This window comes from Betta splendens, chromosome 21 (genome assembly GCF_900634795.4).
Source record: "Betta splendens chromosome 21, fBetSpl5.4, whole genome shotgun sequence".
In the NCBI taxonomy this organism is placed as follows: Eukaryota; Metazoa; Chordata; class Actinopteri; order Anabantiformes; family Osphronemidae; genus Betta; species Betta splendens.
Window position 1 is genome coordinate 12,544,844 of NC_040899.1, and position 276,395 is coordinate 12,821,238.

Genomic DNA, 276,395 nt, shown 5'->3' on the forward strand with positions numbered 1-276,395 from the left:
AATATTCCCAAACACACCGCTAGCCTGAAGTCTGACCAACAATAAATTAAGAATTAGATAAGGGAACCTGAAGAAACAAAGGTTTCCTCGCAAGCAGCAGCGCTGATTTATTGCTGTTTTAGAAGGTGGCCCCCTGAGTTAAACCATGCTAGAATAGAGGAATAAATCTCGGCTGATCAGGCGGAGCCTCCAGACACGACTGTAACAGGGGTCAAGTCTGCCGGCCTCGGGGCCACTGGCGGTATTTAATCTTCAGCCCTGTGGCTAAACTAAAGCGCGGCTAATCCAACGCTACACGGGCGCCATTCTGAGAGCGTGCACCCCAGACCCGGAAGGTTCTGCCACCTGACACCAGTGGGTCCCTTGGCACTTTTCACCCCTCAGAGATTCTGATGACACTTTACCCAAGGGCACAACACAAAGCCTGTGAGCGGAAAAGAAACGGGCCAAATGCTAATTAATGAAACGCAGTCGCAATAACAAGCTGTTTACAAATGCGCGTTGCACAACTCGCTGTAAATTGTGCATCAAACAGGCATTTGTCAGGGAACTGGCGACTAAATGATCCGATCCTAGATGGCCGTAATAGGTTTTAAGCTACAGTGAATCACATGCTAATTAACAGCTTCACTCACCACACACACACACACACACACACACACACACACACACACACACACACAGCTAAATAGTTAGTTACAATGCAGAATGCATCATCAGTTACTAGTTTGACGGTGAATTGCAATCAATAATGTAATTTGGGGTCAGAGCTGCAAACTGCAGGAGGAATACATTAATCACTGGCTTGTGTTTGTGTTGTACTGTAGTTTATTGTGTACATGTAGCATTAACTCTGTTGCAGTGCTGTGTATTCGAAAGCTCTGTATTATTATTCAGTGTCTCTGGTTATAATAGTTGATGATTTTTAAAATGATGCTCAAAGCGATGCATAATCTCCGTTTCCAGGGTTTAAACCACGCGGCCCTCCACAAACCTAATGCAATCGGCAGCAATAAGGATTCCCTTTGAAAAGCCAAACTACAGCAGAAACACGTGACAGTGAGACTTCTTACGAGGGGACAAAACATTGTAATATTCCTTTAATGATGCACTTATTTTGGCTGGCGATGAGGTCACGATGAGACGCGCGGCTTAAAGTCCTGCGAGACGCTTTATCTTCGGAGCGTCGGCTTATCTTCCATCCTCGGTCCCACCTGGAAGGACAACCCGAACACCATCCATCTTGCATTCAGTTCCTGTACTTTATGCTAATAAAGGCGATGCAAATATGCCGCCTGACAGCAAATCCTGTCGCTCCTCCCAGGTGTTACTCAGACTTGGTGACCCTTATCAAGCCGCCTGCATGTACGTGCGGGCGTGTGTGCGAGGGCGACAGACAGCGGCGAAGCCAGGCCCCGTAACGTGATTGAGTTCAGCGGCAAACACAGTCCTAATCACCTCACACCTAAAGGCCCCCGGAGTAATTGCGGCGCTTTGCACATGGGCAGATGGATAAGCGGCGGCGTCCCAGCAGGGTTAAATGTCAAAGACAGACTCAAACCCCAGAAGTAAAACACTCACAGAAGGTCAGCGTCGAGCACAGCCTCCACCACCACATTTAATACGTTTAAAAAGCCCAAGACTTCGTTTTACACCGCGTGATACGTTCGCTTCTCTCCGCCGTTAGCTAGCGTCGCGTTTCATCAACCGACGTCTGCCGCCCGTGAGACGAGACGCCACATTTCATGTTTGCCGGTTGCATTTTGTTTATGAGCGCCAGCGCCAGGTTCTAAATCTGGGGGTAAACGTTTTGTGCGGAATGTTGAACCTCAATCCATCGCCGCATGTTTATTAAAACGCAGCGTCGCTCCCACCGCATGCTAATACATGCATAATGCGCCCGTGATTTAGTCTTCACCTCTTACTACTTCCTGGAAGTTGCCTAATGAATTTCCATGCTTTGAATTCACCTATGCACCCGGCAGTAGGTTCTGTGCTGTATGTTGCCGACTGCGCCAGTGATTAAAAAGTTATTTTCTACACTATCTTTATATATAGAGTGGGCTTGAGGAAGCATAATATTTCAGAAGCCGACTTTAAGGAGAGCATGGTGCCCTGATTATCAGCAACTAAAAGACCTCTCTTCCCACTTATTCCCTGGGAGCCTGATTCGAGCGCTAAAGGACCTGACCATTATATTCAGGAGGAACAAAGGCACACGCCTCGGATTCAGGGCGAGACTTCTTAACAGCGAGTCTGAAGGAGAGCACAGGTTCAGAGCAGCCTCAGTCAAATAGATTCCAAAAAACAATGATGATGATTATTATTATTATTAATAATTATTATTATTAAAACAAAAAAAAGACACCGCTGATACAAAGATATTTTGAATAGGAAAAGAACTTCAATATGACATTTCTTAATGCAGCTGTAGTATTAATGATGCATGCCACAAGCTGGAATGTGCCCTGGACAGAGATTTACAGCACTGATTAAGCTGTTTAAACAAAACAACCATGTTTTTAGCTTTTTTTTTTTTTTTTTTTTTGACGAGCGATCTCATGCATTAGTGAGAGTAATTACTATCCTCTCGATGTAGCAAAGGTGGACGATGTGACACGGTTACGCTCGGACAAAACATCCTGGGGGCAGCCGGTTCGAACGCTATCACCTCATTAAAGGGCTGTTATCAGGCGCTATCACACTCATAATTATGTCTGTGGAGGCTCGCCCGTGTCGTGATTATCCCAAAAGTGCCGCTCGGTGGCAGGCGGAGTCGCCCGAGGGCCCTGAAAGCGTTTAAGCTCTGGCCTGAAAGGCCTCTTCACGCCTAAGTCGAGGGAAGGCGGAGGCCAAGGCCGATTATCAGCCACTTACGGAGCAGCCCCATCCTGGAGAGTCGAGCATCCGAGTCCCGCCCTGCTGTGGTGAAAGTACCAGCACCAACACCAGCATGGATCTCAGCTCAAACCTAGAAATGATAATAACTTGTGTTACTTTGATGATAATAACCTACAATAACACAGATTCTATATAAGACACATTATTAGGGTTTGTGCTTTAGCTTTACTGTAGGTTAAAATACAATAGTCTTAGAATATAGCAAATTAGTGTTATCTCACACATTCACTTATTGCTGCGTCTGCGTAAAGCGTGTTGATGGCCGAGCTTTAGTTGCCGCTTCAGAGTGGAGACGGCTTATTAAGATGACTGACAGGGAAGAACGGAAGAGGGAGAAGGATGCAAACGCTATGACAGTTCTGTCCACACGACCTGCATGCTGCATATTAAACTGTAGTCAGAAGATCACCTACAGCGCCTCTGGAAGTGGGAATCGCCGGCCAAATGGTTCTGAGTCATACAGTCTGGCCATGTTTAGTGCAACACATGCTGGCTGCTACTAATATCTGATATGTTGAGTGGCGGTGTATGTTGTGATGGAGGCCGTGCGGGACTGACTCACAATAGTGAATGTTTTTATTTTAAATTGGATCTTGCGTCACATCAGCGCTGGAGGGAACTCTTGACAAATGTGTTTGTCAACAAACAGCAGCCCCTTACAAAAAAAACTAGGAAAAATAAAAGACTAACAAATTATAAATACTAATTAAACCAGTTCTCCAACTACAACATTTACTAGAAAACAATGAAACAAACATGTCTGGAGGAGAAGATGACTATTGACCTTTTTTTCTACAAATAAATAGCTTATTAATTTACCCGGCGCTGGCTCACAAGCACTATTTGTTATCCTGTCTGCAGATACTGTACATATATGCAGCTAATGAAGCTTCACTATTAGCAGTATTATAGATTATTCACGCCGTGTTACACATGTCTCCGTGCTTTGATTTCTGGGCCGCGCGGCGGAATCACAGTGCAGTCACGAGCCCGTTTAAATATTAAGGGCCGACAGTGAACGGAGACAATGTTGAGGCGACGTCTGCCCAGGTAGCAGATTCCAACTGCAATCGTCTATGAATGGCACTGTACAAATTATTAATCATAGTTTCTGTTCTCCTGGCAGGCTGTGCCCTCTGTGAGTCACCCGACCACTGTCATATCCCAGCTATTATCCAGGGAAGAGCAGGACGGCTTTCCAGGGATCCTCTCCCTCTAATTGCCGCGGCACCGGCCTGGTGTCTGGCGGTGGGAGCCGGGGAGAGCAGGGAGCAATGAAGCGAGGAGGAGATGGACAAGGCCCGCATTGATCATCCTCCACTTTGCTTTAACTGCCTCGCATTTCGGCGTGTTACAACCCCAAGATTCGGTGGCACAGATTGGCTCGAATCGTGTCTTCGCAGATGAAACACAAGCTTTAGGAAGCGGCCATGGAATATGAAGCTCTGCACATTTTTACAGCCCGATCCCTAAATGGGGGCCATTGAAGAAATCATCAGAGGGTATAAAGAGCATGTTCACATAACATCTGATCCATCTATACGAATATGTGCCTGTGGTTATGACTCACTGGGGCCGTCTGAAACATATGGGCCTCGGCCTATTTTGGGGAGTTTGCTTTTTTTCCTGACAATTTCTAAGTCAGGCTGGCGTTTAGGTTTCGAGACCGGCGCAACTCGCTCCCACTCCCGATTCAACTCGCAAGAAACGAGGGTTTGTCTTTGATTGTCCGTCCTCAGCTGAAAACCCCGCTCATTTGCATCTGGACGCCGGCGCTACCTTTTATTTATGTGCCGCGTCCGAGATCACAAATTGCAGTGGGTTCACACGGCGGCGGCGGCATTTGGGGACCAATTATTATCTCCGGCTTTGGCGCCGAGCGAGGTTTGATGTGTGTGTGTGTGTGTGTGTGTGTGTGTGTGTGTGTGTGTGTGTGTGTGTGTGTGTGTGTGTGTGTGTGTGTGTGTGTGTGTGTGTGTGTGTGTAATTTGCGCCGTTTCATTTGTCGCATCCAGCGCAGCCCGTTTGATTGGAACGCAGCACAGTTAAGTTGATGGTGACGCCATATGCCACTGATGCTCTTAGAATCCAAAGTGAGGAGCGCTAATGTGAGGATCCAAAACCAATTAATACTGTCAGTCACTCAGCTTTGGCATTGAACTGTCTGTGTTTTCCCTTCTCGCCTGAACTCTTAAGGCCTCTTTAAATTGCTTTGCTTGGCAAATTCACCGTCCGCTGGTTTAATCTAAACCCTGGCTTTTGCTCCGGTGCTCGGCGAGTTCGCGGCCTTTTCGCTTTCCTTTCTCAGTGGAGCCACCGCTCTGTGGTAGTCATTAATTCACACTACGGGCGGACGTGTGAAAAGCAAACAACGCTGTAGCTTAGAAACACTTCACACACGCCACCACGCGCCTGTTGTTGCGTTGCGTTCACCAGCGGCTTCACTCTGTGGGAACACAGCACATCTCAATCACTTGAATGGGGGAGTGTGTTGATGCAGGTGACCATCACTGCAGGCGGCTCCGTAAATGACGCAATCCAGCCCGATGGGCACTATTGTGGAATGAAGATGTTCATTGATCGTCATGACCAGGGATGTAACATTTAAGGCAGTAATAACTAGAGTTTTACAGCGATGCCTGATAAAAAACACCAGAGAACATGCAATGAACTGCAACCCAGTGTTCTGTTACACAGTGTTTCCAATACGAGCTGCAAATACACTATATTGACACATCACTAAAGGATGCAAATGTCTTCTCCATCTCCCCCTGGACGCGTGCTCCCACAGCGTTCCCAGAGAGTCCTGGCGCTTCCTGGGGCCCCTTCCCGGTGGGACGTGCCTGGAACGCCTCCTCAGGGAGGCGTCCAGGAAGTGTTCACAGCAGACACCCTATGGCTCCCTCAGCCGGCTCCGGTCCAGCTCCTGCTCCTCTGTCACTCTGCAGAGAAGAAAACCCGTGTCTGCCGCTTGGATCCAGGGGCTTCGTCGTACAGTCATGACCCAAAGCTCACGCGGCCCCCTGTGGAGCCACCGCCTGCAGGAGAAGCAGTAGGTGGGAGGGAAGGACACGCAAACATGCTTGTGAATCAAAAAAAATTATATATAGCTGATACAACATCTTGTTTGTTTTTAGGCCATGTTGCAGTTCAATGTCCTGATTTCATGACTTTGGTTGGGACACATTGAAGCAACACGAAGAAAACGCTCACGCATGCAGTATTTGCTCCTTCTTCACTCACCAATTATCGCTCTGTGTTTCTTTACAGTTACAGACTCAACTTCAGTAAATAGACCCAACCCAACATTTGTGTTCAAAAGCACAGCTCATGACTGACAGCATAATAAAATATTCATAAGCTAGTGGGGGGAAAAACACCGCCGATCGGTGTCGGTAAACCAATAAGCCGTCACTCTGAGCCTTTCATGCCGGAAATAACAAAATAACAACACGCGCCGCCATGTGTTTGCCCACGGTCGCAGCCGCCGCCGCCGCCGCCGCCGCGGCTTAATCACTGCCTTGTACCTCTGCCGTCTCAGGACACAAACTGGCGTGTGGTGGGATCAGCTGATCTGTGTTTACAAAGCCTGCCCTGCGAGAATGATAAATTGAAGTGATACATGTGTGGTCTCACCTGTGCAGCTCGGGAGTCTCTCGGGTGAACAACATGCTCCGTTTGTGCGCTGAGCCCATCTCGTCTCCTGGGAGCTGGGGGCGCTGGGCTCAGCGGGGCCTCTGGGAAGACATTATCAGCCGCCCACCTCTCTCCGTGAGTGGTGGCTCCCTGCGTCGCTGCCAGAGGGACTTGAATGCTATTTGTCACTCCGAGCATCTTGTTACATCTCCTTCTGCAGGTGTGATTCCTTCTTATAGTGCGTGTTGCTTATTTGAACCAATATGGAGGTTCTGACTATTAAGCCTTAAGCCACGTGGGTTCTCAGAGTGATATAATGATATCATCTATTTAAAACATGCTAATGATTGTGCTCTGTATGTTGAACGGACGAGTACGATCCGAGCTAATAATCCTGAGAGCACCGGCAGTCAAACATGCTCCGTCTGACGATAGAATCGGCAACCTTCCCCCAAATAGCAGGACAGCGATGTCCTGGAGGCTGCTCACAAAGCACTTAAACCTTTCACTGATTTCACAGATATTTTATCTGGAGGAGCGTACGTGACCGGCCTCCTCCTCCTCCTCCTCCGCCCAGTGTTTGAGCCGCGGAGAGGGAAGATGTGTTGTCCGTGTCAGACAAGGACGCTCCGTCACGCAAGGACATGAAAAACAAGCTGGAGGCTGTGTACAAAAGTAATGAGCTCAAGTTGATGTGCAGTTCGCTTCCTGACCCTCACACAATGGAGAATGCCGCCTTTGTTGCAGGATGAGATGGCGGAACAAAGCATTATTACTATTAATTGTGCTCATAAAAACCAGTCAACACATGACGTGTAGGCTGCATTTCACATCTTCAGTGTGTGAACTTCACAGCCTTTGCAGCCGTCTCCGTCGCGCGGAGGAAATCGTGGGGTTCCTGATGACAGCGGGGATTTCCGCCCATACAGAGGATTTAAATCAGAGCCTTGTTATTAAAGCCCATTGATTCACTGTCATTATAATCTCACCTCAGCAGAGAGCTGAGCTCCCGTTTCAGCACATTTGTAGCTGTTTGTTTACCCAGCGATTAGCCCCTCCTGATGCCCCGATGACAGAGAGGGGGGCTGGACATTAATGAACACGCCGCACTTAGCAGATATTGTAATATCGCTGATCCTTCACATGGGCTGTGCTGGAGAATTGCTTCATTAGTGCAGCTGGCGGACTGGAAAGGCACAGATGCATTGTGGGAGTGTAGTCCAAATATCAACAGTGCCCTTTGACGCCAAGACACATCAAAGACACACAGCAGTGTTTTGGTTTTTATAATGCTCTCTATGCTAACTTGAAATATGCTAATATTCATTTTGACTAATGTCATTTCTTTGAATATTTATACATGCTGACGGGACACTCTACTGCAGCGTGATGTAGCGCTTCACAAGACAAATCTGTGGCCTAAATGGATGCTGAGTTGGACAGAATTCGTTAGAATATGAAAGGCAAGCAAGTAAGTTATCTCCTCTGAAGAAGGATGCCTTTAAAATAGCAGATACTGTGATGGAGCGCAGCTCCGCTTTGTGATATGCGGCCCCTCTAACGAACGCGACGCCTCCCCGTCCGCGGCGCATTCTTCGCCGAGACCGCATCTGTCTTCCACGGTGTCACATCATATCTTAGTCAACACGATGAGGCCCGAGATTATCTTCAATCACCCTGACCTCCCTTTGATGCGGGTCTTGCCCGGGTTGGCGCGCGCGCGGGCCGAGGGGAAGGGGCTGGCGGGAAGCGGGCGGCGTCGCGGAGCCCCCCCGCACGCGCCCGCTCCATTACCCCCTCTGTCACATTCCGTTTCGTGTTTCACCGTGATAGTGAGGCTTGTTTAGCGGCGAGACATGTAGGATTATGCGCTCCGCAGAGACGGACGAGCGGCGCAGACAGATCTGTTACGCTTCGCCGTCGTGGGGGCACGCGCCCTGTCAAAACATTGCCTCATCCCCTCGTGAACTCCCCCGGACTCGCGGCGCTGCGGCTCTCGTCTCGTAGCGGATGCTGAGTTCCGCCCACTGCCGTGAAATCAGAGCCGCTACCTGCGTGGAGCCCGTGTCTCAACACTAGACGATGAACTATGACGCTCTGTATTTTAGTATTTGGCTCAATTAACATTCACCCTTGACAGTGTTGAATCGCGGCTCTAGGGGGAATCCTGGCCACTTGTTGAGGTTTTAAATTACATTAGGGCACTTTATTTACACTAACAAGGACCTGCTGTTATTCTGGCACAGTCGGTGTTTTCCAGGTAATCCGGACTAAGCACCGGGAACGGAAGCGGCAGCCTTCGCTTGCTGCAGCAGCCATTAGCAGGAAACTAGTCTGAAGTATCAGTATTCCAGAAGAAAGTCGCCCCTCATCCGAAACGACCGCCGCTGTCTCGTATCGAACCGCGAGGCCCTAATGATATTTCACCCCCCCCCCCCCCCCAAACACAAAACACCTTGAAACAACGGCGCGAGCGTTGGCGCACGTTCGCGGCATCAATCTCCGCCAGCGACGCACGCGCGCACGCTAAAAACAAGGCTGTCCCAGAAAAGCGATGTGCCTTCCAGTTCAAGTATGTGATTGCATTCTCTAAATTCAATTACATTTCAATCAAATCACACTATTTCGAAAAAAAGAAAGAAAAAAAACACAAAAGAATCGAAGCCGTTATTCTGCACAGGGGGGTGATGCTGAGCCGAGGATCAGCATTGAGACTTGAGTATTATTTTCTTTTAAACTTGATTGTTTTATCCGCATCGTTTAACACTAATCATCAGTGATTCAGTTGCTGTACTGTAATTTGCATCCCCGTGTAGCTCGGGCCTCCTGTGCTGCAGGGCTACTAGCATTGTTAGGCCAAGCGTGGTTGATGTCAGGCAGTTTAAAAAAAACTATAAAAAAAAAACAACCTCCGGAGACTCGATGTGACATCCAGACCTAAAACAGGATGTGGAACACCCATCTGTCTCCTTAGCTTTGATCTGCAGGGCGTCGAGAGCCGACATGTTGGTCTGCCAGTTAGTCTAGTGTCACTACAGAGGAATAAAGAAAGAGCTGGGAAAAAAAAGTGATGGTGTAAACGTCTGCATGCCCCCCTTGCATAAATTATCCTGACAGCAAATTCTTCAAAAGATCACTCAGGTGATTCCAGGATAGAGCTTGTCTTCGCGGCGCTTGAAAGAACAGGTATAAGCTTTCAAACGCGGGAGACAAAAAAAAAAAAAAAAAACTCTCAAAAGTTCTCCCCGCTGCAGGGAACGTCGTGGTCTGTCTGCCGCCAGATGAAAGAGAACGCAGCGGGGTTCCGATCCGGGCTCAGCACGCCACCGGGACTCAACCGGGCCGCTCACGCAAAGCTCATGTCACCGGAGAGATTAATTGGCTCTGGTGTCGTCGGGAGCGTCAGCGATTGGCTCGCGCGAATGCAGACGTCTCTATCTCATTGGCTCAGGCACCGCCCCGGGTTGAACGCAGCCCCGAGGCCCAACTGACGCGTCCGCTCCGTCTCCTGTCCATCCTCTGGTTGTGGAATGATCTGATGTTTGCACTTCTTAAAGTAACGTAAAGTGTAAACATATTCTACGCAGGATCCATTAATATGCTGGTAAATAAGATTGAAGGTTAATTCATTGCGTTACCAAATCATAGCTGGTGTAATGTAGGCTACTACACTAAATAAGCTTTTAACCTAACTAATTAACCAATTAAGAGTCTACAGTATTGTTATATTATTGCCCTGGGTCTCATAAATAAGAAGTGATGTTTCAGTTATGCTTCACTCACCAAAATGGATCGTGTGTGAACGGGGGAGGCTTACAAATGTGTGTGGGGGGGGTGTTTTCGCCGTCATAAGTCATTTTCAAAGGCAGTTGCTCAAAAGTATTTTCAAATTCTCCTCATTTGTCACAAACTCCTGCAAAAGGCGCAGAAGGAGAAAGGAGAGGAAACACGTCCTGAGAGGAAGGAGACAGGCTTTCAGTCGGTGATTGGTTTGTGCACGTGCATCAGAAGGATCCCACTTTTGCAGATACACAGCTTTTCCTTTTAGTTTTAATAATATTACTGCAGTATATGGCAAAACGTATTTATGGGGGGCTAGTTTTGTACAAATACATATGGATGACTCAGAATATGGGGATATGCTTCTGTGCTGTATGTATTGTCGCTAGTGCCCACATGAACCTATCATTTCTGCCTAAGAAATGATTTCCATGCAAATACTTAGATACTCCATACATACATATTTGTTCCTGGTTTTGAATTCTATGTATTTGTGCTGGTCAGAAGCTTGACATTACATTACTGCCAACCGTGTCGGTGACTATAGAAATGCCTGTTTCTACATGTACATGAAATACTCACGTACTGTAACACTGCATCAGGTCCACTGGAGTATTCACGGCACCTCCACTTCATTGTTCGGCACCGTTTTCTCCTCGGCTCGTTTCCTGGAAGCGGCGGACCCACGCGGGTCGAGGTCTGCCCTTCACAAATGGGAACGTGCCCGGCGTTTACCTCCGCGTCGTACGAGTCACAGCGGGAGGCGGCACGTGCACGGCGAGCGGCTTCTGTTAAATCTGACATTATAACTATTACTGTATCACTCGCACGCTGTATCCGTAAGACACCGTCGGCAAACAGGAAGCTCGGTGCAGCCGGAACCCGTCAAAGCGCGCGGCGGCGGCTAATTTCCTCCGCCGTCCTCATCCATCCACGAGCCGTAATTGTTTTGATATGATGCGCCATCCGAGCGGTGCATATTTGAGCTCGCCGTGTAATGGCCCTGGTTAAATAACAATAGAGGAGGAATTAGGTGCGGAGCAGGTTGACAAAAAGCCCGGTGTTTTTCCACACCATTTCCTCTCTTATCTCGCAACAATAATGACAAAAAAGATTAATACGGCTTTGGGGGGGGGAAAAGAGCCCGGGCTCCTTGTCATTCACATCGAGTGCTCGGGTGGGAGCGCCCTCTCCGCTGGGATAAGGTTATCTTGAATAGGAGAGATCCCAGGAAAGGCAGTTATTGATCCGGCCCGCAGTTTCACACAATGTTCTGGTTCCAGAATATTTGGCAGACAAACTACTGTCACCGCGTCTCGCGTGGGGCCTAACAAAGAGTTAAGGGGTGGGAAGAAGCGGCCCCGTGCCTTCGCTTATTTCTCATTCTGCCTCCCTTTGGGCCGTATCATAAATGTCATCGTATGCAAAGGAGGGTTTTCTTTGAATGGCCGGCTGCATAAACCGAGCTGAAAGGGCTGAACGCTCAGTTCTTTATCTCACAGAGTGACCTCACCACCAGGAGCAGACCTGCCGTAACTCTCCCACTTCACACGCAATCAGTGGCACTTAACAAGCTTTGCCGTAGTGCACGACAACATTGTATATGATCGAACAAACACACAACTGACATTTGAAGAATAAAGCATCTTGTCTGTGTTAGATATTTAATATATATTATAGACAGTATTAGGAAGGTTAGCTATAGTACAGTGTTGAGCTGTGCCACTGAATGTGCAATAAAAGGAGAAATCACTTTAATAAAACATTTCGTCTGCTTATGAATTAACTCCCAAATCTTTATCTCAGACCATTAAACAACGAAGGACTTGCTGCCGTACCGGACCCTTCGCTGTGTGAGTGTCTGTGCGCCACAGGCCCCAGATAATTCGTGCAGAGGCTCCCACTGATGATGAATCCAGGACTCTCCAGAGACTTTCACATGGGGAAATGTATTCTGCCTGAATGTGGGAATCACAGTCATTTATTCTCAGCTTTCAGGGAACTAGCACAGGGAACGGCATTAACATGTGCCGGGTCGCACGTCTCAGCCGGCGAAGAGCGAAACCAGCCTGATCCGTAACTACTCTGTTCAGCATTTTACTGCAGGAACAACGTTGTGTTTTGTTTCGGGGGATTTTTTTTTTTTTGTTTGCTGCTACGTTCTATTTCTGGATGTTCGGTGACAGTTCCTATTAATGCTGAGGCGCTTAAATCAACTAATCATCTTGTCATGCAGTCATCACTCTTTGCTGCCTGTACGATAAACACCGCAGAGCTGCCAGGTGGGCGATAAACTATGACTAACACAACTGGTCTGTCCAGTAGGTGTGAGATAATCTCAATGTGAAGCTTTTATGACTTTTGACGGTCTGGCGGCTAGTTTCCGTTCGACACAAAGCACAATATTTATTTCAGCTCAGAATAAATGTCACTGTGAAATATTTCCATCCAAGTAGTAAATAATTCAAGGCCGACCGTGTCTTTGGGAGATTCCGTCATATCAATCCAGATTTATATTTGATGTATCAAATTAGTTGGCACGAAATTAGTCGGACTGCGTTTTTGTTAATGAGGCCAAGCTGGAAAACGTGGGTGACTCTTCCCTCAACAGAGTAATTAGTAATAGTTCGTATCTTCTCCCATGTTTAGAGATTTAACGCGACACATAATCGATAACGTACATTCTTCACTGCAACGCTTTGTCAGCATTGTTTTAGCTCATTAATGAAAAGACTCCCCACTATTGACCAGCAAAACCACGCTTTTCAAATATGACAGAGCAGAAGCTTTTATTTTTTTTATGCCTCCGCTCTGTGTGAGCAGTAACAAGCTCAGCAAAAGCCTGGCTGTAAATATAAATGAAATAAGAAAAAATAACGATAAATCACAGTTTTCAGACATTTCGCTTTTCCTCTTTTTCATCATTAAAATTTTTTATTTCTTAGCGTCGTTATCTCTCAGGAGATAAATCATTATCTGATTAATATAATACTATCAGCACACTATGTAATGACCTTCTCACAAAAACACTGACAATCATGGAATGAGATGTAGCTGCAAATACATGATGCAAAGTCTTGGAACATAGATAAATAAATTATAGATAGATAGGTTATGACCTTCATTCCTGAGAGAATTAGAGGAACCAAGGTTATGCTGTGAATCAGACCCGCTCTAACAGACTGTGGTAGTTAAGGTGTTGTGGGCTTTTTTTGTTTTAAGGCGAAGTTTGCGCCCCATTCCTTCACCATCAGTTCACGACTGCTCATCACAGATAAGTGTGAGCCAACGGAGCCGCGTTTCCAACGGAGCCAGCGAGCGTGCCTAATCCTGTTTTAAAGAGCTCGACTGGGGGGAGGCTGGCTGATATCCACTCCAGCCAGAACCTCAGCCCGCAGATGCTGGTGCTCCGCGAGACCCTGCAGATCTGGACCGCGGAGACAGGAATAAAAAAAAAAAAAGGATCCAAACAAACATGCAATGAGTCGCACCAGCTATTTAGCAGCTGCCGCGGAGAAGCGCCACCGGAGGCATCAACAGTTAACTTGTAAATACATTATGTGTGGTCAACACTGGAGGCGAGGATGGGATCGTGGAAAGCACAGATGGGGCGAGAAAAAAAAAACTGTGCACTTCAGGCACAGAGAGGAAAGAAAGGACAAACATCCACAACCAATTAGACTGAGACAGATGTGGAAGCTGCTGAGATATTGAGGCTGGGTCTGCTTATCATTACAGTGACATCATACTATTGAACACTGCACATGTGATTTGAACCAATTATATCGTAGATGTATGTTTAAACATTGAGAACAAGAAATAACAGAACTATAATTAAACAGAAGAGAGTTATTGCTTTAATTACTTACTCCTGCTGCAACCTCACGTTGCTTCATTGTGCAAGGGCTAAAATATGCCTCAGTGTCAGTTACAGCAGAAATATAAAGGGCCTGTATTGATTTAGAGTAATTGCACAACACGATGTGATTTTCCGCAGAACAGCCATCTGAGCTGAGACGTCGGGCTGCAGTGAAGCGCTGGGCCTCAGCCTGCACGTGTGCTGCCATAAGGCACATCTGAATAACAAAGAGACATTTGGAAATGTGAAGAGGTCAAAGCAGTTAAACTCTCCTACATGGGAGTTCTCTGATCTGGCTCCAGCGTAGGTCTGGTTGCCTCTTGACTGGTTTTTTCTGTAACATCAAGCGCCGATGAAGCGGTCGCTCGTCCCGTTTGTTGACGCCGCGCTTTGATTGGACGTAAACGGAACCACTGTATTAGATGAACCTCATTCAGATGTGTGTTGTACAGTAATTAATCCTACTGACATTTGTTATCTAGCACTTCCACTGGGTCGCATTCACTCAGGCGCTACTCTGTAAACTGACACAGATCAATTTTATATTCATCTCGAAGAATGATTAAATAAAGGATTAGGATCAGTTTCTAGTCAGATTGTTGTGGCGTAGTATCGTTTTTAGCATCTCTGCATTATAACACAGGCTCAGAAATCTCTGACAGATGCTGATCGATCCTTCCTGCTCCCTAAATGCACCTGCTTGAGAGTGTGACTGTAGATAGTGCAGCAATTGCCTCTAAATATAGAGATAAGAGCCTTTGATTAGTCCAGATAGCTGCAGGTACGCTGTGTGTGCACACGCATGTCCAAACCTCTCCTTCTCTCCATTAAGGATGTATGAAAAACCACAATCACCAACATGTGCAGGAAACAAGAAATGACGTTATGAGGAAAAAAAAAGTGCAGACGGCGTTTGAAATGCTGCAGGAGGGGAAATTTCACTTACTGGAGAGCACTCGTCATTACACAGTGCAAGGAGTGCATTTGCATGTTTCAAGAGGTGACAATGTCATTTGCATAGATTTAATGAGTCTTTTTTTTTTTTAAAGCTGTGGACACCTGCAGAAACAAGCTGACATCGTTCAAAGGCTTTTTTCCCCCTCCCCTTATTACGCACACTATTGGCCTTGACTTGCAGACAAAGCACTGTTACACAGATAATCAGGAGCTTTGACATCTCCGTCGCAGAAGGGCTGTTGTCTTTGGAGGAAGAAAATGTGCACAGGAGATGGAATTTCATCCCCCCTTAAACGCATGACATAGATGGTTAGGATGATACTGTTATGAGGACGTCCGTGGGAGGGGCTGAGGCCTGCGTGTTACTCCTAGCAGCCTGTGGTATCTGGATGGAGGTTATTGAACTGTCAGCAGCCAAATGAGCAGGCTAATTACCTGCACACACATGCTCCTCTTACTGGGAGCAGCTCTGTGGATTCTCTGGTCTCTGTGGTAACGATGGCTTGGATTTGCATCCTCTCCGTGGTTCGGGGTTTAGCGGTGAGACCGTGGACGCCCAGGTTGGAGATCTTTTATCCTCATGTCGGCAAACGTGACGCCCGAGCTCTTCAAAGTCAACTTTGCAAGGAACCATATGGTCATTTTCAGCCTCCCCCGTGTTTAGCCGCTACAGTCTGCCGCATGTTGCTCTCAGTCCTGTATTAAATACTGACATATGACAGCGTCACACAGGGCCTCCATTGCCAGCTAATGCAGCTAATTAATTAGCAATCCATGCCGCAGTGCCAGGAGGTTGTTGATTGTATCGTTCTAAAGCATCCTGTGTAAATTGACTTAGATTGAGATCTAACAAGGCTTTGACCTGGATCCATCCCTAACAGCCTGATGTGTGAAACATTGATGAGGGGATTTATCTGGAGGACATGTTATCTTTAGCCGCGCCGTCAGCTCCATTAGCTCACAGAGGCGAGTGCAGTGGTCAGATACCACACGGCTGCATTGTCTCGAAGCCCAAAGACTTTGGGCTTTGTCTTCCAATATGTGTACATACATAACATACAATGTGCTGCTGTAGAGAAGCTGAGCTTAACAAACATGGTTGAGGCCATATGTTATAACTCCAGGTGCTGTCCTCCAAATTCTCATGGGATGTTGACAGAAAATGCTAGTTAGTGTTTAAGAGGTCCATCATCCTCAAATAACCTGTGTGAATTAACTCAACTCAACAATTAACTTAACTCTGCTTCAAATGTATCTGCGATTGTATTGGCCCAACACAGATGATCGGTTGCAATCACATAACACAACACTGAAGCACCACGATGCGTGCGGTAGCCTGGTGCACGTGCTCAGTAGACAACAGTGACATTGGTGGTCACAGCAAAGTGGCTTGTGAATGCATGGCTGTCTCCACGGGCCATCTACTGCTGGAAGGCACAGTGAGCGTTGAATGAGCAAGGCCCCACAGGTCCCAGAGGGGAGTTGGAAGTCTGTTCACGATGAGCGCACATGCTCCTAGACAGAATATAAAGCACAACAGCTCCTTGCACACGCTCATCTCTAAAGAACCATGTGGGGTTTGGTGTTATTCCAGCATGCACACGCATGACCTCATACAGGGGCCAGCACTTTTAAGACACCTGTCAAAATTAAAAAATGTTCCATAGAGGCTGATCGCTGGTTGTGATAATTCAGATTTTAGCAGAATAATAGAGCAATGTCACTATTTATGTTGTTTTAAAAACAAATTTTAACTTGAATTAATAATCTGAGGAATCTAACACAGATGTGTCACATGTGGCTGTAATAACACAATCATCTTCTCACACAACACTTCTCCAACTACTGACACATGCTGCAAAGTGCCTGCACTGTATCCAGCAGCGTGCGCCCCCGTGTAGTCGGGAAAATAATAAAAGCTTCAGCCGTCATTATTAGGGCCTTGTTGCCTTGCTGAATGTGCACATGTCCCTTTATTTTAGTCAGAATCTGATTAGCCTCTCATTGGTCTGGTTTCTAGCTGAGCTAAATAATCCCCTGTGTTTCCCACTGAGAGACATCAAACTGAACCGGGCCCTGATCAGACAGTCTGCTTGCAACTTGAAACACCAAATAACTTTAATAGTTTACCCTCTGAGGAAGCTTCACTGGTGATTAATTTCTCCCCACTTCACACCATTGTAATCGCTCCCACCAGGGGGCATCTCCCAGTGCCACAGGCCGCCGTTCCATGACCCTGTTCAGTTCAGTGTGATTACCGTGCCTCAAGGAAACCGCTGCAAATATGCATAATTGCCACTTCACAGCATCTCTATGCCGTCGTCTATTCACCATCATCGGCCCCGTGCACATTTTATGGCTTGGTATTTATCACGTTAACAAATCTCCCAGACCTGCACCATGGGGCGGTCGTGTCAGAGATGCACTGCTGTAATGCGCCCGCCCGTTTGGAGCATTCCAGATGGAACATTGTGTCCAAGACCAGAACAATTCTGGACCACTTTAAAAGCCGCATGGTTTTGGCTGGACTTTTGAAGCAGCTGATGGCAGCGTGACAGACACACAGCACAGAAGACAGAACATGAACATGACCAGCTTGACTGATTATGCTTGGACTTGGTAGGACATTAGGGTATCTGTCCTTAATATTTGATATAGTGTTTTTTATTGTCGATTCTCCATGAACGATGCATAAAAATGCATAAATACCAAATTAAACAAAGCACGTTGGGCCCAATCAATGCTACTGACACACAGAGCTGGATCAGTGCAGCCGCAAACACTGTTGGCAACAGGTTATTTATGTCTATTCAGTGTCATTTTCTTGACATGAAATGGTGCAAGGCAGCAAGCGAGGGCTCTGCTACAGTCTAAACAGTGACTAGCTAATGCCAGAGATTTGATAATGAACAAAATCAATCAGCATTATGTATAGTGAATTATTAACATTACCTGCAGCTGCAGGAGGAGAAAAAGCTATTTGTGTGACTAGGAGCCTCATCTCTAAGGCAGCCACGGCTTAACCTGACCCCTGCTGCTGTCAGTCTTCTCTCCATAATCAGCAGGCTGTCCTGGTTCAGTCCACACGTCCTGATTCATACTCACTGTAGAAATGACATGTTAAACACAAACTTCATGGTGGTGCAGTGGGTAGCACTGTTGCCCCATGGTGAGCAGGGCCTGGGTTCAATTCCTTGACTGGACTGGGTGCTTTTAGTTTCTGAAGTAAAATATTCCTTATGAAGGCTTTATCTTCAGGTCTTTACACCCTTTTACTAACAGAGGCTAACAAAGCTAACAGAGCTTTGGACCAGGCAGCCCCTGCACAGGGATCTGAACCTGTACTGGCTCTTTGGGCCGCAGCATCTACTCTACATAACCCAAGATATGAGGTGCCTTTGAAGTGATCAGGGCATTTGTACAATAAACTCTGAAAGTGACATCCAAACAGCAGTTAGGTGATCTTGTCTCTGAATAAGTTAAAAGCTGAACAATAGCATTTTGTACTGTGTGAAAGCACGAGGCAGACCTGTCTACCCTTGAACCATTAAACACCGAGTTACGAAAGTTAAGATGTGCTGATATAAAAGAAGGTTTGACCTGGAGATCAAGGGAGGAAGAAGCTGACATTGAAAAGAAACACTCCAGATGTATTTGAAGTAAAGGCTTTACACTTTATTTCAAGGGGTTTGACCAAAGTGTGACGTTAGCCATTCAGGAATTACAGCGTCAATCAATTTTATTTTTTAACTTTTATAACGCGCAAGAGGATGTCCTTTAATGCTGGGATAAAAGTCTGGAAGCCATAGAACAAATGCTGTTTCCTCCCCCCTGGATGCTGTACCACATTCGTATGCGGCTGCTTTCACCTGTTGCTATTTTATTCTTGTCTTTGTTCCTTCAGATTTGTCTTCCGTAAGTGAAAAGCCTGAGCTGGAGTCACTGATTTGGCTGCTGAAGAAAATCCCATTTCACTGAGAAACTCTTAGGCAGCTTTTTGCCGGATGCATTGAGTTATTATCCATCTGATATGAAACTGCCATGTCATAGTTGCAGCATTTAGATGAATCACAAAACAGGCTATAGCAGCACTCAGCTGAATAGATCAGTGATCTGGTTGTTTCATAGTGGACCTAAACTTCAGACCTCTCACAGTCAACAGCTTAGGAGCCTGAAAAGCCTAGTTTGCATTCGAAATTAGGCAGAAAGAGCAACTTGGATAAACATCGATGATAACCATCTGCATCGCAATCTTCTAACTCTGTTCTGGAAACCAACTGATCTCTCAGGCAGCAGTCCAAATCAGGATTAAAGGTCCCAGCACATGCAAATCCACTTCTGGTACAGACTCATATAAATATATGACTCATGTTAACACACTCTGGGTGTGTTTCACATGTACAGTACATTGTAACGAAATGTATTTCTCCATTTGACAGATGTATCTGCATTTCTGAGCTGCCACAGTGTGGAACCTGGGGAGCTAGTGTGAAGTGTCTTACTGAAGGACACACCTGGCTTGAACCTGGGACCTTCTGCTTACCAGGCCTTGCTCTTCCTGAGCTAGCATGCCTGCAGGCCGTGATGCAAGGTGCTGTGTGGGCTCAGGTCCTCTACAGTGTCACACTCTGCAGCTGGAATCATGGGGTCCATCCACCGCTGACCGCCCGGTGTTGTTTTGGCCGCTAACGGGCTGTTAGTGCGCCGTTAGCTGTTAGCGCTCTGTAAGCCGCTAGCTTTGGCCAGACATCAGCAAGCTGGATGCTGTGACCTGTGACCCCTATGACATCATGCACGCTTCTGCAAAGAGGCGCGGCAATGACATTAGCGTTCAACAGACTCGTCAAACAGCTTTTTCCACTAGTGGGCTGGAAATACACACTTTGAGACGGGCAGTGAGGACGACCTACAGGGCTTCATGGCATAAAAACCTACAGACTCTTTATTTAGACGTTTAAGTCAAATACTCTTTGTATGAAAAGCATGAAAAGCAATATACTGTAAGCAGTGTCCTTTAAGGGATACAAACAACAAACCCAGACACAGGATGCAGCACTGAGATGTGGTTTGACTCAAAAGAGACTGAGACGCTGGATGCTGAATCTGTAAATAAGCTCTGGAGGTGAAGCGATTACACTTGTCCTAAACAACTCTTAATTAGCCCATAATAAACATCAGGAAGTATCCCATCACTTTTGATGGCACATTAGCGCTATCATTCAGCTCATGAAATGAAATATAGAGATGCAGAAATGTATTATAACCTAATAATACAATATAGCACAACTTATTGTTACTGAACTGTTTACTTTAATATTTAATCCAGTGATTTTTGGCCTGCAGAAAATCCTGCATCACTATTTGCACTCCTGCACTTACAGCAACTTAACGTTTTAAATAATGCAAAACCAGCAGTATTTCGTTAAATGACTTTTGTGTGTTTTCTCATGCGATCCTCTTAACTATTGATCACCATTTTCTTTAATCTTCGAAGGAAACGTGTGATCCGCCTCGATGTTCCGCCGCCGCGATGACCTCAGGTTCAGGCATGAAACAGACTCGGACGGTTTAAACCCGCCGCCCTGGAAAGGCCGTCCCAAGTCGACCATTCAGGAAAATTTCAAATGCTCGAGAGATGTCTCTGGTTAATTAAAATTTAACCACAGATGATTAATTGACACCCTTGATAGAAGATCTCAACTCCAGAGTCAATGCCAGTAATGAAATCCATCAAATTCATTAATTTTAAGGCCTATTAACATTTTAATTTGCATTTCTGCTCATTATGAATCATTCTAATCTGCACCATGAGATTTGCACTCATATGAAATGTTATTCTATATGTATATACATTAATAAGTACATATGAATAATTACTGCATGGATGTAATATGGATGTGGAAGGGGTGTTGTACAGCTCACCACCACTGGACTCTAGAGCTGCGGAGACATGATCTCTGGAGGGACGGATCACGATTCTCTGTCTGGCGATCCGACGGATTTGACTGGGCTGAATGAACTTGACTGGCCTGTACAGAGCCCTGACCTTAACCTGAAAGCCTCTGGGATGAATTAGAGCAGAGGCTGCGAGGCAGGACCTTTTCCTCCAACGTCAGCGCATGACAGAGAAGGCAAACATCGTAGATGGACTTAAAGCTGCTAGAGCTGCATGTAGGTAGGTAAGAAGGAGGATTTATGATGTATATTAGTATATATTAGTATATTTAATATTCAAGACAAATCTACATAAATACTGTTTAAATGACTGTTGCTGTACTTTCCTAGTTCCTAGCTTCCTTCACTTTTCTAGTGAGAACCTGTTTAAGATACTTAAAAAAACTGTATGAAAAATACAACATACAGATAAGATTCACTGCAACTGTGAAAAACAACCAAGTTCAAAACTCGATTGGTGAGAATGAAGAGGGCGCCGCGTTCGGATCAGCTGCCAGTGAGGTGGTTCCGCCGGGTTTCGCTTGTCTTGCATCACGACATTATGACGATACAGACGACAGGATTATGATAATGTGTTAGTTTTATAATAATCCCCACATTCTCCAAACTTCTGTGTGTCTCTCCCTCTCTTCTTCTCTCTCCTTTTGTTTGGTGTGTCTCTTTATGAATCATAAGGTCTTGACCTTAAAATGTGAAGTGCCGTGAGATGAGTTTTGTAGGTAAATTTGAGTGAAACTATAGAGAATTGGATGTAACTACCTCCCATCACAATGCACCTATATTTATCCAGCTTTTATTAAATTTTTATTAAATATTCTGTATATATGCTTATATGTACAGAATTTTTAATAATACATAGGCTAAAGAAAACAACAATAATTAAGAGTTATGTTGCGTATTATTAAGTTATACGTGGCCATGAAACAAGAGCTGTCGAACCAAGAATGCTCTCAACGCAACACGCCCTGAATTATAAAACAGAGCTCAGGAATCCTGCAATAAATGTGCGAGTCACGGCGAACTAAGAGGATGAGTCATTGTCTGACAGGAAGCACCTGCTACTGTACGGATGTGTGTCAGCTGTCAGATACGTAAGTACATGTAACCAGGATGCTGACAAGCCGCGCATGCAGCCTCTAGTTAAAAGTAAAGGCTCCCGCTCCAAACCCACGGCAACATAGAGGGCTGTTCCACCGCAGGCTGCTGCTTTAAAAGAGAGTGGCAGGTTTTCAGCAGAGCCCAAAACATCGCATCCATCACACGTGCCACTTCGCTGTCAAAAGCCACTTTCTCAAAAACGTACATACCTTGAAGGGCTTTGAAATAAGCGAGGCGATCGCCAGGAGGAAACAGTGTTCTTCGCCGTAATAAGAGGAGCCGGTGCTAAAAACGACTGGCCCACCTACGCGTACTGTACGTGAGACGTTAACGAGATAATCAAAAGAGCCGCAGACGACGTCTCACAAAGCAGCACGTCATGGGACAAACAGGCGAATGAATCAAAGCTGTCTCCGTCGTCTTCTTTCTATAGATTCTGTGTCATTTGCCACTTTTATCGTCCATTTCACTCACTGAATTTTTTTCCTCATCTTGTAGCAGCATGTTGTGTGGGCACCTACAGCGCAGGATGTAATGCAATGAAAGGCCGCACTGAATTACAGTTTTTTTTTATCACTTTGTCGAATCTAAGTCCACATTGTCTAAAGAGTCCACACACAGGTCTAAACAGCGGCTCTGATGTCAAAATGACACGTTCTGTTTGTAAAAGACTTGAATCGTGTCAAACAGTGGAAATATGCAGCAAAAACTTATTTTGTCTTCAAACAATACAGCTAGAAACCATGTATATGAACTCGACCAATCAGTCATAACACAGTAGACAAAATATAAACCACTGGTCTCAGAGTGAATCAGTGCTTCATTGATTGTCATTGGAGCCTGTTGCTGTTTGTTGTGTTTGTACATTTATGTCAAATTTACCTTTTATACAAATGAATGGATCCAGATAAAGAAATGCTTTGATTTACTGAATCCGTGACATTTATTTTACAAACTGTGGCTAAAAATTGAAATATTGTAAATATTTCAGAAAATACATGTAAACCAAAATACAGTCAAATCTATTGGAGTGTCACAGAAATTTTATTTTATTCTGTTTTCCTGTGTTTTTTGTTTTGTTACTTCCTGTCTAGTTTCCTGTCTGTGTTAATTCTGTTCTGCTTCACGCCTGGTCACGCATTCTCACCAGCTGCAATCATTTACGCATTAGTCTGAGCACCAGTACTCTCCACATTGTCTATGTCACCCACCCAGTGATCTAGTGTTAGTCCCTGGTTTTCTCCTGCCTAGTCCATGACCTTTGCCAACGCTGGACTCCTGTTTTCGACCTTTGCCTGCCGACTTTGTTTAATGAAGACTTGACCTATCTAAGCCCTGCCTTAAAGCTGTGCTTTTGGCTCCGTCGTCCGGCAAACCCTGACATGGAGAGACATGGAGTCTCTGCTTTGGACCTCCTCTTCAGTTCAACAGCTCACTCAAAGCAGAGTTCTTGTTGGTAGAGGGTAAATGTTTCATCCACTGCAATAATATGAATGCTGTTGTGCTGCTTACTGGCTCATTTGTATGCTACTGTATGTTCTTATCCTGTGTCCAACTCGTGTGAACCCTGTTTTTTCACAAATCCTTGTTTTAAGAGTATTTTTGTGTGACGATAACCACATAGTTCTGAGTAATCATGTTTCGAGAGTCTATGTTTGAGAAGCCCTGTTCTGTTTAACAGGCAGTTTCTGAAAAGACATTCTTAAGCAAACTTTGTTAAGTGCAGGAGAGTCACAGAGGAGGTTATGTTTCCAGTAGTTAAGTGTTTTTATTAAAGTGTGAACGACTTTGCCCTGCGCTCCGCTGGGCCCTTTGGGTCCTGAACACTCCGTTTGGAGCCGTGGACCTTGTGTGCTCACAGTTGAAGGCTTCAGATACAGTACGTGGCTGTCGCACTGCGTTTAATAAACGCTGTGGTCAGATTATTCTTTTTACAAGGCAGCTGATGGCGAGAGCAGGTTTGCAGGGTCGGACGCTTGCAGGAATCAGTCTAGTGTTGACGGTCTGTTCACAGGTCACTTGTAGCTTTACATTGGCTTTAAACCTGTATTTTCACAATCCAACTTTATATGATTTATTCATGTACTTGCTATTATTTAGTATTAGAATTCCTTTTTCCGAATTTAAAATGAGCTTTAAGTACAACTAATATTTTAGTTTTCATCTATAGTCTGCACTTTAAGCTAAAAGTATGTATGACCGGTCAAGGCAGAGAAGGAATCAAAAGATGAAGGGAGACTTACAGTAACCTACCTTCATAAAGTGCCAGTCAAAGTCTATCAGGGGTGTTATCTGGGTGGAGACCAGGATCTATGGATTCCCAGACCTAGACTGACCTGTTGGATTCGGCAAAGGAGAATAAGGTAGTGCAAGTCTAAGCGGCTGTGGATTAACTGGCAAAATGCTCGGGAGGATTCTTTTCACACGCGCTTCTGCTCAGTCGTAATCTTGAGAAGCCTGCTGTGAACGGCTCTGGGGTCACTGCGCAGCATCTGAGCCGGGTGAAGATCTACATATGGAGATAACCGGCTCCAGAGCCTTGAGTTGGAGCCCCGGTGCCGCCCGCTTCAGCGCCAGAACTGAAGGAAGTAGTTGGTCTAACTGTGGCCAGATGTTTGAACTCCGAGATCACTTTCTCACCCTCTCCATCTCCACCCTCCGATATCTGTTGGCTAACGTCTGATTCCACAGAGCTGCTGCTGCTTTTTATTAGCCTGGGGGTTTGCAACCTACACCATGAATGCTTGAATAATACATTGGGTGTGAATGAGCACAATGCAGCACTGTGGTTTGTGTGTCGAGCTAAAACGGCATATTTTGACAAAATTGCAGCGCTTATATTTCATTGTATGCACAACGGCTGCCGGATTCATAGGCCTTGATGTCAAGGGGCAGCTACGCAAAGGTTTCACTCCTGGTTGATTGAAATGTTTACACCATCATAAGACTTTGATAATTGTACTGTTCTTCTCCAAAACCAGACAACAGTTCTGAAAAACAGCAGCAGCACAGACAACAATTAACGTTCAAAGTCACACCTACTATAAAGTGAGGAGTGAGGAACCACTGTTTTCTAACGTCTCCATTAAGGAACATAGAGCGGCATCCGCATGAACATCGTTTTAGGAAACAGCTTTTCACATGCAACACACAGTGAATTCTAATATCAAAAGACCAGGAAAAGAATAAAGAAGTGGGAAACGCACAGGTTCACAGGTTGTACAGTTACTACTCCCAGTGATTCATACAGAAAATATCTGGAACAGAAATTTTAAAAAGCAATAGAAAAAGATTAAACCGAAATTTAGGGCTGAGTTGTGATAATGAAGTATCTTGGTTAAACTTCAGGAAGACTTGACTTTGTTCATTAAAATTGAATAGAAAAGGCAGCTTTATTTTGGCATCTAATTCTGAGCTTCTTTCTTTCATGCTGAATATACTTAGTCTATGATAAAAACCCACAATCAAACAGCAACATAACCGATGGAATAGCAACAAAAGAGACTGGATTAAGTGCCCCATGTAAATAAACAGGAAGTAAATAATCCACCACTTTTCATTCACCAGTTAAACATGATTTCTTTGCGTCCCGTTGAGAGTCTCCAGTATTAATGCGCTTTTAACCGTCAAAATTACAATCTGCATTTAAATATCACTTTCCACACTTTTGTGGAAAGGAAAACAAACAAAAAAACGCACAACAACATATCGAACACAGAGTCTAAGTGGTCATTAATATATATAATTTAAGATAACGTGAGTTCGGAGGCTGGGAAAGTGGAGCCATAGTGGGAAAATGACTGTTTACCGGGTTTGTGGTAATTGCGTCAAAACAACATGACACTTCCTCACAGGAGCATTAGTGTACGTCGCACAACAAGACCAGCGGATGCATTCGACCCATGGACTGCACACACGCGCTCGTTTCTCCCGCTGCTGTAAATGCGCTGACACCTAAGACTTGAACTGCAGCCGCTGAACGTCCTGCAGGCGGCAGCTGTTCCGGGTTCCTGCCCAACTCAAACTGGTGCTGGTTCACACAAGTGGGATTAGATAATAGACAGAAAGTGAGGTCTCCAAATAGTGTGTGTTAATAGTTACCTGTACAAGAATATGTAAAGTAGCACAGCTCAAAAAGTCTTTCTGGGAAATTGATGCAGCTCTCCGTCGGCAATTTTATATTAATTTCTATCTCCACAGGTACTGCAGCCTGAAGCTGATATGGTAATGAGGTTATGCTCGCCAGGTTCTGTTTTATATTAGAAGTGTGATCTGAATCTGAAATTAATATTCATTATGCTGTCACTGTTGTAGTAATCTCCTGCTGCTAGTACATTTTTTCCATTGATATCATGTAATATTTTGGGGGATTGTTCATACATTTACAGTATAATATAAACATAAATATAGATACACATATCTTAAAACTTGTTTTTTTTTTACTTGTCATTCTTGCTGAACACGCAGTGTGTGGGTGTTTTGCATGCAGTAGCCGTCACGGTGTGTAACTACGTGTTTGAAGTCACATTTACACATGTACCTCCATTACAAATGTGTCCCTTATGTCCATTAATCTGACTGCGACAGATAATGTGCCACTCCATGCGATTTTGGGCCACTTGGTGTAATTATTTCCCAGAAGCAATCTCAACAGAATAAATCATTTTGCCGCAATTCAATATGATAATCAGACGCCGTAATCATAAACAAAATCAGTTTCTTATTATAAAGGAGAATGGATTGTTTTGCAAATACAATTAAAATCCACAAGCAACCAATCACTTTATCAAATCATTCAAATCACTGAGTAGCATCTATGCGTGATTTATTCTGTCTTTTGTCCATTTCAGGACTAGAAACAGGACCTTCTTGTTTTTCCTACTTACCTCCATCTGCATTTCCATATAGTGTGGATCTATCTATGTTCATCCCGAGTACACCATTATTTTCATCATCAACGTTCTGTGTGACCTCAAACCAAGATTACGGCAAAACGAGCTCGTTTACCACTATTTCCGCCGTTGCAACGTTCATAGGAAACAGTGAATGATCACATGTAGCATAATTAGAATCCATAGCTCTGCATTATGCAAATGTTGTTTTCACTGGAGTTTACTGTATGCTCGCTCCCTGCAGGTCGTCATTACTCCATATTGTGATCAGATCTGATGCCATTTGCCTCGCTGACATCGACTAATACAAACATCCCAACGTTACTAATTAGTTTGATGTTGACGACGGCTGTTCCTCCTTCATTTGAAACGCGACAATTCTCAGGTGGTTTGGGTGGAATTACTGACCCCAAGGCTGCGGAGGCATGAATCTGTGAACATTTGCTATTAATTAATATTAAGCTGTGGATTGTAACACAAGCTATTTCACTCCAGCGTTTTCCACATCTTACCCAGTGATGTTGTTGAACGAACGGAACGACAGACAAAACCTTTACCCACAACCACTGTGTTCACTGTGTCACTGCTGTGTGTGGGATCAAAGGGAATCAATCTGGATGTGTTGAAGAATACTCTCACCTGTCTTCACACACACTCAAGTGCAATAGCAGTTCTGTTCTATAAAGAATCCTGAAATATATTATAACCTTTAGACAATTCTGTCATATTTTTGGTCTTGTATAGAATTAAATTATTTAAATGCGATACAGGTTAATAAAAAAATAATATTTCAGATGATGAAAATGAAGAAGATGTTTATCATTAACACTATTAAAATGTGCAACAGATGCTTTTCAGATGAAATATTGTTACATAACCCAGTTTAGAAACTAATATTTAGTGGGAATCAGATGACATCTTAAGGTGTAACATGACATCATCATTTCCTTCCTTCCTTTCTCTTCCGTGAATACTGATCCGTGCTGATCCAGAAATGGATGATGGGACGAGATTGATGGATTTTACAGAGAACTTAATTTTCAGAGCTATTGGCACATAACATTACGATCCAGCCAATTCACACTGCAGCAGTTTGCAGTCGTTTTATTCCTGCAGATTAACGCCACACAAGCATACACTCCACCTTCCCAGCGCTTTGCCCTCCAAAGCGTCGAATGCTCATGACAATTAGGCTTTTTAATCAGGCAGAATATTTTTTGCTCATTTGAGGCCGGTATGCTAAACACCAGTGTGATTTCCGCATCGAGTTTTATTACAAGGCTAGCAGATGTAGAAGTGGGCCGATGTGCCAGCGGGGTATGAAAGTTTGTACTCGGAGAAAAAAAAAAAGTTCTAAAACGACTTAATTACTACAGAAAATGACTTGGTTTGTTCTAGGCAGCAAAAATCATAACAAAAGCCTGTGTGCGAGTGGCAGAAGTCTTTAAATTGTCTCTCATATTCACAACATTCATAAGGCATAAATACAGTAGCGGGTTAGTGAGGGTCTTGTGTTTTGAATTTTGAGGGCCTTAGGGGGGTCTGTGTGTGTGTGTGTGTGTGTGTGTGTGTGTGTGTGTGTGTGTGTGTGTGTGTGTGTCTTATGTTATGTGCTGTTATGTGCTTAAAAGGGTGTGATCACGTGTAACATCAGCACCCTCGGCTCCGAGGCCTTGACACAACACACAGTTGCCAAGAGCGACTGTTAACTGATGAACGTGTGGGTCTCAGTTTCACAGCTCCGCAGTAGAATCTGATCACACTAGGATGAACTTTAAGCCTCTGAAGGGTCCAGAATCCAACAGGCTGCAACAGAGGCATTATCTACACACCCTGAAGTACATTACAATGCTTTTTTATACATCAATGCAATGCAATACACAACACAGGCAATTTAGACTTTTACATTTATTGATGCATTACTTTATTATATGAGCTGTTCATGTGCCCCAAACCAAACCTCCTGATGACTCGGCAGAAGTCAGCAGAGCAGGACCGGTTTACCAGCTTCCTGTGTGGAAGTGGACCGGCTCTAGTATTTGCAAACGCATTAGCATAACAAGTTCTGCTTCAGTCCTAATAATCTAAGAAAATAGTGAAATATTTTACTGGAAGACTGCTGGAAATCCCAACAGACTCATTATCCAAGTAATCCAGTCTTGCATAATCTTCCCATAGTATTCCCCCGATGAATGTTTTACACAATATTCCTCCTCTGGCAAATAACCCTCAGCCGTGTACATCGTTTTACCAAAGTTGTAGCACAGTCAGTAAAGTTCAGGTGAAGTGTTGTTTTTTATTCATTTCATCTTTTTTTGCATAGTTGTACTTAGAATTCACAAAACATCTGCGGTTGGAAGCCTGTGTTTGTAAAAGCTCAAAAAACGAACGCATCCATTTAATACCGGCCGGACCGTGTCCTCATTCAGAACACTGAGGCTCAGTGTAATCAAGGCCAGTCATCACAACTGGAACCCAATTAACACTAAATACCCAAGTGGGAGTCAAAATAGTTTACACACCAAACAGAGGCTCAGTGTAGACAGATAAAAAAAGCCCATGGGTCAGTTCATTTACAATCAGTGGCTCATCAAAGAGCTGAAGGTAGAGAAGGCAGGAAAAGAGAGAGGAAGGAGCACAAGGACACACCGGTAGATGTGGTTCTGTAGTTAATACACAGTGAACCTTAACATGACTCTTGCTTTCAATTTTACAGCTTTAGATGAAATCTAGGTGAAATTAATGAATACAATTCAATACATTCTCATTTACTGTTTTATATCAGATGCATGTTTACAGAACATTGAATTTTCCTCCCAATTCCCTTAGTAAGAGAATGACAAGATGAATCTTTGGTCTATAAACTGTTCCAGGGGGAAACTACAGGTTTTTAGCCTTTACCTCTGTGTAACATCTGGAGGCAAAGCTTGATTTTACATGTACTGCATTGTTACTGTACTGGAGTGTTTCCAGTTATGCGTTTAGAGTCATGCGCCGTGAAGCAATTTCAGAAATGTGTCTTGGGAACAAAGACAAAGTGATCAACATAACAATTCTCAGACAAGACATAAAATCAGTAGCAGGAAAAAGAATCTAGATTAGGGGTTTCAAACTTGGCTCCTGCTTGTTTTGTGGCTGTCCTTGTCACACCCACGGCTGATTACCTGGATCAGGTGCGTTCTGCAGCAGAGGATGAAGTCCAGACTGGGGACTGGATTGTTAGACTTCAGTCAGAATGATCATATTGGATCAGTTCAATCTATCGTTGCTTTAAGGGTGCTGTTACACCCTACATTTGACACATCACAGCATTTTACTTCTGTTGTCAAAGATCTAACATAGAAAAACAGGATCTGCATTGTGACCTGAATAAATGTCATGACAACAACAAAAGCAATCAGACTTATTCTTTGTTGTGTAAATGGCATTAACAATTACAATAAAACATTTAACCGGTGAGTTTAGCCTGTTTAATTTGACATGTGTCTCTGCAAGCGTTTCTGTGGATGTTCCGTATTCATTTGTGCTCAGTGTAAACTTTACTTGTGCTATATTTAAGTCCATTAGTGTTTTGTGTTTGATTCCTCTGCTTTGTTTGAGTTAATGAGTGGATGTGTCTGGAGACCTGATTCTGTCAGCCCTGCAGACAGCCAGATTACGTTTCCTGTTTGCATCACCTGAATTATGCCGCAGAACTGTAGGGTAGAACGTCAGCGCGTGTTTATCGCAGACGGAGCCGGAGAAAAGGAGCAGAGACAAAAGCGTGAACCCTCGCCTTTGTGAACGGGGAGCTGCATAATGTTCCATCAACGTGCTTATTTTCCGCCTTTGATGGAGCTGCTTTGAGCTGCGAAAACCTTTGGGTGTAGAAGCAAGGAACTCTAAGCACTTCCATTTGGCATATGATTTCATTGAATGCGCCCTTGAACATGCACGTCGCTGCTAAAGCGAATGGCTTCCCTGGAAATAACAATATATGAGGAGCACATTTCCTGGCTTTCAGCTTGTTGAAGCTGATGATTTCTCCTACTCCTGGACGACCACTGAAATGGCTTAAGCCATATCTTTTAGCTCCCATTGTAGGTCTGGATTCACCAGCCTTTCAGAAAACAAACCAGAACAAACAAAATACCGTAGAAGAAATAATGAGGTTTCATATGATCATGATTATATTTTGATATGCACATAAAGATGTGAAAGACAGTCATTAAAAGATAAAACATATATAAATATATATAAATATATATATATATATATAAATATATATATATATATATATATATATATATATATATATATATATAAATATATATATATATATATATATATAATATAATATAAGACGATGTGTTGCAATCAAATATAAACATTAATTCTGCACATTACTTCTTGAATTTATCTAAATATAGAAATGAAATAAATATAAAAATGAGAAGCGGATGTACCTCATTTCATAATTTCTGATGACTATTGCATCAGAGAATATGATTTATTGCAAAATTATTAATGCAAGGGTCGGAACTCATTATGAACTGTACAAAGCTCCTACTGTAGCAACAGAACAAACTCAGAGGTTATGGAAACCCTTGAGTTGAGTTGTTGTACCTAGTTTACAAGTCTAGTATTTTAGTTAAGGAGATCAGAGAAATTTAAAAAATTTTAAAAAATATGAATAAAGGTGGAATATAGAAAAACTATGTAGCCTAAAGTACATGTACTGTATATTAGTATGAGAGCAGATGAGTGAGTGAGGGGTAATAGAGGGCTTGTGTCAGGAAACACAAAAACCTGTCAAAGCCAACCATGCAAATCATTAGCTGATGGGAAAAGTTATGGAAAAAATACTTTATAACGACACACGTACAACATCTACTGATGTTGTGAAATTACAAACTTACCAAATGATGAAGCCAGTGACACACTTATAGGCACAGCCACAGTGATCATCCACCTTGAGGAAGTCATGAACTTCAACGTTAAGTGCGAATCTATCAGTAAAGATGAAGTGAAGGAAGTGTTTGATTGAAGCGGTGGCTCCACCATCATCAACATAATCATCAACATTTCCATCAATGAAGCCAGGAAGCTGCTGACTATGACCTGGCAGTCAGTGTAGTCAACTCAACAGATATCTATGTATGCTGTGAAGTAGTTCCTCTCTGTCTCACCGACTTACTCACGCACAGAAGCACACTCTGATTGAAATTAATCTAAAACTTTTCAAATGAAAAGCAAAACTTTCTTTATAGATTTCTCTTCACTATACATTAGTTTTCGGCCCAAGGGAAAACCATATAACAGATACATGACCTGTCAAAGCATAGTCGCATAATTATAAAAGAACACTTCTACACAGAGATTTTAAATTCAGATTCCCATGTATGAACGCATAAAATACAAATCACATAACATAACATACTGCATTATCCATATTTCCATTTGAAAAAAGCATCACATACTGTATTAACATTTTAGTTCTATCACACTGACTGGTAATGTATGTCTACATTAGACAATTATGTGCTGGTAATTTGAACAAGTTCTCTGTAGAAAGTGTCACAATGACGCTTTTTGGCGGTTAAACTATTGCCCAATGCAGCAGAGCATCCACCCCGGCTGCAAATGGCCGTTAATGGTGCCAGTGATTAACACTCCTACTGGGCCAGTATGCAGCGAGAAAGACCTTTTTATTTATTCATGTCCCCTGCAGCTCTTCTTCATATCATTCATATTCCAGCCCAAGTAGTCAAATGTGGACACTTCAGCGCCTGTTTTGTGCTGCAGGTGAGTGAAACACGGTCCCAAATCAAGCGGCGATGCAGTTTAGGGGCACGTGGCCGTCACGCGCTTCTGTTCCTTCAGCGTTTGTAAAAGGACGCGCTCCATATGGCGCGACGCTGCGAGATGAAATACGCCATTTATCCAGATGATTGCCAAATCCCTCTTTGCCTCCATATGCATGGGTTGTCATGGTTGCTGAATTAATTGCAATAAATCTTTTGTTGCGTTCCCCCGTGTGCCAAAGCGATGGCGGTATTACGTCTAGGTTTAGCAGGGATTAATGTTTCTGTGCAGAAGGAGATGAAAAATAAATGATGAATTATGGAATTAAATGTTGAATTGAAATCTAATTAGAAGGTTGGAGTTACAGAATCATTATCCTTTGACCTTCAACATGTGTTTGTTTCCAGTGTGAATAAACCAAATCTTTTGTTTTATTTTCTGTAAGTAAAGCCTGTTATCAGCTCGTCCATCACAAAAATGTAGACAACATTTAGCCTGAAACAGAGACAAACCTGCTCTCAGGAGTGGGCGATACTGCATTTGGAGAACAAAGTGGCAACCACAAGGTGTTCTGGGTATTGTAGTTCCCGCCTCCAGTGAGAGGAAAGGAAAGGTGTGTTCAACGAAACCCCTGTGCCAAATGAAGGACTCTCCTACAACTGGGTTTGATAATTAGAACAAAAAGGGAAACTCAAAAAAAAGACAGTGAAAATAGGAGGAAAAAACAACTGTCAATAGTCCGAATTGACGAAAAACAATAAATCAAATTTGGTTCCTGATTCAGTTTAAGAAAATAAAACAAGCTTGGTCTGTGACTCAACTTATTTTTTTCTCCTTAGATAGGTTGGTACAGTAACACTTGCGTGTCTGATCACCTCCTGAGAGCTCGTCCTCAAAATCTCCTCTTGGGCAACAAACAAGTGAAACCCAAGCTCAAAGTACACACAGAACTTAGACCTGCTTACTGTATAAAGAAGGAAACTTGGCCTCATTAACTTAGCTTGTGTGACTCTCATCCTCTTTCAAGTTAGTGAAACGTGCAGACAGTGGATTGTGTAGCAGGTGCAAAGGGAAGTGCGACTTTCAGAATAAGGGTGCCCGATCCCCAACACGGATGATGCTACAGTTATGATCGTCTATGGGGAAGATCCTGACAAAACAGCATATTTGAAGCATATTTGAGTTTCCTGAGTGCTATTTCATCTCCTCTGAGTAACGACTTGGCATCAGTGTATTGCTGGAAAGCAAATCCCCCTAAGTGAATTTGGCACATGTCGGAGCGTATAAAGTCAAGTTTTACAATCAAATGGAAAATTACAGTTTAAAATCAAGCTTCCAATTTATCGCTGAGCTTTAATAGCAGTATAAGTTAGCAACTACTCTGTAAAGGTCTGTGCATTTACCATCAAAGCTTCACAAACAAAGAAACATATGAATCACATACACACAAACAGAAGTTCCTGTGGTCACATTGTGTCTGGAAAGACTCAAATGATAGCAGCTTCATGTGTCACCTGCGTGCTGCAGCAATGCCTCCTCTCCGCAGAGCAATCCACAAACAAGGCTTTTTGTCCGACTCCATTGAGTCTTGTTAACACAGCTTAGTGTGCGCGCTTTAATATGTTAATTAGACCACTAACAATCAGCGCAATCAAGGAAATTACAGCAGAAGCTAGTAAATAATTCAGAGTGTAATTCATCACAGGGTGTAACGCTGCCTGCTGTGAAAGGTCCCCGACATATGAAGCTCCGCACCCACAGCGTTTGCTCAGCATCCTGTGCTCCATGAGGCCCTTTGGAGCCTTTTCATCCACAGAGCGAAGGCGTGAATGCAGACCACAAGAAGAGGAGAAATAAAGACAGGATGGAGCTTAAGTGAGTCGTTATTGAATCAGGGTCATGAGCTTGAACTGCGGCCCCTTTGCATGTATTTCCATTTTCCTATTGCTGCTCTAGACGGATGAATGCAGGACTTGTGTTGTAAGGAGGATGAGAGGGGACAGAAGATGACTCATCACACACCAGCAGGCATCATCAACCCCGTCTGGCGCTTCAGAAGTAAATAAAATACTGGTGACACTGGTTTCTACATAAATACGGGTTGATTTTCGACTGGTTAAGAGGTCCAGGACCATAAAGTCCGACATGATGTCAGATTTTCACCTCCGCATTGACAGATGCGCGCTGCCGCGTTCTCCGAACCAGAGGTGCCGCGTGGACGGGAATCGCAACTAACTAACGCGCCCACGGCACCAGGCCGTGAAATTGTGTGAAGCGAACTTCCTGCGACCGTCGCCCCTCATTCTCCTCGCAGCAGAAAGAGGTCAGGGGCTGCGGCGCTTCCGGACGCGCCGCGAAGCTCCAATAACACAGCGCCCGTGGAACGAGAGCGGACATCTCATTTCCCCCAACATCTGCTCACGCAGCGGGCTCTTGCCTCCCGGAAGCTGGCGGGTGGGCTCGCGCGACTGACACGGGGTGGATTTAAACCAACGGCGAGATTATTGGCGCGGCCAGACCGCGCTCGCGCTGCCAACTGTGAGCGCGGGGCGGAGAGGCGAGCCGCTGTTTGTTCCCCGCCAGGCGCCTCGGATGCTCGTCCACTCTGGGCCACGTCGCAGTGTTCCAGATCAGGCCACAGGCAGGCGGGCAGCGAAAGGCCAATTTGGCACCGAGGAACAAGGAGATAAATGTGCGCTTTGAGCTATGGTTGGAATTTGTTTCTCCCGCGCGGATGAATACGTTTGCGGGGCAGAGGACTAAGCCGCCATCTTGGCTTAGCGCGCGCGCCGCAGCCGAACTCTACTGTATATCCATCACGTGTAATGGTGCGTGGAGGTGGCCGGTCCGTGACTAATATGCTGGACGTGTCCACTCGGTGTCCACATCTTTGTCACGCCGCTTCAGAACAAATATACCGACACCGCGGTTCCGCTCCACCGCTTCCGTGTTGCGCGCGCAGAGGGGACAGCTGTTCCGCCTCCTCCGTCCACGTTTCCCTCTCGTTTTCGGCGATTCTGAGTTTCGGTCCGCGTGGACGGGAACGCGGAGCAGGCTCCAACACGCATCTCGTCGGGGTTCAGAAGCATCTCCACATTTGACTACTTGCCAATTTGTTTCTAGTTGCTGTTCTACAAGCACGAAACAAATAGCTGTGCTCACAAACGCCTTTGTTGTCACTTCAGTCCGCGGGTAGTTTAATTTCACCGGTGAGAGTTAACTGGGAGCGGAGCGCAGACAGAAGTGTCGTTGCCATGGTAACCTGCCGTTTTTCATATGCCGCACACTGATTTAAGACGGCGGTGAAACTGTTCCCTGGAATGTGTTTAAAGTTTAGCCGACACCTGCCAGAGAAAAAGCAAACAAAAACAAACCGCGGTTCAAACTTCTTTTTATTATTATTCTGTGAACGCCTCACTTAAAACTATCTCCTCTTAAAAGCATCAGCGTCTAAAACTCCAGACGTGCCGTTTTCAAAAAACGCGAATTTTCAAGGTGGACCATACGAGACACATTGTGCAGAGAACGACACGCCGCTGTGATGATTGGAGCCACATGGGCTCAGAGAGACTTTGTAAAACCGTCACCTAACACAATCCGCCGCTGCCGTTACGCAAGAAAAGAAGCCGTTCAACATTTCCGCAGGTGTCACACGGATTGACAGATGGTGGAAACATGTTCTGGGAAGAGATGAGCTCACGTTTCTGCTTGTTATTAGGCAGAAACAGACGGGTTGTCAGCGCCAAAGAAGGAAAAAAAACGAGGACGCGTGCACCTGAACGCATCATCTTCCAGGACGTTTGTGGGTATTTTCGTTAGGAAAACAAGGCCAGGCCTCGTTCACCATGGAGCATTTGCACACATTGATAAACACCCAAACACAAGTGTTCCAGGGATCTTTGATTTGTAAAGGTTTACGGGAAAAACAGCTAAACCTGTATGTAGGCGACTACAGGAATATGATCTGTATGTAAAGTGGCATGGAAACTAACTGATTAATTAATTCAAAAGTCAATGTACGTGTCTTTATTAACTAAAAATGTGCCCATTCAGTAACTTCTTGCCACATTTTGTTTTTAAAAGGTGTTGTTTTCTGCGACTCGGCCTTTAATCCCTTCGCTGTTGCTCTCTTCACAAAGCCACGGTCAATACGCGTCAAATTAAAGGGGATAAAATGTGCGGCGTCCAATCAGCCCGCGGGCCTCAGCGCTGCACGCCGCCACGATCAAGGGCCGCGAACAGGAAGTTGAAAGCTAGTGAGGAAAAGAGCCAGGCCTCCCAAAGATTTATTGGGCGGGTTTAGTGAAAGTGCAGCTCCTCGCTGTGGGGATTAGGATTCGGGCCCGGTCCCCCCTCTTAATCTGGTCATTACTCAAGGTTTGTGAAGACACAGCGCATCCTCTCCTTTGGGTCGTCCTGGCTGCATGTAGATACCAGTTGTTGACCAGCGGTTTAGGAACTAAACAGTTTCCAGGCAATCGGACAGAAGGAAATATGTAAACTAGAAATGCTGCATCACCTCAGACCTGCGGATTTACTGTCACTGAAGGTAACAAATTACAAATCGATGCATAAGAGGAAATACATGAGGAATTAAAACAAACATTTACACTTATAAATCCATTCCATACATTTTGGGGTTCGTGCTCATGATTAAATATTCGCATTTCTTCGTCATCCGCCCAAACGATGAACATGTTCACGTTTGCCAAACATCAGCACGTTGGCGTCGTCACTGTGAGCGTTTCCGCATGCAGACAACATGATTAAACCCAAGGCCCCACTGTGTCTGCAGCCTCACAGCCCTGGAAACACTGGAGAGCGATGATTCAGTTTGTGAACAGATTCTTATCTACTTATATTGTTGTCCAACAGGTGAGACGAGTTATTCAGGCCTTTTCTTTCCATCACCCACTTCTTCTTCTTTGTTAAACCTCACCTCCCAGTCTCCATCTCGCCACACGTGGAGCAGCTCTGCTCGGTGCAGACTGTAGCATGAGTATGCACACCCTGTTGTTTATAATGTGAATACGACTCCTGCTGTTATTGATTCTGTCCGAGAGATGAGCCCTCGGGGTTTTTGTGATGTTTATGCAAGAGAATGGTGATGCCTGCTAAGTGGAAAAGAGACAAAAAATCAATAGGCAGGGCGAAGGGGAGGGGAACAGCATTTCTTAGCTCAAGACTTGTTTTCAAATTTCTGTTTTTCTCAGCTTTTGATGCACTTTAGGGGTTGAGTGAGTGGACCAGGAGGCCTTTCCTCAGTTTTTTCCCCTGCGCCTGAGTTCTATCGCTGCTGAGGCAGAGGTCTTCACTGCTGGAAGACTTCTGAGAATGTGGAGTGGATGTCTTAATAAACAGCGTATGTGTTTTATACAGATTTGTCTTTTTTTTTTTTTCAACCTATTAATGCATCAAAGTACGAAGCAAAATTCTGGCACTACTTCACCTACCGTCATATTGCATGAATAAAAGAAAACAAAGGAAAAGGTCAAATCTGCAGCAGCACCTGCATAGTGTGTGCAGTTCTTTTAAACCAACCCATGTCACACCGCTCTAATAATAATACAGGTCTTAATGGTTCTCTACAATGAAGAGTGAATGTTTTATTCTGGTAGTTAATTCTAGCAAAGGTTTTAGCATGAGCGTTCATGTTTGACCTTTGACCTTTTAAAGTAATATGCATTTGGTTAGTGGAGATCATGTGAACTTGAGACTGTTCCGTTAAATAACATAACAGAACAATATTTTACTACTGAACAAAATCCAGTCCGAGTGTTTGACTTTTTAAGGAGGACGTTTTCATTGACGCTCTGTATTGTAACGCGGCTACGTAGCGAAGTTTTAACTGAAACCATTAGACAATATAAGCACAGCAGCCAGAGACGTGTCATCAGACACATAAGTCAACGCTTTCAACGGAATTAATATGCAGGAGTTGGAATATAATCGTCTGCCAAAAAGACAAATTCATCATCGTTGTAAACGATATGCAATTAAAGCAGTCAGCAATGATGTACAAACTTTAAGTATGTGCAGTTTACTAATTTATGAAATGTAATCTATAAGCATATTGCTGCTGTTATTATTTACTAACTACAGTAACTATCCTCAGTTCTGACCAACATTTCTCACGTCATGAGCTCTGGAACCGCGGCACCAGATTTACGAGCCGTCCTCTCGTTACTACAAGCGTCGCCGTGGCGAACGATTAGTGCGAAGCTGGACGCGGCGGCGGCGGCGTCCAGTTAGTGCCGTGTGGGCCGGGTGTGCTGGCAGACGCAGCCCGTCGCACGGACAGATGGAGAGAGGGCAGCAGCGCCGCTGTCTCCTTTGGTTGCCATGGCGAGGGAGGGGGGGCGAGAGAGGCAGCCATTGTCAGCGGAGCGAAAGTGGACGGAATTATCATTCAGCAGGTGGCACCGGTGCCGTGTCCCCGCCACCGGGTAATGAATGGCGCTGGCCTCCGCGCACGCATAGGGAGGACAATAATCTCCCATCAGCCACCTTCCTCCACGCAGCAGGTAAACGACCTCACACTGCTGATTGACTTGTCAGGTCAACGTGTAACAACTCTGCCAACATGATCTCCGACGAAGGCTGATGGGACACATTCTGCTTTCTATATATGATTATACTCATCTCCTGCGATGGAAACTACAGGAGTCAGCGTTGGGACCAAGAGAGACACTAAATGGAAATAAGCCCCCTTTATTCAATATCGATTTACATTTTATATAAAAATTACTTACATTTAATACATTTCTTCAAAATACAAGCAGCCAAACAACATACAAATCAAATACAAAATTATAAAATTTCTTATATTTATCTTCTTCCTCTTCTGACGTAACAGATGCGCTTTATAATAACTCTTAATAACCTTCCTTGTAGCTGTGGTAGATCTCTTCCTTGTCTACGTGTAATATTCCATCTGTCGACGCGGGACCTAGAAAAATATGGTATTCAGTATCTGTCTCTTCATGTACAGTACAGGATCTGGAAATCGGGTCGGAAAACATTCAAGGTGGGCTTCGATCTCTTTTGCCAAAAGATAAGCTCCTACGATATATGACGGCAGAAAAAGGGTGAATGGAGGTTGGGAAAAAAAGAAGACATAATATCCATGGAATCGCACAGAGTGGACGAACTTAATGATGCTATGGCCTTTACTGGGAATCCAGTACGTAGATCCAAAGGGGGAAAAAATCCAAACATTAAGCTTCACTGCTCAGTTGTGAAGCCGTGTGATCCGTAAGTCACTTGACTTGAAAACCAAAAGGAACATAAAAACCCTTAGAAGCCACCAACGCAACTCTTCTTCATCAAACTTTACACTTGTTTGTAAAAACTGAGTCAATCCCGTCTTTATTTTCCTTCCACTAAACTACACGTCCATGTTCCACTTGGTCTAGAAACAGGAATGGATACAAATTGGAGCGCTGCTTTTTAACACTGGAACTGTGCACGAGTGTGGCTCATGGTGTTAATAAAGTTTTTGCAAATCAGCAGCTTGACTTGGGTGTCTTACAGTATATGCAGTATAGCGCCGTACGTTGCATGTCTGACAAACATTAGAAAGCAAACAGTAAATGGGAAACCAAACTCGTCGGCACACCAAGAAAGACGTTATGCTGATGCTAAACCGGTAAATCCTAAGAGCCTCATAGGAAATAGAAAAATCACGTCTCCTTCTGTTTATATTATACATTGTACACTGTGGTAAAAAAGAAGTACAAAGTGTAAAGTTAGGCTATGCGGCGGTTTCGTGAATTGTCCCCTCTAGTTTCTTTGGGAGTAGCTCTCTCCTCTCGTCGATACTGATGACCGGCTTCCGGCAGTTTTGCCCGTCGATATAAATCTTTGCATACACAGGGTTGGAGTAGTTCATGGGCTGAACAAGGCAAAAACAAAAAGGGAGAGAGAGAAATGTAAGCATTCATTCATAAAGATCACAACAGGGAAAACCTTAAAGCTGCACAAGCTGTGACAAACAGGTACAACAAAATGTAGGAGTTACATTTTTATACCACTGAATCCAACATTGATTCCCTCATCAGCTCACTTACTGTAGACGTGAACAAAAACATCTAGTGCTGGCGCATCCTGCACAGCCGAGGATGTTTGGGGGAAAAAGGCTAATGGCGCGTTTAGAATTAGGTTAAACCAGGATGTTATGGTTATTTGTCGGTGGAAGCAAAGGTTAGTGCAGCTTTAAGGGATGTCCACTGTGATTATTGTGTAATATGTGAGCTATCTGACAAAAAAACGAGACAAGACCCATGAACAGCAACAGATGGCAGCATGCATGGAGCAGCCAAGTTCACAAGAAGTGCAAAGGAACAGTTTGCTATTAGACAGCTTAAAGATGAAGAAAATCCTTAGAAAAGCTGAGGATGACTATGAATACTGACCCTGGCATTTTTACACACACACAGCTTCTAGCTGGTTCAAGGATGTAAATTCTAGTTATTACTCCTATCAACTTGAAGTGAAGTTTGTGAAAGTCACCTGTCCAGGGATGACCTCCTTGGGCACAGAGTTCATGCCCAAGGTGCGAGGGTCGCTGGATTTAACACACCAGCCCTGCAACACAAACAAGGGGGCCGGGAGGCGTGTGGCGGAATACAGAATCCAGTTTAGATTAAAGGCAGCACATCCCTGTAGAACATGCAGCCAGCGCGGGCTAAAAATACATGTGTCAAAGTTGGCCGTGCACAAAGCAACAGCAATAGACTTGAAGCCGTGGCAGGTGAGTTAGATAACCCCATCAGTCAGAGTGTTTTTATTCAAGTCATATTCTAGGTGGGAGGGACGGGTTAAGGGCCATGAACAGAATAAATCATCAGCAAGATGAAAAGTCCTCTCGGTTCACGGCACATGTAAATTGATACACACCAGGCAGCTTTTGCAAAATCTGTACAAGGCCTTAAATAAATCCGCCTATGGTGGATTCCGATGTTACAGTAGGTATCGCTTTACACCAGTAAAGAGAACAGGACCCCAAAAGTAGTTTCAAGAGGCTCGAAAGCAGACTAGGAAAGGTGTTCGGCATTCTTTCGGTCTCTCTCGAAGCAACTTTAGAGATGATTACAAGAAGTGTGTCTAAGCATCAGCAGGAAGAAACGTTAAATCCCGTCTAGTTGAATGAAGCGGATTGACCTGAGAACCAACCTTGTGAGGGTCCAGCGTGAAGTTGGGCCGCAGCAGGCTGCCGGCGTCGGCGTGGTTGTCGTGGTCCACCTCGTACATGTTGTACGACGGGTTGCCGATCTCCACGTTTATGCCGCCGTTCGTCATCGGCTGCCTCTGGACGCGTTTCCCCCTGAGGTGTGTGGAGACCGGAGCAATTAGCACGACGGGTCAGCGCCACTCGACGAACTCTGAGCCAAAGTTTGCTGATGCAGCTAAATCAAGACGGACGCCTCTGCGTCATTGTCTGCTGCTGCTCTAACCCACCGTAATGCACCGTGTTGTTCACTTACCTTTGCCTCCGTCTGCAGATATAAACACCTGCTACCACCATCACAATCAAGATTACCAGCAGGACCAGAGGCACAATGATAGCTATGCTCCCTATAGGACAGACAGACAGAGGAGAGATGGTGCCGAGCGATGAGTAATGATTGAAAAGAGCTCAGATGAGTTCAGATAGTGGCTGCGGAAAAAAAAGGCTCCCTCAGAAAATGTGCTTTTATTGAAGACAGTGATATTACTAAACCCCGATGGGCGACAGCAGCTGTAATTCAAACCAAATAAACCTGCTGTGGGACGGCTTCGCTCCTATATATGTCACCTCGCCCGGTTGGATGGGAGGGGCCGAGTTGATTAGAAACTTGCTTTTAAAAATACGTAGAGCAGCAAACACCGAGATAGTTTGGAAGGAAGCTCCTATAAGGGCGGTACACATTTACTCGTGAGGGGAACGTTCCCGGGTCTCACCTCCGCTCGTATTGTCCGATCGGCTGCTTTTGGGGGCGGGTCTCTCGCACTGCGTTCCTGCCCAGTTGGCTGAACATCTGAAGGAGGTCAGAGCAGAATATAAACAAACTGATTAGTTGTCACAGTAGAGAGATTGAAAGGACTTTTTTGCGGAATGAAGTCCAGTATGACGTGACGGTGGCTCACACATACAACACGTTATGATTCGGTCTTGCTATGAGGCGCTTTGATCCGACAAACAAAACGACCCCCTGCGGAGAGGACGCCACGCACATGTACAGACATGTGGTGTGTAAATGGACATGTTGAATATTCAGTGCAGTAGGAGAAGAAAGTAACCAACGGATGGCAGCAGGACAACAAGTCGTCGTCTCATTTGTGTTCCGATGGGATCCGATGGGCGTGATGCATGACCCTTGTTAGAGGAGGTGATATCTAATTTCACACGACTGACGCAGATGGGTCCGTAAAGCATGAGTGATCTAGTTTGCGTGACTGGACGGCGGCAGAATGAAATTACTCTAAATTACATGCACGCCGAGAATCGGTAGATCAGGCTATCAAAAATAAGAACGCAGTCCCGTCCGCGGGGGCGATGAATCACGAGTTGGTAAAAAAAATGAAATGTCACAGCAACATGAATTTTAATGGAAATTGGGGGCAACGAGGAGTCTGATCTGCTCCGGAAGGTGTACGCCGTGAAAAGCTAATTCCCTGTGAAATGAAGGCATTTTCGGGACCCTTGTTGATGGCATTAAAGATAAACAGCGATTACTGATGAGGGGTTGGGCCTAATTGGGTACACAGGAGGCATGTGTGGCGGCTGGTCGGCAACAAACATATTCCACTTCATGCACGGGTTGCAAATGACGAGGTCGATGTCCTCGGTGTGTGTGTGTGTGTGTGTGTGTGTGTGCTGGGTGGGAGCGGCGTGAGATGGGTGGATAAGGAGGAGGTACAGAGTCGTGCAGCAACTGATAATGTAATAAGTGTCGCATCAATTAAGACTCAGGACGAGTAGCCGTAAAGTGGAGGCTGTGGCGGAGCTAACCGGCCTTTGACGACAGCGTTATGTGAACGGCGCAGGAATGCGAGGAGTGTGGATCTCATGCCGTCTCACTCGGGGAACGAAATGAGACATATTTCTGAAAAGGTCAAACTGATTCTGTAAAGCGCACGAGTGGTGAAGGAGCTCAATCGAGAGAGGTGGCGACATGTTTGCTTTGCCACTGAGCAGGAAACGTATGAAGGAGAATAATATATAAAAATATATTAGTAAATTAACTCAAGCAGCACTAGATAATGCTGTTTTTGAATTAGTCTTCAAGCTGTGATTATGTTCTACATGACTTATTGCACATTAAGTTGCTGAACGTCTGCACTGGGCCAAAGAAAGGCCGATGTAGCGGGCGGAGGCTGAAATGGAGCTGAGGTGGGGGTGTGGACGGAGAGGGCGGGTGGGCACGTGGACAGGGACCTACTTGCAGCGTGGTTTGTTAAGAGCTGTTAACGTGCACATCCCCTCGTTCTGACAGAAGTAATCGCAGGGGTTGGCCAGCTCGTCACAACGCTGGTTCTTGAACCCTGACGTGCAGCTGCAAGACATTGGCGTTCGGAGTGACAAGAGGGAACGTAAAGCGCCGAGCTTTTACGAGGGGGGGCCAGTGAGAGTTGTGGCTGCATCAAACCATTTAGCAAATAAACATGGAGATAAATCAACTTTACTGGTCGGACGGGGCATCTGCAAAAAGATAGGGCGTTCAAAGGGGCCGCACTGCTGAAAACAACATCAATTAAACATTAAAAGTGTTTAACAGTCGCTTAATTCTAAATAGCTGTTAATATTAAATGTCCAAGGTATCGGCGCAGAAACAGTGTTGTACATTTCGATGTATCCTAAATACCACATTCTACAACATGCTCAGAAGATTCACTTACAATGATTCATAAAACACATTAAGAAGTGAAATAAGTCATTGTTTGACTGGTTTTAGGAGTTTGTGTGTGATTAACGGCTGCATTCAACTGACGGAGCACACAACCTTGTTTGTCAAAATGCACATTGTGACACGTACATAAAAACCAAATGATCTGCCAAATTAAAGTGCACGTCTCAATAAAAATAGCCCAAAGGCCACGTTGCAGCATGTTATGCTATGTTCACTGGCAATGTCTTTTTGGAGATATTTTCAAGCATCAATCTCCATAAAGAATCAGTCTGTTTTATTGAATATGACCTTTGGGTTCAATTATATGGTTTTTAAAAATGGCTTTGCATGGAGGAACTGTAGAGATGCTCTAAATCTTCTAATAATAAATGAATAACCCTTCTCTTAGCTGTGTATTTGCATCTGTTGAACTCTTGACCCCCAGTGTTTTGCAGAGTGGTGAATCAGGCCTCTCTGGGGCTCTCTTTGCTGTTAAATCATGAAACTTGTCTAATTAATGTGAGGTTGTTGATGTGTTGTTGATTTTTTTCCAGCATCACACAAATCTTCCAGTTTTCTTGCAGCTGTTTCGCCTTAAGAAATTTTCTTTTATTCCCATTTAAAGCTGCATCCGGGACTCATGAGCTCCTGTTGTCTTCTTCTTCATCTTCTGAAATCACAAAAACCCGAGGAAAGCGACGCTAATTGACAGATTGCGCCGAGTTACAGGAGCCTGTGCAACGAAGGCCGGCATGGATTAGATGTCATGACCTAATTGTTTAAGAAACTGACAGCCGTTATTGAACGTTCCGCAGACTTGTTGAATCAATTCAACGCTGTGATGTCGGAGCAGGAATGATGGGCAGTATTTCAAAGCGCAGCACCAGACAGAAAGACGTGGGAGATTGTTATACAGTGAGTTTTGCAGTGCGATAATCCATAATGTAAGGAAGTGAGCGAAACCTTGGCCTCAGGACAAGAAAACACACATTATATGTTTATTTAGAGAGGAAAGCAACATCTACTGAATGGAAGGTCACTGGGAAGTAGCGCGGACTCATCCTTTAGGCTCCATTCCAGTGACACTGGAAAAACATTACTTAAAAACAAGAGAAACTTGGCGACAGGAAAATCGCCTCACCTGAGGAAAAGAGACATTCTGTGTTTTAGCGCCTAAAAAGTCCAAAGGCAGCGTCTCAGTTACAACATCAGAGGTGAGTTACACTTCAGATGAAATACTGTTGTGCTTCACTGCTAATTGATGTCAGTGTATTGATCTCAGCAGCCAACATAGTCGCACAAGAGCAACGGCACGCCGCGAAGCCAGCGAGACAAAAACCAAGCTGTTGGACATCTGAGACGCTTTGTACCTAAAAGAAAAAACCCATTTAAAAGAGCTTGGATGTTTATTATTGCTGTTTTTACTGCAGCGCTGTCCACGTTTGATATGTTCAATGCAAAACTTATCATTACAATTAAAGCGCCGCCGCGTCCCGTGAGGGTCTTTGATGAAATCTACATTCCCACACAAAATATTAAGGTCAAACATTATGATTTCTAGCCACAGACATATCCATCATCTCACATCATCTCTGTTCTTCTGCCCAAAATAATAAACCGCATTATCGAGATCTGTTAACCCATCCTCATAAGATGAAATCATTTGCATAGAAATTGATTCTATCCCTCGGAATCTGTGAGTCAGGACGACCGATTTCAATTTAACTACAGTGGACAATGGGCAGTTAAAAAAAAAAAAAAAAAAAAAAACACAGTTGGCTTTTGAAATGGATTTCCAATTTCCTGCTTGGAGAGATTTTACAGAGCAATGCATGTGATTATAAGTGAGGTGGCATTAATCCATGTGCAGCCTCTTTGACTAGCCGCCCACAATGATTTCCGTACGTCTGCCAGTCAAGCTTTTATCTGCTACAAGTGTGCGCAGTTGCTTCCATGGCACCGACAGGCACGATATACTGTACCTCACCTGCTATTCTGAGGGAGCAAACTTTGTTAAAGCCACCGCTGAGGCGAGTCACGAAGTTCCGACATCCACTCCCAACTGCGGGAGGGAGGAGTTGAGAACGTGCGGGTAGCGCAGAGGCGCGTATGAAGGGGGTCGGAAGCGTTTTAACCGCTTTAGAACCTTAAGGTGTCGCAGGGGGGAAGATACCGCTGACTTCTGGCGCCCGGACCCCCCGCTGTGGCACCGGCTCCTCACAGTGACATCAAACCTTCCCACAGCTTAAGAGACGTTCTTTCCAGAGGACATCCACCTCGCACTGTTCTCCATGAGGGGAAGTGATATCCCATGATGATTTTTTTTTTTGCTTCTGCTTCTTGAACAAACGCTTTCCGGGGCGCGGAGTCAGCATTTGAATTGAAAACCTTACGCCCGGGTGAGAATAATGGCAGAGAACATTCACCCTCCCCCCCTCCTCTACCCATTTTTCTTTAGCCATTAAGCAGTGACTTACTGACAAAAAGGCAGGCTGGTGTCCGGGTCCAGGTGACAGGTGCCTCCATTGTAGCAATATCCGTCACACAGCTGACAGCTCGGCGCGATTCTGCCATTTGTGCAACTGGAGGGTGAGGAAATAATGGATGCCGGTGACAAGCAGAAAGCTACACTTTTACACCAAGCAAAAATCCTTCAGTGGAGATTTTGTCAAACAGATGCATAATTCATACGCTAGCAGCTCACATCAGTTCTAAGCCACTGACATTACCAAAGAGTTAATTGCTGCAAAACGCAGAGTCCGATAAACTGGATCAAATCAACTAATGCGCAGCATCATCCAGATCCTTGCTGGAGAATATTATATATATATATATATATATATATATATATATATATATATATATATATATATATATATATATATATATATATATATATATATATATATATATATATATATATATATATATATATATATATATATATATATATATATATATATATCGCTTTCCACAAATAATACGAGCATAAAGCATCAAAGAGGCGAGCAGCAGGAGCGGGTACCAGGCACTCACTTGCAAACCACGTCGCCCGTCTCCTCGTTAATGAGGCAGGGAGCTCCGTGGCACCGCAGACACTTGTCCACCTCGCACTTGTTCCCCTCGAACCTGGCGGGACACACGCACTCCACGTAGCCGGTGCTGGATAACGTGCAGGCCTTGGAGTTCACACAGTAGTGGTGACAAATGTCTGTACCACATTCAGAGAGACCGAGAGGGAGAGAGAGAGAGAGAGGGAGCGTAATGAGGGCGAGGGAACATGGTTTAGGCTGGTTTTATGGGAACTGTACAGGGCTTTAATGACACTTAATTATACACATCAAATGACATCTTAGCCACAGATGAAAACATTATCACCCCCTGGGAAGGCGACAGCAAGAAAATACTAATGATGTGCGGTTGAAATTGTTTCCCTGCAACCAATTACGTCGAAGCATAAAGGGGAGAGAAAAAAAAACAAAAAAAAAAAACGAGAAGAAAATACATTATCAGTCGAGCACAGAAGCAGCCACACGTGTTTCTGATGGCAGCGTTTTGATTCTGTTTATCTGCAAATAGAGGTAAAAATTGGGTTTGGGTAAACAAAATACTTACTGCAGTTGTTTTTGTTCCACGGTGTGTTTGTGAACTTTGAAATGCTCGGCTCTATAGATTTCACGCGGCATAACAGGCGCCCGATCGATAACCCTTTGTGATTTTCTCTTATGGCTACACTTAAAGGGCCAACGTCCATCACATGAAAGGCCACAGGCAGGATAACGAGCGGCCGCGCCATTGGCTGCCACCAGCTAACGAGGGCGGGACTCACGGTAGAGACAGCGGTCGCCCGTGTACTCCGCCATGCAGCGGCACACCGGCTGGTTCCCCTGGGTGATGTCGCACGTGCCCCCGTTCAAACAGTAGTTATCGCAGATCCGCCTCTCGCAGAAAGGGCCCGAGAAGCCGACGGGACACCGGCACGTGGGCTTTCCTGGAAAGAAGAAGAAGAAGCAGCGTTAATAGAAATAAATACGGTCTGGGTGGCTGAGCCCGGATCTACAGCTCAGCCCCGTGTGTCACGGAGCTCATATGGAAAATGCATCTGATTCCTCTGGCGACATGCTGATATCATTTTGAGTCTATTCCACTTCCAGGGCATTGTCTTGCTGCTGTAACTACTCTGTGGCACTTAGGCTGAAAATAGTCCACAACAAATGCACTTTCAGCTCCAGTAAGACTCGCTAAAAGCTACACATCCCAGCTTTTTATTTGGGAACTCTATGAATGAAATTATAAATTATTATTTGAAAGCTAAATAGCATACTGTAGTTTAAATTAAAAAAGTGGGGGACAGTCTGTCAATCATATGACAGGGAATAAGGCTTCCACTCTGCATTGGAGAGAGGAAAAGCAAAGCGCTTCGCTGCCTGCAGGCATTTTTAGACACAAATTAACATGCGGGTCAAGGTGACCAAAGACTGGCACCTGTTGGAGAGAAGCGAGGTAACCATTACCTCACTCCTCCAGGTGGATCTGAAGAGATGCAAAATCTTTTCCAGGCAGACAAAAACTATTTAAATCCCCCAGTGTGGTCGGACTTCAACAGACAAGTCACTGACATCTTTAACAGGCACCCGGTCACTCCAGGTGCCCACTAGTTTCAACTCAAGAGGCTGTTTATCTAGTTTACATCTCAACCACAAGTGAATAGGAACCAAAAAGGCACCTGTTGTTGGACAGTTTGACTGGTTTCCCAGTCAAGGCTTGACCAGTTAGCCCAGACTTCCCGCTTTAGCAATTTGTAAGCAACATCCAAGTTTGGTCCTCAGCTGAGGACCTTAGTTCTTTCTCATTAGCCACTAAACGCTCCACAATGTGCCCCAGTTAGTCACTTATTTTGTCAGTGTTGTGCGCTGGACTGAAGTTGTACCAGGGGGTTAATAAGAGTTTTTTTTTTTCCTCTCTAAACAGCTGCCTGCTGCAACTGGAGACGAGGCTGATGAAATAACTGGATTGGAACAAAGGCAGAGCATAAAAAGTAAACAATAAACTGAAAGTAAAATGTGAAGTAAAGCATGTGAAGGGTTTCGCCGTAATCTGATACACGGCTCATGTAAAATACTGATAGCAACAGCACCAAGGGTCCGCAGAGTTCAGAGCTGTAGGTTAGAGCAGTATGCAAATCAAGGCTCGGCTCAATGTTCACCACAAGGGAAATAAAATAGAATGAGTGACTAATTAAAGACACAACCACTCTTCATTTCCATCTCATGCACCATTTTACTCTCAGCTGTGAGACACACAGAACAAAACACCCTTCACGTTCGGTTCCTAAGCAAACAGCAGTGTTTCCCCACTTATTATTTCCTACAGACAGTACAACCGGTGCTGTGCCCCCACTGCACGGCCGCACACTCGCGTTTGATTTGTTGTTCATACAGTAGGAGCAAAGCATCAGCAGGTGGAACTACTTCAATCAAAGCCGGGCTCTTACAGGACACCCCCCACGGTGACATCCCGGCTGCCTCCTAATAGACATGTTGGAGCATCGGGACCTGATTTTAAGGCGGATGAGGAACAGCATCCGAATCCGCGGGGCTACTTTTCTAGCAGACGACCACGTTGCCATGGATACAGGTCTGCTCATGTACTGTGCGGTCATGCAATAAAGTTTGGTACTTTCACACCCGCACTGTATGTAACTGTACAGTACAGTATAAAAGTAAACGCATGGGCGTTGCTCTTTGAGTTTGTATCAAAATATTACACAGATTAATAACGTGTCCTTGTGCAAGACAATAAATCTACTCCCCCATCGCTGCGTCATTAGTTTCCCACTGAGGATCAACATAGTTAGAAAGTAAAAATACTATATGTGAGTGATGCTCATTTTTTCCATCCTACAAATACTGTATAATACATCTGTGCAGAGGCTTTGACTTGTTCTGCTGCTAGAGCTCCTTCAGTGGGGTGACAGCGTTGCCCTCTAGGAAGACGGCCTGGAGGCAGATCAAAATCTCCCAGCGGAGGACAATCGAAGTTAAAATAACAAAAGACACAGATTGTGCTGAGAGCGAGCATCACTGAGAGAACGGCTGCCTGCTAAAGCGCCCTGTCATGTTACTCGCTCGCCAAGTTAACAGGAACCTTTAGGGTTTGGTAAACTTGAGGAGACATTTTCATCTGCTGTACCAAGTTGTGCAACGAGGCCCGAACATAAAACACTGTTCTGAATTACAGTCATCAAGACGGATGAGCAGACAGTTAAAGGCCTAAACTGCAGCCGCTGGCAAAATGTCATCAGGAGCGCTTTCGCTCCTGAATCAAGTTTATTTTGTTAGAATAATTGAACAAAGTAAAGGGATGTTTTGTTGTGTCGTAAAACCATCTGGAAACGAGAAGAGTTGCGACTGTCGGTGGTTTAAATGTTCGAATTTCGCTGCCAAGAATTCAATTAAAATGCCAGCAAAAGCGCAAGAGCAGGAATTCAATGACACCTTGTGTTTTTATAGACATAACTGGAGACATTCCAGCCTCTAATTGATTGTGAAGTTTCCTTGGGTCCCTTTTCAACCTAAAGAAGCTCATTTGTCTCTAATCTTTTCTCGCTCATCTTTGGCCTTTCACGAATATTCTTAGTCTGAAAGACACTACAGCTCGTATCACAGAACGTTGATTTCCCTCACATCTGTCCAACATAACTAGAGGTATAAATCATTATTGGACAGAACAGTTTGAACTGGCGGATAAAGCACACAATAAAACCGACTGTCATTAGAGTTAGTCGAGCGCTGTCTTCTCTTGTTCATTCCCTCAAACCCAACGTCAGGGACCTCCGCAGCACGGAAAAAGGATTCTTATCTTGACAGACAGACTCAATTTCCTTTAATGAGCCGCAATGAGCATCCTGACGTCGTTTAATGTCGCACAGAGCTGTTTAAGGGTCTGAAACAGGACTTAAAACGAGATGAAAATGCAAATTTCGACGACAAACGTCGGGTTTACTTCCCGTTTGGCGCATACGTTTCCCAAAGGCTAGAGGGTAAATAAACATTCTATTACACGCTTTAAGTAAAAGAATCAAAATGAACTTTTAATTCAGCCTATACATGTTGTTCACAGTAAACCTAGATTCTAACGGATAACCCATAGATTCTGTAGATTTCCTTTACTTTAAAAACAAAAAGTTGGTCCCGGAAGCATCACGCTTCAGCTGAAAGGACACTGATATGAGAGGCGTGTGAGAAAGGAGCATCAATGACAAAACCGCTCAACTGGCAGACGGAACGTGGCAAATTTGGGCTGACGCGAGGAAGACGCGGCGCTTTAAAGGAAGACAAATGTGGCTGAATGCACTGGGTCAGCGCAGAGGAGGGAATGGGCGGGTGACTCTGAATTGAGAGCGTCTCTTTGTGACAGTCACGGGTTCCGTCTGCACTCATCTGAATATAGACCATTCAACAGCAGGAAGGACGTCACAATGACCTTACCTGCACAGACAACACAAACAAACAACACCTCTCCGCGCACACCTACCCAGAGGCGAGCCCACGCAGGTGCCGCCGTTGAGGCAGTAGTCGGTGCAGTGGTTGACCTCACAGCGCTCCCCCGAAAAGTCCGGCCAGCAGTAGCACCTCCAGTCGCCCTTCTCATTGGCTAAGCAGCGGCCTCCGTTCTCGCACGGGGGACGACACAGCTCACCTTTTCAGGAGCACAGCTCAGATCACTTAGTGAATTGCGGTGAGCAGCGAGTAATCGCATCGAGCAGCGCAACGCCAGAAATATCACATTACAGCAGCCAAATGGATGAATATGAACATAATGCATCACATATATTCCATGTATAATATCATTTTGTGGCACTAGTATGAAATGCAGGCCTACCTGAGATGTTGACATCGTTACAGGTGCCATTAAGGAGTACCTTTCCCTCCGGACAGGTACATCTGGCACCCGCTGGGTTGAGCAGACACATGAAATCACATGACATCCTCAGGCACGGGTTGGATGCTGAAAAAACAAGCAAGGAGATAATCGCTTAGCTCGGCCCGCGACGAAAAAGAAGTATTTGTCCATGAAAAGTGCACTTGTTCTTCCTCAGAGTAAAGCAATTTGCTTCGAGTGTTTTAATTTCGGCTTTGAAGGGTGTTATTTTCTTGAAGCCCGGAGAGACACAAGGCTGGAGCATATGAAAAACTTCACACATGACTCATTGGCGGATTGAATAATCAACGATTGTGGAGTGGGTTAAGAATTTTTTTTTTTTCATTGTGGATTTGATTAGCAGCACTTTTGAAGAGCTGTTCTCGAGGCTGCCCGCCGTTGGTAGACATAAGGCAAATCTCAGGAAAAACATTCTCTGGGTTCATTAAAATCGTTCAGTTCACAAACATGGGCTGGATTAAGTGCTATACTTACAATTATCACGTATAAACGGAGAAGGTTCGTAATAATGTCTCTGAATCTAAAGCGACATGTGTAACAGAATAATGTGGAGAAAACATTCACTGCAGGTCAATTAAACTAAATATTTGCTATTTTAAAAAGCAATTGTTAAAGGAAATCAGCAACTGCATGTTAATCAGCCGAGTCATTAAAGTTTATAGTGCTGGTGCTTACAGGAAGTAAATCAGTCCTCAACATACAGCAACAGATGAAGATTAGTCCCCAGGAAGAATTAAAATAACCATTAGGTGTTTGCTGTAGATATCAAAACTTGATATGATGCGTGGTACAAGCTGTGTGCAGCTTCTGCCCACAGAGTACACGCTCAACACGGCTCGCCTAATGAGTCTCCAGGGTGCGGAACAGCTGCACTAAAGTGAAAAACTGATCGAGACGGAGCTGTCGGATGCTCCACAACCATTAACACTGGGGATGCGCCGAATAACTGAAGGTGGTGTACTGCATGAGGAAAATGGAAGGGGAGACATGATTGTATTGATCCACGGCGTCGAAGGAAACAAAGGGCTTTATTTTTTTTTTTTTACGTCCCACACCTGAAAGTATTTTACGACGGAGGATGTGATGATTCTGCAGAAGCGATCGTTCTACCGCTTCCTCGTCGCTTCCATTTTCACACTAAAGGCGATTCGAGGCCAGTGGAGCTCGCCTGCGCGTCTTTGATCGCGACGGGTCACGGCGGGGGGCCGAGGAAAGGACTCACCGTCTTGCTGCTTGTATCGGTGGGAGATGAGAACGTTGGTGGGCTTCTCCACCCCTAAATGGAAATACTCCGCCGGCTGCTTGCCGTGCTTGTGAATCTTGAACACCTCGTGCTTTAATCCAGTCCCGTAAATGTAGTCTTCAAAAATATCAATGCGGTACGGTTGGGAGATTCCTGTACATTCCACAGAGAAGAGAGAGGAGATAAGATCGGCGTGGGTCCCACTGCAGGTGTGCGGGTTTACTGATGGTGTAATTATTTGATAAAAAAAAAAAAAAAGGCCGAGCAAATCAGAGTTCAGCAAAGTTCAGCATGTGCCTTAAAGCTAATGAAGAGCTTTGTTTATGGGAGGATTTACCGTGTCTGTCGCTGATCGTCACCAGAGGGTCCGAGCCGTCTAATCGCATGCTCCCTATGTGTGAGAGCTCGGGATCAGCCCAGTATAAGCGCTGGTTGAAGTAATCGATGGTCAGCCCTGTGGGAAGACGAAGGGAAGACATCCGGTTACCTGACAGATTTCACAGGGATCAAGGTGGAGTCCGGCGTGGGCACTCGTGCAGTTAGGACATTTGGTATGTTGCATATCTTTAAAGTCAACAACACAATAGCAGATACATCATCTCTGGGTTTCCAGTTTCCAGCGGGTGACTCACTAACTGTATCTGTCTGACTGGATAATTGAGCACCTGGCTATGGGATTTCAGTGGGTTGCGTGTTTTTTTTTTTTTTATTGATGACTGATTCCTCTTTGTGTGACTAAGACGGAGCGTGGAGCTTTTAAATTAAAAGGAGGCCAAAGCGGCTCTTTAAGACTAGCTCAGCACCAGCACAGCGTGTGCGGCTGCAGACTCTTCCTCACTCATGCGCTCCCATTGTGTGCTTTTTAGAGCGGATGACGCGCGTTCTCGTGGGTGGTGTCACCATCCTAATCACTAGCTTCATTATTATGTCAGAGAAGCTGATGACATCACTTCCTGTCATTTGTTTAGCGGCGCATCAGATTTGCCTCATTACCTCCTCTTCTCTGCTCTTGAACAGCTGTGTCTGTTGAAGTCTTATGGTTTAAACACATACAGTACTGTACATACTTTTCCCCATATCACATGGTTGCGCTAAATGTTTAATCATGAGTCATTGTGCAGCACGGGGCACACTGCAGTGTTTTTTCATATACTATATATATTTCATTCATCACGCTTCCATTTTCAAAGAGAGCATTCAGCTTAGTAATTATTTGTGCAATCAGCACTGAACTGGCCTTAAAAAAGTGCTTGTGGGCTTTTAAACGGCTCCAAATTACAGGTGGTCAGATTTTGAGAGAAAGAATTTTTTGAGTCCCAAAACTGGAGGTGCAGCAGCTCCATATTTTATTTAAATGAACCTCTGGGGCTCTGACGACCAGAAGGAATCCAGTGAAAGGTTTTGTGGAAGCTTGTTTGGATGTACTAAGAAATGTTTTATGCGAATCATGCATCAAGTCTAGACATATCACAAAAAAAGAATCACCGAATGTGAATATTTATTTATTGTCTCTTATCGTGCTCTCTAACTATACTGTGTTTTTATCTCTAAATATCTATTGTGTCTTTGTGTGTGTGTGTGTGTGTGTGTGTGTGTGTATATTTGTCTTCTGGCGTGTCATGTACCTGCATTTACCTCTGGGTACAAATAAAGGAACAGGAACCTGAACCTATTACCTTCTTGATAAGAATACATCAGAGTACGAGAGATGGAAGGTACAAAGGAATGATAAAGAGAAATACCAACCTGTGGGCCTCCTCAGATTCTTTTCCAAGAGCACTCTGCGTAACGACCCATCCATGGCTGATTCCTCTATGTGGGAGTGATCACCTATCACACTCCAGTACATCATCCTGCAACAGACAAGGACTGTACTGTGGTTACACTGTACCTCTGCGGCATTGTTTTCTTGCACTGAAACACTGATGAAGGATTAACATAGAGACACTGTATGCATCTATACAGCGGTCAATTAATCGTGTTACTGATGAGAACACTCACTGTATAAATCCTCAGGATTCACTGTGAGACTAATGCATCACAGCCACATGAGATGTAATAGCTTTGATTTTTTTTTTTAGAGTGGACCCTCGGATGGAGCAGCTCTGAACTACAGTAAGTGATGTAATACTGTAGGTAATATCAATGATTAAGCTGCAGCTGTGTAATTTATAATGTGCCTCCATTCCTAATGCTGCTCTGCAGTGGCTGCTGTACAGTAAGTGAATGCATATAGCAGGCCACTGGGCCTCTCTGCAAGTCTTAGTTATTTTTCCTGCAAAAGGTGAACAGACAGCCATGAATATCCTTCATGTCCTTCTACTGTGTCCACTTATCCCGCACCCGTGCACTCACCCTCTGCCCGGGTTGACGGCAATGGCATACGGCTCTCCCGCTATGTCGGTGATCAGGCGAGTGCAGTTGGGCCCCTTGAGTTGGCCCACGTTTATGGAATATCGTAATTTAGTCCAGTGGGCTGTGTAGTAGCTGAACCAGTGCATCCGAGAGTGATCCGTCCAATAAATGTTGCCCGTGATCCAGTCGGCGGAGATATCTCTGGGGCGCCGGAAGTCTGAGCACTGCAACCCGTAACAGCATCAAAGTCCCTCCTCAAACACAAACCTGCAGCATTAATGTGCGTCTGAGTCGAAGCGACAGTTTTTCATGTACTTACAATGTTTTTGAAGTTGGTTTTACTTTGGCTTCTCTCCAAGGAGTCCTTGTAAAAAATGCCGCCAGGGTTGAACTGGGTGGCCCAGATGAACTTCTGCTGGTGGAACAGGACGTCCATGCCGATGATGCGGGCGTTGTCTTCGATGTGAGTCAGCAGCTTGTGTCCGTGGCTCTGGTTGAACGGATACGCGAAGCTTCGGATTTCGGTGTCGTTGGCCAAATAAAGCACTCGCTCCTCCGGACCTGGGTCAGCGATGGAAAAAGGAGAAACAGCGGGAGAATGAGACGCTGAGGCATAAAGCAGCAGGCAGACAGACGGAGCGCTAGAGTCGTACCTTTCGCTACGCAATTACCGTTGACCTCCTTATAATTTCGGTCACACGTGCACTTGAAAGATCCTTTGGTGTTTGTGCAGTAATGGGGACAAGCGTCGAACTGCAGACATTCATTAATCTCTGAAAAAGATCCAACGATTCATGCATGAACTCACTAAGTTGAAGTTTATTTGACTGAAGAGACTCTGAAGGTATATAGCCATAAGAAATGACAAATACACTGAGAAGAGAACAGTCAGGCAGAGACCAGAATTATCTTTGGCCACAGAATTACAGTACATTAGTATATGCAGAGGTAGAAAAATACAGAGTGTGGTGCCCTTGACCCATTTGTACAGAAGAAATTATTAACAGGCAGCAAATGATGCTTTGCACATAAAAAAGTAACTGTGTGACAAAAAGCTATTAGCAGAGGAACAAGAACTAGGGCAAAGAGTTGACTTAGCCACCAAGGCTATGGTTTCAGGAGGTTTTACTCATTCATTAAAAGCGTAAATAACAAGAAAGACGAAAAATGAAACGGAGCAAAATGAGCCCGGTGATACTTGGAGAGCAAACATATTGATTCAGATTCCATTTTGATACAGATTGTTTTTTCTAGGCTGCTGCTTTGCCTCTGACTTCAACGCGCTCTCTGCCCTCGTTACTCTTTCGTTATCCTCCTAATAAGGGAAGAAAAGCAGAGCTGGTCCCACTTTACCTTCGCACAGGCTGGTCTTCAGATTCCGCTTGAAGCCAGGTTTGCACTGACATATAGCATTAGCATACGTCTGGTTGCAAATTGCGTCCTCTCCACACGGATTTGTTTTCTTTCCACATACGTCTCCACTGGAAACTACAAATAAAGACAGGACTTTGATTACACACCGGCTTCTGGCTCCTTAGACCCCGCTGTGATTTTCTTTTGATGTGCAAAAAACTAAGAGGGCATCATCTTCATCTTTCATATAGCGCCCAACACACCTCGAACATGGCCATACATATATTACCATAAATAACAAAACCTCGAATCTAGAACGAGGGGCTCGTCGGGCTGCTTGATAACATTGTAGTGACGTTGGGTGCGTTTCATCTCCTCCGCTCGCGCCTTTGATCTGTTTGGCTCAAGTCGAGCTGCACTTACAGGCCTTGCAGTCCTGCTCGTCCAGGCCGCCGTCGCCGCAGTCGTTGAACAGGTCGCACTGCAGCTGGATCGGGACGCAGCGCCGGCTGCTGCAGGTGAACTCCGTCTTCCCGCACGGCCGGGGCCTCCCAGCAGCCGCCTCTGCTTCAATACAAATCACCCGTTATCTCGCCCGGAGTCTGAACATTTCATCTTTGCTGCTGTACAATAAAGACCTGGCAGGGATTTATTCGGAGGTTGTTCGAGGGCTGCCATTTAGTCGCTCGCTATCTAGTGCGCCAGGTCGAGGCAGAGCCCATTAAAACCGATCGAACAGCCGCACAAAAGAAAATCGCAGGTTTGATATCAACCGTCCAGCATAAAAGACACAACATGCTATAGATGAGGAGGAAAATAAACGATTGTGGCGAAGAGTCGGAAAGAGGCGACGGTGGCGTTAAAGTGAGACTAAAGGAATGGACTGAGGAAAGATGCACTGAATGTGGAAGAGTAATGGAGTGGGGGACGAAAGAGATGGATGCATGTATTAATGGAATAAGATAAAGATTAATGGAGGATGGCGAGATTGAAAGAGTGAAGCATGAAAACAATGAGGGAAGAGGGTTCTTTTGTTCTTTCTTTACTTCTTGTCCGCTTCGTGTGATCATTCACGGCAGAAAGACATTAAAGCAAATCATCAAACGCTGTAAAACTCTATAGGAACAGTTACACAAATTTTCACTCATTGGTGAAAAACACACATTTAATCTGATATTCCCTGCAACCACTAAAGAGAACAAATGCATCAGGCCCAACAGCTTCTGGACTTTAGGGAATTTTATTTTGTAATTTTTAGATAAGGTGTCAAGTCACATTTCATTTCATGCGACTCTGTTGCAGTTATTTGCTGTTTGCATCTAGAAGCTCGACCACCAGCCGTGCTGTGCTGCCGTATTCTGCCTCAATTACTGCGTAGCACCGATAAGATGGCTGCATTTTCAAAAAAAATTACCAAACATCTTTATAGGTCAAGGTCTCACGCGCGATGAAAACACGGTTATCAAATAATTGAACAGGACTTATCCACCCTGTTTAATAAACTACTGTAGCCATTACTTTAATTGTGTTCCAACACGCAAGTCTGCTTCGCGCTGATTCCTTTTACGAATGCGCTCCGACGCGGCACTCACCACACTCCTCCTCGTCCGAGTTGTCGCCGCAGTCGTCCACTTTATTGCAGACCTGGTCCGAGTGCAGGCAGACGTGATCGTTCCTGCAGCGGAAGGGTCTGGTGGGAGGACAGGGGAGCTTCGCTGTGGATGGAAACGCACCGAGGTAAAAAAATATATATATATATAAAAATATATAGATTTTGGCTTCAAAAACAAACAAATGAAATCTTGGATTCAAGCAAAACAATGCAGTTTCTCCTGACTTTATAGCACATTCATCAGCTATTTTTAAGGGACAACGTGTGAGACGCTAACGGCACCCACCGCACATGTCCGCGTCCTCGTCCGAGTTGTCGCCGCAGTCGTCCTTGCCGTCGCACACCCACGTGTGGAGCTTGCACAGGGTGTTGTTGCAGATGAACTCGTCGGTGCGGCAGAAGAAAGCACCTGCAGTCGCACGCAGACACGCGGCCGTGAGTCACCCAGACGAACGCGTCCGAGGTTTGCAGGATATACGAGCCAGGACCCCGAGTTTGACGCGATTCTAATGGCGGAGCGTTTTGCATAATGATCCAGGAGGCCTCGGGTCATTTAGCCTCGCAAATCTTTTATCTCGTTTTAAATCTTTCATTCCTGTCATCTTTAAAATCTCTACCTTTGCGCAACTCATTCTCAGCTTATTAGTGATATGCCACTCCGTTTGTTCCTTTCACAATAAAAGCTTTATTTGACTTCACCCATATTTCATCTGTGAGCTGCATTCAGACCTACCCTGGCTGCAGTTCTCCTCGTCGCTGTGGTCCATGCAGTCCAAGACGTCATCGCAGCGCCATCGCCGGGGGATGCAGTGAGCCCGATTCAGACACAGGAACTCGTCCTCTCTGCACTCCTTCACGCAGCCGACCTGTCAGCAAAGACGCACACGCGTCATTAACGCCCGCTCCGCCAGCCGGCAGACAAAGCGGTTTTATTCCCTGCTTCTCTGGATCCTCTCCAGCCGGACCGACCTCATCTGAGCCGTCCAGACAGTTGTCGTGTCCATCACACCGCAGGCTGGCGGACACGCAGCCTCCGCTGGCACACACGTACTCGTTGACGGAACAAGGGGGAACTACTGGGGAAGGGCAGAGCATGTGAGTCAGTAACAATCCCGCTCGTCCCTGCACCAGAAATTCACTGGGGCGAGACCTCTTCTTTGTGAACAGGTGGTAAAACTGCACCTCGAGGTCCTGTAACGCTGACAACTTTTTACAAGTCTTTGAATGTGTCGCTTCCAAATACACAGTGATGTCGTGCGTTGGGGTTGTGAGGCTCCTACTGTGAACTTCCTGCTGCTGGACAAAGTGCTTCACCGTACTCGGCCCGTAATGAACGGAGGGAATGCAACAGTGCAAATCAGAGCTGAGGCCGATTTCACTCCTGAGTAAATTGACCACGTATTGTAATAAAGAATACCTCAAACCACTTCCTTCAGCAATTAACATGGAGGTCCATGGATACAGTATATTATATATGTGATTGGGATTATTAGTGATAATCAGTTGCATTCTAATGGTACGTATTTTTCCTGCAATGTGAAGTATTTGTCCCCGAGATGATTTGATTGGCTGCACCAATTGTAGCTCACTCAGTTTACGGAAGCTTTGCAGTGCATGTGGATGTGAACACCAATTACCCCTACTAGCCATTGGCAGGAGGTTACATAAAGCATACGTAATAGTAAGAACACTAGCAAACTGCAAACTCCACAGCTACAGACATAGACACTGTAGAAAGTTACCTATATATTTTCTAGAAACACACTGTCCCCATCTGGCGCTTAGAGGCACAAATCTGCACTTGAGGAAATACTTTTACACCTGTTCCCTGGCAGTTCTTCTCGTCTTCCCCCATCTTGCAGTCTTCCTGGCCGTCACACAGCCATTTCAGGGAGATGCAGAGGTTGTTGTGACATCGGAACTGGTCGTCGGCACAGTGTGCTTCACAGTCTTTCTACAAAAGAACAAGAGACACAAACGTAAACACATCACTCTGTCCTGTGTCATAATGAAAACGTAATGGTGCATACTTCGGTGGACGCCCTCAAGAAATGACTTACTACTGAAACCTTTATTCTTTAATACATAATAACTCAATAATAAAAACTCAAATACGCTTAGCAATCCGAAGTTCCAACAGTTTAAAAGAAGCATGTGCACCCGCAAACGTGGTGTGTGTAGTGATAGGGGGCCTTTAATAATGTATGGAAACAATTTAGCAATCGCTGCAAAACAACAACCAAAGTATTCTGCGAATAACAAATGTCATAAATACTGTGGAATAAAACACTGAGTGAAAGGCAACTTTTCCTCCTAAAACGATTTGACAGCAGCGACCCAGGAGGCAGGCTCCAGGGGGGAGACATAATAAAGGGTTAATTAGGGGTGCACCGCTTTGCATGGAGACAGATGACTCTTTATATGAAAACTGCTTTAGAAATGTTGAAAAGAGCAAGAGAATTAGCCAGAATAATGAACTGTAATAACAAGGTTTGTCCTTGAATTATGCAGCGCGCTGCATCATTACCACCGATGGGGCATTATTTGTACAGTATGAAGCTCTTCACACCGTGCGGCGCCAAACAAAGGCACATTCCCCTTTGTTTCCTCACATACAGTAGAGCAAAACACGACTGGCACGTATCAACAGCAATTTGAGGCTTTAGAACACTTTAAGATTTTCAAGCACGTCTACAAACAAAGCAGGCAAACACTTGTTTTTGGGATTAGGGTTTCCCCAATAACAAACAGAATGAAGTACAATATTTCATGCGCTGACATTTTTGAAGGTGCAATGACTCATTAGGGTGAGATTTGTCGTCCAGCATTGTTCGGCGACTGTGACGGGGAGATTTGGACCCAACACAATGGATTCTGCTCAGACTGGGATTATTTTCATTGCAAGTGGTTATTTGTGCTTTCAATTTCATTTCCCTCACCCAATTTGGGCCGTTAATCTGTGCTCTGCTGCAAGCTCAGACAAAGCCCAGAGATCAGTTACAGGCTGAAATACACCACCCGTGCATGTGTGGATGCTAGAATTTGGCCGGTGTATGCTTTTAAAGTTATTGTCATATTTAATATCATGCAGCCCTGACCTCATCGTGATTCAGTACGTCAGTGAGTGTCTGGCATCATTTCTACACTGACAAAAGGCAAAATGCCAGATGCAAATGCTCAATGAAATGAATTTGAAGAGGTTCTTTTCTTGGAGGTATTTTCTATCAATTTACTTATAATTAAGCGTGTTGCTAACAGATCAGTGCCTCAGTAAATAATAATAACAAAGTGGTTCAAAAATATCTAAATACTGGCCTCATCTGAGTTGTCCACGCAGTCGTAGTCCCCATCGCAGCGGAATCGGGACGAGATGCAGTCGCCGTTAGCGCAGGCAAAGTCCTTGTGGTTGCAGGTTACTGGCTCTGAGGCGACACATAGAAATAAAATGCATGAATAAAAACTCCTTCCAGAAGTGTGCACACAAAACACAGGGATCCCCCCTCGACGCATCGACCGGCCAAAAGCATTGTGTTTAGAATCGCACGCTAATGCTCTGGCAAAACCACAGCTTGAGTTAATTAAAGTAATTTTGTATTAGAAGTGGGGAAAACCTGGCAAAGCTGACTGGGATGTAAATGCATTCATTACAGCTATCACAATAGACGGGGCACCGCGGTCTCTGAAGCCAACAATCTAGTATGTGTCATTTAGTACAGGCCCGTCCCTCAGGACCATATTAGCTAAACAGCTGCCTCGGCTCCGCTGTCTGCTGCTCCGCTCTTGTTATCATAGGCTGTTAACTGTTGCTACCAGCACGCTCCTGACAAAACTTCCAACAGGCTTTGCAGCAGAATCTGATTTACAGCCTCGCCCCTGTCCGCGTGGCCCACCTGCTTATTTCATTTCCACGCGACGCCTGACTGGTTTGTATTTTGCATTTTAAGTGGCGTTAATGGCGACGCGTCTAATAATTTACACGCAAGATGCACACACAGCAAAAACACACAAACTGCAGTGAGGGTCCAGGTAGGTAAACAACACAGCTGCAGGAGTCTCGGTGCTCGAAACCTATAAGGTGGGTTCTACCATTTTCATTTCCTAAAGAGATGACAAAAACGTAAACAAAAGGGAGCTTGAGCTCGTTAGATAACACAAGAGCAATGAAATCGAGAGCTCGGATCTGAGACTCACAGGATTCTCAAAGAAACTGCACAGCTAATAAGTGCACGGTTGAAAAAGAGCAGGGCCTGGCTGAATCGATAGTGGAAAGTGTGTGTGTGTGTGTGTGTGTGTGTGTGTGTGTGTGTGTGTGTGTGTGTGTGTGTGTGTGTGTAGACGCGTGTCTGAGATGTTGTTTGTGCTGATGGGAGGAGCCGTCAGGTGTCCAGCTCTTCTCTCTGCCCATGTGCGTGTAGAACGTCGACGGCGTGTACAAACGAACCGAGCGAGGGGATCCAGGTTTACTCACTGCAGTTCTCCTCATCGGAGTTGTCTCCGCAGTCGTTCTGGCTGTCACACCTCCAGTGGTCGGGGATGCAGTTGTTATTCTCGCAGCGGAATTCATGAGGTCCGCAGGTCTTTTCATCTTTTTCATCAGGAGCAAACAAACACAGAGATGAAAATGGCTTCAAAGAGCATGAATATTAATATTGTGCGCGCTATCATATTTTCCACGTGTAATCATCATTTCCTCAGGGTTTCCCCGAGCAGGTCTGACACCGAGTTCAAAACACGGCGCGCACTCGAGAGGCTAACGCGGCGTAAGATGAAATACCTGACTGTGCTACCGATCAGGCCTCGGCAGAAGCTGTGACAGGAAGTTGGCAGAAGTGAACTTTTTCAAGAAAACATACAAGGAAATTTCAGAACGGCGCATAAAATTTGGATTTTGCCATTGGGTAATACTACGAGTATGTAGGCAGGTACATAATGGTATATTGTAGAATGCATTATTATGGGCAAGACATACATCCATACCATATGAAAAATCTGAATTATCTTTTATTAGAACTGAAATCTCTAAATTGCCAGAATGAGATTTTTTCAAAATATCTGAAAATAAAAGCGTGACGCCATTGTCTCACTGAAAGCTTCTAGTCATTTTTAGGCAAACAAAGTGCGACAACTCTGCTCTCCTTTACAGCAGAGAAGCATCAAAAGACTAAGGTGGGACAATCTGCCTGGATCTCTTTCCAACATGACAGCAGGAGGAGGAAATCAGAAGGGAAAGCTGGTGCAGTGGCAGAGGACACAAGGCCGCGCTTAATTAGAAACGAGCTCAGTCGCTCGTAGCGCGAGCTGAGGCGAAGCTCATCGACGTACGGACGAGTTAAACGTCCACAAAGAGGACATTTGAAGGGAAAATAAAACACCTACAATGATTTAGATGATGATTAACGATAATTCAGACACCAGCAAACAAAACCTACTGAAGAAAGATAAACATTTCTCTGTCTTACATCAGGCTCTTTTTAACTTCATTGACATTAACGCAACAGCAGAATCTTCACACGCAACAAATCAAAAACTGCAAAGACGTCTATTCTAATTGTGAGGCGTGAAAAATGTTGAGTTGGCCTCCAGAAAACATCCAACCCAATACAGTAAGTCACACAGGTTGATAATAACAGATAGTGTGGTTCTCATGTTCAGCACACAGTCCATTTGTGGATACATTCACTAAGACCACTAAGCAGCTCCACTGGTGCCCTCAGGGTTAAGGGCCTTGCTCAAGGGCACCACAGTGGTGCTAATGAGGGCTGAGCCAGCACTTTTTTACTTATTCCACTGACATTTAATCCAGGCTGTTGGAGGCCGGCTCAGTAGTCATGAGTATATCCACTCTCAGACATGCCCAGCAGTTTGAGTCCAGAGTCCAGTCTCCAAGAAATGCAGGAAAGGCGTTAAGGAACTAACGAGTGTGGGGCAGAAACTGTCACCTAAGCTGTTTGAGCATCTTTCAACAAATACAATCCTGGTAGATAGTGATAAAAAAGTTCTGTTTTCCTAAAAAAGTTCTCAAGGTTGTTTACCCGTTTGTGTAATGACTGCTTCGACCTATAAGTTACGCACTGACGGGAACCTAATTTGATTAAGTGTTTGTGTGAAGTTAACGTTTAAAGGCGGACAGATGGTGGAAATTCAGGCAAACTGACATCATCGCCCTGCGCTCGTACCGACGACGGGGACAGCTGTCCTTCATGGATTTCTCTTTCAACACCATCAGACAGGAGATAAGCAGTATAAAGACTGAGCCCAGAGTGAAATTAATTCAGATGAAACTGCGCGTTGCACCTGAACTGAAAAGAATATGTGCAGCGGCGTGATTTACGGTTAAATGAAACTCACCGCAATTAGCCTCGTCTGACCCGTCGGCACAGTCGGGGTCCTCGTCACACACCCAGAGCTTGGAGATGCAGTGCATTGAGGCCTTGCACTGGAACTGATCTGGGGAGCAGGTGCTTTCAGCTGCAGGCGACAATACGGGAGGTGAGTGGGAGGAGGAACAGCAATACATACAGTACAAAAGCAAACAAAAGATTCTAATATCAATGCAGAGTAATATCTTCAAAGTGCTGGAGGTTTGTTCATACTATTTTAATTCCACCGATGTTTATTTTAACCATGTGATGAACTGGTAACCTGGTAAATGCTTTATACTACGAGGTCAAACGGCAGTAAAAAAAAAAAAAACTAGAGGTACAAACATTTCCCAGTGTTTCATCAGGTTCTTGGTAAGTTAATTGGCCCCTTTCTCACCCCCCCCACACACAGACACAAGGACAGCGTTAGGATTACGGTCGGATGGACGGATGGATTAATGTTGTTCATTTCAGAATCAGATCGCGCTAGCAGTCGAAGAACGAGCAACGCAATTAGCCTCACTTTAATGAAATCACTTATTTAAAGGTCTTCTCTTCTCATCCTGATAGTTTTACTCTCCTTCCCATATTCGCACCCCTCTTGCAATCGCACGCAAGACAAATGCAGAGGTCTGATGGGCTTTAATGTGATTTGTGCTGTTCTGATGAGTTGGGAATCTTTTCCTTTTTACATGGGGAACAGAACAGCTTAATTTAAGACTCCCTGCATGTGATGTTCACGGTGTCACATATTCTGTCAAAGTCGTAAATTAATGAAGTCATAAAAGACAATTAGGGTGACTTATCTTGGATCGTTTAATCAAACAATATTCGTCTTAAACCCTAAAACTGCCAGTTTCCTTTGGCTTCTGTTGGTACAGTGAGATATTCATAAGCCTCCCACTTTAAAACCCCAGTAAAGCCCCTTCTGAGACAATGAGCCTGAAAGTAATAACGCAGAGCCTTACGGCAGTCTGTCTCGTCCTCCCCGTCTCCACAGTCGTCCTGACCGTTGCAGCGAAGGTTGAGAGGGATGCACTTCTGCCTCCTGGTGCACTTGAACTGGCCTGACAGGCAGATGTACGTCTCTGAAAGGGAGCAAAAGAGGCAGAGCAGTGGGGTCAGGAAGAGGCAAACACGCCGACGCAACCGCTCACAATTAACCACAGGACGCCGTTATCAGCAACAGCGCATGAGACTATTACACCCATTCGCATTCTCACCGCAGTTGGCTTCGTCCGAGTTGTCGCCGCAGTCGTTCTCGCCGTCGCAGATAAAGGGGGGAAGTGCACAAAGGCCAGTGCCGCACTGGAAACGGCCGGGCTGACATTTAAATTCCGCTGTTAAGGAGGAAATTAAAAGTATAATCCGCGGTACGTGCTGCATTTAATAAGAGGACAGAAGAATTGATACAGTTTGTGAAAGAGCCAGAGACTGAAAAAACAACAATAAAAGCACATTAATAAAAAGGCAGCAAAAGTCACTTCTACCCCAAATCAATGTTGACTCACCAGTGCTAGTATTAATTTTAGTAGCTAGTATCTCCTGTCACTAGTTTATCATAACATGGGGCTTACGGCAGTCTGCAGGTTCATCTGATCCATCGCCACAGTCGTCCACCGTGTCGCACTTCCACCAGAACGGTATGCACTCATCTGTCCCACAGCGAAACTATGAGAAACGAGAAGCAGTAGGGAAAAAAAAAAGTAATTTAAAGTCCTAATAAATATTTGTCTGGCAATTTATGAGTCAACATTCTTCAAAGCCCAAATCAAAATCAATATACAGCAATTTCATAAGACCTACAGCACCTGTCAGGAGAAGAAAATATACAAGAGCTATTTGCCCTGAGGGGGGGAAATACTGATCAGACTGGAAGAGCGAACGCGCCGTCAGACTAAACACACGAATATGAAGGTAGAGAAGTGCTGCCGACCTGACTGGAGGTGCAGTTGGAGAGGCACGTCTTATTGTCAGCCGCCAAGTAAAAATTAGTGGGGCAGGCGCATTTGTGCTCCCCACCAGGGGAGAGGAGGCACAGGTGGCTGCATCCGCCGTTCGCGATCTGACACTGGTGCTTGTTTACTGCACAGAGGGAGAGAAGAACAGCGGCGCGCTATAATGAAGACGCGTGACCACCGCCCTGCGGCGCCCGATCGACGTCTCCTTACCCTCGGGCTGACGCAGGGAGTGGTACACCTTGATGGACTTGATGGCCTGCCAGGAGTTGAGGAGCTCGATGCCGTGCGCCCCCGTCGTCTTGTGGGCGCGTCGCAGCGACTTCGACTTCCCATCCGTCCAATAGACGAAGTCTTCGAACAGCGTCAGCGCCATCACCCCCTGGATGTGGTCATAGGGCACTGGAGGTGGGCAAGAGGCCGGGGCGGACGTCAATACACTCATTTATTGAACTTAGCAACCAGGCTGCTGCTAATTGAGAAGCAAATATTCATCCAACATCTGGTACTGTATCAAGTTTAGATCCCCAAAATGTCAATCTTCAAGAGAGATGGCACCTTGGTCTCACCTTTGCGCCTTTGGGTGCCGTCCATGTTGGCAAACAGGATGTGGTTGTCGTCAGCCCAGTACAGCCTCTTGTTAGTGTAATCGATAGTGAGGGCCGTCGGGGTGTAGATCTCGGAGTCAATGATAACCGCTTGCCCTCGTCCGTCCATGCCGATGCGGCCGATGTACGGGTGATCGCAGCAGTCTACCCAGAACACGTACCTGGTCAGGAGCACAGCACAGGTCCAACAGATCCATTTACTGTATGCGCTACAGCGGGCAGACCCGAGTGCTGCATCTGAGTGCGTTTACCCGGTCTGGGGGTCAAGCGTCAGATCCGTAGGGTTCTTGAGGCCGGAGCTGATCAGGATGGTGGGGTAGAGGCCGTTGGATTTGGACACCTCCAGCGTTTTCTTTTCCGCATCACACCAGTACAGGTTTTTTCCTATCCAGTCCACCGCCAAGGTGCTCGGCACAGCTGTTCTGTGGACTATCTGGTGAAGGGAGCAGAAGGTAAATCAATGATTTCAAATCTATTAATGGGATGTTCAAATAGTTTATTTTAGTAAAACAGACCACCTGTTCACTCCTGACAAACAGAACATAAAGCACAGGACAACAGAGGAATAAGGTTATGTAATATAGTAGTGAGACATAAATGAGCTATTGTAACATTAGAGCCAACAGTGACAGCTTTAGACGTGGATGACATTAGTTAGGAAATAATTATTCAAAGCAGAAAATTCTAATTACTGTAAGAATAACTAAACACAGTTAAAGCGCATCCTAATGGGGTTTGATGTGTGTTTACAACTGTACCAGCTGTTTTTAGACAGCTTGTAAAATGCAAGGAAATATTTAAATCACACATCTTGATAAACTAATTATTTATTGTATAAATTGTTCAGATCAGAGTGACATAACAACAGGCAGGCAATAAAAACAAATTTTAAACTCTAAATCAACTTTAGATGATTATGTTTGAGTAATAAAAAGCAAAATCCGATACTGTATCTAAGTAATAAGTACATCTTTGATGAGTAATGTGAATACCAGAGTGGCAGTGATTTGTTCCCTATCACAGATAATCATAAGTTTTGATAAATTGAAGGTGTTTGTTTAAAATGTTCAGTGAAATCCACATGTTCAATGTTGATTGAGAACTGAATAGATCACATTGACCTTGTAGTCAAATAATCTTCATTCAGTGCATTTACCAACATTGTCAGATTAGCTTGAGTTCTATCTTTTTAATCAATTGTCAGCATTTGAAATAAAGACTGAAGAAATCCAGAATGTTTGAAGAATCTATTCGGTTTAGGATTTAAATACTGTGGCACTGACGCAATTATACAACACCATTGTACCTACAATATAGCAGCCTTTGATGGCTAAAGAACTAGGACAGTCCCTGCTATAAGTGTAAGTAGCTAAACATTATACTGTAAGTACATATAACTACAGAGCAACTTCAGGTAATTGAATAAATAACATGAATGCCTCTAATCTAAAACCAACCTTGTTTTTAAGCAGACTTCTCTATACTAGTCAGATAATCCTTCCTTGGACAATCTCTGCTCTCCAGGTGTTCCTTTATTATATGACAAGACTGTACTTATAGCAATGCATATCAGTGACTCTTTTAATTAACTCAACGCGAGAAGCTCCCTGATCTCTGTCCCAGACAGCCTGTCCCATTACAAATCTGCAGCCGTGGCTCGAACAGAGGCTATGGAGGTAATTGAGCTGAATGAGTCTGATGCCCCCATACGCCGATGCTAATTCAGATGTGGGATGGAGGTGCAGGTGTTCTGCTGAGGTCCCGGTGTCTGGGCTCTGATCCCGTGACCCAGACGAACTTTAATTATTACACCCGTGAGCACCACTGTCTGGTTCATGTGACAGCGACTGGTAACACTTGTGTTGTTACGGACATACATCTGTCAGCGTTGAGCTAGTGTTGGATATAAATAATAAAAAAATCTATTACGGTAGCCATGTGAAAACTTATGGGAGTCTTATTGAGAATTGATACGAACCTCTAAAAACAGATAATAAAAATGCTGAATTACATCTTTAGATTTTAACCAAGCCAAAAAGCAACTTCATTTACATGGTGGTAAACCAGAGAGGAAGCAAGTAAGAGCCACTCCATGCTGTGGTACCTTGAGGTCGCTCCCATTGAGGCGCATCCTGTTGATCTTTCGTCCACTCGGCCGGGTCGAGTCCACCCAGTAGATAAATTCTTTTTTGTAGTCGAAGTCAATGTGGATGATGTTGTTGAGGCCCTGATAATACAAGAGAGAAAAATAAAAAAAGGAATAAAATAGGAAAGAACTGCTCAACTGACAGGGAGGAAGGAGTGTGTATGCATTTAATGTGCATGTCAGCACAATCTGCACCTCCGCCTTCTCTTGTGCAGGTTATTGTAAAGAACTCACTAAAACATTGGGCCATAGGTGTGAGGTACTGCTATCGCTTCCCTGAAACGCCGGAGTGTGACACATGTAATGCAGCACCGTTTCTTAGCTGCTTGATTCTGAGAAGGAGATTTCAAGGACTTGCACTGAGATTGAATTTTGTCATTTTACAGCACAGCTACTGTAGGACCCCATTTTTATAATTCACAATAACGGGTGATTGCAGACAAAGGTCGGGTTCAAGTCATTTGAAATGATTACAAGTGGAAAAAGCAGGAGGATGATGAAAGAACACGTTCTCGTTCCGTCTGTAACGCTGATGGACGTGCTGTAGATGGTTTTTCCCACAGCTTCCATATTTGCAGCATCACAAAGCTTCAGGAGGAGGAAGTCAAAGGCCCATCAAAGAAGAGGAGTGAGATGCTTCCCGCCTCTGTCATGCTCACAGGACCCCACTGTCAGTCAGACGGAGCCGCTCGCTAAACAAGGGCCCCCACCCTGCCGTCTCACGCTGTGGGTGCTGAGAAAAGGTGTCAGATAATCTGACAGGCGAAATGAGACGTCTTCATCAGATCATCAGCACCCGCACAGACAGGCGCCAAAGTGTCCGGGGGGAGCCTCTCTCCACTCCGAACATCAGCTGTGGAGTCCAATGCTGCACTTTTATCTCCAGAACATCCCTGTAGGTGGGATAGGAGGCAACCGGGAGCGACTCAGAACCATGTACTGGTGTGCACATCCTGTGAAACTGCTGCAATCGCCGAGAAGCACAGAACCACCCGCGTTGCTAGCGGCAACGTGACGATGCTCAGTCCAGGTGAGGAAACAGGACGCTGAGTCATGGGAAGTGGACTTGTATCTTCTTAGATAGAAACGTTTCTCTGCTCATCCAATGAGCTTCACGGGGCTGATAACGCTACCTGGATGAGTAACATAGCAGCGGTCACTATACTGTACGTACTCAAGCATAGTTTTATCAGTAGGGTTTAAATGAGTTACAGCTAATTTAGAGTCTGTGATGAAAATTGATTCATTTTGTCCACTGAGCTTTTAAACGTCTACTGTTAAAATGTTATCACGTTGTTCAATTATAATTAAACCAGAGTTCGAGCACAGCTGGTCAAACATGCGCACATGTGGTATATGCTGAGCCATGCTACTGTACATATGCTAACAGGAAAAATACATTAGTTCCAGTTACTGTTAAACGCAGTGATAAGATGTAGATGAAGTGCAGTGAATGTGGCAACTGAGAACTCGCACACAGATGATTAAGCAGATTGAGCTTTACAGGACAAAACAGAAAACAAGAGGCCTGCGGGCTGATTTACATCAAATCGCAGCCAACGAGCGGCCGCTTAAACATCAATCAGAGCAGCATTCAATGACTGGAAGCCACTGAACAAGACACTTGCATAAAAACGAGTCATTTAAACCTCCAAGAGTTTACGAAACGCCCGTAAAGAAATACGAAGGCACTCTAAGATTAAACATAGAACTTTTCCAGAGGTTAAAGGCGGCTCGTTTCCCCGTTTGGTTCATCTCATGTTTCTTAGCCGATAGGTCAGATTAAGAGAAACACGCACATGTTCCCGTCCACCCTTTTGGCGGAAGATTAATCACCTCAGAGATTTTATTATTTCAGTGTTACAGAAACAAAGCGCACTGTTTTGGCCGCACCACATCAATCATGTCCCTTTGGGTATTTCATATTTTTCATATTAGCATTTATGGTCTGTGCTGATTGCAAATGCGTAGCGGCCCTGGAACAGGAAGGGGTCAGCATTTATACTGACACATTTTAACGAAAACATCCACACATCTGCCTTTGCCGCCTCCTGACATTAGTCTATTTTCAAAGCAGCCGAACGTCTACATGACTTGCATTGAATATGCGCATTGAGATTATGATTTATATGGATGTGGAAGAGGGGGGGGGGGGGGGGGGGGGGGGGGGGGGAGGCAGGGAGCCACGCTGGGATATCGTCAGGCACATTCATCAGGTTAGTTGTTTGACATCTGCTTCTACCTGCATGTGTGTTCCCTCCTGTTTATTTACTGAATCACATCAGCAGTGAACTAGGGTCCAATAACACAACATAGTGTGTCATTCAGTGAGATTTGTCATTCATCGAGTTGCAATGTAGGGAATGAAGAGGAGACAAATGTAGGTTCTGCAAGGATCAAGGCCTCCTGAGTCCATACTCCACTAACATTTATTTTATTACTAGGAGGTCAAGTCCCTTTCTGGCGGTTTTACTAGTGGAACTGGTGTCAGCTGGTCCCGCTTACCTGTTTCAAGATGGTGTAGTTTGAGCCATCGACGCTCAGCTTGCGTATCTCATGGTGGTCTGCCATGATCAGAAAAGGCTCTTCGGCTGAAATGAGGAAAACGTGACATAAGAGGACAGGAAGTGGAGCGCCGCCCCGCTGCCCAACATTTAGAAGGATGTGTGTGAAACAGATGTGTGTCTGACCTGACAGAGCTTTGCACGTGTTGGGATTTCGCTCCAAGGCTTCGTAGCCGTCGACGCACAGGCACTTGAACGAACCGTAGGTGTTGATGCAGCGCTGGCTGCAAGGAAGGGTGGTGGAGCACTCGTCGATATCCACACAGGTCTTCCCGTCGTCCTTCAGGTGGAAGCCAGGCCAACATTTACACTGAAAAACGAATCGTTTGCAAGACAAAAGTCTCTCACTTATCTATAAAAGTGAACTTTGACATAAGTCTATTAAGTCTGAAGCTGAAATGAAAAATTATGATGTTGCCTTATATAAAGAAGAGTATCACAACTCAGCTTCCAACATATATGATGACATCAAAGCAGTGATACAGACATACTGTTCAGTGCATCAACAATTTCGCTGCACTTCAGTGACCAGGGTCCCCCCAAAAAATAACTAAAAGTGCTTGTATCAGCTGCTCTGGACCCGCCGCAAATCCCTTTCTTATCCAGAGTTATAACCTTGGGGGGCCTTTCTGCTGATCTCTCTGTTTGGGCCACAGATGGATGAGCTAAGGGTCTGCATTGATGTGATCTGTGTCCAGCTCTGGCCAATTCATGACAGAGGAGACGCTGAGGCTTTTCTTCCTCTCTGGGCTTTTCCGATGCATTGAACTCTCGCTGCCGCGGTCCGACAACCAGAGCAGCCACACATGTGCTGTAACTCCAGGAGATGTGACCTTGACCTTGATTCAGGCCTGAAAATCACATGACTATTTCCTGGCAGGTCAAAGACACCCCCCCCCGCTGGCGAGGGAGCAGCCGCTGGCATCGACTTGCCTTCAAGCACTCAAGGTTATTCATAAAGTGGGAGCTCAGATGGATGTGCTCTCCCACCCATCTTTATCTGTTCAATGATGTGCAAAGTTGGGCTTGATTCATTACTGGCCATTAATCATTCATGTCCACTTTATGACTAATAAGAACCCCCACGCTTTGCCTGCTTATGAATTTGCAGTGTAACAAGACAAAGCTCTTTAAGGCCTCTGAATCCTGACTCGACCGCGGGTCGCTCACCTTGTACCCGACGGGGAGATCGTGGCAGTCCTGCGTGCAGCCGCTGACTCTGCGGTTCAGGCACTCGTTCACGTTGCAGTTCCTCTCGTCCGACTGGTCGCCGCAGTCGTCCTTCCCGTCGCAGAGGTTCCCCTCGGAGATGCAGCGGCCGTTGGAGCACATGAAGAAGGAGCCGTTGCACAAGCTTCCTGAAAGGAGCAAGACACGACCGTCACTGGCGCAACGCCCCTGCGACGCCTCATCAAAGGGAGCCTCGACAGACAAATCGCCTAAAGGGGAGTTCTCCTCCTCTCTGGCATCTTTTTGTTTCTGCCCAATGCGCCCCCCCCCCCCTCGTTTTTCCGGGCATGCGTTGCTTTTGGTGACACTGATGGAGAGATTCCGGCTTCAAGCCAAACAACATTCTCACCTGCGGCTAGGCATTTGAGATTCAGCGGCAGCTCGTCGGAGCGGTCGGGACAGTCGGCGGAGCCGTCGCACTCCCACTGGGAGCTGAGGAGACAGCGTCCGTCCCTGCAGCGGAACTCGCCGGATCCACAGGAGCGATAGACTGGGGGGAGAGGGGAGGAGGGCGTTTTTGATGCAGCCGCGCAAGGGCCAAAGGGTCAAAGACGGGACTGATGAGGTTTTCATTGCGAGTCAGACTTATTGACTCAGCGTTCATTTCAAACACACCTTTAATCAAACTTCAGCCAAGGCAGCAAATACTTTCCTCTCCGTTCTTATCATAAAATCACTGACGTGGTAACATTTTTAAATTAAAAAAATTCAGAATTGGATTAATCTGTAATAAAACAGCTTAGTTCATTTAACAATATCCATCAATATAAACTTCACTAAATGTGATGATACTTAACACCTGCATCATTTCAAACAGTGTAATTACAGTGTCTCTCGTAGTTTTGCATAAAACATCAGCAAAGGTCCAAGAATAGTCACTTGTAGGAGATAAGAGTCATGTTTAATTTGTTAATCAAAGAGCTCTTTGAGTTTCATATATTTTAATATTTTTCAAGGAGCATCTTATTTCTGAAAAACGCGTATATGCGTCTGAGTAGATTTACATATACCACCGGTGCATTAGAAGCAAAAGAGGCCGGGATAAATGTACTTGCCACATTCGACTGACTCATCAGATCCATCGCCGCAGTCGTCGTCGTGATCACAGACGAATCGCTGGGGGATACACGCTTTGTTGTGGCAGCGAAAGGAGCTGTCATCGCATGTGTTGTTGGGTGCTAACGCATGAAAAGAAGCAGGTTCAAGTGCTAATCAGTGGATAAACAAATTACCTTCCTATAACAAACACGCTTGAGCCTCGCTCATCCACGTGTCCCTGTGATTCCTAATTGCCTCTCATCGTTCCCACGTAGCCTTGAATCGAGGGTTCGCATGAAAGGACCTTATAAAGCAGGGTCCGTGCAGCAACAGAAAACATACACACGTACTTGCACTCATGCTATTTAATGCATTGGCAGCGGAAGGCGAGGGTTTACCGCAGCCGGCCGCTGACAGCTCGTCGCTCCCGTCGGGGCAGTCCCTCTCGCCGTCACAGAGCCAGCGTTTCGGAACGCAGGCGTAGGAGCCGGGGCAGCTGAAGAGCCCCGGAGCGCAGGTCACCGAGCCTGAGGGGGGGCGGAAGTAGCGCTCAAAACCCAAATAACTCGCAAATGCACCAAAGGAGCAACAGTTAACAGAGAGGCAGGCAAAGCACTGTGTCACATTTGTTGTATTGTGTTAAGGTCAGTACCAGCAACATGTGAGGCCTGGGCATTAACATAATGGCTGCGCTAAGAAGCAGGTGTAAATACAGGACTTCCGTTACACATGTATATCTGTTTCATTAATATGTGACACTTCATTACAAAATAATTTTACAACCGGTGTTGGGAGAAACCGTTGCCGCTTCTGTGTGTTGCCTCTGTTTGTTTAATTATAGAATTCATTACACACACTTCTCACTTGCCCACTGCAATAACTGAGCCTCTTGGGCCTCTGTGATGAAAAACCCATTCGCCTCAGTGCCCGCTCCAAGCATCAAAAGCCGCCCCTGGCCTCATTCGCCGTCTCATTAAGACGTTTCATTTCATTTCTGTCCGGCGCGACGTTTGACCTTTGACCCCTCCCTTCAGCCGGGCCTGAAACGGTGCGACTGACCGCAGATCTGCGTGCTCTCGTCCAGGCCGTCCTCGCAGTCGTTCTCGCCGTCGCAGAGCCACTGCTTGGCGATGCACTTGTTTTTGGAGCAGGCGAACTGGTTCCACAGGCACGACGAATCTGCAAAACGCCATGAATCAAATAACGACGCCGCCTTTCAATCAAGGCACAACAACGGGGCTGGCTAGCGTAGCATTTGCCCGTCGGCTTGTCGACTGCAGATTTCTCTGCAGCAGCAAAAGTTTCTACGCGAAAGATTACAAACTGCATACAAGACCCTTTTATGACACTTATTAATAGTGACTAATTAATAGTGACATGTCTTTTCTTAGCTAGAAGAACCTGGGTTTTCAGAGGTGATAGCCAACAGCTGGATGTTAATTATGAAGGCAGCCCGCGATGCACCGTCAAATGTGGATATGTTCATAATCTATACTAAGCTGGTGTCAGTGAGCGTCTCTGGAGGAATCACTCTTTGGTTTCATTCTCCCGGCTGTCAGGCCTGGTCAGGCTCCGTCATAGCTCTGATGAGAAGTGAACGGAGGAAGGGGAAATAGCACGAGGGTATCGCATTACAAGGAAGCGCGGCTCCCGCGGAGGGTGCAGGGCGCGAGCTGGGGGTCCGTGGCCCCGCGCCATCCGTCCCGTCAGACTGTGTGCATCACACCGGCGACGCACGCGGCGACGCCAGATAAGGACGGGATGAACGTTGAAAGGGGCTAAATCCGGAAACCGTGATTATCCAGTCTTTCTGTACGCGATGCCGGATTTGCACTTCAAATGTTAACAGCTGCTTCAAGTGTATAACAAAATAGCAGGTCTCCGGCACATTAAATGTATCAAAGGGAGCCTTTCATGTCTCATTTTCAGTAGTGTTTCACAGAGGGGGGAAAAGCTTAATATGCATTGTGAAGTGACAAATGACTATTTCGTCTAATCAGATGTTGAGTTTGAAATTTCTCCAACGTAATGGCGTTTTCCTCAAACCCCCTTTGCAGCGAGATTATCAGCGTTCGGAGCTTTTTATATGATAATTAACTTAGAGGAATGGGAATTTTGTCTGTTTGTCCTGAAAAAGCTATTCAGAACTCCTCAGAAGAATTGAGGCATAATTCATATCTGTTCTGATATAAGCACATTTGAAGCACGGGATGTTATCGCCTCCACACGAGGCGCAAATTGTGTTTTCAGATAAAGGAACGAGGACGGCCTCCAAGTGTTACGCAGTGCTTAAACAAAGAATTATGAACAATTTACTAAATAAATCCAGCAAAATTGCTGCCTGCCTCCATTGGGTCCAGACGTAATAAATAAAGAAATAAATAATAAATAAATAAACGGGAATAAAGGTGCTGGTTAGTCATGCAATAAGTGGAAAGTAAAGTTAGTTTTTAGTTAGACATCTTAGTAATAATAAAAGAAAAGACAAATGTGTGTTTTTCTTCCTGAAAAGTGACCCTGGCGACATGATAAAATAAAGACAGACATCACCCCTCTCATCTCATGTTGTCTCAGGGAGAGGTGACGATATGCACCAACTCCACAGGCAAGTGAGAAAAGATCCTGCATCATTCCCCTGGGGAAATTCTGTTACACCTCATAAATGACAGCTGCATGGGTTCAACGCGTGGCCAGGAACCTGGGTAACAGGAAACCAACCTGTCCTACAACATGAGTCACAGTCATCCATACACTGACAAAATGATTCAAGTCCTGTTAACACACAAACAAAATAAATACTGTATTGTATCATATGGGACAGTGATGTCAATCAGTCTCTGCACATTGTAGACGCTGTCCAGTCTAAAGTGACTCTAACTGCTCTTTAGGAATAGCTGCCATTAATAATTAAGAGAAGGAAATCCTCCATATTCAGCATGTTCTAGTGTTTGTCTCCAATAGGATGTGTTTGCATTTGACAATTGCAAACAATTACATATGCTGCACTTCACCGACAATGCAATGCAACATTCATGCGGGTAGTGAACCTGCTCTCCACTTTTGTCAAGTGTTGCGCTCTGAGTGGCTGCAAGCAGAGCGTGCACTTTATGCGGGGGGCTCGACATGTGCTGTACGTGCTGTGCGCTACTGTACAGGCTAATGGTCTCAGCCAGCGTGTGCACGCGTGTGACCGAGCTGTGTCACGGAGCGGAGCAGCCGCTCTGACCGCCCACGTTGAAGCACACGGGCCGCTGTGCGTTGGAGCCCCAATGACTCCTGAAGAGGTTCAGCACCGACGGGGGCCGGTGCTTGTGACGCAAAATTGTATTAATCATACCATGAGGTAATAACGCGCTTCCTATTTAAACGTGGGAGGGGGGCGGGGGCTTGACTTTTTCATTTGATGTCCCACGTACCTGCTGGATCAAAGGAAAAGCAGGCATGTTTATGAGGGAAGAGGAGGAGTGGCATCGCAGTGTGTAATCCTTTCAAATGTCACCGCTTTCAACTGCACCCGCATTTCCATCTTCGCCAAGCGTTCCGGTGACTGATGGCTGATTAAGGAGGTGTTATAGTGGAAGAGGTTTATATTATAATTCAAAGGGAGGAGGGTGGGGGGGTTACTTGTGTCCTCAACAGTCTCACTCTGAATTCAGGGTCAGAATTTGACTTTCAAACAAGCAGCAACACCCACTTGAGAAATCTCGACGAGGGTGAGAAGGAAAAAAAACAAACAAAAAAAAAACAAAGTAAAAAGAGAAATTGCCTCACGGCGTGATAAACAATCATCTCTCGTCTTTCTGTCTCCTCCTAATATAGTGTGTATAATATGCGCTGCGAGCCTGGATCTATTTAAATGACAAAACATTACAGCAGCTTCTTGTTAATGGAAAATAAATATCCTCCCAAACCCTGACAGTTCTGTGTACAGAAAGCAAATATCTATTATTTATATCTGCTTGTTAGAACACAAAACACTTTAATGTGTTCCCTACACGTTAATGTGTTCCGCCGACTCGTCACTTTTTTGGTTTCCCACTCACCGCACTGGAACTCGTCCGCGCCGTCCTCGCAGTCCTTCTGGCCGTCGCACAGCCACACGCTGGAGATACAGTTCCCGCTCGGGCACGCGAAGTGTCCCTCCTCGCACTTCTGCCCCTGGGAAACTAGAGCGGGCGACAAAGACCCGGTCAGCAACGACGGGGCTCCTGAGGCCGAGGCCCCGCCTTCCTCGTAGCTCACCCTGACAGTCCGTCTCGTCGGCGTAGTCCCCGCAGTCGTTGGCGCCGTCGCAGATCCACGACGGGTGGACGCACAGTGAGGTGGAGTTGCAGCTCACAAACTCCTTTTCTTTCACCCCCAGCTTGTAGAAGTGGGAGCAGTCTCTGTTGCCTGAATACACAACACAGCGCCATTATAAGTGCCCCATCGCCATCACACTGATGGTGGAGGCGCAGGTGCGGGTGAGCGGGGCAGGGGTGAGTGATCGGAGTTACCGGAGCCATCTGCTCTGTACAGCGGCCGCACGTTTACACTGCCAGATTTTTAACAGCGCACAAAGCAAAAGGGCCTAAAAAGGACTCACTGCAGTTCTTTTCATCCGAGGCGTCGGCGCAGTCAATGACCTGGTTACACCAGGCTGAGCCGGGAACGCAGCTCCCATCCTTGCACGGTAATTCTGATGAGCCACACGTGACATCTGTGGGGGGGAATTTGCATTTCAAACAGATAACAACACTCAGAGGCAGTCTCAGGTACCGCTCACAACAATGCTTAGAACCTCTCTCTTGTTGTGGTGAAAATTAGCTCCCGAGCGCCGGGCGGAAGGCGGTGCGTGACGAGCTGCCGTATCTGTGCGCTCGCGCCGTCTGTTGCGATAGGAAATTTCCTGAATGTCACAACCTTCTCAGATCTGTGCGAGAGCGCTTCGCACTTAATATGGAGAGAGGGGCTTCCTGTTTGGGACCGTTCAATTTCACCTCCACCATTACAATGAAACGCAATCTAAAGATGTCACCCCGCGGTGGAGTGAACTCCTTCCTGGAGCCCCGGGATGCTGGAAGGTCCACGTTAATTATGAGCTGGATAAGAGGCTACACACAGAACCGTCCCCTATGGTCAACTGCTTGTTTAGCTGGAATATCATCAGCGAGTGGGAACAAAATCCCTGTAGCAGCAGCTCAGAAGCAGCTTTTCTTTCGGGTGGAGGCTGGAATCCCCTTTGAATGCGCGCCCTCTTTAAGATCTCTGGGCTCATTAGGCAGCGAAGGCCCAGCACAGCGTGTGGCCCTAGCTTTTCCATGCCGCGCTAACCGTTAGCGTCGCGGGACGGACTGGAGCCAAGAGATCAGAGAGGAGAGTTACTCACTGCTGCAGAAGGCTTCGTCCGAGTTGTCCCCGCAGTCGTCCACGCCGTCGCAGAAGCGGCCGTGAGCGACACAGCGCTGGTTGTAGCACGGCTTGAAGCCCCTCCGGCAGCTTCGGTTGTCTGAGCGGAAGCAAACCAACGTATTCACCTGCACACGGTGCGCTTGAAATGACTTCAGACAGCACGTCCTACCGCAGTAATGCATCTTCTCGTCCGATTTATCTTTGCAGTGGGCTATTCCGTCACAGGTCAGCTGGTAGTTGATGCACTCTCCGTTCCCACACTCGAATTCCGTGTGGATATTGCAGGAGGAATTTTCTGCTGCAGGAAAAGACAATGAGGGTGATGAACTATCAGGGTGCAGCTGTAAATACTGAAAAAAAACTCACTCCGTACATGCTACAGTACAGACTTGGTATTTGCAGCATCCAAATTAAAAAAATAAAAAAAGACACAAAACTTGCTTGCTGCTCTGGTAATGGCTGGAATGAGGCGGCAGCAGGGAGCCTGTCGTCCTCGACCGTGACATCCAGGCAAGCGTCCAGCTTCTCTGACTCACTTGCCATGTTTAGTCTAGCCAAACGTCCCTCATTTGAGCAGCTCCTCCCACCTTATGGACTATCCACACACAGCGTTTCACGTTCAGCCGGCAACGCGTCACATTGGGCGAGCGCTCCACTCGCGACTTCATGCAAACATCAGTGACATCCTATTTCTTTCCCGCCGTGTTTCTGCAATCTGTCCGAATTCATCGGCGCGCAGCATCAAGGCTTTATTTCCGAGCACTGTCGTCTGCGGCTACTGGAATCAAACCTGATTTGTCAACGAGGACGAGATGGGCAGCTGCCCGGGCCTTTCCTCTTTGTGGGTGGTTATGTAGCAACTGGCCAGTTTCTAATAATGAATTAAAATTCATGTAAGCGCCGCGTGGACCTGAGTCGGAGCCGGCGCCACATTAGACTATGCATATGAATATAGATGCCGTTTTAAAATAAGCAATCCATATTACAGTCGATATCTGGGTTCGCCATTATGGCCTCAGCATAATTGAATCACAGTCTTTTGACTTACACACGCATCTGTTGTCCTCCAGCAGCACGCGCTCCCCGCGGCAGGTGCAGTTGACCCTCCCGTACGGCGTGAGGAGGCAGAGATCACCGCAGCCTCCGTTCATGTGTCGGCACGGAGACAGCTCACCTTCAATAACAGCCAAAGAGAACTGACTGAGATGTCAGGAGCATCATCAGATGGGAGATTGTGAAGAGACTTTCAGACTTGTATCCTAAGGAATTATTGTTACTCATATATAGCCCTCATTAATATTCCAAAGTAATATTGTAATAAACGTAAAATGAATGTGGATGATTATTGCATATCATAGATAGGGAATTTCTTTAAATAGCTTTTTCATTTTGATTGTGAATACATCAATAAACAAGAATATGAATAAAAGTATTCTTTTATTTTAATGAATACATGCATGTTCTTATTGAGCATAAGCATCATCTGTTAGCACATTTTGTCTTGATATGAAGGATCATCGGTGGTTTATCAACTACAGGCAGCAAAGCTCAGGTAGCAAACACATTACAGTGCTACAGATATTTTCTGTGCCTGCGGTGCTGTCTGAAAAAGCCGTGTAGCTCCGTGGGAGTCGCATATTGAGCTAAATCGCATAATTTGACGTGCGGACGCAAACGATGAAGGGAGACGTTACCACTGTACGCGGCGGTCCTCGGAAATACGTGCAAAAACACAAGCCGAGCAACACCGACACATCATTCGTACACAGGAGTGTCCACTTGAAGAGCCTTTATTATTACCTGCCCTCGAGCCACGAGTATTTTATTTATGAGAAGAAACTGTTGTGCAGCTCAGGTAAAGCGTTTGTGTTATTATTATTCAGAGTCAGGATGGTCAAAGAAAATGCAATGGGAAATTAATATTGTAAGTCATGTAAAACCCAACTAGGATGAAGCGCCGGTCACTGCAGGTCATGCTGCAGACCTGCAGCTGTGTCCACGCAGGTCTTGTGATTTAATTATTTCCCATCATGATACAAACAAGGAACAGAGAGTCCAACCACTGGGACCAGCTTAAGTCCAACCCCTCATTTGTCCAACTTTACACAACACTTAGGAGACTCCCTCTACAACAGAGGCTACTTTTTTATTAATTACCTGTAAAACTTTACTTTCTAGCCATAAGACCATGCATCATGCACACTGCTTTTGTATATTAAAATTAGCAACACCCTTGATATTCATCTTAGACTGTATTTTTAATAACTTATCTTATTATCTTACTTTATAACTTTCACCCTGCAAAGATGTTCAGACAAAACCTTTTCAAAACCAAAGCGTCTACTTGTTTTGTCTGATCACAATTGTTATTAAATATATTAATATTACTGGCACTGGCCTGAAATGCATACTGTAGAATGTGTCTCCCCCTATAACTTAAAACTGATCAAACTGAATCAAGGCCTCACGAAACAAACAAGGTGATTAAGTGTGTTCAAACCATAGGAGCGACACAGCGAAGCACTGCTTCTCTCTGCGTACTCCTTCCTTTACAGTAAAATTTGCAAATAGCACAGCTTCGCATTATTCAGTCCATTGTCCTCCACTGCACCGACATAATAAATATGCACACGTGTTCACTCCTGCCTGTAAGCACAAACGAAAACCCAGGCACCTGCAAACAAGCGCACAAATATTTGCAGATACACAGGCGCATCCGTTGGTCACTCGAATCGAGCTGATCTCCAGGTGTTTAAATACTCACAGTTGTTTGTGTCTCTGGCCACAGCGATGATGCTCATGGGCTGATGGGGTATGTCTGCTCGAAGTATCTTGGTGTCGCTGCCTGTGAACTTGTTGGATCGCATCACTGACCTGCGGGCCCAGTCTGACCAGTAGATGAAGTCCCCGTAGATGGTCAGTCCATAAAAGTTCCCCAGGCCTGATTTGACTATGACCTATAATGAATAAAACACAGCAGTGATGTCAGGGCTTATCGCAGAGAACAACACAAGCGCACAATCTTTTTTTTTTTTTGAACAGCTCTCAACTAGCGAGGGAGTTGAGAGCTGTTCTAGGAATAAAAGTGGGGAATAATGTTTCAATTCATTAATCAACACATCACCCCTGCTGCCCACAAGACAGCTTAACCCAGATGTTGGGGGAGTAAATGACAGTGTCAATTGGCGGGCAGGCAGGAATCCATCAGACACCTCCTTGTGGGAATCTCCAGGCTTTTTGGGGGGGAGACGGAAGGCGGAAGGGGGGGAGTGGAGAGGGGTGGAGGGGATTCAGGCCTCCAGCAGCTCAGTCGTCTCCACCATTAGTGGGACAGGCTTGTAAGCCATTTCACATTACCCCTGTGCCATATAGGGATTAATAGGACAGGTGTTGATTAAAGGAGCCCAGTGTGTGGACGCAACAACTGGCCGTCAGGCAAGTGAGAGACAGAGAGAAAGATAGAACGAGAAAGAGAGGGAGGACAGCAGATGGGGCAGGAAGGAACATATTGATGGGAAATTAGATTTGGGAGACATTAGGTTGGCAGCCAGCGACGTATTAATTTCATTCTGAACTCGTGTTTTCAATAATGGTGAACATACTTCATACATTTGTATCGCACTTTCCCTAGTAAACAACATTCAGATGGTGCTTCACTCGTCTCCAGCCCACATTCTTGCTTCCTATTTCATCTGCTGCTCTCGACGAAGCGTCGCGTTTGTTAATGACGTGAACCTCCGCGCTCCAAACTGGCAAGTACTGCGGGGAAGAACGTGGACGCCGCTCTTATTCCTCCATCACCGACAGCACGTAACGGCACTGCTCCTGTGAAGAGGAGCTCGTAAGGACACTCCACTGCCATCTGTGTTTATATCCGCACGTCTCCAGACAGAACTGGTGCTTTACAATGCACTTTATCATTTTTATTCCAGGCATTAACATACTGTTCCTCGACCCGTTTTTGATTCAGAAATAAGATCTGGCAGCCGTGTGCGTTTTGCTGATGTAAACATATCGGATTTAGGAAAAGGAAAACAAACAAAAAAGCTGGCATTTCCATAGAATGTCTTGTTTACAATGGAAGGAAGGGGCAGTCCTCACAGCTTCACAATTACAGTTTTGGAAAATGCTGAAGTTGACAATCAGCCGCCTCTGTTTAATTTACACATTTTAATTGGAATGGAGAATGTGCACCCAGAGCGATCGCGCCGGAGAACCTTCATTAGCAGGATTAGTCGGCAGCAGGGGCAGGTGGGGACCCAAAGGTGAAGACTTCCTGAGCCTTGTGACCTGGCTCAGCAAACATATGGGTAACTAATTGACTTGGGCCAGGGTGCTGAGCTGGAGAGGTCACATCAAGCAAAAAAATGAAATCCATAGCAAAAAAAAGAGAAAGAGATCATCTTAAAAAGTAATCCTTAGCAGGGGTACAGAAGATTTATACCCACCTCCGATGTTAATACATTATGCATGCAACTTTTCACGGACAGAATGAGTCACCCCACTGAGTTTCTTTACTTTAGCACTGAATGGCTTCTGTGATTAAGGAAACCATATGTACCCTCAGAGGTGAAAGACTATCAAGAGGTGTTTCCTATCTGCTGTGTAGAGGATGGGATTCCAGGAGCTCAATAGAGATGGAACATTAAATGAGATAGTGAAGAAAAACGTTCATTTCAGGTAAAAGGGGAAGTTTGATTTGACTTTCTGTCAAATTCTGTTGTAATACAAAAAAAGCTCTATTACTATAAGACGTGTGGAAAGTAAATCCTACCCAGTGAATCACTGAAATGAAGGTTGTGTAACGCTCATCAACCTAAAGATGGGTTCTGAATATAAAAATCCACTAATTCCAGCCTCCACCCATTTCAACTCACATATCTGCCGGAACCGTCGTAGTCGCATCGCTCTATCTTGCCCAGGCTTCCATCAGAGAAGTAGAGCTTCTCCGCCTTGTGGTCGATGGTCAGTCCGTTGGGTGTCAGGATATCGGAACCGATAATGATCCTCATGTTCTTGCCCGCTAAGGTGGATCTCATGATGCTGGGCCTCTGCTCGTTCCAGTTGGTCCAAAACATCAGGCTGCAATGTGCGACAGAGGTGGAGGTTTGAAAAAACACAATCATTCCCTGTCGGCACTTTTCTCTAGATTGCTCATCGGTGATAAAGCGGATTAGCACAAATTCACGTGTTGTAAATAAAAACACAACTTTATTAGAGTAAATAAATAATTATTACTTGCCGGATTACATGAGTTTTCCCAAATCCACAGACTTGCAGATGAATCAAAGATAATTTAAAAAATACATGTTTTTTTTCTAAATTAGATACATGATGTATTTAGCTCCCAGGTTTTCACTTCACACTGTAATGAAGTCATGGGAGTCCACTCTAGTGTGATAATAAGGATTCTGGTCAAAAGTCACAACCAGGGAGTGCTAATTAATCACTTGAGTTTGAATTCTAATTATCAGACAGCATTTCTGGAGTGGGATGGATACGGTGCCAAATTGCCAACCAAGGATATAGTCTGAGGTCAAGAAATTAATTAAGTTCGGCAGTAGCACGATACTCGCTCATTTCGAAGTGTTCACAGCAACATAATCTGAAGGAGACGTTGAAGGAATACTGATGTGTTGCTCTTTAGAGAACACTAAAAAACGTTTATTTTGCAGAAGCTATAATACAAACAGCTGAGTGTTTCAATACTGACCTCTGACACTCATCCAGGGCCAAAACATGGGGATGATCCTCCTCGGAGAGTGTGACCACAGCCTGCCTGCTGAAGGCAGCGGCTCGCTTCTGGTCCACGGTCTGCCTGCTGATGGTGGAGGTGGTGGAGCTGGTCCAGTACAGCGTGTCGGTGGCCCGGTGGTAGGCCAGGCCCTCCACCGACCCCACGTCTGGATGGACACAACAGCATGAGTCCACTGCTCAGCTTTAAGCAAAGTTACATTAATCTCGATGGGAACCTCAAGGCATCTCTGTCTAGTCTGTCCAAGTCACGGGCAAATTTAGCAATAATTGCAGAATAAATGACCAAATAAAAGCAAATACTGAGTTTAGAAAACATCTTCAAAAGATTCTTGGGGTTGATGTAAGTTTATTAGATATCTAATAGTGACATCTGGGGCCACTAAACTGCAAAACAGTTTCTAGTGCGGAGAGGAAAGAACTAAATATTGACTTTACTAGTAGCAGATGGCAGGCTCCAATTGTGTTAGATTTGGGATTACGTTTTCTCGGAGATTGACAGGGAAATAACTTCATGCCTCACTACACCAGACAGGTATTTGTTGATGCAACAGTCACTCAGCGACCGACTATGTTTTCATGGCAAACCAATTTCCTAAACACGGAATAGGGGAAAAAGGCCCGGCGGCCTCCCGAGGTGGCGGCAGGAACGTGAGTGACGGGGACGGGAACCGACGGAGAGACGCGGTGGTCGCAGATGAAAAGCCGGTCACGCTCACGTTGGGTTTTCACAGCGGACTGGGCTTTTTTTTTCTCCATGAATGGCCCACTTCACATGACCGCCACCGATTATTGTCATCACAATCGCAAGTCTAATGAAGCTTCAACAGAATTGAACTGCTGGCAAAAATTAACAAAGAATCAAAGATAAAGTGTGAAACCTGTTGCAGTAAAACTACAGGACGTCTGGCAAAACCATTTCTTTTGAGTTCTATGAAAAACCCTTTTATAACAGCCTATTTGTTAAAATTAAAAAGAAAAAAAAATCAATGAACACCTTCACTTCAAATCCACAGGACCCTTAGCTGTTAGGAATCACAGTTTGTCAACCAGCTTGGTTTGAGCTTCACGGAACCAGGCTGCGTGTGTGTGTTGGTTCATATGCGTCTCTTCTGTGTGGGTGTGTTTGTTTACCGTCCCACGAAGACAGAGCTTATCCTTCGTAAGAGCAAATGGCCTCTTTCACTCAGCTCCATGCACCTTCAGTACCATCAGCACCACCATAGGACAGTAAAAATGGAAATAACACACAGCGTCTGTTTGGCAGATCCTTTTTTTGGCCTCATCTCGTTCCTGCCTTTTCACAAACACCCTCGTCTGTGAATGCGGCCAGTGATTCATCCTAATGGGCAACATGTGGACACCGCAAGAGAATTTGTCCGTATCCCCTTATCTTAAAGCCCATAAACCCTTCTCTGGGACACTTAAGACACTACCTAGGCCAGTCGATCACTAATTAATAGTTTGCAATAAAAGCCGTCTGGCAGCTTGGAGTTTCTCACTAAACGTTGGCGGGGCGAGAAAGTAATTAATGGGGGACACAGAGTTTAATTAGGGAAATATGGATGATTAACATCTTCACCTTTCCTCAATGACGAGGTGTGGGCCGAAACTTTTGCAGGGAAAGAAAAGAGAGGGTTTCTTTAATATTCATCGCAGCGTGACAAGCTGCCCAAAGGTGTCGATTGCATCAAATGGACCTTACCGGAAATCACTTATCGCCAAAATAAGCTAATTGGAAATGAGGAAGGTCGTCCTGGTGGTACAGCGCACCTGAACGTTTTGATTTTAAATTTCATGGCAAGCAGATCCTCAGTTGGGTCCTGTACTGTACATACAGATGTAGGTATCACCGACGCCGGCCTCCGCGCAATGAGGAGGACGGAGGGATGGTGCTGAGCTGTGCTCCCGAAGCCTCGCAGAACGCCGGCTGCCGCCAGCCGAGCGGAACGGAGGCTTTTGCTGTTCATCTGAAACCAGTCATCCTCATCAAGACAGGACTGACTGAGCTTTAGCAAAGGAACGGAGGAGGATTGGTCCCATCACTCAGCCCGTGACAGCCGACGCGGGCGGAACGCTTTGAAACGCAGGTAAAGCACCGCAGCCGTGGAAATAAATGTCCTTGTCAAAACGGGCAACTTATATTAACTAAGGTAAATACTATTAATGATCTAATGATATGTAAATATTGTTTTCAATACAGAGTTGTCCTATAATTATAACTGAAGGACAAATTGCCTCTTGTTTACTCCATTTGTTGAGCACAAACAGCTGCAGAGGAAGGAAAATTGCAGTTATGTGCATGAAGCATATGTTCAAACTCTAGCACATCGTTTCCAAGATATACTTGTGCCTGATGAGTCAACAAATCCATGAACACTGTGCCAAATGCCAACACGTACAATAACTAATGTAGTTAAATGTGGAGCTGCTGTTGGCTTTAAACACATACAAACTACATAACACTTACTTTCGGCGATAACGGATCTTCCCGTCCAGTCGTCGTTTATCACCTGGATATTCCCATAATGCACGTCACTGAAAAAGATGCGGTTGGTCCCGGCCATGGTCTGGCTGTAGTCGAAAGCCAGCGCTATGACGTTCTTGAAGAACCCGGGATTCTCCAAAGGCTGAACCGGCGAGTTGAGGTCGTTCTCGTCCGAGAGGTGGATGCTCTTCAGTATGGTCCTCTCCGAGTAGAGCAGGTAGCCCTCGTAGCGCTCGCAGGCGAAGCCGTCCTCTGCCAGGCGGCCGTGGGCACAGGAGCAGGTCCGGCGCCCGCTGCCCAGGTGGAAGCACAGCTGCTGGCAGCCTCCGTTGCTCCTGGCGCAGGGGTTGGTGCCTGCGAAGCCCGACATATGTTCAATTACCTGTTTTCTTCATGCTCCTTCTCTTCCGTCCCAATGCACTGCGTGTCTAAATTGCTCGAGACAACGCACGGGAGCAACCAAAAGCGGATGTTACTGTTTGAGCCTGTGCATAGTTTGAAAACTAAAGTTGTACCTTTCTCTCGCCCTCTGTTGAAGACCGTCACATCCTTCAGATTGACTCCCAGTCCGCTCCTCATGGTCACGACCTCACTGGTGTCGGCCTTGAAGCTGCGACGGATTGAACCGTTGGAATGGGCCCTAAACACCACCAGGAGACATTAACGCAGAAACGTGTTCTTGAGACCTTTTTACCTACTGCAGAAAAACAGACGACGTGATCAAGTTCACGCAGCATCCATCAACCCAGCCTGTACAAGATAAACAGGCAGGGAAGCTAACGGGTCACGCAATGAGGTGAAACAAACAAAAGTGACCCTGGCAGAGTCTGAGAGTGCGCTAAACACTGCGGCTTGTGTCTGGATTGCAAATTTAATGAACAGGATTCTAAAAACAGGTGAGGAGGTGCCTCATTAATGTTCTTGCGCGAGGTTTTTACAGGAAGGGTTAATGTCTATTAACAGGTATTTCAGGCTTCGCAGTTCGACACGACGTGCGTTTCAGGGTATAATAAATTACCTGTCAGACCAGTAGATGTAGGGCCCGAACACAGCCACCGAGAACAGGTCCACGTTGGCCATCGACAGCACAACCTCCCGGCTCTCGCCCGTCTCAAGGTTGATCCTCTCGATCTTATCCGTGCGAGCGTCGCACCAGTAAAGCACATTTTCCTGGAAGGTAATTTAAAAAATGCATATCGCACACAAACCACACGCCTGTTGGGAATATTAATATTCCCGCTGCGAAAGACGAGATGGAAGGAAGGCAGGGTTACTGTACCTCGTAGTCTATGGAGATTCCATTGGGCCACACGATGCCGGAGTTCACCAGAGTGACTTGGTCTGAACCGTCGAGGCGCGAGCGGCCGATGCAAGGGTTCTGGCCCCACTCAGTCCAGAAGAGAAACCTGGACAAGCATTAAAAAATTTTTTTAAATTTTTTAAGTATTTGTGTTTTAAAAAACACATAAATACTGTATATTCAAATATTATTTAGCTTTTTTTGCAATTTCTGTCAGATTTGTCTTAATGGACAATTTAACAGTGACAAACTGAACAATGAACGTTCGATGACAGTTGGGTTTTAGTGCCGGCAATTTGTAGTTAATAACAAAGAGAAAACTTTGAACGTGGTTAAAAGAAGAACGAGGAGAAGCCCAACATTTATGGAATAAACACTCTGTTGGCTGAAATTAAATACCCTGTGAGGGATACGTCGGGCGTTGAGCTGGGTGAATTATTAGTTTGGTTCTGACAACATTATTTGCTGGCACAAACTAAACTCCCTACCCCTTCTGTGGATGCACGGCGATGGCCCTGGGCTGATCGAGTCCTTCAGATATGACCACCGAGCGGTACGCGCCGTTCAGACGGGAGATTTCTATTAGATTAAACCCGTGGTCTGTCCAATACAGGTTTCCTGTGGGGAGAGACACAACAGCGAGGTGTGGAAGTGCAGCAGAGGCTCATTTACAGTAATACTCCATCACATTAGGCATCCATATACTGTACACTATGTTAATAGGGTTTTCAGACACCCAATGTTCCAACAGGATGTGAAGTGAGAAGACGGTGGGGGGAGGGGGGGTCACAACACTAACCAGCAATCCAGTCCACGGCGATGCCTTCCACCCGGCTGATGCCAGTGGTGATGATGTCCTCCCTCCAGGTCTGATCGCGTCTGGCACGAGATATCCTGTTCAGGCCCATATCCGTCCAGTAAACAGTGTCGTTCCCTGCCGAATGCGTCGTATAGTTAACGGCGAGGAAAAGCGGCGCCATGAACGCAGCTGCCACAAACGTGGCGATGCCCTCCAAACAGCAACGACTCACCGAGGCGCGTTTTTTCGTGTTTTTTTTTTTACTGCGGCACGGCCCATTTCACCGAGTGGCGATGGGGCCTGTAAAGCGTGATGGCGCCGAGTGTCCACGCGAGTTCACCGCCGCGGGCCAGATTTTACAGGCTGGTATATTGCTTCATGCAAAACACGGTGTTGGCCAAAGCGCTATGACCGGATTATACAACGTGACAGGAGCATATGACACAGTATGTCATTTATTCACAGCGCCAGCTATGAGTGGATCTGTCTCCTTTGCCTTGTCAGTCGAGCTCGATTCGGTTTGCTGGGAGTTTAGGGGGAGTGATGTGTTTATACACACTTCCGGTTGCCTTTGCACTCGTTTAACACCTGGCTCACATGTGACACAACACAGCTGTTCTGATGACACGTGGCGCTATTAGCTGCTTTGGTTTGATGAGTTTAACAATGAGAGAGAGAGAGCGAGAGAGAGAGCGAGAGTGTGTGTGTGTGTGTGTGTGTGTGTGTTATTGCTATTGTCATTAAAGCTGATGCTGTTTTAACAATCTTTAGACTCTGGACTCTGCTTTCGCTCACCAGACGTTTGATATGGAGGTCCCGTCCAGCAGAGCACAGTACTTACAACATTTACAAGTGATTATTTACATCGTGTAATAGCAAACAAAATTTATTGAGGTGTTTTATCGGGACGACCACATTACTTGGCTTATTTATTATTTAAAAGGATGACCCCGCGACTTCAACGCATGCTTCCAGCTTGTTGTTGTCCGGTTCTGCTAAGAGATTCACTGGTGAAAGAGCTGCGTGCCAACAGCCACGTTCAAAAGCAGTAACGGCAGCACTTCGAGGAAGAAAAGTGCCAACTGTCATCTTTAATAACACTCGGTCTCCCTGTTAATTGCCACTAAGTCATTGTGAATCACCCCTGGACCGGCCGCGTTGTGTTTGGATCTTACATTACTGTTCGCCAACGTGTTTAAAGCTGACTGATGTCCGTGTGTCAGACAAGCCGCGTGGCGAAAACGTATTGGTAAATTTGGAGCAAACTAGGCCCTAAAGCTCCATTTATTCCAACACTTAGAGAGAAGCTGTGTGAGAGCTGATCAGGGATTCTGTCAAAGGGTGCGTTTGATTTATTGTTCTGGGATGTCCACTTTTAAAACAACAAGACCAAGGACTAATGTCTGAACCAGGAGAGTAACAATCATATACCTAATCCACATGTGTATTAATATACTGAGGCACAATTCTCAAGGACACATGAAGTCAAGAGTGGAAAAATAGGTCAAATAAATGACATGTTGTGGTAACATCTTAAAGAAAGCAATTGGACAATTAAGGGGCCTTGAATGAAACAAATCCGCTTTCTTAAAGGTTTGCACATTTATGCTGCCACAAAAATACTTCACTCGCTGCAGATGTGAAACTATAAAGCCTGTTTGTGTGTGTGTGTGTGTGTGTGTGTGTGTGTGTGTGTGTGTGTGTGTGTGTGTGTGTGTGTGTGTGTGTGTGTATGATGCCTTGTAAGAGCGTTTGCAATTTTCTTTTACACACCAGACATTATGCATCAGTGGCAAAATATCATATACACATATACACAGAACACTACCAACGTGTGGTATATTCATAGCCGTATTCCCTGTAAAGGAATTCATCATTCTTATCATACACAATACACAGAAGGAGGCAGAGATGTAACAAATGACGGCACAAGCTACTGGGCTCATGCTTCTGAAATACACATGACGGTGCCTTCATTTGATATAATGTCCTGGGAATTGCTGTGCATTAGAATTGTTGCAGCGGCGCGTGAGAAAATAGCGTGATATTATTCATGGCGAGGTTCCTCTGTAATGTGAACTTACTACTCTTTCATCCGCGTCGCACTCCAGAAGCCTACACACCATTATTCAATATGCGAGGGCCCGGAATAATAAAGACCTTTCGCTGCACCTTATGGTTTTAAGATTGAGACGTAAAGGAAAGGTTTGAACTGTAGTTGCTCCCAACAGCGGTAAAAGGATTTCACCTAAAACACTGCGCGGTATATCACTCAATTTGTAAAATGGCATTTACATAAAAATCTGTGGACAGTACATTGATTCCAGCTTAAAACTCCACAGCAGGAGTGTGATGTATTTGTAGGTGGCCTCGACCGTTTCGACTGCTGAGAGGCAAGTTCGAATGCTCCTCCACGAGCGAATCGACGTCGGCGCGTTTCTCATTATCGCACTTCAGGCCCCTTCGCTCGTGGGCGACCTGGAAATCGCTCCGCTCCTCCATCACCAAGAACGTCTCAATTCCCTTATTACTGTTTAGAGAGGCGAGGGGCGAGGGCGCTGCCCGGAGGAGACGTGGGCCGGGATGGAGGAGACTATCCTTCACGGGGAAGTCTTTTATTGGAACGGCGCGGCCTTTTATTAGAAACCCATTGGTGATCGGCCGTCGCGGCTCATCACCGCCGTTTTAGGCCTCGGCTGAAACGAGCTTCGACCCGGGAGTAATATCGCCGCTCAGTTTAGATTTGATTTGTTTTCCGGTTCACCATTTCATTAAATTCACATTCATGTCAGCTGCAGCTGGGATTAATAAAGAAATAGCAAAATAACTGTCTTTACAAAATCAATTAGAAAACATCTAGAAATGCAGAATTGCATTGATGAGTTTTCAAGACTGATTTGCTATTACTCAATTTTTTTGCTTCAGTTAGTTTGCCTTATTGATTAGGTATTTAATTGAGATGCAGTTATTAATTGGTTGCTTTTAAAACATTTAAATTTCGTATTGGCATCAAAATGATAGTTTACCCATCTTTACAGTATATTTTTTGGTATTAAGTAAGATTATTAGTTCCTTAAGATGGATGTTTTGTCTGTTTCACTTCTTCATCATACGTCAAACCATTTGTTTAAAGGAAAACAGGAAAAGATATCTTGCTTATGGCCAATATGGAGCACTGATTCAACGTGATGCTACCCCTCAGCATTACGTCGTATCCTACCTGCGTGGAAGTCGACTCCAACGGCAAACAAAGTCCCTGTGATGGGCATGAGGGCTTCACTGTTGTCGTTTGGCTCAAGGGCAATTCCCCGGATCCCCTCATGGATGGAATACATCAGAAATGAGTCAACACCTAAAAACGACAAACGGCAAACGACAAAAGTACCAAAAGGTTAATGATACAGTAATTCATTGATTATAAAAACATACTTAAATAGTGCTTCATATTAGTGCTTAAAAAAAAGATACTGTACATTTCAAAACAACCATGTTTTAGTCATACCTGAAAAAAGGGATTCTGGGAACCTACCTTCACAGGACATGCGATCGCTGCGCAGGTTGTAGCCAATGGTGCAGGAGCAGCTCCGCGTGTTCTCAGAAGTGGGGAAGCACAGCTGGGAGCATCCTCCATTGTTTATTTGGCACGGGTTTCTTCCTGAATGACAAGCAGCCAGCAAACAGCAGCGAAAGGCGGTCAGGCACCGCCGGGGCACGTGGGTCGCGAGTCTGCGCGCGCTGATATGCCTGCGCCAACTCACCTTTCTGGCCCTCCCTGTCGTACACCTTCATGTGAACCACCCCGCTCGTCTTGTTCCTCAGTATCAAAGCGTTGCGCCCGTCCCGCTTGGTGACCGTGCCCAGCTGCGCCGACTCCTCGTCCGCCCACCAGAGCTTCCCGCCTGCAACCAGCAACGAGCGCTTCCTTAAGAATAGTCAGACTTTACAAATCGCAGCGCAGACGTTGCAGCATTGAGTCAAATAACGTACTGTACAACATATTGTGGCTGCCGAACCCCAACTCCAAGTTTAAAAGGTCAGCTTTAGCTTTGGCTCTAATCCAGCAAGACTGGAACTCATATAAATCCCTGAATAATTAAACACGTCTTCGAGCTGGTTTCGAGATTAAAGAGTGAACGCCTGCGTCCATGAAACACAGACACGATGAGGTTTGGATCTGACACAAAGAGCCTCAAAAGCTGAAGTGAGGCGCTCTAATTATGTGAGAACGGTCATACAGTGACTTAATTGCACTGACAGCGATGACGGTGATACTAATCGTTAATCCAATGCAATGGTTTTGTTTATGAAACGTCATTTAATGCGTTTAACCCCCCCGCCCTCCTGCCTCCCACCTCTGTCCTCAGCGCTATTCTACAGTACTATTCTCCCTGTCACTCTGAAGATATGACAGTCACTCTCAATGGTAAAAATCCCACTGCAGTGAGCGCAGAGTCAGGCGGCTCCTCTCTCGCCAGCGTCACTCTGAGACTGGCACCATCGTTTTAGAACAAGATGAAACATGAAAAAAAAATGACACAGGGGAGATTCAATATAGGCAAAATAAAGAGGAAGACCGGCATATATTTACGCAGACGGGAGAATCGTCCAATTCTTCTGCTTCAAAAAAGATTGTTTCACCAGCACTGCAAACCTCCACAGATGAATAGATCTAAGCCGAGCAGCAGCAACCGCTCGCAACACCGCTTTGAATGAAATGCAATCTGAACGCTTGTTTTCATTATCCTCTTCAATTACGTGAAAAGCCAAACATTTTGGAGTCACGCCAATCCTTACACAGAGATCATTACTTAACAGACTATTTAGCAATGTCGCTTTACTTACAACAAACAAGTTTCTCTGCTTCAATTCAATATACATGCACGCAAGTGATTCCCATTTGCATCGCTAGCCTCAAGCTTCATCTCGTCCTTAAAAGGGAACAGGAAACTCGTTACCGCCAAATCAAACCAATTCCCGCGAGTGAGCGCGACAGTCTACACACACGTTCTGGACCACCTGACCCCGCAGGGCATGCTAGCCCAGATTAGCTTTGCACCCAGTGTTAATTTGATGCTGCGGGGACCAGCGGCTAGCTGCGATTGCTCACTTGTGACATGTCATATTCAATTTCCACCCCCCCCACAACTAGTTTGATTCCAGGAAAGTCGGGGCTGATGGATCACTCGCGCCTTTTAAATAGAAGCCCTCACCTTTCCCTGGGGCCAAACCAATCAGTACCGAGCCCTGGGACCTGCGCGGACAGACCTTGTATAACCAGAAGTGCCTTCATCACACCTTTTCCAAACCAGCGTGAGCAATCGGCGCTCCAAAAAGAAAACCCAAGCACCTGAGCGCGATAAAACGTCTGAATTCTCCCGATCGCCCCACAGATTATCACAACAGAGGAATAACCTTTGAGTAACCTTTCATTCTTTCCATGCGTGTTTGTCTTCACCTGCCAGGGAGCTGCAGCTCCAAACAGAACTGCAGCTTTACTTAGCCTCCGTGTTGGAAAAAAACACTGAAACATGATCGATTGTGCAATCAGGTTATCGTGACCCAGAAAAGAAAACACGACCACTCGCAGGTTAATTTGCATTAATGTTAATTTGTTGAATTCCCAGAGAGCTCCAAAGCTTTTAATTACCCATACTCACTGGACACAAAAGTTATTTCCCAACTATTCTAATAATAGATATAATACATATTTGTTCATATTTCATTAAGGAACTAATCACATTTTACTGTGCTAGTAGGACAAAGAACAAAGAGGCCGGGAAACTGTGAATCCTCTGCAAATGCACTTAATTGCATTATTTACCATGGAGAAAAACAACAATCTGTCTCTGTAATGGGCATCACCTACAGTCTGCTCACACCAAACTGTCTGGCTGCCTCGCTGCTGTTCTCCACAGCCTCAATGTCAAGCGGGCCCGGTCTGTAGTTAATGAGGACGGCATCTTAAAATGAGCAAGCCAACGGCCAACAATGGGAGCGCGTTCGTGTCCCGAGCGCCTCGCTTTTCACTCAGCGAGCTTCGCTTTCGCCGGCGTCTCCAGTCAGACTCACCAAACTGCGCGGGCGCGATAGAAAGCGCTCGCCTCCAGCCCGACGAGCGTGGCCTGTTCCTGGTGGAGGCGTGCGCTCCTGAGCTGCCGACATTACCGCAATGAACGCCCCCCTGAAATAACCGTAATAAGGCAGTCTGTTGCGCTCGCCGTGTGTGCGAAAATATGTTGAGGCTGTCGAGGAAATGACATGTCTTGGGAAATGATCACGGAGACGTTGGAACAGAAAATATTCCAGGCCACAGTAGGTGATGCTGCGCCGATGTTAGAAAAGATGATTTAAAGCCAGAGGCTCCAAAGAGGACTGAATTTTTTCCTTGAGCTACTTACGTACAGTACTGACACAACGCTGGACTTCTGTGACAGAACGACAGATATGTAGAACATCTAATATAATAGCTTGTCGTCATATCTGAACAATAGCAATCAAAAAAATTGCACAAAGTTGTATTTGAGCAGATGTTCTGTATTTACTGTAAACTGTAATGTGATTATTAGCAAATAAACACATTTATTGTAGTAGCTACTGTATAAACTCGATGGAACTTAAGGTTATAATAAGGTCTACAAGTACAGTACAAGAAGGCAATGGTATCCTCATGGCTACAAAATGCATGAAGCCAAGTTAAAGTGCCCAAATCCACAGGTTTGCGTTCTGCTCTACCGATCACAGTTTCATTAAGATGCTACAAACCTTCATCAAACATCTCTATTTAACGACGTGCAAAGACGACCCGGTATCGGTGCTGCCCATCCTAGCATTCAGAACAATTTCCCCAACATAACAACACGTCATTAATTGTGATTGATGGAGACTCGCGGACATCATTTCACTGTTTTGCTGTATGTGCTGCTGTGCGGGAGCCCTGCCATTAGTCTATGTCACCTAGCATCCCAGCTCCCATTTGTGAAATGCAGTAATGAAGTCTCCCTATAAGCAACATTGTTCTGTAGTGGAAGTTTTTTTTTCTTCACCGGAGGAAATGCCATAAAAACGGGCGAACGAGACGAAGCTCGGGGCTGCGAAAATGCTAACAGCTACTGAAACAATGAGCTTTCCTTCCAGCCACTAATGTGTGACTCTACAATGAGGTAATTAATGTCCCAGCACACAGAGAAAGAAGGCCTGCCATGATTAATAACATGCTTCAAGAACACAAAGTATCACCCTGACAACCCTCTTAATTGTATTTCTTAGTAAAAAAAAATAAAAATTGAATTTTGGTCCAAACACACACACACACACACACACACACACACACACACACACACACACACACACACACACACACACACACACACACACACACACACACACACACACACACCGTATGTCTGCTTCCTTCTCATTACCGATCTTGGCAAGTGAAAACCATTTCACATAGCTCACTGGGAAACGTCCCAGTCAAGATTGAAGCAGTGGAAATGAAACAATTTAAAATTCAAATTTGGTCGTGTTGGGGAAAACACATAAAAGACAGGCTCTCTGACTCGGCCCGTGTCTGCTCCGCCTCTCCCAGGCCCCCGTGAGCCGGCGCTGACTCGGATTTTGGGAGATTTCTAAATGAACCCATCACTTGATGGATGGTGTGACACATTGGATTCAGCGCTGATACCAAGAATCAACACATAATGAACATCCTCCTCTCTTTTCATTACCAAAGCGCCGAGAAAATCAATCATCAATCACGGCGGCGCTGTATTTTAATTATCTAATGCCCCTGTGATTTCGCACAAAAGTGCAGCACAACTGTTGCAGGAGCTGCCTAACTGGCTCCATTCCGCCGCATTACAGCCACTTAACTGGTTAAACGCGTAATCCCTTCACACTCTCTGACTAATCCCCGGCGGCAATCTGATGCACTTGCGGCGTGCTCCACTCACCCATCACGGCCAGGGCTGTGCCTCTGGCTAGCTGCCGCCTCAGCGCCTCCAGCACCTCCAGGCCCGCGCCGTCCAGATTGCACCTGTTGATAGTGCCATTGGCCGCGCTTATCCAGTACAGCTTGTTGGCCGCGTAGTCTATCGAGAGACCTGGGAGGAAGACGAGTGACGAAGAGACGTCGGATTAGAAGGCGTGCAAGGAATGGGAATTTAAACAGTTGTCAAACTCTGGAGTTATTGTGGATCAAACTAAATCACAGGACACCACTGTATATGATTTTTTTGTATTTTGTAGGGGGCTCAAACAAAACGTTTGTGTGTTTCTTGGCTCATATTTGTAGAGTATATCTCTATAAACAACATGAAGGAGAACAAGGACGGGCATGAGTGCTTTTAAAGCCCCCTTTCCTGGCGGACGTGATGGTTTTTCACAGAATACCACCGTTAATAGTGGGAAATGAAAGCAATTTCAACTGTAGGCCTCCGGACATCTCGCTGTCTCCCGCCATGTGCTGGATTTATGTCTGGCAGAGATTCACAGTCATAATGCGTCATTAATTTACTCCTGTCCCCGGGTCCACCCCATAATCATAAATGAAGCCTGTGAAATGCATTGTGCTCCGCTATCTGAATTACAAGGCCGGCCCAGGAGAGTGAAGATATGCGCTGGAAACAATGGCGGAGGGATCGCGTGACAAATAGGGAGTCTGACCTTGAGCTGTGTGACAACAACTACTAGAGATGGGGACCAGCTGATTGTTTTTGCTAAATCGTGCTACGATTGGTCTCCGGGCCGGCTTGCACTCATTGCCTGAAAATCTAATAACAGGAATATTGTCTTATGAATAAATTAAACTGGGCCAGCGAACCAGCTGTGGCCGTAGACAGAGGTCCTAATGGAGTGGAAGGAATGTCCTGTCTGGAACTTTATCCTCAAAGCACGGTTCCCCTCAGATAACTTCACTTACCATCTAATACTCCACAGGCAGCAACGCGTTCCTGCCTCTGACACCTCCAATAACGTATAGCTTGAGCCTAAACAACAGCTGCTTGAGGGAACTTGTGTGGGCAAATATTTTGCTTGTTGTCACATACTCATTCCGTTTCCCACTTGTCGTGTATATTTCCACAGGCTGCTGTAGAAATATTTTATTGCTGCTGCCGCCTCACAGCTACAGTAGAGGGACCCGGGTTTGTGTCTCGCGCATTGTTCCTCTAGTCCATGTGAAGTTTCACCGGTTACTCAAGAATTAATTAGGTGCATGTAAACAGTTTTCATGTGTGTGAGACTGGTGACTCCCCCCCAGGAGTGTCCTGACACCTGTGTGACCTTCATTAGCAAGAACTAAAGAGATAAAACTGCATGTTTCTGCCCTCAGCCTGTGGTTGGTGAGTGGCTGAAAAGATAATCACAACACAACAGAGTCTAATCAGTGATTTAATGTACAATCAATGATGCAATCGATCAATATTTAAGATTAACACATTCGCACCTTAGAGGAAAAGATGCACTCATGCATCATCGCCATTGGAGGAGTTGAACAATAGAGCATACAACTGGCTACAGGCTTTGCTACAATACGTGTGAGATTTCACACCAACGCCAATCCTGCTGGAGCTGCCAAACCTCGACCAGCCTGGCAAAAATGGCAAAATGTCCAGTAATATGGCGCTTTGACACCTGAAGGCTGGAAGTCTGTGTGGGACTGGGCAAATCTGGTTCTTAAGTAAAACTACAAGGATCCAGTTTCTCTATCGTTAGTGTAACAAGTGCAAAATCCTGTTGATTTACACGTACAGTATAGAATCAAATTTAACGCAAAGTGGGATTATTATGGCTTTGATGCAAACACCTTCATCAGGTCTTCCTCATCAAATTATGGTTCAAATAGGGGAATTACTTCAAATGAATTGGAAATGAAGTAAACACAGATGCAAATTGTTGCATGCAGGAGCACAGCTGTTGGTGCTGCCATTTCAATTTAATTAAAATTACAATAAATTGAACCCATGATCAAAATACAAGCGCCTAAGTCCCCGTGTTTCTGTTTATCTTGCCCTCTTTGGGTGCTAATAAAATGTTTGCATCGGACCGTCACGCAGCCTTTAGAACAGCGGCTCGGTCCCATTGCTGGCGTTTAGCGGGCGCTTGGTTTTAGTATGCTGCCCGGAGCTTTGGTACTGACCTACAGGATCCCGCTGATTCTGATGGAGGACCTTGCTGTTGCTGCCGTCCATGTTGGCCATGTTAATGGTGTTGCCATCTGTCCAATAGATTTTCCTGTGTGGGCAGGTGTGGGGTGAATAGGTAGCGATAGTACAGCCGGATACAGACATCACAATTGGATTGTTGTCCAACTTTCATACAGGTCAGGCCTGTCCTTAGGTTCGCTTATACAATGCATTGCGTGCTGATGAAGTACACACACTGCCCTAATCTACTTACCCCTTGGCGGGATGCACTACAAGGCACCTTGGCTTATCAATACCGTGGATGATAGAGGTCTTCAGGGACCCATCAAAGCGGGCGACATTGATTTGCGACTCGTCATTTTCAGAGCTGAGCCAGTATAAGTTCCTGGAAATCCAGTCTAAAGCCAGACTGCGGCAGTTCACTATGTCTATCAGGACAGACAGGGAGGAAGCAGCTATATTTAGACCGTACTCGGACTTTGCATTTATGCTGAGAGGCCGTGTGAGGCGCACCCACCTGCAGAGATGATGGTTTCCAGCTGGGTGCCGTTGATAAAAGCCCTTTTGAGGGTTTGTGTTTTGACGTCGGCCCAGTAGATCCTCTCCTCCTGGGCGTCATAGTCCACCACGGTGACGTCATCGATGTCCGGGACCGTCAGCGCCGTCATGACGTTCATGTACGGATTCTCGATGTCCACGCCGCGGATTTCGGAGCGCCGCACGTACAGGAGGAACCTCTTCAGCGCTGCGGGTAAAAAAATCAGTCACCGGAGAGAAAAGTGCGGCTCGGCTGACTTAGCACATCCAGGTGAGACTGTGACAATACCGGCCTGGATAACGGCCGCACGGCGACGCCGGCGTCAATTAGAAGATGTAAAAGCGAACGTCGTTCTGGTTGTTTACATAAAAAGAGAAGGCGTGAATGATGAGGCCGGCGTTCTCGCTTACCAAAGCAGGACTGCTTGTTCGCCGAAAGCTTCATCAGGTGCGGACAGGTGCACGACGCCGTGCGGTTGTAATTGATGAGACACAGATGCGAACAGGGCCCCCGTCCGTCATTCGCTTCGCACGGGTTAGAGGCTAATTGGAAAAAGACGAATGAGACACAAAAACGGGATTTTTGAGCAAACGGCGTGGAAAACGAAGTAGACGTCCAATAATAATTAGGGCGGTGAGAATTGGATGGAAGCGAGATGCTAGTTAGGTTTGTACGACTTAACGCGGACATTCAGCAGCTGCAGAACCCCTGCTGTGAACTAACTCGCCACAGCATCAGCATCTTTAAAATGCAAAACAGGTTGGAAAAGCGACACGTTTCGAAACTTCTTCTCTCTCCATCTTAACGATTCACTCGAGGAGCCAGCAGCAGCAGGGAAACAGCATCAGCGCTCGGGGCGCCACAAGTTCGCGCAACCACTTCTTCTGCGCCGTCTTTGCTGCACCTGCGGCGCTCCGTCGCCTTTGGACCCGGCTGCAGCATCTGACACGTGCAGCGTTTGGCGCCGCTCCTCGTGCCCACGTCGGCCACGAGGAGAAACTCGATCTGGCAGCGAAACCTCAGCGGCCGACCTCCATCCGGAAACAGCTCCAAAAAAAAAAAAAAAACTGATTTGAAATTCAGCGAGGAGGAGGGTGTCAAACATAATACCGTAGTGGTCTGAGACGGCGAGATAAACTGCACTGAAGTTGTTAACGCTCCAGCTATGACAGAACGCTAAGTCGATGAGGCAGCTGCGCTTATGTGTGGAGCTTGGAATATAAGGTTTCAAATTAAATTAATTCATGATGTAATTCATAGGACTCCACAAGCGGAGAAGTTGCAACAATCATCCACAGAAATACAGAAATGATTAAGTGTAGAAAGCTTGTCAAAAAGAAGCAGCGCTAATGGGAGAAAGTCCGGTTCCAGCAGGATAATAAAGCACAGATACAGAAATACAGTAGCAGCAGGCAAGTTGAAAGTATTGATTATTCTTACAGTATCAAAAAAAAATACAGTTCTTTATCCAAAAAATGTACTAAGAAATTTCCTTGGTGAGGATGATAAAAAGCTCACATCCCTTTGAAAAGTCACCAGTAGCTCGATATTTATCATCATTTCTTCGATCAGATGCTCTGACGAGCTCCTGTCAAACAGGCTCATTGTAAACCTCATCAATTGCGTTAATAATAAGAATAATAATAATGAGAACAGAATAAAAAGAGCAGGCGCCGACAACAGAGGCGTGTTTTGTGTTTGCTTTAAAGCGTGAAAATGATGAAACTGTGTTTCCCTAAAAACAGGCAGAATGACTCTATTCCACAGCCGCTGTAGCGACAACACGATCTTTACAAGGGCGAGTTTACTGCGAGTTTCTTTTGCCACACACACACACACACACACACACACACACACACACACACACACACACACACACACACACACACACACACACACACACACACACACACACACACACACACACACACACACACACACACACACACACACACACATCGAGTGGTGCAAATATGAGTAGATATTGTACTGTTTGCTTGTAATATGAGTATTATAAGGTTCGGCAGTAGGAATATTCTCAAGCTACAGCCCAATAAAACAAACGAAGGGCATAAACAGTTCAGTAGCTGTTCTGCTTGTGTTGCTAATGAAGATTTCATTGTTTCAGCACGTGTAGAACATGACACATCATCACCAGCGCTCAGATCCGTCTCCATCCACCTACTGAATAGGAACATTAGCGACAGCTGCAATAAATGCACATATGCTATTTTCCAGCGCTCCGACTACTGTATAATCAGCTAATTATCTGTTTAGCAGTCAGGTCTGGAAGCTACCGATCCAACATCCTGCCCGTTACTCATTCCCATGCAAAAACACAGGTTTGTCGTTCAAATGGCACACGACGCGGGGCCCCGGTTCAACCCGGAGTGGATAATAGCCAGCCGCCCTGTCGAGCGCTTTCAAACAGGATTAGGCGCTCACTGTCTTCCTTGGAAAGGCAGCCCCCATTTGCTCTCACTTATCTGTGGCGAGCAGTCACCAAAATGCAGACGCATGAAGGAAACGAGTAAATTAACTGGTGACGCACTGGAGGAGCTGGACTCACTGAGGAGATGTAAACCTGATTACCACATGTAACGATGCCGGAGGCGCACAGACTGTCTGGGACTTACTGTATTCGAGGCAGCCAGCTGGTGTCGGCGCACGTGACCAAAAATGACCCGTCACTAATAAATCAAGCACGAAGCTTCTCACAAATTTAACCGTGACACAGATTCAGATGCGTGCGGTTGAAAACCGATATTAACGGTGTTTCGGAACTAATTTCCTGTTGCCGCAGCACATTATTCATATTCCCATTATGCTACTGAATGTGCTGAAATGATGAATTGGTGGATGATGCCATGTGCAACCCTGTTTTATTTCTATACCAAAATAAAATATTAAATAAAAAAATCTGTCTGATGTGGCATGAGCAGATTATAATAGTTCAGAGTGACGAGGACATTCAACATTCAGCGACGCCGTCGAGTCAAGGTAGCGATGCTCTTTTCATTCAGGCGCACGCTTGTTGACAGGACGAATAAAAACATGCAGAAGCTGAAATTGATTCCATTACGATCGGTTTTACTGTTGCCAAGCGAAAATTAGCTAATGAGTTTGTGTTTGTCTGCGTGAAAAAACTACCTGGGCATTTTTTTTGGCAGATATGTTTAGTGAGGCAGAAATATGATTTTTTTTCTGTTTTGTAAGCACCCAGTTATGAGATAAACAACCAGTCTTTGGGCTAATTTACATATGTGGATAAGACAAACAATTTAATCGTGAGTCTGATCATACTAACTAAAGCAACATATTTTGTATTCATATCAAAACTAATCCTACCAAACAGTGACATGTCGTATTTTAACCAAGCAAAAGCAAAATATATGCTGAAACAGGAAGTGAAGCCTACATACATTAGTTCTACATACATTAGAAATTTCAAATCACCAGCCTGATTAAATTCAAAACACATGCTAAGGCAAAAGCAAACATTTTCATTAGGACTGATTTTTCAAGGGTTTTTGAACTAATGGGGTATGAGAGGCAGTGGATGGGCCTAATGAACTGGCTGCATCAGTAACGGGCATGCGGTAGTTCAACGCGGGCATTAGCAAGGTGATGTAGGAGGAAAAGTATCAGTTGATGTGCTCGGTTGAAGGCTGGACCCTTTTCAAAAAGATGGGTTTAAAATTCACTGTGCAAAAGCAACAGGAGGTACAAACAGAAGTGAGTCGCTTTCAAATGATCCATGATGTTTATATGAAATTTGTCTGATTTAAATCTAATTTAAATTCAAAATTCTGGGGGTCCGCCAACTGGTGGGAATCAACAGAGAAGTTAACTGCATTGTTTACATGAAAACATGTTCTGTGAAAGTGTCATTTTCAAGAGTTGGACCAAAAGAGCCTTGTCCTTACCTTGTGGCTGCCTGCTGGGGTGGAAGATCTGCAAGTCAAAAGGTTGAGCACTCGTCTTCTGGATGACGGTGACATTTTGCCCGGTCCACTTATTGGCTCTGGCTAAAGTGTTCGTCCGCCAGTCGGTCCAGTAAACGTTGCCTCCGAAGAGGGACACGGCGAAGGGATGGGACAGGTACTCGTGGCCCCGGAGGATCTCAACGACCCCGCTGCCGTCGTAGAGCGCGGAGAAAATGGCGTCGGAACTGTTCCAAGAGACATCAAAACAAAAGGGGACACGGAAAACTTTAAATAGCTCTTCAAACGCACGGGAGGAGAACAGAAGAAGTATGCAGATCAAAGTGGAGCCCAGCAGGCCAGTGATGGAACTATTAAATTGTTCAAGACCCACTCAAAACCAAATATGGAAATAGTACTAAGATGTCTAAATATTACATGGCATCCATTATTCAACGCCCGCTGGATGATCGGAGATTGAAGTAAATTTTTTACTAAGGGAACAGTGAAGTTATTGGTGTATATCATGACATATGGCTATAAAAATAGTTATCAAAAGGTGCAAATGCTTCTTGCACCCAACATGAGAGCTCATGATGGTGTACCGTGCATCTGTCCAGACGATCCTCTTTTCCAGGTGATCCAGAGTCAGTCCATTAGGCCAGGCGCCGATCTCCATGTCCTTAAACACAATGTGCCTGCCGCCGCCGCTCATCGACGCGGCCTCGATTCTGGGGAAAGTAGCGTCCCAGTCGGTCCAGAAGAGGATCCTTGGAGGGAGAAAAAAGCCTAAATGGTAACAGGTTTGCTAATGGTTTGCATTTTTAAGAAGTGTGTTTGAAGAATTTGGATCAAATTGACAATATGAAAGCAATTACGCAGCCATTTGGACTGGTCGGGTCTATTTTACTCCAGAACCTGCCCACGCGATGACATCGCTGCGCATTAACACAGGCCTCGGCTGCGATAACCGTCCGTAAACAGCACCAGCGATCCGGTGCGACCCTCAACATCTGCAGCAGGCCTTGAAATGGGACGCCGTCTGTTTTATTGAGACTTTTAACGGCTCAATGAGGCCTGGAAATGAACTGACGGGCTCGTCTGCAGGATGCCCAGTCCCCCTTCGACCCAGGACCCATCGCTTATGTCCGGCACTGGTCAACAGAGTCGACTAGAATGAGGGCGAAAGTAGGCGCTGGGGCTTAAATCACACGCCGACGACAACGAAACAGTGTTAGGAAGAAATATGCTCGTCCAGATCAATAGCCTTATTCCCTTGATAAGGCCTTCCTGATCAATGACCTGCTCCTTTGAGTGGATTCAAGTAATTAAATTAGAATTATTGCCCTGGAATGGAAATGCGCCTTTAGGCACCAAAAGCGCCCATTAATCCTACTCTGCACGGCTATAAAACATAGTCATCCTCAAAATGTGAATGGGCACGGGAGCGAGTGCATGAGCAGATGACTCATTTCTTAAGAGTCTCAAATTGATTTTAGAAACGTCTGGGTTTTGCTTTAATCTGAAATAGACCGGCTATAATGTAGAGCCGCCGTCTGGTTCTCAGATGTGTTTATCCGGAGCGGGTGCATCGTTTGAAATGGTAGAAACACAGCAACCGTCGAGAGAAGGAGAAGGGGACCAACATATAGCATCATTAGGGGAGATATTGATACTGTAGCTCAAAACTTCCCGCAGTAGATTTAAAAGCAACAGAAGGAGCGCGCTTCCTTTATCGCCCCTACACAGAACAAAGCATGAATAATACGCACGGTAATGATCAAACCACTTGTTACCATCGCTAGGAAAATCCAGCGCTTAAATCTGTCTTAAAGCGAGATGCAAAGTTGTGTGGGGCTGAGAGCAGCCACACGCAACCCGTGCACACAGTTACGTACGGGCCCTCGACGCCGCACAACAAAGACAGCAGCCGCCGCTCCTCTGCCTTCACTCAGCCTCGCCGTCGCTCCGCTGAATGTTAAGAATTCGCGTCAAAAGCGGATGAAGGCTAATGCAACCGTGCTTTGTAGCACCCATAAGCCCCCCCCTCCCGGCTGCATCAACCAACCCGATGCAGCCGGTGCCGTGACGGCGGAGATGAAGGATCGTCACCAGCTGTTTGCACTGGCCGACACCGATAGTTGAGTTTGATGGGGCACCCGGTACAACGGCTGAGATTTCAGTGTGGGTCTCTGGAGCCCCCCCTCCCAACTACAGGGCCATGCATCTCCTTCACTACTCTGACTTAAAGCAGACGAAACAAAATATTTAATAATCAACAAACAGACTCAGAGTGTCTCTATTATCTCACATGGGCAAGACATCAGCTGTTTAGCAGCCTGCAGTAGAGTGAAGTGTATAAATGCAGTTATTTATAACCACATTATGATTCAGTTGATAAAAAATGATCCAGATTTACAGAAGTTTAACAGTGTATTGATCCGTGCCCGTGTGATATAAGCCCTGCCTTAAAAGGTAAGTGCTGACATAAACTGCCCGAATGCTAAGAGCGCAGGTGACAGCAAAACACAGCCTTGACTGAATATTAAAGCTGATTTTATACACTTTTGCTCTCGGTGCACGTTTCTTAATAACTCACGTCCAAACAAAACACAGCAAGAAGCTGAAGGTAAAAGTCTGGCGTAAGTTTCATTAAGCACTAACTTAATAAGTCCAACTATGAAATACAGCGTGACTGCTTTAATTCAAGTTATTATTATGATGCATTAAAATATGCAACCCAGGAATTCTGGGAAATGTTGACTGCTTAATATAAAAGTACAAATAAAAGCAGCAAAAAATATATTTTGCTATAAAGAACTCTAATAAAGGAGATACTGTAACAAAAAAATAGTAGATTTAAAAGATGGATGTCAAGTTGCTGCACAGACCAAAACAACATACTGTATCTAACCATTACAGATGTTTTGCATTATTGGGAAATACAGTATTAGGTCAAACTTGTGACCATCTGACTGCTGACCCTCCAGCCTACATATTATTAAAAATAGATCCTGGAAGGTGTGTTTCACCACTACAGAAGAAGAAATCACACAGTCATCGTAGTGCAAAAGGTGCTGTGTGTTTCTCTTAACAACCTGTTTCTTGACAGTGGGGCAAAGATTCCAGCTCCACAGATCCGTTTACAAACACGCTCCCCATGCATCTCAGCGGGATGAACAACTATGATTTAGAAAATTGGGCCCCTAAGGGGAACCACGCGCAAATAGCAGCAAAGCATGTTTTAGGCATTCCATTCAGCTGACTTGCATAAAAATGTTTAACAACGTTCTCTGGGAACGAATGGGGGGGGGGGGGGGGGGGGGGCATAGTAAAGCGTATAAATCGAGAGCAGGGGGGTGGTTAGCTACATCACTTGTCACTATTGGAATGGAGAGCACGGCGCTGTTATTGATGTATTCTATATCGGCTGCTTTAATGGACCCTAACACAGCAGACATCTTCATACATCAAGGCATATGTGGAAGTGAGGAATACAAGGAGGGTGGAATTTTACTTTATTTCAATCATCTCCGCGACTGATGGATGGCGCGGCCGCTGCAGTGCAGTAGCCGGGCCGCGAAGGTGGGAGTCGGTGCGGAACGTACCCCTGGCCCGGGTCGAGAGCGATGGCCCGCGGATGCTCCATGCCGCCGGCGATCAATGTGGTGCGCATGTCTCCATTAAGCCGGGCCACCTCGATCTGGTCCAGGTTGCTGTCGATCCAGTACAGCTTCCCCGTGATCCAGTCCACGGCCAGGCCCTCGGGGGTGGCCAGGCCGTGCTGCACCACCACCTCGATTCCGTTCACCCCTGAAAGAGCAACACAGGGGCGTGAACATGCAGGCTGCAGCAGAGCCGGCAAAGGGCAGAGGAGGCTGGTGGCTGGAAAACATATCAAAAGCAGAGGAGGAAAGAGAGACTCCTGAGGAAGCGCTTCCATCAAAAGAAGGTTGTTTTCTCCAGGCTTCCATTAAGCTTCCCATTATATTTATAATTCGGCTGCTTACAGGCTCAGCTGAGGGAAATAAAGGCAAGAGGACTCAATGACTGCACTCCCACCCACGAAACGCACAGAAGAGGCAGAGAGTGCACCGCTGCACATGTGTTCCCGGTTCCAGGTGAAACCGGAGATAAATATTTAGGCAGAGACAATGTCCCCTTATCAGAACACGGGATGTGTAAAGGCAGCGGACTAAAAGAGCGCGTTATCGCCAGCAGGGTTCCATCGGCGCCGGCGGAGCGCGCGAGGTGCGTCCACGTACCGCCGGACTCGGAGAGCCGCCCCCGGTAGATCTTATCCTCCACCACGTCGGTCCAGTAGAGGAGGCTGCGGTTGAAGTGGAAGTCCAGGGCGATGGTGTTCCTCAGGCCCGGCACCAGCAGGCTGTAGTCCCGCTTGTGGAGGTCTATGCGCCGTATCTCGTGTCGGATGGAGAAAATGATGAAGGCCTCGAAGGGATCTGGGTCCAGACATAGGATGATGTCATCAAGAAGCAGTTTGCACTATTATAATTAATGTATATATGAAATACATTTTATATTTAGATGTTTATCATATTTTTCAATAAAGAATATATGTAAACTCTTTTATTGATTTCATATTGGCTGAAAGCTGAATAATGCCCAAACTCTTTTCAGCTTCACAGATTTTTTTTTTTACAATTTCTTACCAAAGAGCATCAACAAATTGCGTTTCCTCATGCATACATATGTAAGTAGTCGGTTTTGAAATATAAATGTTCTGGGTTATATGAAGTTCTTGGATGCAGTGACGAATCTAAGAGCCGTCAGCCCGACTCTGGCCTCTCCCACCGAGGTTTAGCCTAATTACTCCCATCATTTCCGTCCGCAGAACAGCTTTGCTTATGAGGATATGTTTGTACAACTAAAGCTCGAAATCTGTCAAAGCACAGACGCTTGGTCCACATTCAAACCGGTTCGTCAACACGCAGTAGCCGCCCGGCACATTTGCATAGTCTTTCAGAAAGTCCTCTTAAGTCGTGAGCGAGCAGAAAAAGTGCTCATTCTTGCGAGTCTTATCTTCACGGCGCTCGAGACACAATAATACGTCGGGGAACAGAACTGTTTGCTCGCAAATACAATTAACATGTCGTCCTTGCGTCAATGACACGGTTCAGTTTTGTAACCAGACGAGCTACAGATGATTTGTACTCGGAGCTTTTTCCTGACGAATGCTTCAGAAGGAGACGTGCGACGGCGACGGGGACGTGTGTGCTCTGGACTTTACAAATAATCCAGTAACTCCACTCCGGGACGAAAATGGAACGTTTGTGCTGACGTGCGACGGTTGATCTATGGCGAATCCCGCCCCGGCGCCCGGAGAAAATGGCGCCTTCTCGTCCCCGCATTAATGTGAGATTTGAGGAGCGCGCGATCGGAACGAGGGGCCGTGAATCTGAGCGCGACGCGGCGAGAGCACGTGCGGCGTTTCCATCCGGTCACGTGACGTGGATCACTCAGCAAAGTTTCAATTTATGCGCGAGGCGGCGGCGGAGCATTTGTTTGCGCGGCATTAGGCCCGCGGTGAACCTCCGCGCCGCTAAACCGAGTAACAAAGCTCTGGTGGGATTTGAGAACATGTTTCCTTCACTCAGCGTCAGGGCCGATAGAAACAGACAGGACTCATCGCCCAGAAGCCTCTTTAGATTTGATACTGATTTAATCCGACCCGACAGTCCTTTAAATCACCATCTATTACCGCTCCTCGCGCCACCTCTGCAGTTCTCGGAGCCGCTAACGGCAACTGCAGCTCCGCGATTCGTCTTTGTTTTCACTTTTAAGTCTCACTGGTGTAAATCTCTGCTTGGGAGGACTTTTAAGCCCCCCGCGACAGTGAATCCAAATCCAACGGCAGCGCGAGCGGCGTGGCGCGTGCGGTTACGGCCGATGCGAGCGCACAGCTGCGCAGTAAAAAAAACAAAAATCCTGCCTGTAAAAAGTCCCGCTCTGTTACCTGCGCTGTGACAGCTGTCTCCGTCGGGCTCCAGCACCCATCCCGGATAACAGGAGCACTTCACCGTGGTCTTGTACTGCTCACACACCTGGCTGCACTTCAGGTGCCGGCTGCAGTAGTCCACCACCTCGCACGTCTTGTTGCCGGAGTCCAGGTGGAGGCCGGGCGGACAGGAGCACACGACGCCCTTCCCCGGCGCCACCGTGCACTGGTGGCTGCAGCCGCCTCTGGCCACAAGGCACAAATCTGAGAGGGGGAGAAACACATTTCAAACGTGACAGGTTGCGTGGAATCACCTGGGACGGCTTCCCTTCCACTCATTGTTCCTTGCAGATGTGACAGATGTTCTACGCACTTTATCCCCCCCGCTGTGCACATGTGGTCGGTTAGAAGTTGCCGTTTGGAAACTATGAGTATTAATATTTTGCCTTTCTCGCCGCCGTCACCGTGTGTGGGCTACTGCACTCTCTCCCTCAACTGGTGGGAAAAGGGGCCGTCATCAAACCGTTCAAACTGATTGCTCATGAGCGAAGCGGGAGCCGTCGCGTCGGCTACAGCGGCGACACTCGAGGCCGGAACCCCCCCCCACGCGCTGCCCAGCAGGGGGCGGTGAGCGGCGCCCCGGCGACTGAGCCCCCGTGTTTACACTGCTCGCTTTTAAATAGATTAGACACCGAGGTGAGTCACGCGAGACCGCTCCCCCTTCGTAAGGCGGCTGCACAAACACTTCCACACTCGCGGGGAGATCAAGTATTTTCCGCTGCGTCCCTCTTGGTCTCTGAAACAACACGGACTCGGCCCTCGCGAGGTTCTAGGCTGAACGTGGCGGAGATAATACAGCTCATCTGTCCACTGGGGGACGTTCCTCAAGATAAATAAAGGGGAGCGTGAGCACAAATGCTGGGAGATATGGTGGTAGATAACAGGCTTAACCTCCGCGGTGAAAAGTGGAGGACGTGACGGCGCATCGATATTTCAGAATATGTTTTTAAAGTAAGAATTTCAGAACAATAAAGTGCAGAGAACTGTAGAAAAGGATGCAGCCCGCATTTGCAATTTAGATGTGGGTCATTTGTTGCCTTCTTTGCTTTGCTTCCCTTTAAACCTAAAACTAAAGTGTTTCTATCACAGGGAAATGACAATCAGAGGAACTCAAACGCGCAGCTGGAGAGTTGCAACATCCAAAATGCCAAACGCTCCACGGAAGGTGTTATTGTTTGACAGGTTTTCTTGGCTTCTTCACTTAAAAGTGATTCTTTTTTGATCCAGAATACATCTTATCGAGAATCAAACCCTTTCAACCCCTGCAGACTTGAAAAGTGCCTATAAAAAGTTCCTAAGGAACAACACGGGTCAACTGGAATTTCAGAAGTATAAAATCTCTGTATATTCATCGTAAGTTGGGTCTGACTGGACTTTATGGATGTTTCCTTGCTGTGGGACACAGTTCAGCTGCTACAGAGACATTCAAGCTTTCTTCTAGTCACATGAAGCAACAATCTGCTCTTTTCCTGTTTCAGTAAAATGAAAAGCACAAAGTAGAAGGAGCATAATCATTGGCCTGGCTTTTAAAGCCTTGTGCCACCCTGACCTAAAACCAGATTAGCAGCTCAAAACTGCTGGCCGGACCCCCTGCACCGAGCAGGCACAAAGGGAATTGCTCTGGGTTTTCTTCTGTTTTTTCCTTCCCAGCTCAGCGGGGAGGAAGTCGACTGGCCTGCACAGATCTCCGACCTCGACCCCATCAAACACACTCGGAACGAAGCGGAACGCCAGCCGTGAGCCGGGTCGGCGCTCGGCCTCCGAACTCCCCGTTCAAAGTCGTCCCAGAACAACGGCGCCCGCCGTCCCATGCGTGCAATGGCCCCGAACACACAGAAATACGCCTTTACCGCAGATGGGCCCTTCGTCGGAGCGGTCGGCACAGTCCACCTTCCCGTTGCAGATCTTATCGGGCGTGAGGCACAGGGAGGTGTCGTTGGCACAGGGGTACTTGGGCGGCTTGCAGACGGCGGACTCGCACGACTCTTCGTCCGAGCGGTCCTCGCAGTCCACGTCGCCGTCGCACACCCAGCTCTTGGTGATGCACTTGCCTGCACAGCGGGGGGGGGGCAGAGATGGAACGTCAAAAGTCTGCGAGAGGCAAATGCGGAACTCACTACCGGGCCGTTCGCACGGTATTCTGCTCGTTCGTCACCTCGTATGCTGGGAATAAATAGTAGGTAACAAACTCGCCCAGCGTGTTTATATTGGACATCCATCAGCAACTAAGTCTTTCTTAATTCGGTGCTAAATGGCCGACTTGATTAAAATAAAATCCACAGGAGATCAATATCGCACTCGGGTGTAGTTTGTAAATCCCTCGGTGTGGTTGTTAGACAGAGGTACAGTAGGTGAGGCCGCTGGGGGAGGAGAGGGGAGGAAGTAAGCCTCCCTGTCTGGGCTGGATCTGTCCGTGTGTGCCGAGGTGCCTTTGAGCCCGACTTCAAAGTTTGTCAGACGTTCTGAATCTGCGATGTCGCTGCAGCTGCACAAATAAAAGTGAGAGGGTACGTGATGATCGCGCGTACGCACCTTCCCATGCGTTAAATGAGGATGCTGGGGAGGGGGTTGGGAGACGGGGGGGGGGCGGAGACATGTTCTATTTTAAGAGTGATCAAAAATGTGCGCGTACTGTATGTCTTAATTCAATTGGACAAGGAGGTTAATCACTTGTATGATTCGATTAAACAGTCTCGATTCCGGCAATTTCACCTTGGATGACACAGCAAGAACAATTCCACAACTTCAGCTTGATGAGTGTGTGTGTGTGTGTGTGTGTGTGTGTGTGTGTGTGTGTGTGTGAGACGGAGCAGCAGATGTGGATGAAAACCTGACTGTACTCAGGGAATGAAGTAGTGAGACACAAAGGGGGGAGACATGCTTCCAAGAAGGATCATTACATCTAACCACTGCTTATTATTTTGAGTAGGAAATACATTTTTTATGTTCTTTCCAAATATAGAAAAGCTCAAACATCTTAAGGTTTCATCTTTAATTCATCAAATGTGCAGCATATCCACAGATGACTTTCCTACAGAGCTGGTAAGTTTTTTATTTATGTTGGCTCCTCCTCTAAGCACCACTGAATATTTATGTTAGTAAGACATGATGCAAATTACACTATGATTATTGTGGTTGTTTATTACCTGGTGGTGTGGTTGTGTGTGTGTGTGTGTGTGTGTGTGTGTGTATACACACACACACACACACACACACACACACACACACACACACACACACACACACACACACACACACACACACACACACACACACACACACACACACACACACACACACACACACTGAATATAATCATTTAAATGCATTTCCAGGAGAAATCAAGGTTCAATAAAAAATTTCAGGTTAGCCCTGACAGTGTGAACGCTATGTACTCCAACCCAAACTTTATCTAAAATGCATTTTGCTACAGTTTAGCATTCAGTCCTAGAAGCCGCCAACACAAGCGTAGATAAAAATTCATGCTTTTACACCTCCACGTTCTCGCAGCGATGACTAGAATGAAAAAAGGAAAAACACAAATAAATAAATAAAATGATGCTACTCACACATTAAGCACGAGCTGTGCACCACTCTAAACATGCATGTGCACGTGACCGCAGAGGACGAAGCGTACTGGTCTGAGAGATCCGACGTGTTAAAGATGAGACTGAAACATCAGCGATGCAGCACATGTCTGTGTGCCTTTATTGCACCACAATGGTTACAATGACCCCTTTCACAAAGCCTCAGTGCGCTGCTGTGTTGCTAGAGAGGACGCTCTGCTCTTCTGGGGAGGAAAGAACAAGCTGCACCAGTGCACCGGGGTGTGACGCTGCAGAAAGAGAGTGAATAATAAGTGTCTGGTCTAACCAGCCCTTCACCACACAGCCTTGCCTCCGTTCTTGATAATATCATCAAGGGATGAGCAGACGCCGCCGAGCTGGAGACAAAAACGGAGCCCAATCTCTCCTTAACCTCTTTTCGGCTGCCGAGGGAAAGTGGAGGCCGTGTTCGGCTAAACTAACCACTTAAATTGTTTGTCCTAATTGGTCGAACCGCATGCAAACTTCACGGCATCGTTCCGCAGCGGAGAGGAGCTGAGCCACTGGAGCCAGTACAGGAATTAAGCTTTTATGGAATAAGAAAGAAAGCGTGAAACAACTCAACACTTTCCTCCTCATTGCCGAACCGTTCTAAAGACCGAATTATCTTTTATTTAGTTTGTTGACACTTTGTTTATTCCTTATTTCTACGTGAAAGTCAAGCGCTAATACAGTCAAAACATTTCAGGTAGACTTTTTAATTGGGAACATATTTTGAAAAGCCTCAGGCTGTGTTTGAACTGCAGATCCTTCATGCTTAATAAATAGGGAAGTTCACAACTGCTTTAGATGACAGTTCATATCTATTCAAGTTTCATATATACTGAATACTGAACTCAAACACAAGCTGAATTTACACCCCGAGCAATAAAGCCCTAAATCTATGTCACAATATTCATTCACCAGATTTCCACCACAGCAGTAACTATGGAACCTTCCTGTGTCCTCTGTCCCTTTGAAGAAAGGGTTTAAACCGACGTCATGTCTCTTTGCTCGGCCTTGTGCTGTGCTTGTGTTTTAAGGATCTCAAGGGGTTTCTCACATTTGTGCAATGTAAGAAACACAAAAACAAATAAAATACCTTAAAAACACTAGTGACAGTACAAGACAATACAAAGCACTGACCAGCCCAAACTGGCTCAAAAAACTCGAAAACGATGCAAAACCTAAGTTTTAATAATAATGTACAGTAATGATCTGCACGGGGATTCTACAAGGACTGAAAAATATGTTTTATACTAAACTTAACTAATGGAAACTACAAAAGTATTCTCTTTAGAACTGGGAGGAAGGTCTAACTTAGCAAGAACACAGATGCTCTAACTGCAGGAATCACACATTATAACCGAAAACACCCGCTGAACTAAACACCACCCCATAAGCAGGAAACCAGGGAGCGATATACAAACAATGTGTAACTAAACTAACAATCTGCAGATACAAAGTGAGCTAAAATTTGTGCACAGAGTGCGAAACAAATGCTACATATGAACATATGAAAACACAACAAAGTGGAGACCACCGCTCAGCAGGAGGCTAACAAGGGGAACCAGAACTAACAAACCAGTAAAACACAGACAACAAAGTGGCCGAGCACAAAACCCACCAACACGGGCCAGTTTGGAATAAACAAAAACGGGTCGTAACGGTTTCTTACCAGGGGTTATAATGTGACACAGCCCCACTGTGGATCACATTTTACACTGAACCTCAGCCAAAACAAACTGAGCAGCTTGCACTATTTTATCTTTCAACCAGTGCACATAAGAAATAAAAAAGTGCAATTTAAAGCCTAAAGCTAATTTTGGACTTACAGTATGTGTGAAACAGCTAAAAATCCCCAAAAAGCAGGACGTGAGTGAAAACCAACGGGCCGAGCCGTGAAACAGGAAGTTGGTGCTCATCACCACGACCGGCGTTACGCTCGAGGACCGACTGTAGCTCAGCGGCTCCACCCACCGGTGTCTTTGCAGGTGAACTTGGCCTTGGGGTCGCACATCCTCTTGGTGCCCTCGCAGTCCTTCTCGTCGGTGCCGTCCTCGCAGTCCTTGTCGCCGTCGCACCTCCAGCGCTCGGGGATGCAGGTGCCGTCGGTGACGCAGTGGAACTCCTCCTCGCTGCACTCGATCACAGACGGCAGCACTGGAACCAAAGCCATTCAATTACCGCCTCACAGATCACGCGCTAATGGGCCCGACACGGCGCCACCGGCCTATTATTTTGCCCGACGTCTTAGAAATATTTATGATTGCACTGTTAGCAGGGCACCTGGAAGCTGCAACGCAGCCGCTCATTGAATTGTGTGTCTCCAAACGTTTTTATTGACTCCGCTTCTTGTCTTTTTCATCCGAATATACAGACGGCGAAACCAAATACTACTAATATTCACACAAACCGGGCCACATGATTAACCGGATCAGTTAAAGGGCTCCGTTTCCTTATTAGCGCATGGATATGAATTCCATGAAGTCATTGCATTCAATGCATAAAATGCTCTGAGACGCCGACTCCAACGCAGCCTTCATTCAACAGCTGAGGCGAAGCTAAGACAGATTCCGTCCCCCGGGGACAAAGTGAAGCAGCCTGCAGCTCCCATCAGGAAATGGTTTGATGAATAGTCTACACATTCTAGTGACAAGCAAGCGAGCTGTGAGTTTTCTAGGAGCTTGCATGGGGTTTCTGTGGTAATTAGATTAAATGATTCAGCTCCTGGTGTTGAAATTCTCCAGAACAGAGACCGGATAAGATTAGTCACAAGAGCGCTTGGGAGAGGAAAAAAAATGAAAAAACAAAGTTATTGGACTCAAGCTGATTAATTGTTTAACTTGTAATTACAAACTAAATTTAAAGTAAAATCATTAGCATACTACAGCAGATATATGGGCGACGGCGCTAATTATCAAGATGCTGCCTGAACCTCATGAAGAGCACATCTACATGACGACCTAATTAACTTTACAATGGGGGCGACTACCGTGATGTAATACTCCAGTAATAACACTGAGGAGATACTATCGCGGCCCTTAAAGACCTCCTTACGTGCGGATCCGCCTCTGCAGGACGTGTTCTCGTCGCTGAAGTCCCCGCAGTCGTTGTCCCCATCGCAGGCCCAGTGGTCGGGGATGCAGCGGCCGCTCGTGCACTGGAACTGGGCGTTGGAGCAGGACGGGACGCAGCCGGCCTCGTCGCTGCCGTCGCCGCAGTCGTCATCTGCGCACATGGGCAGACGCGTGAATGCGTGGACAGACGGAAACACAGCGGTGCCGATAGATGCTTTGAGCGGTCTCTGGCCTCACCTGAATCACAGCGCCATTTCACGCTGACGCATCGACCGTTGGAGCAGCTGAACTGGGTGAGGGGCTCACAGGTGGGGAAGGCTGGAACGCGTCATATACAGGATGAACACATGAAAAACGGAGGATGATCAATGGATGCGCTCACAGACATGAGGTTGGCTGGTGTCAGAGGAGAAGATGCCCAGGATGGAGTTTGGTAACAAATACAACACAAACCTACTGCAATGCTGCTTCTATGCATTTTATCTACTGTAAATCTTCCATGTTGTCATGGTAACATTACCTAAATAGCAGTAAACAAGAGTCTGTGCATCCAACAGATCATCGCCGTCCTCGGAACAATGCCCCCAGCTTAAAATGTGCGTCCACTCACACACTGTGATGAATACATTACCAAGGTTATGTGCGCTGGTTTGAACCCTACACTTCATTCTCGCCGCACGAAAGCAACGCTGGTCAGAGTCTCTTTTGCCGCGGCCGTGCTGAAAACGCAAGCGGAGAACGATGCGAAAGTCCTCTCGAGCATCGCTCCGTGTCAAAGGAAGCCTTCGCAGTGCCGATGCTTTATTCACGACGGGCTCTTCGCACTTCCCCGTCATTATCAACGCTTCCCATCACAACTCTACACGTGTGAAAAAAAGACGTATGTGGCCCCGGAGCCGCAACAAACGCCGCACCCTGACGCCTTAATGCACAAAGTGCACGTCTGAGCCCATGCGGGTTTCATAACGAGGCAGATGTGCGAAATCTCAATCTACTATAAGCAGAAGAAGAAGTTGCGCGCCTGTGGTTTTGTGCGTCTTGAGGGTAAGTTGCGCATTTCAACTGACTATTTACATGATACGACAACTTCGGTTGCCTCGTTTCGAAGCTTTGGCCGCTGACGTTGGGATGCGAACCTTCTCGGCCGCATCCATCGCTGCAGCCACATGTTCTGTGGACTGATGACATTGTCACGAGCGCCGTGTTTTTATCCCCGTCCGACCGACGCGGGGACACTGTGCGCGTGGTATTTTTTTAAAAGCCCATTACCGGATGCCTGTTTTATTGACTTCAGCACGAAACGCGAGTCAACGCTGGAATTGATTTGCCGGCTACGCCTTCCGCCGCCTGCGGCACCTCGGGCGCTTGTCGAGGAGACATATTGTATCTTTATGACACCGGCGTCGTCCATATTTCCCTCAAATGCGCTCGGTCTCAGTGCAGCACGCGACTTGTTGGGATTTCACATTCATTAAATATAAAGCAAGAACGTCCATAAATAATGAAAGAGGGAGCCCGGCTAAAAGTGAAACGCCGGCATCCATAAATAATGAGTGCTTCAGGTGAACAGAGAGCCCGATATGAGACACTGCGCGACAACTACTAAACTACTGACAAACAAAATCCAAATTAGTATCAATCTCCAAGGCAGCCGCCACTGAGCTTCAGGTGTTCCAAAACCCACAGTAGCTGCACTAAAGCTAAGCGAGGTGCCAGCGCTGCACAGCGGCGCGCCTGCGGAGAAGTAATGCCCGAGGAGGCCCAGACAACAGTATGGCAGAGAATATGTTTAGCTGCACAGCTTGATTATGATTGAATGAAGCCGAGCATGAACTTTAATTACTGCTCACACCCCGGCTGTTTGTGAGCGCGTGTCGGAGCAGCTCAGGACGCACAAAGGGAGGCTGAGGTGATACGGCGGCGCCGCGGCGTTCGGCAGACATCAATCACGGTGAGAGGCTGCTTTAATACAGCTAGTGATTAAAGGAGAGTCTTAACCCCCCGCCGCAGATTCATCCAGTTCAACCGGTCGTCCCAAAAAACATAGCTTTTAGTCTAAAATGCTCTTTTCGTTGCAAAAACACCCTACTTTATAAAGATCTCTGAAAAGCTGATGCCATAACAACGTAGTTAATCCACAACACCTCCTAAGTGATGCTGACACGTTGTGTAATACCACCGAGACGCCTACTGCACGTCACCCGTTTCAGCTGATGTCATCAGCGAAAGGCACGTCGACTTCCTGTTCCAAAGAACACGGCAGCGATTATTCACCCCCTTTAATGGTGCGTTTTCGAGGCACTTGGTTCCTAAACAAGGGCGCCGACCAAAATGCTCTAAAAGCATCTGTGCAACAATAGGCTTCTTCTTGTAGTTGTAAATTAAGTCGATTAGATTCCGGTTGCGCTCTCTCTCTGTTTTTCCCGCAGCCACTGACAAACGCTTCAGTTTGTCTGGTTTGTGTCTCATCCGTCCGCATCCTCACCACTTTCCTTCTAACGCTAGACGCAGTGTTGAACTCCACTGTCTGCTGCTGCAGCGATGTTACGAAACAGATGCTCAGCGAACATGAAGTAAGACGTCTACTCCAGCAGATTATACGGATCCGAGCAGCTTTCATATCTCTAATACTGCTACAGGTGGACAGTCGCAACGTTAAAACAGCGGGTGAATGTTTTCGTCGTGGACTTAAAGTGCTTTTGAGGATATTGTGTGAATTAAGAATGAACTTTAGTGCAAAGACGTCGGTGGATAGTACAGTACAGTAAGTACTGGCCTCTGAGTACATTCTGCCTTTAAGTGGAAACTGTTTCCAGCACACAGAATAAAAGCAAGTGTTGAGCAGAACAAACAATGATCCCGACACATTTGTAGAGTTTAACAGCCTTATAGGACTTATAAAAGTAAAAGGGCAGCACTTACACTTACAAACATCAAAGCCATTGTAAGATGTACAGTATGTTTTGATTTCAATCACTATTAACTGAAAAATAGCAAAAAAAGAGTTGAGCTTTGCAGCGTGCATCTACAGGTCTGCCTGTTTCGCACCAAACGCAGCAGCCGTTACAGTACTGTCACTCGAACGGCCACGCGTGACTCACCGCACGACGTCTCATCGGACGCGTCCCCGCAGTCGTCCTCCTGGTCGCAGCTCCAGGCTCGAGGTATGCACCGTCCACTGCGACAGGCGAACTGGTCCGACGGACAGGGCCGGGCTGAGGGAGGGAACGGAGCCGCTTTAGCTTAATCACACGCGCTCAAGTCGACGTGGGATGTGCACGAGTACATCACGGCGACGCCATCGCCCGCATGGCGCTAAAAGTGCCTCAACCACCTGAAGGGTGGGGTGGGGGGGGGGGGGGTAAAGGCCACAGGAAGTGTGTTGCTACATGACGGGCTGATCTGAGACGTGCACGTCCATCTGCCTGCGAGGGAACATCCATCATCCCCTGGAAAACGCCCGTGTGCGCGTCCTGGGAGGATAAGGAGCCATGTGATACGCTTCTAGTGCTCCTGACATTGCGCGGATCCTCTGAGGTTCTACAGCTCTTTGATATCAGAGAGGGCCCGCGCACAATGAGATTGATTGCACTGTGGTGAAGATGCTCGCGATCCGACTTAGAACTGGTGAGGACTTCTCCGATGACACTAGACACCTCTGTAGGAGCCTTTGATGGATGACGTGTACATGTACATCTGAGAACACTTCTGGAATCCAGCATCACGTTTTTATGCTGGTTTACGTTCCAGCTTCCAATGATAAAGGATGTTGTTAAGCATAAAGGCAAAAAGCAGCAATCAAAGACAAACCACATAAAAAGTTACACTTGTCTTGATGTTGTGCTATTGATAGTCATTGAAGAAGTCTTGCAGTTCATCAAATCAGCAGCAGAAATACACCAGTCTAGCAGATGCTACTGTAAAACCGCAATAAGACATATGACATCTTTTTTTTGTATTTGTTTTTGCTCAGGTTATAATTAGTATATTTATATTATTTAAGTCAAATCTGTGAAGTAATAAAACAAGTGTAAATCAATGTTTGCAAAGTAGGCAGATATCTAAATATCTATAATATCTAAAAATAGTTAATAAAATGTAACTAATAAACAACAAAAGCATAATAACAATAATAACCATCATTATTCATTCCCACACGCTTAATTAATCACTAATTCTGCCTCATAAAGGTTGTTACTGGTTTATGATATACATTATGAAGATCTATCGCCATCACAGAAGCTACGTCTGCAGACACAATGCATGTAGAATGGAGGCTGTGTGCACGCTGTACCTGCGCAGGTGGAGTTGGCCTCATCCTCACCGGCCCCACAGTCGCTCATGCCGTCGCACAGCCATCTTTTGGGAATGCAGCGATTGTTGCTGCACTTGAACTGGTCGCTGGGACACGTGTGATTGGCTGCAAGCGTCCCCACAAAAAAGTCAAGTCAAACAATAGAGTCACTCGTCAGCGATGATGTCACTCGTGTTTACTCGTCCTTTACCAGCGAACCAGGGGTCCTAAGTGGTATTAGTTTAATGTAGAAGCCACCTCCTTAGTTTTTTTCCAGTCCTGTCATTTAGCTTTAATTACACATTGACCATTCGTATTCATTACAGCCCACCACTCATAAATCACACTAATTTAATGCGAGCGAGTTCCTGCGTAGTTCTGGGACGCGGTGACGCTACTGTTCATGATAAATTACCTTTGATTTTGATGTTACATACATTATAATTCATAATACCTGGTGTTTGGGAATATCTCCGTGCCAAACGTGAGACTGAGACCAAATTAAATCCGTAACGATCCCGTGCGTTGTCGCAGGCGTCGCTTCTGGTTAACTCCATTCTCTTAGGAGGTGCAAAAGGCAAACGTGTCTTACGATGATGAAAGACTGACCAAATTGGCATCGGGCGCTTACTGCACGCTCCCTTTATGCAGCATGAATCAATATTTATCTACTTTCAAATCAGGAGCCTTGTCTTTCTGGAGAAACACAGCGTTCGCCTATAAAACCCGTTACAGTAGATGATGTTATAGTATGGAGCACATTAGGAATTGATCTTTCAGTTGTGATAATTATAGCAGAGATTACATTACTATAGGCCGCCCTGTAAAACCTGAGCATCCAAGTAGCGTTTGAGGGGCTGACTCCTTATTGAGGGAGGAGCGGGGTTACGTGCAGGGCGGAGGGGAAATCTTAGCTTTTCCTATTGTTCGGCATTCGCGCTCACAGCAGCCGTGGCTCTCCTCGTCGCTTCCGTCCAGACAGTCGTCGTCCCCGTCGCACTTCCACAGGGCTCGAATGCAGCGCTGATTGTGGCACTGGAACTCGTCGCTCCTGCACCGCGGCGGCTCCGAGCGGCCGCCGGCTCCTTCTGGGGAGGAAACGGCGAGCGGGACGCGGGATGAGCTGCAGGTGTGCGCGAGTTAAACGCCCTAATGACGCTCACGCCTCATATTAGCGGGGAGCCGCTGGGAGGCGGAGGCTTCAACCTTTATTTATTAGCGGATTTGCAATGCGGAGGGATTCGTTCGCGCCGCCTGCTCCTCCTGCTTCATCACGTACCTGCGCAGGTGACGTTGTTGGACTCCAGAACCTGGTTGTCGGCGCACGCACACACTCGGCCCCCGGGGACGGCGAGGCACAGGGTACCGCAGCCGCCGTAATTTACACTGCACGCGTTGTCGCCTGCGGAAACACATTTCAAAATAAGAGACTAATAAAACTTTTTTTTTCCTATTTTGCCTGTTCTCCACCTGTGAGGTGAACGGCAGAGACTCAGGTGTTTCAACCACAGAAAAATGCCTCGATACAAACTCGATCCCCGCCTGCCACGTGATCTACAAGCACACGTCCAGCTCGTTTTCCATCCATTTTCTCGCAGGAAAAATTGTCTTTCAGGACGAAGCTGACGCTCTCAGAAGAAAAAAAAAGAAGCATCTGGTGACGTTAAGGCGCGAGACACCTTTGTCACTTTCATTTAACACAGGCCCAGAAGCGGCGCCTGAGCCAATGAGATAAAGCGTTTGCTTTTGTACGAGCCAATCAGTGGAAGTCGGAGGAGCGGACAGCCAATTAATTTATTCACTGACATGAGCGGCGCGGAGATCAGAAGCTCCCCGCGCGCTGTGAACCGAGCCCGCAGTAACACAAGCACCCGTCTGTAGCGCGCGCTTTGGTGTTTCCCCCCTCACAACACACGAAATCCGCGGGCTTTAAAGTTGCAGGAGGTTTAAACCAAACTGTCAAGACTGAAATCACGCCGCTGAACTTCGTACAATTATATTTCAACAAGCGTGGAGTGGAAGTGTCAACCTCCCCTGGGTGCAGAGTGCTGGTCTGAGCGCTGAGGGTTTTTTTTTTTTTTAATGCCTATTATGGAATAACAAAAGAAACGCCTGCTGAGAAGCTCTGCGCGCTTTTCCACTGTCAGCCGTATCCGCCGCCTCTCCTATCTGTTCTTTTCAGCTTCGTAACAGCACGAATCCATCATCATCTGCTACAGGACCGAGCACCCCCCCCCCGAGCCCGCGGTCACTTCGTTTCACTTTGCAGAGTGGATTTTCAAAGTGACTGCTCATCAATGGCCGCTTTAAGCCACGCAATCTGACGCCGCAGAAATCTCCACTCCGCAGAGCGTCTAAAGAAGAAACGCGCGGACCTCCAGCGCGGTTGAGGCCCGTTCTGGGCGTCAAACCGCCACCGACCTTGCTGACTCTGGGCGTCGTAGACGCGCAGGCCGAACAGCGGCGGCCGCTCGCTCCGCAGCAGGGTGACGTCGCCGGTGGACAGGTCCAGCTGGAAGACCGAGGCGTTCATGTACTCCGTCCAGAAGATGAAATTCCGGTGATGGGAGATTCCGAAGGGGTGGTTCAGCTCCTTCCCGTTGTACACCACCTGCGCCGCCAGGTAAACACGCAGCACAAGCCAAGGGATTAGTCACAGGAAGGCGGCGTCAGCGAAAAACCCCATCAGTCATCTCCAAAAGGAGCTCCAGCTGTTTGAATGCGGCTTAGGAGCGATTTGATCGCAGTATATGATGAATGCGATTCAATTTCTTTATAGAAATGTACTCGAGCAGCGCTGTCTGCTTCTAATAATGTTTGCTGGAGTCTTGGCATTGATTAAATAGCATTTGCAAATAATTCATTAGCTCATTACGCCGGTACAGCTACAGTTGACAGGAGCAATCGGGGGATGAAGGGACATCGACTTGACGGTTAATATTAAAAAGAGGAGCAGTTGTCAGTCGTTGGGCCGTTTCTTTGCAGATTAAGATTCCATCAGCGCCATAATATGGGGATTGGGCCCTGAAATGATGTCACTGTACATGTTTACACGTCTACACAGAATGTGGTTCATTTCTTTTTTAGTTTAAACAGTTTTATATTGATAATTGTGAATTCATTCTACTGTCTATTGTAGGAGACAGTGAAACCATTGTTTTCAGCGGTGAAGATGAATTTCACGTTTCAGTTACATAAAGCAACAGCCGGCGTGATTGTCACATTCCTCCCAACACAAAGCTGAAGCCTTCTGGACGACCTGAATCTCGGATGAAGGAGCACCTGAACCTTCAGACTCACCATTCGTCCGGTTCCGTTAAGCTGAATCTTCTCGATGTGATCGTAGTAGGCGTCGCACCAGTACATGGTGCCGGTGCCGTGGTCCAGGGTCAGACCGTTGGGCCACAGCATGTTGGACGTGACGAAAATGTGCCGATTGGACCCGTCCATCCAGGCTTTCTCTATGCGTCCTATGCTGTCGTTGACTTCATCCTCCTCCCAGTCTGTCCAGTACATCCAGCTGTCACACAGACGAGGCCACAGATGGACACAACAGCAACACAGAGAAGTGATTTGACTTGTTTACCGACATCTCAGTGCCTTATTACGCCCTGATATGTCTTCTGTGTTGTGTTCTGTGATATTATTATTATATTGTTAATATTTGCTTCCCTGTGCACAGCACATAAGAATGAATCCAGGAAAACATTGTTAGCACGATGATAAAAGTTTTCCCAATTGAAATGGAAATGCACTGAATTTCCCCGCGTATAAACCCAAAGAATCAAACGTCCCTGGCGTTCAGAGGCGAGTGCGTCGTAAACTAAGAAATTACTCAGGCTTATCGAGGCAAAGTGCCGCTTGACTGCACCTCAAGGCAAAGCTAGGAGTCTCCCATGCCCCGCCAAGGAGAAGCATCTTGTGTTCTGCCAGGCTGCCGCTCTCGGTGGACTGTATTTAAAACACGATCGGGTCACCGCTTTGACGCGAGTCCTTCTCCGGTAACCGCGCACCAGGGGATTCGCTGTATTTGAGCGCCGGCGACTGAGCCGTGTAGCCCCCTGCCTCTCGTCAATGATAGAGGGCCGGCTAAGGGGGGAGATGAAGCGGAACGGGACGCGGACGGCTCAAAGTCGTCTTCTACAAACTCGCGCATTGTTCACGCCACATCTGACGGACGCAAAGCGGTCCAACTGTCAAAATCAGCAAATCACATCTACTTGGCTTCTAAAATTCTACCTGCAATTATTATCTGCTTCACAATTACATTATATTGAGTGATTTCTTTTACAGTACGTGGTAACATTCTTAATATATTTAGTTTTTAAACTGGTGGTTGGGCAAAACTGTAAATTCAACAGATTAAGAATTTGATTAAAAAGTAGCCTTTAATTCAGTTGTATGTTGTTCAGTCAGACAATGTTGTTCTTTAAAATGTGTATTAAAATGTATTAAAATGGTCTTTTTTTGCCTTAATTGCTAAAAGGTAAAAAGTCAGCCTAGGTGTTTTTTTTTATAGGTCTGTGAAATTTCTAATGCAGCAAAGATAAACAGGTACGATAGCGTCATGTCGACGCTAACAGTTCTTATCACGTCAGCGCAGAGCGAAGGCGGCAAACGGAGCAGAAAATGAGGCAGCGAGAATGCAGCGGAGGGATCGGTTGGAGAGCTTCACCCATTTCAGCAGAAGAGACCCTTCCCGCAGAGCAGATAGAGATCAAAGGACTGTCGTGTTCAGGGTGAATTCCCCCCCGCAGAAGCTCCCAACTAGCTTTTCTAATCATTTGTGCTGTCAGTGGGAGGGTCTGAGTAAAAGTTATCCTTCCTTATGAAAAAAGCACTGAGACGTGACACCGCTGCTGTAGCCGTCGGAGTTAAACTCTCACATGCACCGAGGTTCGAAGCCGTTTGTTTACAAGTGTCAATACGTTGTACCAGGATGTTCCACCGTATTCACATTTAGTCTGGGCTGCAGTTAGATGTTACGGGCAAGTGAAGAAGTTCAGAAATAACAACGGCTACGTTTGGTTTTTGGCCGCGCTTAATTCTCACAGCAACGATGCTGCTCTGTGAAGCAGGATGTTCAGAGCCAGTCCTTTGAGGCCGGAAACTAATCTTGGACCGCGATGGATTGGCTGCGTGTTAATACGCTTTAAGCCCGAAAGTGTTAATCCTAAAGATCCTTGAGACACCCTTTGCAGTGTCTTCTCTGTATGGTAATTACCACATCTGATGGTGGAGTCCTTCATGAGTTTGAACAGTGGAACGACGGAGGTGATATGTGTGGTGAAGGGAACGTGACCGCGGTCTTCCTCAATGACCTCCCACAATCCTCCTGTCCTCATTAAAGAGTAGATGTTGTTTAAAATTAATATAAAAATTAAGTGGTTCAGTTAAAGTTTAGACGCATGACCACCAAAAAAATTTAATTCCACCTGGATACATCTGGTGCTACTGCATCTGCAGAAGCAAACAAGTGAGCTCTCCTGAGCTCACAAAGCCCCAAAAAACATATCCCAAACCCATTTAAAGAAGTGAGAGGAAAGATAATTGTTTTTCTCATTGACTGTCAGTGCTCAAGGATACAGTAAAAAAAACCTGCAAACAGGACATGTTTTTTTTCTTAACCTTTCTTATAAATCCCCCACAGCCCACCCACATCTAATTTATTTTTCCATCTGCGCTGCGAGCAGTTTTTCGCTTCGAGAACCACCAGCAGCAGAATTTGTATCTTTCATACATACAATAAAGCAGACAATGTTCCCATTTCCCGGACCTGTTCAGGGGGTCCACGACGATGGCTCTGGGGTGGGACATGTTGCCTTCCAGGAGGGTCTTCCTGGTCTGCGAGGCTCTGTCCAATCTGGCCACGCTGATCGTCTTCCTGTAGCCGTCGTTGGTCCAGTACAAATTGTTTCCGATCCAGTCCACGGAGATCCCTTCGACGTTGTCCAGCTCTAGAAGAGAGTCAGCAGCACGAAATTAAAAGTCCACGAACAAATGCAAATGTTGAGACATACGGAGAGTAAAATACTGGCAGTTCTACTACACTGTATACATTTGAAAGTCAAAGGTGCTGGACACGGCCCCTCCATGGACTCACCGTCCTTCAGTATGGTCTCTCGGCTGCTCCCATCTATTTTCTGACGGCCGATGAGGAAGCTGGTGGTGTCCGCGAAGTAGACGTGGCCCAGCTCTGCGTGGTAATCGATGGCTCGGGGGTTGACCAGGTCCTCGATGGGCACCATGTGTTCATCGCTGGACTTGATGTTCATGTCCAGGCCTTGGATGACTCCGGGCCGGCCCTTGCCGTAGAAGAGGAAGAGATCGCTTTTAGGCTCTGCAAGGCAAGAAAGGACAGAGCGTTTTGTTTTTTTTCTTTTTTTTATTGTTATTGTCAATTAATTGGGCTAATTCATCAGTGCTGATCCCAGCATTAAACCCTCTTACCGGCCTTATTGTTCCTATATGTGAGCCTGAGCCAGGGGCATCCATTCACCTTAATGGAGCCAGTAATCAGTGCCAATGACTATACTCTGCCTGCTCCATCATGCTCATGCTATAAAGCTGCCGTGACAGTAACAGAAGTAAAGTGCTTGAGCAAACAGACAATGGCAATACTTACCTTAGCTGGTGAGCACTGCGTCTGATCTAAAATAACACGGTGCCTGGGTAGAAAGTGAAACGGAGGCCTAGAAAGCTGAGGCAGCTCCTCTGCAGCCCACCAGCCACTCAGGGGGCTGTGTGCTCTGGAACCCGTTGGGATCTTCCAGAGAGACAGGAGGAGGAATGAGGGAGGGCTTCCGGTGAGAAAAGACCTCTCCTCACTCTTAGCCCCTACCCAGGAGACTGGGTTTGCCGGGGGTGAGGACCACACATGCCTCGCTTCAATTTATCATTTTGCGAGGGAGAGACCAACTACCCAAGAGACAATTAAGCGTTGCGAGAGACCCAGATATCAAACCCCAGCGTGACTGCTCCGTGAAATAGCACTAGCATTTAGCGCAAGGCTCTTATTATGCTCGGAGAGAGGGAGTGTTCGTGCCAGAGAGAGAGAGAGAGCTGGTGTCATCAGAACATCTACGAGAGGAGAATAAATCAAACGCATCATGCCAAACCTCCCAATGCTTCGTTACTCCAATCCAATTGTGGTGGGCCTCAAGACTGTGTCATCAATTTGATCCCATGCTTTTATTGTCAACTGCACAATGTCCAGCAACTGATGGAAGCAGCCGGTAAATGCAAGCAAACTTAAAACCCCATTAAGGTAATAATCAGACAGGTTGCAACTGGTCAATAGGGGAACATCAATTTCACATGGGCCTATGTCCACGAGCTCTCATTTTGGTCAATATATACTGTACTGTAGCTAATGCACGTGTAACACACAATCAGGCCTAATATGACCTTTGAGGCTGTGTCAGTATCACAGCAGAACGTCTTATGGAGCTCATTGTACGTCTGCAGCAACAAAATATATACGTCATGACATCTTTAAAAACCTTCCCACCATTTTTGTGGTTTGATTTTTTTAGGTGTTCTGCACTGACAGTTCCAAGACCTCATCCAACCTCCCACTCAGACGTCAACTTTGAGATTATCTCAAACTTGACTGTACTGTATCTGCAGTATAATGTTCACATACTTACAGTACCTGGTGTTTTAAAATAGTAATTTGACAAATAAATAAAACATTAAATTTAAATTTTGTACAGTAGCATCCGTGGGTGTTTATATAGCACGGAGCCTCTAGTCTGTGATGTAAAATACATTTTAATAATTTCTGCTACAGATGGATTTTAAGAAGCTCATAAGATCATAGAAACAATCATATCACATTATATATACAGTTATAGGACAAGAACAGAATACTGACTTTTGCAGGCCTGTCCATCGGAGCCCAGGTTGTAGCCAGTACGACAGCGGCACGTCCTTGACTTGTAGCTGCCGCTCAGAAGGCAAATGTGAGAGCATCCACCTGCCTTTCCATACGGATCCTTCTCACATGCGTGACTCCTGACTGTGGGGAAAATTTAAAAAAAGGGGAGCCGAGAATCATAACAAGCGAGTGAAGCAGCATCTTGTGAGCCAGTTCGAGTCATTCACTACATGCCTACAGTAATGGTAACCTACATAGTGCAGGACCCGTCCTTTACCTCGTGGCTGACTGAGCTTGTGGTAAACACGGAGTCCTCTACTATTCCCCAGGCTGGCTAGTGTCCTGCTCTCTGCTGTGAGGTTGAACCTGTGGATCTGCAGCAGCTCCACGGAGGGACTCCCTTTGGAAGGATCAGAGTGGGTAGCATAGAGGTAGTCCTCAAACACAGCTAATGAATAAATGTAAGACACCTGAAAAACACGAGAGGTTCACGGTGCTTTATTTGCATCATCTCCGCAGCCAAAAATAAATAAAACCACTGGAGAATACAAAGTAAACAGACATGGATATAAGACAGTTTCTTTATGCCTTGACAATAAGCATGGAGGTGATGGAGGGGGTTGTGGTGCGGTCTGGGCACTTGGCCGCGCACTCAGAGTCAGTGGGGAGGCCGCTGGCCTTGACACCACAGCCTCTATGCCACATTTAGCAGGCTGACACCCACACGAGCGACATGGCTGGATGGACTGTGTTCACAAGAAGTCCACCTGGGCGCACTGGGCGACACCTCAACACCGGGGGCACCGGGAAACATGCATCAGAAGAAATAAATAAATAAACCCAGCACTCAAGCGTCTCTCTCTCTACGGATTCTGGCCTTGGCATTTTGACAGCACGCGGGAACTTCGACGGCAACAGGAATTCCTGGTGGTGGCCTTTTACAGCATCAGCCACATACGATCAAGGTTAAAAGCATTGCATAGAGTCAATTATCAGCCTCCTGATGAATGTAAATGTTTTATTCTAAGCAAACAGTTAAATCAGAGGTCAGCTCAAATTTGAAGGAATGGATGATTCCATGATCAAACACTGGGTGTGTAGTACTGTTTGTCTGATGCCACTGGAGAGCACTGGTAAAACAGTTGCATGTCTCCTGTCACGCGGACGCAGCCGCATGGAGAAGCTCCCTCCGGCTAATGGAGGAGGCGATATCATGAAAAGAGCACCTGCACACACAATGCGGCGCTTGAACCGCATGTTTGGGGCAAAGATCCAGTTCAAGTTGCTGGGAAGGAGCCTCTAATGAGCAGAGTAGAGCTGACATAAAAGGCCTCAAAAGTAGACAACAGACCCACGCGTGTCCCAGATCCTTCAAGTTTAATAAACCACCTAATCTGAATTCAAAAGACCCGTTCTATGAGGACGAAGGAGGGATTATATCAAGAAGCAATGACATTAACACCTGTGACTGCAGTGATAAAACACGACGCCCCGAATGAGGAAGTGTGGAAAGAACATCTTATGTCACCATTTCTCAGGTCTGGTGAATGACGAGGGCGGCGGGACTGATGAGAGGAGCCTTCTCCGTCCATCAGCGGCGTGCGCTACTCACTTGGCCCCCGTGGATGACGGTGTGCCTCCTCTTGCCGTGATAATCCGCCACGTCGATGGAATCCAGGTAGGCGTCGGCCCAGTACACCAGCTTCTTGACCACGTCCAGCGCCACGGCGGTGGGCTGCTCGACTCTACGGTCCACCAGCCGCGTGCGGTTGGTGCCGTCCATGTTGCAGCGCTCCACCTTGGCCACGTTCCCGTAGTCGGTGAAGAAGAGCATCCTGCGGACGGCGAGAGTGCTTAAATGTAGGCTGTGTTCACTGCGTTGTTGGGAGAGCAAGAGTTACAGCGTGTGCAGTCACTAAATCATGCAAGATGCAGAGGCAAACTTGACTTTATAGCTCAACGTGCTCAGTCGAGCTGCAGCTGCCGACCAGTCCTTTAAACAGTACTGTACTTATTACACAGTGGCCGACTGGTGTCAAGTCAAATTACACCTCAGCATATTATGAACTACTGTGGCTACACAATGTGCAGTGAAGGTTGATAAACATGCTTCTCTGTAAACTACTTGGTCAAAATTAGCTTTTTTTGTAGTGAGAAAAGAAAATTTTAAATCTAAATGTACCTCAATTGCTATTATTTCTATTACTTTGGTAGCTGTTATTAAGCTATAGCTACTGAAGACTCCCAGACAGCTAAAGCAATGGCGGAAAAGATTGGACTAAATTGTCCGGTTTCCTCAAATTAAACTACACATTTCTTCTTAAAAACACACCTTGACTTAGTGCAAAACTGTTTATTTAAGAAATTAATCAGAAGATGCATCACAGGAGATTCTTGTGATCATCAGGCTCTATTAGTGATTAGGGAAACCACACAGCGGTACCAAACACTCGTCGCTCTCTCTCTCTCTCTCTCCAGAGAAAATGAAAGAAGCTATAACCCGGCATAATAAAACTAGTGCTTGTGCTTCTCTGTCAACCGTAGCAATATACCTGCCGAGGCCCAGTTATAAAAGTGAAAAAGAACTGCCTCTCAAACATCCAAGGCAATTTTACTTACAGTTAATCCACCGTGTGTGGAGAATTTACATAGGGTTAATGTAAACACTAAAACATCTTGTGTTGTGACTAAAAAGCTGCAGCCTACGTTATATATGGCTTCCGACGTGTACATCCCCACTGCCCACGCAGCATAATATAAGATGGAGTGGGAACCACTAGCCTCCACTTGGAATTGAATTCATGGAATTAAAAAAAAAAGCGAAGCCATGTGACCGTTTGGCCTCCGTGACTCAAACTCCCATGGTGCATCCTGCTGCCATTATTTCCAGTGACACACACAGGTCAAGCCAGGCTCATAATGTCTAAGAGAATTGTGATTCATTGGACCACATCACTTTATTTCAGTGCTCCACGTCCACTTCTAACACTCACATGCCCATCGCAAGCACTCGTGGCTGCAGACGTGTCAGCACGGCCACTCAAAGCGCAATGTTTCTATTTATTTTACTAGATCCTCTAGCGATTGTAAATTATGAATCGTGCTTTTTTTAAGATGAGGAGAGACATGAAATGTTAGTTCAGTATTGCACAATGTTGAGAAAATACTATTGCTGCTGCTCAGAACCCTGTTATAATGAATACATCAATAAAATGAATGACCTCCTCAAAAACCTCAAAATATAATTAGGTCATTATAAACATAATGCAATGAAACATAATTGGAATTAAAAACTTTACTGTACACATTAAAATACAGGAAAAGAGAAATGAAAGTGAGAGAAAGTTTAACCAAGAATTCAGACCTGAAATACAAAACAAGTCCCAGAGAGGCTGACTTCTTGTTACAGAGAAGCTCCATAACCTGCAGGCAAATGCAATAAAGCAGCATTTCCCATTTCCTTTGTGGTAATTTTGGGGACATTTGGAAGGCATGCTGCAGAGGACCTCAGGGTATGTGAGCAGACATAAAATGATAGACAACTTGTGATGCACTGAGGAGCCAGACCATTTAGTACCTCCGAAACCGTGAGGACGGCTCGAAAATCAATTCTGCAAGACACAGGGAGTCGGTGTAGTTCATGGAAAACAGGTGTTAGACGCACTGTAGTCTAATTTGTTCTTATATAGGAACTAAATAACAGCAGACAACAACAACAGAAAATGTCCCTTTAACTAAAGCATAAATCTATCATATATTATATATATATGGTCTGCACATGCACATGTACAGTAATTAACATGGAGGACGTGCCACACCGTCTCACTGCGCCCTGTGAGGCCAGCGCTCCAGCCGTTTCCAGTGATAACGGGCGGGAAGCAGGCTTAATCCGCACAAATCAGGCCAGGGGAGGGACGGGCTGCCCTTTGAACCCGGACCCAGCTGTGCTGGAAAACCGCCGGCCTCAGCAAGGAGCCCGGCTCCACAAACAGGTGCACCCTCGCCTGGCATACCAATGATGGCTGCCTGGGATTAGAGGGCCGCTGACGCTGTACGCGTGCATTCTGCAACCGAGAACGTCGAAATCTGGAAATGGGCAACACCGATAAAATAAAGTGCATAGAACTCTGAAAGGAGGTTTCGTTACAGTCGGAACCAGTCGGAGTAGAGACAATACAGCGATTAAATGCAACAGCGTGAAGCTGCGCTCACGGATGCAGGTCGCCGTTGGCAACGGCGGTGACGAATGCCGGCAGATGACACGGGTCTAGGAAGTTAGTGGTTACAGTGGGGTCAAAGGCTAACAACCCAGACTTGGTGGCGACACAGTATGCACTGCTGCGCCATCACTTATTACTGTCATCCCAAAGTCTGTGACAAAATCAATGCGTTCAAAAAAAAAAATCGAAGGCAGCTTTTGCTCCAGCCAAGTTAAAATCCCTGTCGGACGGCGGGCAGGGAAACGGAGAGAGTCGAATAATGAAAAAGGCCAAAGCAGAGCGTATTCTCTAACAACTTCCCCTTCGTACTGCGCTCCTACAGTCCGACGCGTCCCCGGCTTCCTTTGTTTTCGCCCGGTTGCTCCGGGCTGACAGACCTCTCTCAGCCCGGCTTTTTCAGAAACAGCTGTACTCGTGTCTCTCCAATTAGAGGCAGGAGAGAGGCCCGGGAACCACTACTGTGGCTTTTAGAATAAATCGAGCCGGCAGCCTGCGTGCGCCGGCTCCCATGTGAGCCGGCAGCCTTTACATCCACACGATGGTCGCTCTATACACGCAGCAGCCTCGTGTGCGTTTGAGGATTGTGTCATTACAACAAGTCCACTGAACAGCCGGCCTGATTTATCTGTGGTGATTCAGTCAGGCACAGCCAGCAACAGAATTATTCCAGCCATTAGGAAATTAGCAAATAGTTATTACGCCACAGACACATCTTTGTATTGTCATTTTTATTTTCCAGATGAAATACTTTAATACAATTAGGACACTCAACAAAGCTGCAGTGTTAAAACAGCCCTATATGACTGTGCACTTGCTGTTTGTACTGTGATGGATTTTGTTTGTTGGTCACTGGGAAAAAATTAAAAAGCTGTGCATACAATTAGTGTAAATGATGCATTGGATTATAATTGACTTGTTTGGGGCTTTCTGCATAGTAACAGCAGGAACTGCCAGGAACCCCACATAATGAGGACAATAACACAGTCGCCCATGTGACTAAAGTTTATGTTTTCACTATGGATTATTTGTTTCCACCACCGTTGGTTAGTTGTTTTTTTGTTCTTTTTTGTAACCGCTGGACAGATAGAAATCCTGTAATGGAAAGTCCTGAAGGGGCAGTTGAAGGATTCAGAGTGAAATCAGCGAATACAAATGAATATCTAGGCCGTAGTAGCCGCCTGTTAACCAGCTATTCACCAAATTACACAGTTCAAAGAGAAACAGCTCAAAGGACAAGGAATCATTTGAATCCCTCCATTGAAACTCACTCACATTCTTCCAGACAAGTCCATTTTAATTGTAATGCATCCTAAAAATGTTTTTTTTTTCTTCCCGTGTGATCTTCACTCTTTTTTTATGATGATAAATGAGTCAGAGATGCTGCATCGCATACAGAGCAGCCGACAGAACACTCACCCCATGAGCGGGTCCAGCGCGATTCCTTTAGGATTCAGGAGGTCCAGTTGGAGAATCGTAACACACGTGTCTCCGCCGCGGTCACAGACAAATATCTTGTCGGCGACTCGGTCGACGAAGTACATATTTCCAGTCAGCCAGTCGATGGCCATCTGCTCCACATCTGCAATAGGAAACATATGGGTTAGATTCTCTTAACACAGGAGACATTAAAAAGCAACAGGGTGGAAGGTTGGAAGCAGCTTGTTTTTTAGTATTTAGTTGAAATATGCAGGTCCCTTCACTCCTCAAACTAGCATCTTTTGTTAGTGCCTTCAAAAAAAAACCCCACAATGCTAGTAATTGTCTTCAAACCCAGGCAAACATCACAATGTGCTAACAACGCTAATACTTTGAGTGTGGATGTGGAAAATTGTGGCATTGTAAGTTGACAGTGTTTGCCACGGATAATTCTGAGTGCTTTCAGATTTTCATGTTTCACGCGCGGCCAGCATTAAACTGGTAATGACAGCAACCGTTTGGGCTTTTGACTAAAAGCCTCTGAAGTTGACAAACAGCGAGTAAAAGCCGTCGCACAATTACGGCGAGGCGCGTTTGATAATTGGGAGACAGGATCAACCGGTGCGAGGAGCGGAGGGCAAGGGGTCGCGCAGCCCGCAGGTTTTAATTAGATGCGTATGAGGAGGGTGTAAAAACCTAAACCGCTGAGGCTAACCTGTCTTCAACAGGGAAGATAATGAAGATAGAGAGAGAGAGTGAGAGAGAGAGAGAGAGAGAGAGGTAAGCGTGTGACAAAGAGCCTGTATGAGTGTGGGAAACATAGTTTGAGGTGGTATTTATTTACAGTACAAATGGGGAGCAGCCTCCATTTATATATTTGTTGTATATGTTTGAAATTTGAAAAGCAGAGCAAGAAAAAGAGGCAAAACACATACGTTGTAAACTTTGCTTTGTTCTTATTTCCCGTTCCTGCGTGAATCCACGCAGGTTCCTGCTTTCGGCACAGCGGAGTTGCCCAGAGGACTCTGTGGACAGGACCCAGCACACGCTCTCCTTGTTGTGCTGGAAATCCAACGCCAGCGTTCCATTTACACTCAGAGACCTCAGGGGTTTGAGCCCTGTTCCATTTAGATGGGTGATGACAATCCGATCGGAGCCCCCGACGAGAAGCATCGGGCGGCTGTCACCGGGATCTGGAGTGAAGGGAAAACATGGACGGCAGGATTTTATGTTTTACTGGTGAAACATCGAGAGACCTCCAAGTAAGACACATTTACACATAAGAAAGGAGGAGGAAGGAAATGATGAAATCCAAATATAGGCTTACTGTAAGTAGCAACTAGCAACAAAACAACATTTTGTTTAGAGGTACAGATCAGACGAATGATACATTATGAAGTCTGGATAATCCTAAAACTAGGTGTCTGACATCCATACGAGCCTTCTGAGTGACTGGATGAGAAGAGCTTCGGAGTCGTGGTACGGAAGGACGAGGGAACCATCTCAATAGCACTCAATCATTCAAGCCTCCGTGGCTGAATGAAGCAACTGGGAGTAAGAGACATTTGCCCCAAGGCTTCTCAACACGAGATTGCCTCTCATCTAACAGGGTAAAAACGCAACCTTTAGGGCAGGACTCCGGGCACCATGCCTGGTCAATACAGAGATGCTCGTCACCGTGGCGATACAGGTGATGCACAGGGATGAATGCAGCCTAAAAGCAGCTCCACAGCACACATGACCCGGATCGTCTTTAGGACAAGTCTTCTATGGTCCAGTCAAAGCTTAGACTTAGCACAAAGGTGGCAAGATGCGTTGGCTGCATCAGACACATCGTGCATGAGTAAGATAAAGCCATTTGTTCCCAGTTTGCAATTATCCCAAGCTTTCATAGTCTACGCTTTGGCACTTAGCATAAGTCAGCGTAGGCATTATCGCGCAGGCGTGACAGCTGTAAGGACATTAAAAACACATCGACAATAGAAAAAAATATTATAGCATTCTCACTTTAGTCTGAGCCGGATGAGAAGAGATTAGCAAGATTACCTCTTCCTTTGTTAAAAAAAAAAAAAAAAAAAAAAAAATTGAACTTGAATCTCACACGCAACACGCTAATATGTTTTTCATACCCCACTGCTCCTCCATCGTCTGGCCTCCGAGAGCTCCATCCGGAATTTATATTCATGAGCTTCTACAACTAATGGTAACCCCATAGTTATCCCCGTATCACGATCGCTCGGTGCTAAATTAATATTAATGCATAAGAGCATTGGGTTCAGTTAAGTTTATGGGTAATCATATTCGGTTTATTCCTGGTAGGACACCAGTCACGTTGATTAAAGGCTGCGGCGGCGCCGTGCTCCCCAGCTGCAGGAGGTGCGTTTGAGCCTCCAGCTGTTTTCAACCCACATGCACCTTAGTGACAACACCCTCAAAAATATCTCTCTATATATTTATCTAAGATGTTTGTGACATTTCCCCTAAAGGTTGAAAACCTACAGTGGATGATGGTGGACCCACCGAAAGGCAAACGCTCCGTTAGCGGTGTTATTTCTAAGTAGGCTGTTTAACTCACTGAGACAGATTGGTTAGCAACATCAGGCCTTAACATAAATCAGGGTGACGCTGGGTATTGTCTCCGCACAAAATACTCCAGACTGCTTCCACTTAAAGCCTCATGCTCATTAATTTTATCATTATCCCGGCCTGACCGCGTCTACCCCGTTCCCACGCGCGTGATAGATGCGGTCACTGCTAAAGCGCATTAATCTTGTCCCGGTCCCGACGATGGCGGCAATAAGGCGCGAGTCGGCCGCGGTCGAACGCGACTTCTGCGCGTATTATTAGACACCAAGCGGCCGCGCTGTGCAGATCGCGACGCGGCGCCGCTCACCTTGTTTGGCTTTGCAGGATTTCCTGTCGGGCTGTAGGACGTATCCCTCCGTGCAGCTGCATCTGAATGACCCGTAGGTGTTGGCGCAGGTTTGGCTGCATGCGCCGTACATGGCGCATTCATCATGATCTTGTGGAAAAAGGAAGGGAGTCATTTTTAACAAATTAGGTGTGCTCAAACATGACCCAAATACATAAAGTATACTTAATGTGGCCTCACTCCGGCACCTCAGGCGTAATTACTTTCATAACCAATGGGGCCTTTTCTGGAGCTGCACTACCTGAAAACCATGGTCTCCCTCCTCTCTCCCCGTAAATAGGATGCAGGAGGCACTGCTACTGCTGTTAAATCTCTTCCCCCAGCACAGTTATGCAATTTCATGCCCTGTTGTTGGCATGGCGCATGTGGAGAGTCAAAGTAAGACAATGCAACTTCAGAGACACCTGATGGCAAAATCCTGTCTTCCTCTCTAGCTGTCAGAAGCCGAGCCGGCGGCGTACATAAGGAGCATAAAGACGACAGAAAGAGACACAGAATTTATGCGCTGTGGATATGGTGTGTGTGTGTGTGTGTGTGTGTGTATTGCACGAAATGAACTGTACATGAGGCCCTGCCTGCAGACAGATGGTTCTCATATACACCAACACCCCCGCTTTCTCATCTGAAGGAAGTCTGGGTGAGAGCAAAGGGAGAGATCGGTGGGAGGAAGTGGCAGGCAGCCCCCCCCATCCCCCCTCAGGTCCCACCTGCCCACATCGCAGGATCCTACCTCTGCAGCTCGTCCCGTCCTCCCCGACCTCAAAGCCGTCGGCGCAGAAGCAGAAGGTGCCGTTTCTCGTCATGACGCACCCATAGCGGCACCGAAGCTCGTGGCAGGCTGACAGGAGCTCTGCGGGGGGGAGGAGGGGGGGGGAGAAAAGGTGAGGCGCGGAGGAAAAGGGCAGCTGGAAAATTACTTCTGGGCGTTTTCTTCTTGTTTTAGCCATTTTAGCCACATGTGGTCCCTTGTTACTTAGAACAAAAAGCATCTGGCTGATGGTCACAAGTTTGACTGTTCTCTGACTCACATGAGTCACATCGGAAAAGCGCAGGCGGTGAAGCACGGCATCAACAGCACGGACCAGAATATTACACGTTTTCAGTGCATATGACGAAAGGAAAACCCTGACAGACAATGTTAACAAACAAATAAGCTTTGACTCTAAAAGGAGGAAAATGTCATGTTATGTTAAGCACAGACTAAACTGATGGATTTAAATAACAATAATACCAACATATCATTTTTATTTTAAGTAATGGGCATATTTTGTTTAGTTCTGTTGACACTAGATGTCAGAGGATCAAAAAAAGGAACATCTGAACCTCGTTTGAGCCCAATTTGTCAAATATGTCCAAGATGCTTTAGATCAGACCAAAGCAATCGCACAAATGATCAACACAAACAGACTGATGGTGGCGTAAATATCAAAATAAAACTGATGATCCAAAAGACACAAGAGGTTTAGCAGTAAAATGAAATATCGGGTGAATTATGTCTGAATTATTCATCAAATAATTATGCTGCAAAGACCTGATTATTCAAATGTGCCTTACATCTAATGTCATGAAGCTACATGAGGTAAGGTCACAGGATTGCAGGAGGAAAGAGAAGGCGATAATCATAAATAAGTCAAAATTATGCTAAACGGTTAAGTATGATTTGCATGGCTGTTATTTAACAGACTAACAGAGATCGTTACAAATCCTTAGTAATAAAAAACCACCCAGACGATGGCTTCCTCTTATCAAACCAGCACACGGAAAGACTGAACGGTTTCAATCAGAAACACTGAAGAGGCGAGTTTCTGTTGAACTCTTTTCTAGCGTTGTGTCACGTCGAATAACAGTTCCACGTTAGCACAAGCTAGTTATAAAGTGTTAGGCTAGCAAACCCCACAATCTCTATCAATGCAGCGTTCAACAAGTGCTCCCGGTGAAACGGCGACAGGAAGTGACAGCGTCGTATTTTCCGACTGTTCCTGAAGTGCGACGATCTTTAAACAGAAAGGAACAAAGAGCAGCTAATTACGGCATAAAGACGATCCCGCGGAACAAACGGCACAATTGAATTCATAAGCCTCAAAACAAAGCCGTAATTGCACAAAGATTGATATGCCACCGCCGAACATCAATAAATGTCAGCTCGCAGACCCGTAGCAGCGCTCATAAAAGCTTTCATTGACTATTTCCGGTGCGAACCATTTCAAGCCATTATGAAACGTGGCAGCACGGGACAAAATTTCTTGACAGGCTGTATTTAAACTCAACAGCACAGTGGAAACTGAATGACAATCAAAGCTGTGGTTATGATTTCCTCCCTCCTCAGCCGAATGAATGACTCTTTGGTGTTGATTCTGAACAGTTAATATTATGCGACAGCAGCGGATCAAGGGCTTTAAAAGGCGCGGTGAGTTATCAGAAGTCGGGGTTTTATCGCGGGATTTGAACGTGGCAGATCAGTGACACTTTAAGATGAATCGTGTGTTTGGATTGTTAGGGCAGCAGTATTTAAACCACTGAGCAACTGAGAATAATTAAGAATGAATGTGAATGGAAACAAGAGTAAAGTACACACATCAGGCATGTGAGTGACTAGTAAGTGAAGGCAACACAGGCTAAATTTCAGTCCATACTGTTATTGATATTAAAATATTCAGGCTGTAAAACCTTCTCTCTGGGCTCCTTCAGAGAGGCCTGAGATGAACTATGTATAGGGGTGAATGGGCCGCATATTTGGTTTTCATATTGTCCTCACGGCTTTGACTGACAGGGGGTTGAGTGGAAAATGACTCAATTTTCATTTTGGACTGAACTATTATTTGAACCGATAGAGAGCAAGCAGACTCAGAAGTATTAAAATGATAAATGCCCAGTAACCTTTGGCTCCTGACGCTCAGAAACAGCCAGCCAAGATATTTATTAATACGTCTGACCACAGCGGTGATACGAGTCTGTGGCTGGAGCTTAATAATCTGTAAAGATGTTTCAAAAGAAAAATTGCATTACTTTTAAATATCTTGATGACATAAATTATATGTTGCTATTCTACACCAAGTAACCACACTTTGAAATCAAGCTGCTGTAGGTTCAATATTACAGAGTAAACTACACTATTCCAGTGTTGAGTGGTTGTGATTCATAAAAACAGCAATTTAACAGCATCTAAGGCAAAGCTTGAGAGCAGCAGACTCAGGTTTGGGTCTCGAGTTCAATTACATATGGAGTAAAGGAGGAAGAGTTTGATCTTACTGGCCAGCACACACACAATATATATGAGATATCAAACTGATCATATTATGCGCATCACTTTAAAGATGAAAAATTTTACAACCTACTGTTGTTTTTACATTAGGTTACTGTATATATGAACATAAGTTTTAATAGTTTATAAACACGCTCTAAAACCAAATAAAACTTAGATAAAACTTAATACAGAGAATGTGTCACCAAAAGCTAAGCAGCAGCTTAGACAGATTAGAACTACTGTAATTTACTGGCCTTAAAGCAGAGTCAATGAACTTGACTTCAGCATGACTTCCAAACTTGACCCTGAACATGGTTTTCTAACAAGCACAAACACTTTGCTGTATCTTTAGTAAGATAGAGATGTTTACACTAGACTCAACATGACTTCTCTATCAAACCTAAAATGGTGAATGCACCATGAACTAAACAGAAACTGGCTGTTAGTGAAAAACCCATACAGTATGAAACAGGAAGTGGGCGTGGACTGGTCATGGGGGCGTGGCTGGAGTAGCTGACATGTGCAGCTGTACCACAGGTTCCAGCTGTAAGTGAATTCCATCCATCCAGGGTACACCCTGGACAGGTCGCCAGTCCATCGCAGGGCAACACACACACAGACAACCATTCACTAACACACTCACATCTAGAGTGACCAATCAACCTAATGCACGTTTTTGGGTCGTGGGAGGAAGCTGGAGAACCCGAAGAGAACCCACGAACACGAGGAGAACATGCAAACTCCACACAGAAGGGCACCCGGTCCGCCCCAGGAATCGAACCCTTCTCACTGTGGCGACAGTGCTACCCACTGCACCACCGTGGCGCCCGTAGGTGAATTAAGAAAGTACAGTATCTGCCATTGCAGTTTTGCTGTAGAGAAATGAAATTCATGTGAGGCTTCATTGACATAAAACCACGAGTCCAAGTAATAAATACTAGATGAAATCCATCAATTATCTTAACTGCTTTTCTTATTAAGGATCACGGGAGTGATACATCCAGTCCAAGCTGTCACTGGGTGAAAAGCAGGGTGCACCCTGGAGAGGTTACCAGTCTATCACTGGGATGACACGAACTGTACAGACAAACACTCACACTCACGTTCACACCAACGGGCAATTTAGAATCACCAATTAACACGACTGCCAGTGTTTTTGGACTGTGGAAGGAAGCTGGAGTCACCCAGAGGAGAGGCCTGGAGCCAAGATCTGAATCTACACAGAACAATACCTGGTCACATATGAATCCATGTATGATTGGAGACAAAACAACATTTTACAAAATTGTTTTCTGACTGCTGGAATTACTGCAAACTTCAAATTGCCCATTAAATGGCTTTGACCCCAACAACATAGGATTCGAATGTTTAAAAAAAACAAACATTTTTACTCACACTAGACAAAACACAGACAACGTGACCTTAGACACCAAGCTCACTGGTGAATGTATTAAGTCAATTATATCTATCTATATATCTAATTATTGGGAATCCAACCCTCTCTCACCTTTTTTTCACACACTACATTCCTATTGGCTACTGGGTTTCAGACGTGTTACGCTAGCAGACTATAGCTTCTACTAATGTGGATGTTTGTTGATATCTTATGTGGATGTCGTCTTTGATCCAGCTTTCCTAAAAACAAAATAACAAGTAGGCTCCGGCTGCCTTAAACAGCTCTTGATGCGTTCGCCTGCAACAATATCAAACGCACCACAGTTCACGAGCTCGTTCCTTTTACAACAGCGTGCTGTAAAAATTTAGGGAGAGTTGTTTTGATTTTGACAGATGTAAAAACAACAACAACAACAACATTGGATTTCCTCTCTATGATTTCCGTCTTTAGATGTGACTTAGCAGGCAAACGCAACACAGTGTGCGCACGCAAGCGAATACAAACAAGCGCGGAGGAGAAACACGCCCACAGTGAGAAATAAGCCTTTACAACTTAAGTTAATGAGAGACCATTAAAATTTTACCCTCTGAAAAGGAAAGTAGCCATCTGTTGGGTCACCATTAAAACGTGTCTTAATGTGGCCCTGACATAACGCGGGGCTGATTATGATATAGTATAAAACCACTGCAATGTGCATCTCTGGGTTCACGTTCATGCAGTAATCACCTCACAGCAGTAAATGAGTGTATAAGTATTTTCTCTGTCTGCACTGTAGGAATCTGAAGTCGTGCTCAAACTCAAAGCAAAAAAAAATGGCATATTGCGGTTGAGCAAAGGCGGGAATCAGAAAGCGCCACAAAAACATGACACCACAGTGAATGCAATCAGTCGTGGTGAAAGCAACGTGACACATACCTGCAAAGAGCCCACATGCCGATGAAACGCATGTGCTCGGATGGAGACGTTGTCACTGGCTGCTGTCCTCCTGATGCATTAGCATTTGAATGGCTGCGTATAAACAGAGCGTCCCTGCCCCTTCTGACGCCCAATAGACCGCACGTCAATCACATCAGGCCGAAACAATGCGTTCGCACCACACCGGCTGTTGTTGCGGCTCTAAAGGAGGGAGCGTCGCCGCCGTCGCTCCATTAAAACCATGGGCCGCATTTGATTCCTCATTGTTCAGAATCAGGACAGGAAGTGAGTGGAAGTGGACAAATATAATATGTTAGAATTCTCCAAATGAGATCCAAAAAATGCGGCTCGGTGCGACTTTCAAAACAAGGTGCCGGCTGATAAACACTGTGTTTTTAAAACACCAGCCGGTAAAGACGCCCCGAGACGCGGGGTCAAAGGAAATGATGCGGCTTCAATCCGCCTCTGTTTACTCCGTCTCGAGCTCGAGCGCGGACCCCGTGTGACCCGCGCATTACTATTCATCACATGATACGGTAACGAGCGCATTTTCCCCGTTGCGAAGCAGTATGCAAAATGAGCACATGCCGGGATGAAGATATCCAAAGCTAATCCCTGTATCTGCTCAAAGACACCAGATGATCAGCTTCCCCTCCTGGCAAACACAGACGGCTGAGGGGATTGTCTGTTCGCCGCTGAGCCCGCTTGATGCTTTCCACATATCTGGAGCTAAGCGTGACACGAGTCAATACCGGAGTGCGTGTAGCCGCCGCGATACTGTGCTCTGCAAATATGCAATATGTGAAAGGGGATGTTCCTAAAGTGCTCTGCTAAAAGCTTGCTGTTCGGTCTATGGGGGTTCTTTAAACTCTGGCATTAATAAAATATACTGTACGGTGAAAGATATTCTAAGAAGCGTCCTGCTTATGGATAATAAAGCAAAGGAATACACACACACACACACACACACACACACACACACACACACACACACACACACACACACACACACACACACACTGGTGAGGTGAATACACCCGATCTGTGTATTGTGAGAACACATTAGCCTGTTCTATTACTGTATCATGTCTAAGAAGCGACTCAAGTTCTGAATAGTTGCAGAAATATCCATTGGTTGCTAAATATGAATTTTTTCCATCGCCGGGTCCAATAACATCTACATGCAGACTGTAGAAAATGAGTATTTTTCTAAACAGAGTTACTGTAATGCATGATCAAATGTTAGCCAGTCTGACACACAGTTGCATATGTATTCACAGCAGCCAGCCCAGCGTAATTTGCAGTCTGCTGCGGTGTAATTTGCTATAATGAGACAGATCAACACAATGATCCTGGCAATTGAACAAAATTAATTCCATCAGTTTTCCCCATTATATCTGGTTAAACAATGCGCGCGGAGCTCAGTGGAGGTGACGCCGCCTCGGTCCGGATTTGGAGAAAGTCACAATTCAACAGTTGCAACCGAGTCGAGGGTGAGTTCGGCCAGGACGGGTCCAGATGAATGCTGCATTGGACGCCTCAGGTCTCTTTGGGCCTCAAAGTAACGGAGCGTCACGGAAGCAGCATCGACTGAATAAATCATTCCACGTGGATGTTTGTTCCCTTCAGCCACCACACGGCAGCAGAACAATATCTCCAAATTAAGAACGGACATCAGACCTTCAGCCTTTCTGTTATCACGTCTTTGGAACCTCCCCATCCGTTAGATGAGACTGACCTCTTCCTCTGTCACGTGGGTGACGTCTGTGTGTACAGACACAGCAAACAGACTGTGGTTCCGTGTCTCAGCTGACGCTAAAAGCTGATGTAATGTCAAAAACAACAGCCATTGAATGGAGAGCACAATTAGCCTCCTGGCTTTATTCAAATGAACTACCCTTTAGCCAGAGTGAAGCTGTAATTGTTATTATTTCATTTTCCATGCTCTTGTTTGACCCTTGCAACGGTTGCACAATGAACAACAGGAAAACAACCTCAAACAATGAAAGAAATGAGTGATATTTTCACCCCCGCTTCCCAAAATGTTTAAAATGAAAAAAAAAAAACGTCAATAAAACGTTAATAAACGTCACTTTCTCCAACTTGAGTTTTTAAATTTGCATCAGTTCTGGTCATAAAAAAAACAAATTTTAACCCTTTAAATGGCTTTTAAATCACATAAAGCTACCACAACTTCTACTTACTACTACTGCTACTTCTACTGCAAAAGATAAGGCGAAAGTACTACATGAAGAAAACGTACGAGCACTGTGTTAGAGCAGCCGATTTGTGTCCACTGAAGCCTTGGGTCGAGACTCTTTTATCAAATGCTGTTTGATATTAAGTGCAAATACCTGCATATATTTACCAAAGAACATTAATATCACTGGCCATCGCAGGTTCTGGTAAAATCTTTCCCGTCTCGAAGCAAAATAAAATCAATCAAACAGCCTTTTTATGCTTGTTATGCAAAACACCCTCCTCTGAAAAATGGAACATATGCACAATAGCTGCAGTATCATCATAAGTTTCCAAAAGACTCCCAGCTCAATTTGTTTTTACATATTTTACACGATAACAAAAATACTGAACTTTTTCCTATTTCTAACATGAAATTAAATCCTCCGCGTTGCTAAAACATGGAGTCACACATCAACTAGACCACTTGAGCAGAAGTTTTCCTGAAGTTCCAAATTGAGGCACACAGATGGCACAGTATGAATGCTGAGTGTGGCACTGTTCGCCTGCCAATCCAAACAAGAAGCCTCACCAAGCGGAAGAGGAGACTAACACAGGACTAACAGTGAGATTGCCCCATCTGGCCTCATGGCTTCTCTTTAGGGACGGCCGTGGCCTTTGTCTCCCGAAAGTCAGCTTTCCTCCAAACTCTCTTTGCGTTCGAGTCCTGCACTGTATTTAATGTGGCGTCACATTAAGATGCAGACCCAAACCAGAAGATGCAGGAATTTTAATATACAGATTTCCCAGCCATGAAACAGGAGCTTAACCCATTGTCTGGGTCTGCAGCTGTGGCCGGGACCCTCTTGATGGACAGACGAGATGGATTCCGCACTGTCGAAACGGTGAAATTAGATCAAGCGCTCCCCAGCGTTCAAACGCTCCATCGCAAGTTCCATCCAGACACACAACTTATTGACGGCCCCTCAGAAAGTTAAAACGCAAGTTAAAGTGTGTCAGCTTTCATGTGACACGCGGATGTCCGGGCGGTCCTTGAAGGCACCGTGCCCCCACCCCCCGAGAAAGTGAGATACGCGCACACGTATGTGTTGCTTTCAAAAAATGAAACGGCGGCGCTCGAACGTGACAGTAAATGCTGTTAATCCCTCAAAACGCAATTTGCTGGGGGATTTTAGAACTGGTGCGCTGCCAGGATTCTGACATGCCCTTAAATATTGGAAGGAGCATCGTGGGTGTGGGTGTCAGGAAACAATGAAATTTTAATTCTAACCACTCCTGGGGAAGAAAATCCGCCGTAATAGGATTTGATGACGCCCAGATTGTTTCTCATATTAGAGAGAGTAATAATATGAGTGACAACATCTCGCAAGGCCGAGGAACAACAAAGTGAGACGCGTGAAATATTGATTGCCAGTGTCTGCTGCTGTTTATGGAGCGGGGCCCCACGGTGGATCGGACCCGTAACCAGGATGACGGGCCCTCGACCCTCAACCTCTGCAACAGGACGTTCAAACGGGCCCGGTTTAACCGACGCTTCACTGTCACAAATGTCCTGGAAATTGCTTTCAGCGCTCGAAACACCTGACCCTAATCAACAACAGGAGTAAGACAATAAAGCAGGAAACGAAATGCCGCGGGAAATTACAGGCTCGTCTGTTCTTGTGAAGCGACGGCAGCGAGGTGGAATAACACACTTAAAGCATGTCACACAGCGGCGCAGCAGCGGAGAGAAGGAAAGTGATCACTTTGACTACTTACTGCAAATGTTCCATCCATTAGAGGGGCAGAAATTTAATAAAAATGCTAATATGTTACAGTCTACGAGGCTGCGCAGCGGCACATTCTCAACCTACCGAGGAACACGCACGCACGCACGCACGCACGCACGCACGCACGCACACACACACACACACACACACACACACACACACACACACACACACACACACAGAAAAATCATCGAGCTGTATTCATAACAAGTCATTTCGGAGGAAGAGCATCACTTATCATAGACGCTTCACCCTGGAGAAAAGTGTTTGTTTCTTTGAGATGTCGTAATGAAAAGTTAATCAAGTGAGATAATTGAATATTGTATCGCAAACCGGAGATGGGAAGGAAGGTTCATGTTTGGCGTTGTTTAGTTTTCAGGGACTTTTTTTCGGTTTTGTTTTGTTTTTTTCAATAGACAAGAAAGGAAAGCGTGTCCTTGTGTTTCTTGTTATTTTTAGCATCCGAGTCACAGGCTGGTAGAAAATACAATTAAAGCTTGAGTTGTTAAAAAAAAGATTAAATGAAAAGACAATATTTCTCAATTTAAAAACAGTAATGCAATTTTTGACTTTTTAACTGGAACGCAGCTATAACTCAAGTCCCCTTGTTTAAATCACTGTGTCCTCCACAAAGGGCAAACGCGCCGACGGGACGTGGGGGGAATCATACGAAGCGCCGCTTATTAAACCTCCGGAAACAGATGCATATATTTTAATGCGAGGTGCATCAGGGAACTTGTCAGCGCGGACGCACTTCTCGTTGCAACACTCAAAGAATTCGCTGTGCTGCTGAATCTCGCTGGAACGAGTCACGCTGGCCCCATTGATGAGTGATGAGTTAAAATCCTACCATGTATCGTGGGAAATTTGGGGCACGCTGTGTTTTACTGTTGTGTGTTGTGACCAAAGAATATTAGTTAAAGCAGGGTTTGCTGCATTCATGTATATATACAGTATAAGACTAGTCAACATTGGACACTGGGTTCCCAACATCCCAATAAAAGCATTTCTGCTTTTATGCTGCTGGGAGGCATTAATACTCAGTGTATTTGCAAGATGTTGGACTCACAGAGTAATAAACTCCCATGTGAGCTCATCCTGGTCACATAAAGCAGACGCATTAACCCACTGGACATTTATGAACAGGACATCTGGCGTTTTCCATCGTGGTTCCGTCGGCTCCTGCGAACCAGCGCTGCTGACGTATCGGCCCAAGTCGCACGTCAGCCGCCGAAAACACAGCTGTTAAAAGTTTACCTTTTCTACCGGTTTGCAGGGAACACGTGAAGATAATTAGCGGTTCAAGACGCTTGGAATAAATTCATACCCGAGCAGATATTACAGCGTTGATATAGAACATTGATCCAGTTTTACCTGAGAGAATATAGTTGAAGGTTTATCAAAAATAGAAAGAGGAGAGATCAGGGAGTGGTGAACATCCTTACTGGGGGAGGGGGGAGGGGGGGAACTGGTGCAACAGAGAGATGAAATGGAATAGCAATGGGTGCATCGTGAGCGGTGGAGCAGCTCTTTCATTTGTAGTGAGACACACGTGTAACAGGCTTAAACAGAGCACTATATTACAGCGGGCTGCTGTGTGTGTGTGTGTGTGTGTGTGTGTGTGTGTGTGTGTGTGTGTGTGTGTGTGTGTGTGTACAGTGTCTGAGTCGATTGGATCTCGTGCGACTTTTGAAGAGAGACTGCAGCTGCTTGAAGCGGCTCCGCGAGTCACACTTCTTAAGGCTGGAAGGTTAACAAAGCATCAATGATATCGCTTCCGTGCTATTTTCTGATATTCAAATTGACCCGTTTTTTTTATCCCGCACAAGTGGGATTTTTTTTTTCCTGTCCTGCTCCACAGTTCGCCGTCAACAAATGGGCTGATTTTGCCGTAAATGTCAAGCGATCACAAGCCTAAATGAGGTTATTAATGATGAATGTAATGGTGTGAGTTGAGTTTATGCACAGATAGAAATGCCAGAGTAGCACTTGTTAATGTGTTGTCTGAATGTCACACGGGGAGTTGTGTCTCCAGCCGCCACGCTGCCGTGGAACATGTGCTTCTCCATCCTAGAGGAATGAAGCAGCTAATCAAAGCTAATAGTGGTTTGATTTACTGTAATCAAGAGAAATAAAATCTTATCGTGCATATTTCAACATTATATGTTATTATATAACAGTTTACAATTACCGACGATTATGAAGATTAACTGAAGACTTGGCTAAAAGAAGTTCAGGGTGTATTTAAATAGTATAAGTTATCTTTTTGAAAACTATAAGCACCCTGCTGTGCACATAAATAATAACTGGCATTTAGAGTCACTGTGTTTTAGCATTCACTTATGTCATATCCTGCACTATATATAGTCAAGGCTGCGCTGCTGACATTGACATTAAGGGTCCTGACAGAGCTGACATCAATCTATCAGTCATCTGACATGACACCACTTCAGCTGTGGTGTCGTGACACAGTCATCAGCAAGACTGAATCACTGTCAATAAACAAATACATATAATTATAAAAAAAAATAGTATTTAAAAACATTTACAGGATTTTCATTAATTTGAAGAAAGTATAAATGAGGTGATTTCTCATAAAGGAGCCTGTTTAGCACCAGCAGCACAACTTGAAACTCAACATATCCTGGTGCCAAAGTGAAAAAACTTTGAACAGACATGGATTAAGCCTGGCATCACAATTAAGCTGTCGCATTTAAATGTAGGCTAAACCTACTGTAATTCCGAACTACACAAGCGCCAGAGTCTCTAAAGTCGCTGACTAAGCAGCCGCAGCCTGTTCCTTCCCCTTCGCCACCTTCATCTGTGGGCACTGTGTTTGTGTCGGCTTCCTGGCGCCGCCCCACTGATAACGGATGAAGTCTGAAGTTGAGCTGTGTTTATTTAACTTTGACATTTGTCTTCCTCGACGCAAGCAAAGGAGACTTCAGGGATCCCCGAGCGCAGGCGCCGGCACGTGATTAAGAGCGAGCAAAGTTTCCTGAAGGTGAAGGGAAAAGACTTTGGTGGTTTTCCATCTGGGCACCTTCATATCGAGGCCTCCTGGGACGTTCGGCATGTATATTCATAAGAGGTGAGCAGGAAAGGGGGAGGAAGGGAGAAAAAAAAGGTCTGTGTGAGACCCAGCTGGTCGCCTGGAACTTATCACTGGCGTCCTCGATTTCTGCTGCTTCTCAATGAGTTTGGTCCATCATGACTAGTGTAAATAAGGCAACCTTTAATGTAAAGGCATGATTGATGGTGCAGGATGAATCTTCAACAAATGCAGAATAAGAAGTTCTAAGCGAGGTTAAGGCTAAATAAAGACCATTTATCCAACAGAATGTAATGTATGCTATTAAAAGTTGAACATTTTTAAATAAATAAATATGAAATTGCATTTGCACTGTATGTAACAACAATCTTATTTTGCAAAAGCCTGAAATTGTATTGTCTTGTATACTGTAGTTTGGGAATAGTAAGAAACAAGTCAGATGTAGATCTCACTTACACAATTAGTTTTAACGCAGTAGCATGTGCCTTGATTGAAAGTTGTACGTGTAGGTGTTTTGCACATAAATTAACGAGTGAAAAACATGATTCTTTTTAAATTTACATTGGAAACACTTGAGTGGTTATGAAACAGACCTCGCAGCCGAATCGAGTGGAGAATGTGCTGGTGCAACTCGTTCTTGCTCGGAAGAAAAAGCATGAAATATGGATCAGATCTCCTGTTTGTGCAGACGTGGGCTTTAAACCACCTGACATTCAACCCTGACACTTTGAACTAAATGCTTCAAATGCAAAAACGTATAAACTAGGCTGATGAAAACGAGAAGACGTGCTTCAACCCCGTCCATCGCTCCACGCGCTACATTTTCAGCAAAATATAAAAAATGAGGCTACTTTAGACCTAAGGAGGTCTGAAAGCCAACTTTAGCTTCATTTGTGAACATGAAGTATCCTGATAAATGAAGTGTTATATTTGAAAAAGAAATACAAAAGACATTTTTTGTTTGTTTCCTGCATTTCAACACTTGGACTTGTTGAGCGAACTCCAGGAAAGTCACTGCGCTCCTTTTTTAACATGAATCCTGTTCAAGCTGAGCAAATGATCACATGGACATCATTTAAAAAAAGGAAAACTCAGTCTGACCCTCTCTCTTTTCCAATTTTCTTCAACTTAGATCCTCCAGAAAAAGTCAAGGAATGTCTCATTAGTGCTGTCAGGAAGGTGCAGCCCAGTGTGAACTGTACTTTAACACTTGTGCATAACAGTCGTGCAGATCTCTGATCAGTTAAAGTTGAGGGCATAAGCATAAGCTGCACCGAGGATCTCTTCCTGCAGAGCTGCATGCAGCATCTGTACCTGCTTGTCTTTCCAGCACCAGTGAGTCCCGTGTCGTTTGTGCTGTCGCGACAGAAGTATCTGAGTGTGCGAAAACCGCCCACGTGTCCTGATGGGGCTGACTTGAGCATTTCTCCCAGGTGGCATTTTGCATTTTCATTAAACTTGACATGACATGAATGCAGCACTTGAACCGGGCCTGCAGACTTTCTTTTTTTTACATTGGGCTCAGCAGTTTAACTGGATGAACAGACCCTAATGGATTAACCCTGTATCACAGTGAGGGTTTGGTTTCCATGGCAGGGTGACAGAGGATGATGTAATGGACTCACAGTGTCATAAAATATGACACAATGTCTGTCTGAAAGTCTGTTTTCCTTTATTAAGTGTAATATGTTACCTTGTCTGATCTTTTATAATCTATCTTCTGTTTTAGACCCACAGTCCCATCCAGCCCTGTTCTGATTGGCCCAGTGTGGGAGTAGATTGATTTTCAATCATGCAGATCCCAGCCACCTGAGTGATGAATGTGTTTGTGTCTTTATAGGCTATTGGCTGTTTGTGGTGTTCAGCTGTCAGTGGCCAGTGAGGATCTTTGTTACATCTAAACGCCGCTTGATTAAATTTGCTGGCTGGTGTCGGTGCAGTGTGGAGGTTTGACTCTAATACATGTTTACACAGCCTCATTGTCCACAGGTTTAGACTGTGGCTGTTTCAGGCGTGAATGTATGTAACTGTGTGAGTGTCTGATTAGTGGCCTCCTAGTAAATGGGAAACAACTGTTCCAATGCGGTAAAAATAAAAATGACATACTGCAAAGAATAACTGTTACTGAGTCAATCAGCGGCAAGAGAATAAATATTAAGCCTATGAATGTGACACAGTCAGACATCTGAGTCAGAGCTGCTTAAAAGGAGGAGGAAGGAAGAGAAAAGAGTGTAAGTAAACAAAACTGTGTTTGGTCTCATTTCAGACAAATGGTGTCGAGGAAAAATAAACTGAAACCCTGAAATATAAAAATAGGATTCACATGTGAAGATATTACTGCCACGCTTCAAAAGTATGGAAATTGATTGAAATCTCATACTGGTGTTTAAACAAGCCTCCACCTACAATATGCAATTTTTGGTCATCGTTCTAACGTGCGTGTGTGTGTGTGTGTGTGTGTGTGTGTGTGTGAGAGAGAGAGAGAGAGAGAGAGAGTCAAAATCAATTCACTCCACTCCACCCAGGTCTCTCTCGCTCACACAGCCCTCGCTCTTCGGGTATTCATTTTATGGAAATGCAGTAAATAAAAATGTAATATAATAAACAGCTCATCAGAAAGAAAACGGAGCTTTTAACATATTCATAGAGACGTGTTTTAAAAAAATGTCAATACCAGAAACGTTTGACAGCTGAGTCACATAGAGGATTTCCAGTTACACAGCACTTACACGCTGACAAAAGCCTGGTGTGACTTTACCTGTCTCACAGGTCACTGGAGGTCGCAGGTTCTGTCAGACAGCGTGTGTGTGTGTGTGTGTGTGTGGGGGGGGGGGGGGTTCGGGGGCAGACCTCGCCTTATCGCCGAGGCCAGGTGTTCGTAGCAGCGTGCTCTGGATGCGAGCAACAACCAAAACGTGTGTACAACACAACACCTGGCGCCACCGTCCCGCTGCGCCGTCGCCCGCGCCGACGGGGAGGATGACGAGGGGTCACCTTGGCAACCGCCTCAACCCCGGCTGTCAGAGGGTTCCCGCCCGCATCACCGAGCGGCGAGCGAGCGGCTCCCATCGACAGACCCCGTGCACTTAGACGTCACAAAGGGCGGCGCCGACCGAGTTTAAACGGATGAAGCGCAAGAACGGAGCACAATTTGGATCTCAGAGGATGAATAGAGCAAATATTTTAAGAGTTCAACACACATTAAATCAGCAAAATCAACTCCCCGCTCTTAGGAAGCCAAATGCAATGAGCGTGATCGGGTGCATTAGCATAAAAATGAGAGTCACACTAATTCATGGATTCCGAACCCGAGGCAGACTCAGGAGCTCCCACCTCGACAGTGCACGCCTTCGTCGTAGCCGTCGTCACAGTCTCTGGCGCCGTTGCAGAGTTTGTTGAAGTGGATGCACTTCTTGGTCCCGATGCACTGGATGTGATTGAGGGGACACCTGATCACCACCTCCTGCGCACCTGAAGCAGAAACACAAGGCCGTGTCACCAAAAATCCCAGGATCTATTTATTTGCGCATTAATAATTCATGGCCTCTCTTTATTGCGAAGCCAGTTGAGCTGCATCTGTATTTTTTTTGGGGGGCGGGAGATATTTCATTGTCGGAATCATCCGCGTTTTTTTGCAGGTAAACAAGTTTCTGAGGGCCTTCTCAAAGTGCTGATGCCGCGTGACCTCTTTTATATGGGGGGAGGGGGGCGCATATGCAAATGTATTTATACTGCACAGCATTGTTCCAGGCGCACAACAGATGCGCCTTCTGCACACTTCTGCCCGAGTCCTCTAACAAACTGCCCGAGCGTCCCCGCGAGCCGAGCCCAGAGCGCTTTAAGCTGCTTTAAGGATTCACGAGGCACGTAGGTGACCCTCGTTCACGCGGCGGCCGCGGGAGCGCGTGCGACTCGGCTGACCGCTGCGCCGGCACTGTAAACGTGTCACTTCGCCGCCTCAACTGCATTGATATCAATTACCAACGCGCTGTTGCAGCCATTTAAGGCGGAGATTTATTACGCGAGCGGCGGCACGCGCAAACCGTCCCACCGGAGCCCCCCCTCCTCCTCCTCCTCCCCCACCGCCACATCGGAACCCGCCCACTCGGACCGTCTCCGGCCGATTACTTATTCACAGCATCCGCTTCCACTTTGCGAGATAAGAGATGCCGCAATTAATGCGGCCGTTACTGAAGAGCGCTGACATCCGGCGCTGATTTACCGACGGGGGCCGACGTGGGCGAGCGCGGTGCAGGTGCGCGCGGGCATTGACACAATGATCGCTCATATTAGTGGCTCCTCCCAAGCGTTTCATTGTCTAAAAAGGCCGGGCCGTCTCTTCAAGCCCCAGCGGCTCACACTATTTTTACGCCGCGTTCAGGTAAGTCAAATATAAGTGACCTTGTCTCGCGGGGTTCACATTTCATACATGAGCAAACATGGCAACCCCGTCCGGGCTCCGCGAGGCGTTTGAGGCCCTTTATTGCTTCCCCAACTTTTTTTTTGTTATGCGCTTTACAACATGACATGAAAAAACATAAAAAACTTTCAAAAAGGGTTTCCAATAACATGCTGGTAAATGCGGTGGATGAGACGCTTAAAGTCTGACTCATGAAGTAGCATTCAGCCCCGCGCTCCACAGCGGCACGTGTCCGTTTGGCTAGCGAGCTACTTAGCGCGCCGCTGCAAGGGCTCCTGACAATGCAGCCGCGTTGTCAGCGTCTCCTCTCGCTCCGTCGCCGCATGGGTTCTGATCTAATGTGATGAGGGGAGGGACGGCGCATGCATATTCAGTGGATCCGTCATGCAGGGCCGCGCAGATGGTCCTTCAACGGCTGAGGTGCTCAGAATTCCGCCGTCGAGTCCCAGACGCCCGGCCCGTGTTGGACGATCGCTCAAAGTCAAATTCGCCGGATAGGTCGCTGTTTCATGCGATCATCTGACAGCCAGAGAAATTCCCTCTCCTTTTTTTTTTTTTTTTTTTTTTGCAAGGTGCTGATGAAGCTTAAACCCAACACCGGACAGTGCACAGCGGATCAGTCGTCTTAAGCCTTTCCACCGTGTGCTGAGTTACAGTCTGAGCAAAGTCCACGTTCAGCTTAACCTCCAACAAAACACAGCCAAAAGAAGTCAAATGCACAGAAATCTGAGTCCCTGGAGACACAGCGAGAGCATCTGAAGCAGATTTCATTATGAGACGTATCGGAGGCTGATAAAACATCCAGTACTGTGGTCCAGAGTCTAAGCTTGAAGCGTTCGTATTATGACCAGCAAACAGGGATTGGACCGGCACCAAACCAACGAGAGGGAGCATGGCTTTAGTGTGTTCTGTCTAATGATGCAAAAATCTCCAGCCACTTTAAAAAAAAAAGGTCACCAGAGAGGAAGTAGGAAGCACGAAGGGCTCATTCTGCCCAGGAGGGAAGCGTTTAGTTGAAGTAGCACTTCAGTCTGTTGCTTTACTATAAATACTGTCTAAATACTGTACAGTGCGTTGATGTTCGCGTCCGTCGATTACTTTGCTTTTCGTATCCTCTTTGAACGCATGAGCAGTGATCTTCGTTTTTAACAGTACTTTGATACTTTGCTTGACTTTACCTATTTGTATTTTTGGAGTTGTGAAGTTTATGTTCCTTCTTTCATCAAATTACCTTTGCAGCTCATAATTCTGTGCAATGGGTTCTGGTTTCTGTCGAGTACCTATTCTTATTCTTCCTAATAATTAGATTCTGATTCACGCCGGCCCGTTTGCACCGGCGACGCCACTGTAGCGTGTGGTAGCAGCGTAATTAGTGGCTTCCAGAAGAGAACAGAATCCAGCGATAAAGAGCCATTCTGAGCCCAGACAGAGGCACGTCTTATTGATCACGAGTATATAACCTTTTAAACTTTAATGCAGGTTAATTACTTTTGCTTAATGCGAGGTGCGACTGCAGTCGAATGTGCTGAGCCACACCAACGCGTCTCTTTAATGGAAAATGAGCAGCTTCTAGGAGGGAATTTCAGCATGTTCATTATGATAATCGTGTTAATCTTAGCCACTGCCACTCTGCGTGGAATAATAAATTCCGGAAGAAAATTACAGATCATCAGCAGGGGAAGCTCCGCGTGCTTCGGTGTATTCCCTGAGTAATAATGGATTTCAATTTCTTAATTTACGGTTGGAGTTGTGATCAAAATAGCACCTTAACGCCCGACATATGCGACACCAGCGGAGCAGAACGCTATCAAGCTCTTTCCTGGCGGATCCCACAATTAAAATGACATTAGATACTCAGTGCAGTACATTTTTCAACCCAAACCTTGTTATTATTCCTACATAAATCTCTAATCTAATCATGAGCAGATTACAGTGTGAAACCACTCGGGCACTTGAACGTCTGCCAGGACGAGAGCAGCGGCGGCAGCTCTTGCTCATCGCGGCCGCAGACGGAGGCCGAGCGCCTGACACATCGCCTCAAACCGCATCGATCTGCATCGGGAGGACGCAACGCCTGGTCCGACGCACTTTTACAACACTACAGAGTGAAACCAGAAATCAGACGAGCACAGGTTGGTATTTTTGTCCGTCGGACGGCGAACACGAGCGCCGGCTGTTTGATTTCCTTCGACGGCGCGTCTACATCAAAAGAGCCGGAGCCGCTGTTTTCTGACAGAACTGATAAACCTGTGTATTGATCACCTCAGGTGTCTACGCGCCCCGCATGCTGGTTTGGGTTTCCACCGCGCCCCTGCTCGGAGGCACGTCTTCCACTCTATGTACGGTGTGCACGCGCTTAAACGCCCCACTTAAACAATCCACATCCATATTTTGTCCTAGAACTGCATGAAAGCAGAGGAATAAATCAAAGGAGCCTATGACTGGAGAGCAGCTGAGTGTACAGATGTGGACTGTGAGCTTTGCCCAGTGCTGGTTATTGATCTGCACCGTTACTTTTCTCCTTTTAAATGTGCGTAAGGGCTCCGTGGGATCAGGAGTCAAGTTTAGGCTCCTTCTGTAAAATAAAGCCCACTCAGAAACAGATGCAGCAGTTTTTAATTCCGCGAGCAATACAGATGAGCTGTTTGAGATGACGCCGGCGCCGCTGTTCTCAGAGCTGATGGGGTGTGAAAGGGTAAATAAAGCGTAAAAAGCATGAATATTCAGCTCCCCTGCTTTGTTTACCTGCGCTTCCTAACGCATTAAGAGAAACCCATGAACCCCTGCAAAGGTCAACTGTTAATCTCTGCGTGCCGCGCGTCTGTGCTGAAGTCATTACTGCTGTCATGCTTATGGTTTGAATTATTAGGTCGGCGCCGCGCGACGTTGCGACTCGACGCCGATGACAGATGGAAAACTACGACGCATTTATAACCGTCGGTTAACGGCAGCGCTGACGAGGCGCTTTCTCCGCTCGCTTCGAGGAGCCGGGCCGCGTCCCGTTCTGCAGTGATACCTCGCAGGTAAAGACTTTTTACTCATCTCGCCGTCTGCCGCCAACAAGGTGTGTGTGTGTGTGTGTGTGTGTGTGTGTGTGTGTGTGTGTGTGTGTGTGTGTGTGTGTGTGTGTGTGTGTGTGTGTGTGTGTGTGTGTGTGTGTGTGTGTGTGTGTGTGTGTGTGTGTGTGAAGCGTTACAACAAAGCGAAGGTCTAAAATGCAAGGCAGAGAAAGTGCAAGGGAGTAAACAAGGGCAGAGTTGACCAACTTCACAGCCGCAGCTTCTCAAAGGACACCGTGGTCTCAACATGAAGGGCTTTTAAAAATATATATTCTCCAGTTAACCTTTATACACTTGGCATTTGATATGATGTACTCAGCCACTTTGCTGTATTTATTTGACCCAAGACATAAATGCAAGGTTTTCCAAAAGAAGAGCCTCCAAGGACTGAGATTCTACCAAAACGGTAAGAAGGAAGATTGCACTTTATGTACGTTTAAAGAAGGATGTCAGCGAGTCTGGTCTTCATATGAAACATGCTTTGACTGGACTTCTCATAGGAGTCTGTGCAGCCCCCCACCCCCACCCCACCCTCCATGTCCAAACTGGTTACGAGCTGCCGGGAGAAGGCGTCCGAGCGTTGGCATGTGGGAGGAGAGATGCTAAGACTTAATGACACCGAGCTCATTAAAAGATGCCATTTGGACAAAAAAAGGGACAGATCTTGTGTGGGATGCACTTGGTCCGTCAACAACGAGAACACATGCTGTCGGTCACTGCAGCTTCTCCGCCTCCTCCGGACGTCAACAGGGAATGTGCAGCAGTAATGCTTTACAGGAAAACTAATCACTGGAAGGAGTTCATATTTTCATTTCTCCTTATGTACTGTGATACACTTCACTGAATCTAATGAAGCACATGATCAGACTTGGCTCCTTGTTTCCTGTCGGCACAGGAAAGTGATGTCATCAAACAGTGACATCACAAGGTGTCCTAGTAATCCTCACAGGCAAAACAGGTGTAGAAGGCTTCCTAATAAGTACTAATCTGTGGTTAATCCTACCACTTCTTCAGCTTCTGGATAATTCCCAGCCGTGACTCTGAGATACGTGATAAATAAGAGCCCAGGGTTCATTTTGGCAGCCTGTGTTACGAGGACGGCAGCTGAAACACCATGAAGGTGACGCGTCGGAGGTAAAGGTCCTAAACGTGGAAACCCGGGGAAAGCGCTGATGGTGGTGGCGATGATGCGTTCAAGCAGCCCCGGTAAACAGAGGACCCAACCGTCTGTCTGCAGAGTAATCTACAGTAGCAACCACAGTCGGACGATTCATTAACAATTCATGACAGACCACCGCCGCCCACACGTTCACACATACATTGAATCTATTTCAGACACGCGACGGGATCATTTGGCTGCATTCACATTGTCTGCTGTACGGTGTGTCATTTTACAGTCTATTAAACCATTTCCCTTTATGTCCAATGAATTCTAAACTTCTGTGTTGCTCTTTTTTTCCTCATCAATGTTGTTCCTCATGAGTTTGCATTTTCTCCGGGTCCTCCGGTTCCCTCCCACACTCCAGCGACATGCAGTTGGCTTAATTGGACCTACAATTTGCCCGTAGGTGTGAGCGTGTCAGTGAGGGATCATCTGTCTATATACTGGCTCTATAGAGCATGTGGCACCAGTTTCAGAGAACGCTTCATCTTTTGACTGTGTAACGGCTTTGATAATTCCTCCAGCCGACTCGCTTGCACTTTATTTGCTCCCGTCAGCGACGCCGAGTGGGCCGGGCCACCGGGCCACAGGTGTCAGAGAAGGGCACAGCTGTGTGTGAGCAGGCCTGAAGGGAAGGCTTGGATTTCCTTCACGTTTTCTCCGAAAGGGCGACCGATTCTGTGACTGACACGCATTCGCCTCCTCTGTTTATTTACAGTTTGCTCAGTTCATATTTATATTTCACACAGATCACCTGGTAACTAATCCCCGTGTAGTGAGGGATTAGTTGTGAGGTGAGGGTGAAGCCCACTCGTTCTCTCCTCTTATCTTCGGAGCTCTTTCAGGTGCTTACTAAAGTTGCTTTCCAAAGCTTTGTGAAAAGGTATTAAGCGGAAATACTTACGTAGGAGTTTTTCTTGCACGTCTTCACTGAGCAAAGCTCTGTCAGTGCCGACCACTTAAAGGCTTTCACGCAGCGTCACATGTTCTATATTAGCATCTAAAGACAAAAAAATGATTTGTGACTTTATGACTCAGCAGCAGGTTTGAGCCCAAGAACTTTTATTCTACTAAGGACCCTGGATAATGTTAATGCACATGTATAGTCTGTCCTCAGCAATATGTTATATAACTTTTCCTGATGTTGCAACCTTTAATTGCTTGTGCATAATACTGTTCTTTGTTTCATTCATAATCAGCTACCTGACAAATGCAAATGAATATTATTTGCTACTCGTTATATGAACACAGCACCAAGTGTGGAGCCATCAGCGCTTCAAACCTCCATTTCCCGTGTAAAAGATTTTCTCTGCTAAATAATATTCAGAGCATTCAATCAAATGCATTGGAAAGGGGAGAAAAATGTCACCGCTGAGAAGTGGAATGAAGGTGGGTGTCGGCATCTGTGACATCCCGGCTCCACTGTATAATGAAGAATCAATACATCAGTCGGCGGCGAGGAAGGATCAACCGCAAGACAACAAACTAAGTCTGCACTTCCAAAAGGAACACAGCAAAGCAAACAGAACAATTCATCAATTTTAAGTCAACCGAGATACGTTTGTGACCAATTATTATGCAAATGTTAGACTCTAATTGTTGTGGAACAAGATGCAGATGAACAATACACACAGGAAATTGTAGGCAGAGAAGCTAAAACCAGTATTCGATGAGAGAATGTTCTCATTAAGGCTATAATGCGAGGCGGCTATTGGTTCATCGAGGAAACGTATTTGATGAGGACATCATTGTTAGAGTGACATTTAGTTGCATCCAGTTGCCTGTAATACATTTGTATCACATCATAATGTTGATTCTATACAGAGCCTCCCTCTCCTCTCGCTCTTTCTATATACACAGTAGAGAGAGGTCGGGCACATACAGTATATACATCTACTGTTTACAGTACAAAACAGCCCATTTGATCAAGAATAATCAACTTCTGCAAAGACCAATAAAATAAAAGCATTTTTCGGGCATTCGCGGGCAGTGAAAGCACAACGCGGCCTCTTTATCCGTCCGGCAGGAAGTGAGCAGCATTAGCATTCATTTGGAGTTATGTTTCTGGCCACCTTATGAATGCGAGTTTAATATTCGCTGGGCTTTTATCTGCACCGCGCCGACTCCCGAGCAGGAATATGTGCCTCTGTTAGCGGTGCCACGCTCTATACGCTCCCCAGCTGCAGCACCGTAATTGCAGACGGTGTCTACCTCTGGTGCTAAAACACAGCACGCGCACGCGAAATAAGAGAAAAGGAAGATGTTCCTCTGTGAAGTTGTCTTTGGTTGTAGGAAAAACTCCTGGAGCCATTTTGTTTTCAAATCTAACATCTAATCATTGACCAAAGTTGCAACTAGCCACATTCTAATCCTACCTGCTTAGTCAGGGGTCAAAGGTCAAACCTCCTGTATGTTTTCTATCGTTGGCTTGTGATACAGCATTAAATTGACTTGTATGTATGGAATTTCATAACGTAATCCGTCTGAGGATTCGGGCTGCTTTTGCTGGCTTAGTGTGAATTAATTGATCATGAGCAAGTAAATAAGTTTGTTTTCATGTAGCTGTGAGGCATCTTTAATGAGGGCTACAGTTAAAATACAGTGCAAGTGGGAGGGAATGTATTTTTCTCTGCATATCCTTCGGCATCGAGCTAGCTTGGAATAATCGCTGGACTATGACCGTGTTTGCAGAGCGGCTGTGGGAGAAAGCATGAGCTCAGCCCTTTCACTATCTATTAGACTGCCCATAAGTCATGATTAATAAATAAACAAATAACGCCCAGTGTCACTGCTTCATGCTCGCCGGAGTCGGGTCCTCGCTCCCGCATAACTGCAAAATGAAAAGCACTCATCACGGCGACGTCGCCGACTATCTCATTAGATGTCAGGTAAGTATGTGTCACTGTGTTTGCTCCGAGTTAAAGCTCCCATCACCGCGCTGCTTTGTTCTCCGCCGCGGCAGCCGGGAGATTATGTAGACTTTAGTGCTTAAATGTCACCCCGGTTCCATGACAGCGAGCGTGTCAACTTCATAAAATACGCTCTTTCCGTCGGCTCTGCAGGTGACAAGCTGGGACACCGTCCTTTACAATGCCGCTGCCAGGCGCGAATACAAAGGGGGGGGGGGGGGGGGGGGGGGGTCAGCGTGACTTAGCGGTGAAGACGGAGGCGGAGCTGCGAGAGGCTCCTCCCTCATCGCTGCTGACACGGGTGAGACATGGTGAGTGGGTGAGATACACCACTGGGGACATAGGCCTCACCCCTACACGGACGGGGGGGGGGGGGGGGGGGGGGGTATGAGAAGCAGAGCTGGATAATATGAATGACGACTCATCTGTTATGCAACCGTCACATTGTGACAGCAGATACGGCGGTAATTACAGTGACTTATTAAAGCGCGGCGGCGCCGTCGCGGGAGCCGCCGTCTCCGAGCGCACGCACGAAATATTTGTCGTGTCTGTTCCCTTTCCCCAAACTACTGGAGAAGCAGATGGCAGAGGCCCGGGGAAGTGTGCATAAGTTCGGAAACTGTGAATTATTTCCAAGTGTTTTCTGCAGAAAAAAGAAAAAAGGAGGTAATTGCGGTGCGGGGAAACAAACAACATACGTGTGGCAGGTTGAAACCAAAGATACTATGATGTAACGCAGGTTCAAAGAGTCAAACGCTCTATGTCTAACAGAAGTCATGCTTGAGCATAGACATGCAGCTACAGAAATGGTGCGTGTGTTATTCATACACTGGATTTCCTTTTTTGATGAGTCAACAGTAAAATTACTTCTCAGCATGTGGGGAAAAAGTGGAGAGGGAAAAAAGTTACATAACGCAAAAAAGCCCCCCCCCCCCCCCCCCCCCCCCCCCCCGTCCTTCAGCTCAATAACAAGCTCCTACGCTACATTACCCCCTAAACCTCCATCACACCGGCGCCAAGTATCACGGGAACCAGACGCGCTGCTGATACATTTATTTCAATATGGAGCCGGCCAGATAAAGCACCTGCAGGACGTCGATAGGCGGCTCGGTCACGCGCAGACCCGAGCATCCTCTGCTCTTCTGAGCGGGCGCTTGTCGAGCGCTCGCACATGTTCAAATGCAGCGGGGAGTTTAACGTGCGGGAAATGCCAGAATTACATTTGCCGGTCAAGTCCCGCTCAAGGAATCCGGGCTCTGTGTGAACGGAATATCGCTGTACAAGCTGCTCAGAAGTCCATGTGAGCATGAGCATGAATGAAGGCGGTAAAAAACAACAAATATGTAGCTCATGAACACAACATTTAAATGTGTATTATGCTACTTTTAAATGAGTCTCTAGTGCACGTTTTCACATTTTCCACATTTTGCTCTGAAGTCTGTTCATTTCCCAGAATGGTCCAGTTCTTCAGCTTTTTGACTCAGGCTCTGCCTAAGAAAACACTGGGACCCCAAAAATCTGTAACAGCATCAAAAGACGTTCTGGAGCTAAGTGTATGCCGGCGTTACCATGACAATGAGAAACAACGATCACATCACATCATTTAATACATGCATTAAATCTTCAGTTTTTGCTCTGATGTCACATCCTAAGATGATTATGTTCCGGCTCGACGGCTGCTAATGCGGCTTCTCTGCGGTTTGACGCTGGGAGAGCGGCGTGCAGGAAACCACAACAATTAAATAAAACACACGATAGAGCCATTTGGTGAACAAGGCCTCACTCTGGCTCTCCTTGACTCCACAACTCTCTCCATGTAAAACGCCATTAAGGAGCTGAGCCGCTATTATCATCTGAGCGGCGCCCGCGACAAGTTAGTAACTAAATTATAGTCCGCTACGCAACCATGAAATGAACTGGCTGCACCCAGACACGTATTATAAAGAAAACTATTTGATTGTGGTTGTTTATTTTAAGCTCGCTCTGACGATGGAGAAGTCACGGCTCCGCGGGGCAGAAGCACAAGGAAGCGTGGCCTCTCGCTTGTTGAAGGGGAATCTGTGCAAGGACCCCTGAGACAGTCTTTGACCATGGTTTTGAAGTCAGCCGCTGACCCTGTTTATTGTATTTTCCTCTGGGAGTGACAATTCAATCAAAGGATTCATTGCTCCCCGTGTCCAGAAAGCTTCTTTGGCGGCACTACTGAGATGAGCCGAAAGTCCATGAAATCCCTCCCTGAAGGATCCATGAAAAGATTCCAGTTACCGAGCCACTGTATGCAAGCGTGTTGCGTGACCAAAGGGGCGGAGCTACACGCTGGCAGCCATTAGCGCAAAAGGAGATTTTGTACTGAAATACATTTACAGGAAGTCCCAGCCGAGCCAACGGCTGATCTGCACGTCCTCCGACTCTCCGCCAACGCTCCGAACCTTCCACTTCAGCGGCGCCACACGATGGAGTCGCAAAATGGAACGAGAGGCTCCGGCGCCAGCGCCGGCGCCTGCTGTTTTCCTCGGCGTCCTGGTTAATTCTCATCAGCTGCCCCGTTCCCCGCGGGACCCGGGGCTGAGCAGATAAAGCGGGGCCTCCTCCTCCAAGGCCACCTTCGTCCCCCCTTCTCCCCACAGGCTCTGCAGGTACAGTGATTACATCTCCATGATGGAGCCGGAGGCGGGAGGAGCGGGGCCATCGGTGGCGCCGCCGTTTCTTTTTTTAATTCTAGATGTCAGGAGTGTAATATATTACCTTGTCTTTTTCATAAGATAATAAATCCGGCTGCACAAAGCCCCCAAAAACGTAGAGTCAAATCAAAGTACTGATGGCTTCACGCCATGAGGAATTTCACGTGCTTTTATTCTAATCCTCTGCAGCTTTGCTCACTGCACTTCATGCTACATAAAGGATCTCTTTCCACAGGTTATTACAGCCCTTGCTGTCATTTAGGAGGCAGAATCCATTCCAATCCCATCTTCTGTTTGCGGGCCGAAGCCGATCTAATTCTACTTTCTATCAATACATAATCCATGATAATGAGCTGTGCCTTAGATGAATATGCAACGTCTACCCTCTGCAGGCATTGTAAATAAAACGGAGCCAGCATTAATCAAAGTGATAATTAATTGCCTTCTGGAGATTATACGACTTGGCCCGCAGCAGCCGTGTAGGGGTTATATTATATCTAGCGTATTTACAGTGGTGGAGGGAGAGATCATGCGCTAGGTTACTACCAGCCAAGTCAACATTTACTGTATTCCTGTAGGTTTTCCCAGGCCTACGTTTGCTTTCCCGGGGCTGAGAGCAGATTATCCATCGCCATCAGGTCATTTTCTCCAGTGCCTCCTGTCTAGAGTGGCGTGAAACCCATTCGAACATTTGCATCAGTCCAGGCATGTACTGCACAGTAGCTGCTGAGTGTGATGACGTCATTGTGACATCTGAAGTAAGGGTCCATATTGCGCAGCAACCGCCACCGAAGAGCACGAGTGACCTCCAGTATGAGTGACCTTTAGCACAGCATTAATGCTTATTTCTAATTTATGCACAGATGTCAGCCAATGCGATGAAGCTCTAATTATACTTAACGACTCTCACACAAAGTGAATATTAATAATTGTGTTTTGTTGCCTTTTTTCTGTGTCATTGTGACTCACAGAAGCCTAATTTAGCTCACGACCCTTTAAAACTGTCTCCCTTCGAGGAAGTCCACGCGTCACACGTGTGTAAATAATAAGACCTCAGAGCACGTCAGCCAGGTCTGTGAAGATTTACAGATCAGAGGAGAAGCTCTTGTAGAATCTTGGAGAATCATTAGTGATGGTGCTAGATTTAACTCTTAACCACCTACGTAGCACCGAAAGGTGGGTTCTGTTGTTTACTGTGGTCCACTTCACGTCACCATCAATTACACTTCATTCGCATTCTGTCCTTTATGAAAAACCAACCCATAAAATGTCCATTCAACTTTTCCAACCATCTGCGCACAAGTGCTCGTTAACACACTGATTCATCCGCTTTCAAGGCTTCGTGAACCTTTTAAGCCTGTGATGGAACTCTGGAAATGAAACAAAAGGCGTCCTCCGGGGGACCCGCCGGCTCCTTTGGCTGCAGAGGCCTGTCGTGCTGACAGGTGGGCATGGTGTTATGGACTAGGGTGAAATGGGGGACTCACACGTCTGCTGGCTCTCGTCGGAGTCGTCGGGACAGTCCGGCTCGCCGTCGCAGAGCCAGGCCTCGGGGACGCAGGCGCCGCGGCCGCCACACTCGAACTCCCCCGCGTCGCACGCGCCGGCGTCTGGGTGGCGTGAGGGGAAACGTGGAGAGAGACAGAGAGAGAGAGAGAGGATGCGGCGTGAAGCGATGGTCACATGTTTCGGAGGAAAACATGCGGTGGCGTAAACATGAACGTGGAGTCTGGAGTGGATGAATTTGGTGTTGAGGTTAGCGAAAAGTTGGCGCCTGGAGCATGAAGGTGAATGAGACAGAGATAAATGCCTTTGAAATGGCGCAGCTCGAACCCGCGTGCACGTCCTGAAGCTGACAACCAATAGATATAGATTATACATATCTTTTTGTCGCTATCTTTCGTGAACCTCAGCCTTTGTTCTTTGGCAGAACAGGAAGCCCGTTTTTTTTCCCCCTCCAGAAGATTAAAATGGCACCGAAAGACGCCGACACAGACGTTGGGATTTTGACAGCTACTCTCCTCCAACAAAGACACAACGTCCTTTGTGCTTTGGCGAACTGTTACAAAGCAGTTTGCCAAGTTTGTTCTTATCGCTTTTGCCTCCTTGGTGCCGCGCTTCCATTGTGATAGTGGAAGGGCTGCGAGTTCAAAGAGAGTCCAGTCAACTAAAAAGTCATCACAGCCCTTCAATGCGGCGAGCGCCCGTCACGGCGTGGGACGCGCTTCCTGCCGGCGGCTGTCACGGACTCGGCTCCATCATTCTGAGGAACGACACCGGCTTTTGCTGGAGATTTGACACCACAAAGTGACCTGCCACCACTTCGCGAGCGCGGCGATTTGTTCCCGAGCCTAATGCGCGGCCGCGGCCCCTTCCCGTCCCCTCCCAGTGTGTTCCCGACCCATTAGTGGTGGGAGAGGGGCGAGTGGGAGAGCGGGTCCGCGGCGTCAGGGCGGTGGGAGTGATAATTCAACGCGCCGCTGCTCCCTGCCCCATCACCCTCCAGCAAATTCACTACCTCGGGACAAATGGGAAAAGGTCACACATCTCATCCATCCTACCTCTTTCTATTCCCGCTGATGCAACATATCTGAAATCTTGCGATTTAATTCAAGGTCCCCTTTGAAATATTCAAAGCCCCCCTTTTTTTTTCTAAACGGGTTTTAAAGGGAGACATTCTTAAAAATCGCACGCCGAAGTCATCAGACCTTTAAAGGCAGCGGAGAGATTAACATGTGTGCTGCGTTGAACAGAGCCGGCGTCTGGAGGCGGCCCACTGCGCCAGTAATCGCTCGCGTGATCATTATTTCTGCCTTCAAACAGCAGCCATGTAAAAAAAAAGCATTATCCAAGCAAATATTCTTCAAAACACTTAATGACAACAAACACATATTTTGCAGCGAGCTCCAATTTTAGTCAAAAGCAGAATTAGAGCGATCGAGTGCACATATTGATTATTACATTAAACCATGTTAAACCAATACTACATTTACTTTTATTTACATGTGCCAATTAAAATAAACAGCCTCAAGGTTTGTAAAAGCAGTAAAGATAAATTGAGTATCATTGAAAAGCAGGGAGCTGGTTTCGGAGGAGCCTCTTTCCCAACTGGTGATGGAGGCCATGAAAGGAACAGCCCAGGTACCTATTGATGTTCTACCTCCTTTAATGCCACTTCACCTTGAAAGCTAAGGGGCCACACATAAGCCAGGAATATGACCTCTCATACCAATTCATCTTTCCCTTCTGCCGCCTCCCCGAGCAGCCTCGCTGACACCGGCTGCACATCTCTGCCGCCGGTTAGCGGTGCAGCGCCGGGCCGATCCCGCCGCATTTGCATGAGAAGGACACTTGAAGGGATGACATTACACCGCATTTATGCATTCTGCAGATAATTATATACAAACATCAAATGAGCGGCGACGGCGGGAATATATATATATATAAATATATATATATATGAATATAAAAAAAGGCAGCAGCCGCTTTCAGTCGGTGGGGATAAAAAACCCAAACTGGTTCCATTATCATAACAGTGGGAGACACACAGTGGCACTCAGGCGGGCACATTATCATGAGATTCATTCCTGACACCCAACAGCCACCACTGGCACAACACTGCGCCTCATTAAAGCCATTGAGCCTTTGAAATGTGCCAGATTTTCAGAGGGAACAAAGAGTTATTTGGAGGCGAGCAGACAGGGAAGACTGTTTGCAAACCCGCCGAAGGGAGGCCAGCCAGCAGCCGCCGCCGCGTGAGTTCTGATCAAGGCTCGACAGACAGCGCGACACAATTCCTGCATCCCGCATTTTTGCAATATTGCATCCGCTCTCCTGTTTGCTCGGTCCCTATTAACTCGGAATTACACGAGAGCTCAGGTCTCCGTTTATCTCTCTAAACAACAGTGCATTCGGATCACGTACGCCACAAACCACTAGGGCATTACAATCCCCTGAATTGCATCAGTCACATAGTTCACAATATGGTACAGTGGATAAGTCGTAAGCCCGAGGCCTAGACAAACAAAACCTGCGTTATGAAAGCAGCATTGCAGTACACAGCTCAAAGTGGTGAATTAAACTTCAGCTATGTTATACGGATGGAAAAAAAAAACAGAGAAGCAGATCTGAGCATATTCCTCAGTCGGGCCTATCTTACGCTCGCAGGTTGCAAAGGAGCCGCGTTTCAAAGAAGCTATTTGCCGCTCATCCAACTTGCTCAGCGCTACACGGGAAGCGGCGCGCGAACTTGACAGGGCAGTGATAGTGCATTAAACCCGCAGCGCGTTGCCTTCAGGGCGCTCAAGGTCAAGCGATGGCCGGGGTGGAGGAAGAGCATTCACTTCCAAATGCTAGAAAAAAAGCTAATATTGGCTTCTTTACGATCTCAGATCATTTATCTTATAATAAATGGAATTAAAGTATATAATGAGTGGAGGTGGAGATGTGAGTGATTCGGAACCCACTCTCCTGCTGAGTCCAGGCTGCCTCTTCTTCACATGACGTGACGTTGACATTACTGACATTTACCTACTTTGTGTCCTAAAGTAGCTGGAATCACTCGGCCGCGTGTGACATTTAATAGTTGCTTAGCAGGAGGGAAGCGAGGACAGTGTTTCCGTCGGGCTGTCTGAAGGTTCGCGGGAACGAGAAGACGTCCGACTCTTTCCTTTTACTGTGTGAAAGCAGCTTTGTGCAGATGAAAAAGATGGCGCCGATAGCCACCGGCCTCAGCTACAGGCAATGACACAGTGTATGTTGGACTAAGGGGGCACCTGTAGTGTGCATATCACTGTTTAACACTGCTAACACCACTGTCTCTCATAAGTCATGGTGACAACAACACTCCAGGAGGCTAATGGGAGGTGTTGGTTGTTTCTGGACGGAGCCGGACTCGTCGTTCCCCCTCGCTGGGCCTTCGTTGGAAATTAAGCTAAACAGGTGCCGACTGAGGCTGTGTGTTTACCACGCAGAGCCTGCTGCTCAAGCAGGGCCGCTGTTAGTGGATGCGAGGGTGGGGGGGGGCGCCCCCCCCCCAGCTAAAAAAAGTCAACTAATACTCTAGTACATTATGAAAAGAAAGTTACCTACTGTACAAGGTCACAGCTGTAATAAAGCAAATGTGGATTGAGTACGTGAGATGGATCCATTTAGGCTGGTTTGTTCAGCTTTAATCATGTGACTTAGAAGCACTAGACAATTATGTATTTAAACACACAACAATGAAAATAGAGAATTAACAAATAGATGAAAGGTTCCTCTTTTAATTCGGGTGAACACTCGAAGTGAATAAGACAAAATGAGCTACAGCTAAAGCCTCGTTGTGTTTAACACACACCCATATTAGCTTCCTGTCGTTTTCCAGTGCTTCCGGCCTGAGCCCTTTGTTTCCATGCGAAGCCGCTCAGCCTTGATGTCGCCTCAGTCAGAGGTGAGGGACGATCCCTGTACCCGACCCGATTCTTATGCTCTCTGTCGGCGCCGCCTCACGCGGGGCCGCGTCGTTACCCGTCTGTCACACATTCACGGCCGGGTCAGCGGCCGCCTGCTCCACTGGCTGCAGGATCTGCAGGATTTAACGGCTGCAACGGGGGCGGACGTCACAATATGACAGAATCAGAACTCAAAGGCAGCCGTGCTTCGCTCACAAGCATGGTTTGGGAACTGAACCGAAGCGTCTTGTCTCTTGTCTTCCCATCTAACTTCCATCGAGGCAGTGCTCAAGTATCATTCTCATTTTCCAACGTGAAAGGATAAACCGGCGCTCACGTCTGCAGCTGTCCACACTTTTACTATTTTAGTGAACTCCCAGAGGCCACTACCCAAACCTGAACAGCCGTCCCCTCGTGGCCCCGCTACCGGAGACAGAGGTGGCAGCTACTTGGCTCACCATTATAAATAATGGATAACCTTCACCACAAGGAGAGATGACCAAATTCAAGGCTGAACTAAATTACCATTTGAAGAAAATAAATATATTTATAATGCAAATTTATGGTGACAAAAAATGTATATATTAAATGTGTGTCTATTATTATACTATTCACTATTTATATGTATATTGTTATATATAAGATAATATATAATATTATTATATTATACTATTCAGAGTTATATGATAAATAGAACGGTTTGTGCTCACAATCATCAGTCAGTCTTACAATATCATAGTTCAATTCATTATTGTAACTTCTCTGCCTACTGTACGTGCACAAGTTCACTTTTCTTCTCTTAGGTCGATTCTGAAACAGATTCCTAAATTTTTTTTTCTTTCAGGTGAAGTAGATGCCGACAGGAAGGGCGGAGAGAAAATGGGTGCTCCAAAGAGTAAATCAAAACACTTCATCAGGAAACAATGGCTCAAAAGCACCGATGTCACAGCGCTGATGTACAGCCTGAGTACACGAGGGCGGAATATTCTGCTCGGAGGTGCGGGTTAAAACACATCGCATTTAAATGTTCCGCAAGTTGCTGAGGACAAGTGTTGCCGGGGCACGGGAGCTCAAACGTGGGAAACGAGAGGTTCTGTACGCACATCCGTGTACACACACACACAGATCAGCTGCGTTAAACCCACTCGCACCGTCAGAGCAGACTGGCCAGCTGCAGGTCAGATGAATTATGGATGAGCGTGGGGCTAGGAGCCAAACTAAGCAGGTTATTAAGTATAACAACAGCATAATGCGGCCTCTCCTTTAATCTTCATATCTTTGTGCCAAAAAGACGCTACGTAGCGAGAGGCATCTCAATGATGCCTCACACCTGCATGATGGATCCTCATCGGAAGCGCATCTCTAGCATATAAACACGGCGTGCGGTTATGAGGCCTTAAATGCCATCCACGTCAAACGCGATCAGACTGAGGGGACGAGAGAGAGAGAGAGAGAGAGAGAGGAGCGTGACTCTGCTCAGCGATGAACGGTCAGAACGTCACGGCACTTCTGGACGCGCGACCCCGACATCACTAGAGATACAGTATGCGTTTACAAAAGGCGGCACTGGGCCCAAATACTGCAGAGAGGCACAAACAGCGACTTTATTTAACATATACCTGTCTGTACCTGTGGAGAACCCCCCCGCCCCCACCCCCCTGGCAGCGCTGCACAGCTTTGCATTCTAGCCATGAAATGGGTAAAAAAAAAAAATCAATGCCGTAAGACTGTGGGGCCTTCATTAGATACCGCCTGACCTTCACCACAGACTGAGGTCACTTTTATTTTCTCAACAACAGCGGGGGCATGTCAACAAATTATTAAAAGGAAACACCATATGAAAAGTTTCAGAAGACAACCAGAGACTGGCCCCGTGCTCCCTGCTAGAAATCCCTGCACCAGTAAACAATGAATGATTCATGGGAGATCTTTTAAGCTGCATGCTGTTTACTGGCCCTTTAGTCCACATGCAATGGAATGTGTAATACTACATTACATTCACAGAGAAATGGCTATATTACAAAGGGGCTATCACAGTGTATCAGGTGGGAATTTTATGTCTATTTGAGAGTTTAGTGTGCAAAAAAACATGTGATTGATATTAAAACAACCATTGATGTGGTCCAATTGCTGTAGTCAAGGGTTTTGTTGTTTGTTTGTCTAATCAAGTCATTTTTAACATGTTAAATGACGAGGATTTCAGAATATATTTTCAGAAGTGACCCAGTTCAACCAAGAAGGACGTCGAAGCTCAGCTTTTAAAAGGTCAAAGGTCAAACTCACCTGAGTTTTGCTAATGTTTAAAAGTATTTGTAGCATGAAAAGAATTTACTCATTCGCTCACGGCCCCTTAAATTTTCCTGTTCCAAATACTGTGACAACGTGAAGCTATAAAAGCCAAGCGTAATTTAAAGCCAGGTTAAAGCGACAACTCAGCCACAACACATGACTGTCAACGTTATTTATGCCACCGTTCATCCTGTTGGGCTTCAAACCGTTTGGCGTTGTCCCAAACACAATACATTAAATCGGATGGGATTTCAAAGTGTGAATTGGCACATGAATGCAATATGAATGCATATTTCTGTGATCTGATGGGAGGCGTGAAAGTTCCATGGAGTCTGGTGGAGTCGGACTTTTCAAAATTGTGCTCTTGAACTGAACTTCAATTCATACTTGATCTTATTATGGTGAGTGTTTAGCCCTCGTCTCCACTTGTAAGAACAGGCTCGAAGCGAAAAAACCTGAAGGACTAGTTTCTAATAAACAGTATTTGGAGTGTATTTAAAAAGAAATAACCGCCAGATGGGTCGACGCGTTGGTGAAGCCAAGTGTCAGCGAGAAGTGATCTCGTGAACCTTAAAAAACATAAGGACAACAAAGGTTTTTCATTTTCATGAGTTTTCAGCATCTGCCATTGTTGCTGTGAAGAGTTCATAGTTTTGTGCGTTTCTAAAGGCGGTTTGCCAAGTGCAGCTGCTCAATACATGCGCACGGAGGCAACTCCATCGTGCTTCGTATCAGAGTGCATCTTGTCACAACACGAGCGTTTGCTTGGCACTTGTTTCAACAGCAGCGTCTCCGTCGCGGCCGTCCTTTTCATGCGTCTCTGATCGCTCGACGCGGCCTCGGCTGCCGTTCGCCCCGCGTACGTTTATTTGATTGACTGCGTTCGCTTTGTTTGCGACAATAAGCCGACGTGTAAAGTAGCTTGTATCTGTGTAATGTGTGCGTGTGGAGTTCAGAGTAGCAGGAACCTATAAATAGGATGAATTTTAATATCTGACTCCCAACATCAGAGCATTTTGTGAGACAACTGACGCTGACTTTTTGATTTTTTGGCAGTATTTCAGTGCATAGACCCTTTTGTACTGTACTCACATCTTCTCCATCACAGATATTTTAGTTTCACTTGTTATTTATTTCCCATCACTCCCTTACGCTTTAAAGAAAGATCCAAATACATAAATCTAAAAAAGCATTAATGTTTGTAATTGTAAAATGCAATCAGTTTAATAAAAGTGGTTAATTCAGCTGTAGCGTAAAAAAGCTAACCTTAAGCTAACTTTAAAAAGATCAAAGTCTTTAATTAAACCTCAAATCAATGCAACGTCATTCACGTGGTCTCACAGTAGGTGATGCTGATGTGTAGACACCTCCACATCAGAGAAACAACGCAACCTCTTTCCAAGTGCTCTGAAATGTTCTCTGGGTTCAATGTACAGCATGAGGATTCTATTTGCATAAGAATGTGTCATTACACTGCCAATAATAGAAAAGTACTTCCCCTCGAGCCTCTCCTCGCCTGGCCCCCTTTCCATGCTCCATCCAAGGTCACCTAATCACCGTGTTCCTTCAAAGACCTCTATCTTAACCAGCAGCAGTCCCGGGGATTTATGCCCAACTCCATGTCATGATTACCAATCAGGTGGAGTAATAGCTGCTTAAGCAGACAGGGGGTTTTGTCATCACCGAGGGGTGAAATGCCAGTCAAGGTTCTCGCCGAGTTTGCTCAACGCGGGGGCTGCCGGTCCGTGGGCCGTGTCAGCGCCTCGGGTGTTGCCTCCAGATTAAACCGCATTATCGGAGGCATCGCGTCCACCCTGGCCTCCGCGGTGCCACTGTAGACGACAGGTGAGCCGTCCTTTATCTGGCAACCCGCCCCCAGAGCCCAGAATAGGCCGCTCGTTAAAACCGAACAGGTAGGTTTAACTCCGAACTTACAGCCAGCACAATTACAATAACATGCGGACACGCACACACACACACACACACACACACACACACACACACACACACACACACACACACACACACACACACCCTAGTCTATTACTGCGGGAAACAAAAGAGATTCAGTCAGATTTCTGTTTCCCCAGTCGTCCACTAGAGTTGATTTTAATCATGTATAAATACTGAATTCATCAGGCGCGGGCCTCCTTGTTCACCTCTTACTCAAGCTCTCGAGAGGAAGTAATCAAGGAGCTAAACATAAGAGATAAACGGCTGAATGAGACTGACAGAGTGATTTTTTTCTTCGACGCTGATTTGCCAGCTGCTGCGTTTTGATATTTTAAACAGATATTGTTGCCTGACGGGGCCACAGACAGAAACCATTAGGCCCCTTTCGGTTTTGAAAGGCGGAGCTGTGCATTAATAGCACTAAAGCTCCATATTGTACTGAAGTTTTTTTTTTTTAATCTGCCAACTATTTTTTAAATTGTCTGTGACTGTGAACATACTTTAAGAACAGACAGTCAACGGCCATTACCCAGCAAAAATGCCGCATTTAGTGCAAGGCCAAACTGCTCAGACGGCACATTGGCTTTACTGTCTTTTGCATTAGTAATGTGACATTTCTGTCTCATTGCCTGCCCCTGGACTACGGGAGCATGTGATTAAGATGGACTTGCCCTTTATTTAAGTTTTTCTACATTACTACTCAGCGAATCCTGCACAGCTGGAAGTCGGCACACGCGGATCTGATTAGCGCCGTTCCATTAGAAATGAGGAAGCGTGTCTCCTTCAATGTGACTCACAACAAAAGGCAACCTTATTAGCCACGTTAGCTGTGGGACTGTTGAAGCCGTGATATATGGTGCAAATGGAGAAGAGTGGAGTCCTTTGGTGTGTGAACCACACTGAAGCAAAAAAACAGGGCGTATTAAAAGAGAAGAAGGAACAGAAAGTCCTGTTGGAAGCTTGATATTAACATGCCAATGCATAAACACAGGCCTCGAATCTAATGAACATAGGAAAATGATAAGCAACACTCAGTGCTTGTTAAACAAAGCTGAGGAAGGAGCTTTTCACGTCTCAGCCTGAAGCGCAGACTAATCTGTTTCCATTAATACTCCCTAAAAGAGAAAATATCTAAATTCCTCTCCAGAGCCGTGGGACAGGAAGTGCAGCGTTTAGCCCTGCAGATATATGTGATTTGCATTACAGGCTTATGTGCTGGTCCTTGAAGAAATCTGAGTGAACACTGGATGCAAAGCAAATCCAGGTGTCTGTGGATCCTCAGTTATTGTTGTAATTTTTTATTGCCTCGGCCATTGAAAGGTTTTCTAAAGGAATTTGAATCCAAAATATGATCTGAGGCCAAACCTGAGCTGAACATGTGACCTGAAGTGAAAAGCCCAGAGGAGTGCGTGTGCCCTTTAACGCCGCATTAAGGTCACATTTTAAAATGGAAATCATTTCTCACTCAGGGACTGAACACCACAGCTATTGTGTCAGTTGATCATATGCACGTTTGACCCTCGAGTGTTTAACTCCATGCTTTTAAAAAATAACAGGCTAAATATGTAAAGGAGATGCTAGTAGCTGCCATTTACTGCTACAAACTTCTAATATTGGGGATTTAAATCGCCTTTTCTACATCTACAGCATACAAGCAGGCAGATGTATTATTTTTGTGTCACTTTGATGCCACTTTACGATTCTTTCCAAGTTCATTTCAGAAGAAGAACAATTTTGCTCTCCCATTATCAGACCTCGACATCTTTATCTTCTTCGGCGGCCGTGGAAGACAGGAATTAAAGGATCAAAGTATTTCATAAATAAACAGTTGAAACCTCACAGCAAACATCAATGCGGCATCAGTCTTCTCTGAACGCTCCGCGAATGAAAGCGATCGCCCGCATTGAGCGAGGCTATAGGCAGTTATGAGCAAAATCCATCAGCGAGTCGATCGGGTCGGCCTCTTTGGGGGCTTGAAAGTGAGTCAACACGGGGAGGATCGGATCTACTTTATAGCCCGATTAAAATCAATTTGCTGTGTCCGACGCTGAAGGTGGAGGGACGGAATGAGGAGCTGGGAGCTTGTTAAGACCCCCCTCTCTCTCCTCTCTCACTACCGGCTGAGTTTAATGTTAGGGTGACAGCTGGCTGTGACATTTGCAAGACTCTATGATTCATGACATGTGGTGGTGGAAATAAAAAAAAAAAAGAAAGGTCATCAGATGCGGCCCATCATGCAAAACAGACAGATATGATTAAAAGATTATGAAAGGACTGTTTTGACGCGTTCTCGTAACGACGAGTCCCGTCTGAGAACGAATTACCCTCATATTACATGATGCACGCAGAAATCTAATTGGCCTAATCCAATTTCATGTTTTCACCCATTTTCTTGCAGCTATATAATACGGTTAAATGCAATGAGCTTTCCAGACTAATTATCTTTATGAGAATGATAAAATAGAGGAAATCACGACCTGATGAATGTGATTTGCCTCTAACTAGAAACACCAGCAAACCTACAATGGCAGAATGCACATATGCACGCTAATATGACACACACTGTGTAGTTATGTGGAGTGCAAAGTACAGTTGTGGTGGAACTCTACAGCTGCTTTCATTACTTGCTATATGACCTTTATGCAGCTAATTAACAAGGTTGTCAACAACCTGTAAATTAGGGTTAAAATGTGCAGCAAGCTTTCTATTAAAAAAAAGTATGGGGAGATCTGATTAGCCGACAAGGCAGTAAACAACTTATATGACCTTTTACGAGCCTTAATAAACATCACAATAAATAGGAACGCAGCTATGATCTGCGCCGCAGCGAGGCTGTGCAGCAAATTGGGGCGCGAGGACATAATTTGGTTGTACCTGCAGAAACCCAGCCGCTAAAGAGCTGCGAGACCCGGGATCCTTGTTAGCAGTTAGTGGAGTGAGAAAATAAGTGTTTTTTGTATATTCGTGTCTGCAGCACGTGGAACGGATCTGAAGACGCTCTGCCGTGGTGCTTGTAGCCCAGAATTAAGATTTGAGAAACACAAGCACCGCGGTGGATTTGCGACGAACTCAACTAGACCCATCATATTATTGCGTCAGGTCGTTTTTTACTCTCAGCAATTACAAACACAGTCCCTCGGGGACACAGTTATTTCACTGCCATCATAGCGTCTAATAACGCCAGGGGAGAATCCACAGGGTTTTTCACGTGCGGTAGCGTTAATAAGTTGTCATGGCAACATGGGGAAAAAAAAGGAGCAGCAGTCTGTTAAATCTGATGTGGTGTGACCAAAGGAGAGAGATAATCTGTCAGTGGTGGGACTTTAATATACTGTATCAGCGATAATCTTCCACCAGAAACGTGACCAGTGAGTGTGAGGAGCAGAGCATCAAGTAGGAAAAATCGACACTCCACTGTGACTCAATCATAAGCACTCATCTTATCTAATTGTGCAAAAAGGTGGCTCTATGAACCGCTGTCACACAAAAAAATGATTGACCTGATTCTCAAAGTAGTCTCATATTTTATTTAAAGGCCAGTCAAGACAAAAAAAGCAAAGCAAAAATGACTTTTTCTCCAGCGTTATTGGCTCAGAATGCTTCAGTTATTGGCTGAGGGCTCCGGCACCGACAGCCCTGAAGCTGCTCCTACTGTGGGTCAGAGCAGGTAAAGCTATGGGCAAAGGCAGGGATCGCTGCTAAACAAGGGGGGAGGGAGGACCAGGCTTGGAAGTCACTGACCTAATGACCCACTAGTACAGTCGCCGCGAGACCGCCTTGCAAAACTACCCGCCGGTTTGCAAAAAGTCATCATATGAAGAAGCACCGAGTGCACTGGTTACTGGAAGCTGCAGGGGCCTCAGGAAGCGCTTTCTTGCTAGCGAGCCCTCGTTGTTTCTGTTTTATTTCACGTTGGTCCACAGAAGCGTTAGCGTTAAGAAGAGAGTTAAGAAGGTAGGGTCCAATTTAAGGAGGAGTCTTTTGTCATATATTGCTTATGATCATATAGATTAAATAAGAAAAGTTGATTAAATGCAAACCAAAATACAGGTATTGGTCGTTTTTACATGCTACATAATTAAATAGCTGTGAAACTATATCCCTGTATTGTTATATTCTTATGATTTACAGTATGATACTGTGATATGTCTGGTAGTGTTTTTTGATTGACTTTTAACTTGTTTCCTCTTCGGGGGCTTTGTGTAGAACAGAAGTGATGTTTGCCAGCAGGCTTCGGCTAATCGGTCGACACAGTCAGCACAAAACTCACTCACACACCCATATCGAAGCCACAGCAGTGGAACGGTGTTAATGGAAAACTGTGCTAAGGCCGGGTTAGGAACTCCAGCCTCCAAAGCCAACAGCACCAAACCAAGTCATCGCGCAGCGCTACGCTACTTTTAAACAAAACAAAAGAAAGACATCAGCAAACGGAGCGTCTGACGCCACATGGTTCAGCAAAGCTTTCGCAGACCCCCTGCTGTGCAGAAATCTGGCTGAGCGGTGCCGACGCAGTATTAGCTTTCTCAACTCGCGCTCGCTGATTTGTGAACATGAGAAACGTGTCCCCTTTCGCACACACATATTTAAAGGTGAGGATTTCCTTTAAAAGCTTCAGCATATGCCTTTTAACTAGCGCTTGATGCTTGATCTGCATCCAAGGTACCTTTCAGTTGTCATGATGGACAATATTGGGTTTTTTTTGCCAGTTGTGGGAAAACATTAGTCAAAATGAAGTAAAAATTATATTCACAGGAATATTTTTCCACAGAGGTACTGGAGAGAAAAAGAGCTGTTACATGAGCCCCTGTTGGGCGCTGCACTAACATGTGACCTCACTGTATAAATATGAGGACTGGGTGTTTTGCTTTCCGTGTCAGCGTGAGACAGTCCATCACAGGTGGCACAGCGACACACTCTTAGGTTCGTGCAAACAAATAGACAGTCAGGGTACGCGCCGACGCTGAATGTTAAAGCGACGCCTTGCTGTTTGGGCGCAGTATCACAGATCCGTCAGCTTCAGTCCAGCAACCTCAGAAATAAGCGTGATTTTTTTCCCCTCGCAATCTCCACTGACATTTTTGCCATTTCTGCCAAAGACTTCAGCTTTGTCTTCATTTTCATTCGACGAATTATAGCAATTCCTTTTGGTGAGGAAAAAAAGAAGCTGAAAGCTTTGCAAGACAAATGATAGCAATTCCTGCTCCTGAATACGTGAGAAAGGCTTTCAAGCCTTCAAACCTGACAACTAAAAAGAAAGGTTTGTACTCGCTATTGGTACTTATATTGTTTACTGAGTGGCAACCAGAGAAATACCATAATGGCACTTTGATGCAAAGTTTAGGCGTTTGGGTGTCTTTAAGAACTTTCTCAGCTTTCTGTTTTAAGCAAACGACAGTGACAATAAATCATGAATGAAGAGGAAAAACAATGAGTCTGACTGAAATGTAAAACTCTATCTAGAAAATGTTCAGATCTTCCTTATTAAGTACAAGTAAAAGCACATCTGAGCAGCAGTAGCTGGTTGAGGGAAATGTAAATTTAAACGTACAGTATGTTCCTCTGTCGTCCCTCTTGGCTGTCAGCGATGTCAAAATATAAGCTACGGTTTGTTTCATGGCTGCCTTTCAGACGCTAAGATAGCTAGTGGCTGTTTTATGAGGTCTGAAGAAGAAGAAAAAAAAAGAGGCTGGCGCTTTGCTATTCCTCCAAGGCACGGCCGCGATGCCAAAGCAATGGAAGAGGCCGCTGGAAGGAGACGCGAGACCGTCGTTCATAATTGAAGCTGTTCAAAGTAAATTAAGGTTAAAAAAAAAACAAAGGGACGGATCCAAGAGAAACGGGACGCGTCCTGGTGGGCGACCGCCTCGGCGAGGAGGGGGTGATGCGTGAATGCGAAGGGGACACGTAGGCACGCGGTTCAATATTGAACGGTTGGAGCGCGAGCGCAACATATTCTTTAGCGAATCCCCCTGGGAGCGCTGTGTCAACACCTGACTTTAAGCTCCTGCATATTTAATGAAGGACTGTGGAAATGTTGCTTTGATAAAGAGCTCATTAGGTACAAGATGTAAAAATCCGTGCTACAGCTCATTGGCTGACAAGTCTGGATGAGTTGGCAGCGAGAGGCGCCGCACATAAATCCTATATAAAAAGAAGATCAGGCCTGTGTGTTGAGTATCTACATCCAACGTGCACTGCAGCTAGGACTTATTTCTACCATCTGTTTGTATTTGTCTGGGGGGGGGGGTCGTCTGCCCAGGAAGCAGGTGTGATGTCACCAGACTCAACATATGACTTCATTTTGCCCTTCAGTGACTGACTGTTTTCTACCTCTGGACTTTCCAGTGCGTTAGCTCATTTAGCTTCATTTAGCTGCCAACTCTCCGTTTTTCCATCTTTACTTCCCGTCGTAACGACCCCCGGACCTCGCAGACATGTTTAATTACGACGGCAACAACGGAGCCGTGTGGGGAAAGGAAAGATGAGAGGCCGGAGTCAGATTCGCCTCGACTTAACTGATGCTGTTCGATATTTAAATGTATAAATAGCCCGAGCAAGGCTGTGTGAACAGGCACCATTTTGATGATAACACTATGAATAATAATACTGCAGATCAGACTGTGCCAGACTACTAATAGCATCATTTCATTCTTTGATTGACCAGAATGTTCTGCTGCCCGTATGCTTTTATGTTATTTCACCAGAGATGATACTGCATATTCTTTTTTTTATATCATTATTATTATTAGCACTGAAGACAGTTTCACCCACGAGCAGCCAGGCGAGCCGTCCACCTGTGACACGGGGGGTCGCGTCGATCCGCCGTTTCAAGCTGCTAATGCCAGATTCTGGCTCGGCTGCCGGCAACAACAACAACAACAACAGGTAGCGCGGGTCGCGGGGTGAGATGCCGCGAGCACCCGGGGATGTGGAGGTGTGCAGCGCTGTGCGTGCGGGCCCTGGATGGAGTCGAACGTGGTCACGGGTTCAACCTCCCGATGCGTGTCCCTGCCCTGCAGCAATCACCACCTCCGGCTCGCTCGCCCTCTCTCTCTCTCTCTCTCTCTCTCCCATGAGTGTGAGGTGGCACAGGTCAGTTTATTTTAGAGCCAAATGCCCCAGAACCCCCCCCCCCCCCCCCCCCCCCCCCCCCCCCCCAGCCCCACCTCCCTACTACTCCACAACTATCTCAAGGAAATGACATGTCAGAGGCATCGACGTGAGCTACTTCATTCGAATCTGTGCAAACTGAACTATGACTTAGCGCCTGTGAAACAGAACGTCGAGCAAATTGAATAACGCATTCTGGAATGATTCTGCAGCACACGTGAATGTGCACGGGTGATCCGTGCTGTCACGTGGCACCTCATGCATCTTGATAACGGTGCAAAGATGACAAATGACTATAAATTAGCTCCTGTATGAGGCAAATGAGCTAAATGCTAGAGGGGGGAATTCATCACGCGGTAGAAAGTCAATGTGTGAAGCTTAGAATGGCCCGAGCAGAGCCTGCAATCATCTCCCCGGCCTGGTCAATAAAGCAGCTTATGACATGTCTGTGTTTTGTGCATGTCGTGCAACAAACTAATCATTGAACTCTGAGACTGAGCTCGTGAGAGGAATGGGTCTGAGCTCCAGCGCCTTGTCAGTGATGCAAAGCGTTGGACTGTAATGGTTCTTGCCCCGCATGAGCCGAGCATCATCAAGCCGATAACAAGGCACTCAACAGACCTGATCGGCGACTTCCACACTCACAGTCAGTCCATTTTACAAAATCTGAATCATCGGCATTTAATATGTGAGATGAAAGAAAAAAACAAACCCTGCAGTGATGATGCGGCCCTCAGTCTCCAGCTGAGACAAATAGGCCTACGAACAGACATGAGAGCATCTCTGTGGATCCCTGTAAAGTAATAATCACGCAGACTGAAACAGTAATATCACTGCTCATGCCTTGTAATTTAGTGCTTTAATTAGCGCTCTGGGTTACACTTTAACAGTGGCAAATGTTGGAGCTGCGTGGGGTCACGTGAACAGTGCAGCCACACGGGACCGGAAATTTATAGAGCCGGAAAACCTGTGTTTTGGTTTATTTTCTGAATGAATAAAAAGGCGATAAAATGTCTTTTTACTATTTTATACACCAATAAAATCTTTTTTTTGACACTGAACAACAAAAGATTAGTTTTAATTGAGAGTGAAATGATTCAGTAGAATGACAGCATGATTATGAGCACTTACATGACTTATGATCTATATAAAATAATAAGAAAACTGCTTCGGTTCATCTTAAAAAACATTTTTATGTAAATGACTATCAGCCATATTCAATGTAAAACAGCAAATATAGAGACGTGACATGAATTAATGTCTAAAAGAACGTGTGAACATTTCTCACTTGATTACGTTGCATTGATTTGCAGTTGTAGAGTCTAAACGTACAGTACATCCTCTTTGTGTTAATAAAAAGAAACATGTGAAAAAAGGAAAAAGAAGAAAGAAAAACGAGATGAGTCTAATACCTGATTGGATTTGTCACCCATGCACATGACCACGGGCAGGAACATGCTGTAGTGATTTCACACTAAAGTGCGGCTAATGTTATGACACTTTGTCACGTTGCTGCGTCGTAGCGCTCCAGTTCGGGCCGCGTTCGCCGCCGCATCCGCCCCCATTTTCCCTCCGACCTCACATGATGAATGCGCTCCTCGACGGGGACAAACGAGGCCTGTTGTTATTGATGCTCTCAATGACGCCGCTCGCGTCACCGGCCGCGCCGCGTCCGGCGCGAGCGAGCGAACGGCCGCCACGCGCCGCGTGCGCTCCCCATCAAACGCGCGGGAGGCGGAGCCGCGAAGCCGACGACGCCTTTCATGTTGAAATATCTGTTCCTCCTGAGGAATCACTTCTCGTTCGTGGTCATTATTCATGCTCATAACTTTGTGCCAAGGACTAGCAGACGCTCTGAACCGCGTCCCTGTTGTTCCTTTTGCGCTTCCTTTGCGGTCCGCGTCCCAATCTGTTCCCGTAATAAGTCACGAGTTAATAACCAGGAGAGAAATAGGTTTGGCCACTTTTGCCTAAAAGGCACTGAATGTCTCAAACGCCTCGTAATTAAAAACCAGTTGAGTGAACGTCCTCGGTGCCGAGTGGCGGGACTCGGATATGATTTCCGTGTTCATTAAATAGCGCTGCCAAAAACAGACGTCCCCGTTGGCAGCGTGTCGGCGCCACCTGCTCCGTGTTCGTGGGCCGCGCCCGCGAGCAGCGCCAGTCAAAGTGTCTCCCCACCGGTGGGCAAGTGGCCACGTGAAGGTGATAGACTGCGGCGCCCGCGAGGCCGGCGTGAGTCACCGGCTCCGTGTCCACGTGCACGTGCACGTCCACGCCCCCACAGGCAAGGTGACTCCAGTCCCGCTCTCTACTGCCTGGAATGCTTTTCCCAACTGGCATCTCGACGCCCGATCACGGCCTCGTCGAATCACACGTCGCACGTGACCCTGACACAAGCGCTTCATAACACCAGGGGTCTCTCGCGCTTTCAGCGGAGGATTATTAGGCGTCGTCATTTTCAACAAAGTAATAATTCAAACCCAGTTCGAAGATCATTAGCTGCAAAACTATGGGAAGGACCTTAAAGGTTAAACATTTCATTACATTAATCTTAATTTGTTTACGGTTGAACTGATTCAGTAGATGTCATAATTCAGTATATGCCCCCCACCCACACACACACACACACACAGCACTTACAGTACATCCACTGGGTTCACGCTGCATCTTTGACAGGTGTCGCTATATCTAAATATCGACTAGTTATCGCTACACTTAAGGCGCAGTGAAAGCCGACGAGCGGAGCTCTCCATCTTCAAAGACCCTGTGACTCCCAGGAATTGTGGTGATGGTGCGCTGGTACAAACATCACAACCAGCTCCTATTATGATTAATCGAGCGCAGAGCCATGAACGACAGGATACGTGAAAGTGTTTTAGATAGTCTGACAGTTTTTACTACTGTTGTAGGTCATGTTTTACCAAGGCTGCTTTAATAATCATGCATTCTTGCGATCTCTCAGCTGATCCTGTGGTTCTGCTCTGACCGCTGTAATAGGTGCTTAAAGTACAGTAGATAGTAAAGTTTCAGCTTGTTTGTCTGACTCTGATTGATTTCCATTCTACAGTCTCCATACGAACTGCCCTCTCCCTGTTTACGTCCCTCCACCTGCTGATTAGATCAGCTCTGAGTTCATCAGAAAGCTGGTAAATATATACAGCGAGCGCTTTAAAGGTGTATTGTCCTACACAGCACTCTGCAGAAGAAGAATCCTTTGACTAATTAATATTTTGGCACATTTTTTAGGTCAAAAGTGCTGAAATGTTAATTTGTTTTTAATCTGAGTACTTCAGTGTTTCTTCCCAGTTCCCCGTCTTGGATCTGATAAGCAGATGATTCCGCTGCAGGTTGCTAAATTGCACAGACACTCTCCTTTGATGTTTTATTTTATTTTTTCTCATTTATAGTTATCAGAGCTTAATTACAATAGACTTTTAATCCTCTTTAAGGAGAGAAATTCAAAGTTGAAGCAATCAAGGACAGTTAGTTTTTTTTTTTTTTTTAATCCACATCCAAATAACAATATTATCGTTAAACACAGCGCGGTGTTAAATCTGGGTTTGGGCATTAATACAAAAAAACCTTCAAAATCATCATACTATTCTTCAATGGAATGTAATAAAATGTACATATATGTAGCATGTGAGCATCTTAATGTACAGAAGCTAACTACAAGCTAACTATGAGACCATGACATCAACAAATTAAGAAACTCAAAAGTGAGGAACATGAAAATTTTTCATTTTTCCTCAAAGCTTTTAATAGTGTCTATAGTTGATCTATACTGTAGCGCAGCTTGTTTTTTATATTTTGTCTCGGTTCAGAGGAAAACCAATGTGTGACATATGCTTATAAAGCCCTCCTAACAAGTGCGTGGAAGGTGTCACCTATTTCTGGAAGCACACCTCTTGGCCTGAGCCGCGGAGATACACTCGCTTCACAAAGACAGAACATCCCAGATGCTGGATGTTCTACCCGCTGGTAGACGTCAGCCAAGCGCGGCAGCCAATCTGGAGGAGCCCAAATAACGCCTCCCTTCATGCCAATGTGACGAAACATTCCGCTCTCCCTCCGCGCCGAGCTCCGCTTGGCCTTTCGCTGCGTGCACATCGGGCGAACTCCGAATGTGCAGCACGGGCGCGGCGAAGATGAAAGAAAAGCCCCGCAGTCCTAACAAGGAAAACGTAGCTTCAAGGGCAAATTAGCTGCGAGCATCCTCCGAGGGATGGATGGAAACGCAGTGATAGAGGTCTAGAATTAATATATGCTGCATGTTTAAGTTGATCTAACTGCTCAAGTCCTAGGAGGAAACCCAAGTGCTGAAACCAAAGCGACAATGCGCAAGTAATTGTTTGGCTGCCTGAAAAGAAATTAGTCTGAATGTTTTTCCTGGGCTAAAGGGACTCCAATTTAGTGCTAAATGACTCATTTGTAGAGTTTTCCACGACATGAATGATGGGGTTGGTGGAGGAGATCTGTCAAATGTGAAGATGAAATGAAAAGGCGCGCAGCCCCGTTTTGTAATCGCGCCCATCCACTCAACACGGTCCTGATGAATAGTTCTAATCAAGTGATGTCTCCCTTCACTGAGATGTCCCCACACAGACCTCACTGAATAACACAGTGACAGCAAACCTCTCAAAATGGAATATTTATACACTCAACTTCCCCGAGCTCAGCGTCTGGTCTCTTTTGTTTGCCTGACAGCTACAGAGATAACCGCTTACACTTAAACACGCAGACTGTGTCCTAGCTCCTGCAAACTTGTAATTATGGACCCGCATACTGTACGTACTCAAAGGCACAAAAAAACGGAGCAATAAATGCGATAAACGGCAAGGAATCCGTTTATCTGTTAGCAAGTGGCAGAGAAGGCGAGTACACACAGCGACCGCTAATCGCAGCCCACATGAGGGACAAGGCTGCAAAACATCTGTAGCATCTGCAAACATGCTGCCATTGTTATTCTATCAATACATGTTCCTTTAATACACTGGACAAAAGATGACAATAAACAACCTGCAGTGACTGAAGTAGAAGATTTGTTCCTCCACCCACTAGGTGGCGATAGAGTTTAGTTGCCTGGTCTTGACCTTTGCTAGTGTCTCATCCCTGGCCTTTGTGCCTCTAGCTTTTGGTAATCTTAGATACAGTTAGTCTCATTAGTTCACTATGTCCATGAGGTTGTCATTACTGGCCTTTCATCTGCAGTTCGGCGTCAGTGAGTTTGTAACAGGCAGAAGATTTAACTTCTGTGCACCATGAGTGTCCTCCTCATCTGTAACACACTGCATACGCAACCTGTTCCTCTCTACTAACACCCACCTGTCATATAGATATATCTGATATACAAAAAGATTTACTTTATATTGCAGTTTATAGTGCAGTTTCACTGTTCCAGGGTAACTGCAGAATATAAATATAGTATTATACTACACTGTCAGTCATACTTTTAATTGCAAGTCCACTTGCAAAAGTGGCAAATTACAAATCAGCAAACTTTGTCCGCTGGTGAGCACTACTCCGAGTAATAACAGCAAGGCTGAAAATGACTTGAATTTGTAACAAGCCTGCTGATTGGCTGCTTGTCAGAGAGACTGAATTAAGTGAAACAAAGTGTCTGACAAATTCCTCCGAGTCTCCGCCAGGACAACTGGAACAATTTCCATAGCTGGATACAATAAATCTTCATAAAGACTGTAAGTGAAATGCAATTCAACATAATAAACAGGTGAAATGTGATGTTTCTGTTTTACATAAATAAGTTGAACATACAGTTTCTTTATTACTCTCTCGAGGTTGAAAAAATAAATTACCTTTAAACACAACCCCAGTCTTAACCAGAGTGTTGTGTTAACCCAACCACACACACAACACATCGCTGACACACCTATTAGATATATTTGTTCATATTTTCTCACTCCTAGTGTCATTTTCTGCTGCAGTTGTTGCCTGTAAAAGCTCCAGAACCCTCCGCGAACTAACTGCTCAGCAGAGAGACACAGTTACAGTACAGAACATGGGCGCATTTAGCAACAGTGGGGGGTGTATTCTTCCAAAAGCTCAGATTCTCGAGTGTTGCGGAGCAGCGAAGGAAACTCTAAACACCCTCGTCTGGTGGGAAACGCCAGCTTAGATGATTAACAATGCAAAGAGTGTCCTTTCCGTTGCAACCAACAGTCCATACTTCAAACTTTAATTAATGTTATCTAACTCATTACAACTCCTCACTTGTGTGATGATTAATGTTTGGAATGCAGAGTAGGAAAAAAAAAACAAAAAAACTTTGTTTACTCAGGTACTAGTAATTAGCTAAAGATGATTAGCATCACCTGAAGGTCAGTTAAGCACAGGAGAACACTAAAAGGGACACAGGAATAATGAGGACAGCGTTTGTAAACACACAGTTCCCTTTTTTGTTCTCTGTGTACTTGTAAAACGGTCTTTTGTTCTCCATGATTAGAGTTATCTCTGACACGTTTCTGACCGGGCTTAATTGTACCGCTTTGTTTTGATGAGGACTGTATCATCAAAGATGAAACGCGGAAGCGGTGCTCACGCCGCTGCCCACTGATCTGGAGACAGCGTTCACTAAGGCTTAGTGCAAGAAAGTCACAAAGAAAGAAGAAGTCCTTCCTGTAGCATGAGATCGGTCTATATGCTGCACTGTATGTAGGCTATAACCAGCTTTAGGCAGAATGCAGGTCACTTCTCAGCATGTTTGCTCAAACAGCACTTTTTTTACAGCCTGACCCTGTGGTGCATCGCTACTGTAGACACGTTATGTTTCCCCATACCGCGCTTGACTGCAACTGGAGATGCAGCTCCCCCAGAAACCCACAGCAGCTTTTAATGAAACTCAAAATCCCTGCTCTGATATAATTATACCTTTTAAACCTGAATTCATTAGTTTTTTATTATTAAAAGAAGCCTCCAGCGGAGAAAAAAAGTGCTGTAAGGAGAAGTCATCTGTCTTTAAAAGCTCTTTTTTCCACTTGTCTCAAACAAAAGCAGCAAAAGAAAACTTTTAAACTGTTCATTGTCTGCATCCGTCACTGAACACTCGCCGTTTAAAGAATCAGCAAATGAGGCATACGTTACTTTGAGGACTGCACTCAAAAGCCTGAATAATACAAGGCTTCTGCTCTGCCACCAGGATCCCGGCGCCGGCGTCGCCGCCACTCGCTTCATTCGGAGTCCGCCTCGGGTCTCGGTCGACACATTAAAAATGCACCCCGCGCGAGCAGCCATTTGCACGGAGCAGCAGGTTCACAGGGCACGGAGCAGCGGCGGCCGATCCTGGCCACGGGGTTCTGTGGTGGAGACGACAGAAGGCGCAGAGCCTCTGTTTGTTCTTAGTTATTCAAGGACCAGGGGAAAAGACTAAAACGTCAGGTCACCATTTGGTTCATTATGTGTGCATCCATTTTGGACAATTTTACAAGAAACTCAACCTCTGATGTGAATACTGTCATAAATTTTGTTAGGCAGTCATGTTATAATACAGTTCTAAATGCACAGTCTGAGGGGTTTGAAGGGTTTGGCATAAGTGCGACTGCTACGTAGACAAAGGCAGCCATTGCAAAATATGTTTCCACTGCTAGAACGGATCATTTCCTTTAACTGATGTCCAGTGGTTACGCTCAAAGTCAAGACGATAGCAAGAACAAAGTTGCCGCTGCCACCGGCGCGACCCCCGGGTGCGCTGGAAGCGGCGCTCCGGTGCCTGGCGGGCGTGGCTGCGGGCTAGCTAGCCGTCGGAGGCTGCTCTGGGCGTGAATGCTTCATCCGGGCCTCCCTCTGCGCATCGGCATCAACCACGGCCGCACACACAAACAAGCACGCGCCCACACTCTCGGCTCCTGCATTGAGAGTATCAATCACTGTGATTGGACAAGACTAAAACATATACTTTCATTTGAATCACAATGCTGCAGATGACTCCAAAATATCAGCTGGATCTGATAGAGTTATGGCCTCAATAAAGATCAATAACAGAATATTCAATGCACATTAAGTCGTCTATGAACCGGTGATACATGTTAAATAGGTAGAATCCAATATGTAGCATGTGATTGCAGCTGTGTGTTTTTTCTGGAGCAAAGGATAAATAGGATTTCAGGTTGACGTAACAGAAGCTTATAGCGTTTGAAAGGCCACTCAAAGCAAATTAAACTGGTGTTTCTCCACAGATGCCACAACAGAGGTGACGGTGTTACTGGATGCTGCTATTACAAAGTTCCATTAATGGGCAGTTTCTTTCTCTCTGTCTCCTGTTTGTTTACACACTGTGAATCAGATGTTCTTCCCATCAAGCACTGTTTCAAAGGGGGCGCGAGGAACCTGCGACACTAGTACGTAGGTGTGCTATGTACAACGGCACCACACCTCGCGTCCGCCGCTTATGCAGCAGTCGGCGAGTTGAGCGGCACGCGTGTTTGGCTCACAGCAGCCTCATTAGCACAGGGAGCATCAGCACAGTAAAGTTCAGAGACGTCACTTCAAACGACACGCAGTCAAGGAAGCACAAATCACTGAGCGCAGTTAAATGACACAGAGGCCGAGTGGAGTGTGAGAAGACGCCGCAGCCGGGAGTAAATGTTAAGGAACAATTCAACATCCAAATATTTAGATGCAATGATTAAACTTAGAATATTAGAACCTAGACCACAGCTTCATGAATTCTTTAGACTGATCTGTAGTTCTTTTCCGTAGCAAACTGAACAAGGGGACAGGCTGCAAAGCCCTTAAACCGAGGTCTGATGCTTCAGCACCATGGACAGCGCTCTCAACAACACGGCCGCCGTTAGACGGAGGCGTCGGAAGGTTGAGCTCCTCGTGATTATGCTGCAGACCAGAGGTACAGAATGAGCGGAAATAAAAAGTTTGGACTATTCATTTTAAACTTGGCACGGACCATCTGCACGCACACAGTTAATCCAATCGCAACATGATTAATGAAGTGATGTGAGTGAGCCGGAGTCCACCGTAAACATCAAACTCTGATTATGTTAATGTGATTATACCCTTAGTCGACTTAAGCTTCAAGATATGTGTACTCCCATTATAGTCACATTACCGAGGGGAATTTAGGCATGTAAATAATTCAAGCATGACTTGGTTAACGGAGTTTTCACCGCGGTTTGTGACACACACAATACAGCTGCTGGAGGGCAAATGTTCTTCCAAGACGTCACTCCGCTTCCTCTGCTGTTTGGGGTTTTTAATAAATACTTTCATACTCACCCGATGTTGTTTTACCCAACAGTAATAAGATTATTTCCACGTTTCAGTGACTGATGGCTATTTATGGCTGCTGCCTGATAAGCTCTGCACTGTCGGTCCAAACTTTCTACATCGATGCTTGTTTGCTTGTTCGCTCGTCCCGTTTCACCAATTAGCTCTGGTCGCGTGCACCGAAGAGCAGTGCTTTTGAAAGACGGGCACCTCGCGATGATTACGGCTGGACCAAAGACAGGCCCGACAGTGGGGGAGCTAATGGATCATTAGGTGAGCGAGATGTCATTTGCAGCTGATATTAGCACTTGTTTTCAGATATTGAAGCGCTTTGCTAATATTTTGTAATGGCCCATTACGGTGAGTTTTGTGCATCCCAGTAATTACGCCCGCGTGGCTCTTAAAGGAAGTTCGGCCCGGCAACCTGTCACAGCAAATGTCAGCTGCACTTTACAGCAACCAGGGCCTTTGTTGTCTCAGCTGACAGGTAGGCTTTAGTCAAAGGTCATCATACATTATAAGAGCTGCTTTACGAATGCGTCCGCCTCAACAGAACAAAGCTAGTTTGCGCGCGGACGTCTGGTCACATGAAAAATGCCTTTTCAGCTGTATCACCGACAGGAAGGGGCTGAATTGTTTCTACACATTTCATGTATGTAGGAAAATTGGCTTTCCAACGCCGTGCGCGTCAGCCCTTCGGTCGAACAGTGACTCATTCACTCAGCGTCAGTTCACCACCTCCACATCTTCAATGACATGATGGATCCGCGAGTCTTTGTTCTTCCTACTTTTGAACTCTCAAATCAACTCTCTTTTGGCATTTCTGCTTCGTGAGTTAATGCACGGGAATATTGCAAAAATCTGCATCATTTATGAACCACATACCATATATATAACCTTCGGAGGGAATCGGTGGCCTTTCTGGTAAAATTATTGCAGAATAGCCAATTAAGGTCAATGAATGTCCTCTGTCCAACACCGTCACCGTAAGGAGGGCGACTATATTAGGACTATTTATTCAGAAGGAGAATCAGAGCTGTGTGAACCTGCGCTAGTGGCTTGAGGCTAAACTGCTGCTATCAAGAGGCCACGCCGGGTGAGGGGGGGAGGCAGCGGGAGAGGTGTGGAGGCACAACAGCAGGCACCGAGCTCCCCCACCGCTCAGCGATTTGACCTCTGGAAAATATCCAGCTCTGTCTCGGCAAGACACAACATGACCCCACCTTTCATGTCACGCCACCTCCACAAGAAATCCCACCACCGCCACCCAGCAGCCAATTAAAGGGTTATGCATAATTCAGCATGACATTGGGCAATTCAATCAAATTGAAGGTAATTTGCAGTTAATTCTTGGGATTTTTCTTTTCTTTTGTGCAAGCAAGGACGTAAGAAGTAAAAGGGAAAAGGTATGTCTGCTTCAGTCTCTGCCGTGCGTCACTTTAGCCTTAAATTTGATTCCGGATTCAACTTTTTGCCAACCCAATCAGCGCACCTCCACAAAAATGTGACGGCGATTTCTTAAAATATGATCCAATTAATGACAAAAGCTGAAAAATCTCACATCCCCGCTGTGCACGGCCGGCACAAAAGAAGCATCATGCCTGTGAAATGAAAGTAACCTCACAGGGAGAGCGATCCCTGACTATTAAAATTGTGGCCCGGAGGTGAAATCACATTAGAGGTGCCTAGAAATTCTCATTGTAGTCGTCTCTATTCTGGGCCGGCTGACGGCAGGTAAAACACAGCTCCTTTATTCCCCGTATTAAAGGACTTCGCCTTATTTCTCCAATTAAAAGATAGCAATAAAATACAGCAGACTCGGGGCCGCGATAGCGTAATTGCCCACTACACTGGAGACGGACGCGGGCGGAGCTCCGTCTTTTAAGCCTGGAGGGCGAAGCGCATGAGGCGGGGGTGTGAGCGGACATCCCTCGTGGTCCAAATCCCGTCTTTTTTTTTTTTTTTTTTTTTGCTTGCTGCTTTAATTGTCACGGGCTCTGCCAGTCACTCAACGCCCATCGCGTCGCTCCTGCTCATCCCCGCCGGGACGAAAGCTCCACGCGCCGCTGACTAACGCACCTATAGCTGCGCCTCGCACGCTCCAAAACAACAAACAGCAAACGCGTCACGCCGTGCGACTCGCGAGCAGAATGTCGAATGTCATTTCTGTGCACGTGGCCCTAAAGATTTTCTGCCACGACGCTGGATGGAATTAACTGATAGGAACAGACAAATCCTGGGGATCCAGTAGATTTCGGAGGGGCTGAGCAACATCTCTTCATTTTAATCTCTTCAAGGGGAAGACAGACGAGCGTATCAGCTCGCGCAGCAGCACTTTCACTCAGTCAAAAGTCAATACGCGCGGGTCCAGCTGGTGGACTGTTTGGATCGAACGTCAGGAACCACCCACTGCTTAATGATCAGCTAATCTCGCAGGAAATCAGCCGGCAGCTGTGTGGCCCCTAAAACAGCCCGTCTAATAACTGTGGTGCTCAGCACACGACTCGCTTCCTGTGGTGTGGAGCTATTTCACCAACATTAAGTTTGCACGGAGCTGATTTTTATTTTTTTTGCAGGCTTTTAAATGCTATGCTGTGTCAGAGGATGCTCAGTTCCCGCAGGCCGTAGCCCGTAGCAACGCTGACCGAGCCTCCTCCGAGCGGAGCATCGCTCCGTTCTCATGCCTTCTCTGAAACCAGCGGGTCAGTCCTCCGTGTTAGCTATGCCACATTTAAAGCAATTTTCTCTACTTCACTGGAACGTGCTCCTCCATTCTTCATGCCTTTGTAGGGATTCTCAATTAACGTCGGCCCCTCCAAAGATACAGCGCGCTGATCACTACAGTACGTTCTCGCTTTCAATTATAAACCTTAGATGAGAATTACAATCAAAGAAGGAAATTGGATGTATGTTCTAAATTTAATCAGACACTTATTCATCCTCATACTGTAATATGGCGTAGCCTTGCAGGGATGGTTCAGCGGATGGGGAGGTGGTTTAATTGAATCAACTCATCGCGCGCGCTTCCGTGAATAAGGCCCATCAGGGTCCACTGACCTCTGCAGAGTTTCTGTTTCTCATCTGTCGTCATCCGGTCTCATTGATATCACCGTGGTGAGCAAGTAGCACAAGTAGCAAGTGATTTTGATTATTGTGGTGTTAGCTGGATACAAATATTAAATAAAATGTACATTTTATATATAAATAAAGTGGCGAAAATTAGAGCTCATGAGGGTTTTGCTCTGCTGTTTGTTCCATGGCCGTGAACGCGCCTCATATTTAACTTTATATAATTTGACATATTTCCCAATTACCAACGTGTGGAACAGTAACGAGCATGAGCCAAAGTTTTGTAAGACAAATAATGAGCGGGTGTTTTTCTGCCACCTAGTCATTGTCTTTACAGTTACAGTACCACACACACACACACACACACACACACACACACACACACACACACACACACACACACACACGCGCGCACACACACACACACACACACACACACACACACACTGTTAACGACCTTCACGCAAAGAAAAACGCCCGGTGTCATCGCTATAGTCACTATCTTTGTGCTAAGCACAGCAGCAGTTACTGTGAGACAGAAATGTTGTGGCTCCTTCATCACGTGGAGCTAAAGTGACAAAAACACAAGCAAAACCAAATCAAGCGAAGGAAGAACCCTGAACGCCAAAACACGCTTAAAAGCAGGGAAAGGAAACATATTCAGGATGCTTTTGGAAAGCAAATATGCCAGATGGCATTTGATGTGAAGTCCCTAAACTCATCGAAAGCCAAAAAACAACCAAAGCGTAAAAACAATTCATGCTAAACTAGAAATATTCAATAATTGTAATTAACCGTTATTCGTAACAACCTCAAATTAGCGAGAAAAGTCTAAAGGTTCAACTATCTCACTTACAGTAACTTAAACTGACAAACACTGATTACACAGCGCATGCAACATACTGGACTGTACCTGCGTGTCCACAGGCCCCTTCCTCAAATAACATGACACTGTCTGAATCGGCAGCTGCTCCAGCTGCTGCTCAGTGACCACAGGTACACGTGTGCTTCCACGGCACAATGTGCGAAGGCAACCAGTGGAATTTGCTCAGGAGCAGCCGCAGAACTAAGTCAGCGTGACACGTCTGTGGTTTTAGTCCAATCCCACTCTGCTGCAACGCAGGGAAGCGAGAGAGCGTCCGTGTGCTGCAACGTCACCCTGCAGAAGACACCGACCCACAACAACAGATTCATGCATGTTAGATTAGCAACAAAGCTAAATGTTGGCGTAACACAAAGAACGACTTGGACGCGACATTTCCAGCTGCTGGTTACATGAAAATGTCGGGTTTCAGCAAGAACTATTTGTAGGGTTAAGAGGCTCCTGGTCACGTTGCTCACCCTTCATATTTATACGGAAAATGAAAAGTCGGAGTCTGCTAAAAGGTAACGACAACATTTACCCAGTGTAAGAAAGTGAGAAGATGAATGAAAACGCCATCAAAGGGCTGTTAGACATATTGAGGTTTATGCACAGAGGCCGACGTTCTTCTTCTTCTTCTTCATCAAAGGCCCAATCGCGGATCTGGTGTTGCAAGAAGAGAAGAAGAAACTCCAGCCTGTCCTCACTGAATCTGCTTCTCAGCAGCTTGATTGGTAACAAGGAGACAGATGGAAAATCAGCAATGCTATGTTAATGTCTGGCCTACACTACCTGATCCCCCCCCCCATCAGAGCTCCAATCTATCACACCGGCAGCCTTGCTAATGATCTCTGACAGATTGACAAGGCTTCTCTTCGGAGAATGCTCATAAAAACAGGCACATGTATCGATCAGCGGGGCTCCAAATAGCACCGAGCTGATGCATATTTTATTAGTTTGCACAAAACAAAACAGACTCGAACAATCTCATTTCCGAGTGCTTACACACACGCGCGCACACGCACACGCACACGCACACACACACACACACACACACACACACACACACACACACACACACACACAGAGCTGCAACTGGAATGGCTCTCAGCAGAGACTCACAAAAGGCCCGGACAAATAATGCACAAGGAAAACGTGACAGAAATGCTACGCAGTCCCTTAAGGGGCCGTGTTCAAAGGGGGCGAACACAGAGGGGCCGCTCGCTGCTGGACACCAGTTTAATTGTTCTCGAAATTACTCTGCTACAGTTTGAGCGGCGAAGCCTGGTGAGAAGTGCTCAGAGGAGACATGTAGTAACAGAGGACGGACGGTCTAACAGTAAATACGGAGGATTTCCCTCCATATTTATGCCACAGCAAAGTCACTTGAAGGTGGTGCCTTGGAGAATAGGATCCCGGGACCTATTGACTTTGTTCATTACTAATTCAGTTTGAAGCTTACAGCAGCAGCAGCATGGTTTCAGTAGCAGAGATGAGAAATTGGAACAGTTGGAGGTGTAATACTGTGGCTTTTCTCTGCAGCCCTGCTTGCCAATACCCACACCGTAAAAAAAAAAAAAAATGGAGGTCACAGCCCACACGTCGGGTCAAGACAGAGTGCCGCTGGAATACATTTTTTTGTCCATAACAATGCTGCAAAGTACTTTAAGGAAGTTTACTGTTGTCACTCAAATGCTCCGCTTCCTGATGCTGCGAGACTTATTACTATTTCTCACACACATGGAAAGAGTCTGAAAAGCAAACAGTTCAATATGGCGCAAAGAGATTATGACAGAGAAAACATTATCATCGTGGAATTAGATGTTTTCTCTCCTCTCCCTCTCTCTTTGGGAAATAGATTTGGTGCCAAAGTTTTATTAAAGACTGTAGCAACAGCTGCCACCACCCAAAAGAATGTGTAACGCAAAGCCACGGCTTTGAAGTTTGGATGTGGAACTGAAGTCGTGCTCTTATCGCTCAAGACGGACGAAAAAGCGAGCGTCAGCCGGTGGTGGAGAGAGGATGGGGCGTTCATGACCGCATCGCGCAGTCCGACGTCAGAGCTGCAAAACGGCGAGTTAAAGTAACGCTGATGAAAGCGAGCAGACGTGCAGCTGTAAATACGTGTCAGCCTCGAGCCGCCTCTCCCTGTTTTAGTGGTAGGTCTAACCTTTCACTGTAAAACACCTGACAGCCTAAATCTGCCGACTTCATCCAGGTCTTTGCCCTCCCCTCCACCCCCCCAACGGAGGAGACGGACTTCTCTCCAGCTCAGCCGGCGGCACAATCCGATAAATCCAATAGCGATAAACCACGTGGACGTGCGCTATGACTTTGTTACGGAGCCGCAGTGTGGTCAGCGGTAACAACAGGAGCACAGCTGTCACTCAGCGCACTCACTCAGCGCTCCTTCTGCAGAGGCGTTCACAAGCCGTCGGTGATGCGAAGATTACAGTCCTTGGACGCAGGATGACGTCCGTGACAACTCTGGAGTGACACTTTTGTCAAAACACAACTTAAATATATTCATAAAATATCTCATCTCTTTTGGAAAATAACGCAGCTGTGGCTTGTGAAGAATGTCATGGGCACATGTCACAAAAGATAAATATATAAAAGAAGTCGTCTGAAAAATGTGGATCATACATTGGAAATGTAAAGATGTTCAGCAGAACTTCACACAACTGCCTGCAAACAAGTATTTTTAAACATGTTTCAAAGTAAGAGTTTAGGCTTAAATTACCTTCTAACCCTAAGAAAGTTCTTGTATTGTGGCGGAAGTGCGGTCTGGAGGTATTAATTGCATGGTATATTTATATAATACTCTAAATCACTAAGTCTGTGAAGTCTTTTCCATTCATTTCTTACATTTTATCGCCTTTCATCAGGGCTTTTGTGCACAAGCTAAACTTCCTTCGTCACCATCACAGGGTTCCGTGACCTCTGTGTCGTCCAGAGAACGGCGACATGAGCACGGTGTAACCCACAGGAGGTTCTCCATCAGAGTGTGTCCGCAGATTAATGGCGGAAAAAAGTCACGGGGAATAAGGTCAGACGCCGAGGGACCCGGCGATGAGGAGGCATCTGGGCACGTCCGAGCGTGGGTCGCTGCTCCACGGTCCGCTGAGGCGCCGAGTGCGATGCCGTCGAGCCCCACCTTGCACACACACACGCACGCACGCGCGCGCACGAGGGGAGGACAGAGACAAGGTAGACTCTTTCATGGAACATTAGACATGATTAGAAGCCATTCGCTGAAATGCATCTGTCGGTGCGGCTGCGCAGCGTTGCGGTGGAGGCGCAGAGGGGAGACGCGCACCACACACCCAACAAACACGTGCCGGGACGACACAATCAAATTAAAGGCGCTGAGCGATAAATAAATCACGAAGAGCAGAACGCGGAGGGGAAATTATGGGTTTTTTTACAGAAGCCCGTGGGCACCTTGAAACAAAACTACCGCTTTGACTTTACGAGCGCCACAGCCGGAGCGAATGATCTACTTCGAAACTGAAAGAGACAATTTAGAAATTAAAGTGAGAGTTGTAAAAGTGGCTCTTCCCTCCGACCGCCGCCGCCTAAATGACAGAAGGAAAGAAATGCGTTGTTTGGCAGCGCGCGGGTACGAACAAGCCGGGACTCAACGCTTTCACGCTAATTAAGATGCATTTCACGTCCGTGGGTCCCCTCCACCTGTCCCCGGCCCCGCGTGGGACGTCTCACGGCAGGGCTGCTGCCACCGTGGGGAACATACAGTACGAGCCTCGCGTTGTTTGTGCCGTTGCGTGACGCGTGTTATCAGATCCCACTCTGCACCGTGGCCGCGGAAAGGGCTTCGCTCACGCGTGATTTACAGCGACGGCGCGGACGGAGCGCGAGCCAGACCCCTCCGTGTACCAAAAAAAAAAAACGTGTTTGTGCTGACTGCGCGGATTCCTCTCCCGCTGATTTATATCTGTGAGACATCACAAACGAGTGTGGACGGCGGGGCGATTTTCTCCGAACAAGGGCAACAGCTTCATCAATAGCTCCGAGCCGACTGCGCTCCGGCCGCAACAACCTGCGACAAATCAGCATTTGCAGACACCCACTGAACAACAGCATAATCATGTTTGGCCCAGGAAAATCAAATCCTCAGTCAATTATCTTGGCCTCTATGGAACTGATAATGGCTGCTCTTAAGCACTAAATTGGCACGGATTAAATGTAAACACAATGTTTCACACGGAACGTTCCTATTTCCTGGTCCGGTGCCACGTGTTTGTTTGTTTGTTTTTCCACCGGTGGCCGCCGGCGCGCGTGGGTGGCGCCGCGTGCGCGCAGGGGCTGGGCCGCGGAGCGGACGCCGGGGCAACGACCCAGGCGGGCGCCCCGCCGGCACGTCCCGGTGCCAGAAACGATGTGACGGCAGCACAAAGGGCCGCGTCACCGCGGCGCTGCGGAGCGACGCTGTCTTCCTGTCAGTCACGGCGACAGTAGCATATAGTGCGACACCTACGCGGTCTTAAAATACTGCGCCTCGCTGTCACAGCAGCAACACACAAACTCTTCCATGTCAAAGTTTTCAGAATATGACAAATTGCCGCATGAGGTAAATGCTAAACTCAAACCGAGCAAGTGGGTCTCACAGTGACACGGTTTTTAAGATTTCAAAGCCAATATTCGGCGTTTTCAACCCCTCTTCGCCCTTAATGCGTTTGCGTGACATCAAATCTGCTCCCGATGTTTAGGAATGATAGAAAAAAAAAACACGCACAGTCTCCACTTCCTGCAGCGATGACGTAATCCTCTCACCGGGGACGCGTTAGAAAACACGCGCCGTCAGGTGAATTTGGGATCAACGCGGCGAGAGACACCAGTGTCAAGATCGCACAGATTCATTCTGAAGTTATAGAAAAGAAAATAATGAGTCTCCAGGCCTGACCACTGACAGTGGGGTTGACCCCTCCAGATGTATGGGGAGTCAAATAGAAATAAAATCAATCACCTCCTATTTCTTCTGCTGCTGTTGTTCTTGTGTTTAAAAATGTAACTTTTTTTCCCCAAAAGCAGCAAATACCACAAGGCCACTAGAAATAGTGAGGTTCATGTCGGCCGTTTGACTCGTCAGCAACATTCAGACGCGTCTCTTCTGCACGAATATGAAGCATGTGGAGAAAGGAAACTATGAGAATCAGACAAATGCGACATTCAAAGCCTTGTGAAGCAGGAGGATTTTACAGCGTCGCCGCTGCAGGCTGATTGAGGAGCTCTGCAGCGTCTCCCTTCACAGGGACGTTCGCCCTCCGGCCTCACGTCTCGCAGCTTGATTTCAGCCGTTCCAGCGCTTCGCTCTGAGAGTCGTTTGGCCAAATTGCCGGTGGACGGGCGCTTCCTATAGAAGCATTGGTGAGCATCTGCTTTCATTAAGCCTCAGCCCACACAGGCGTCGGGCGAGTTTGTGCAGAAACGCACATAAGGTTTGGTTAAAGTATCATCATCACATCATTCCCAATAAATAAAAATACACAATAAAGAAAGCAGATGCACACAAAATAAGAACCTTTCCGTAGATCATGCACCAGAATCGAAGTGTAACAATTCAATTGGCGCCTAAATGAATGTGCTCTGTGATCAGTATCAGTCACAGGTGCCAGGTGAAGGTCCTGTGCGAACTACAACCCGCTATTAAAATGAAATATGAACCGGAGTGGCTCCCCACAGGGCACGGGGCCCCGCACACTCGCTCACATTCTCCCTTAATTAAAAGTGCCACGGGACAAAGAGCGCAGAGGAGTTTCCCCCCTTCGCGTGACAACTCTTTTTTTGCCCGAGACGAATAATCTCTTCGTGAAAGATAACGGCGAGACGCACACATTCAAGTGGGTCGCCCCCGGCCCAACGTTGACCTTAACTACAAAGTAATTTGAATGTCGCCATGTATCAGGACCAAAACACAGATGATTAAAGCGCAGGGACAGGATCCCTTCCTATCAAAATCAGCAATACATTCACAAATAAACCATGAATAACAATAAAATGTATTCACGAATGCAACTCCAAAGTAAACTACAGGAGCTACTGTACATGATGCAGTACACTACTACTCTGATGGAGACGAAGAATAAAGGAAAAAGAAAGGAATCCGGGTCATTAATGCGCCAGCAGCACCAGCCGCACCAGCAGCACCAGCAGCACCAGCAGCACCAGCAGCGGACCCACCTGTGCACCACCTTCCCAGTCACACGCCTGCATTCACAAACAACCATGAGATCGTTTCTGGTAAAGTAAGTGCTGGAAATGTTGAGCATCTTTGATGATGTTCGTTACACAATCTCCACTCACATGTATTTATTGAATGCTTTTATCTATTACTAGCATGTTTTAATTTAATATATTCCGACTTGACGAATTACTGTACGCTGATACTGGTGCGGCAGAACATCTTGTCAAAAGACTGGAGCTAAAATGTATCCAGCAAGTTAAAACTGGGACATTTACCGAAGTGTTTTGTCTTCAGAAATAAAATTAGACGACATCGACTAAAGCAGTGGTACAAAGATGGATTCAGCTGTGAAGTTGCCTGCTGGCAGTGCTGATCAATATGTGATCGATAACGATCAATAGACGATGATCATGAAATCATATTGTGTGTCTAGAGTGGTGCACAGTGTATCTTTAAACAGTATATAAATCTTGATGCACACGTCAGGAGTAAGGATATTACAGAGGGGTTCACGCTGTGTATTTATTTGTTTATGCAAAATGATTCGGTATTAATAAAAACATATTTGCAGCTCGCAGACAGAACTCAGACGACAGGATATTTGTTTCTCCCTCCCTCTGGCAGGTGTTGCCGCCGCTGTACCGCACATAAATAAAGTTTATTTTCTTAATTACAGGCTGTCGCTGGGCCTTCAGAGGCCCCGGCGCCGCCTCCGTTCTTAGTAATAAGGCTTCTGCCGACGCCCATTCCTATATCCACGTCGTACGGAGCAGCGCGTGGCGATTTATGACGATGAGTAAGTGCTGTGAAAAAGTGAGAGTAGTCCACAGCACTGTCCATGAAGAGCACTGGAACGATAGCTACTGTACTGAAGTGTTACCATTAACCAGGAATTACAGACATTACTTACGCAAACTCCTGTTCGGGGGCTTATACAAATGAAACTAATGGCTGTTGCACGGCCAGCGTTGTCCTGTTCTCTCATTACTCCACACTAACTAACTGGAAATGACTCTAATTCATGACTGGCTTTTGTTAAGCTCCTTAAATTAAAGCTGAAAGCCTCTACTCGCTTGTATTTCTGTTCCAATACTTCTTATTGTTCTACGTGAAGTGGCCCCTGGCAGCTCAGTGGGTGGAGCGTCGGCCCGGAAAGCAGAAGGATGCCGAATCGATCCCACCTGGTGTGTCCTTGAGCAAGACACCTCACACTATCTATCATAGCTTATAAATGAAACTGAAAATTTAACCATGAACCCGACCTTAAGAATAAAATACAACAAGAAACAAGATACTTAGTGGAAGCAGTCTTTGAATTTAGTCTAGTAACTAAATTCAAAGACTTCCCCATTGTGTAACTGAAAATACACATTCATATTTAATTCACGGGCCAATTCAATTTTCACATCCCACCAATTGGTATGAAAACAAAGGGGCAGCGCTTTGGCGGCACTTCTGAAAGGAGTCAGGGGAGGAGCAACGCAGAAATAAGCTTTAAACGGCGGCGCCGCTCTCCAGAAAGTCATGAGGTCAGAGGAGTGTGGAGGATGGTCAGCGAGGGGCCTTTAATAATGAAGAGCTTGTGTTCCGCAGGGAAACGCTGCCTACAGCAGCCGCTCGTTCCCAGGAAGCTATGGAAATGAAAGATGCTGAGGTGCAGCGAGGTCCCAGCGTGCCTCTGAAGGCAACACCTCTTAAAGCGAGAGCTGCTGGATTCGCTTTACAGCGTTTAATGGCTTCCTCTTTAAACGCCGCCCCGTGTTCCTCTATTTCTTCCTCTTCGTCTGCGAAATCACAGGCGAGCGTCCGGCGTCCACGTGTGAAGACGTCACGCTGGGTGTGACGTCAATAAATCAATAAACGCCGCTAATCGCTGGGATTACCAGACGGCATCTTGTGAACCGGAAGGAGCCACTAGGCGAAAGCGCGACGCGCGTTGGAGGAGACGTCCTCGCTGGCAGAGAGCGCCAGCGAGGGATTGGGTACACTGAATTACAGGGCAGATGCAAATCCTCCGCTGGGACCGCGAGGGTTCGGAATCAATATCCAAACGCTGGCTTCGCTCAAAATTTAGATGGATGGCTGGTTGCATGTATTTTCCAAAAGCTCCAGCGCTGAGCTCAGGTCATGATAAAGAGCAGGGAAGCTTGAATATTGGGTGCCACACGCTGTACATAAGCCCCTTAAAGTCAGGCTAACGCGCGAATATGCCTCTTTTTACAATGAAACAGCTGCACGTGTTCTTTTTACACCGAGCTTTATATCTTGAATAGGAAATTAGCCTAAGATCCCTAAGTTGCAGCTTTGTCACAGGGGTTTCACTAATTCCTCATCACAACATGGTCTCGGAGCGCTGATCCAGGACCAGAGGTGTTTCTTTTTACCTGTTAACATAATGATCTGGATAATTCTAACAGAGGGCTGTAAAACTGCATTAGCAAAACAAAGTGAGCATTTTATTCACGTAGCTTTTTAGCTTAGCATATAATAGGATTGTGTCTACAGTCTACTGGACTTTCTTCCGTCATCGATTTGCTGAAGGGAAAACTCAAGGAAGTGGAGTTCATCAATCTGAACCAGAACGCTAAGAAAAGTACACTGTGTATATGGAAGGCGTGACGTGCGCTGTCCGTCAGCTGGTCCGACGTGTGAAAGGCGTTCAGGGACAGTCCGGAGCGTAGGTCATTTGTATTTCACTGCTCAGAGCCTAATGGTTTAGAATCCCCAAAGCCCGACGTGCCGACTGACCTGCCGGGGTGGAACACTCCAGGAACACTTTGCATTTATTAAAACAGGCAATACCATTTTGACTGTACTATTTTTAAACATCGATTCAAGCTTTTCCCAGCTCTAACGTGTGTCTCGCCAGTAAAACTGCGGCTGAGCCCTCGCGCCGAGGCCGCTCCTCGGGGACGCGGCGCCCGCAGAGATAAGTGACACGTCCGGCGCGAGGAGAGGCTGGAGGAGACAGATGCTGCGGCCTGACCTCCGATAACTGTGTCAGGGAGCTCGGCGTCACGGCGGGGAAATGGAAAAGAAAAAAGAAAAAGAAAGCGGCGCACTCAGGAAACTCAGGCTGCCCAGAAACGTCCCCACAGACTTCATTTCTGGATTTCAGCTACTACATCAAAGACTTCGGGGGAGCGAACGCGCCTCGTCTTGACCGACTGCCACGAGTGATGAATCAGAGCACAGGCACAAAAAAATATTTGGTTAGCAGAACAAGAGCGAGGTCAGGGGGACAGTATCTAAAAACAAGAGCCGTCATGTCACGCTTGCTACCGCGGATGATGACGGGCCTTGAAGACGCTTTATTTTTAGCCTATTTTTTACTGTATTATAGTCACATTTAAGGAGCTTCACAGCCAAGACTTGACACTCGTGACGAGAAGACGCACTCGTCAGCGCTGTCAACGGGCCGATCTGAGGAGCTGCATCTCAGCAGAGGTCACCGCGTTATAGGAGCCACGCGTCGGGTAATTTCTACCTTTGCATAAGAGATTAAGGGAAGAGTCACACAAGCAATTACTGTCATTACAATGTCGCACAACATCCACGCGCGAGAGACAGATGCTCCTTAATTGCACCGCAGTCTCCGGGGTTAATAACCGGGAGCGGGATGTAATTGCTGTACGTTTGATTTAGAACGCACAACGCGCGGGATGACGCGTTTCAGAACCAGCCGCGTGTCGACGGCGTCCGGAGACACGCTGAATACTTAGAAATTCAGGAATGAATCGACTTTGTTCAGTTCGTAGCTCCTTTGTAATCATGCGTTTGCACACTGGCGCACAACATTTGCAAAGGTTAGGGGTTTTTTTTTTGTCTTCCACATCCCTTTCAAAGTAAAGTTAAGTTAAATTGGCAACCATGATTGAAAACAATTAAAATATATACGTTTAAAAGCCGCTGGAAGCTCCTAAACCTCAAAAGACACAGAGGGAAAGTGCCACAGTCTTGGTGGGTGATTTTAATTACGACGCCCATCACTTTGCTTTCTGATGAAGTACACTATTTTCTCTATTGCCGTGTCCTGATTAATGAGGATGAAGCGATCCTCTAATGATTGGAACAGATGTGGTGTCTGAGTGGGGTGCATGAGCCACAGCTTGATTATGACAAACTCGCCATGTTGGGCTTCAGGAGTTTGGAAAATCACGGTTGACAAAGGTTCATTAGACATCAAACTTTTCTTTTTTTTTTTTCAGAAAGCGTTTGGAAACGTTAACTTCAGAAGCGAAGCGAGGACGGACTGATCATCAGGCAGCGGTTACAGGCAAAGCGAGGCTCATCTTCAGCGACAGATGAGCCCATCGACATAAACACAAAAAAAAATCATCATCCTTCACTTTAATTTCAGCTCAAATATCTACCGTGGGCCCGTCCCCTGGTAAAAGTCACTCATGCCTGAGGTTCTGTATCTGGAAGCTCTTTATTCCTTGGACGGTGATGAAAAGACGAGCAGACAGCGACGTGAGAGCACGTTACAGCAACAGAAAACCCTCGGCTGAGCGCGCGCGCGTGGAGATTAATGGCCGACAACACAGCCGTCCACGGCATTAACCTCTCGGGCGCCCGGCGGAACACGCGCCACCTGCACTTATTGGATTACATTAAAACCAGTGGAGGTTTAAATTATGTTTTGGCCACTGTACAAACAAACGTGGCTTCCCTCTGAAGAGCGGCACTCAGCGCTAAGTGTTGTGTTGATTTTCACCATCGGCTCACCAGATGTTCCTTGACACCAGTCAGTAATGGAGGAAGCGCCCGCGTGTCCACAACAACCTCTTTAGCTCCAGCAGAGCAGGTGTTTAATGCGCGCTGTCCCATCCTCACCTTCAACAACATGAAGTGCAATTTATACCTAATTACTGCCACATCGCTGCACCACCAACATCTATTTTGCTTCAATTGACTTCTACTCATTTCAATTTGACTCCACTTACTGTAGGTCGGAGTTCTCGCGCGTCCGACACCCTTCTCAAATGTCGGCCTGACTCATTTTGCAGGAGGCTTTCGGGTTCTCCACCAGGTCCGAACGCGGGCGGGTCCGGCGAAGCAGAACTGCCTCGAGGCGCGCGCGCGACTGTGAATGTGATCTCTGCGTGTGCGTCTGTGACAAACTGCTAATGAGCATCTGCACCTCGCGTTCGTCTGACACACGCCGTCACGCCGACGCCTGGGGTCGCCTTGGAACGCCCTTGCTCTTCCAGAGCGTTTACATAATCGAGCGCGAGCAAATACAGTGCGGACGGAGTTAATGGCCGTCGTTATTGAAGCACGGCGGCCTACAATCGGTAAAGATAATCCTTAATGAAGCTTTATTGATTTAAAGGCCCCTCTGATCGATAGAAATCGTTTCACTATTGTGTTAAGTTGTTACAATTGTGTGACTTATATTATATTGAGTTTCCCTGGAAACACAAAGACACAATCGATAATAAAAGCAATAAACTAACTGTAAGTTATTTTGAATGTTTAAACTATGCAAAAACAATATGAAAAACTTTAATCTGTTAATAGAAAGCAAACATTGTGAATAGATCAGTTAAAATAACTACATGTAATAGAATCTTGCATATTTGTATTGGATTTAATGTTCTATAGTTTTACATTCTATACTTTACTATAGTGGTCAGTATAAACAAAGATGGCTGCTGTTTCCTTCTGGCAGCTAATGAAAATGCTTGATAGAGGCTCTTCTGCAGTGGCGGTACTGAGGCTAAATCCCTACAAGCCGAGCTGGATCCTGCCAGTTGCCCCTTCGCGGATCCTCTAAAGCCATGTCAAACTGGATGTCTAATGTGTGTGGGAACCGCCATCTTCAGGCCTCTGCACAGATGTTCTGGTCCAGGACTCTGGCTGAGCTACTAAGGCAGGTCAGATACTCATCCTGAGGCTATTTCAGAGCTGTGATCGCTGTAGGCTTCAGGTCATGGAGTCTCTGATTTCATTCACTCTGGAGCCGATGTTTTTTTTTTTTAAAAGGGGATCTCAACTGCATTGATCCTTCAATCAGCCTCAACCGATCTCTCTGCCCCTGCAGCAGCTGAGAAACCTCCCTCATAGCGCAAGACTGCCACCATCACTTCACTGTAGACGTGGTCAGATGACGAGCACCATCTGCTGTTCACCAGTTATTTATGATATTCTATAAATGAATTTCAACGCTTTTTCAGAATATTCCATGCATTTACTGTTTTCCTCCACAGTGTAAGTGGCGTCAGTGCAGCCACTTCATCAGTCTTCCTTCTGGCAACATTCCACTTCTCTGCAGAGAAGTTCTGAAGTGTGAAGAGTGACTGTCGGGTTCTGGGTCACGTCCTTGACCAACTCCAGGATGGTTCCACTCTTTCATTCCTCAGGTTTTGAGGCCGTTATGCTCCTGACAGCACTTTAATGGTTCTGCTGTCTAGCCCGGTTTATTTTGCCGCTGTGTCGACGTGCGGGGCCTTGATTTTGCCTCGTAGCGTCGTTTCAATTTGCAACAGGTAATAAAGCTGTAGTTGCTCAGTAGGAACGACTTAACAAGATGCACCTGACCTCAACATGAGGCTGCACAGCAAAAACTCTAAATGCATTTAATCTACTTTTATATTTTCTTATAAATTTGCAAAAACATTAGCATTAAACATGATTTAATTAACCCACAAGAGATTATCTGACTCGTGCTCCCCCTTTATGGAAGGAAATTGTGGCGTTTTACAGCAACTGGAGTCAGAATAATAGTGTGAATCAACGTCTCTGAGGTAATCGCCTTTTAAACCTATTGTTGAATTCTGTCTTTTGTTAGTCTCTGTAATAAATTGACTTTTAATAAGAAGTATGAGGGCTAAATGTGAAGGAATCAGGAAGGACACATCTTTCAAAAGTATTTGTGTGTGAAAAAGCAGGCAGAATGGGCGTCCAACAAAAAAAAAACACTAAATGAGTGAAAATACTAAGAAAAAAATGATTTATTGTTTAAAAAATGTAGCTCTTCTTCTTCTAATGCTGACATGCACAAGGCCACGGACGCCTTCGCAGGACTGTGCTGAGAAACATTCAATCTGAGTAAATCGGGAGGCGGTTTTATTGTATTTATTTTTTATTTCTCCGGGGTTTCGTCGCAGCCCCTATCAGGCACCGAGTAGCGCGAGGCACCTGGAACAGCTGAAACGTTCGAGGTCCGAGCGCCTAATCTCTGGTCTCCGCCACGGAGCGCCGAGTCAAATCAGAGGGGAGCCGGAGGGGAGTGACTGCATGCATTTCAAATCGGCCGACGCGAGGGATTGAAGCGGCGGCAAAGAGCATGTAGCGCGGGCCGCCGCTCTAATCGTATCAAAGACTTCTACAAACAAACACGGGTGAACTGTGATTGATGGGAATGCAGTTAATAGGACTCCCTGTCCAACGGCGTGCAGGGGGGGGGGGCGGAGATCAATAGCGGCTGGGAAGCATGTTAGGGAATCATAGGGAATCAGATTGATGACAGCTGGTGGTGATGCATTTGCCAATCTAATTTTAACACAAAGTAACTCAGTGATAGCGCTGCCACGCGGCCGAACTCAATCCTATGGCAGCTGTTGGGGGTGAATTGTGTTTTTGCTGCAGGTGCAGCGCCGCTCGGCCCGGCAGTGCTATTTCATCTTTGATTTCCGGATCGTGCGCCGCGCCATGGAAGGGGCGCTCAATAATTCAGCCGTAGTGGTAATCTCACAAATATTTCAGGCCCCAAAATGTCTTTTAGTGCACTGTCAGTGCTGGACACACACTTAGCTCCACTCCTCCGGCCCGATGCTGAAACAATCTGACTTGTGCGGCTTAAAAAGAAAAAAAAAAACAAAAAAAAACGCCTGCACATTTCATGCAGCCACTTGTTGCTTTGCAAATGCACTGGATACTTACTTTTTAATTGTGCACGAACCCATTTGCCTTTAAAAAGGCCACAGCCCGGCGTCGTCGACTGGGCCTGGGTTTGTTTGCTGAATGAAGCCTGTTGGGGGACGGATGAATCCCTCCCCTGTTCTGCGGGTCTGAGCCAAGTGTGCATGACGGCGCCCTGAGCCTCGCTCGCTGCCAGGTGGCAGCTGGGAGAGAAAGTCCCCAACTAGGCTCCAGCAGCCCTTGCTGCGGGCCTCCGGCGCCGCCGCCCCCAGGGGCGCGACACCGGCGCTTCGGACCTGCCCGGTCCGGTCCCGTTTGCCCCGAGCACCTGCCCGTCGCCCCCGCGGGTCAACGCTAGCTTCCGTTGGGTCCGGTCGTTCAGGAAGCGGCTCTTTTAGGACTCCGGTACTGCGTTTCTCTGAGCGAGTGGCTTCCAATCCCATCCAGCAACACAAGCGGCGCACGCGTCGGTTGGGAATTAAATTCTGCTGCGCGCGGCTTCTACCGGGACATGTTCTCGATGAAGCGAACCTTTAAAAGCGATTCATCAAAGGGATGCTTGTTGCCCAGACTGGCCCGTGGACTCCGGCCGCACCAGCTCATGCGGTGAACAGAGGCTCTTCCGACACTCAAGGAACGTGATCGTTTGCTCACTTTTCCTAAAAAGAACCGGCCGCCTTTCCGTCGATGGGCCATAACTCAACCGTAATGGCTCCGTTTCGTTTCGTAATTTAAGAGATTTCCGTAAATTGCAGCGCGGCGGGAAGGCGTCCCCTCCCAGCTGATTTACAGTGGGCGGGTCGCCGCCGTGCCGACCGGTCCCCCATCAATCAAAGCCACTGTACTGTGTGTTCCTTACCAAGGATACAGACAGACGTGTGATAGAAACACTAGCAAGTCGAGTGTGAGATTAAACTATAAAATAGTGAAGTTAATGCGCCGGCTGCTCGTCTGTATACATTCGACTGGCGCTCTACGTGACCTGTCCCCATGGCAACCAAGCGGGAATGGCTCCTGCTCTGTTAGTATTTATATGTCGGAGGCATGTGTGACTATTTACACTAACCAGGGAGCAAATAACAAGGTAGAAAAGGAAGAAAGAACCCTTCATTTTCAATACCTTTAGGTCACGCTAAGCAAAGAAGGGACAGTGGAATCTATAGAGCAGGGCTCCACCACTGAATACCTGCACATGCTGAGAACACATGGATGCGTGTGTGACCTTCTCCATTCTCACCATCGACCTCATTCTCAACTCGGGCAGTGTTTTTTTTTCTCACCCCCCCCGATAAACCCTATATTCATTTGCATATTTGGCACTAGAACAGTTCTACTTCTCTCCATTAATAATTCACGTCTTTTTCTATTTCATTTTTTTTTTCAAAACTCCACAACTGTTTCAGTAAATGGGTATGAGCCCAACTGTAGAATTAGGCTTCCTTGAGTTATTGATTCATTATTCAGGCCTTAAATTATGTAATATGTAATAGGCAGCCCAGTGCCACCCATGTAATTAGGTCTATCCAGGACAACAACACAGATGGATCCACCGGGTCAAAGCCATTGCTCCTCCTTCCATTGGTGATCAATCCACAAGTCAATTTACAGCCAATGGATTTCACCACCTCAGACAATCCATTGCTGATTCAATTGTAGCCTATTAAGACTGTGAGCGGGGCTATTGAAGGTGACACTATCAAAATCCAATGGCTTCATTCAATAACTTTGTTCTACAGCAGCGAGCTCCACCGTCATATTGTACTTTGTAAAGAGACGTGTGTGTGTGCGTGTGTGTGTGTGTGTGTGTGTGTGTGTGTGTGTGTGTGTGTGTGTGTGTGTGCGTGTGTGTGTGTGTGTATGGGGGTGGGGGGGGGTTTCATCTGTGCCTCCTGTAGCTCGAGGCCACACTATAGCTCTACCCAGAGATAAACGTAGGAGCTCAATGATGGCAACACTTAGCTGACATCACTGGATAGATGTGTCAGCTGCTTTAATGTCTTTTCATAGCTCATAAAAGGCTGAATGCAATCCCACAAAAACGCTGCCCAAGCACTCGCTTCAGAGACGCCTCAGAAGACCTGTAAAGACCGGCGTTGTGTTTAAAGTACATGTGGGAAAAGACTGAATATTGAGGTTTGGCGGAACTGGCGCATAATCTGCTGGCGCACAAGCTGGAGCTGACCCTCTCCACGCGCTTGGAGCCGACGCCGCCGTTCTGATGACTCATCTGTTTTTTTTCTCCAGCCGGAGCGACTGAAGTAACACTCAATAAAAAAAACACCTGAAGTGCAGTTTAAATGACAATGATGCCAATAAAAACAGCAGCCGATCGCTGTGCACCGCTGGTTTTCTTCTCTCCCGGTGCTGACGGCCGCCCCCTCCTCCATTTTATTTACTCTACTCCAACTGGAACCCACACGTGGTCCCTTCAGCTGCTGCTACATGTACATCCACCTTCCCGTCCTCAGGATGACCCCTCGCTGGCGCGGGGGGAACCGGGATGTGGCCAGAAACCTGACCCACAGAGGCCGCGGGGCTCGTGCTGCGTTAAAACGCTCCGCAAAAAGACATGAAAACCTAATGAAAACAGAATTCAGCAAAACTCTCGGGCAGCGGTTCTCCTTCAAAGAATGACACCGTGGGACAGAAACAGGACCCTTTCGGATTAGTGTTGCTGAAGTGGAGTGATTTACATAATCTCCATTCGGTTGCAACTTGATGATGTCAAACTGCAATTCAGTGACCAATTTCCTGCTTCCGAGGCATCTATTACATGACTCATCATACAATGATGATATTAAGCAGAGAGACGATTTGTTTAACTCAGCAGCACTAAGGAAGCAGTGTTACAGATAGAGGAGAGGGGACGTCAGAGGTTATTAATGCCCAAACGCCTAAATTACCGCGCGATGCCCCTGCTGCAACACCAACGGGGGGGCTTTGATTGTACAGTGATTAAACAGCAGCAGGGCAACTTTTAACTTGAAGGTGAAGTGTGTTTGTTCCCTAAAAATGGTCTAGAACGACTTCAACTACTGTGAGACACGTGCTGGAAATCACGTGATATGCTCCAGTCACAAAGCTAAAGAGCTACCATGCTGATTTAATACAAGATAATTGTCTCTAATAGAATTTTTCACTAATCTGTGCCGATCGCCATCGCTGCACGTAGACGCAGAATGACTGCTCCATCGTCGAGGTTCCCTGTGTTGATGCTGCTGCTGCTGCATGCACACGCAGCAACTCGCATGCACCTCAGAGACACTATCTCACTATCTTACTTAATTAGCTCCTAAATGCACACTTCCCCGGATTAGTGCACGGACCTATCTGCGTCTGCTGCTTTGCTATAATCTTTTAAATGGGGTATACATTTCGAGCAGCCGTGGGCTCTTTGTGCCTGATGATGCTTATCTGGCTCCGAGGTCACTGGCTGAGATCAAGGATATTCCCGATTTTTAATACATCCAATAAAGAGGCAGCGCAGTGGCGCGCCGGCGCTGCTTCGAGCCCATTTGTGCATTCAGATCAGCGGCGGTCAGCGATAGATGGACTCACGTTATAGAGAGAGGAACGCGGTGGCGGCGTCTCGCACAGACAATGCCATTCTTGTGAATGAGCGCTGGAATTGCTTCAGATTCGTGCGGAGAAAGCCACGAGCTTACTACTTGGCATTCAGCGTAACAACGCCGCTACCACAAAGCAAATTCATTTCAGACTAATTAGGCTGAACAACCAGCCTCCGTATTGGAAGAAATGCTTTAATCATTACCGTCCATTTAGGCACAGCCATGAGAGCCCCCGTTTAGTCGCCGAGGAGCAGGACATGCTGGTACGAAGATGCATTTACCGTGTGTGTGTGTGTGTGTGTGTGTGTGTGTGTGTGTGTGTGTGTGTGTGTCATCTCAACTACTCTCAGTTTAAATAGCGCTCAGCCCAGAGGAGGCAGCACATGATGGCATCCAACTCAGCACTCTGATTCGCGCTACATTAATGAAGCTCGTCCCTGTGACGCGAACGCCCTCACTCTGGGTCTCTTCAAAATTTCAGGTGGGTCCTCTCCTCCGGCACCCCCCTCCCCCTCCCCTCCCCTCCCCTCCCCTCCCCTCTCCTCCTCCTCAGATCGGCGGCATCCTTGAGACGTCCACGGGCAAATTCATCTTTTCATTTCGTGCACAGGGAGAGGTAAACAGTGTCTCCTCGCCCACTGTGGCTGCCGAGCCAACTCTGGGTCCCTGTTTTTTCCACGTTTCTGTGTCGGGAGGAGGGCACTCGCTGACATTTGGCTCAGTCGCACAACACAACGAGCCCAGGCAGCCTCGACGCTCGCCGCCACGCTGGAGAGCGATGACGCGGGGGAACTGTGATTTGTATGCGCGCAATCAGTGGACGTAGACGGATTATAATTCACCGAGGCGGCAATTTATGCCTTTCTTTTGTCGTTAGAGATGCTTTACGCAACTACAGCCCCACTGAGCTCATAAGTCAACGCGCCCGCTCTAGAAAAATGACCAGGCAATTAAAAAAAAAGATCTACATTTACAACCTAAATGTAGAAACTATAAACTATTAACAAGTAAAATAATCTCATATTTCATTTCCACTTGTACTTATTTCTTGCTTGCATCATTAAACTGAATGTTGAGGCACAAATAAGGCTGAGCTGAGCCTGAAACCAGTTGGACTGTGTTTAACCCTCCTGATCTTTGCATCCCACATGGCTCCAGGACAATGACGGCGAGGAAGACCGTAGGCAAAGGCTGCACAACACGGGGAGGGAGCCCCACGCGAGCTGCGACTGTGTGTCACAAGCCAAAACCCTGGGCGGCATCACCGTTAGGCACAGTTCATGCGAACCGCGTCTCCGGGCGACGTCCATCCCACGGCGGAGAGCGAGCAGCGGGGGGCACTTTCACCTGCTGCTGTAGTGTGTGTGTGTGTGTGTGTGTGTGTGTGTGTGTGTGTGTGTGTGTGTGTGTGTGTGTGTGGCTCTGTCTCGGCTCCCATCAGCCTCCGGATTGTTCCTGAAAATGCTCGGATGCGAGAGCTGCGCTAAACGCGCCCGCGGAGCTGCAGGAGTTGCGCTGCTGTAAAGGCGCCGCTGCGTTTGGGCTCCATCCGCTGGGACGCAAATAGCGGCACAACAAATCCCGACATGACACAGGGAAGGGTCCAGAATTGCAATTAAGCACCCCACGCCGCACAGACAGGACCAGCTTCACAATTGAGCATCAGCAACTCTTCGTCGTGCATGAATGCAGCCTTTTAGAGAAACGCGCCGCGAGCGAACGGCGTTTAGCGCCCGCACCAGCGCCGGACTCCGCTAAAACACGGTCCCATCCGCCAAGTTTCACCGGACTGCGCATTCCCCACGGCCCGGTTCTCCTTACCTTGCTCCCCGTCCGACACTCTCGAGGGCTCGGCGCACGGAAATAATCCCGAGAACAGGGCGAGAAGGGCGAGTAGGAAAAACTCGGACATGGTTTCGGAGCGCGGGCTGGAAAGAGCCGCGCTGCTTCTCCGTCGCCTTCGCCTTCGCCTGCTCCGGGTCCGGGTCCGGGTCCAGTCTCCCCCTCCACCACCACCCGGTCGTCGAGCGCCGTTATTCGGTGACGTCCAGCGGAACCAGTGCGCCAGAGCAGTGCAGCGCTCCCCCGGCTCGCCGACACATGCACTCACCGTCGCTCTACGCGGCGAACAGACGCACTGGAGACGCCGGGAGAGACGCGAGGCAGAGGGGCGAGGGGAGAAGGCGGGGTGGGAGCGAGGACAGATAAAGAAGAAGTGCGTTCCCCGTCTCCTCGCTGTGATTAAATGCCGTCAAGGTGGCGCATTACCTCAAATTAATCATACTGGTTAGCGGTACAGTCGGTGGAGTGGGTGGGTGTCTGTCTCAGGTTCTGGGTGGCGTTTCAAAAGAAGGACCTCAGTAAAATGGGGGGAGGAGGAGGAGGTGTGTGTGTGTGTGTGTGGGGGGGGGGGGGGGGGGGGGGGGGGGGTAACCTCAAGTACAGTATGTAGGAGGTGAACGAGCCCACGCATCCTCAAGAATCATCATGTGACCCATGAATGCTGATAAATGAATAGAAAATAGGGCGAAACACGTGACATTGGACCCTGTGGTGATGCAGTAGAGTTGTTGATAGTCAAGGGCGCCTCGACCAGTCAAGTACCGGACCGAGGTCAGGTTCTACTTAGAACAGAGGCACCGTGAAGCAGCCCTTCTCAGCTGACACGGCAGCGTGAAGCTGAAGTCAGTGTATATGTACACGTGCAGCCTACTGCTGCTTTACGCTCCAGTCATCACCTCTATTCCATTCACTTTTGCTCCGTCCTGTCATTGAGAAACAACAAAGAAACGCCGATGTGGCTGACGTGCCGATGATGACAGTGTGGCAGGAAGGAAGCGTGCGGTAGTTACTCAAGCGTACGCGAGCGCGATGGAGACGTCGTTGTTGGGCCTGAAATGCAGAAATACTGTATGAAGCCGTGAAGTTATCACGATGAAAAGCTCAGCATCCGTGTTCCCAACTCTTCCCAACCTCATTTAGCAAAGTCCCACGTTCTGCCTCTTGACATTCACATTTTAGCCCTGTTTTGTTTTGTGTGACAGTCCATGAAATGAAAATCGGCGGAATCGTCGCCGCGTCGCTGTCACATCCGCGGTGGCGGATAAAATGTCGCCGCCGCCGCAGCGACAGCGGCGTCTGTCGCCGGCGTTGGAGGAACCGGTGGCAGGAGCCCGGCGTTTGGTATGGATGCTGCGTCTGAGCACAGTGTGAGAGGACTCCAGAAAGGCAAAAGTGAAGAAGAAGAAAGAGCGGCGGCGCGGCGCACGAGGCAGGCAGCTGTAAACAGGGAAGAATAAATATTGGTGATGATTCTCGTGGACGAAAGGAAGCTGGAACATTTCAACTGCAGGAGTGAGTCACTTTATTCGTGTCAATGCTGGGTAGAGGACGAACTAAGTTCTAGTTACACACTGCACTAAAAAACAAAACCTGAGTTTGAAAACATAAACACACTTTCACGTTATTGAATTTCCTTCTCACATCTAAGCGCAATTAGCCTTGGTTTTGACACCAATCAGTCATTGCAAGATTGTTTTTCTGACTGAGGACCCTGAACGCAGCACAGTGCCCAGGGCCTGAGTATCAACCGTGGTGTAATCCATGTCAATAATGAACTGCTATGAATAGAAGAGAAGGACTATTATTGGGTAAAGACTGGAGTTTGAGTTAATGAGCGTCTTCCGTCTCGGCGGCAGGCACATGTTAGAATCCTTCAAATGGACGTAACGCAGCAATATGTTTCCATGGACCAAGTTGTTAGTGCTGCTCAGACCCGTCACGCCGTTATGAATTCATTAAGCGCAGCGATGTTTAAGGTGTCACAGAAATGTATCTGCGATGAGATGGCAACATGCCTAACTTTCATGCGGAACAATCTGTCATGTTTCATTATTGAGTTGTCACACAGAAAAAAAAAAAAACAAAAAAAAAAAAACGAGGAGATCCGAGTCTTCAAGGACATTTTCCCAGACTATCTGCCAGGATTGTACTGTTTTCTGCTCTTGGAAAAAGAAAGAAGAAGGAAGAAAAAAACAACAGCGAATGAATAATTTCATGAGGCGTTTCGTAGTTTTTCCTCTGGATGCTGGGAGCAGACAGCATTCTCCTTTGCAATCACAGCGGCTGCATTGTGATTGAACGGCTCCAAATCCTGTTTTTTTTTCCCTGATCATTATAAAAGAGCTCTCCTGAATGATTCAAACGCAGCGATGCCGGCGCTGGTAGCTGCGAATACGACGATGCTCATCTGCCTCTTCTCTTCATCTTTTCCGGCCTTAATTAGCAGACATCACCCGCCTCCACGCGATTAGCTCAGAGGCACAAGTCCTCTTTGCTAGCGTCGCGTTGTGCACCTGCCTGTGCTGTGGTGCAGCTCCGTTTCCAGAGCTTCTGGCAGCGGCGCCGCTGAACGGCAGCCTAATAGGCCACTCATGCGTTGCGTGTCACTCAGGTCCTGACACAATGGACTGGATGGGGCCTGTCAGGAGCCGGCGCCGACACGCGGCATACAGTTGTACGGCGCGGACGCTGTACTAAGCTAACACGGGGGTCGCTCGGCGGGGCGGCTTCCCGGCGCCCGTGCCCGACTGACACGAGCGATGGCGCCGGCGCTCCTGACCCGCCGCCGAAATTAGCGGCAGCGCCTGACCTAGCATGACCCCGTCATAGCTGCCTGCTCATTACCAGGCCGCCGCCGCCGCTGGGCTCGCCTTAGCTTCAAATCCCAGCCTCAGCATTCTTCCCCCAGCTGCTTTGCCTCAGAAGTCAAAGGCAATTTTCGACAAAGGAGGAATGCACAAGGATTGGTTTTGTTTCATTTGACAGTTATTGGAAAAGCAGGAAAGGCAGTGAATGGATCCATTCTGTGGCGGAAGGCGAGCGCGGCCCTTCGCCAGGCCCATAAAGTGATGAGGATGCGCCGGCGCTCCCCAGGGCCTCGGCGCTTGTTAATCAAGCGCTGGGACGACGGGCCGTCCGCCGCATGAGGCACCGCACTCTCATCACGGCCCAAAATGACGCGCGCTTCGTTGTTGTTGTGCGTGAAACGCAAACGGCGCCTTTGTCGATCGGCGTCAGGGTAATAGTGACGATGGTGCCTGTTCATCCGCTCACGGCTACACAACAACCGCGAGCCCTCGCCAAAGTCCGTCGGCGGTCGGCCGCTAATGCGAACGAGCGTTGCTCCGCGAGAGCTGATTGTCGCCCGCCGCAATTTCATGCATATTTCCGCGAGAGATGAGCGTCGCGCGTTGCGTCCCTCGCATTTCCTGGGCTGGCGCTAAGCTGTTTTAGAAGCAATTTCAGCAAAGCAATTTCAAGTTAATTGCCTTTGTGTGAAAATTAAAAAGAAAATAAAGAAGAAGAAGCTCCCCCCAGTCTGTATCTACTCATGGGTGAAGGACAAACCCTCGTCCTGCAAATGAGGAACATCGGGAAACAAGGACTACTGTGAAGATACTGTTTCTTCTTCTATTATGCTTCCAGTTTAAATGCATTTTTGAAATTATACCAACACATTGTATCAACCTCAAGGGAAAACAAACAAGGCGACGCTCACACACATTCAAAGGCACGCTCCTTTCTGTGGGGGGTAATGTGCTGATATCTAACCTACTACTGCCATCTAGGGATATACAGTGAATTCTGGTTAAGTGCTGCTGAGCGCACTCATCATATTCACACTTTGCTCCAACCTATGAATTTACTTCTTAAGCTCTTCCCTGGGTTGGAAACTCTCTGTTGTTTCTATAGTGGAAAATAAATTCTCTGCAGGTTAAACTGAGCCCTGCTCCATCACCGTCAGGCTCTCTACTGGCAACAAAGCCCAGCTTGTGTGTGTGTGTGTGTGCGCGCGCGTGTGTCCATCTGTGTGTGACAGTTAAAGTCTCTCTTTCTGCAATATTTCGTGCCGACTCCCAGCGGACAGCAGGGTTGGAGGAGCCGCAGCACCAGACACAGCAGCTCCATCCCTCTCGTCTCACAGCTGGAGCCCGCCGCTGAATAATGAACCCAATCCCGGCTCTGCCTCGAGGGCGGGGGGCGGCGGCGGTGGTGGGGGTGGAGGGGGGGTTTAGGGGAGACCTCGGAGCCACCCTCAGCTCAGTGTTGTCGGCGTGCGCGTGCGCGTGCGCCAGCGCGCGGGGCCCCTCTGAAATTCCCGCGCTCGCTGTCAGCCCGCGCTAGCGCGAGCAGCTTCGCGGGAAAGTGCTTCGCTGATTGGCAGCGGAGGAAAATAAATACACAGAGAGGGGAGGAAGCGGAGGATCGCGGCGGGTTCAACGTGGAGGGGGGAGATAGGAAGGAGGCGGGGGAGCGGGAGTGTGTCGCAGCCGAGGGGGTTCAATAGCAGCTTCCCAGCAGTTCGACTCCTTGTGCCTCCAGGGGGGTCCGGTGTTGAGTGTTTGAGGATGGAGGAAGACGGATTGGAAAGGGGGCGTGGCGTGGCGGGGGGCGCGCGAAGGGACGACATGAAAGGAAGAGCCGCCGGACACGGAGCTAATGAACGACCGCGCTCCGCGTCCGTGATTAAGATTTAAGAGGTGTGGGTGGGCGGCGCCGGGGGGCTCGGCGGCGGCGGTGAGTCAGCTGACCTCTCAGAAAGCCCTTCACCTCGGCCGCCTTCACGCTGACACCATTACCCACAGAAACAAGGCAGCTTCCCGTTAGCTCCAGCGCAAACACCCGCGATGCAAAACGAACGCGCTAGCGCGTCACCGATAAGCGAGGCGGCACGCGCCACCTAAACACTTTCACAGTGTCAGAGCGAGAATCTGTTCACGCGCCCCGCTCGGCCCGCGCGTGCGGCACCGATGGTTGAGCTCGTGACCCGTGAGTTCTTTTCCCTCCTCTCCTCTTGGTGGGCAGCCATCGCGTGCCGCTAACTCACAGTGACAGATCCACTTCTTGGTGCTTCTCTTCACAGGCATGAGGCCAACACGCACACACACACACACACACACACACACACACACACACACACACACACACACACACACACACACACACACACACACACACACACACATCTAAATAGGTAATTATCTGACTTGTAGGAGTGGGAAGGTGGCAGCCAGTATGTTCCAGCCTAAAACTAAAGCCTCTACTCAGCAAAGGAATATTAATTGGCTTCTTCAAGTCGACAGGCAGTAAAGGAAGGAGAGGGCTGGAGAGAGAGAGAGAGCGAGCGAGAGGAAGAGAGAGTTGCCCATCAACAAGCAATGTGGGGAAAAAAAGCTTCCCAGCAAGGTTAGTGAATGGCGTCATTGTTGTCGTCTCCTTGTTAGAAGGAACAGCGCGCCAATAATGCCGGCGGTTTGTGTGTCTGTCGTACCTGTTAAAGACACGGGATATTAGCTGGGCTCCGAATGGGGGTGAGAGGAGGAGACAGGAAGGAGGCGAGTGAGAATGAGGAGGTGCTTTTAGAGGAAACAATCCATTACACTGCAGTTTTGTTTTCTGCAGGAAAATCAAACGCAACGGCGATCTGGGGAATTTTTAGGCCTCGACACGACGTGGCTCCCAGGTAGCGGCGTCCAAACCGCCCGGCGCGAGGAAGAACATTACCCACGAGCCACCGCGGGCGCCGCGCCGCCAGCCCTCGTTGGAATGCAGAGCGGCGGCGGCGCCGCGCTGATAATTGCCTGCTGAGCTCCAGATCAATTCTGTAATTCGCTATCAAAACTCCGCCGTGTCACGTGTGAAAGTGTACAATGAATAGAGAAAGAAAGGCTACAATAGATTAAAGGGAGGCGGTGGAGGGCGGAGGGGGGGGGGGGGCGACGGGTGAGGAGTAAATGGGGACGGGATGCTGTTTTTCAGCAAGCGCCACAAAAGCAGCACCGATTGGACTTTTTATTGTTGCACAGACTCTCTGGTGGCGGAACCAGCGCGAGGGTTCGCTCATAAACGCAGCCGAGGCCTGAGGTCCCAGTGTGACATCAGGGCGCCTTCAGCCCTTCTTCTTCCTGTTTGTTTTTAAATGTAATTTAGCCGAAACTCGCCCCTCTCTCTCTCTCTCTCTCTCTCTCTCTCTCTCTCTCTCCTCTTCTTCTTCTACTCCTCATTATTTACCTTTTGACGAATATTGACCTTCAGGTTCTTTAGTGTTTGCTGCTACTTTTTAGAACGTGTCTTTTTTAATAACCCGCGGTGCCGATAACAAGCCTGAAATGACACACGCCGCTGTAACAGTCCTATTAGCTACAAGAACATCAAAGAACAAGAGACTCCTTCTTTCACCGGAGCGGGTCTTTTGTATTAATCACTCAACCCGACTTTCCTTGCTCTTCATTGCCTCCCATTGTACAGTACGTACAGAAACTGAACAGGGCTTGACTGCCAAGATTACTCTTCACACATCACGGCTCAATTCAGAGCCGATGCCCCACTTTCAACCCTTTCACCAGAACATTTTGGATTTCATTGTCATTTTGAAAGCAGGTGATCAAATTCACAGCAATTCTTACTTGTATTTCTGTTTCTCTGCTGCTTCAAACGCCCCTCTGCTATTATACAGGCAAATACTGCACTTTTATTTAAACACCACCGATCGTTAAAGCAGTCAATACCAGCAGCATATGCATTACATTTGTGTATTACTGCATTAATCGTCCTGTACTGAACCCATATTCTCAATACAACTCATACTTTTATCCATCTATCCATCTTTATCATTTTTTATCTGGGTAGCGGTTTGTGGGTACAACTCACTTGTTGCACAATTTTTCCTTGAACCTTTTACATAATTATGTGCATTTCCTAAAGGATTTATACACTAATTGATTATCATTAGATTAATTTTGTGACGCTCATTGTCATTACTGCACTTTTGTTGCTTGTCTGTCTCCCCTCTCGTCTTCTTTGGGTTCTGCTGGGCGTTTCCCTCTCGGCTCTCGTGTGGTGCTGCCCAAGTGGAATTTATTGGATTTCCTATATAATTGCATTGTTGTGTTTGATAAGACCTTAAACCTCACGCTATAAATCGCCCTGAGATGACTTTTGTTGTGAACCGGCGCAACCATAAATTAACTGAAATGGAAGGAGCACCTTTGCAATATTGACACAATACTGACAATTATTCCATAAAAGATTATTTAACACTTTCATTTCACTAAGATAACGATCACTACTTTAGGAGAATCATAAAGTATGTTGCTGAAAAGTACTGACACTAGAAAGAAGCTCTACTGAGCATTTCCCTTTCTACAAGACATGAACAATTCAAGAAGCTTAACTTAAAATTTTAAAAACATAAACTCATTCGGCTCAAGAAAAACTCAGCCGCTCCTCGACTTGGTCGCTATTGGATGGAGGAAGTCACCAGATGCTGGCGTTCATGTAAAAGCCAGTCACGAGAACCCCCCTTGAGAAGGTAAACGATACTGCATCCTGCAGCTGATCGCTCGCAGTCTTTATCTGTGGACCACTTGCACTCTGTCACATCACTCCGCCTTCGCTCTCCTCACACCATTGTCTCCCTCTCCGCTCTGCCCGCTGTTTATCTCGCATGACTTGCGTTGATGGCGCTTCCAGAAGCCGACAGCTCGTGGCCGCGGCGTCTTTGCCTAACGACCTTCCGGCTTCACGGACACCCGGAGACGGAAATTTCCCCCTCTCCCCACCGCGCTCGCTCCACTCCATAAAGGTGGACGGATCAAAAGCAGCTTTGCATTAATGATCAGACGGGCCCTCGTTGTGCGGGTTAACAATGCAGCCGGAGGACGGGAGCGGCGAGCGTGCACCGCGTGCGCTCTTTCATTTTTAGGTTTTCCCTTTTTTTTCCTTCTCCTTCGCCGTAAACGGGAGACAAATCCGCCTCGACAGGTGAACACGAGTGCTCTCCAGAAATCCGCAACATGCTGTGTTACAAGTATGAACACAATGCATCGTGGGAAAGTCAAAGAGTGGAGTCTTGTCATTGACATTGACCTAGTGGATTTGTGCACTACACTCTGCCCTGATGATGATATACAGACAAGCGGCACATTCACTCAGATCCTCAGATCTGATTGTCTTTAGAATCCTTTACACACTTAGCTGCTCCCATCAGTGGCGGTTGCCTAATTGTGCATCACCAGTGGTAACTAGGCACAGCAGGCCTGTCAAGCACAGGGCTTCCTCATATATCTAAGCAGTGGTGTTTTTAAGGTGGAGAGAAATGTCAGGCAACATGCGTAGAACAGATGCAAGAGCAGAATATTAATCAGTTTTACAATTTGACAGATGGTTATGCTTCTCAGTTCTCCATTTGTGTGCGCTGTCAATTTGGGGGAGCTATGTTTGGTCTACTGAGCAAGCCCAATTTAACCACTGTCAGATGTCAGACGACTCCTGCTCCTTTCATTTTGGGTAATCCGCTCAGATCCCCTCTGCTTGAGATCCTTAGCTTGTTCTTGACCAGGTGCTCTTTGCTCTGAATCACACACCAGGCAAAAAATGCCCCTTATTTTGTTTTTCCTGGGGAAGAACTAATTAACACTGTAATCATTTATTTAAGCTGTGCAGCTTTTTTTGCATGGATGTCAACCACGACATGCAAATAAGAAAGTACCTTAAACCATAAAATAATGAAAAATGTCAAATCGGCCACTAGGTCACGAAGCTGATTAGCGTCTTAATTGTTCACTGGATTGAATCTCTAGGTTTAGAGTGAGACACAATAATAAAGTCAAGTTCAGCAATAAAAATAAAATTAAAATATATTAAAAAATAAATATCGAAATTAATCTGAGCCTTTTGGTGCGTTCAAGGTGAGTCTGGGTTTTGGGGCATCTGCAGATCTGACACACACACAATATAAGCATTAAAAACCTGACTTCCAGTGAATTTCATGGTGGTTTTAATGTTGTGGCTGATCGATGTGAGACATACGAAATCTACAAACACCCTCTTTGGAAGATTTGACACAAATTGCTGCAATCTGGTGCTACAGTGAGGGCTTTAAAGTAGCTACAGCACCATAATTGCCTCCGTGAGCTGTGTCTCACTGCCACTGAAACCATCGACCGTGTTGATCTGCAGACCCCCATCGAAACAAATGCTACCTCTGTCGTTAGGCCGCCTGACCTCAGGATCTTTGCCACGCGTCCCTCCCCCTCCTCGCCCCCTCTTTAGGTTTTCTCGTGCATCAGAGTCAAAGTCCACAGCTAATCAGACAGCGTGTCAGCTTCAGATGCTAGAGCCATGAAGCTGGCACCAACGCTGGAACCATGCCCATGTTATTGCCCATTAAAGTGCCAACTAGTCACTGCTGATGTCGCTTTGTTGAAGCTGTAGAATGTAAACATGTGTTTGCCCTTTCACCTTTCACCAGGATAAATATGGAACATGAATCTAGAACTCCACCAAAGCCAAACTCAGCCTCCGTCAGACACTTGTCAGTTTCAAACGCGCGCCTCCTCCAGGTACGAAAGGTGCTTCTGGAATCTTTGCATCCTGCTCCTTCATGGAGCTCAGCCTCTGACAGCTCGGCGCCGAGCCGACGTGTCACACGCATCCGAGATCCACGTCGCAACCCCGCTTTTTCTGCATGATGATCTAAACTGCCGTCCATCAGTGTGAGTGCACAGCCCCGCGCCGGTAGCAGTGTGTGTTTGTGTATGTGACAAAGGTAAACAGCAGCCGGTACATGTTCAGCTCTGTCACTGGACATTTAGGGCTCAGACATCTGACATCAGATGTGGTAGAATAGAACAACAGAGCAGCATTTAATAGAGTTTATTATAATTAATATGTATTATATTAGAGAGGTGGCCCTGGCCGTTAGTGGCTTCTGTCACCCAGGTTGCGGGTTCAATCCCCTCAGACAGGTGTGAGGAGGAGCAAACTTGCCAAATCTATCATGCGAATCATTCACTGTGTTGACCCCTGACGGGATAAAGCCGAAAGGACTACTAAGGCTACCCATAATATTGAAGAGGTGGATGAAATTCCCCCATCACTTAACATGGGTCACTGATGGATTAAATTTTGTATTGTGAGTCAGAGATCCATTTGTGTTTGTGTGACAGCTGAGCTTTTGTCTGATTTTCCAACTCAGTTACTCCAGTTCTGTCATTTTCCTACAGACCCCCCCCCCCCCCCGCCATGATTTTTACATTTATGACGCACCAAGTGGAGCTGCTGCTTCCCTGCAAACTCGTGTCTATTAGTCCCTACATTTGTGCAGAAGCGCGGCTCAGAGTTGTTTAAAAGATAAGTGATGTCCTACAATGGGATGATGGAGGAACGAAAGAAACAGAAGATATGTTTGTTGTCACTTGGAGGCAGCAGCGCAGGCAATACTTTTTTTCTATTTAGCCATTTGTGTTTTTAGTTTCATTTTTTATCATCTTGCAGCTGAAGAAACATACCTGTTGCGTTTCTTTTCTTTCTTTGGTTGCTGCTGTTTCTACCAACATTCGAGTGCATCAGGCTCTTTAGCTGCTGAAAACATGAAGCTTTTAGAGACGAAACGTGAATGTCAATTTGTCCCTGTGGCTACGGTGAAATAAGTGTGTGTGTGTGTGTGTGTGTGTGTGTGTGTGTGTGTGTGTGTGTGTGTGTGTGTGTGTGTGTGTGTGTGTGTGTGTGTGTGTGTCATAAAATCACCCTGCAAACTTTGACTCATGCATATTCAGTGAAATATTATTAGTCTTGTTTGACGCTGAAATTTGACTCAAGCAGAGAATTCCATTATAGTAAAGAGAACAAAAAGCTAAGCTCATATTTCTTTAAATGCTCAAAACATTTTAGACATCATTTTTATTTTTATATTTTTTTAAGAAAAGGGTCCATAACCACGCCATGAATGCTAAAGTTGTGATGGCTAAAAGACCAGGCTAAGTACATTTTGGCTGAAAAGCACCACTGCTATTCATTTATCTGCCTCTGTTCTTATGCATCGCTACCAAAGGTGCTGAAACTGAGTGATGACGAGGGTGACGAGCATGTGACAAATGATAAAACACTTCAACATGTCTCAATCTGACAGGCAGCGGCTTTGTCAGAGTTCACACACAAATAGGAAAGGAAAGGAAACCCTGCACTCCTAGCATGTAGCATGCTAATAAGGACAAGGACCTGTTAGCAGCATATGAGCTGAGCTCATATTTAACAACCTAGCTCATATTTTGTATTGACAGCATTCGGGTTAAAGTGCCATTGATTTTGCAGAAAAAATGAAATGCCATTTGACGACTTCACCCAAATGACACATCAAAAATGAGGACAAGCCTTAATGCTGTGCACAAACTGTCAAATCAAGGGCTACTCTGTTTATTCATCTTGGAAAGGCTCTACACAGACTGTTTCCAACATGTTTTATTGTCCATCGGATGACACAAATATGCTAAACTGAGATATCAAGGCCACTCAGAAAAAAAAACATCTGACAAAATCATCTGTCTCTGGGAAATGTTTATTAAAAAGCAGTCTGCTTTGTTTTGTCTCAAATGCTTAAAATTCCAATAGAAATCTGTTCTGATAACAGAGAGCTGCATCTGTGTTGTGAGGGAATGAAAGCCTTGATAAATCGAGTGCGCCGAAGGCCGGCGTCCTCAGACACAACCCGAGGTTTGACGAGGCGCAGGTCGGACTCTGAAGTGGCACAAAAGCCTCGGCCGCCGCCTCCTCGTCCTTGTCCGCGTCCCGCTTTTCATCCACAATTACCGCGCGAGTCGGCGGGTTCAGGCGGCGCGTTAGACTGGAGCCGCCCGTAGACCACCTGCTCAGTGCGGTCCGCAGCCTCTTGACTGGCTGCTAACAAATGATCATCCTCCCGGCTGCTCTTTGCACCCGGCTAAAATAGCCTGCAGCGGCCGGCGGCTGAGCCCCCACGGCCCAAAAGGAGGGGGGGGATCGGCTAGAGATGGATTCCCTCTGTCATTCGCCAATCGAGCATGTTTTGTCCACTTGCCATGTTGTGAGGGGGGGAAAAGAGCAGACTTTAAAGGACTGAATCTGTAACCCCAGTAATTGCCTCGTCTGGAAGCCACTGTATTGGTGTCGTGTAGAGGCTTTTTCATCTGGTCCCCAATGGAACAGATGTCTGTTGCTATGATGTTATTTATTGTTGTCGGTTTTATCTTTTCAAGCCAAATAAATTCACCATCGACGAAGCGCTCGCTCTGGAATGGCTTCTCCCTTTTCGATCGACTACTATTGCACATTCATTTTTGACAGCAAACTACAGTGGGATCGTGTCACCCCCTAAACTCACATAAATTAGCCCCGAGTATCGTGAGTCGCAGCTGTTCCTGTGTGGAATGAGACAGGTGAGCACATCACACCGTCTCAGCGGTGGGAGAAGGCAGAGAAGTGGGTCCCTGGTGATTAGGAGGCGCGTCTCTCGCGAGGCGTCCTCGTCTCCAGAGACGCGTCTTCCTCCTGGTGCTTCGCAGCCTGAGCGTCCTTCGCTTCTGCAGCACACGACAAAAAGTGGCGCTCATCGTCTCTCCCGCCGCGTTGGCTGGATTCTGTGCACGCAGCTTCATCCACATGTGCTAATATTTGATTTCACAGCTGCGTGTAACGATCGGAACAGGTGAGACTGGGACTTTTCTCATCAATTGGTTACAACAGAATCGCTTTGTTTATTCCGTCCCTGTGTTTTTATTCCCACGGCATCATTATTGTACCGTGAAACTTGCTTCTGAAAATGCTTAGAGCAGAGAATCCTGGTTAATGTCGGCTGATTCGGTGGAGCAACAAAGAACAGCAGCGTATAGTAGAATAAAGCCAAATGAAAGCTGGTCTTAGCATTAGATGTAAGACCTCTTCACTGTGGTCAGCTCACGCCTTCCTCTTCCCGCTCTCTCATACTCCCACTGCTTCACCCAGCAGGACTTGCACCGCCCATGTGGTCCAAAAGGGCAAGGTCAGGTTTGCTCTTTCCCAAAAAAGGCAAAAAACAAACAGCCAGTCGATAGTTTGGCGGTATTTACTGATCATCAAGAGGAAGTTTAACCTCTGACTGTAACCCTGAGCAAAACCAGCCAATTCATTTAGGCCCATTAGTCCTGGATGGTCAGCAAAGAGCAAATGCATTTTACAAAAGGGAAGGAAATGTGGTAATAAACCTCTGGAGCAGCCTCGATGTGTTTTACTATAAAAGGCCGAGAAGCATGTAAGAAAAGCAGCAAAGAGTGGATCTGGCAACCGCCGTAACCGTCATCATCCTCCGTGTCAAAGCACAACAGCAACACTACCAATTAGTGTCATACCTGTTCAGACCCTTCACATGTTTGTTGCAAATTGAAGTTTGTTTGAGCAAACAAATTATTAATTCTGCCCGAAAGTGCACCTCAGAGATGGGAGATGGGAAACTGGATCATTGTGAGGCAGGCGAGAAGTCGACATCCTGCCTCACATCTATTACACATTTATATCTCTGCCCAGGAGTCCGCCATGTGCAAAAAATATCCACATACAGGTTATTAGGGAAATATTTTCCAGCACCCACATAAAGACAGGCATGAAAGCTTACAGAGGAGTGGAGTTGAACATCAGTGTCGGAGGTATGTACACCTGAAGCACTCCCATTTGTTAAAGAGCGGACAAAGTATTCAACGTAATCCGAGATATCCTGTAATACGGGAGAAAGGAGCTGCCCTCTGCATCACCTCGCTTTCCCTCAGCCAAGGTGCTACACTGCTCAACAAGCAGACGTTACGATGCGGGGTGGCACCGAGCGTGCGCTTCCACTCCTGGCTCCCCACGTGTCCTTGTTCCCCAGGTCGCCCCGTGTGCGTCGAGCTGCGGGCGTGAGTGTGTCAAAGTGATGGCCGACCTCACATCAAATGGTGCAACGTCGAGGCCAGAGAGATGAAAAGCCCCACCAGCCTTCATCCAGGTTTTAATCCCTCCCCCTCGTACCGACCATGGCCGCAACACAAGCATTCGACTGCACAATAATTCTCAAATGCCTTCCCTTACGTAGGGCGTGTGAGAATTCCTACTTCGAACTCTTCACTGCACAAGCAGATATTGGGAATGATGGCGTCATGAGCGAGCGAGCGAGTGGCGAATATTTAAAGCCACCAATGGTCAAACCTCCCATCGTGTGCTTACAAGATCCAAGGCGAGCGCTAAGTCCATATTTCTGGGGGTCGCCGCATTATCTCACCACCACACGGAGCATGTAGACACTTGTGTTCACTGTGAGTAGTACAAAATCATCAAATTAGAGTCGGGGGCCGTAATTGGTGGCTACTATCCATGACTGCTTTGATGTCTGAACCTCAAATGAGCCTCTTCCCCCGTCAGCTGAGCCCTGTCTTTTGTATGCTCCATTAGGAGCTCCCTGTACATTATAGGGGATTATGCACATCTCGCTCACATATGATGAAGCAAGAGGATAAAAAGCTCCCTCCGTAGCTGCCGCCGCTGCCGTGAAGGAGGTGAGACGGGTTTAAACATGCCCTGCTCTCAGATAAATCACCTGCGCCTTGTTTCATAATTAATTAGTCAGAGAGGAGAACCAACAAAAGGAAAAAGGAAAAGGCTGCATCTTGTGAATACACTAAGGTAATTAACACTCCTCCCTCAACCTATAACATTGTAGCTTTCTTCAAATAATTGCCTCGTGCACCCACTGGGCCTCCGTGGTCCTGTTTATAAAAGCAAAGGTATGACTGAGCGAGTTATATTTAGATACAAAGTTGAGTTTACACACTCAACTGTGGAAAAGGTGAATCTGTGCTACAGTGAGCTGGTTCTTCCCAAAACATCATTACCGCCAGACAACTTGATGTGCTCATCATATACACCATTCCCAAAAACACTTGATTGCTCTTCAAAAAGGGACCACGGATGAAATATCACAGGGGCTTTCATGTCCAATATGTTCATGTGTGCGTGCGACTCTCCAGCCTCTGAATCTTGTATTTGTCAGCGGCCCGGGGAGACTTGTCAGAATGAAATGGTTTAATGCAAAATAGATGCATCCCCCATGGTTTTGTTTAAAATAGCAGCAGCCATTACCGCGTAGGATTCAGCCACGGAGCAAAGCCGAGCAACGATCAAGGGAGTTAGCGAAGTTATCATCCTTGCGCCGCGCTCTCCATTTGGATTCACACGGGGCACCGCGCTCTGAAACACGCCATAACAAATTCCTTCTAAAAATATAGGCTCCAAAAGGCAAATTTTGATGTGGACAAATTAAATATTGATGGGTCATTGAAAAAAGCTTCACTTTCATATTTCGAAGTTTAATGTCACGGGGTGTGATTTCTGTATGAATGATGGAAGACAAAAAGCTGTAAATAATGCATTTAGTTTCTTTTTTTTCTGATGGGGAGTTCCATGAATATTAAGGCATTAAGAAAAAAAAAGAAAAGCCAAGCAGAAATGACACAGCTTTTACATCTTCGGAGTTACAGGCGCTCGTATTTAACAAAAGAAATAACACTTCAGACAGGCTGTCAGATGCAGGCAGGCCCATGAATCAGGTCTCAACAGAGTAGTAGGATATTTTGAGAAATGCACTTATTCATTTTCTTGCCAAGAGTTAGATGAGAAGGTCAAAAAAGAAAACGTCTGTATAGGAACTATAAAGTCAAGACGAGAGCACCGAGACTAAATTACATCAGCACATCTAAGGCTAAAACATGTTTTATCTCATTTGTTCAATTTAGCCTAAAAAACCTATTGAAATATGACAAATGGTTGAGTGTTTGCCTTGTTCCGTGGCAGAGGAAGTGTTTTTGGCTAAGCTAACGGCCCACTGGTGCTGCGGTAGCTTTACATTCACTGTAATGCGCCGTCTCCGTCTGACTTTTAATGAGCATTCACGTGTCTTGCCTCGGTCCCCCGCTGCCTCTCTCGCTCTCTTTATACGCACAAGCGAGAGTGAAGAGTCAAGGTCAACAGCTGATAACACTCTTAACCCAAGACTGACCTCCTGGCGGCTTGTTTCACTTGAGGGACCTCACCGCGGTGGAGGCAATTTGTCATGTTCGCAACGTAACCAGCAATTACCCTGGATCCTTATAGGCATCATGTATCATTGACTCTCGCCAACTATCTGTGGACCTAAAAGAATCCCAGCTGATCCAAACAGGCCAAACATAGCCGCCACATTAGAGTGTGACCTCAAATATGCAATCTTTTTTTTTTTTATTCCATTCCTGCCTGGAAACATTAGGAGCATTTCACACTAAAAGAAAATGTATTCAGCAGCATGGAAGCTGTTCAAACACATTTAAAATCTGTTATAAACGTAGGATCATCATTGCGCCAACAAATCAGTAGGAAAAAAAAATGGTCACACTTTCATGAATGTGTAAACAGTTGATAAGAAGCACAGTTAATACTGGAAAGCCTCAAAAGCATTATGACAAAGACTAAGTCAACTTATTATACATTTAATATTTGATATTTGGCCTTTGCTCCAAGTTTCCACATTTTCCTTTAAATAGAAACTCCAGCAACTAACTGAAGAAAAGCCAGTCAATTAAAGCAGGTGCACCCTGACGGGTTCGTTCTTCTTCACAGCTTCCTTCTTTCCCCACATCCTCCATACATCACCTTCACGTGTGGGTCTAAACTGGGTCAGTCTCTGCTTCCTTTGCTCACTGGGAAAGAGCATCCACATTCATCACCGCGTGGAAATCTCTGCGTTTCTCGACACAGTTATCCCTAAACAATGGCACTTGAGCAAACATCTTCTCGGCTTTGGGCTGTTTAGGCTGCGGTATGTAAATGTACATGCTTCAGAGGAAACCTGCACCTGCGTTTATACGGTACACATTCAAAGGTAAACCTGCAGTTTATTCTGCACCAGCCGTATTTAGTCCCATGGTTTACTGAAGCGTGCAGTCACCTGACAGGATATCATGAACGCACAGGCCACCGCTTCACCAATTACCATAGTGCTGATTCAACACGTACACTGGCATAGTGTTTTGTGTTTCATCAACCCAGACAGCTGCAGATTATTATTGTGTTCAGTCAGACATTGTCATAAACAACATGCAAGTTGAAGATGTTGGCTGTATTTTGTATTTTGTCAGGTTTGTGCAGGTTTCTGTGTTTGGAATGTGACAGTGCAGTTACCGGTGAAGATAAAGCAAAAGATACTATACTACTATCACATACTTTATATGATGCCATACTGTGTATTTTCCTAGACTGGTAAAGAAAAATATATTGTGTTTTATATTTTTTTGATTTAGGATAATATTAACTTTCTATATAATAATAATAATAAAAAAATAATAATTATATATTAAGTGACTTTACAGTAAACGATCTTCTCTTATTTACTTCTCTTTTACGCTGTGCATGAAAATTTTAAGTCAAAAAACTTGAACAACTAATGCCTGAGTACGTGCTGGCAGAAAAAGCAAAAGCAAACTCACTCCCACTAAACATAATGGAGATCAGTTCCAGAAGTAACAGAAACACACAATGGCAGGAACCGGGTGACAAACACTGAAGCGCCGCATGAATAAAGAAGGCAGATGATGAGCTGACAGCGAGGCTACGGCTGAGGCGATATGAAAGAGGCACAGGTCCAAGTGATTAAAAGCCAGAAAGTGGGCGTGGCTTTAATATGGGGGCGTGGCAAGGCAAGAAAATGAAAACAGAATCTTATGATCAGACAGCGAGTGACCAAGTTAATATCAATGTTTGGGGACAATCTGTTCAAGAAGCTGTAATATTTATAGAAATAGATTTTCTTCCATTTCAGTTTAACCTTGATTTTCACCCCAATCTTTAATAAGCAGGGCGCAAGAATCCTCACTGTTGTGACAGCCAACCGCCTACTTTATTATGCGAAACAAATCGTGCAGCTAAAATCCTTTACCACTTTTCGACTTTACCACATTTCTGTCAGCATCTCAGGGAAACATCTCGGGCCTAGAACCGAGATTACAATATACATAATGAAAAGGAAACACACTGTACTTGTCACCTCAATTCCATCAGCGCTGAGCCAGCAGCCTGTCTCGCTGCGGCTCCAGGGGGCGGGAGCCCAGTCTTCCCCGCGCCGCCGCCGCCACGCGTGCCTGCGATGGAACATTTCCTGCCAGGCAGAGATCCAATCCGAACGGCAGGGGGAGATTCGCCCCGAGGCTACGACACCCCTGACGAGACTGGAAATGGCAACTGGTTACTGCAGCGTGGAGTCAGTGTTCTCCATTTTTTAGCGAGCGAGCGACTCAAGCGTGCGGCAGTCAGCGGGCCTTTGCTCGGCTTCCAGCTCACGCTGTGGGCTGTGGGCTGTGGGCTCCGTGCCGGCGTGCGTCTCCGCGGCCTCCCGTAACAACGGGCTGAGGAATGTTTTCAATTAAACCGCTGACACCTCTGCCAAGAACGTTTTAAACATATAGTGTACGTGTGAAAACAAAGACATTCTGACAGCTTCCACTCGCGACCTCGTTATGTCCTAAAATAATGAAAAGACTCATGTTCTATTGACTTTTGAACAAGGACATACTCTCATTTTTAGTATTAATGAACAGCTCACATTTTTATTTCTATTCATACTTTGCACATGCATTCAGTCCCTTTGTACATTAGCTATTTTATAGCGGCCTCTTAAGGTTGAAACATACGGCTAAAGATCTTCTCTGTCTCGGAACATTTCCTTTATGCAGTGGGAGAAAGAGGCACAAGTATGGGCTATGTCAAGGTGTCACTTGTCACTTTGTGTTTGGTAGCATCGTTCTGAATTGATGACATTATTCAGATGTTTTAGTTCTACTGAGCTCCTGAGAAATACAAGCTGTAGAAGATGTCTCTTTAGTCTAACTGGTTATAACACGTCTGAAAAGTCTATTTATTTTCAGAGCTGCATCAGTACATTTTCCTCAACTGAACTTGTTTTCGAAGCTATTTCGTTCATGATCATTCATTTCTCTCATCTTCGTGAACTGTGCACGTCCACTTGGTAGCAAATTCTCTATACCTTGGCACAATTTGGGTTATTATGGCGAGAAATAAAAAAGATACGCATTACATCTTTGGGAGGCTGAACAAGGATGTAAAGAGCGAAACAAAACAAACAAAACCAATGTCCGCCTTTGGTGTATAGAGTATATTATATAAGCTGTCAGTATGACATTAAATGTGCCAATCTATGAACATGAACACTTGAATGTAACAGGAACAACAAGATCTAAACCAGCAAACATTATAGTGATCAAATGTTTTGTTAGTGAGTCCGTAGAGTCCGTAGCATAAAAAGTGAGTCCTTTTATAGGGAAGCAACGAGTGAGTATTTAAATGAAAGTAAAACCAGACAGTGAAAATGGCTGACAGCCTCACAACAAAAACCTGATGTTAATTGCTTTGGAAACAAAAAAAAAACGAGCCACCTCAAGGCGTTCTCAGGCAAACAGGGTACGATAATGAGGCCTGGCAGTAACCTACTTATTCACAGCTATGAAAAGTTTAGAGGAAAATTATTGTTTTCAAGAAGCCTTCTAATAATTTTTCAACATATCTGCATCAACTTGCATCAGCCCTTGAGTGACACCTTAGACTAGCGCAGTTATTCCAAGATGCCAAACAGGCAGTTGCACCTTGGGAAATACTAAAAAGCACATATGCGAGTGGTTACGTTTGGTGACATTAAAGACTCTCTAGTGACAGCTTAGTGAGTCTGCACCCTGTGGAAGGCGCCAATATAGAATCAAGGTGCTATTAAAAGCCAAAACTTAACAACCTCCCCATACAGTCAGAGTTTGTCACCAGTGGCTCCAGTTCCTCAACTGAACCGTGCACCTAGAAAGAGACGTATTCATTCGCCGCACATCAGTTTGATGCAACACTGCAGCAATCGGCCCTCATTGGGATGCAGGCGGTGGCGAGGTTCCGTCCCAGGCATCGTCGGCGCCGACGCTCCGAGCGCGTTCCCGCCACGGACGACCTCGCGAGGACGACCTGACTCGGACCTGGCTCCGCCGCTGAAGGATGCCCTCGTTGTGTCAGACGTGTGTGTCTCAGCTTGATGCTGCGGCGGAGGCGAGCTGAGCTAAACGCTTGGAGCTGCCGTGAAGCCTAATTACGGGGTTAGCGACAGGCCGACACGCGGCTATCAGCGCTAAATCACTGTACGTCTAAAATGCACCTTCACTCTTCATAAGTGACAGGTTGACGGTGGTTAATTTATGTAAAATCAACTGCTGCAAAGTTTGCTCAGCTTATAAATGTGCCACTGGAACTGAACTCACACACAACAGTGTTGTTCGAGGGAGTTCGGTTGCCGTAGCTCAGAGCAGTGTAGTGACAGACTGATTCATGCTATTACCACCGACTGTTCCTCCAACCAAAATAGCTCTTTGTGGTAATGAATAAAAACATATTTTGCATTTCTTTTTGCTCGTTCTCGTTTGAACTCGGGGAAAATATCCACAGAGGGTCACGATCGCGTGTAGACGGGTCCGGACCCCACGTCCAAGACAGCTGAGGTCGCGTCCCGTCAGTGAGGATCCAGCGCCCACATGCTGCGAGGCTTCCTCCGACGCCTTCCTCACCCCCTGAAGCACCGCGTGTGATGAACGGGAGTCTCCATGTTTATTCTAGCATCATTGAAAAAGCACCGGTATGTGTGACGAGACTAACATAGCTTTGCTTATGAATTAGGCAGAAGAGTTCATGTACCGTGGTCTTCTCTGTACTTTCTGCCCCGCTTGCTGCCGTGGCCTGTTTCGTCTGCTTGTCCTTGCAGAAGTTACTGTACAAGCTTGTCTCCCTCGAGGAGGACTCGTACAGTGCTTGAAGCGCTCCAGCCCAAGGCTTCTTCCATTTGCTCCGTCTGATAGAGGGCCTTTAGAGGGTCTGGGGTGGGCAGAGCCAGGTAGCTGGGTTATATGATATTATGGAAGCACTAAATACTACAGTCCTACATAAAATACCACTATGGGATGGAAATTTGACACAAGAAAGTGCAGCAAGATCAGTAAATGGTACATGAAAGCCATTATTGTATATATGCACCAATACTTGTTCCTTAGTAAAATATAGTTTTAATAATTCTTAAATATTTTACACATTATGCATTGATTCTTCTGTATCACAGGGTGTTTACGTTTTCTTTAATTCTTTTGGAGTCAAACCCAAATAAAGGTTATCATTTTAAATTATTATTCATTTTTAAAATATAGTGGGAACTTCCATTTTTTTTCTCTTATACTTAGTGTGTCTTTCATTTTGAGACGATTAAACCGACTGACCCCGATTCGGATCTCTGTCAGAGCCCCTTCGCAGCAATTAGAGCTTCGAGTCTCCTTGGGTGCGTCTTTACAAGCTTCGCGCAGCTGGACTCGGCCTGTTTAGCCCACGCTTCCCGGAAGATCCTCTCGAGCTCCGTCGGACTGGACGGGGAGTGTGTGTTAAGTGCCATCCTCGGGTCTCTGCGCAGCTGTTCCGCGGGGCTTGAGTCTGGGCCTTGGCTGGGCCACTCCAGCGCAGTCAGGGGCTCGTGCTAAAGCGTCTTGGCTCCGTGCTTTAAATCAGTCATGCTGAAAGGTGGACTGCCTCCGCGTAGTCTCGGCTTGTGTGCAGGACCGTGCATTTGACAACATTCATCCTTCACTCGGTCTGTGTGAGACCACGGGAAACGTCCGATGGTATCTCGCACAGGATTCTTACTAACTAACTAAAAAGAGCCACTGCTTCGCTTTGGTGTCTCATACAGTGACATATAGATTCATTAAGCGTGTGGTAGTCGACCATTTATGACGAGTGTGTGGCCGACTGACGCTGTCAGCTGTGAAGTGAATGCAAAAAGATTATCTTTTGCCCCAGCAGGTCATTGATTAATGGCTCATCGTGCTGCTGCCAGTGTTGCTTTTCAGTTAAACTGGATTAGAAACTGAATTTAATTAACGTCGGAGGATTTTCTGATTTACTGTGTTTTGAAATACTCACTGGGCTCTAATGCGCTGAAAACACATTTTACACATCATAAATAAACTTGAGTAAATAAGCGAATAACCTTGAGCACATGTTCCTCAAAGAGATATCATGTATTGTGACAACTGAGTTTGAATTTGAAATGGTATTAATTTTATTGCCACCACTGTGAACTTCCAACGTGATGATGTTGGTTAAAAATAGCATCTCATTAGAACACGGCAATTATGTGAGGGATGAGTTTAAATTAAGTGAAGGCAATCAACTTCAGCGTAGCCCTTGGCTGAGGTGGAAACACAGATTTAAACCCAAGAACACATGGACTGATACATGTAAAAGGAGCATTACGTCGCGATGCGACCCTATATCTGTCTTTCTTCCCGTCAGCGTAATTCAAAGTCTATCTGACAAATCTCCCGCTCGCACGGAGAGAACGGTATAAACATCCCTGAGCCGTTTTCAAACGGCAAAATGGAGGCGTAACAGCATCAAGCGCCCTGACTGTGCCGCCAGACTCGCAGAGCAATCTTCCCCCACCGAATCCCTGCAGCACAATTCAATTCCATATCACCGCAGGCCAGGGCGCCCAGGACGCGACGTGACAGCCATGAAAGGCTGGCGTGGAGACGCGGACGGGCCTCTGTCAAGTTCACCCAACGCCAATCTGCATGTAGGCTACAACATCTAACATAGAAAAGAGGCAATCCTAATCATGTTCATCATAATTATAATTTACTGGAGCTGGTTAACACAGATAAAGTCAAGTAGCGAGGTTAGAAAGGTGACATCAAAGTGGTTTTTTTACCGATTACACAGCGGTTGCCAGTCAGACTTCCTCCGGCAGGGTTTTCCCACATGCTCCGACAGCTCAATCACTCGTGGTGTTTCCTCCGGACGTGACTCGCCGGGAGGCTTCCCCGTGGACACGAGCCCGCGAGTCGCAGCGTTCGCCGCCTTAAAGCCTTTCTGCCAGCCTGAAATGGAATTCAGAACCCGGCGTCGCAGGATGGAGTGACAGCGAGAGCTGCCTCCTTTTAGTTTGGCGTCTTCAGGCGGTGGACGGAGTCAACGGGCTCACACTGCAGCTTTGGAGTGTTGTACAACCTGGTGCTGGATTGCATGCATGCAGTATTTACTATTTGCAGGTGATAGTGACTTGAAGACATCACATCCCTATGAACCACAATATTGAGAGTTGTCCTCAACAAACTATTAATAAAGTGAATAAGAACAAAATGCTTTGGTGCAAGATACAAGGACACTTACGACCTATTTTAGTTTGACCTCACATTTATTTCATTATTACACACAAAGAAAGGCAACTGACTATAACACACCCTGTATTAAAACGCCGCCCTCTGCAGACGCTTGGAGAGTCGCTGTTTTTAACAGCACTTCAGGAGCCGCTTTTGAGAAACGCTGGAATATTTCAAGCATTAATACGTCCTCTCCTCTTTCCTGCCAGAGGCTTCCCTCGAGGAAGCTGCCCGAAGTCTAATAAGATCGAAAAAGTGAGCACGTTTTAGATTAAAGAATGAATATTTAACATCTTAAGTGCCTTCAAACTTGAAAATTCCAGCCTGACCTCACTTTTTAAACTATGTCACTGGTGACACTGAATTAATGCGAGGGAAGTCCTGAGCTATTCCTCCTTCCCTTCTCTCCCTTTAGTTTGTTTCTGAGCTGTCAGGACTGTTTGCATTGCTTATTGTGCCCTGTCCAACTCAATAGAATTTAACATATTTGCAGGAAAGCTCCATTGTTGATACCTCGTCAGCTTGGTGAGCTTAGGGAGGTTGTCGGCCACATACTGGGAACTCAATTCCTCCAGGTAGGAACTAATGACAGGTCTCGTTTTCTGGGGAAGGGAATAAAATAGGTGCGGTACAGAATCTATGCAAGGGATCTTTTAATAACTGATGGAAATAATGCCCACACCTCAATGCTTTCAAGATCAACACATTATAGAGCATCAAAAATCACCTACAGCACGCCATGAATATATACACTAAATTATTCATTAATTACTGCAGGAGTTGATGAAGCTAATTCAGAGCAAAATGATGAAATGACCGACACTGACATTGCCGTCAGTAAAGTCGCACACGGCTAATTAAACAGACTCTGTTGACTGTTTGCAGCGTACATGAGGGTCCATACTGGAGTAATTGTAATAAAGATGAAAGATCTTCTGTGCGATGAGGACAGTTGGGAGCCGGAGCGTTCAACAGGACATCAGCGATGGCCACGTTCGCATTTTCATAGGTTAAGTGTTGTGTTTGTGTGTATGTTTGCTCAGGTGTCAGACTGCAGAGACAAGCAGGATTTCCAAACTGTCCAAAGCGGATCCACTTCCACTCCACCCTCCCGTCTTTGAGTTTTCCTCCATGCCCTCGTGTCACTCCGCTGTCTGTGTTAAAGCGGCTCCTGGGCGTCGTAATGACCTCCTCTGGGACCCACAGGCGCCGCGTGCAGCGCCCCAGCTGTTTGCTGAAGGACTTTGCGGCTCCGCGTGGAAGCGTAGAAGGCGCCTGTCACGGCGGCGGCGGTGGCGGACGAGTGCGTGGACGACCTTGGCGCTGCGATGAAAGGAAGAGTGACTTGCGGGGTGAAGCCTGCGCTGTGTGAGATGATGAGATGGGATGGGGAGCAAAATGTCTCTCTGATAGCACTTGTCTGACAGACACTCATGACAGCATGTTAAACAGCTCCCCCAACGTAGACGTTACAGAGCCTGATGTTGTTGAATGTACCCTCTTAAATCCAATGGAGGCAGTGAAGGAAGTCACTACTCTATAGTTGCCTGCATTTTTTGTGCTCATATGTATAAGACGTTAGATGATGTTGATCATTTGATGTTTTATTTTCTAGGATAAGATGATTTTCATTATGTCTTAATTGAACAAAACTAAACTAAGAACTCAAAACCAAACGATTAATGCTCTTTAACTTTAGCACTCAATTTTATTAAAGGTGTTGAATGTAGATTTGTTTATTGGTGTTGAGCCATGTCATCAGATGATAAATGTTAAAAAAAATAAATAAGATGTAGTAGATTCCAATCAAGCTATTAAGCTTGAAAGCAAAACCTTCAGGTAAATTATATTCTATTCCACAATCTCAACAATTAATTGGAAAATGCTCTTTAGATTGAGTTTGTTCTAAAGTTTTGCAAACATTTTACAGTGTGTGTGTGTGTGTGTGTGTGTGCACACAGCAACCTCATGCTTCCTTTAAGTGTGACTCTTTGTCCCACAGCAGTGCCTTGACTTCCCCCAAAGTGTCAGCTCCTGTGAGCAAAACGCACATTTGTTCCGTCCCATCGCTGCACTTCTGTGGCAAATACGATTCAACAGAATCATTGAAATCAATTAGAATCATGTCCAGGCTGTCATCTGCCTGACATGTGCTAACCCCCCTTTGGCTTCAGCTCCATCAGCTGGTTTCTATTATGGTAATAAAAACGTCTATTTTGGGAGAAGGTTGTGTACGGTGGCTCCTTATGCGCTGCTGCCATCAGTCACCTAGTTTGTTACTGATCAGTGTGGACATCAGTGGTCGTTTCAGTTACTTTTATGAAATATTTTTGGCAATAGCTGCCCCTGTGGATGTGCACGTTTGACCTATTGTAAGTATACAGTATATGGAAACTTGGGAAGCAACTTATTAGGCAGTTGAGGTTTTTGGATGCACAATGACCAACAACTGTGTAATGGAGATGAAAAGTATAAAATTTCATTATCAGTTTTATGAGTTTCATCAGTATTATCCTGGAATATGGCAAATATATGAAAAATTACCAAGAGACAATACAACACCTGTCATATTTACCCCTCAGCTCCTGGCAGTAGCTACGTCATAAAAAGTATGAATCTTGCTAACCTTAATAATGAAAAATGCATTTCATAATTAATAGTTACCTTTCAACCATTTACCAGTTTTTCACCAAACCCATCGGTGGGTTTGAGACGTTTGAAATCTTATCCTGCAGCAAATACAAAACCTAGCAACGCATGCTATACCTTGATACAAAACTGAGACATTTGGGAATCAGATTCTATAAACGAATTTAAGATTCAACTAACACGGAAAATGCTATAATTCAAAATAGCGTAATAGTGTCAATAGCTTGATACCAAGCTTCAGATTGTAGCCCCCACCATTTAAGAACTACAACCATTTTAATTTGACTATGCCTAATTGGCTCCTAATGCACAAAATAGGGCTTGGAAGCAAGACAGGTACAGTATGTTTGGGAAACCCAGTCACCCAGTCTGGGGCAATTCAGAACATTCGGAAACCCAACACCAAGAGAAAGAGAGAAGATGCAAACTGCACACAGAACGGCAAATGGAACCCAGTTCCATCAGCGCCAACCACTGCACCATCCCACCCACATACTCAAAATGAAGGAATGCTAAACCTAAGCGCGTTCAAGTATAACCCTTAGCTAATGTACCATTTGCTCCAGTGTCTTCTGGGGTTTTAGATCGGCTATTGGCTTTTTTGTTCATTTTCCCATTTCTTCAATTTCACATTTGGCACAAAATGTGACAGAAATGTAATTTATGCTCAAGTGGTAGCCCGCTCATCACGACATCAGCTATATTTGGAATAATAGGTTTGCTTTTGTAAGACGGGCATCAACACTGGGTCAGCAATTAATATTTGTGGGAGTGTGTGCGTGATTATACTGTGTCGAGGTCTTTTACCATTCGACTGCTATTCTCTCGGTTAATTGCTGAGTTTATTCTGCATCATACAGTACATCCATCCATGCTGGGGACCGGCATACACAGTCATTATTTCAAAGCTGCTCTTCTTTTGGTCTTTTGAACAAAAAAGAAATGATGAATATGCAGAAGGAGGAGGAGGAGAGCAACCCCTCCAGGCCACATAAAAAGCGGCATTAAGCTTTCCTAATTAAACTGAACTCGCCCCTTCCAAGCAGCGAGCGTGACTTTGGGGACATAATAGCGCCTCTTCAGATCCCCTCTCGGTGTCGCCTTCGCCTCTTGCGCCAGTTCTTCTGCTGCAGCGCTGCAGGCGGCGACGATCAATACAGAGCAAGTTCATGAATAGAGAATTTTCCATTTCTCCATTATAAACAGATATTCTAAACAGACCGGCCTCCTGGTGGACGAGCTCAATTTAAATGCATTAAATGCAGAATGGCACTGGTCGGCTGCGGCGGGTAAAGGTAATCTGTAATCCTCTGCGACGGCTTGGAGAAAAGAGCCAGCGCAGACTGATTAAATGAATTACGCAAACATCTTGTGCATAAAATAGGACCTATTATTCAACCCTGACAAAGTAAACATTTGTCAGAGTGGCATATCGCATTAATGTTTGCCGTGTTCCCGCCGATAACGATTGTTTTGCCTCCACTGTGTGTGCTGTCGTGTTTGTGCCTGTGAAGAAGAAATCAACCCAAATGGTGGGTAATGTGGGACAACCTGCCCTCCACACCCTAGGTGGCGGTAGAGGACTGCCCTGTCTGTTGTCCCATGTGCTTCCTGTTTCCCTTTCTTGGTCTTTGCATATGTACCGTACACATATATACCTTACACACTTCTTGTCCTCCTGTCCTTTGTCTCCTGTTCACCTCCACTTCCCTGACCTCCAGCTCTCTTATTATTCTCGGTCAGTGATTTTGTGCTTTGGTGTCTCCGCACTGCTAATTGTGTTCTCTCCTGCATAGGCAGTGATGTTGTTTTTTTTACAGTAGTTAGTCCAGCTTTTGTTCATTTGTGTTGAAATTATTAGCTCCTGCCTTGTGCAGCCTTTTTCGTTTCATAGTGTTTCCCTAAATGCAGCCTGTTCTTTAATAAAGGATATTGGTTGGACGTGAAGCTGAGTCTCTGGTGTGTTCTGCAGTGGGTCCCAGTCCAGTCAAGTGTCCCTTTGTAAATGCTTCACATCTATGTAAGGGTCATAGTTCATACTCTAACCCCTGTAGTTGCTTCTGATTTGTTTTATTTTATCTTTACAGCTGTGCAAAACCTCTGCTTTGTTTTCGTCCCATTGGAACTAATAAATAGTCGTAAATCCTTGCACTGAAGGTGAGACCATTAAAGATGCAGTAATGAATTATTTATATTTATCAGAAATAGGCTTCATGGCTGACTTTATTGTGGAGAATAGTTCTTTAAGCCTCTTGTGGATAGAGCACAGTGGATTCATGCGTGTCTCCTGCAGGTCATAATGCTGGAATGGGTCTACACAGCCCTGAATGGTAAAAGTCAGTGTAATTACACTGAAGTGCAGCATTACTGTACACACTAGTTATGAAACAATCACTGTTCTGGTTACAACACAGTCGCCCGCTGTTTTATTGAAACAAATGACAGGAAAAGCAGAAATAGCCTTTATGTACATTCAGCAAACTGAATACAGTTTAATGTGCATTGCTTGAGCACACTCTCATTACTTCAACTTGAGAAGAGCGTTTTTTCTACAGTACTTGTGGTGTATAAGGAAGTATATTGCGTATTTTATTTACTTTATTTACTGTCATAGTTCACATTGGTCTTTTTTGTCTAGTGTTGCCAAGGCTTCTTTAGAATCCTCCCTTTATGCACAAAATAAAACAAAAACGTCAGTCAAAAAAACCTAAACTGTAGCTCGTAGCACAAGGGAGACACACTGTAACTCACTTCGTCATTTTGGATCCTGTTTCCAATAAATATTCGAAACCTTACTGTGTCTTTAATGGCCTCGCGTTCAGCGCAAGGATCCGCAACGTTTTATTAGTTCCGGTGGGACAAACTCTGAGCAGAATCTTTGCACAACTGTCAAAATAAAAGGAATGTAAAGTCACTCCTGAGGTTAAAATAGATGGTTAGTGAAAAAAGAAAAATGCTGTGCATAACATTCCATTCACCTCCATCCGGTTTTACATGTATGACAGCAGAGCAGCCCCACTACATAATAACTCAAGAACTGGTTCTGTGAATCATTCCGTGGCTCTGCCTCAGTAGCTGATGCTCGTTCTCTTATTATCAAGCATCACTTCACCCTTCCTCATTATCTGGCGTCATTATTTTCTCATTTTATTTCAGAGTCATTCAGGGGTTAACAAAATGCAAATTAGCACCACCAGCCCAGCGTTGTGATTGCTCAGTTCTAGGTAAAGATCATTTTGTTCTCCTCATTGACGAGGAATAAATGTTCCACGGAGTCGTCCACGTGGCTCCTCTGGGGCCCAGACAGAGCGAGCGGGGCTCCAAACATTTATTAACACGCGGCAGCGCAGCATCATCAAACCCCTGTCTCCAGCGGGAGCTCGCGTAATAATTGAGGCAGCGTCTGCGTTTTAGCGTGGAACACGTTGCTCCGTGACCTTGCAGGAGCGGCGCTATCAATAAAGGAGGCCGAGCTGATTTGATTAAGGCCGCCGGCTGTCACGCCGGTTAAGGGGAGCACAAGTCGCACGCGAGCGCAGGTTGTGTTATTGACTGTTCACAGTTAAATGCTTCAAAGTGGAGGCGCAAGCGCTGCGAGTGGGAAACGTCATAGTCAATTACTCTGTGCACCGGTGAGCATTGTCTGTTTTATTGGACAAGCTCAGGTTGTTTTGGGTGTGTGTGCAGGATGCAAATACAAAGGAGGCACTTTCCTTTCCCAGAATCCAGGAAGCCAGGTAGGAATGAATGAATATGGGTGAAGATGGAGAGCACATATGCAAAACAATATCTGGGCCTTCCTAATCCATACTCAGGGTCCAAAGGGGTTTGGGTGTCAGAACTAGCTTTAGTTGTTGTCCACAGCTATTTTCCTATGAAATTAAGGAACTTAAATGCTCATTCCTGTTCTCACTTTTGCAGATGCAGAGAAGTTGGTCCACGCGTTTGCCTCCTTCAGGCTGCGTTTCTGCAACGCACTCCTCATCAGGACTACTGGGAAAACCCTTCAAAGGCTGCAGTATATTCAAAACAGTGCTGCCAGGATCCTGATGAGGGCGTGTAAACACAATCACATTACACCCATCCTTAAATCCCTCCACTGGCGCCCGGTCTCTTTTGGAATTGACTACAAGGTTGCCCTTCTTTCCCACCAGTGCATTTACTGTATGGTGATGAACCTCTCTACCTCAAAGAACTCATGATTCAATGAACACGCATACGCAACCTTCGCTCTGCGTCAGCACATCTTCTGAAACCTCCAAAGGCAAAGCATCATTCTATATAAATAAAATTTAAAAACTATATAGAAAAATATACTGTAAAGGAATATTATTATTATTATTATTATTATTATTATTATTATTATTATTATTATTATTATTATTATTATTATTATTATTATTATTATTATTATTATTATTATTATTATTGTTATTGTTATTGTTATTATTATTATATTACTACCATTCATTGTTCCACAGTTACAGTACAGGAGCTGTTTCTGACGGACTTGCGTGACAGTTGACGATTGAAAGTCAAATTGGAACGTCAGGAGGCACAATGTAGCCTTTAATTGTCCAGAGTTCCTCCCTGTGCCTGTTCAGGCTCATTTGCATACCCAGCAGACAGACACTGACCACAACTCGGGACAAATAAAGACAAAGGGAACCGAGTGTTCCGCCAAACGAAATAAACCGGTGTCTTTATTACTGATATTAATCCGTCCAAACAATGACTTCTCTGTCTGGTCAGGTTCCTCCACCGGGGACCTAATTACCTGCTGTGTTTGTTTGTATCTCCTGAACTGCCTCTGCAAGATAACAAACAAATGCAGAATTGACTTAATTTAAATAAAGCCCTGAAAGTGATGATGCTCCCCCGATGGGGGACTGCTTGAATTCCACCCTTAGGTCTGAGTCTGCGGCTTGGACGTGCCCGTCCGCCTCCCACCTGGAAGCCTGAGACCTGACACCCGTGCGCTTTCAAGGTCAGAGTAATTTAATGTGCAACCTGATTGAGTGGCACATGCACCCTGGTAACGCTAGTCCTGCATTTCACCTGCTAATTATGTTATTCGTGGTTTACTTGACAAAGACTGGGTTCCTTTAGAAGTGCGATGCATCACATCACATTATTATTTCTCACCTAGAATTGTTGCTGCGCGTGGATCCAGGTTCCCACCTAATTAGAGCGGAATAATTACTTTGAAATTATTTACAGTAAGTGTTGATGCTGGATCCATCTCCTCTGCTAAGGCTTCATTAGGAGCCCCGTCTCGTTGCGCGAAGTTAAAACGCCGCCGCGCTGCAATCAAAACAAAATAAATGCTTCAAAAGTTCATCTTTCCACCGCTTCTGAAAACTTTTGTCATTATTGAGCTACAAGTGAGATGTTCTGTAAGCCACTATAATAAACTTGCCCTTTAACTGTCAGCAGAAATTGTTGTGGCCAATTCCCTCCAACTTAATGACATAATTAAAGCTGATCAATATTAGTGTATTAACTGGTAAAGTAACATTTGTGTGTTGGTTCGCTCTCACTCATCATGTGATCCCGCATTCACCCACAAATGTTGACGCGTCAGTTTGGATGATTAGTTGAATGGTTTCAGATGCATTTATGAGGCCTCATAACTAGTTATTAGAAATGAGACACACGCTGTTTAAATGAAGAGTAACTTAGGCTGGGTGGGTGTGAAGTTTTGCATTGGGCCCCAACAGACTCTTTATTCACCCCTGGAAAAGCAACACAATCCACACAGTGACCATAAAGCTCAGTAGCAGATGGTTTGTAAATAACAAAACCTCTCATACACGGACGGAAACAATGGAACCACAGCGTCTTCATCACACGCACAATTAGCATAAATGATTAAGAAAAATAATATTGGATGGATTATTTTATTGTGCAGGACTAAAATATGTGTGTTTGTTTTTTATTTTAATGCATGAATGTACATTTCAATAGACATTGACACAGACTCTAATAAATTGATAATTAATATAAATGTTATAATACCTATAGTCATTTTTATAAGGATCTTGTATTCATTTACTCTTTGTGATTGTTTTTTTATACAATAAGCAAAAAGAAAAGCTGTGGCAGCATTCGGTAAACATCTTCTCCGTCTTTGGCCTCACATAGATTCACACGGCACATCCTGTCCTTCAGAGACAATAACAGACTGACTATGAAATACCTCACTTGATAGGAAAACTCAGAGAACTAAATATTAAAAGCTTAATCCGGGGAAAGAGAACGCACCGGCCTGTGTCTTAGTTAAATTGAATCTTGCTTCAAGGTTAATGTGCTGTTAGGACTAGTTTGCTTTTCGTTCAGGTTGACGGTGAATTGTTTTTCTTTGAGTTCTTCCCAGTATTTGCACTTCACAGTCAAACAGAGCTGAGGCTGAAGTGTTCGATGTGAAATACACTGTAGAAAAAGGCACTAATTATTTTTTCACCTTGTCCTTGTTTTCTTTTTTGTGTCACTTTTCTCTTAATGCTCATAACCAAATATTATAAGCTGTGTGGTCAAAGGTATATGAGCATAAAAACACGCAGTCGGGTGCAATAAAACGGGGAGTGGGAGGTTGGAGCTGGTGGAGAGTATCAGTAGTGATGTGTTGTCTAGTATCAGAGCATTTCTCTCATTTATAATGTCATAAAGGGATATAACCCCCCCCCCCCCCCCCCCCCCTTCTTTTTTCACTGGCTCTACCAAGTCACCTGCTGTCCACTGTTTAACAAAGGCGCAAACATGATTCACTTTAAGCATATTCATATATCAGCTATGTTTTGATCCAACATGGTTTATACTGAAGGGATGTGGTGCCAAGTTTGTTAATGGAAAATGGGTCACACACAGACGGTTTGGGTGGACAGAGATGATTCATTGTCAACATATCCTCATTATATTTATAGAAGACTTAATCTGGTTGCAGTGACATGTTTGTGATTCCAGTGTAGTTGGAAGCCTGTCAATATGAATTCCGTGTCATTACACATATAAAGTCACACGAATCCACCTCTAACCTGTAATAAGGGAGGGCTGGAGCCTATATCAGCTGCCATTTGGACAGGAGGAGGGCTACACTCTGGGATTAGAAACTAGTCTAAGATTTATGCAGCAAAGGAAGAAAAAAATAACTGTAAGAGAAAATAATTGGTTTTATATAATGAAAATATCAATATAAAATACTAATTAGAATGATCATGGCTAACAGCAGAATGTAACAACAGCATTGAGTGTGAACTTGATGAAGGAATGTCACAGTTTGATCATGCTTCCTGTTTTACTTTGAAAGGACTTCCTGCTCTGGTCATACCACAGCCGTGTTACTGCTACTTCCGGTTCTCATTACACACACCTGCCCGTTATCAGCAATCATGCACCTGTATAAAAGCACCAGCTCTCACCCAAGCAAACTGCCAGCTTGTTGTGTGTACTCGCCACTATCCATTGTTCTTGACCGTGTTTGATTCCTGATCCTGACCTCGTTTTGACCACTGTTGCCTAATCCTGAATACTTTGTTTTTACAAAACAGACGTACAATTTAATAAAATCTGGAAACATTTAGCTGCTTCCACATCACACTGTCTGCCATTTGCCATTTAGCCACATCATACAAAACACAACATAGGATTTATTAATATTATAATAAAGACATTTATTGTGGAATTCTTCAACCACCTGTTGAACATGGTGGTCTTAGAAGCACTGGAAGAAAAACTAACGAATGAGGGATTCTCTCCAGACTAACTAAGGTGGGGGACCTCAGGACTTTTTATTTCCTACCTTCATCAGAACCTCCTGAATCTCAAACAGAACCTTCACCAGTTTTGAAGTCATTTCTACACGTAATACCACCTGCTGTGTCTCAAAGATATTACAAAAATATTCTATTTACATAACATATTACATTCATCAGTTTGACAATGTCCCTCAGCAATTATAAGTACTTATTTAATGAAGAGCAAGCTTATAGTTTATACAAAGGGAAGCTCAGGAAGTGAAATCCTAGTAATTGGTTACAACTGTAAATTTAATATTAATATTTTGAAGAGTCACCAGAGTTAGAGAATGAAGCAGCACAAGGTTACTGTAAACTACACTCAGGTAGCCAAAAACCTACTGTAATCAGTGGATGGATAATGTTTAGTGACCAGGAGGTGAGGTCTTTTTCCTCTGTAATCCTTACATACTGTAAGTGTTATCATCCAGTAGCTGTCGCTGAGGTGCGTCATTGTGGGACAATGGTTTGCTCCAGCTGAGGATTAGAGTCATTTAAATGTAAAGTCATAACGCCGGAGCTCGGCCGAAGAGGAGCCAGCTTTCGCCGTCTCCATTTGAGATCTTTAATGGACTTTTTTCAGGCCTCACCCACCTGTTATCTAACGCGCTGCTCTCAGCTCAGACCTGGGAACATTTCCGTCATTATTTCCTCCATTCACCGGCTGTTTTAGAGACTTTCTGCTTCAGCTCAGCTATATTCTAAAATACAGGTTTCTTTTACGTTTACATGCACACATTTTTATTTCAAAGGACCTGGACATGGTTGTCAGCAACAGCTATAACACAAAATCACTGCTATGCAGGTACAAACAGTTGGTCTAAAAAAATGAAACAAAACCTCAGTGTGAGAAACTCAAAAATGAAAATCGACTTCATGATCTGGAAAATAAAATCACTGTAGAAGCAGAAACTAAAAATATAAGCAGCAAACTTACAAAAACCTAATTGACTGATACAAAATGACTGAGTAACTGACACAAGACGAACTCACCAGTAATAATAACAGAATGAAGATACTGGACACTACATGTTGGAACGTGGCGTTGTTTAAGATTTGAGCGACATTCACACTTTCCATTCAGGAACTACAGTCATTTCCATGCACTTACCTCCAGTCTGGCTCAAAAGTAATGGAACAAACACACATGTCTGTGGTGGAAATTTTCCATAAAGAAGTAGATGAGAGAGAGTTGTCCTTTTGTGCGATTTATTGAAATAATAAAGAAAATAAAAATAATGGGGAAAGCAAATAAAAAGCATGGATGTTGATCGTGCACATCAACAAACCAAAAACCAGCTGGGGAGATCAGTGCACACACCACGAAGGTGTGATGCAAAGAGCCCACGATCCTAAAGTTGCTTCTGCCTTTTAGCTTCTCTGTCCGACTAGGGTGGAATGTCTTTCTAACCCAATCAAATTACATGCACCATCTCCTCCCTGTCGCAGTGTGTGTGAAGATATTTACATTCTCACACCTGCATCGCTGACGTCCAACTATCTGTGAGAAAGGAGCACCAAGTCTCAACAGACAGAGACACAACTCCCCGACCTTGGGTTTGGGAGCTAGAGTTGAGAGTCTATCAGGCAGAGACAACCATTGAACAATCTAGGTGAAATGTCAAATGCATACAGTAAGACAAACATAAGATATTAATTGCAGAACATAAGTCATAACTCGTATAATAACTGCATAGAAATAAGGAAGAGACATAGAAATAAAGAAGAGACAATTTTTGCCATAACACTCCCCCCTTTTGATTACACATTAATCAACCACTAAGAAAAAAAATTGTCAACATCACATTCTGTAATAATAAAAGATCCTTGCAAATGAAACAATAAGGATATTAACTCATCAAGATTCAAAATACACCTTCACATAAAATGCAAGTAACTTAGGGACAAAAGATTGGGAGCAGTTTTTGGTGGGTAGTTATACAAGAATAACCTCTGTATGAGCATGTGAAGAAAATAAGTCAATAATCATATTTGTATCAGATTATATTTTGTGATCAGATAGCCTAAGACAATCGTCAAAGTTATTAAGTGAATTAGAGTTGGGATTTTTGAACATAGTGCATTGTGTCATTTGATACGAGTGTTGCTGAGGTCGCACGCATGATGAGACCTTTAACCAGTGGGATAACGCAAAAACCAAACAAGAGAATCACAGCCATCTCAATGATAAAGGAAACAGCTGTGGACATGAGAACAGATTTCCATTTTCCAGACATTTCGTCTAGCCAATTCCAAGAGGAAGAATCTATACCAGAGTTAGCTGAGATTCTGAAGGCCGTGTAGCGCCTTCGCCACAATACCATTAGAATCAGTGTTATTCAGGATGTAAGTACAACATGCCTCTCCAAACATAACACAAACGCCTCTTTTCTCTGCTAACAACGTGTCTACGGCCATTCAATTGTAATGTAATAAAGATAATTAATGTATGATAGCCATAGGTTTCCGGTGGGGTTCTGTTTCATATATTCTTAAGATAGATTTAATGCTTTCGGATCTTTAATTGTACATTTGCGTCTAGAGCGAATAGGAGATTCAGGGATTTAACCAGAATGATGATGCATATTTCCGCTTGTGTTGTCTTTCATCTGTAGATGAAGGATAGAACTAATTGTAGCAGTGAATAAAGTGATTGTGAGCAAATTAAACACCAAGTCAACTTCAGGATATTTAAACTCAGTGTTGTTGTTGTGAATTTTCTCATTCAAAAGTAGTGTGTAAAGTTACATAGAAACATCATATGCTAAAGGCAATAATCCAAGTAACATAAAATGAAGTCTAACAAAGCATGTTTACAATTGATGTCTCGTAACAATCTGCTTCTTCCTGTTGAACAGTAGTGTTAGATTGTTTCCAACCTGTGTGTTGATGTATTGCCAGTTCGTTGGGGTTCTTCGGTTGTGATCAGCTGATCACAGAGACACTTGGGGTTCGTTATCACCGTCAGGTTTCCTCCCAATGTCGTCTGAGTCACTGTCACTCCCGTGATGTGAAGAGTCTACACGTCGTCCAGCGTCGGCAACTCAAGGCTGCTCGTGTGTGTGTTTTCTCAGGAGCGTGTGTGTAGATGTTGGTCAGACAGTGTGATTCACCGGCGCAGCTTCAGGCGGCGCTTGGCTCACACCTTTAGCTGAACGGTCAACGCAGCCTCGCCTCAGTGCGTGTGTGAGCACAGCAAGGGCCGTCCTTCTCAGTTCTTTTCGTCAGTGGTGGTTTTCTCCATGTGGTGTAGATGTAGATGGAGGGTCGTCTGTCGGATCCGGGACCTTCCTGGATGGAGTGGATCCAAGTCACTCTTTCTGTGATCTTCACAGCCGTGTGGGTCGTCAGAAGGACCTGGAAGGGACCTCGCCACCGTTTTGAGTCCCAATGCTTCCTCCTGAACTCCTTAACGATCACCCAGTGCCCTGGTTGGATGGTGTAATGGTCCTGTCGCCTGCTTTCACCTGTTGGGAAATCTGAATTATGGGGAAAAGGTGTTTGGGCGGCACGGCGTGTCATCAGGCCCAAACCAGACTCCATGGCTACAGGTGGAACCATTCGTCAGCCAGAGTCTGTGTTCCTGCGAGGTAGAAAATGTTTAAAGCACAGGGAGAGAGGAAGGAAAGGATAGAGAGAGTTGGAGAGAGGGAACAAGGATGAGGAGAGGAAACGAGGATCAGGAGAGGGAGGGGTTGTCGTCCTTTGCAGCAGCGTCTGCAGCTGCATGTCGGCAGAAACAAAGTCGTCACTGATGTTGTGAGTGGGACAGTTACAAACAGCATTAGCTGTAGGCAGCAGGACAGCGTCCAGCAAAGCAGAACCTAATCATGATGTGAGATAGGTTTGCAATCAGACTTCAAAAAAGCTTCCTATGCTTCCACAGAGCGTCTGTGGAGTCCGTGTAGATGGTAACAGACTCTCCTTCTGCTCGTTTACTAGCTTCAGTCAATGTGATCAACTCTGCAGCCTGAGCAGAGTAGTGTCTTAGCAAAGAGCCAGACTTCAAGACGGCCTCTTGATAGTAACGTTTAGCATGTTGAGCAAGGTGGTGTTGCATCTAAGCCATCTGGCTGTAGAAAGATGTGATCTATTCCAAAAGAATCAAAGACAGTATGAGGACAAAAGAACAGAAGTCGTACAACCTGATCTCTCATCCACTGTTTGAGTGAAAGGTCGCGTAGGGTCAGATCAGGAAGACCCAAAGTAGGAGTCGACTGAAGAGCAAGCATGAGGTCCGTGAACGTTGTTCAGCCTCAGACGTCCACGTGAGACAAGAAGTGGACGATGAAGACGTCTGCATCAGAACCCTGAGTGGGGCCTCAAAGACAGTAAAGTTAGGAACGAAAGTCCTACAATAAGAACAAAGACCTAGAAAAAACATCAGCTGTTTTTACGTGCACGTTTTAGGCAGGTTTCAAATTGCTTCAACTCTGTTGGGTGAGATGGATTTGCCATCAGCTGTAATTACAATGACCCAGAAAATAACCTTTGTCTGAACAAACTGTAATTTAGACAGGCTCTCTTTGTGGCCTGTAGCATCCAATGTTTCAGTAGCTTAGTGGTGTCTGCAGTAACGCCATCTATGGCTTCCTTTAAGAGGGTGTTGTTGTTTACATGGTCTGTGGTCAGATTTAGGTGCGATGACCACTGGTTCACATCCTCTGATCAAACCTACATCATGTCTGTGTGTGAGCCACAGGGAAGCAGGGCTTCCTGTAAGGCTGAGTGTTGGGTCAGAGCGTCCTCTGAAAAATCAAAATAAAAACATGTAGTGTGTCATGTGTGTCATTAGAATGTGGAGGTACCCAGTTCACTGTTTGCTGCACATGACAGGCAGAATAAAAAAAAGTTTTCTAAAGTATGCAAAGTAGTTGAATACATCACATGGGGTCGGAAGTCGTTCACCAGTCTCCACCCCGTTGACATCTGATCACGAAAGGACCCACGTCCTGCGTCTGTCTCCATCATGTTTTCACAGAGGGACGTGTGGAACTGTAGAATAAACATCAAAAATCTTTTTTGTTCGTTAGTAAAAAAAATCGCAAGCGCAGACCTGTGTTCATCCCAAAAGAGGGAAGTTGAGGTCAGTTTGTGTGTGTGTGTGAAATCATAAACAAGCTGTGATGCAGCCTGTGTGAGGGCCTCAGTTACAGCCCCCCCTCAGCAGCCAATGATAAGAGCACAGCTGAGCTGAAGTTAACACCAACAAAAGAGGGATTATTTAGAATGTCTGTAGATGTAACCTGCACTCCGTCTGGAGTGAAAATCAATCAAATACCTAAACTACACAAGATCTCTTCCTAAAAATTTAAACTGGGCGTAAGTTTGAAAGCAAAAATGAATGTTACGGTGTCTTGCTGTCAGATGTTGCACAAGACAGTGAAAGAATAAGTTTTTCTTTAATAGTCTGGTACGTACAGTAATTATTATTACTTCTCTCTAATAGTCGTCTTCCCTTTAATAGTCATTAATAGTCTGTTTCAGTCGGTTTCAGTCTTCCTATGGTCTGGTTTTGTTTTTTCTACAGTCTGTTTTGTTTTCCTATAGTCTGGCCAGACAAACCTATATTGTGCACAAGTATTTTTAGAAACATGGAGGATTTTATTACTGAATTTGTTGCAAGTTAAAATAGTTTAAACCCATCAGACTGTAAAGTCATGCAGCAGTTGTCACTTAGCTGTTTGTCATATTTTTAAAATCACTCTGTGGGATTTTTTTAAGCAAAAAGCGATTCTTCATTGCGAGCAGATAAGCATGAACATGAATTTGAGCGTGTATCAGCTGTAAGCGTGTTTCTTCATTGCGTGTATGAATGTGTGTGTGTTTGCGGTACCGTCTTGTACGTCACGTGAAAAGGAACCGTCACCTTCCTCCTTCCCCAACCATCAGTCTGATGTGAGCGCCAGTGGGTGAAGCCTTTCGATGGGACAGTTGTTCCTCGATGACAGACCTTTCCTGGATCCTCAGATGCAGCTCTTTTGGGCCGATCACGTCTGAAGCCTCTCCTGTTGTTTCAACCAGTGTCTGTGTCAGAGCACGTCTTCTCTGCTGTTGCTCTGTCCTTGTTTTCCTTTGCTGATTGTCATAAGCAGGTGTCTGTGTCAGACACACACGCTTGTAGTAGCTGGTTCATCTGATGAGCCCAGAACGTGACGGCTGCAGACGTTGTGAGAGTCGCTGAGGCCTCCATGCTGTGGTCTGTGTCCTCCAGCTGCTGTGGAGCTTCCACCCTGTTCTGGTTGTTGCTCAGGCGCTTCTTCTCCTTCGGTTCTTCTGCTGATGGTGGGAAAGGAGTCCAGATCCGGATTTACCCTCATCGCGCTCAGTTCTGCATTAGGACAAAGAGCAGAAAGAATGGGAGCATTTGCTCTTGACATGATATGTGTGTGTGTGGTGTATGTGTGTGGTGTGTGTGTGTGGCAGAGTGCAAACAATTCTTCCCCAGAGTTGTTATCTCCTTTGTTTCCGTTACTCTCATCACTCTTTTGTTTCTTTTAGGGCTTTAGTTTTGATGTTTTGCTCTTTCAAATCTTTTAAAGGTGCATATGTCTTTTACACTACGTGATTCTCTTTTTGAACCCATAACCAGTTTCCCACTCATGGAAACATGAAACGCACTAATAACCATATTTACTTTTTACTTTTAATTACTTTTACTTTTGTAATGCTGCAGTCTGGTGGTGGAGACTTAGATCGCCCCGAACCCATCTTTCAGAGTCCCGGCGGTTTCCTGCCTTAGATTTTTATGTGTTCCGGCCGGAACCTTTTTTCGAAATTTCTCTTCCACGGACGTCTCCGTAGAAAGGGAACCGCTCAGATCAGCGACAGAGTTCTCGGAAGTGGTCCCTCACCGTCAGGCCCCTCTAAGACCCGGGTCCCTCGTATCTCGAAACCACTTCCCCCTGCAAACGCGCTCCGTATTTCAGAAGCCGTCTTTTATTTCCTTGTCCACACCCTTTGGACTGCGCTCAGATCTGCACACTGGTCTGTATCCTCAGTACAGACAAAACAAGCTCGGTCCCACGAGCCAACCCTTAGCAACCACCGTCTCGACCACCAGGGCAGACTTTGACCTAATTAATTTTACCCGAATATTAAATTTTAAAATTATAATTTTTTCTAATATTATATTTTGGATGTTTTCAGCCAAATAGTTGTTTTAGAAATATTATCATCTCTAGTCCTAATTATATTTTCTTTTTGTTTTTTCCCAAATTAAAAGGAATCTCTCTCACCGAGCCAAGCCAAATTAGGATTTGAGTTTCAATCTGAGTTCGTGGATCTCGTCAGAGGCGATCCAGACGGGTGAGCAGTCCTCCCAGCTCTGAATGTCTGTAGAGGTTTGGAGGCTGAGCGACCCTAGTCCTCAGGACTATCGTCCCTGGTCACACCGTCCAGACGACCTGCCGCGGGATCCTGTTCGTGACGCCAATTTCTGTGGTGGAAATTTTCCATAAAGAAGTAGATGAGAGAGAGTTGTCCTTTTGTGCGATTTATTGAAATAATAAAGAAAATAAAAATAATGGGGAAAGCAAATAAAAAGCATGGATGTTGATCGTGCACATCAACAAACCAAAAACCAGCTGGGGAGATCAGTGCACACACCACGAAGGTGTGATGCAAAGAGCCCACGATCCTAAAGTTGCTTCTGCCTTTTAGCTTCTCTGTCCGACTAGGGTGGAATGTCTTTCTAACCCAATCAAATTACATGCACCATCTCCTCCCTGTCGCAGTGTGTGTGAAGATATTTACATTCTCACACCTGCATCGCTGACGTCCAACTATCTGTGAGAAAGGAGCACCAAGTCTCAACAGACAGAGACACAACTCCCCGACCTTGGGTTTGGGAGCTAGAGTTGAGAGTCTATCAGGCAGAGACAACCATTGAACAATCTAGGTGAAATGTCAAATGCATACAGTAAGACAAACATAAGATATTAATTGCAGAACATAAGTCATAACTCGTATAATAACTGCATAGAAATAAGGAAGAGACATAGAAATAAAGAAGAGACAATTTTTGCCATAACATGTCTTGTTACTTCAGGATCAACAAACCTGATTAAAGATCAGTCTCACGTGTGCCTTTGGAAGCTGTTCTCTAGAAATGTCCAGTAAAGTGGGATAACATGTGTGTGTTTCACAGCTCTAAGGTAACAAACAAGAAAAGACTATGTCCCTGCTCCCTTCAGACGCGCCTCTATGATGCAAGAAGAAACAAATACGCGTCCCTAGGGTCGCTTATACGTTAAATTAGAACTATGATGGCTGAGGAACGCGGGAGAGATGAAAACGGCCCTATCGACGACTGGAAGTGCTCGCTGATGGAGGCCACCGTTTAAGTTCAATCTACGGCCCATCCAGGGAGGAGGTTGGGAGTAACTGCAGCGACAGGCTCCGCATACGCTGGGCCTGTAGGTGCCGTGAGACGGCTGAATCCATGCCAACGTGAGCGTGACCTTATTTCCTCTCGGTGATTACAAGCGCTCCGGGATCCTCGGGTCTGCTTTAAATGTAATACCCAGAGGAGCTCCTTGATTCCCCCGCTGCGAGCACAAATGTCAACCTGCATCACTGTAATACTTCAGAATCAGGACACATGTTTTCTAGTTAAAAAAAAAAAAAAAGAAGAAATGTCACATCTATTTTTCCAAAGACTAAAGGGTGTGCCTGTAATGTGGAAGCGTAACTCCAAATCCTGCCGCTAATCCAGCTTAATTCCACATTATAATCGATGCCATGCAACATGCAAATTCTCTCCTATTGTGTGATAATCTTTTAATACTCGCCAGCGCACTGCTTTTCTTCTCTCCCGTGTTGACAAAGTGAGTCATAAACTTTTAAGTTTGCACATTGGTAATTGTAGCCCGCACTGCATTTCACATAACTACTTAAAGCGCGATGAATACTGTCGGGTTGTGTTTAAATCACAGGCTGTAATTGAAATCAGGAGGCCTCTATCTGCCGGCGGTTATTAAATTTAAAAGTGGGGTATTACCAGGAAATACACGGTGAAACGGAAGCAGCCTTGTTGTGATGAATAAGCTAAAGCTCAGCGTTAACTTAAGCAGTTCTCCGTGGACGCTGCTGTCCCCTCAGGGTTTGGTTGCTTCTATACAGAGCACAGCATTTGCATAGTGACAGAGCATGACAGTATGGAATCCACATCCCAACTCCCTCAGCTGTGCACAGGGGACCGGAAAAAGTGGGAACGGGGCAGGTCAGCGTGTCTGAAAATATGACGGGACAACAGTTTCCCAGGTGATGGTCGGTCCCGGCCGGTGCGTTTAGGGTCCAGCGGTCAAAAACAAAAGGGGACGTGTGCGGGGTCTCTCTCTGGACAACTGGCAACTTAAGGTCGCAAAACAGGAAGTGGTGCAATAGTGTTATTGTTACAGGAAGCGTCTACACCTGCCAGAATGAAGAATAGAGTGTGCTGTGAAAACGTGTCCTGTTCCAAACCTTGACCACAGTCTTTTCAGTCTTTTACCTGCTGTATTTTTAGAACAACATCAACAGGGTGACCGACAGTGACAAACCGTTCAACTGCCAGACAGCCAGCGGAGGTCAGTTTGAAAATGCGTCCAGGAGGGGGGGAATCGCACGTGTCGGATGTAATTACACTCAGTTAAACACCTTGGTGGTGTCAAGCTGTGCGATGCGTTCAGTGGCACCTTTGAGTATAGGAAAAAAGGAGTTTTGTATTTTTTTTCTCGCCAAGAACCTAAGAACAACGAAAAGCAGGAATTTGATGGTGCTGCAACAACATGTGATGCTCTTTTTGTGTTTTTCTGTCCCTTTTCTCATTCTGGTGGCAAAGCAAATATTATTGCAGCTACATTAATTAAACAGCGTATGAACGTAAAATCCTGCAGAAGACTATGAAAGACTGCAGCTATCGGTGTTGAATGGCTGAATTCAAGGAAAGGATCATTACAAAGAGCGATGCCTCCACACGTCAGCATCTGAGGAGGCTCATCTGTTACGTTCAGACACTTTGAGTAGTGAAACAGTTTGCCGTTCAGTCTCCCTGTCATTTGCTCACTGTGCCGTCAGTCTACTGCAACATCACAGACAGGGCAAAACAAAAAACACTGAAAGTAAAGACAGGAAACACAAAATGTGGTTTAAAATCTGAGTCAAGAATATGACGAGGTAAAAGAGACGAGTCAGTGATTACCCAGCGTCCCTTGGTGCGCATAGAACTCCACTTAAGGCTAGCTGTCATGTTAGCCACCGCTAACGGCTAACAGAGCAATAGTGGGGATTAAATGTTGCAAAGCCGATTAATCAAGGTTTAATTGATGGACGTTTTTGCAGATGAAAGATGCTACTTGATGTTTTGTTGATTCCCTGCTTTGCATATCTAGCAGTGATCATTCATGCTGCCATCTGTACCTAATGTTTATATCTTCATCGATGTGATTACATCAATAAAGCGCATTTGTATTTAGGTAAGTAATAGTAATAGGTAAGTTTATTGCATGCTAGTGTTCACTGTCTATTCTCAAGGCTGTTTGTGGCACAGATGTCACTGCTGCTAATTATCTGTCACAATGTGGTTGCTTCTTTAGTCAGTGATGGACCAGACGGATGCTAGACAGCTGTGTGCATGCACAGACACTGTGTCCTCTGCCTGTGCGCAGCAAAGTGGAAAAGAAGATGGTTCCATATATAGATTGTTTCATTCATTTCTATTCTTTCCTCCTACAGTCAGGAGTTGCGGTGTGTGTAATCCCAGCTGTAGATGGACGACTGTGTGAGCGCTGATCCGTCACGGGGCCGGCAGGAAGTAGGAGTCAATGTGCTGTAATGTAGAGCTCACATTAGCAAAGGTTCAATCAGCAGCAACGGCTGCAGCTGTTTACATGCACCAAGGGTGAGGTGAGGTCCCCCTGGCAGCATCCTGCACAACAGAGCCCAGAGGGTCTGCATCGCGCCCCCCGGGGGGGGGCGATTAGAACCCGGCGTACGCCGCTCGCTCAGTCCCTCCTGTCTCGTTTTTAATGCGTTTGTTCACATCCCTTTATGCACTGAAATCCTGTTATCAGGAAACAAGGGAGGCGTTACAGCGCGGCTCGGGTGTGAGCTGCATGTTAAAGACGGGACCCCGCGTTGCAGGTAGCCCGTGCTGCTCTTCATTTGCATTCACGGCGGAGCGGCCTGCTCCGCGCGGCGAGGCCAAGGTCGCGTGTCGACTCGCTCACGCGCTCCTGAACGCCTCTGAACGCGGGGCCGTGACAGATCAACAAGTCTCAGGTGGGACTCGCGCGTCTTTGTCGCGAGCGCGTGAAGCAGCTGCTGCTGGAAACACACATTCTGGTCCGATCATCACACTCACACGAGTGGATGTTGTTCCAGAATCTCATGGTTTGCTGGTTCAACAGACGTCAGCGCTGGGTTTGAAGCTTCCTTCCCACAATGCACTTGTGTTGGCGGTTCGTCCAGGAAGTAGCCTCGTCCGTGACCCCTTCATCCACATGAGGACGACCGATTAGGATGATGGACGGGTGGAAGTAGGTAGCTTGGCACTGATGCAATTAGTCCTTAGGAAGGTGATGAAATGCTAAACTGTTTCTTTTTTAAGAAAATGACAGATGCATCACGATCAACGGCAGCTTTTTCTAATGCTTTAATGAAGCCATGCACCTTTAAAGTTTCCAGCGGTGTCAGAGAAACTTCACAATGACCTTTGCACAAAGCTTCACAAGACATATATTGTCAGGTAAGCTTTCCGCGGCATATAAATGGCACATTTAGAGTGAATTAACGTCGTGAGCTGTTTTTAATGTCACATTTGCTCCGCTGTGACCTTGCATGAAACATTTCCTTCTCGTCTCCCTTTGATGATAGACTGCCGCATTTTGGTTTATGAGGATTTCGAGCTCATTTCCTCCCTCGTACGTTATACCAGGTGGCAATCTGACAACTCGACGATTTTAGCCCCATCCCTCAGACGCGCCATCGCTATAGCTTCCACTGAACACTTGCCATCATTTCGTTCCTCCTCCTTCCTCCATAAAAATGCAATTGTTTCAGTTTCCACTTTTTCAGACGCTCAGCCATAACTTTGACCAGTGGATAAAGTCGCAGCTTCCAATGTTCAGGCGTGAATATGCTGGAATGAATGTATTATAACTGGCGTTTGCGCGAGCATATGCCACCCTTTTTTAAAATGAAGACATCCAGATGACGTACAAAGTAAAACAGGAACAAAGGGATTGTCAAAGACTGGGATGCATATAATTGTAAGTGTAACATGCCTCTCACTCGCCTGTTGTGCCATCTGCTATTGTTTGGGGAAATGCTGTAAGGCACAAATTTTATTTTAAGCAGTAAGTGAAAATGAAATTTTAGTGTTTGTCCCGAACTTTAGAGCTGTGTGCAGCCTGTGAAGCCACATCCAACCCGGCACACGGCGCCTCGGCTTTGGTGTTCCTGCTGCTTTTTTATGGTTTTAAAAAACGTGACTTTCTGCAGACGTAAATTTTTAAGGCGGTGGACGCTGTACGTCGTTATCACCATCTGAATCGCAATAAATCAGGCGTAATGAATGTAAATGGGTTTACAGCAACCCGGACACCTGCTCCAAATATGATCCCATGAAAACGACTTTTTATTCTGTTGCGGAGCACGGTGGCACGTGCGAGGCTGCGTGCACGCTCAGCGCATTACACCCCAGCGCCTTTGGGACGCGCTGAACAGCCAGCTGCGAGCCAAAACATCGGAGGCCGAACGCACAAGGGCTAATTGTGGCTGAAAGGGAGCAAATCTCAGAGGGCTGAGTCACTGAAGACGGCGGCATTTAAGTAACGTGTGGCGGTCCCATGATTCCACCAACACGCATGCAGCTCAGACCAACGTGTGGGGACGATGAGGGAGTCGCTTCGTGTGAAAAGACGCATTTGGTTTATCAATCGTGGATGTTCTATTTTTAGCCCTCTTTAGTCTGGGACAAGAGAAACAACTGATGACGCCAACAAAAGTTTGCAACACTCTTGTCGGTTGAAGTGTGATTATTTTTAACATATAGAAGAAGAAGAACAAGAACAATAACAACTAGAAAAGTCATTTCTTTGAGAAATTACATAGAAGAGCTGTTATGTTGCTGTAAAGGCTCAAATGCTGATAAGCTGCTGAGGTTTGACATTATCCATGATCACCTCATTACACTATTCTAGATTTCAATAACCTTGAGGACCCTTATTATAACGAGAACAACAACTGCACCATGACTGACCTTTGGAGCATAAGAGGTTATTACAACATTGTTGAAGTCCGGGTTAAAATAGCTTGAAGTTCAGTGCTTCATGTGGTCACTAGAGCACAGACTACCACATGTAGAGTAGATGGACGTGACTAAGTAGCACATATGCACTTTGTTTCTAAATTTTGCTTCCGCCGTCACCTGTTAAGGATTTTACCAGGCACTGACATTAAGTTAATGAATGATTGGCTTGAACGTATACAGAATTTCCCAAGACGTCACAAAAGAGATGCATTAGGAAGGGAGGACGAGCTGCTCGAAGGCTGCTGGTACAGAGCTAGAATGATAAATGTATCCAATTGACAGGAATAATCAATGGAGAGTTATTACTTTGTACCGGCTCCTGTCAGAAACGCTGCCTGACTGACCTTTAATTAAGTGCGCGTGGGAGGATAGTCTCCGTTTCAAATCAAGACATCAGCTTCATTTGAGTATAAACAAGACCTGGAAGAGGAATCCTGCTACCTGCGCCACAAAGAAGAATTGATGCCAGAGGGACCGGGCGCCATAATGCACCGCTCGCTTTAATTAAGAGCCGACTCCTGTTGGAGCCTCTAAATTTTGCCTGTGTGAGGCTCGGAGCCTTTATTAAAATGAGCAGCGTGGCCTCTCTGCGGGCCTCGCCGCGATCAGTAGCTGGCGGTTCACTGCAGTTTCGGTAACAGTGCTTCTGCGAGAAATCATCTATTTCCCAACGTAAATAATTCACACGCACAGTTAGCTGCAGATTAAGAAAATTCGAAACAGCCCCGAATAATATTTCCAAGCACAAAAGCTCATTTGTTAAAATACGGCTGCTCGCCAAGAAATTTTTATTCTCCTAATCAATCTGCTTGGTCTTAATTAAAAGGGTTGAGTTGTGTTAGCAGGATTCTGCCGACAGTCTGACTAAGACTCTGAGTCTTAGTCAGATGTCAGATTTCAAATGTTGTAGCTATGTCCAAAAAAAAAAAAAAAAGACCTGGATTAATCAGCAACTCTCAACCTCTCACAGCACAGCGGTGGCTTTTTAACATGCTGCCTGCGCCCTGCACGTCCGGGCAGCTGCGCTTTCATCTCGATCTGGTGCCGCTAAATGAAACTGAACAATAGATAACAACAGTCCCAGCAGATCAAAAGCCGGGCTGAGCCGCCGGGAGCCTCCCGCACGTCCCCCACGCGTGTCTCACCTTTGCCGGAGCCGGGCCGCACTGTAGCCAGAAGGAGCAGCCATCACTAATTAACATGTCAGGGCCTGTTGCCGTCGTAAGAGCTCCGAGACCCTGATTGACTCGTGGCCTGAGGCCTCTTACATGAACTATTCAAAATGCTCTCCCCACATGTCTTCAGGCAGAGACAACAATGCCACGAGGGCTTATGTTCTATTTACTGCTTAAGCTCTGTGTGTGTGTGTGTGTGTGTGTGTGTGTGTGTGTGTGTGTGTGTGTGTGTGTGTGTGTGTGTGTGTGTGTGTGTGTGTGTGTGTGTGTGTGTGTGTGTGTGCCTCACTGGCGACTGGCCTCTTTGTTGCAACACAAGGCCGGTCCCAATTGTTGAATAGGGATCCGACAAAAATAGGATTATAGCACGCGAGTCACAAGGTCATCCCAGTGGAGGAGCGGTTCATGTGCATCCAATCCTTCTCGTGCACGTGAGGCGAGTGGATTAGCCACACAGGTGTGCGGTAAGACGGTGAGTGTCGTCAGTCTGCAGCCGGCCAAAACAACTATGAGCCCAGGCAACATGAAGATACTCAAGCGCTGAGATTAATCAAAACACAGCACAAGACAAGGCGGCGGTTTGCAGCAGTCTAGTCGACTGCTGGAAAAATGTTCCCCCTTCTTCCCACACCTTCATCTCTGTCCATAACCGGCCTGCACACAGCCCTGCGGGGAGGTGTTTTAAAATATTTATAAATTGTGCACATGAATTACTATAATTTTTTTTGACAAATGACTAATGCGTAGCATCAAATTAATAATTTGTCTGCATGATTCATGCCCGCGTGTACGTGCTACGCTGCCCCAGCGCTGCTTTTAAACAGCCGGTGCCTTGTTTCTTGCAGCGATTACACCCACAAAGAAGGTGGCACGCGTGGAATGAATTCAACGTTCCTGCATATAATGAGCCATAAATTAATAAGGTATCTGTAAGTCAAGATATACAACCTAATATGGGTTGAAATAATAAAGGAAAATCTTACATACAAAACAGTTTTTGTCTGTTTGATATTTGAAGTGAGTAAAACAAGGATTTATTCCAGCCTCCAATTTGGATTCTCAGTTCTCACAAGCAGCATTGATGCTGTACATACTAAAGCAGCTCTGGTGCACATTTACTGTATGCATGTGGCTCAGGTTAGATATGTAGGTTGCGCAAATCACAATTGCATGTCTAAGATTTAAAAAATAAGCCTGAAATGAACCAGAAAATAAGAAAAAGTACTAATAATGCCAATAAGTCTTGTAGAGTTTGTGAGTACAACTTGTTTAGGTTCGTTAATTCATTGCAGTCATATATAAAGGGTTATTGAGGGTTATTACTGTATATAGCCAGGCAGCCCAGGGCATTCATAACTTTTTTATATTTCTCATTTAGCGTCTTATATTTATCTCCCTGTGGTCTATTGTTTGGCAGAACTACTCTACTGACTGGAAAGAAAAAGTCAGTAAACATCCAATACGATTACAATTTAATGTCAGACCCTCATCAGATGCTAAAGAACCAATATACGTACAGTAAACGCACATGCCCCTCAGCAAGGCAACTTTTCTCCTTTGCCTCCTCCCCATCGCGTCCTATTCAATCTTATGCAACTGGAGTAGAAACACTGCTGCCTGTGAAGGTCATCTTCTGTGGCCGCGCGCATATTAATGAGCCACGCTGGCTCGCTCGCTAATGGAGCTACAGTGAGAAATATCGGCTTTTTTTGATCATTAAGCAAACCCTCGAGTCAAGTTCAAGTTACTTCTCGTTTTTTTTATCCATCCGTCAGCAGCCGGCACACAGGCAGCGACAGGCGAGGTGTGTAAATCTTCCCCACCGCGGCATATATCATTATTGCATATCTGAATACTTATGACTTTCAAAATAAAACCCAGCATTACAAATGGAGTCTCTGCAATTAAGTGGCAAATGCTCTGACTCACTGTTTTAACAGCAGCCTCCATGTGGCTGACCCATAAACTGTTGCAACATTTATAGCTCATAACATCAGTGAAGGGACTTCTGTGATTAAGCCTGGGTAATGGACAAGACAGAAATGCATTGTAAAGCACTATCGTGTTGGCTCCTAATTGCCTGATGACTTTAATTAAACTTCGGGCTCTTATTCTTGACTAATCACACCGTCTCATGGTTCCAGCGCCGCTAAATGGTACTTGCATGATTTTTTGCCGCGTCAGCGTTGCGCTAATAGGACGCCGGTTCAAAAAGTGGCTCTTAACGGGACTCGTGCATTGTAGACAGATGGAATCCAAGTGTGGTCAAGAGAGGGAATTTGTCAGCGCTGCCATTCTAATTTGTTAGCAGGCAGTTAGCGTCCAGAATAAATCACATCTCCAGCCATTGCGCCTGATCTGATGGCACGGATCAAGTGTCCATTTACTGCACATTACTGGAACTTCTCTCACTAACTTCTGCAGAAGCAGTGAAACATTAGGGGGCGTTCAAGCTCGTAGGATTATTGGAAGGTTTTGTGGCAAAACCGCAGCTAGGTCGAAATGGGGTGACGAGAGGATGGATGTTACAGGTGCATTTGGGAACATCGGGCCTTATTTTGAAAAGGCTCCACACACATGACGAGAGGAAACGCTGCCCGCTGTGTGTTTTTGCTTTAATTATCCTGCAGCAGACTCTGAGGAGAGGCTTTTACCTCCAAGGGTCCGGGGAGTTAATGCCTTTCTCATATATTTTCTAACCTTTAAAATGATGCCAGCTTTGTCACAATTCTGCACACAAATGCAACTGCTCTGCCAGTAACCTTTAGGAAATTGCAGACTATGGGAGGAAGTAATTCAAATTACTCATCAAGGATAGCGCAGAAAATAGAATAAATATTTCTCCTGGACTAAAACACACAGTGTATGAGGTTTATTACATTATGTTGTCAACAGCCTGTGGACAATCTAATGTGAATTCATCTATTGCGCCATGTGCTGCATGTTGTACAATCTAGACCCAAACTGGAATGAATTGTACTGGCTATTATCAACAGAGGAACGATTGATTTGCTTTACAGCAACATCTATTTCATTTAAACGTCAGTCACAGTCACTTTGAAAAGCTGAGAATGCACTAAAGTGCCACAGAACTGACACCTGTAAAGCAGCTCGTCAGCATCATTGCAGGTTAAACTCTTTGTAAGCTGGTGATGTCCCATGGGCAGTTAAATCAATTAACCAGACTGGACTTGGACTGTATAAGTACATACAACACTCATGTTACATTTCATCTGTATATTTCAAGAAAGAATACATGATGTTTAATGGTGGGTAAATTTGATCTTGCTCTAAGGGAACCAAAATTAGCTTTTTATTAGTAAATCAAGCTTCAAAAGCTCCAGCAAGCGCTTTGACACCAATGACTATATTTAGCAAAGGGAGATCAAGTTGAGATGAAGAGCAACGTTGAGTTTGAGTTTAACTAAAGGAAGCAGATGAATCCTCACAGCCACGGGCTTAAGGACAGGATCTCCCCTGGGAACCTGCTGGAAACCAGCACAAACCCAGCAGGGAGCACGCTCCGATGCAGAAGACGCCACCTGATTGGTTCATTAAATCGAGGAGAATAACCGGATGATTTGTTGGACTGTGTGAGAGAAAGTGGAGGTGATGCAGACGTCACATTTGACAAAAAAACACCAAAAAAACGGTCTTCTTTGCTAGATCTATGTAAAAGCTACACAACAAACTCACCTACCTCCTCCTCTCCACACAGAAATGGTGCAGCATGTCAAAAGGAGGCATGAATCACCTGTTACTGAGGAAATGTAATACTAGATGAGGCAAAGTAATACTAATCTAAAAATGTCCTCTGAGCGGTAAGTACATTGGTGCATCTGCATCTAAATCGCTGCTGCGCTCTCAGAGACGCCATTAATGCGTTTTGCTGCCGGCCACCCCATTGGCCCGCCGCCTTCCGGGATCTGCGGGGATTGGCCCGTTCGGGGTCGGGGTTTCAAATTGTCAGGTCGCGCGCGGGCTAATGAGGGAACAGGGGCGCGTCCGCCGGCGGAGCACGCGGCGCGCGAAGGCAAACGCGAGGCACGTTTGTGTGCGACGCTAATCCAAACTGGAAGACGGTTAACTGCACGCAAATAAACACAAGCCAACAAAATCAGCCTGTGCAAACACATCAATATTCAGCGAAGACAGTGTCAATAGTGTGTTCTGTGCGACTGTTTATAGTCATAATTCTTTTTGATAATCTAGAGTAGAGTAAATGTGGAAATTCAGCTCTGATGGATCTATTTTCTCCGTTTTAATGTGGCGCCAGATAGAACATCCCTTTACCATGCGAGCGTCTGTATCACTGGAGCGCTGCAGTGGAGAAACACATTATACTTAATGAACTGCTGCCACGTTGTCAACCGCACAAGGAGAAGCCATGTTCAAACTGATTGCACGATCAAAAGCGCACGCTCAGCTGAAGGGTCCGCTGCGCTGTCGAGCTTCCGGGCCCCGAAGCGACGCGCACGCGGCAGCACGTGAAGGGACCCATCGAGCGTCTGCTGCTGGAAAAAACGGCGACCGCTCCGCTCAGAAGAACGGAGCGCGCCCGAAATTGGAACGCGCGCGCCCGCGGCGTGCCCCGAGCGGCTCTCGCTGACAGGCGCGGGGCGCACGCGCGGCGGGCGGGAGAAGTCGTCCGTCGCGCTCAGTCTGACAGACAGCTCGGGTTTTTATATCGCGGGACCGGGCGTCGGTGGGAGAGGTCCGCGCGTGCCACCGGAGACCGGAGCGTCTCCAGCTGCTTAGCATTTAGCGGTTCACTAACTCTCTGGATCTTCCTGTGGTCTCCTGCTTGTTGGCGCTGTAGTGAACTGTGTGAAAAATCAATAAAAGCCCTCGGGGGATATTTTAAAAACCTCCATCACCGCCGAAGCCACAAACTTAAGAATAAGAAACCTGACAAAAACACAACGCTCACATTGTTTGTGCTCTTTTCATAATTAGGAGCATTTTAATATTAAACAATTCAATATTTCCCACACTCCACCAGCGGCAGGAAGCAAAGGTTATAGTGAATAATCATTTCAAACATGGAGCCGAGTTGAAGACTTGATGCCAGTATTCAAAGTTAAAAACACCTCAATTACTCTTATTTCCAAACGTGATCGCGCTAAAAACAACAGCGACGGGACCGCGGTCGTGCTCGGCTTAAATCACGATCGCTCGCTTCAGTCCATATGAATAAAACTATAAATAAGCGTAGGGTCGCGACTCCGCTGTCACGCTCCATAAGGCTGATGCATGGTCTGTTTTTCCACGGAGGTCCAGGGGGAATCGCAGGTGAGAACCCAGATCCCAAGGAGCCCTTAAGCTGTCTGTGAATCCTGGGCATATTTTATTAACTCACCTTTACATTTCCATCTCACAATATCTCAAATCCTCAATATCTGACTATTTAAATCGATCATATCAAAGGCGGCTCACTTGAATTTACAGCACATTTAAATATTCCCTGTCAACTTTATTCACATTCATTTCATTTTATTTTCATTATAACATGCTCCACTACACATTGGACCAAAAATAGTTATACTAATCAATAATTAATGTATTTTGAAGTGCTAATAGAATGATGTAAATTGACTCTGACAACGGAAGGTGTTCCCTGAAAAAATCGACGGCGACGTGACTCATAAGCTCGTTGCTGACGCTGATTCCACGAGGCAGATGTAGCTCATCAGGCGCCGTGGAAACGCCAGCTCCTCCCATCAATCAAGACACAGGGATTACAGATGACTTAGCTTAAGCTTTCATTTCCATATGCGGATCGCGAACGTACACCTCCGCTTCCTCTGACCTGAGAGAAACGAAGCCGCATCGACTGGTGGAGGGCAGCAACCAAACATATAAAACGTATAAAACTGACTGAAACTCAAAATATCAAAATTAGCCTTATCAGCAGCGGCAGTAGTGGTTTGACCTTCTACAAAATAAAACCAGGGGGCATTAAAATAGTCCAAACCTTTAAAATTACACCTTTTCTATTTCGCTGCATTTAGGGAGTCACTGAAGCGTGAAGTTGTCTTTGATATCAGAGTTTAAAGGCTGTGGTCAACTTTGCAAACTCTAAATTGGTTTCATCCACAGTGCCATTTACATTAAAGCCTTATTCTATTCTATGAAGCTTTCTCTCCGCCGGCGTTAATGGCGGTCGGCTTGAGGGCCTCGTGTCGGTGGCATCAAGCTGTTATAAATAATCAACTGTTTGGCGGCACCGTGCACCGTGACTCCCCGGCTGAAGTGGCAGGACGTGCTCTGAAAGCGGCGGCCGAGCGGAAATCTGAAAACACGACTGGCCTAGAGTTCCAAGACAAAGCTTTTAACGGCGCGGCGCCAGGAGTCTCACTACGTACAGGCAGCTTTGCACTAAGAGCTGTGAAAATGGTATAAAATAGAACTTGATATTGGGATGAAATGACATAAATTTGTCTGGATTTGTTTTTTTAGCTGATATCCGACCATGTTTAGCACCGTTAATGACCTCTGATGGGTCTTCAGTGGTTTGTATGGATAAACTTTGGCATCTTTTAGCTCCAAATGTGCTGCTGGAGCAAGAAATGGACCAACAAGTGGCCTAGAAACGACATCTCTGACGAATAAACAGGAACTCACTCTAAGAGCAGGCAAGCTATGATTTGGAAACGTCCAACAGGAGAATCTGTGTATTCCTCTAATGCAGGCGAGGACGTGAACCAGAGAGTGAAACGTAAGAATCAACAGAAGCAGACACAGTTTAGTTGGAGGTCGACTTGATATTTCCAAACCTGGCGACCCATGTTAATATTGTAATGAGACACAAATGTTTCACTTTTCACAAAGTAGACTCATGTTTGCGTGGACTAAATAAAAGAGATTTTATGACCTGGAGTCGTTGAAGCCTCTTGTGCTGAAGTGATCTGAACCACAGCAACTGCAGCAAAACACAAAGCCAAGATGATCGTTTGAGCTGAAGACTCTTATTTTGAAAATTGTTTACGCGAACAAGAAGGTCGCATACATGCTGTACTTAAACCTGCACTTCTCCATATTCCAATTCTCTACAGTGGTTCTCACTTGCATGTATTAACTGTTTAATCAATTGGGGGTAAGTGGAGAGTAGAACTAGACATCAGACTGCAACACTTTTAACCCATCACAACCCAGACAAAGTGAGATGTGATGACAAAATGGATAAAAACAACAGCTGCCCTTTGAGTTCATTACACCCTCATTTCCGCTAATACATACTTTTGAAAAGGTGTTTGAGACTCGCAATCCGAGGCACTAGACCTTCAGCGTTGCACACCTGACACAAGCCCGTCTCAGCTGGAAGCCTTCACAAATAAAATACGAACATACACACTTAAGTTTGAATGTTACTATACATCTGGACTCTGCTTTGGATTATTGTATGCACTGATGATGGCATTTCCAAGGATGGTGGTCCAAGGTGTTGCCTTCATCAAACGTGCTAGAATAAAACACTGAAAGCAAAGAAAAGTCACAAAAGAAGCTTTTGAGGGAGATTTCAATATCCTCACAAAGCTGCTAGTTCAGCTCACAGTTAACTTCCAGTATGACCATACTGGGAGATCATGAGGCGAGAAAGGTTTGCGCGATGGGAATCATCCTTAGATCGGATCCACGCCGGGCTGATCCTGTAAATGCAGGAGTTTACAGTTCCACGAGTGCGGCCCGCTGCACCCAACACGCCTGTGTGTGTGTTGATTTATGTCTGTTTCATAAAATTACAATGTGCTTTTCCTAATACGCGCTCAGAGCAGCTCCGTCCCGCCGCCTCCCCGCTGCCGGAGGACATAAATCAGGGCTTGTTGGGTGCTCGCTGAGCCACTTACCGTGCAGGATATTCAAATTCCTCATACGTTCACCCGGTTCACGAGCGCCAACAGTTATTTTCATTCCGGTCCCTCATGCGACGGGTGAGGAGACCAGATTTTTCCACAGTTGTGTTTTTGCTGGAAGACGCATTCAGTGGTGGGAGAAAAACTACTGTAAGTGGGCGAAACTCACTCCAGCGCGTGAAGGAGATTTCGAGAAAACATCATTCCGTCGCGCTCTGCGTGGTGAAAGTGGCAAAATGAGGCAAACACCGCTGTCGGCTGCAGCGTTTTTCATCCCCTCATCGCGCTTTTCATACTCGGGTGCTGCCTAATTGCGCGCGCGGACAATAGCGCATCAGCGGGGGCTTTGCCCCAGTGCATGCTGGGATTTTTTTTTAAAGCCCCAGCAATTAACCATTCCACGGGCGAAGCCGCCGGACACGCTCCCAGGATGAGTTCACCGCTGACCGCGAGGCACGGCTGCGGCGCGGGTTCGTCGAGTCGATGCGATGGTTTGCAAATGCGCCCATTTCGGAGCGAGGCTTCGGCTGCTGCACCAGCTGGCGAACGGGGTCTCTGAAGAGCAGGTCTGTGGTCTAGCTGGGAGCCGGCGGTGGAGGTCTGGAGAAGGAGGTCAAGCTGGATTCATAATTTATGTCTCGGGGCCCAGAACAGACAGAGATGCGTGTTTCCAGCTCCGTGGATGTGAGCGGCTCCTTCTGTAGTAACATACAGACAGATGAGGCTTTGTTGGGGATGTGTGAAAGTGCTGGTAATTAATGAGCGCGGCCTATTTAACCAATAAGGCTTTCTGTTAAATAAGACATGATTCATCGTACGATCAAAACGTTCTGAGGAGCCCACGTGACGTCGGCGTAGGACGTTCGCCTTTTCAGCCTTGAGAGACAAAAGTTGGAGTGGGTTTTGAGGAGTGGCTTTCGACCGGTGGTGTCTGTTGTGTACCGCAGTGGCGTTTTTTTTGGGGGGGGGGGGAAACATCCATTGCTCCTGAATGAGTGTCTTCTAAAAGGCTTTCTGTGTACAGTACTCAGCTGATTTATGTTTTTTTTATTACCTGTTTGATACCTGAGGGTCGCCAGCAACAAAGACTGCACAAGTTCTGGATCTGCAGGAGTCTGAGGAACGAGGCCGCGTTTCAAATCAGAGCAAAAAAAAAATTAAAGCGCTCTGACAATTATTAGAAAACTGAGGCGACGACTCTCCCATAATTAATTACGGTCATGAGCCTAATGTCTCCATTAAGTGGAAGCTCTGTGACCTGATGCCCGGCGGTGTGGAGTGATGCGTGGATGAGAGGGAATCTGTATATTTCATGTGAACTGCGGGGAGCAAACATGCAACAATACCTTGTTACTTATTTACTGTTCATTCAGAGATGCAGCGAAGGCCTGAGCAGCAGCAGCAACATATGGAGTCATGACCATGTGGTAAAAATTTAAGTTGGGAGAAGTTCTATTTTATAAATAAAACCATACATGACATACATGGCGGATGGAGAAAAAAAAAGTACACTGAATTTATAGCCTCTACAGAATCCCATGTGCTAAAACACTAATTGTACCTATATAATGGCCTGTGTCATCGAGCTGAAGCCCACAATCTCACTTTGCTCTTAAAAACCTTTCTCAGCTTGGTTCCTCCTGTGCTGAAAGGGGGAAATCAATGGGGTATGATGGCTTTCGCCTCCTCCGTCTCATTAGTGACACAATGTACTTATTGTCCACGTTCTGTACAAAATATAACAGTAACACCAGCCTGGAGCATCACAGCAAGGAAAGGCAGCCGAGAACGTGTGTGTGTGTGTGTGTGTGTGTGTGTGTGTGAGTGTGCGCGCGCGTGTGTGTGTGTGTAACAGAGCTCTTACATCAATCAATTTTATACACTACTCTGCCTCTGAGAAGAGTGTGTGCTTTGAACGTGCGTTTTCTTCACCGTGCCACAATTTTTCACTATGTTTTTTAAGGATAACTTGGACACGGAGGGAACTGTTCACAGGAAAGTCAATAGCAATAAACCTATGAGCATCAGGGCTGTGTCTGTCTGCAGGTTCCTACCTGATGTGAATATAGATAGAGGCTGATACGTTCCATAAAGTAACACCTTCTTTGCCTGGGAGATAGATTTTTCAAATGTTTCAATATATAAAATGATGCCTTCAAAGCCCAGATGAGACCGGACACGTTTCAGAGCTGAGTCACACGTTGCTCATTGTCTCTTCGCGTCTCTCGTGCCGCCTGCGATAACAAATCCCGCCTCAGTTTGTCACATTATAGTCTATAATTCATTTTTATATCTCATTTGTGTGAATGAAATGCGCTGTTTGTTTGATCTCTGCAAGTTACGGCGGGACTCGCCCATTGGCATCACGCTGTTGGGTAAACAGGGAAACAAACGCACACACGCAGCGCGGCTCCGTCAGAGCTGCACATTGTCGGAGTTGTGTGAGAGGCGGCGGCGGGTTCGACGAGGTGACTCTCCTTTTGTTCGCTGCAGGAAAGCTTTCGGGGCCTCGTGGGATTTCTGGACATATAATTTTGCATTCATTGTCATAGCAAATTATTTTCTCTGGTACAGTAGCCCCCCCCTCACACACACACACACACACACACACACACACACACACACACACACACACACACACACACACACACACACACACACACACACACACACACACAATGTTAGAGGTTACCCAAAAGCATCTCAGCAGAATGGGCTCATTAAAACCGGACGCTCCGTTTTCAACCGATTCTCCCACGGGAAGAATAAATCAGGACTTTCTCACCACTTCTGAGGTCACTACAGAAACTTGAACATTTTTTGACGTGCGATTTGACGAGTCCAGTTATCCCAGTTTCACCAGCAGGTCTCCCACCTGCTCGCGTGGCTCGGTTCAGCTGGAGCGCACTCAGCTTCCCGGTGATTGCTAATTAGCCCGGCATATTTTGCCTAATTTGTATAAAACTGTAGTGTAAAAATCAACAAAGTGCTTTTAAAAGGGTCATGTGCCAGATAATGTGTTGGCCTGGAGCAATAATTTCCGTTCCGGTTGCCTGGTAACTACTCTGGACCAAGAAGTGGTCCAGCGCGCAGAGGAACTTGCTAAACAAACTAAGAGGCTGATCTCATTTCTGCAAATGGACGCTGGCTTCAGCAAAAAATTCTTAAATGCAATGTTAAAAAAAAAAAAATCTCAATTTGTGAAATCAATAAAGTTGTGTGAAGAATGGTGGATGGCGCATATTGCACCATCTAAATGATTTCAGGCTAATGAAGTGTGATATTCACAATTATCTTCAATCGAGCTTGATTGGAAGAAATAAAAAGAATGGACTTTACATCACGGTGAGTTTATGTGGAACAGAGGTCGATGGCTGCGGCTCGCGGAGCTAAAAGGGACGGGGGAGGAGGGGGGAACGGCCGCATCGGACCCCAAACGGCCCGAAGCAACGCCGGAGCTCCACGAGAAGCGTCTCCTCGCTGGAATTCCAACAGCGGCGTGTCCTCTTACGCAAGCGAAGCAACACCTCCACAGCTGCGACTGCCACGGGTTTCGGATCTCACGGGGAACAGAACAACAAGGTTCTTGGACGTGGAGGCGACGCCGGGGCCAGTTATTGTTCAGCCGTCGCAGCTGAGAAGTGTTGGAAAAGAAGAAGCTAAAGTTTGGTTTTGACTCGTAATATGTTGTTTTGTCTCTTTCAACTAATTCTAATGATATGGCTCTTTAAGGGCCAGTTATCCCATTTAAAATGAAATGGATTCCTCCTCCCTTTTCTGCCATTCAGTGGGAAAACAAACTGTTTTGTGGAGGCTTTTTCATGCTGCTCCACAGCACGTCTTCGTCCCCAGAGCCTCTGGTGCATAAACGGGCAAAAGGCGGCTGAGAACCGTTTGCAGACCCAACACTCTCTCTCTCTCTCTCTCCACCGCAGTCCCAGTCATTACGCCGCGCTCCGTGGAGACTCGTTAAGAAACATTGTGGAGATGCAAACTTTCGTTCCATTTGCACGATATCAGCGCCGTTTGTCGCGGCCCAACGTGTTGCGTCGCTGCTCTCCGCCGGTCCCGCGGCGAAAAGCCGCCGTCCCTCCAGCGGTGGGACTCAATCCATGTAGCCTTAAATAAACAGCGGGAGGTGTAATAATATCGTCTCTTTAAAGCCCTTCTTCCGGATTAGGAGCACGTCTCCAGTAAATAGCGGCCTCGGAGTCGATCACTCTTTATCAAACGAGGGCATCCGTCCCTTTGCTCCCAGTTGTTTGTACACTGCTGTCAGACCTGGGCCGGTGAGGAAGGAAAGGGACACGCCAAGAGAAAGTAATGATGTTTGTGATGAGCCCCGATGTTGACTCAAGGCTAGCTGCTAAATCCCAGCCGGGCCATTACAAACCCAGACTGGTCCCCCGCAGTTAAAGGGAGCCCAGAACCCGGTGGGCACAACTCCAACATGTCGCCCTGTTATTGGACCTTGGATTTAAGTGTATTGTAGATTTCCTGTAATGCGCCTATTCAAAATGGGACGAGTCCAGTGCGGTCCAGCAGAGAGGTTGGTGAATGAAAAAGGAGATTAAAGTTAGATGAGGCATTGAAGCACCTAAAATAAGCAGGGGATGGATAAGGAAGCAGCGGACACAGCGTCTCAGCAAATCTCTTGTTAACATGTTGATTCTTACCTGGATGCATCCACTCTGACATGACGTATTTCAATCAGGCAAGACACAAATTAACATTAATGCAGGGCTTTTATTAAATAGAGACTCTAGCATTGACCCCATCAATTAGGTTCTGAGGGAATGGAGCCCTATAAATAGCAATCATCTCCAAGACCCCCCCCCCCCAGAGCCTTGACGGAGCCTTGACAGAGCTCTGACATCGGTGGAGGAGGGGCTGCAGCAGGGAAGCGGCGCTCGCTGCAGGTGAGAGCCGAAGGAGACGGCACAGATGAGGTTTAAATATGTTTTAGCTGCAGCGACGTGATGTCAGTTCTCGGCGCGCGCGGGCGCCGGTTCAAATGACTGAGCACAGAGGCAGAGCTCTGCTGTGATGATGAGATGAGCTGGCTGGCACTTTTCCTCCCGTTTGCCTCGTATAATTCACACTCTCCACGGAAGGGGTTTATTACAATTTGCTCTAATAGCCGATGTCACATTCGTCAGTTTTTAAGGTTAATGATCGGTTAAAGAGACTCGGTTAATTCAATTATTATAAACTGTTCTT

At 46.0% G+C, this 276,395-nt stretch overlaps 1 protein-coding gene and 2 long non-coding RNA genes across 12 annotated transcripts; 2 read left to right on the plus strand and 1 right to left on the minus strand.

Moving 5' to 3' along the window:
* Nucleotides 1-35,248: 35,248 nt before the first annotated feature.
* Nucleotides 35,249-38,264, plus strand: LOC114847848 (uncharacterized). The gene is made up of 3 exons (XR_008693483.1): nucleotides 35,249-36,664; nucleotides 37,738-37,861; nucleotides 38,076-38,264. It is a non-coding gene; the product is annotated as an uncharacterized LOC114847848 (long non-coding RNA).
* A 1,293-nt stretch (nucleotides 38,265-39,557) lies between these two features.
* Nucleotides 39,558-215,642, minus strand: lrp1bb (low density lipoprotein receptor-related protein 1Bb). Of its 9 annotated transcripts, none has more exons than XM_029136892.1 (92): nucleotides 215,133-215,641; nucleotides 167,201-167,323; nucleotides 154,816-154,953; nucleotides 139,638-139,757; nucleotides 138,869-138,997; nucleotides 136,911-137,168; nucleotides 135,976-136,138; nucleotides 131,952-132,174; nucleotides 130,617-130,809; nucleotides 130,337-130,480; nucleotides 128,564-128,800; nucleotides 128,237-128,417; nucleotides 125,761-125,980; nucleotides 124,882-125,071; nucleotides 123,740-123,862; nucleotides 123,405-123,548; nucleotides 122,461-122,586; nucleotides 121,268-121,381; nucleotides 118,404-118,484; nucleotides 118,147-118,317; nucleotides 117,067-117,249; nucleotides 113,353-113,553; nucleotides 111,461-111,706; nucleotides 109,749-109,946; nucleotides 109,092-109,296; nucleotides 106,089-106,253; nucleotides 105,487-105,731; nucleotides 101,971-102,102; nucleotides 101,540-101,767; nucleotides 101,276-101,450; nucleotides 101,016-101,110; nucleotides 98,830-98,979; nucleotides 94,636-94,776; nucleotides 94,407-94,532; nucleotides 94,098-94,229; nucleotides 90,878-91,012; nucleotides 90,567-90,696; nucleotides 90,058-90,184; nucleotides 89,797-89,948; nucleotides 89,294-89,418; nucleotides 88,761-89,132; nucleotides 86,250-86,439; nucleotides 85,414-85,618; nucleotides 83,301-83,493; nucleotides 81,585-81,710; nucleotides 80,706-80,834; nucleotides 80,514-80,633; nucleotides 79,731-79,844; nucleotides 79,388-79,537; nucleotides 79,189-79,311; nucleotides 76,205-76,324; nucleotides 75,544-75,672; nucleotides 75,163-75,285; nucleotides 74,457-74,597; nucleotides 74,048-74,235; nucleotides 73,004-73,187; nucleotides 72,819-72,904; nucleotides 70,272-70,394; nucleotides 68,419-68,600; nucleotides 68,129-68,328; nucleotides 67,773-67,961; nucleotides 67,538-67,686; nucleotides 67,179-67,272; nucleotides 66,825-66,941; nucleotides 66,570-66,689; nucleotides 65,588-65,707; nucleotides 63,708-63,824; nucleotides 62,555-62,661; nucleotides 61,061-61,193; nucleotides 60,209-60,312; nucleotides 59,973-60,105; nucleotides 59,526-59,648; nucleotides 59,220-59,342; nucleotides 58,051-58,194; nucleotides 57,628-57,762; nucleotides 56,928-57,047; nucleotides 56,594-56,835; nucleotides 56,275-56,498; nucleotides 55,666-55,772; nucleotides 54,257-54,373; nucleotides 53,899-54,072; nucleotides 52,617-52,742; nucleotides 52,269-52,433; nucleotides 48,562-48,723; nucleotides 47,769-47,943; nucleotides 47,210-47,314; nucleotides 44,286-44,399; nucleotides 42,805-42,881; nucleotides 42,348-42,438; nucleotides 42,037-42,187; nucleotides 41,374-41,448; nucleotides 39,558-40,756 (listed from the first exon to the last, which is right to left on the minus strand). In XM_029136892.1, the coding sequence occupies exons 1-92, from the start codon at nucleotides 215,221-215,223 to the stop codon at nucleotides 40,616-40,618; spliced, it is 13,932 nt and encodes a 4,643-aa protein (XP_028992725.1). In that variant the 5' UTR covers nucleotides 215,224-215,641; the 3' UTR covers nucleotides 39,558-40,615. The 9 variants fall into 9 exon arrangements, with proteins under 9 accessions (XP_028992725.1, XP_028992724.1, XP_028992723.1 ...); XM_029136891.1 differs by having other exon boundaries at nucleotides 58,051-58,191; nucleotides 60,209-60,315; XM_029136890.1 differs by having other exon boundaries at nucleotides 60,209-60,315.
* LOC114847312 (uncharacterized) lies at nucleotides 155,573-160,210 on the plus strand. 2 transcript variants are annotated; one of them, XR_005897122.2, is made up of 5 exons: nucleotides 155,573-155,863; nucleotides 156,475-158,034; nucleotides 158,772-158,925; nucleotides 159,309-159,367; nucleotides 159,462-160,210. It is a non-coding gene; the product is annotated as an uncharacterized LOC114847312 (long non-coding RNA). The 2 variants fall into 2 exon arrangements; XR_008693336.1 differs by lacking the exons at nucleotides 158,772-158,925; nucleotides 159,309-159,367; nucleotides 159,462-160,210 and adding an exon at nucleotides 158,170-158,750.
* Nucleotides 215,643-276,395: the final 60,753 nt, after the last annotated feature.

Coding starts and splice junctions, on each gene's coding strand:
- lrp1bb (XM_029136890.1), bottom strand. CDS start 215,223: ATGTCCGAGTTTTTCCTACTCGCCCTTCTCGCCCTGTTCTCGGGATTA. Junction 113,554..117,066: donor GTTCACCTGCAAAGACACCG/GTGGGTGGAGCC, acceptor CCCGCTGTGCAG/GCAAGTGCATCACCAAGAGC. Junction 73,188..74,047: donor ATCTCCCCGTCGGGTACAAG/GTGAGCGACCCG, acceptor TTCGTTTTTCAG/TGTAAATGTTGGCCTGGCTT.